The following is a 288358-nucleotide window of genomic DNA, read 5'->3' as shown; positions in this document are numbered from 1 at the left end:
ATACATGGTTTAATGCTGCAGGAAACGGTCAGTGTTCGAGACTAGATTACTGGCTTATCTCTTGTGAGCTGTATAATGATATTTTAGATTGTGAAATTTCAGCCTCTCCGCTCACAGACCATTGTACGATTAGTCTAAACCTATTCATGTCTAAGCAACATAAGATCCTTCCTCATGTCTGGAAATTTAATAACGACTTATTACAGAACGGTGAATTTTGTGATCAGGTGAAGTCTCTTATTTTGGAGGTTGAAGAGTTAGACATGTCTGATAGGAGTCAATGGGAATGGTTTAAGTTTAAGCTCAAACAAATAGCAATTGGCATGGGTAAAAAACTTTCACGTATAAGGAAACAAGAACAAAAGGATCTGATTGATAAAATTAATACATTAGTAAATAACACACAACTATCCTTAGAAAACATTTCAGAATTACAGTCACTGCAGTCTCAAATAGATGAAATGTACACAATAAAGGCAAATGGAGTTTCCACTCGATCAAGAGCTGGATGGATCGAACAGGGTGAAAAAAGTTCAGCGTATTTCTTCGGACTTGAAAAACAAAGACAAACTAAGAAAAAAATGAGGAAGCTTACGACCAATGATAATATAATAGAAGATCAGAAATGAGTACAAGATGAAATTTGCCTCTTTTATTGTAACTTCTATAAATCAAAATGCAATAAATCAGAATGTGACATCTTATTTTATCCCATCAATGATGACATAAAAAAACTGGATGAAGACAAACATACACTTGATGAGGAATGAACTATAACAGAAATTGAAATTGCATTAAAACCAATGAAAAATGGCAAATCACCAGGAATCGATGGCTTAACATCTGAATTTTTAAAATACTTTCGGGTGGCTATTAAAAAAATTAGGTAACACTTTATAATAACTATCCATTATAACTAGTTAATAGATCATTAGTAAACTGTTAATTAATGAGTTATTAATGACTTGTTAAGTGTTTGTTAATATTTTAAGGATTTATAACGATGCTTTATAGATAGTTGATAGTTAATAGACCATTAATAAACTGTTAGTTCATGAGTTATAAATGAGTTCTTAACTGTATGTTAATTTATAACTATACCTTATAAACTAGTAATAGATCATGAACAAGCTATTAGTGAATTACTTACTAATGACTTGCAAAGCATCAGTTAATAGTTTATATATGTTATTGGGACGTTATTCTAAAGTTGCAACTAGTCCTCATTTATTAACTGTTAGTAAATGAGGAATAGTTACAACTTTAGAATAGCGTCCCAATAACATACATAAGCTAATAACTAATACTTAACTAATATATTAACTCACACTTTACAGATCAGTTGTTAATAGTTTTTTAACCATCTACTAATACCAGTGAAACTTTGTAGAACAGCAAATGGGTGGAACAAGTTCAAGGTACAGAAATTTGATGTGATATTTAAAATATCAAATGTTTGTACCTCAACCTTGTTCCACCCATAGGCTTTTCTGTGTACTGTATTTTACCAAAGACACACCACAGATGAAATGTTGAACATTGTGTTTAATGTATAGAAACACACATACTGAGGCATCACATGGCAGAACAGCAGTATACAACAGTATACAAACCCATGAGGTTTGGGCACTTTCTGTGCTAAACACTGGATAAACAGAATTTCAGGGACATTTAATGTCCATACTTCACAGCAATGTCATGGATTATCTGTCCTAATGGCCCTTTGCGATACTTATGGGAAAGCCACTCATGCCATTCAATAACTCTGAGATGGTCTACCAGTAACTCCTCTGTACGATTCCCCCTGAGTCTCCGCACATTTTCCTTAACCGTTCTCCAGGCCCTCTCTATGTGCTGAGTACTGTATGTGCACCTGTTTGGGCATCGACATATGACACACTGTGATTGACAGTGAAATGGGTGTAACCTAGCTGAGGTAAAGCATTGCGATAAGCCCGCCACTCATCACTTATTATTGTAGATTCCACTTTAACATGGTGAGCTATAAGTGGCACCAGATCTCTCCTTCTTCTTCTCTCGACTAAGCGAAGAACAGGCTTTGCATGTCTTCTCCCTCTCCGGTTCACACCTGGCATCCCACACACCCACTTCTTCCTCTTCCAGCCACCAGCCATTCGTCCCCGTCCGTACTGTTGAAAACATAAAATATTAGGAATAATTCTTCTTTAAACAAAATGAATAATCTGTCATTCAATGGTAATGTGCATTACTATCCTGATAATAGACCCATTTCACGTGACGTCACGACAAACGCGGCTGCCATTTTGGACATGTACTACCAGTAGTTTACCACAGCCAACATTGAGGAACGGCAGTAAAGAAAGTTTTTACTTTCAGCAAGACTTCCATCATGCCACTATATTGTTGTGCACCTGGATGTAGTAACCATCAACAAACAAGGCAAGGTTTATCATTTTATCGGATCCCGACAGAGAAGATGGATAGCGGCCATTAACAGGAAAGATTGGCAGCCCTCGGCATACCAACGCTTGTGTAGTGACCACTTTGTTGGAGGTAAGACGAATAAAATTAGCCAGAAAAGGCATTACATTGCTGTTAACATTCTGTGGCGGCGAGTGTGTAACCAAATAGATTAAAATAACCCATTGTAACCTCTTTGTTCTTCTGTAGTAGCTATTGTTGACTAGCTAATGTCAACAACATAGTAGCTAGTATGTTACTGTAGCAATATTTACGTTCAGTCATTTGGATGACTGTTAAAACCTTTCAGTCTCAAGTTTTTCCTTTACTGTATTTACTAGTTTACTGTAATTATGATCTGGCAGCTATTTACACCGGATCCAGTGTAAATAGCTGCCGGAGCCAACGTCCGAGGTTCCGGAGCGCGCTCCAGCTTGCTCCCCCTCAAATTAAGCCCTCTGAGGTTCCGGAGCGTGCTCCGGCGTGCTCCTCCTCAAATTAAGTCCACAGCGCGCTCCGGAACCTCGGACGTTGGCTCCGGCAGCTATTTACCTGTACAGGGCTTAATTTGAGGGGGAGCAAGCCGGAGCGCGCTCCGGAACCTCGGACGTTGGCTCCGGCAACTATTTACCTGTACAGGGCTTAATTTGAGGGGGAGCAAGCCGGAGCGCGCTCCGGAACCTCGGACGTTGGCTCCGGCAGCTATTTACCTGTACAGGGCTTAATTTGAGGGGGAGCAAGCCGGAGCGCGCTCCGGAACCTCGGACGTTGGCTCCGGCAGCTATTTACCTGTACAGGGCTTAATTTGAGGGGGAGCAAGCCGGAGCGCGCTTCGGAACCTCGGACGTTGGCTCCGGCAGCTATTTACCTGTACAGGGCTTAATTTGAGGGGGAGCAAGCCAGAGCGCGCTCCGGAACCTCAGAGGGCTTAATTTGAGGGGGAGCAAGCTGGAGCACGCTCCGGAACCTCGGACGTTGGCTCCGGCAGCTATTTACACTGGATCCGGTGTAAATAGCTGCCGGATCATAATTACAGTAAACTAGTAAATACAGTAAAGGAAAAACTTGAGACTGAAAGGTTTTAACAGTCATCCAAATGACTGAACGTAAACATTGCTACAGTAACATACTAGCTACTATGTTGTTGACATTAACTAGTGCTAACAGCTAGCTGCTAGTACACTGCTACAACACAGACACCGACCCTAATAATACAGTTCTTGGTCATTGCCTGGTAACAGCAAATTTATAACGGGCCATGTCTCAACAGACTAAGAAGTTATTTCAATGACATTTAATTACATTTTGTTTATCCTGAGGACCGAAAGTAAATGAAAATGTGAACAAACCTTAGCTGTAATAAGATGGCGACCACCGGCTCCAGGGACGACCCACTGATGTAGGCACATTACCCAGCCTGACACAAAATATTTGTAGGCATCCAAACTTTTATACGCTTTCAGATCAATACCTGTGTATGGCGATGGGTTTTTAACGACATAGGTATACAGATCATGTGGGCCGAAGTCAGGTAAAGACGAGGGCTTCGTGTACTTCCGTACGTCAGTGAACAATCCTGGTGGAAGCAGGTAAATGTCGTTCTCTAAGCCTGCTAACCTCAATTTTTGCAAATACCTCTCCCTCTGCTCGCCCTGTAAATGCCCTACGTCGCTGGAAAGTGAAGGTGTTTTCTGCATCTCACTCCTTTTTCTTTTATGTTTTTCGTTTGTCGCCTTCCTCGCATTCAAACTGATTCGAACCGAAGTCCACTACATGTCCAAAATGGCGGTCGCGTTTATGAAGGTCACGTGACTGAAAAGGGTCTATAGTGCTTGCTGCTTGCCTTTCTTTTGTGTCTGAAGTGGCTCTCATCAATGGTGACAAACTGCTGCCGCCCCCCAATGTACTGGCCTCTTGCTTGCTGATATCTGTCCATCGCAGCAGAGCACACATCTCGCAGCTTTTGAGCCATCTTGGAGAGGGTTGCTGAGCTTCCAGAGATGTCATCATTGATCATGTCCACTTGATGTAGATGCAGGCCTTGTGCAATCTGATAGAACAAGGCAAATAATTATTATACCACAGTTCTTTTGATCTTTTTGGTTTGATACACAAACTTTGCATCTACTGCACCCCAGGATATGACAATTGTCCACTACTGTGTAGACAAAAACAGCAATAATGATGGAAAATATGTTTTGTGGTATTTTCTACAGAGCTCTGTCAGTACATTTGGGACTAATAATACTGTAGGATATTTGTAAAATCCTATTTCTAATATTAATTGCCAGAGCCTATAGATTGAGAGAGCCAATTGCCATTGAGCTTCAAGAGGCAGGGTCAGACACTCATGTTGCTCCACCAGGCCTAATGCACAGCATCCTATACAGCATCCTATACAGTAAGTAACAGCAATTCAACATATTTCCATAATTAAGCTGTTAAGAATTCAAGCTGTAAATGACACCTTTTAGCAAAATAAATCATAAAAGTGAAATAACTCCAAGCACCTGTTATCATCATGAGTCTAGAGATGCTCCATAACATAATAATCACAAGCTTTACTACATAGTCTCCAGTTATTGTTTATGACAGCATAGTTATACGGTATTTCTGGGTCATTCTACAAAAACGTCCACTTTTGACATGTCACAATGTCTGAAAATGACTTTCTTCTTTAAGTCTTTAAAATTATACTACATTATTACTGTACTAATTGGCTATAAGAACATACCTAAGGTACACCTTAATGGCTTTTTGCCTTTTTTGTATAATTATTTCAAGATTTCATATACCATTTATTTGTCACTGGTGTTACCTAACCTCATTTGGAATAAAATCAACTTTTATTAAATATTATTTCTTAACTTCTTTTGCACATACAATCACAGTAACTGTACAAAAATGATGAGGCAAATTATCAAGAGATTATTATTTTATTTATTTTCAAAATGTTTGTTACAACTGTGTTCGAATTATATTTCTTCAGTTTTGTAACCGTGTATTTACTTTAAAAATGAAAATGTAATTGAAAACAGTTAAGATGAAGTAATAATGAAATATTGTAAATGTGAACTGTTGAGTACAGGAAAATTAAACTGATTCAAAATCCCTACCATGACAAATTTGCCATATTTTAACCTGATGTTCCCAAAAATGCACACGGTGACACCAGTGACATAAGGTGACACCAGTGACATTCATAAGATAAAACTATCTGGAGTTCTAAACAATAATGAGGCATTACATCCAAAATGTTTCATGGAACAATATAAACAGTAAAAAAGTAAGTATAAAACTTAAGTATAATATTATATGCAAAAGTTTACAAGTTTCAACTCCAGTTGTAGTCTGTAAACGTGACACAAACGTTAATCAAACAAACTCATTGGCAAGACTTAAAATAACTGCACTTGGAAAGATGCATTTGGAAACTACTAAAAGTTCAAATAATGAACTTGTGTTAACTGATTATGTGTATAAATTAATATTATTACAGCAGCTGTTCCTTGATGAACTCCCAGAACTTTTTTTCAATTTGAACTGAGCGCCGATTCAGTGCCAGGGGTTCTGGAATGAGGCGCATGATCTGGCCATCCTCGTACCAGGTCACGTCATCTCTGGGGCTTGGCCAGTAGAACATATTAACTCCATTGGAGTGCATGCATTTCACTTGCACACTGCCTTCCTCTACCTGCAGAATGATCACAGGGTAAGGGGTGTTATCGTACTGGACAACACACCACTGACCACAGTGGTGAGGTCCAATGACAGTAGGCCTGAACTCGTTGCTCAGATGACTGATTGGTGGTGTATCAGGTGTTGGTGGAGGGGTCAATGCTTCTGCTCTGTTCTGTCCGTTGGTCCTAGATCTTTCCCTGCACCTTTGCTGGCGAATCCTCCATTCCTTACGCTGAACTCTCTTATTCCTTTCAGTTAGCTCACTGATTCGCTTCCTCTTTCCTGTATCAATGTCTCTGGCATAGCTCTCTTTCCTTTTTTGCAAGTATTCCTGTCTGCATTGAGGGTCAGCATCCCTACGCTCTGTGTAACGCCTCTGCTTCTCAGCTGCACTCAGCTTAGCCATAGCTGTCCAAAGAGGGATTGACAGTGACACAAGATGTTATTATCTTGAAATCTAAATAATATTATATGCACATCAACTCAATAATGAATATGAATTTGAAAATGAACAAAGATTATCTGCACATAGGTATCATAGTCACTGGTGTTACCCATCAGGATTGTAACACCAGTGACGGTAACACCAGTGACAACTGTCACAAAAACTCTATTTTACAAGATGGCTGCCACAGGGAATCAAACCACATGTTGACATTCATGAATTACTCATTGAATTATATATAATTTAATCAAATTTTATTCTTCCATGTTCATCTCCCAAAGATTAAAGTAGGTCATACCAGTGACTTGCTGTTAAGCTTCAACGGAAATCTTAGGGTTAATTATTAAAATTTATAAAAAATGAAAAATGGCATTGACCTTACCATGTGTCTGTCTTCATTGATCTTCAGAAAGGAAGTGAAAAGACTTCGTGTGATGTCTTCACCATGTCGTTGTATGTCAAAATAATAGTCTTTTGTCATACAGTAACACCAGTGACGTGAAACCAGGGGACGTGCACATTTATGATGCATTTTATAACATTTTATAATATTTAATTGCAATATTGTGTTTTTTCATAATTTGTGTGATACATTAGACCTGTATGGACACATAACTGCAGCTGAGCTAATAAAGTATATGTTTTTCATTAAAAAATAAAGCCCTTAATTTCACAGCATGACAGTGGGGACGGGCATTTTTGGGCATACTTGGGAAAACACTAAAATGATTAAAAAGAAATAATGACTCATTAGTGGTTCAAAAAGTTATAATTGTTCAAATATCATATTGTTTTATCTTAAAATATAAACAAATCCCTAAATTTACATTTTTTTTTTTAAAGCAACTGCCCTGTTAAGTCTAGGGACAGAAAAGTGGACGTTTCTGTAGAATGACCCTTCTATTGAAATAAACACTTTTCATCATAGACAGACAGACTAAAATCATATACCTATGCCATAGCGTACCTGTACACAAAGCGCATCCAGTTGAAGAGGGAGACCTTTGACTTGCTGAATATAGATTTGTGTCTCACTGACCTCTTCTGTTTCCTCCCTCTGTGGTTATGGTGTTTGCAAACTCTGAAGATATATACAAATAAAGATAAGAATGACACAGGCCAGGGTAGCGGCTAGAGCAGTGATTCTCAAACATTTTCATGTCAAGGACCCCCAAATTAATGTGTATTTGGCCATGGACCCCATCTGAAAATATTTTGTGCCAGGAACCCCCATAAAATTTGTGTTAATATGTTTCAAAAGTGTTGAATTTTTTTCAGTATTTTTTTCTGAAAATAGCAGATCTATAAGCTCCCAAAGTTTTGACGTGTTGTGATCTTGTAGATTAGTATTAAGTAGTGTAGTGTATAGTAGTGTATTTCTAGAAATTAATGTTAACATGAATTAAGATATGTTGGGCACTCTTAATAGCTTACAATTAAATAAATTTCATTTCATGCAATAAAAATAAAACTCACCATACATAGTTGTCCACACAAACTGATTCCTTGAATTTCATCTTGTGTTTGCATTTTTGGCATCTCATCCGTCTTCTTAGAAGCCTTTTCTTCTGCATCCATTTGATTATTTCTCTGTGTCTGCTTTTAGATTTAGTTCTGCCTTCAATAAGCTCTCTGAGCTCAGTGGCTAAACCAGGCATTATTTGGCTACGATATTACAATATGACTTGATTAGGGCCTGCCTATTTTCTTATCGTCTGTTCTTTCCACACATATCACACAAGCTTCCCGAGTCTCTGTGACTAGCTCCCGCCAGATTACTACGTAGCTAATCATAATTGTATTCACGGGCAGGAGGAGGAGCCATCCGGCCTCCTCCATCATATTGGCTGGTTGTCAACTTGTCAGTCACCTCGCATCACCAATGTACTTTGATGAGTGACAACCGGTGACAACCTAGACAGACACGCCCATCCTTCACTCACTCAGCAAATTCTTTATTGGATGGGCAGCTCGCATTAGCATTGATTTAAAAGAATGAATACACGGTCTGGTAAAATGTCCGATACCAGTGTTCCCAGCAGCGATGCGCAAAATACCGAGATAAATCCAGGAATTGTCAGGAGAAAGAGGAAGAAGTCAACAGCAGGTACTTCCAGTAAAAAGAAAAATACACCTGTGGACCATGCTGTGCACATGGACAACAACGGTGACAGTGAGCAAGACTGCGTGTTATCTTTTCATTAAAGATGTTTAATCAGGATAACACGGACTGATAGATTTGTACTACATAATTCAACCGGGGCAGCACGGTGGTGTAGTGGTCAGCGCTGTCGCCTCACAGCAAGAAGGTCCTGGGTTCCAGCCCCGGGGCCGGCGAGGGCCTTTCTGTGCGGAGTTTGCATGTTCTCCCCGTGTCCGCGTGGGTTTCCTCCGGGTGCTCCGGTTTCCCCCACAGTCCAAAGACATGCAGGTTAGGTTAACTGGTGACTCTAAATTGACCGTAGGTGTGAATGTGAGTGTGAATGGTTGTCTGTGTCTATGTGTCAGCCCTGTGATGACCTGGCGACTTGCCCAGGGTGAACCCCGCCTTTCACCCGTAGTCAGCTGGGATAGGCTCCAGCTTGCCTGCGACCCTGTAGAACAGGATAAAGTGGCTAGAGATAATGAGATGAGATGGGATAATAATAATAATAATAATAATAATAATACAGTCCTGTTAGAAGTTTAAAACAACGGCGGTACAAAAGCTCCACGGCAATCTACCAATCTTCCTGTAATCCGGGGTGGTTGTGTGCGCTGAGCTGCCGCTTCTCTGTCCATTGCTGCTCCGCTCGAGCACGGCCAGAGAGAGAGGGCACGCGGCCAGAGAGAGCGCGGCCAGAGGGAGGGCACGCGCGGCCAGAGAGAGGGGGTGCACGGACTGAGTGAGAGGGAAGAAGCCGCTGCACGCGCTGCCACAGTGATAACAGAGGAGACGTGACAGTGAGGCAGCTTGAACATGTGAGTTATGGTCGAACAGTTAGCCCTTTCAAACTGTATGCACATGACATTTGGGCGTTTGTAGGGCTACTGACATTTGTGCGAGTAATTTAAGTCTCTGTAGTTTAATAATCTGCTTGTTAACTGATGTGACCTGACCTGTTACTGTTCACAATCGATTGCCTCGGCTGTGCTTCGGTGGACATGCAAGTATCATATATCGTCGGGAAGCTTACATTCTCCTCTTGTATATATAACTTAACTAGTCGTCGACCTCTTCCACAATGTGCTCAAATCAAATGTGGGTTATGTTTAAAAAAAAAACAAAAACAAAAGCTTGTGAAAAATGTACTGAGAAGCCTATGCAAAGAAGAGAGGCTCTCTGATCTCCTTCTCCTCTCGATTGAAAAAGGCATACCCATAAATCACAATGAGGTCATTAATATCTACAGGGACATGGCCCCCAGAAGGTTACTGCTTTAAGGCCCCTGGAATGTTAGGCTTCTACCTTATGAGAGGAAGGACTGATTTTTATCATTTTGTCCATTATGTAACCGGTATCCTTTGGTAGGTTGTCCTCCTGCAGCCACCGTAGGTCTGCACCTAGCTGACATACCCCCAGGTAGCAGGTGTAGCTATTCATTTATGATTAGCATTACATCTGTAAAACTGCACTCATTGGTAGGTCAAAACTGCATTCATTGGCAGGTCACACACAAGCCCTGTTTTTTTGCTCTGGTTCTCGCTGCTTTTATTGGATGTGATCGGCAGTAGACCATTTAACGCTTCCGGGTAGTGTTGAACTACCGAAGGTTTGGTCCAGAGGATGCTGGGAGCATTCTGCCGTTTGTGGTCTTGACAAAAGTTCCGGTAGTACACTGTGAACATTGTGACTGCTTGGGATGTCTGATGCCATTGTTTGTGCCTGAGTCTGATGTATGGAGGTAAATTAGAATGTTTGTTTACGTCCAGTTCATATGTGCTGGGTGTGTGAACATTCTTATTGTTGTGTGATTACTTTTATCTGGGTGATATTAACATTGTGTAATTCTTAATTGCATGATAACATTGTGTGAGTATTCTTAGTAATGTGAACCTTTTTAACTTGTAAGCACATTTGTGACCATGCAGCTGACTGTTGCTTGTTCCTTCAGAGGGATGCCACTGCTGCTTTGCCTAGCCTAACTTTGTGTGTGTGAGTTTAGTTATTGCCCTTAGTATTTGACTTTTTTGTATTACTTTGGATTTTCTTTATTTTGTGTTTTTGATTCCGTTCCAGCCTATGCTTAGGCTTTTTTTTTTTTTTTTTGCTGCTGTGATGTGTTGGTCTAATGTTGGCTGTGAGGGAAGTACTGGCTGCCACCATTAGTAACTGATTTGGCTATTGTCAGCTGCTGTTTGATTTGAACTGTTGGTTTTACCTTACTCTTTTGACCTTTCTATAGCTTGGGTGGTTCCACGGGGCAGGTCGCTGGATCTGAGTTTTCCTCTTTGTGCACTTCACCCATTGGGAGTGGAAATGAGCACCTCACTGTTTGCTGTGATCATCTTTTTTCAGTATCTGTGTTGTGTGTGCGGTTGAGTATCTTCCCAGGTGTGTGTAGGTAGGCACAGGAAACCCAGAGCACGTTTGGTGTCAGCCTCACCTTTCCAGGGCAGGTAACCAACCTTTGAAGCTGCTTTAGTCTAAATTGCTAATGTATAGTATTGTTAATCTAGGTGGCAGCCCTTACTTCCCCTTGTGTGTCATATTTCTTTTTTTTTCTTTACCGCTGTCATAACTTGCCTTGTCTGTTTTATTTAATCAAAGTGCATTTTAATATTGTTTTATTGTCAGTTTGTCAATAAATATTGACATTTAGACTGAAACCTCGCGTCTGTGTTCACTACTTACCGGTGTGGAAGAGCCCTCTTGTCTAAAACCTGGTCTGGGGAAATACTGTGGTACAATTATCTCTTGTGGTGCAAGGCCACAGGTGGCGTAGTCAAACATTTTAGCCAAGACCCTTCGATCCACCCTCCGGGGGTCACAATTAGGCTATTTACTCATTTGTTCAAAGTTCAGGTTTCACTGTTCAATGTTAAATCTTTAACAATAAAAAAGCCTAATAATGCACCAGTGTTTTATTGCTTTGCATGTCTTCCAAGCCTATGATAATGTGAGTGACAATTTTGCTGACACAAAAGAAAATGGCAATTGCATATCACTTTCACCAACACGGGACACATAGCTAAGTACTTACCTTCCTATTAGTATGTTAATGTAGAATTAAAATTTCCATATTTTGGAAAGGACCGGGGGAAAAAAATCATGCACTTGCTGCCCTTTTTCTGACTTTGAGCCCCTGCCCCTCTATAATCCTGCACACATCCCTGACTCGCATGCTGACTTGAGTATCATGGACGACGGCCCCCCTCCCAAGAAACGAGACATTCGTTCATTCTTCTTCAAAGTCAAGAATGTAAGTGCAGGGTTTCTGTCGAGCTTTAAAAACTCAACAAAATCCTTTTGATGTATGGAAACCCTTCATAAAAGTATTGCTGCGGCTCCTTAGGCAGGTTTAGCAACATGACAGGACGCATCAGAGCTAGGCTACTGCATAGCTGCAGAGAAAAGGAATGCTGGAGCAATGTAACTTGGTGTTAGATAATATCCTCGATGAATGAATGTTAAATTTATAGACCTAATGGCTTTACAGAATGTAAGTAGTCAGATGTAGGCTACTGCATGGCCATGCAGATGCGCGACTTGCATTTCAGAATCAACAGCGTGACAGCCGCTGAGTCTGCTGCGTTCACTGTTTTACAGAGACCTTTCTACTACTACTAGACTAGGCTAGATACAACAAATCCATGGTCCTTTACTGCCACCTACAGATGAATATTGGTAACTGCAGCATGTTTGGTTCTTTCAAATAGGAGCAACCAGCGTAAACTAATTTGCTTGTTTGAGTATCACATTTACATTTCATTTATGTGTACTTACATGTTAGTTATGTTTCAATGTTCTTGATGTTAATTGACACTTCTGCAGCCCTTAACATCCTGCATGAGTAAAGGTGAGAACTCTGAAGTTGCCTCCTTGACTTTCATTACATGACATTACATTTAGCTGACGCTTTTATCCAAAGCAACTTACTGTTACTATTTTGGTACAGGGTATTGGTTACAGTCCCTGGAGCAATGTTGGGTTAGGGGCCTTGCTCAAGGGCACTTCAGCCATGGATGGAGATGTAGGGAGAGGTAAGGGTGGGATTTGAACCTGCAACCCTGGGATCTAAAGACCAGCTCCCTAACCATTAGGCCACGTTAACCTATAAGATCTGCATGACATGAAATTATGATTGCTAATGGAAAAAAAAAAACACCATTCGGAAGCTCTGCCTTGGATCACTTTTGTGTCCCCACCAATGTCAAAATCAAAGTTACTCCCTTGAAGCCAGATAAGAGAAGGTGGAATCTCAGATTGATAGGTCTTTCCGAGAAAGACCAAGAGATCACTAGAGAGACTGTGATTGGCATCCTTACCCGGGTGATCCCGTGGTCAGTGGATAAACTTCACCAAACAGTGAGTACAGTGCACTGCTTGGGAAAGAGGAACAATGCACATAACAACAAAATGCCTCAACCTGTAATTATCCAGTTTGCCATGCCAACTGTTTGGGATGAAATATGGAAGAAATCAAGAGAGGCGAGTGTAACCCAGTATAGAATTGGGCTCTATAGTTATATATTGAACCAGATAACCTCTTGACCCCAAGGAGTTGGGTGAGATCACCTGAAGAGGAGACGCCCATCTCTTCATTCATCATTTGAATACAGCAGTGTGGTAGGACTGTTCAAGCCCCACAACGACATATTATTTTCTTTTGACATGACCAAGAACACTCTGGACTGAAACTGACTTGAGACTACCTTATATAACTAAAGCTTGCTGAACTGACCACAAACAAAGGGAAAAAGTTGAAGTCTCCAGGAAACTGATTTGCATGCTGCAGGAAGCTCTCATCTCTCCACTGAACATACCAGGAGGCAGTATTTTGAGAGGAACTTTGCCTCCTTGTCAGGTGAATGAAAAGGCCAAAACAGTAGGTGGCCAAGCAGCTGAGAACTGGTGTCTCCTTAAACTCCTACCTGTCATTATTGGTGACAAAGTTGATCCTCGTGACCCAGTGTGGCAACTCGTGATCACTTTGAAAGAACTTGTGGAACTAGTGTGTACACCCAAGATCACCACTGCCCAGGTAGCTTACCTCAACATTGTTGTGGTTGAATATCTGGAAACGAGAAAAGCGTTTCCTTCTGACCATCTAAAACCCAAACACCACTATCTTCTCCATTATGCATCATTGATCCTCAAATTGGGCCCCCTTATACGGCTATGGACAATGAGATTTGGGAGTAAACACTCGTACTTCAAGAGGTGTGTAAGGAGGACTCAAAACTTTAAGAATATATGCCAGTCACTCGCAAACCAGCACCAACTCCTCCAAACAACCCTCTGCTCAAACTCCTTTTTTGCACCAGTGTTGAAATCAAAAGACTCAACTCCATATCATGCTCACCTGTACAGTGATGCAGTGCGCAATGCAGTCGAAGCACACGTTTCCAGAACCGGATTCTCTGCCCACCGAGGTTGACTTTAAAGGTACCCTTTACAAAAAAGGATCTTTTCTCTGCCTAAAACGTGAGTCTGATGAGCCGATCAAGTTTGGTCAGATTGAGCTCATTTTGATTAAAGATGACAAAAAGGTTTGCTTTCTGGTGACACCATACACTTCATTGTGTTTGTCGGCGTATGGACTCTATGAAGTCAAACAAGCAGCTGAGTATATGCAGTGCGTAAGTGCAGAACACTGCCTGGATTTCTATCCATTGCCTCTGTACAGTCTGAATGGACATCAAGTAATATCTCTTAAACACAGTGTTTTTGATCAGTAGGGGTGAACTAAACTGAACGAAAATTATTCTTCAGGTATCCCAGAAGCTAACGAAAATAGTTGGACCGTTTTCTGTCTTTATCCCCTCTTGTAGTCATGGATGAATGGGTGAGCGACCTAACCTCATCCCTCAGTTCTGTCTTCAGCCAAGAGGATTCTATACAGCGAGTAGTGGAGGTTATCAAAACTATTGGAGTCTGTTCAGCTGAGGACCTGAAGTATGTGGAGGCAGATGACCTTGCAACCAGTAGAAATCCCTCTCCGAAGCCAATAGAAATCAGAAAGGTTATGGCCTCCATTAAACGTAAGTAAAACAATAGCTGTGAGCAGCTGATAAATATTCACATTTTCATATATAGTATACACTTATAAGCAACAAGTTTGACATCTTTCAGATATTTACCAAGGGTTTTGCTGGGTTTGTTTTTTTTTGGTGTATACAGTTTGTGCGTAGCATGCACCTTAGATTGTTGTGCACTTTAATGGGGGGGGGGGGGGGGGGAGAATCACGATTTGGAAGACTAAAGTGCCCATTAGGGCTTTAAATTTTATACCAAGATGGTGAAAAAGATGAAAATCAAGGTTGTTAAAAATGACTGTTAATTTGTAGGCCTGGGAAGATATGCTTATTATGGATGCTGTGATGATACTTGGGTGTCGATTTGATTCATAAGAGAGAGTTAATTGAAAGAATAGAAAAGTCTCAGTTGCCACTATATTTTGTGCCAAACTAAATCACTGGTGTCCTTTTTCCATGAAAACACAATATGAAACTTAACTGGCAATTAAGATGAATGAGATAAATGGTCTGCAGCCTCTTTATTTTAAAACTGCATTAATTAATTAATGTTAAAGGATGCAATATTGTCCTGTATGAGAATAACAAAATAGAACAAAATAAGAGGCGGCAGAGTGCTCCACTATTATTAATGTTAACATAGGTTTTATCTCCAGCAATGCAGAGAAGAGAATTAATCATTAAATGAAAACATCCATCCAAACTTTACATTTTGTGAAGATGAATTTACAAGGGTGTGCGCATACTAGTGTTGTGGTTTTTGTGTGTTCTGTTTCATGTTTTATTTTGTAGTAGTTGCCCCCTTGTGTTCTGTTTCATATTTACTTCCTGTCTTTGTCCTTTTTTCCCACCTGTGTGATTGCCTGCATCTGCTTCACCTGTGTCCTGTTGTCAGGTTTGTCCTTCTCTACCTCCTAGTGTTTCTCCACCTATCAGTGTTCTCCTGGCTCCCATCACCTGACCTTCTCCTTCCTCTCTCCACCTATTCCTCATCCTCTTCGTTTGTATTTGAGTCCTGTTTTCTGTGTAGTCTTTGTTGAGTCATTGTCAACTCCCTTGACTTGTGATACTAGCCTACCAACAGTGATGGTTTACAGTGTACTTACTACTAGATTAGATACTACAAGGTAAGGATTGACTCACTGGTCAGAACAATAAGTGAAAGCTATATATGAATGATATTGACTGACATGAATGTGTCCTTTTGTTAATTCAGGTTCACCCTCAGTTATGAGAGAGGATGATTCCTCCTCATTACTTACCAGTGAAATTGAAGAGGCGAGCACTGGTGAAGAATCATTTGTGTGTGACACTGATGATCTCGACACCACGCTGAAGTCCACTGCCCCAAGGAGCCCAGTCTCAGTCACAGCCATGAGAAGTCAAGCCTCACCTACTACTTCAGAGAGTGGCTCCTCACTTTTCGCCGGAGAAGATAGTAGCTGGTGTTACAGCTTTGAAATACCCTGGAATAAGATGCCCTCAAATACAAGAAGGGTGTTGGATACTGAGGAGAGACTGACTGCAGCAGAGAGAAGGGAGATTATTAGGATTGTCGCTGCTGAAATACTGACTGTATGCAAGAAACCTGGAAAGAGGCACATCACTGAAATTGCAAGGAAAATGGTAATTCACTACCCAAAATCCTTCTGAGATGAGATTGAGGGCCAGGTTGTCGGCACTAGGCAGGACTCACTTGTGAAACAGTTCATATCTCGGATTGATAACTATAGACGACTCCAAGCTCCTGCCCAGAAAAGGCTTTCTGAAAGTGACACTCCTGACTGCAAAAAAAGCATGCAGAGATGCATATGGCTGCATTAATCCTGACCCAGAGCTTCCTGCTGGTGAAACAAAAGATGAGCAAAAACAAGAACTAATGAAGATGTTCAAAGACAAAGATGCAAAGAAAATGGAAAGACTGATTGAGATGTTTCCCTCATAGAGGAGAGACATACTGTCAGGACTGAAGGAGACAGAAGAGATCCTTAAGGAATGGCCTTTCCCTCTGCCAGGAAATTGGAATGAGGCTTCATTTCAGAGAACTAACAGGTGTCCAGATTGATGACAGCTTTGAAGAGTCCACAGCTACCAAGTTCAGAAGAATCCTGCGGTATTTTCAGTTTATTCAAACTGAGCCGTCCAGCAGAGCAGGCACTATTCTGAACCAAGCCCTGGCAGGAGGTGATGAAACTTGTGCAGCTGTACTGATGCTTCTTGTCCATTTTAAGGAGCAGGAAGATGTTAGTAAATGTCAATGACCCCGCATTTGTGACTGATGTGGACACCACCAAGCTACCATGGACACCCTGCGTTGTGGTCTGTGGTAGGTGTGCCAAAAATAATGTTATGACTTATTTTAATATCTTTGTTTACACATACGGAGGAGTGTACCGTACACTGCAAAACATGTTTAGAGCTGGAGAAATCCATTTTATAGTTTAAATTTATTATTATTATTATTATTATTATTATTATTATTATTATTATTTTATTTTTTTAAACACTTGGCACAGTTTTTGTTTTGCAGTGTGTGGAACACAGCTCCTGGCTTACTTAACCATTCGGGATCCATATACAGTACATGTAGCAAACTATTTACTGGCTATGGTAATAATACTCTTGCACTGTTTTCAGGTAATACCCCACTCACTGCCAAGATGTTCATGGTTGCTGTGGACCAGGTCATAGTCAACAAACAGTTTCACCAAAGCATTCCAGATGTTCTGCTCATATTACCTGCACAACGTTGACTACCCAGTGGAACTTTCCGCTACTCTCGTTCTTGCAGCGGTACAACCCCTGGCAAAAAATATGGAATCACTACTCCTGGAGGATGTTAATTCAGCTATTTTACTTTGTAGCACAAAAAAAAAAAATCACATATGACACAATCATTTAATTTAACAGCTGAACATTCTAGCTTTGTAAAATATACCTCAAAAAAATTAAATGCATTTTTTGTAATTCAAGTTTATTTGTATAGCGCTTTTAACAATAAACATTGTCGCAAAGCAGCTTTACAGAACTTGAGCGACTTAAAACATGAGCTAATTTTATCCCTAATCTATCCCCAATGAGCAAGCCTGTGGCGACGGTGGCAAGGGAAAAACTCCCTCAGACGACATGAGGAAGAAACCTCGAGAGGAACCAGACTCAAAAGGGAACCCATCCTCATTTGGGCAACAACAGACAGCCTGACTATAATATTAACAGGTATAACCCTCAACTGTCCTCATGGGGCAGTCCTTCCTTCATTAATGGTGCACTTCTCTCTCCTCCCCCCCCAAGATCAAGTAGAAGAAAAAATTATGGAATCACTCGATGAGGAAAAAATTATGGAATCATAAATAAAAAAAATCAAAATTAGTACTTTGCTGCACCTCCCCTGGCTTTTATGACAGCTTGAATTCTTTGAGGTGTGTACTTCACTAATGAAAAACAATTCTTTATCAGTCAGGTTCCAACTTTCTCATATAGCAGTTGACAGATCAGCTTTGCAGGATGGAGCCTTGTCATGGACTTTCCTCCCCCCCCCCAATTTCCACCATATTTTCAATTGGATTGAGATCCAGACTGTTTGCTGGCCATGCCATTGAGTTGATCTGCCTTTCCTGAAAAAAAAAGTTTTAATGGTGTTTGCTCTGTAGCAAGATGCATTATCATCCTGAAAAATGACTTCATCACCACCAAAAGTACTTTTGATTGATGGAATGAGAAAAGTGTCAAATTTCAATGTACCTGTGCATTTACTGTAGAGGTAATGACTGCCATCTGCCCAGGTCCTTTACCTGACATCCAACCCCATATCATCAATGACCTGTGGAAATTTGCTTGCTTTCTTCAGGCAGTCATCTTTGTTTCATTGGAACGGCACCAAACAAAAGTTCCAGCATCTCCTTGGCCAATGCAGATTCATGATTCATCACTGAATATAACTTTCATCCAATCACCCACAGCCCATGACTCCTTCTCTTTAACCCCTCTGTAACCTTGTTTTCTTCTGTTTAGGTGTTAATGATGGTTAATGTTTGGCTTTTCTGTATGTAAATCCCATTTTCCTTCTGCCGATTTCTCACATTTTGGTCACAAACATTGACTCCTGTTTCTGCCCATTTGTTTTTCATTTCTTTTCTTGTGCATTGTCTATTTTCAAGGCATCTTGCTTTGAGTTTCCTGTCCTGACGCCTTGACCTACCTGTATGTTTCCCTTTTACAAACTTCCCATTTTGTTTGTACTTGTTCCAAATTTTAGACACAGCTGACTGGAAACACCCAACATCTTTTACCACACTCCGTGTTGAATTACCTTCTTTAAGGAGTTTTATAATCCTTTCCATTGTTTCAACTGACAGCTCTCTTGTTGGGGCCATGTTTTCTGTCAATCAGTCAGGTGCAACAGCTCATTCAGGTCTACAAGCAGTCTCTTTTAACTGCAGACTAATTTGCACATTTAGGCTTGTACGGATATTTGTTTTAGAAATGCAAGTTATAGCTTGATTCCATAATTTTTTTTTCCTCATTGAGTGATTCCATAATTTTTTCTTCTAATTGATCTTTAAAAAAATGTGCCATTAATTACAATTTCATAGAATTTGAGGTATATTTTGCAAAGCGGTGGCACGGTGGTGTAGTGGTTAGGGCTGTCGCCTCACAGCAAGAAGGTCCTGGGTTCGAGCCCCGGGGCCGGCGAGGGCCTTTCTGTGTGGAGTTTGCATGTTCTCCCCGTGTCCGCGTGGGTTTCCTCCGGGTGCTCCGGTTTCCCCCACAGTCCAAAGACATGCAGGTTAGGTTAACTGGTGACTCTAAATTGACCGTAGGTATGAATGAGTGTGTGAATGGTTGTCTGTGTCAGCCCTGTGATGACCTGGCGACTTGTCCAGGGTGTACCCCGCCTTTCGCCCGTAGTCAGCTGGGATAGGCTCCAGCTTGCCTGCGACCCTGTAGAAGGATAAAGCGGCTAGAGATAATGAGATGAGATTTTACAAAGCCAGAATGTTCAGCTGTTAAAACAATTGTCATGTCTGTGACTTTGTTTTTTTGCTACAAAGTAAAACAGCTGAATGAACATCCTCCAAGAGTAGTGATTCCATATTTTTTGCCAGGGGTTGTACACTTTCAGAATGCATGCACACGCTGCTTTACAGGTAGATAATGTAGAATTTGCCAGTTACTGTTTGAAAACACACAGCATTCAAACCTGGCAACTCCTCCCCAGCTCATAACTCTGACCTGCGTATCTCAAGGAAATTTAATTGAACGCAACTGGAATTGGTTATGTCTTTTGAAGATGTTTCACCTCATCAGTTCATGCTGGTCTAACTAGGCTGGACTAGACTAGGACTCGTCCTATAGGTGAAACGTCTTCAAAGACATATAACCAAGTCCAGTTGTGTTCAATTAAATTTCCTCGCGATAACTATGACCTGGCTGAATGAGAATATTTACAGGCTCTGAGACATGCGGGACATGTACATACTGCTCAAGTTAGGAGACTCGGTGCATTTCTACTCTCAACCCCCTCTAATGCTTGGAAATTGCATAGTGTAGGTTTGTGAAAACGTATTAACTTTGTATCTCAAGATGCTGTTTCACTGGCTTTAATGCCAACATTAGTTTTCTCTGAATGGTTTGTGTTAAATGTCTTTCCAACAGATGCATCTTCAGAATCAACCCAGATCAAGGGACTAAAGTCGAGTGAAAAGCAAAGGGACGTCAGTATGCTGTCAACCCAAGGGTGCTGAGCCTCATTTCCAAAATTGCCAATTTTGAATGGTCAGAGTAAAAGGGTGAGATCACTACCTCACCGAACAAACACGTGTCCATGTGAATGCCAGGACCAAAGGTTTCCAAGTAGAACAGTGCATTGAAATAAGTTGATGAATGTTATTGAAAAGTGTTAATTCATTTGAGACAAGCTCTTTGTAAGCACAGCCTTTTTCTATACATTGTTTCTTGTTTTTTTTTAACTTGCAATAGATTGAAGATTTCTGTTCTCAGTGTCTCACTCTGCGGCTGGCATGTTATTGTTGGATATAAGGTGCATCAGACTTGTTCATGTGTTAGGCCTATTTGGCACACAAATTGAAGCTTCAATTTGGAGGCCCTTCATTGAAAAGAGCACTCTGGGGGTTCATGATGCCCTTATCATTAAGTTTAAATGCATTGATGAATGTTTGAATAAAACATTCAACAGCAAGAAGCTAATCGTTGTTGCTACTTCCTGCCTGGACTATTGCAATCCTTTTACTGACTTTGCCTTTCCTCATTTTATTTTTGTCAGATTCATTGGCATTATATCCAGAATTAGTTTTGAATATTAAAGTATATAAGTCTACACCAGCACTTTTATACATACAATACAAGTACTAGTGAACAAGATCTACCTTAACATTACAGAGAAAAACATCAGTATGGACATGCATGTAAACCTTTATATAATAAGCTACATATTTACAGTTTTTGAATGTAAATACAGATATAAAACTAATGTTGACCTTATTACAGAGGAAAAACATTGTTAGTATGGACAAAGCTTTATAAAAAGCCACATATTTAATTACGAAGTTTGAATGTAAAAGTACTCATAAATCTAAAATAAGATTCACTTTAAAATTACAGAGAAAAACGTTAATTGTTAGTATAGACTTAAACCTTTATATACCAAGCTACATATATAATTACATGCAAATATAAAAATAAGATTTAAAATTAGAGAAGTGTTAATAGTGTTAGTATAGATAACTTAATATACCAGGCTACATATTTAATTACTGTCATTTTACATGAATTTGTATGTAATTTAAGAAAACTGAAGAGATCATGTAAAATGAACTGTCTTTTCTGTAAAAAAAACCCCCCTACATTATCATCACTGTCATAATACTTATAACAGATGGATTGTTGACTTATGGAATGTCTTTAGTCTTGTACACTATTTTTAAAGAACAGGAAAACTGCTGTTAAAATTAGTCATATACTGTAAAATTAGGTTTTTTAGTGTTCCTCATACCTGGAAATTTAATAATGACATTACAGCACGGTGAATTTTGTGATCAGGTGAAGTCTCTTTTGGAGGTTGAAGAGTCAGATACGTCTGATAGTAGTCAATGGGAATGGTTTAAGGTCAAACAAATAGCAATTGGCATGGGTAAAAAATTCATGGATGAGGAAACAAGAACAAAAGGATCTGATTGATAAAATTAATACATACAACTATCCTTCGAAAACATTTCAGAATTAGTCACTGCAGTCTCAACTACAGAATATACACAAAGGCAAATGGAGCTTCCACTCGACCAGGAGCTAGATGGATCGAACAGGGTGAAAAAAGTTCGTATTTCTTCAGACTTGGAAAAACAAAGACAAACTCAGAAAAATGAGTAAGCTTACAGCCAATGATAATATAATAGATCAGAAATGAGTACAGGATGAAATTTGGCTCATTTATTGTAACTTAAATTAAATAAATCAGAATGTGACGTCTTATTTTATCCCATCAATGATGACATCAAAAAACTGGATGAAGACAAACATACACTTGATGAGGAATGAACTATAACAGAAATTGAAATTGCATTAAAACAAATGAAAAATGGTAAATCACCAGGAATCGATGGCTTAACATCTGAATTTTTAAAATACTTTTGGGTGGATATTAAAAAAAAATTATATAGAGCATTTTTAGAATGCATTCACAAAGGATGTTTATCCCCGACGATGAAGACAGGCTTAATAACCTTGCTACCAAAACCCAAAAAAGACTTCTTGTTACGAGACAATTGGAGACCTATAACCTTACTATGCAATGATTATAAATTACTTGCCTTAGTATCTGCAAAGCGTGTACTTGTAAAACTTGTAGACGAATATCAATCAGCCTTCATAAAGGGAAGATATATTCAAAACCACGTCCGACTGATTCTGGATATGATTGATTACCAATCGATTATTCAATCAGTCTCATTTTATTTCTAGACTTTTTCAAAGCATTTGACACTGTGGAGCATGATTTTGTTTATAAAACTCAAAAATCTTGGATTTGGAAAAGGGTTCTGCAAGGTTATTAAAATATTTCACAATGATATTTATAGTTATATCTCCCTTAACCCTGGAATGACACCAAAATTTAAGATTTTACGTGGAATCAGACAAGGCTGCCCAATTTCACCAAAATTATTTATTTAATGTCCACAAATGCGAGCGTACTTAACCTTGTGGAATAATAGAACCATTACTATTAATAGGAAGACTTTATTTCAACAAGAATGGAATGATAAAGTTTTAGATGTTACTGATCTAATGGATGAAAATGGACATTTAATGCAATTTAATTTGTTTGTAGAAAAGTTTCATTTAAAATGTGTCTAAAGAGAATTTAATCAAATTTGTAGAGCTATTCCACCTCCCTTAAGGTTCACGATAAAAAATACCCTTGAATATTCAAAGGTGTCGGTCAAACTGCCTGAATTGAAAATTGGTGAAAGAAAATCTAACAACAAAGGAATTAAAAATGTTTTAAAATGGAAGCTATTCCCTGATTAAAAAAAAAAAAGAATAACTGACAATGGAGGAACGCTAACAAATACGTACTATAGTTATCTTAGACGGCCAATTTCACCCACAGTGAAAGAAATTCAGTTTAAAATACTGAACAATATTTATCCAGCTGCTGAAACTCTCAGGAAAAGGTTGAATTTGCTTCTGTCTGAAAATGAGTTCAGCACAGAAACTCCATCACTGGGGGAAACTTTATTCTCCTGTGCTCTTATCTTTTATTCTGCAAAGCTTTGATTGTAATATTTGAATAAAAATCCCAAACTCACAGATAAACCTGGATTTATAAGGTTCTATCTGCGGGCCAATCATCATCCAGGCTGAATATGGGATGAACACGACATGGGCAGCCTGAACCGATCATGTACTGGATGTTCTAATGGAGTTTTAAATATTGTTCAATGTTTTACGATCAAATCTCAGGGTTTAGAAACAACTTCAGATTTGAAAAAGTGAATGTGGATTTTACATCTTAGAACACAAGCAGAAAAATCAAATTCATTCCAAAAGTGATGTTTTATTTTTATATAGTGTGACCTGAACAGGTTTAAAATGTTGTTCTGTTCTGGCTTTATTACTGTTTATTAGTTATTTAATGAGACGCTGCTTAATATGAAACAAACACAACTTTATAATGCGAAGGTCATGAGATCATTTTCTTTTTAAATTTGACGAGTTTCTTGTCTGACAGTTAATTTTTAACATTTCCTTTTTAATTATTTTTTTAATTATTCATCTGTTTAATTTAAATATTAAAATGAGTGTTTTTGTGCAGCTGGATTGTGTTCTAGTGAAACAGACGACTGAGCAACAACGTGGCAATGTGCAGGAATTTTACAGAAAACACTACACACTTTTATTATGGATCACACAATCTCACTGTAGAACGCCAGGAGACCCCAAACCCAGCGTACAGAGGCTGAGTGAATGTGGTGTGGACTCTGTGGAGGAGCTTCATCATGTCAGAGACGCTGTAGAAGGACAGAGTTCCTGCACTGTGATCCACATACACTCCTATTCTGGAGGGTAATGGACCTCTGAGATCAGTCTCGATGTTGTTGTGCCAGAACGAGAGAGAAGAAGGAGAAAAACACCGCAGTCTCCAGGACTGATTGCTGGATCCAAAAAGACACTCATTACCCCATTCTTTCCTGCTGATGTCTTTATATGAGACTGATATGGACACACCAACAGCACCGCTCCACTCCACCTCCCAGTAACAGCGTCCACACACACTCTCCTTACACAACACCTGCCAGCAGTAATCAAATCTCTCTGGATGATCAGAGTAACGCTGCTCTCTCTCACCACATCTCACCGCTCTGTTCTTCTTGGACAGAATGAGGCGACGATGTGCCGTGTTGGGATCCAGAGTCAGATAACAGAAATCTAAAATAAAAGAGAAAAACAAACTGAACAATGTGAACATGAATATCCGCGCTGGGGGCGTGGTCACGAAAACAGCAGTTCGGTTGCAGTGAAAACTTTTCTCTGTAGAACCCTGTCACTCCCCCCTCCCCCCACTCTGGGCTCAAGAACACAACAAAAGGGCAATAATATAACAACAACCAATCAGAATTCAGATACAACAACCAATCAGAATTCAGATACATTCTGTTGCCAAGTAAAATTGTAACCTGTCAAAGTTCTCGAGCCCTCGTGCTGTTTTACCGTTAGATCAATCACATATCAGCTTAAACTAGCATTCTAAAACTAGTTAAAGATCCCACAGAAGAGAGCCGACTCCCCCTGCCAGCCTCATGGAACGCAGTGTTTAAGGCTCCAGATGGGTTTTATTTCCATTTATGAGGGAAAGGAACATACACCCTCCCGACAGTCAGTGCGCTATTCGCTTGGAAAACACATTTGCAAATTGGTAGAATGAGTTCATCATCACATGCAAGATTTGCAGTTAATCAAATGGATTTCAAATTATTATTATTATTCATGAATTACTACAGTTCTGAACTTCAAATGTTAAAAGTCTGGCCTTTGGAGAGATGATGGAGACTCTTTTGGTGGAACACAACGGAGCAAAATATTGTGACCCTCTAATGTTGACCTGAAGTTGGCACCACTGGGGGTTGGCATTGGGTTTTTGTCCCCACCAATGTTAATACCAAACCTACGCCCTTGCCTACATGTTCTCATTCTAATTGTTGTGACTTTTATCCAAATGACAGCTGGCAATACGTTGTTACTTTGAACTTTTTGTTGATCTGGGTACTAATCTTTGAGAAACTGGATTGGCAGAATGTTGCCTGTGAAGAAAAGAATGGCTTTTTATTCCCCTGTGCCAAGTTAATATTCACTTCAGTGCAATTTTTAAGAGCCATGAATTGTATTTTATTTATTGTTTTTCTTGTGAGTGGTTTTGTTTGATTGTTTTATTTATTGAACTTATTTATATTTATTGTTTACGTTCCACTGTTGAATTGAATAAGTTGACTTAAAAAGTTTACTGTTCTATGAAAGGGTGTATTTGCATGATCATTATTATTTTACTAGTGGCATAAAATTGTCTTGAAAAGACATCAACAATAATATCGTTTATCGCACTAATTTCTGAGACAATATATCATCCAACAAATTTTGTTATTGTGACAGGCCTAGAAGTGTGTGTTAGATGTACATTTGAGAAACTCTTCTCTTCTCTGTGCTTCTGGTCCTGAAATGATCTGAACTGCTGCAGCTGTGGAGAGAAAAAAAAGAAACATGAGTTCGTGTAAAAGATGGAAAGAGTTTAAAGTGATCCAGTCAGTTTATTCATTTTAAATCAGTGTTTTAGTTCAAAGTGTCGGGTGAATAAAGTGTCTGCAGAAAAGAAAGCAGGAGCATCGCTAAGAAATAACACATCACTGTGTTTCTCCAGCAGGAACAGCTCCTCTTACCATGTGGAGGGATTTTGCTGAATTCCTCCTCACAGAATTCCTCGAGACTCTTTTTCAGATCTGAGAGAGAATTCCTCACTCCATCAAATGAGAGATGTTGATGGACAGTGACGCTGGATGTGTGAAAATCTGGTCTTTGAAGTTGAGGAGAGCAACGTCCAGAAGCTAAAACCTACAGAAAGCAAATGAAATGTAAAACCCACTTGTGATGTCAGACAGGGACATTTATTGTTCCCTTAATGAGAGGTGTTTTAGAGAGTGTGTGAGGAACAGCTGGCTCTGTAGATCAGACAGTGAGTGTTACCTGGAGGAAATGGATGTGATCGTGTGCGTGTGAAAGCTGCTCCAGCTCAGTGACTCTCCTCTGAAGATCAGCAATCTCCTGCTCCAGTTGCTCCAGGAGTCGTTCAGCTCGACTCAGTTCAGCCTTCTCCTGATCTCTGATCAGCTCCGTCACCTCCCAGCGCTTTTTCTCCATGGAGCTGATCAGCTCAGTAAAGATCCTCTCACTGTCCTCCACTGCTGTCTGTGCACTGAGCTGTTAGGACAAGATTTAAAGCTCATCTATCATTCCCTCTCTTACTGGGACTGTAAATGACTCGTTGTCCATGTTGTGCGTGTTTCTAGGAGCAGCTCTGTCTCTGCTCACCTTTATAGTGTTCACAGCCTGTTTCAGCTCCTGCACCACCTTCTGCTTCTCCTGGATTCTCTGCTGGGATTTCATCTGCTCCTCCTTTAACTCACTCTGAGGACAAATAAAATACATTCAGCTTTTTATACAGTACGAGCGAACTGGTTCCATATTAATGTCAGTTCAAAGTACATTCATGTTTCGCTCTGAAGGTTATGTACTGTGTGTGTGTGTGTGTGTGTGTGTGTGTGTGTGTGTGTGAGAGAGAGAAATGTTCACTAACTGATCTGGGCTGGGTTTCCCGAAAGCCTCTTAAGGCCAAGAGAGTTTTACATGACCTCTTAAGATCCATCATCAAGCTAACGTGTTTTTCCCGAACAACATCGTAGCACAAGTCGTCCTTTAGTTTGCTCGGAATTTACGAGAGACCCGGAGCACTCGTTCAAAACAAAGAGCAACTCGCTCGCTGCCGAATCCACAGAATGCGCATGCGGCTCTGAGGGACTCTCACAGTCAGCGGGGGAAACTGGTGTTGAATCTGCTGGTGGTGTTCAATTAGTTTTCTTCTACATTGCAAATACATCGAGTTAATTATCAGAGGTGGACAGTAACGAAGTACATTTACTTGAGTTCTGTACTGAAGTACACTTTTTGAGTATCTGTACTTTACTTGATTATTTTTTTGTGAAACTTATGACTAACTTCACTCCATTTGAAAGACAAATATTGTACTTTTTACTCCACTACATTTCTATCAAGGTCCTCGTTACTATGAAGCAGCTTTGAAAGTGGATGTTTTTTTCTTTTCTTTTCTAAAACGTGATTGGTTTTTCCGCAGGTGACACTGAGACAGTCTATCAGTAATCACTAGGGTCACGTCATGTCCATAGACTGGATAAAATCAAGATCAATGATTTCTCCGCAGCATTATTTAACACGATCAGTTGACAGCAGAATGGAAGGAGGCAGTTCTTCTGGGGAATGCACACACCCACGGTTCTATAGCTAGAACCCATGGTTCAGTTTTCTGAAAGGAATAAAGAGTCGTTTCATTTTAAATGTTGGCTTTGTTTGCCTAAAACGGAGCACATCACAGCCTACAAAAACTCACCATCCAACCTGCGGAAGCATATTGAGGGATATAAAATGTTTTATTCTATGCAGTCTGATTAGTCAAATGACTTTCTGTGGATTTGCCCACCAAGTTGCCATAGTCTTCTCCACATCTAATGTTTACACAGTTAGTTAACTTGGACATTGTTCGTTATGTCTAATACAATTGCCTTTAGCAGCTACTAATGCCTATATTGGGGACGCGAACTGCAAAGACGCTCTTCGTCCTGTTGCTCTTTAGACTCCTTCTTACGAGTCAGTTCGGGAAAACCACATACAGAGACAACGTTCGTTCCTTAAGAGAGTCTCTCAACTCTCTCTTTAGGTCTAAAGGGCACCGTTATCAGGAAACCCACCCCGAACCAGATTACGACCATCACTGAAGATAAATTTAACACTCTGTTCACCAGAACACAGACAATTTTAATCAGCTTTTACAGAATCCTTCTGATTGAGACACACACTGAAATTAAAGTTCAAATCATATCACTGACTAAAGCACCTGTTTCTAGAGCTCATTATCTGTAGCCGCTTTATCCTGTTCTACAGGGTCGCAGGCGAGCTGGAGCCTATCCCAGCTGACTACGGGTGAAAGGCGGGGTACACCCTGGACAAGTCGCCAGGTCATCACAGGGCTGACACAGACACACAACCATTCACACTCACATTCACACCTACGGTCAATTTAGAGTCACCAGTTAACCTAACCTGCATGTCTTTGGACTGTGGGGGAAACCGGAGCACCCGGAGGAAACCCACGCGGACACGGGGAGAACATGCAAACTCCGCACAGAAAGGCCCTCGCCGGCCCCGGGGCTCGAACCCGGACTTTCTTGCTGTGAGGCGACAGCGCTAACCACTACACCACCGTGCCGCCCCCCTGTTTCTAGATGGGAAACTATAATTAAGATGATTTAATTCTGGAAAGATTTCTAGTTCTCACCGGTTTCTCAGCTGTTTCTGTTGCAACTGAAACAGCGTCATGGTCTTTATGTTTCTCCAACATGCACAAAGAGCAAATACATATTTGATCAGTACGACAGTAGATCTCAATCAGCTTGTTATGTTCAGAGCAGATCTTCTCTTGGAGTTTTGCTGAGGATTCAATTAATGTGTGTTTTTTCAAAACAGGAACTTCAAGATGAGGTTTCAGATGAGTTTCACAAAATGAAGCCAAACACATCAGACAGGACTTGATGGCTTTGTGTTTTCTCCCGGTGCAGAAATCACACTCCACATCTCCAGGTCCAGCGTAACAGTGAGCAGGAGAAGCAGCTTGGACTTCAGTCTTCCTCATTTTCTCCACCACTTCAGCCAGCATGTTGTTTCTGCATAGAACAGGCCTTGTCGTGAAAGTGTCTCTGCACTGAGGACAGCTGTAGACGCCCTTCTGATCCTCCTGATCCCAGCAGCCATTAATACACACCTTACAGAAACTGTGACCACAGGGGTTAGTCACCGCATCCTTCAGGAGATCCAGACACACTGGACACCTGAACTGGTCCTGAGCTACTGAAATACTGGCCTCAGCCATTTTCTTGAACTCACACTGAAAGAGAGAGAGAGAGAGAGAGAGAGAGAGATCAGTTTTGTTTTCTCTGAAATGAGTCAATTCCTGGTCCTGTGTGTGAAAGAGAGAGAGCTCGGAAGAGGGGGAGCACAAACACAGAGAGGTCATGAACACTCCTCTATTAACCATTTCATCTCCCTTCAGTGCAGAAATATAACCCATGTAGCCGCACTGATTAGGATTAATTTCATGACATTTTATGAACGTTGATTCAGTGGACTCCACTAAAATGTCCAAAAAAAAAAAAAAGTGAAAAAAAAAAATCATTCAGAAAAATCTGGAAGTCCAACTCTCTTCATCTAAAGGGTTTGAACACAAACACAATCCATCTCTTTTGTTTTCTCCATCACAACACACACTTCTGACCTTCACCAATTCACACATTCCCTCCTCTTTCTTGACGAATTCAGGAAGAAACTTTCTGTCCAGGAAATGCAGAAGAGAACGTCGCGATATTAATGCATGGTAGCCGCAGGGTCTTAAAAGTCTTAAAAAAGTCTTAAATGTAATATTCCAAAATTAAGGCCTTAAAAAGTCTTAAATTGCTTTGCCCAAGTCTTAATTTTTTAAACAAAGGTCTTAAATTTACTCATACTATTCTACAATGTGCAAACGTGGGTTTTGCATAACATCAGTGAATTTCTTGGAGTATGTGCAAAGAAAGAAATAATATTGATACATTTTCGCGCCGGCGCAATCATCGGAGTCCGTGGTGGAGAGGAGACTCCGCGAATCACAGCATGGGGAAGTGTCGTTTTAATCAGCAGTGGCTTTCAGATGAAAGATATTGTGATTGGGTGACGGAGGTTCCTGGAAGCAACGTTGAAGCAAGATGCGGTGTTTGTTGAAAGACCTTCAAGTTGTCCACTATAGGTCATTTTGCTTTAGAGTCTCACATGAAGCGCTCAAAGCACATTGCATCTGCCCTCCACTGCCACCAGCCCATCACTTAGTTCTGCACGGTTCAATCTCCAAATGCACCTGGAGTTGGCACTAGCACCACTGTCGAATGTCAGCAGCATCAGCCAAGCCAGACATCAATCGGCAAGGCTAGCAACAACACAAGGGCCGAGCAGTGGCATGATGGGTGTCGGTGGAACCCCGACACTTCGGGCAGAGGTGCTCTGGATTTTAAAAACAATTACGGAACACCACTCGTACAGCTCGAATGAGGGCATAAGCGAACTCTAAGGCCATGTTCCCAGACTCGGAAGTCGCTACAACATTCTCTTGTGGAAAAAACAAAAACGTCTTACATAAAATTCGGTCTTGCTCCTTATATAACAAAGGAGTTGGTCAAAGACGTTAACGAGGCAAGTGGTGGATTATCTATATCTTTTAATCTTTCCTCTCCTCTCTATCTCTTATGTCTGTCTACCACTCTGTTATCTATCTATATTATGTCTATCGCTCTCTCCTATCAATCTCTTATCCATCTGTATACCTCTTTCCTATCTATCTCATTGTGTCTCTTATCTATCCACCTCCACATCTATGTCTTCCCTCCCTTGTTTACTAGGAGTATTTACATTTCTTTTAATTCTTCAAAATGTTAAATAGTTGAAGCAAGTTGAATGCTGGGAAACTAAGACAAAGAGTTTGTCTGTTTATCATCTCTGGGTGCATGGTCATAATTAGTTTAGAGACTGTTCTTTAGGCCTTGAGTTGGGCCCTCGGTTTGGCTTTTTGACTGGTGAGTGCACACCATTGCACCAATGTATTGGTATGCCAATTGCATTTTTGTGCACCTTTAAGAGACTTTAGGCTTACCTCTTTTCTATCTATCTATCTATTTTCCCATCTATCCCCCTTGTCTCTTATCTATCTATACCCCTCTGTATCTCTCTCCCACCCTCGTTTACAAAAGTACAAAATGTAAAATGGTTGAAGCAAGTGCTGGGAAACTAAGACAAAGAGTTTGTCTGTTTAGAGTGTTGTGAATGTTTTGATATTTTATTTAAAAAAAAATACACCCACATCACTTTATTTTAAGTATCATCTCTGGGTGCACGGTCATAATTAGCTCAGAGACAGTTCTTTAGGCCTCGAGTTAGGCCCTCAGTTTGGCTTTTTGACTGGTGAGTGCACACCTTTGGCATTAATGTGTTGGTATGCCTATTGCATTTTTGTGTACCTTTAAGGCCATGACTTGGACCCTACGTTGTGCTCCTTTCTTCCAGGTTTAGACTTGTTTTATTGTCTTGAATGTGAAGATTCGACAAGCAATGCACATAATGACTTAAGTATATAACTTTTATAAGAGTATTTTTACTTGAAACATGTGTCATTATTGGGAATTTGATCTGGTGTTCTACGACCGCATAATGGGTGCGATGTAGGTTTTAATTCTCATTTAAGTGGTCTTAAATTTATGGTGGTCAAACCTGGGGAAACCATGTAATGACTCAGCAGCCAGAAAGATAAAGGTTTAGATGATAAAAAGATGATGTTTTATTGATCATTTAAACAAGTTACAGGAAACTTTTCCTTTTTTATCTGTATATTTTGTGTATAATTGTGTACAACCGTGTTCAGTACAGTTGGCAGAGACATGTTTATCGCTGTCAGTCATCTGCTTTGGTTCATTATCCTTCTGAAAAATCCATTTCTGTTGGTTGAATCATTTCTCTGCAGATTTCTGAAAGTTCATGACGCCGTTATTGAACATAAGCTCACCAACAGCGCTGTAGGAGAAACAGCCCCAGCCTCCTCCGTGCTTTATAGTACCTTAGTGCAGTTTGGTTGGAATTCTTCTCCTGGCTTTCTCCACACAAACACTCGACCACCACATCCATCCAAGTTCAGTTTGGATTCATCTGAAAATAAGATGTTTCTCCAGAAGCTGCTGTGTTTCTTTTGCAGATGTCACCTTTATTTTCTTCTTCTTGAGGCTGATGAATGGTTTCTGCTGCGTTACTCTTCCTGTGTCCCCATGCTCCATGGTCCTGATTTGAATCGTATCTCATCTAGATGTATCTGCTAATTCTCATCGAGATCAAGACTTGCTGCTGTTTCTCGGCTGCTTTTCTTGATTTTAATCACAATTTTGCTGCCCAAATCAGCTGGTGGCATTTCTGGGGCTGCCTGTACGTTGTCTTTTCATTCACAAATCCTTCTTCTTTTATCAAGTTTTGCTGATCAGGTGACTGGAGCGGCTTCTTTCTGCAGCCATGTTATGACTAAAGAGTGGCCTTCTTTATTCATTTAAAGCGGACGTGTATGTAGTCGATTCCCTTCAGGTTCATACAGGTATCTCGAGCAGAGTACCCGCATGGTGGAGCATCACATTAACTATGGAGTCACTAGAACAACCAGAATAATATTAAGAGACCAAATACTTTTTAAAAAGAAGTAACCATGTAAAAAATGGGTGAAATAACTTCTTCTGGTTCTGGGACTGCAGGCTCAATAATATGCTTGTTCAAAAATGTCTCCATTTCATTGCCAATGGCCTCTTGTTGAGCTGGGGAGAATTTATGCTCATAATTAGTGACACTTTGGATACAGGAGGGATCATAGTCAAATTCAAATGGGACAGTTGCTTACACATTGCAAAATGTAAGGATCCGTAGTGATCTTTCTCCATTCCTTCAAATAACGGCTTATTTGCCCAGCTATAAAAGGCTGTTGTGACCCGAGTAGTATATTTATCAAGCTATCATAGCTGACCTGTTGTGGAGGAGTTAATTCTGAGTGCTCTTGTTGTAGGATGCGGACTTCGCCGACGTCCTCCTGTGGTCGGCGTATCTTTCCCCTAAAAAAGGCCTGTTGAATCCTCGGCCGCCATAACGACCCCTCGCTGAGCCAAAGCGATCTGAAGACCTTCCCTGGCCATAGGGCTGAAAGCATGAACCACGACTCTTCCTAGGGGGTATAAGCTTTTTTCCCCAACTTGTTTGCTTTGGTCACTGCATCAATTTCTTTCCCCTTGTCATCACCAAACAACTCTGTTGTAATAGGAGTTGAGGCATTGCATAAAGCATTGTATTGGGCATTGAGATCTGGCTTTAGCAGCTCTTCTCTTCAGATTGATTTCTCTATTGCCAGACAGGATAAGCACCAAAGCATGGACTAGTTTGGTTTTCATTTCTCCGGATGCGGTTTTCGAGGCATCAAGGATAGCATAAGCTGCAGTTAAAAACATCCGTTGACATCTCTGCATTCCAGTATCTGCTTTCTTGGTGTTGTCTTAAAGCTGAATCCACACAGTCCTGTTCGTCTTAGGAGCCAGTAAGAGCTTACAATTTTCTGGTCTGGCATATTTGTCAGTAAGCTCGTCGAGTGTTGCTTTGGGTAGTTTGTCATTGATGAGACCATCTATGATCTTCACCAGATCGTCATCGATTGGTGGGCTTGTTTTCTCACTTGTGGCAAACTCCTGGGCGAGGTCCTGGAACTCACTTGAGGCAGCATTTTTCTCTTTCTGTTGATCTTTATCTTGAGAAAGGAATTTTTCTAAGTCACCAGCAAGATCTGCGTTAGAGATATTCCCATCAGATTCCTCCTCTTCATCACTCCAGAAATCTTCATTATAAGCGTAGTTTTCGATGGCAGTCACAACAAACTGTTCTACATGTTGTTTCAGATCAGTTTTCATCTCTGAAAACATGGCAGATATAGAAGTTTTCAAATCTTCTGAGGATGTGGTTTCAGTTGAGGTTCCTGGGTCATACATATTAATTGCCGTGAACAAGTAATAAATACATGTAGTGTGAACAGGAATTCACAAGTCTTATTCAGATTCAGAATCTGAACAAGTAGTGTGAATAGGAATTTACAAGTCTTATTCAGATTCTGAATATTTATTGTCATTGTCCAAAAAAGAACAACGAAATTCCATTTGGAGCATCCATACAGCAGAGTTGTACGCCACTCATTGAATATTCTTCAAAGCAAAGCTAGATCGAAGATTATGAACATAGTGTTTCCCAAAATTAATACGACTGTGGATCATTTGTAGGGAAACTATCACTTACTTTCCCCCCCTTTTTTTTTTTTGCTAGGGAACTAACACTTACTTCCCTTTTTTATTACCAATTTTAATGACATTGTCGACTTTTAAGTAGAATAACAGCATTACGAATTTAGACTGTAGGGAAACTATCACTTACTTTCCCTTCTTAGTGAATCTTTTAAGGGAACTATCACTTACTTCCCTAAAGTTCCTCGTTAGGCTTTACACCAACTGAGGTATGAAAGCTCTCGTGAAGTTATACGAGTGCATGTGACTAACATTAATAAAACAACTCCCAAAACATAAAGAAGTCGGAAATTTCTAACAGAAAAAAAAAAAATCATAGAAACTATAAGAAAAGGAATATAATATATCCATAAATATCAATTACCTGTATAAAACCGAATTTACTCAAAAAAAAAAAAAAGCCCAGCTCTGGAAGGAAGAGCACAAGGCAGCTCTGAACTCCACGGCGTCCAACGTTGTACTGACTCACGGCGCGCGCGTGGGCATCATCTCATGTTAACCGGAAGTACGTCACTGCGATTTGGTAGAATGTACTCGATGCCTGTCTTGTAAAGTAAAAATATGCAGCTAAAGTCCAGTATACTATTTGTAAATCGAGCAAATGGCAGCATGAGCCCGTCAGTGCTGGAGGTGAAGAATCTGCTGTCTGGTACTCGGCTCCGTGTGCTTCAATCAGATTATAACTCTGCAATCATCTGCTGGGTTCTGAATCCTACATGCACCAGTAGGTGGCGCACACGCATCATATTATGTAGGCTATGATGCATATCTAACATCGGCATTGCTGAGGTTTTTATTTATTTCTTTTTTTGTTTTATTAATTTTATAGGCCTAGTTATTCTGCTTAATTTATTTTTGTCTACATCCATGTATTTTCTTCATCTGTTATCCTGATTTTTGTGGATTTGTTACATTGTACCTGTTTTATATCCTTCAATTAAAAAAAAAAGTGAGGCTCCGATGCATGGCTGAATGTAACATGAGAAGAGAAAATGGAGAATGGATTGCGTCTCTCTTATTTACTAGTTTACCGTAAATCCTCTAATATAGGCCGGGGCCTTTATTTCACTCAAGTGCATCTTGGTCCAGGCCATTATTGGAAGGAGGCCAGAATTAGAGGCAGGCCTCTATTTCTGTTTGAGCAAAACAGACTACCAGTGGAATGAATAAAAACGAGATTTTGTGTCTATTTGAACCTATAAAATAGGTTGATGCTTGGTTGCCTGGTTACCACCAGACCTACCGGTAATCACAATTGGGGCGCCTGCAGGGTTGAACTGTAAGGTACGCACTAGCGGTGTAATCCCCCCCCCCCAAAAAAAAAAACCGCTTGCGTGCTGCAGTTTCTATGAAGAGTCGATCTATAGGCTTATACACAAAACAACGATAGAACTTTAACTTGAAATTGAACAATAGCCTTCCATGAACACAGGCTGATATTTGAACAACATATGTGAACTACACACGACAATAAACTCTTTATAGCCTCGATTAGAATCTAGTGAACTTGCTCAGCACTACCGCACGCACGACTCTGACACACACTGTAGCGCAACGTGGGGTACAGAGACTCGCTGAAAAACTCCTCGGGTATTTTTCTGAGTTTACCGAAAATCAGAGTAGAAGGAGCCACCCACCCTCTGTCTGGTTTGAAGCGGTTCTGTAGGACATTGAGCTTTACAGAGTCCGGTGCACATTTTAAGGCATCTGGTTGAAGTTTCCCTATGTCTGATAAATCTGATGTCAGTGATAGCGGGCTGACTCGTGGCTCATTAGTAAAGCTATCTGATGGCTCATTTGTCAGCAAGGTGGAGCAACCATCTACTTCTGATCGTAAGGGACATGGGGAGATGTAGGTGTTCTTATATGAAATTCACTGGATGTATGGCTAGTTTCAAACTCAGAGGTAGATGAAGGCAATTCCCTCAAAGGAACTGAGCTCGCATCCAGCTGCAGCGTACTGCTGCTAGGTTGCGGAGGAGTGGAAGCTGCCGGTGCCGTGTTACTAGCTGATACTGGAGAGGACTGGCAAGCAGATGACACCCCTGGATCACTGCTTTTGGACTTTTTCGTAAATGTCTGAAACAAGCTCGTTTGTTTCAGGGTTCGTTTACTCATTTTTGACTCGCTTCTCAATAAATTCTCGCACAAGCTCTGACTACTGACGATTGACTGTCTCCGTTTCTCAAAACTGGAGAGAATCTCAGTGGTGCAAGAAAAGTATATCTGCATTGACCAATGAGCTTTCTTGGTCACGCACACCCCGCCCACTCCTGAAGCACACAAATGCGCCGGCACACACACCTCTCTCTCTCTCTCTCTCTCTCAAATTATGTTGCATTGCCAACCCTAGTAACACAGAACGTTAATGTACCGTTAGCCTATGGTTCTCTAAAGGTTTGTTAGAACGTAACCAACAACTAACATTTAGAGAACGTTTCCTCATGGTTATGCATAAACCTAACGAAGCCAAACGTCCCCAAAACGTTGAGGTAACTAACCAACTGAAACGTTATCATTTGGTTACACTATAACCTCCACACAACGTTATGTTTGGTTGTTTTTTTGTTGTTCTGAGAACTATACTATCTGCTTTCCTGATGCTGGCTAAATTATCTTTTAATCTTTTATTTCAACCTCTTTTGTACTTGTAGCCTTTTTTTTTGCCATAGTAAACTGTCACATATAACTTTCCTTTTGTTATGCATTGTTATGTCGTGCCATTTTGGTTTGGAATCCAACCCTCACACATTGAAGACACCATATGGTCAACAGAAATGTGTGCATATAGGCCAGATAAATAGGCTAGTCTATGTTGAGTTGTGAGATATATTGCAAGGAAATTTTCACAAAAATAGGCGACAAACCCATGTACATTCCTGAGTAATGTGTTTTGACTGTCTAAAGCAGTGGTTGCCAACCTTTTTTGGCCTGGGACCCCATTTTTACATCACCAATTTCTCATGACCCCATACACATTTTTTAGATTTTATAGAGATTGCACAGTGTCACATATTCTATATTTTGATCAGCAGCCTAGCCTTCAGTTATGTGGATGTTTTCTTTTCAAAGCTGATATATAGCATTTTATTTGTAATATATAACATAATTAGTTGAACATTTTTATTTTCAGTATTTTCCTTCTATTGGTTATTTCAGGCGACTCAAATTCAATTCCAGGAGACCCCATTAAGAACGAAGGAAAGGAAGCATTTTGAGTGTTAAATGTAAAAGATATTTTACTGGGCAAGATGGTGAAAGCAAAAATGGACAGGTTAAATGTTTTTCTAGTTAGTGCAATGTGGGTAGAGTGTGGCTGATTTGCAGAAATAAACTTATAGGCTAAATTTGTTTGGATTGAAGTGGTGATGTTTTTTGTGGAATTCAAGTGATCTGTAATGAGCAGGCTGCAGCATATATCATATGAAGAGGGTGAACATGGTTTGGCAATGGGTCGTTGTGACTTGGTGCACAGTCTTGTGTGGTGCAAATTGGCTCCTGATAATATGGCAGAGCAGCAACAAAAGTTTGACCTTTAAGTTGTGGTCACACATTTCGCCCTCAAAACATGCTGCATTACAATAATGCCTACATTTTCTCATGCACATACTTCTGGTACATTATCCCTATTGTTGCCCCAACTCACTCACACCCAGCTCCATTGATCAACTTATTTGTACTTTGTCCCAACAACAACCAAATCCACCCTGTACCACTAACAAAATCTGCTGCAATACAAAAATCCACTTCTCTTCTCCTCTTATTTTCTAAAAATAAAAGTCCAGCTAGGTAGCTTCGATGCATCATCATCCTGCACATTACCCAGAATTCTCTGTGCTTTCAAACAGCTCTAAGGCAAATAACAAAATGGCGGACTTAATGGATGCTATGATAGCCCTTTTATTTAGCTATTTGAAAATTTCACCGAGTCTCCTTGTTGGATTTAGAACTACCAGCGCCAGTGTACATTATCTGGATTTACAGTACGTGCGATCAGGTAATGTGTTATTTTATTCTGTATAAATGTGAATAGTATTCACCTAGCAGTTAGCTGCTATGCATGCAACCATCTCCAGTCACATTATACGAAGTGAATCTTTGTTGGTATCTCTAAAACACGTCTTTTCCAGTCTCCCATCTGACAAAGAATTTGTACATAATTCTTTCACCTTTGTTGTGATTTAGCATGCTGATATAATGCTATGTAGCATACCTTAGCATGGCTAACGCCATAGCGCCGAGATTACGCATGATTACCCCATATCGATATACATGTCGTGTAGGTGACGGTGTTCTCTGTTAAAATGTCTGTGTATTTGTGCCTCAGAACGGCGGCATAACAGCAGTACGGATTTCCCCATGTATTATTTGACGAAATATAGTATGTTGGTGGATAAAACCTCAAGTGAGGGCCTACTTTTGTAGGCTGCAAAGATCAGCAACACGTTTACTGCAGTACTCTGTTAGCCTAGCTCACTCAAACCACACTGCTTGGAGTTTAGAATATAGCACGAGACAAGCATTGTAGTTCAGAGGTTGCACAGAAAACGTAACGTAACTTTTACTGTCTGTTGAAAAACAACACTTTGTTGGTGTGAAGGGTTGTCATAAAAGTTAATAATCATCATGTATTAAATCCAATGGATAAGGGAATCTGAACTATAAAATAAGTAACTTATTTTATAGTTCAGATTCCCTTATCCATTGGATTTGTTCCCATGGGGTCTACAGGAAGAAACGAGACCTAGCCACTGTAAGTTGTTGATTGGTCAGGTTGCCTGACGCAACGGCATGTGACGCAAAACGAACACTCCTCATTGGCTGGACAGATGGATAAGAAGACGTAGGTGCGTGTAGTAAAGTCACTACCCGAAACTTGGATTTGGAAGCAAACGTCTCTGTTGGAAGTACTGAAGCCTGCTTCTGTTCAAGTACTCTACTTTCGAAAAGGTAATTTGTGATTTCTTTCTGGTTGTGGTTATACCTTAAAGGAGAATTCCGTCTGTTTTGCAAATATATCTCAAACGTTTGTGGTCAAGGAAAGTTGCTAATGATGCCTTTGTTTTCACAGATGAGTTCACAGACAATGCTATTGAGGTTGTGCCATCTTCATGGCTTGGACACACTTCTGAGGTACAAGTCTTTTTTTTTTTTTTTGTCGATACATAGCAAATATGTATGCTTACATATATGCCTATATATTTTTGATAGCAAATATATATAATTAATTTTTTTTAAATTATATATATTTTTAGCATGGCATGGTCTGCTACTGGACGACACACAATGTGCGATTGCATGTTGTGAAGTGCCGAGCACCAAATACAACTTGGGCCAAACATCCTGTTAAGAAAACCTGGTACGAAACAGGTGAGCTATCGCTGCTATGCACTACATGGAATATACTGAATTGTTCTCTCTATGGCAGTACTTTTTTTTTGTGCTACTGACAAAGTCATTTTCCATAGATTCATACGCCAAAGCTGAACAGAAGTGTTTGCAATTGATGGAGTCCTCAAGTGTTGAGACAGAGGATGATGTGAACACTTTTGCAATAAGGCAGCGTAAGCGCCCAAGGAGGTTTGTCTCCGAATCCTCTGATGATGGTAAGCTCTCTTCACTAATGACATTAGTTACTCAATTCAGTGTTCATTTTCAAGTCATTTACAAGAAATTTACATTGCACATTGTATGGTCTTTCCTTCCAGATGATTCTGCTCCAGTGGTAGCAGCAACCAAGAAGCAACCCAAGACTCTGACTGTGCCTGGAAGCCCTGTGTGTAAGTTAACAGTTCCCAAATCATCATTCATAGCTTGGAGCTAACATTCATGATGAATAACCGGTGCATATTACGTGACTGATCTGATGTTTGTGTGCTCTTTTCAGGTCAGCAGGACCCAATGCCACTACCACCACAATGTAAGTGTTTTTCAATTTATTTGTAAATGTCTAATGTATTATCATAGGTTCTTCTTTTGTGAATACCATGTATAAGAAACCCCCCCCCCCAATAAATGACTTAACATCCATATGCACCATCTTTTCAGGGTCAACACCAGCCGGGACTGGAGCCAGTCCTCACCACCCTAGCCCAAGTCCTGTTGACCCTGTTCAAGGTACAGTTGCTTTCAAGTTCCCATTTACAGATGTTGGAATACAAAGTCACGAACAGGAAAACTAACATTTTCTTTTTGAAAACTTCAGCCAGCAGCTGGGCACTACACCCAATTCAGTCAGCCAGGCACCTCCAAGAATCACTGGAAACCTCTTTTGACTCTGTTCAAGGTACAGTTGCTTTCAAGTTCCCATTTACAGATGTTGGAATACAAAATCATGAACAGGAAAACTAATATTTTCTTTTTGAAAACTTCAGCCAGCAGCCGGGCGCTTCATGACGGACAGGGTGTCTCGGCTATCACAGCCATGTTTGAGAGAAGTAAGTACTTTTATACACACTAACTAGTTCACTCACTCAGGAAAGTACATTATAAATTACAACTTCCATCACATTTGTCCCCATAGTCACAGAGGCCCACATGAGTCGCTTGATGCGGAGGCTCGAGGCTAGGTTTGACAAGATCGAGTCATTGGTGGAGACCAACGCCCCGACACACACGCCTCAACTCCAGCAAGATGATGTGGTGTTGGCTAAACCATGCAGCATGGTGATGGAGCTGCTGGAGTTGGATAGGAGTCTGGAACAACCAGACAAGAGGAACAAGATGGTAATTCTTTCTTTCTATCTATCTATCTATCTATCGTATAAGCTCACTACAGTAATTTTCATTGTATAATTATTTTTATTTTTTTACAGCAACATTTTCTTGAAACTGTCGGAGGGGCAGGTTTAGGGGCAGCCATTCACCGTATGCTACGCCGAGCGGCAAATAATGAGGTACTCGCCCAGTACAGCTTGCGGGGCAGACGGGCCAAAATGTCCTTTGATGTCCATTCTGTGCAAGATTATAAAGGGTAAGTGTTTATATATTGATCACATCACTTTTATGCCATGCTTGACTGACTAGGTTTTGATGTGTAACTTTCCTTTATTTTGCCTTCTAGCTGCATGCGTCAACTTCCTGGCCATACGGAAGCTGAAGTGGAGGAATGCCTTGGGCAGACTCTAAAATTTGCACCACACAGACGGTATACTTCTGCTCTCTAATTTGGTGCAATCACAGAAATTTCGTGGTTGGTAGTAGGGTGGTTTATCATGCTTTTGTGGACATGTGCTCATTGTTCTTGTTTTTAAACATTTTGTTCCTTTTTCTTTTCAGGTCAGCAGCAACGGGTGAACAGTGAATTTTTTTATTCTTTTTTTTGTGAACGGTGATTTTTATTCTTTTTTTGTGAAGTGATTTTTTTTTTTAATTCTATTTTGTTTGTTATTGAATGCACAGTTACACTTTAAAAAACTGTTATTTCTATTTTATTCTGTTTTGAATGTGTGTTATTGAATGCACCGTTTCAGAAACTTTTCTATTTTATTCTGTTTTGTATATATGATTGTTTTATTGAATGCACTGTTACACTTTCAGAAACTTTTTTCTATTTTATTTTTTATTTTCAAACTTTTTTTTATTCAAATTTGTTATTGATATTTTATCTCATTAAACTTTCAAGACCTGCCAAATTTGCCTGTTCATTCATCACTGAGTTTTCTCATGTAGATGTGCTAGCAGTTATGTGTTGATGTTGCTAATTAGTTGAAAGCAAAATCTAACCAAAACATAACATTCTACAACGTCAGGGGGACGTTAGGCTAACATTCAGGGAACCAAACATGCAACCAGCAAGGTTAGGGGAAGGGCAGGGGAAGGTTGTTGTTGTAACCAACAGGAAACGTTTGGGCAACGTCAGAAAAACTTTCCATGGCAACCACGTGGCAACCAAGTGGCAACCAAACCTAACGTATATGCACCGTATAGGCAACCAAAGGCGTACGTGCCCAGAACGTTCTGGGAACATAAAATTGTTACTAGGGAAAGCATTCAGGTAACAATTATAATTAAAAAAAAATCTCTCTCCCCAAGGTACGCCTAGTGCGTACGGCCATACGCCTGGCGGCGCCACTGATCACAATTGTCTTTCAGATCGGAACGATTGTGTAAGGCCACTATGATCTCAGAAACATCGTTGGTTATAGCCCCGGCCTGTATTAGAGTCCGGCCATTATTTACCTCCTCCGACAGCGAGACCGGCCAATATTAGAGTCCCGGCCAGTAATGGAATACAGGCCAGTATTAGAGGATTTACTGTAGTTCAGTTTATGCACTACATTACACACATTCATATTAGTCTTACAGTTACATCGACTTTTTTTGTTTAAATAATACTTAATGAGATTAATGTTTATTGTTAATGATTAATTTAGGCCAATGCTCGATTTTGGTTGTTTAAAAAAAAAAAGAGAGCTGGGCCCTGTACTACGAACGGAGGTTAACCTACCCAGAAGTAACCCAGGGTTCCCCCGCTAAACCGGGGTTGACAAAATCTTGTTTAGGGTTAAACGGTACTACGACGCCAGTTATGAAGTTGATTTGTTGAACCTGGTTGAACCTAATCAGGGTTAATGCGCGTTCACGTTAAAGGGGAGGTTATCAGCGCAAATCCCCACTGTTCACAATGGCACGGTCGCCGTACTTCACGGAGGAAGAATGCGCCGTCATAATGCAAAGCTACGAGGAGTTCAAAACAACATTAAGAGCAAAATCTAACACAGCGGCTGCCAATAAGGAGTGGCAAGCATGTTGGCAACGAATTGCCGATCGGGTAAATGCGTAAGTACATTCTCCCTTCTATATGTTCCAGAACAGAAGTATAGGATGCAAGGGCATAAAAACGGTGTTGATATTGGTGGGGACATAATTTGGCCAAGCGCCCCAGTGAGCCATGGTTGTCGCACGAAATGTGGCCTACACTGTATAAATGATTGGTTGTCCATTCCTTTGTGTTATTTTGATTTTTAGCACCAGGTACACTTAGTCTTAGACTTAGGCTAACATCTGCATGTATTGAGGTATTTCACCTGACGTCACAGGGTCACGTGACGCCCCGGTGTCCACCGTTTTGAACGTCAGGCTAGCTCAGTGGTTCCCAAATTTTTTGGCTGGGGACCCCCTTTTGGACTTCAGAATATTTTTGGGACCCCCTGACATCGACCTCCCCCCACCCATTATGCAGTGTGTAGTGTAGTAATAATAATAATAATAATCATCATCAGACAGATATTAAAGTTGCTATTTTTTATTCACAGAAGAGCATTATCCACAAAAGAGCATTGCACATCATAAAACAGAACATTACACAGAACATCAGAATATTTTTTTCAGTGACTTGTGTGTGCTTGCTTTTCAGTACAGAGTTTTTCAAATCTTGGTGATAACTGTGAGATCGCCACCCTTAGTTCGTTTTCAATGTTCAACTTTGCCCTGTATTTGGTCTTGATGGAGGCCACTGCGGAAAAGCCCACCTCACAGAGGTAGGATGTGGCAAAAGGGAGGAGTATGGCCACAGCCTTTCCACCCAACAGTGGGTAGTCTTTTTCCACCCCAATCCAAAAGGCAGACAGTGACTTGGCCCTAAACTGCTGTTTGTATCCTATGTCTGAGGTCACATCAATGAACTGTTCCTGTTCAGCAACACTGAGATGAGCAGGTGGCCTTGTATTGAAGGGGTCTGTGATCCATTCATAGTGTGCCAAATCCATAACAGGAAAGTATCTCTGAAAATGTTGTTGGAGGGCAAAAATGTGTGAACGAATGCATGGCATGATTGTGTTGTGACTGTTGGTGTTATGGAGAAATGAATGCAAGTTCTGAAAGCAATCTGTTGTTCCCTCCTCAATCATCTTTCCCCACAGTTCCAATTTCCTTGTAAATGACTGCATTTTAGCGACAAGCTGAGGGAGATGGGTGTTGGGTCCTTGCATTTGCAGATTCAGTTCGTTCAGTTTTTGGAAAATGTCACTGAGGTAGGCAACTGTCATCAGGAACCGTTCGTCGTTGTAACAGAGTGCCAGTGCATGATTCTCCTCCTCGAGAAAAATCCGTATATCCTCTCGCAGCTCAAACACCCTGTTCAATACCTTCCCACGTGACAGCCATCGCGCTTCGCTGTGAAACAGAACTGCCGTGTGTTTGGAGCCCATTTCTTCACAGAGAGCAGCAAAGAGTCGAGCTTTAACAGGGCGCGTTTTGATATAATTGACAGTGGCGATTACGTCCGTCATCACCTTGTTCAGTTCGGGACTCAGCTGCTTCGATGCCAACGCTTCTCGGTGAATCATACAGTGGGTCCACTGCACATTGGGGGACACACGCTTTGAGCGCTTGTAGCCCACTGCGCTTCCCAGCCATAGCCTGAGCCCCGTCCGTACACACTCCAACACAGCACTCCCACTTCAATTTTGCCTCTTGCAAATAAGTGTCAATCACTCGGAACAGTTCATCAGCAGTGGCTCGTGTTTTCACCTCCTTGCAGAATAGCAGATCCTCTCTCGTGTCCTCTGTATCAACGAAACGGATGTACGTGATTAATAAACAGTCTCGGTTGCTGTCATTGGCTTCGTCGACCTGCAGAGCAAACCGGGTGCTTGCACGTACTCGGTCGGTGAGCTGCTCCTCAATATCGCCAGCGATGTCATGTATGCGTCTTCCAATCGTATTATTTGAGAGGGGGATCGCCCGTAACTTGTTTGCTGTTGCCTCGTCGACCATGGTCCTCACCATTTCAATGGCACAGGGCAGGATCACCTCCTCCGCGTCTGTGTGTGGCTTCTTGCTCTGCGCAAGGAGGTAGGCCACTTTGTAGGAGGCGAGCTCGTCCTGTGCAGCAGCCTTGCGTTTTGTAGGAAGCATGCGTAGAAACTTGTCCATGTTGTCAAAGTCGCCGTCCGATGTTTTGTTCTGAATCTCAAAATAGGGACCTGTTTTATACAGTTTGTATTCACAGGAGGAGGGTTTGCTAATAACAACAACAACAATATCAGAGCAATCCAACAGATTGGAGGGCGGGGAGCGATTATGGAGTGAAAGGGGGTGATTGGGTTCTATAGACTGATTTAATGACTCTCTGCCGGCTGACGCATTACCAACATTCCGACGCCATTCAAAACATTCCAATGCCCGTTTTTTTTTCTGTGTTATGCAAACAGTCCCGTCTCTCCGCGACCCCCCTGGAGTCCCTCCGCGACCCCCAAAGGGGTCGCGACCCCCACTTTGGGAACCGCTGGGCTAGCTAATGTCAACAACAGTAGCTGGTATGTTACTGTAGCAATGTTTACGTTCAGTCATTTGGATGGCTGTTAAAACCTTTCAGTCTCAAGTTTTTCCTTTTACTGGATTTACTAGTTTACTGAGCTAGCGCGCTCGGGCAGGCGGGGAGCTAGTGCGCGCCGGCGGGCTAGTGCACGCTAGCTCCCCGCCTGCCCGAGCGCGCTAGCTCAGTAAACTAGTAAATCCAGTAAAAGGAAAAACTTGAGACTGAAAGGTTTTAACAGCCATCCAAATGACTGAATGTAAACATTGCTACAGTAACATACCAGCTACTGTTGTTGACATTAGCTAGTGCTAACAGCTAGCTGCTAGTGCACTGCTACAACTACACCGACCCTAATAATACAGTTCTTGGTCATTGCCTGGTAACAGCAAATTTATAACGGGCCATGTCTCAACAGATTAAGAAGTTATTTCAATGACATTTAATAACATTTTGTTTATCCTGAGGACCGAAAGTAAATGAAAATCTGAACAAACCTTAGCTGTAATAAGATGGTGACCACCGGCTCCAGGGATGACCCGCTGATATAGGCATGTTACCCAGCCTGACACAAATAGGCATCCAAACTCATACGCTTTCAGATCAATACCTGTGTATGGCGATGGGTTTTTAACGACATAGGTATACAGATCATGTGGGCCGAAGTCAGGTAAAGACGAGGGCTTCGTGTACTTCCGTACGTCAGTGAACAATCCTGGTGGAAGCAGGTAAACGTCGTTCTCTAAGCCTGCTAACCTCAATTTTTGCAAATACCTCTCCCTCTGCTCGCCCTGTAAATGCCCTACGTCGCTGGATAGTGAAGGTGTTTTCTGCATCTCGCTCCTTTTTCTTTTATGTTTTTTGTTTGTCGCCTTCCTCGCATTCAAACTGATTCGAGCCGTGCCGTCCAAAATGGCAGCATCACATGACTTGGTCACGTGGGTGAAATACCTCAATACGGGCAATACATTATCGCACAGAGAAAGTGGACACTGAAGTTGCTGTGAATTTCGCTGTAGTGGATGACCTACCCAAAATACAACAACAATCAAAATTATGTGCTGCTGCTTCATTTTCACACAACTTTTACTATTTTCACACATTTGAAACATCATGTGCTTCCTTTTGAGTTACTGCAATTTCAGAACCTGGAAGTAATGTAGGTATGGGTGGTAGAAGTGTGAAGAGTTTTGGTAGTTGTAGTGCATTTTGCAAAAATGTTTATTCATTAAGTTGAAAGGCTTAAGTGACAATTGTTTCACATTTTTACATTTTCACATTTTATTGCAGAGGTTACATACATACGCATATACACATGCATATACATGCAAACAATGAGCAAGAAAAAAGTAAATAAATAAACATTTAGCATTACCTACAAGCGTGTGTGTGTGTGTGTGTGTGTGTGTGTGTGTGTGTGTGTGTGAGAGAGAGAGAGAGAGACAGAGAGAGATTGCAAACAGAAACTCCTTGCTTACCATTGACTGGGTAAAATAATGTCTTGTGTCCTCCTTACGTTTTCTTTTATTGCCCGACATCACTGCCTGTGTGCTGTTTTGCTGTAGCAGCGAGCTGGATGCTGATTTTACCGCTTGCTACTGCTTACAGCCAATGACAACAAAAAAAAACCCATAGCAACGTCAAGGCAACGGGAGGTGGGCCAATCAAAGCTTCATAAAGCTTTTTTACCTGTCCCCACCAATAGTCAGCCGTCTTTGAGAGGTCTGTTCACAACTGAAAATCAGCTGGAAGCGATACCGCGTTTGTTTTTATTCAGCGTTTCCCGCATCGCGGCTTCTCCATTCAGAAATGGTATGGACATTTTAAACTCAGCTGAATATTGGTACGGACACGTCCATACGCATTTTTACACCCATGAAAACATCTGATAAAAACCCACCAAACTAACGTCAAACCCGCCCAATTTTTGTCAACCAGCCCAAGCCATTTTTCACTCGCAAAGTAGAATTCAAAACCTCCCAATCTGGCAACACTGACGCTCGCGCCGTATCCAGAGCCATAGAGATCTACCGATCACTCTGCCGGATCCAACTGACGGATTTTCAAAAAAGAAGGCGCGCGCACAGTTGTCATTGGCCAGTTTTCTTGAGAGCCACTTCAACCAATCACATTCAAAGCAACGTGGTATCTTTTTCTTTATCGAGAAAAGATGATAAAGAAAAGACATTATTTGTAGGCTGATCAGTTCCATAAGCATCTCTCTCTCTGTCACACACTATATACTGCATTATGTGTAAAGCACTATATAAACAAAGGTGAGTTGACTTCACTTAATAATATCAAACGCATCAATATTTTACTCGCATTCCAGAATCTGGACATCATTTAGGTTTTCATGGCGCTGTCATTTTCACTGTGCTGAACAGCACATAAAGGGCTATTCCAGTTCAATGCAACACAATAGATAGACATTATTTTAATCTACATTGGAATTTATAAATGCTAACCCACTCATAACTTTTTATTTCATCATCTGAATTCAAGCTTTACCCATCCACAAGTTTACCGATTGCACGTGACCGTGCCACTGCCCTGTTTCTGACCGCCCCTTCCCCCGCACGTGACGCTGCCAGACAGCGCCGACAGCCAACCGGAAGACGCGCCAGATCTGGCTCCGCCCTCCAGAGAGAGCCTGACCGACGCTAAGAAGGGAAGAAACAAAGCCAAGTGTATGACAGCACTGTGTCAACTCGCCGCCGCCTGGAACTTTTCTAACTACTCCGCATATTAGAATATAAATGTTTATTGAAGCTGCTTATAAAGCGAGTTTGCGAGCAATTTAAACAAGCCAGCCATCAGTGCATGCAACATTCTTTGTGATAATTCACATCCATTAGGCATTTCCAGTATTGTTGATGGGTAACATTTGAAAAGATTGAACTCAGTATCGCACCCTATTTTTTCCCTGATAATTCTACATTGTGAACAACGAATTCATGTTAAATTAGTCGAATAAAAATCAACCGGGCAAACGTTGCCATCCATAAATTCCAGCACAAATGGTGTCCATTTCAAAAAGGCACAAACTTCTAAAGTAGATAAACAGCGTCTTAAAGCTGTATATTGCAGTTTATAATCAAAGTCTAGAGCAGCTTTTATCTGCATCAAACAGTCATAACTTGAATAGATATTTGATAGATTGTAGCCGCCTAGTCCTTTTTTACCTGTTGAAATAACTGATTTCACTGCTGACTACAATTATATAGATCCTAACGTGTTATTGGTTGGCAGTCAGATCATTAAATTCTAGGGACTCACTTGAAAACCGATCAACATCACTGCATTTCTTGTGCCAAGTTACTTGCTGCATTGCACTAACTTGAATTGACTTGCTGTTTTCCCCACTGGCTACAGGTGCAGTTATTACAGCTACAGTGGGCCACTCTTCAGAGCACAACTTGCCTACAGGAACAAGAAAGTTGATCGACTCCAGCCTTTCATACTGTATGTCACATCTCACAAACACAAGGTCAGCTTGAGACGGTTTGTGAATGTGTGCACAGTGGGTCTGTAGAGGCTTTACTTCGAGAGTTTAGAATTCTGACTGCAGTTATTACCTGGTTATGTTATTATTTACATAGCTCTTAGGCTTGTTCTAGCCCTTTTGTGCTGTATGGAGTATTGTAGAGATTTTGCACTACAATGGCATATTCTATGCCAAAGTATATATATGCCACTCGTGGTGTCTCTCTAAAAAGTATCAAAAGCTATGTTGATCATCAGATTCTGCATAGATATGAGACGAATAGGCACTATCCATGTTGCTTTTCAGACTGCAAACAAAAATTCACAAAGTACACTGCCTTAAAAGCTCATGTCTATTGTTCCCACAACAGTCCTGTTTCTCAGTTGGATGACACACAAAGGCCATTTGTATGTGATGTTAATTGTAGGAAGCAGTGCATAGATCTGAGAGATCTTGTTGCGCACCTCAAGGAACGTTTGAGTAAGCACGAGTTAATACTAGAGTTGAGCCGGATACTCGGCTGAAACGAGTATCCGGTACGGATAAAGCACTTTTGCCGAGTATGAGTATTATAGGAGTAATACGAGTCAATCTCTGTGCTCGGACTGAATGAAAATCCTCACACAGCATCACAGCGCCCTTCCCCTACACACACTGCTCTGCTCACTCACACAGTGTGAGATCACGAGAGGTTGACTGGCTCTCAGCGGGATATTTCAATTAGTGCAAGGACACAAAGGTTAGAATAAATCAAGATCTTTAATGTTATGCCAGGAGATTAAACAGAAAAGGCATCTCAACTTCCAATGCTCAAATGAGGATTGATTCCCAAAAGTCAAACTAAAAAAAAAAGTCTCTGGCTTTAGAATAACAAAATTATAGACAGGTTTTTTTCCGTCCAATATCCTTTCCACAGAACAAACAAAATCTTCTGCCTTACTTTGAGTCCAGTCAACAATCCATGTAGTCTTCAGCCCATCGGCAATCCAGTAGCCGGCGTTCGTAACACAGGTAAGCATTTCAATGAACACTCCGCCCAGCAGGCTCCACTCAGAAAAGGGAGTCCATGAACCTCTCTCCTCTCCGTTCCACATTCACACAGTTTTGAGCTCTCACAAAGCCCTCTTGCTCATTAGGCCATCATTGGCCACAGGTGTGTTGCTGTGTTGTGTGCTGAGGGGTGAAGTTCCCAACTCCACCACCAGATGGAGTTATAGCTGCTTGTGGTTGGAGCCATCTACATGGAATATAGCACCCCTCCAAGATGCAGCCTCTCGGGATGTCACACATCCCCCCCCCCCCCCCCCCCCCCGGGACCGACGTCCTCGTCAGGCTGAAGGTCATGAAGAGGGCATCTCGCCGGGACAGGGCGTCTGCATTGCCATGGCGCCTGCCAGCCCTGTGGACAACAGAGAAGTTAAACACTTGCAAGCTTAAAAACCATCTGGTAACCCTACTGTTTGTCTCCTTGTTCTTGGCCATCCACTGCAGAGGGGTGTGGTCAGAGATCACCGTGAAACGCCAGCCCAGGAGGTAATATCGTCGGGATTTCAGGGCCCAGGTAATGGCGAGACATTCCTTTTCAACCATTGAATAGTTCTTCTCTCTTGGGAGCAGTTTTCTGCTTAGGTAGAGAATGGGATGTTCCTCACCTTCATGCACTTGAGCAAGTACAGCCCCCAGCCCCACCTCTGAAGTGTCTGTCTGAACAACAAACTCCCTCTTGAAGTCTGGTGCCACCAGAACCAGACTGGAACAGAGGGCCTGCTTCAGGTTGATGAAGGCTGCCTCTGCTGCGGGATTCCACTTCACCATTCTTGAGTGCCGTTTGGTTGTCAGATCTGTCAGGGGTGCAGCAATGGAGGCAAAATTGGCAATAAAACGCCGGTAGTAGCCGGCTAGGCCCAAAAATGACCACCAGCTCAGATTGAGCACAGTCACCCGGTGGGGCTGTGGTACAAGGAGCTGTTCATGCACTTTGTCATTTTTCTTCACCACCTGATACATTAGGCCACGTATAACTGCAAAATGGGGGTATGTAGGGCTTGCTCTATCCCCTAGCAGTACACCCTCTAGCACCTGCACATTTCTTAAGGCATTTGCAAGCGTGGGATCCTGCAACTGGGCAGTACCATACTGGCCTGTGAGAGGGGGAAGCTCCTCGATGCCTGGGGCGTCTTCCTCGTTGGAGCTTGGAGAGCTTTCCAGGGCCACATTCTCTTCTCCAGTGTCCAGGCCAGTCTCTGTGTCGGCCTGGGTGCCCATCATCCCTCTCTGACTGCAGGGTACCCAGGCTGGCCTCTGCTGGCTCTCTCTCCACAGCAGGTGGAAGGCTGGGCAATCTCACCCAATCAGAACAGGGAGGGAATCAACCACTCCCACCCTCGTGTATAGTCCCCCTGGTGGTCACTTTTAGTTCAGTGGTGGGGTAATCTTTGGTGTCTCCATGGATGCAGGAAACTGGGAGAACTTTGTCAGTGGTTAGACACGATGGATCCACCAGGTCTTTATGCACCAAGGTGACCTGACTACCCGAATATAACAATGCTTCGACATCACGGCAATTCACCGTCACTGGGCAGGTGGGGGGGGGTGTCGATCTGGGGGCCCATCTGCAACCCCGACGAGTGATGCAAACAGCTGGGTGGATGGTGAGCTGGAGGACCCTGCAGTGGGCATAGGCTCATCCACCAGTTTCCCACACTGCCAGGACATGTGTCCCATATCCCCACACCAGAAACGTTGTCGGGTGTCACCATCACGGGGAATTCTAACCGGACCTGACTGGCTTCTGGTTCCCCCTGGAGCATAGCCAGGTCCTGCTGTGGCTGGGCTGGACACCTTGGGGTTTTTGGGGTGGCCTCCCCCTGTTGTCAGCGGGGGCACAGTCCTGGGGTCCTTCCTGGAAGCACGGAGCATTTCTGTTGTGGCCTGGTACTTTTCCACAGCTTCAACAGTCAGTTCAGCTGTGGTTAGGGCTTGTTGACTGAAGTGCTTTGCCTCATATGGCAGGGCTCGTATGTAGTAATCCACGACAATGGCCTCCACTACTGCAGCCACTGTTTTTTTTCAGGTTCCAGCCATTTCCTCGCGATTCGGGAAAGTTCATGCATCTGCGCACGGGGAGCCTGGTCTGCTTGAAAGGTCTAGCCATGGAAGCGTTGAGCCATACCGAACTTGGTGAGCCCATGTCTGCTGAGGATCTCAGTCTTCAGAGCATCATAGTTCGTAGTCTTGTCCAGGGGTAGGTCTCGGACAGCGTTCAGTGATTCTCCCATTAAGAATGGGGCTAACAGTCCAACCCACTGTGCCTTGGGCCATCCTTCCCTAGTGGCCTTGGCTTCAAAGGTGTGCAAGTATGCCTCAACATCATCTGTGGCCCCCATTTTGGAGATAAAGTTACTTGCCTTTATTGGGCCAACACTCCGAACAGCCATCCTCTTCTGTAGCTGCAACTCCTGTGCCTTCAGTTGGTTGGCTTTCCTTTGTTCCTCCAGGAGGGCCGCACTCGCCTGTATTTGGGCTTGCTGGCCTGCAATAAGGGCCTTCAAAATTTCCTCCATCTTATGTGGAGGGACTATGGCTAACTAAGCAATCAAATGTTCAGTGTCCTCCTCGTACATGCACTATTATTGATTGAAATGCCCACATTCTCCACCATGTGATATCACGAGAGGTTGACTGGCTCTCAGTGTGATATTTCAAGTAGTGCAAGGACACAAAGGTTAGAATAAATCAAGATTTTTTAAAATGTTATGCCAGGAGATTAAACAGAAAAGGCATCTCAACTTCCAATGTTCAAATGAGGATTGATTCCCAAAAGTCAAACTCAAATGTCTCTGGCTTTAGAATAACAAAATTATAGACAGGTTTCTTTCCATCCAATATCCTTTCCACAGAACAAACAATTTTCTGCCTTACTTTGAGTCCAGTCAACAATCCATGTAGTCTTCAGCCCGGTGGTAATCCAGTAGCCAGCATTCATAACACAGGTAAGCATTTCAATGAACACTCCACTCAGAAAAGGGAGTCCATGAACCTCTCTCCTCCCTGTTCCACATTCACACTGAGACCCCGTCCACACGTAGCCGGGTATCTGCTAAATCGAAGATATTTTTCTACGTTTTGGCCTGTCATCCACATGAAAACACATCAAAAACGAATATTTAAAAAAACTCCGGGCAAAGTGAAGATTTTTGAAAACTCTGTGTATGCCTTTTCGTGTAGACAGAGATAACCGGAGTTTTGCATTTTAGAATGTCACAATCTGCCCTGATCTCAAACGTGCGACCTTTGTTTACTGCAGAAGCCAGATTAAGCGGCGATCCACACGGTACCGAACCGACCCATTTCAGAGCCGACTCCCGACAGGGCACGCACATATCCCCCGACTGTTGACGAGTGCAGTCGCGATTGAAGCGACACGTGACAACTTAATAGCTTTGTGATTGGCTATTGGATATAGTTACTGTTAAATCCAACACTTGAAGATGCTACAGGCTGAATTACAAATGACACAACATGGAATATGTAGCGCACTATCTAGGCTGCATGAGCTATTATTCCCAACCTTAAATAGTGCACTTATATAGGGGAGTTAAAGCGATTTGGAATTCAGCCACACAACTTGAGCAGAGTGGCTTTCCAGCCCACTGTGTCTATGGATAAAGCTTCAGTCTATGGAATTACAGTATATACCTGCATTAGGTGCTACCAACACGTATTTCTCGCGCTAGAAATTGTGTTTAATGATGTCACGTGTTATATGCGAAAGATATGATTGGCTATTGCTTGCGACTCTCGCCGATCAGTCTGGCTCCCGATTAGTTTTTCGAATCGGCTGTGAGATGAGTCGGTACCATCGAAAACTAGTCTTTACGCCTGACTCGCGACTTCAGTTGGCTCGGTACGCTGAAAATCGGCGTAGTGTGCGGCTAGCTAAAGAGTAATGGATCGGAGTAGTGCCTTGAAAGCGTTAATTATTGTGCAGGTGCTATTTACATGTTTAATTTTAGAAGCCCAACTACTGCTCCAAGAGCACAGGCGATGTGATTAGGGGGTAGGATTTGGGGAAATAATGCCATCTACAGGTTTGGAATGCTTATGAATGTGATTGAAAACGCAGATGTTCGGTTATGTGTGGAAGGGATTTTTTTCGAAGACGAGGTGGTGTGGATAAAACATTTTTATAAACGGAGGGGGGGAAAATGTTCGGTTTTAAAAATACTCGGCTACGTGTGTACATGGCATGAGTTTTGAGCTCTCACAAAGCCGTCTTGCTCATTAGGCCATCATTGGCCACAGGTGTGTTGCCGTGTTGTGTGCTGAGGGGTGAAGTTCCCAACTCCACCACCAGATGGAGTTATAGTTGCTTGTGGTTGGAGCCATCTACGTGGAATTTCGCACCCCTCCAAGATGCAGCCTCTCAGGATGCAGAGCCGGCCCGTGGCATAGGCAATATAGGCAAATGCTAAGGGCGCTGCGTCCATCCAGGGGCGCAGAAATGGGGGGAGAAAAATTATGACTTCCACTATTCTGAAAACGAGTCAGCATTATAATGTGTTAGCCTAATTTAATTGTACAACAAAGCATGTAGTCAGGGTGCGATTTGTCAAAAAAAGCAGGGTGGGGTGGTGGTTGTTAATCATGAAACAATAAGCGCTCAACAGTGGTTTGCCCTGTCTATAGTGTGTCTTCGGGCGCACATCCGCGGCTATTCTCTGTTTTGGCCATGTAATAGCCTAAGACTACATCCACACGACAACGGCAATGAAATGTTATTTAAAAATATATCACGTCCAAATGGGCAACGATCAGTAAAATATCAGGTCCATATGGCAATGCAACACTTGCTGAAAATGATGCAATACACATGCCACACCTCTAGGGGCGCTGTAAGATGGTCCCGTCGGAGACACCAGAACAATAGAAGTAAGGACGCATGCGTATAAACTATTATGTGCGAGACTTCATATTAGCCACAAAGTCAGGAAAATCTGTTCGTAAAATTACATTATAATGACCAAATACAATGAAAAGTATTTTTCCAGTCTCACCTGTGAAAGGTAATCCCACGTGATCTCGTTTGGACGGTAAACCTGTTGGTACAGTTAAATGCAGCACATGAATCTTTATTCTCCGCTTTGACCTATCCAGTATGGTGGCGAGGATGACGTATGATTCTACGCGGAAGGCGGCGTCTTTAATGGTCCAGAATAAATTGAATGCTACACTTTGATGGATTAATTTGCTCTTCTACGCCCTTTTTGAGGAATGTATTGTAGGACTTAAACCCACATCTGAAAAGGTGAGATCGCTCTTTTTTTTCCCTATTTTTGCTGGTGGGATTGACTCTGCCCTAAGGGCAGAGTCTCTCTCTCACTTTGCACCATTACACAATATTCACAGTGAAAATATTTTGTAAGCGTGTTTCATGAACCAAGTCATAGGATTTGTTGACAACTCGCATCGAGTTCGTTACACTTCTACCCGGCGTGAAGCACTGACAGTCATGTGGTTGTGACGTCATTGTAAACAAATCCATTCTACTCATCCAGACGACTTCACAACGGCAACGTTGCCAGATCTTTCCACTCCGGAACCCGTTCTCAAAAAGATTGCATTTTGGGCACCCAAAATGCCGGTGCCGTGTGGACGCCAGGCCTAAACGATAAGCAATTGTATCGGAGTCACCTGAATCCGTTGCCGTGTGGACAGGGCCTAAGTGTTGTTGGCTAAAGAGTGTTTTTGCAGAACGTAGATAACTGACATAGATCTGTTGCTTGTTTTGAATATGGCTGCACTTGGAGCAATCTGTCGGTGTCGTTGAGCAGTCTGGGCTGAAGTAAAGGTCTTTTATGCACCGAACACGTTTCGCAGCAAGATATTCCAATGGTGCCTGGCACGTTTTTTTTTTTTTTTTTTAAATAAAACAAAGTTGCTTTGTTGATCTGTGTTCTCATTAAAATGACAGTTTAGCAGCTCATTCAAGCAACCATGTTGTGAAGAGCTTCCTGGAGGAAAATATAATAAACGCTCAAATCAGTTATCATATGATGATGTTGTAGATGACTTTGCTGCAAGAAAGACTAGGAGGGTAAAGCTGTAGCAGGTTATGTGAGATTGAGGACGCGCTGGTGTTGTTCAAGTTCAACTTTTATTGTTAATTTCCTCACATGCACCAGTCATACAAAGGAGCTGAAATTACGTTTTTCACTCTCCCATACGTGGACAGAGACAGGACAGACATCAAAGTGCTGAGAAAAAAAAATAGGAAAGCAGCACAACATATCAACATTAACCTAGTATTTCCCTTGTACTATATTCAATATCAACATATACACATATAGTTACATATCAACAGTTTTTTTCCCCCCTGTTCTCCATTTAGTTTAATAGTTGAAGTTGAAGGCAGTACCAAAAAACACCACTAGAGGTCTTTTTAATATCACAATTTTATATTTTTTTTATTTAAATCCTTGTATTTTTCATGCACACTGGTTTCTTTAATATCTTATTTTGTGCAATGCCTTATTTATATAGCATTTACGAATTACAACACTTGTTTACATTTTTTATTTTGGGAGTACTGTAAATGTAATACTTTATGTAAGCCATTTATATATTCAGTTCATATTTTGTATTTGTTTCTTTAATTCAGTATTAAATATTTTGAATGTGCAATTTCTTTATTTAATGCCTTTAAGTATTTTGAACGTGCAATTTTTTTGTTTAAATAAAAGAATGTTTTAAGACAAAGCTATTCCATTTCTTGTTAGTATAGATATACTATCAGTGGCTTTAACTGGTGTTGGGGAGGGGGCGCCACCTAAAATATTGCCTCGGGTGTCAAATTGGTAAAGGCCCGGTCCCACTGCACTTACGGATGCAAAGAGGATGTAAAACGTAAAAAAATCTTTGCCATCCGTTGGAAAACGCTATGCATCCGTTGTGTACTCATTGCATACGTGCTTCATACGCTCTATCCATCGAGCATCCGTCCACTGTGATTTCATCCACGCAAAAAGTTTTGAGCTGCGCAAAACTTTTAGAACGGGTGAACTTTCCGCCGTGTACGATGTAAATCCGCGACATATACGAGCAACAAACGTTCTATGTCCGTTATCATCCGTTAAACGTCTGCTGTATCCTCTCTGTATCCTCTGGGCATCCTCGCAACTCACATCCGCTGCAGCTGAAAACGGAAAGAGGGAGGAAAGATGAGGTACATGAAATGTCTATTCATCGTTAGTAGCACGGAAATAGAAAGGATGTAAGCGTATGCATCTCGTATATAAAGTATTCAAAATGGACAAAGCGTTTATATCTGGGATGTATGTCGTATATTTAGGATGTCTGGAGTATGTCTAGAGTATGTAGAAGGGCACCTAGTTCAGGGCTTGAACGAGTAGGCACGGACTTCCTTTTCTTGCCTGACTGACGCACCATGGTGTTGATACAAGATGTAGTAGAGATCTATCAATGTAGCCTTCTTCAAAAACGAGATGTAGTAGAGATGTATCGATGTAGCCGCCAGCACGTCTTTCCGCTTTATGCTGACGGCGTGCGTGCTGCATCCCTTTATATCCGCGGAGCAGACGCAATTCATACCCCCCGCATGCGCAGTGAACGGTCTGCATCCGATATACATCCGCACAACATCCCCTTTGTTTCCCTTAGGCGTACGTGATGCATCCCCTTCATCCGCTATGCATCCGCTCTTTCTGCTATGCGTCCGCTTCTCAGTTATCACCGGTAACCCCTTTGGAGCTGTCATCCACTTCCATCCTCTTGGCTTCCTATGAACATGCGTTTAACATCCCCGCTATATACTACCCACGTCCGTTCTTTTCCGTTCTGTTTTCGCCAATTTTGTCCATTTCTGGAGCGGATGAAAACGGATAGAGCCACCCCCGAAATTTTGCTCGTCCGCTGTGTCCTTTTTGCATACGTTTTGTGTCCATCGGCCAGTGGGACCGGGCCTTAAGGGCCGGGCCTGTGGGGAGGTCACAACAGAGAACAGCTCTCTGTCTCTCCCTCAGTCACTCAGGTTCGCGGCTCTTTTCCGTTAACGTTTCGGGTTTCTTCAGCTTCAAGTTTGTTTTTATTTCAGTTTGTACTTACTTATAACCAGTAGAGTTCTGGTAAACGTGGGTTTATTCAGACGTGGTGCTTGGTAGAAAGTGACTCGCGTTGCGTCTCTGCCTGGCGGAGATTTTTTTTTTCTTTTTTTAACCGTTGGTTAAAACTTTTTTTTTTTTTTTTTTTACTTCACGCACTGAGTGTCTGACACTTTCTTGCTGTAATTCATGTAAAAATAAAGGTAGTAGTGGTAGAAGTATTACAAATTAAGCTACACACACACACACACACACACACACACACACACACACACACACACACAGTGTGGAAAAAAAAAGACCAAAAAAATAAATAAATCACACTGATCATAAAAAAAATTAAAAGTTAAAAAAATAAAGTTATGTTGAGTATGAAAACTCTTGTTCATGACATTTCATTTCATAATTGCAACCGCATGTGTTGTATTCATTGTTGCAAAAGTTGTTCTGTAAATAGTTTGTTTGCTATCGTGGTCAAAACCAGTGATCTGAAGCTCAATGCTGATGCTGTCCTGTAAATAGTTTTCTAATCAGCAATAAATATAACAATTTCTGATCAACCCATATCAATTGCATGCTTAAAATAACATACTGGTTAAAGCCCCGCCCGTTTCAAGACAACCAGACCCACTTCCGGGTTAGGCCCCGCCCACTCCGGATACAGATAATTCTGTTAACAGATACAGATAATGCTGTACTCGCTCATCCCTAGTTAATACATTGCCCATTCCGCAATTGTATCAAGGCATTTAAAGTAAAGTCATCGTTTACATCACATGTTGCAAGAACGCATAGACATGAAACTGATGCAAGTACTCGAGTCACATACTCCGAGCCATCTGTGTCCTCTCAGATTGAGTCCAACGAAACTGGAATGGACCTAAGTAAAAATCAGTCTCAGGTTACAGAAGATATTGATATTAGTTCATTGTACATGAGGAATCTGTGCCTGTTTTACATGCAACTCCAGGCAAAGTACCTGGTTCCATCGTCAACTATTCAAATGATTGTTGAAGAAATTAATGGACTGAATGCCATTTGTCATCAGTACACAAAAGACAAGATTAAAGAGACACTTAGAGCTAATAGTAACATGTCAGATGCTGAGCTTGATTCAGTTTTTCAGAGTCTCCAGGAAACTGATTTGCATGCTGCATGTAGCTCTCATCTCTCCACTGAGCATACCAGGAGGCAGTATTTTGAGAGGAACTTTGCCTATGTGCACCCAGAAAATGTTTACCTGGGCACCAATGAACATAGAAGAGACTGTTATGCACAATACATACCCTTGCATGACACTTTAAGAGCCATTCTAAAAGATCCTGTTGTGTGGGAAGAGTGTGTGGAGTCTCAAAATCGTCCTGTTTCTGATATCATCGTAAGTGATATTTGTGATGGCTCTGTCTTCAAATCCAAAGACTTGTCTCTACAAGCAGGTGATGTAGTCCTGAAACTGACTTTGTATCAGGATGCATTTGAAGTTGTGAACCCACTGGGGTCATCCAGGAGAAAACATAAACTTGTCGGAGTATACTTCACACTCGCTGACTTTAAGCCATTCCATCATTCCAGTATTGACAATGTGCTGTTAGTACTGTTGTGCAAAGAGACAGACTTTAAATCCTTTGGTCAGGACACAGTGTTTTCGAGATTGTTGTCAGACCTGAGACAACTTGAAGAACATGGACTCGTGACACCCTCTGGCCGTGTGGTTCGAGCAACCATAATATCTATTGCAGGTGACAATTTGGGGTCACACTGCATTGGTGGCTACACTCAGAATTTCAGCACCTCCAAGCACTTCTGCAGGTATTGTGAGGTACAAAGAGACCAACTTGAGAGTGTGAGTCAGAGCTTTCCTGTACGAACAGTTGATAACTACAAAGAAGCAGTGCAGTTATTGCAGGAGAGTGATGTGAATCATGTCAAAGGCATATATTGTGACTCCATCTTCAACACTCTGAAATATTTCCATGTATGTCAGCCAGGCCTTCCTCCATGCATAGGGCATGACTTGTTTGAGGGAGTTGTAGCCTATGACTTGGCCATTTACCTGCGCTACTTCATAAAAGTCAAACATTGGCTCACATACTCTCAGTTGAACAGGAGAATCACACAATTTGCCTACAAGGACTCAGATTCCAGCTCATCTCCTTGTCAGGTGAATGAAAAGGCCAAAACAGTAGGTGGCCAAGCAGCTGAGAACTGGTGTCTCCTTAGACTCCTGCCTGTCATTATTGGTGACGAAGTTGATCCTCGTGACCCAGTGTGGCAACTCGTGATCACTTTGAAAGAACTTGTGGAACTAGTGTGTGCACCCAAGATCACCACTGCCCAGGTAGCTTACCTCAACATTGTTGTGATTGAATATCTGGAAACGAGAAAAGCAGTGTTTCCTTCTGACCATCTAAAACCCAAACACCACTATCTTCTCCATTATGCATCATTGATCCTCAAACTGGGCCCCCTTATACGGCTATGGACAATGAGATTTGGGAGTAAACACTCGTACTTCAAGAGGTGTGTAAGGAGGACTCAAAACTTTAAGAATATATGCCAATCACTCGCAAACCAGCACCAACTCCTCCAAACAACCCTCTGCTCAAACTCCTTTTTTGCACCAGTGTTGAAATAAAAAAACTCAACTCCATATCATGCTCACCTGTACAGTGATGCAATGCAGTCGAAGCACATGTTTCCGGAACCGGATTCTCTGTCCACCGAGGTTGACTTTAAAGATACCCTTTACAAAAAAAAGGAACTTTTCTCTGCCTAAAACGTGAGTCTGATGAGCCGATCAAGTTTGGTCAGATTGAGCTCATTTTGATTAAAGATGACAAAAAGGTTTGCTTTCTGGTGACACCATACACTTCATTGTATTTGTCGGCGTATGGACTCTATGAAGTCAAACAAGCAGCTGAGTATATGCAGTGCGTAAGTGCAGAACACTGCCTGGATTTCTATCCATTGCCTCTGTACAGTCTGAATGGACATAAAGTAATGTCTCTTAAACGTAGTGTTGTGGATCAGTAGGGGTGAACTAAACTGAACAAAAATTATTCTTCAGGTATCCCGGAAGCTAACGAAAATAGTTGGACCGTTTTCTGTCTTTATCCCCTCTTGTAGTCATGGATGAATGGGTGAGCGACCTAACCTCATCCCTCAGTTCTGTCTTCAGCCAAGAGGATTCTATACAGCGAGTAGTGGAGGTTATCAAAACTATTGGAGTCTGTTCAGCTGAGGACCTGAAGTATGTGGAGGCAGATGACCTTGCAACCAGTAGAAATCCCTCTCCGAAGCCAATAGAAATCAGAAAGGTTATGGCCTGCATTAAACGTAAGTAAAACATTAGCTGTGAGCAGCTGATAAATATTCACATTTTCATATATAGTATACACTTATAAGCAACAAGTATGACATCTTTCAGATATTTACCAAGGGTTTTGCTGTTTTTTTTTTTTTTTGGTGTATACAGTTTGTGCATAGCATGCACCTTAGATTGTTGTGCACTTTAATGGGGGGAAAAAGAATCACGATTTGGAAGACTAAAGTGCCCATTAGGGCTTTAAATTTTATACCAAGATGGTGAAAAAGATAAAAATCAAGGTTGTTAAAAATGACTGTTAATTTGTAGGCCTGGGAAGATATGCTTATTATGGATGCTGTGATGATACTTGGGTGTCGATTTGATTCATAAGAGAGAGTTAATTGAAAGAATAGAAAAGTCTCAGTTGCCACTATATTTTGTGCCAAACTAATCACTGGTGTCCTTTTTCCATGAAAACACAATATGAAACTTAACTGGCAATTAAGATGAATGAGATAAATGGTCTGCAGCCTCTTTATTTTAAAACTGCATTAATTAATTAATGTTAAAGGATGCAATATTGTCCTGTATGAGAATAACAAAATAGAACAAAATAAGAGGCGGCAGAGTGCTCCACTATTATTAATGTTAACATAGGTTTTATCTCCAGCAATGCAGAGAAGAGAATTAATCATTAAATGAAAACATCCATCCAAACTTTACATTTTGTGAAGATGAATTTACAAGGGTGTGCGCATACTAGTGTTGTGGTTTTTGTGTGTTCTGTTTCATGTTTTATTTTGTAGTAGTTGCCCCCTTGTGTTCTGTTTCATATTTACTTCCTGTCTTTGTCCTTTTTTCCCACCTGTGTGATTGCCTGCATCTGCTTCACCTGTGTCCTGTTGTCAGGTTTGTCCTTCTCTACCTCCTAGTGTTTCTCCACCTATCGGTGTTCTCCTGGCTCCCATCACCTGACCTTCTCCTCCCTCTCTCCACCTGTTCCTCATCCCCTTCGTTTGTGTTTGGGTCCTGTTTTCTGTGTAGTCTTTGTTGAGTCATTGTCAACTCCCTCGACTTGTGACACTAGCCTACCAACAGTGATGGTTTACAGTGTACTTACTACTAGATTAGATACTACAAGGTAAGGATTGACTCACTGGTCAGAACAATAAGTGAAAGCTATATATGAATGATATTGACTGACATGAATGTGTCCTTTTGTTAATTCAGGTTCACCCTCAGTTATGAAGGAGGATGATTTCTCCTCATTAATTACCAGTGAAATTGAAGAGGCGAGCACTGGTGAAGAATCATTTGTGTGTGACACTGATGATCTCGACACCACGCCGAAGTCCACTGCCCCAAGGAGCCCAGTCTCAGTCACAGCCATGAGAAGTCAAGCCTCACCTACTACTTCAGAGAGTGGTTCCTCACTTTTAGCTGGAGAAGATAGTAGCTGGTGTTACAGCTTTGAAATACCCTGGAATAAGATGCCCTCAAATACAAGAAGGGTGTTGGATACTGAGGAGAGACTGACTGCAGCAGAGAGAAGGGAGATTATTAGGATTGTCACTGTTGAAATACTGACTGTATGCAAGAAACCTGGAAAGAGGCACATCACTGAAATTGCAAGGAAAATGGTAATTCACTACCCAAAATCCTTCTGAGATGAGATTGAAGGCCAGTTTGTCAGCACTGGGCATGACTCACTTGTGAAACAGTTCATATCTCGGATTGATCACTATAGACGACTCCAAGCTCCTGCCCAGAAAAGGCTTTCTGAAAGTGACACTCCTGACTGCAAAAAAAGCATGCAGAGATGCATATGGCTGCATTAATCCTGACCCAGAACTTCCTGCTGGTGAAACAAAAGATGAGCAAAAACAAGAACTAATGAAGATGTTCAAAAACAAAGATGCAAAGAAAATAGAAAGGCTGATGGTTGAGACATTTCCCTCACAGAGGAGAGACATACTGTCAGGACTGAAGGACACAGAAGAGATCCTTAAGGAATGGCCTTTCCCTCTGCCAGGAAATTGGAATGAGGCTTCATTTCAGAGAACTAACAGGTGTCCAGATTGATGACAGCTTTGAAGAGTCCACAGCCACCAAGTTCAGAAGAATCCTGTGGTATTTTCAGTTTATTCAAACTGAGCCGTCCAGCAGAGCAGGCACTATTCTGAACCAAGCCCTGGCAGGAGGTGATGAAACTTGTGCAGCTGTACTGATGCTTCTTGTCCATTTTAAAGAGCAGGAAGATGTTAGTAAATGTCAATGACCCCACCATTGCGACTGATGTGGACACCACCAAGCTACCATGGGCACCCTGCGTTGTGGTCTGTGGTAGGTGTGCCAAAAAATAATGTTATGACTTATTTTAATATCTTTGTTTACACACATGGAGTGTACCGTACACTGCAAAACATGTTTAGAGCTGGAGAAATCATTTTACATAACTTGAAGGTTTTTTTTTTTTTAAACTTGGCACAGTTTTTGTTTTGCAGTGTGTGGAACACAGCTCCTGGCTTACTTAACCATTAGGGATCCATATACATGTAGCAAACTATTTACTGGCTATGGTAATAATACTCTCGCACTGTTTTCAGGTAATACCCCACTCACTGCCAAGATGTTCATGGTTGCTGTGGACCAGGTCATAGTCAACGAACAGCTTCACTAAAGAATTCCAGATGTTCTGCTCATATATTACCTGCACAACATTCACTACCCAGTGGAACTTGCCGCTACTCTGGAGTTCTTGCAGAGGTACACTTTCAGAATGCATGCACACGCTGCTTTACAGGTAGATAATGTAGAATTTGCCAGTTGCTGTTTGTAAACACAGCATTCAAACCTGGCAACTCCTCCCCAGCTCATAACTCTGACCTGTGTATCTCAAGGAAATTTAATTGAATGCAACTGGACTTGGTTATATGTCTTTTGAAGATGTTTCACCTCTTCGTCAGTTCATACTCGTCTGACTAGGCTGGACTAGACTAGGACTTGTCCTAGGTGAAATGTCTTCAAAGACATATAACCAAGTCCAGTTGTGTTCAATTAAGTTTCCTCGCGATAACTATGACCTGGCTGAATGAGAATATTCACAGGCTCTGAGACATGCGGTACGTATATATACTGCTCAAGTTAGGAGTCTCGGTGCATTTCTACTCTCAACCCCCTCTAATGATTGGAAATTGCATAGTGTAGCTTTGTGAAAACGTATTAACTTTGTATGTAAAGATGCTGTTTCACTGGCTTTAATGCCAACATTAGTTTTCTCTGAATGGTTTGTGTTAAATGTTTTTCCAACAGCTGCATCTTCAGAATCAACCCAGATCAAGGGACCAAAGTCGAGTGAAAAGCAAAGGGACGTCAGTATGCTGTCAACCCAAGGGTGCTGAGCCTCATTTCCAAAATTGCCAATTTTGAATGGGCAGAGTAAAAGGGTGAGATCACTACCTCACCGAACAAACACGTGTCCATGTGAATGCCAGGACCAAAGGTTTCCAAGTAGAACAGTGCATTGAAATAAGTTGAATGTTATTGAAGTGTTAATTCCTTTGAGACATTCTTTGTAAGCACAGCCTTTTTCTATATATTGTTTCTTGATTTTATTTTTTTTACTTGCAATAGATTGAAGATTTCTGTTCAGTGTCTCACTCTGCGGCTGGCATGTTCTTGTTAGCTATAAGGTGCATCAGACTTTTTCATGTGTTAGGCCTATTTGGCACACAAATTGAAGCTTCAATTTGGAGGCCCTTCATTCAAAAGAGCACTCTGGGGGTTCATGATGACCTTATCATTAAGTGTAAATGCATTGATGAATGTTTGAATAAAACATTCAACAGCAAGAAGCTAATCGTTGTTGCTACTTCCTGCCTGGACTATTGCAATCCTTTTTCCTGACTTTGCCTTTCCTCATTTTATTTTTGTCAGATTCATTGGCATTATATCCAGAATTACAGTTTGAATATTAAAGTATATAAGTCTACACCAGCACTTTTATACATATCATGCAAGTACTAGTGAACAAGATCGTGAATAAGATTTACCTTAACATTACAGAGAAAAACATCAGTATGGACATGCATGTAAACCTTTATATAATGAGCTACATACTTAGTTTGATTGTAAAAGTATACAGATATAAAACTAATCTTTACCTTCTTACAGAGAAAAACATTATATTGTTAGTATGGACATAAACCTTTTATATAAAGCCACATTTAATTACGAAGTTTGAATGTAAAAGTACTCATAAATCTAAAACTAATAAGATTTACCTTAAAATTACAGAGAAGTGTTAATATTGTTAGTATAGACAAACTTTAATATACCAGACTACAAATTTAATTACAGATAATTACTGTCATTTTACATGAATTTGTATGTAATTTAATAAAACTGAAAAGATCATGTAAAATGAATATTGTATTTTTCTGTAAAAGATGTAGTTTATCATTACTGTCATACTTAGAATAACAGATGGATTGATTTACAGAATGTCTAATTTTAGTTTTGTACACTTTAAAGAACAGGAAAACTGCTGTAAAAAATGGTCATAGACTGAAATTAGGTTTTTTACACTTCCTCATATCTGGAAATTTAATAACTAATTACAGAACAGTGAATCTTGTGATCAGGTGAAGTCTCTTATTTTGGAGGTTGAAGAGTTAGACATGTCTGATAGGAGTCAATGGGAATGGTTTAAGGTCAAACAAATAGCAATTGGCATGGGTAAAAAACTTTCACGGATAAGGAAACAAGAACAAAAGGATCTGATTGATAAAATTAATACATTAGTAAATAACATACAACTATCCTTCGAAAACATTTCAGAATTAGTCACTGCAGTCTCAACTAGACGAAATGTACACAATAAAGGCAAATGGAGCTTCCACTCGACCAGGAGCTGGATGGATCGAACAGGGTGAAAAAAGTCCATCGTATTTCTTCGGACTTGAAAATCAAAGACAAACTCAGAAAAAAATGAGTAAGCTTATGACCAATGATAATATAATAGAAGATCAGAAATGAGTACAGGATGAAATTTGGCTCGTTTATTGTAACTTAAATTTAATAAATCAGAATGCGACGTCTTATTTTATCCCATCAACGATGACATCAAAAAACTGGATGAAGAAGACAAATATACACTTGATGAGGAATGAACTATAACAGAAATTGAAATTGCATTAAAACAAATGAAAAATGGTAAATCACCAGGAATTGATGGCTTAACATCTGAATTAAAATACTTTTGGGTGGATATTAAAAAATTTATATAGAGCATTTTTAGAATGCATTCACAAAGGATGTTTGTCCCCGACTATGAAGACAGGCTTAATAACCTTGCTACCAAAACCCAAAAAAGATTTCTTGTTGCTAGACAACTGGAGACCTATAACCTTACTATGCAATGATTATAAATTACTTGCCTTAGTATCTGCTAATCGTCTAAAGCGTGGACTTGTAAAACTTGTAGACGAATATCAATCAGCCTTCATGAAGGGAAGATGTATTCAAAACCATCTCTGACTGATTCTGGATATGATTGGTAATCAATCAATTATTCAATTTAAGATTTTACGTGGAATCAGACAAGGCTGCCCAATTTCACCAAAACTATTTTATGTCCACAAATGTGAGCGTACTTAACCTTGTGGAATAACAGAACCATTACTATTAATAGGAAGACTTTATTTCAACAAGAATGGAATAAATAAAATTTTAGATGTTACTGATCTAATGGATGAAAATGGACATTTAATGCAATTTAATTCATTTGTAGAAAAGTTTCATTTAAAATGTGTCTAAAGAGAATTTAATCAAATTTGTAGAGCTATTCCACCTCCCTTAAGATTCACGATAAAAAATACCCTTGAATATTCAAAGGTGTCGGTCAAACTGCATGAATTGAAAATTGGTGAAGTGGAAATTGGTGAAAGAAAATCTAACAAAGGAATTAATGTTTTAAAATGGAAGCTATTCCCTGATTTAAAAAAAAAATTTACAAAAGAATAACTGACGATGGAGGAACGCTAACAAATACACACTGTAGTTATCTTAGATGGCCAATTTCACCCACAGTGAAAGAAATTCAGTTTAAAATACTGAACAATATTTATCCAGCTGCTGAAACTCTCAGGAAAAGGTTGAATTTGCTTCTGTCTGAAAATGAGTTCAGCACAGAAACCTTCCTTCTCAGGTCAGCAGTTCTTGTGTTGAGGCCACGGGCGCAGATAGAGGGGGGGACGGGGGGGATTCGTCCCACCCAGATTTAAATTCACCTCGTTCGGTCCCCCCCACTTATAGGGAGGAAAACGTCTATGCTGCCTTTCTTTGCAAAAGGTAAACCTCACGGAAAAATCAAAAGACTAATTACCATTCGGTTTATTGAGGTGCACAGCATATACAGTTGCAACTGCGCAGACTGCACAGGTTGCGAGCTCGAGCTTGGTTGCTATGGTTACCCACAAGTTTGACAGGCATATCGGGGACAGCTCCTGCTAGTTCAGGACCCCAACACGGCATGATGAAGGGTGCCAAAAGGCAGAAAACGATTGCATCGTTTAAAAAAAAAAAAGACTGTAAGTAAACTGTGCCTTACTTTATCATATCACCTTGCAATTTTTTGATAGTCTGTTCAAAGTAACGTCGTAGTGAAAGTAAAATCGTACGGAGTAGAGAAGCCTTTCTGGTAGCCTCCTTCTTTCGGTAGTAGCCTGTAGATACAGTGCTCAGAAGGCAGTTTTAATGTTTAATCTGGCGTTCCCTGCCATAATTTCAGCGAGCATAGTGTTTCATAAGGAAACTTTGCGAAGAGTTGTTGACTGACTGCCGCTCACGCAACACACAGGCATAGTTAGAAAGTCAGGATGCACTGGTTTACACTTTACACACACACGTAGCCCAGCCTCTCGCTATGTTTAACAATTGGAACTTAGCGGTTTTAAAACTAGTTTTGCAGTTTTGCAATTTCTGTGCGTGATGATAATGTGTAAACTTTGGATTTCCATAGGCTATGTTAAAATGTTATCATTGTCCTGGCCTGCAGGTAGTTCCTGGTGATGGCAGTGAGGGAGGTGAAATAACATGTATACACACTACCGTTCAAAAGTTTGGGGTCACCCAGACAATTTTGTGTTTTCCATGAAAAGTCACACTTTTATTTACCACCATAAGTTGTAAAATGAATAGAAAATATAGTTGAGACATTTTTCTGGCCATTTTGAGCATTTAATCGACCCCACAAATGTGATGCTCCAGAAACTCAATCTGCTCAAAGGAAGGTCAGTTTTATAGCTTCTCTAAAGAGCTCAACTGTTTTCAGCTGTGCTAACATGATTGTACAAGGGTTTTCTAATCATCCATTAGCCTTCTGAGGCAATGAGCAAACACATTGTACCATTAGAACACTGGAGTGAGAGTTGCTGGAAATGGGCCTCTGTACACCTATGGAGATATTGCACCAAAAACCAGACATTTGCAGCTAGAATAGTCATTTACCACATTAGCAATGTATAGAGTGGATTTCTGATTAGTTTAAAGTGATCTTCATTGAAAAGAACAGTGCTTTTCTTTCAAAAATAAGGACATTTCAAAGTGACCCCAAACTTTTGAATGGTAGTGTGTGTATATATATACACAAAATGGAATCATTTGCTGACAGCTCAGTCCCCCCCAGTTCAAAAATCCTATCTGCGTCCCTGGTTGAGGCTGTTAGCTGTTAGCTTGGTACCCAATCTCTGGTTGTGGGGATGATGACATCTCCCCGCTGACCTGTCTTCCTGGCTCCCCCTTGCCGTAGCATCGTTGTTGTATTTCATTAATCTCTAGTTGTGATAGTAGATTTCAATTACGGATGTTGGAACACTGGGCTAATAGCTGTTTCTTTGTTAGCCTTGATTGTGGGTTTCGAAGTATCCAATGGTCCCACATTCGCTGCATGTATCCCCTCTCTCTGGGATTGCTTGTATAGTAGCATTCCAGCAAATCTGTATTTTCTGTCCTCGTCCACCAATGTCTTGTTCCAGTAGCCCATTTCTCATCAGTTTGCCTAGCAACTGACGCAGACCTTGTTGACCCGGGCGATGTCTGAGCTGGTATGACTCTATCAGTTATGTCTTCACTCATTCCTGAGGTAGGCTGATATATCATGAAGGGTCTTGCCTTAGGACCCTTACTGGATGATGTTTTGCCCCGACCAGGATTCGAACCCTGATCTCCTGCGTCGTAGTCAGTGAGCATTACCACTGTACTATCCAGCTGAGTGAGTGTATATATATATATGCACATAGTCGTCTCCTCCGTCATCTTTTGCCCAACAACGGCCTGTCCAACCCCAGCATATTCAACCCCAACCCATGTCAACTATCACACAATCTGTTGGGTCCTACGTCCGTGACATGCAAAGGTAGGCTACAATGTCTATATTAGTCAGTAAGATAATCTGAAACATGCCACAACAATAACCATATGCTTTGTCATGTTATTTAATGTAGTAAAACCTTTTTCCAATTTATAACTTTATCCAAATTGTACACAGACATGCATTATAATACAATCATATAGACATACCAACACACACACACAGGTAAGGCCCATTAGAAATAAAATAGATTATATATGGGTCTTCCGATATTTCAGATGTCGGAGCAATATCGAGCATCACTTTCCTTAACGTTACTGAAGCACGTTATAATTCCATTTCTTGATTCAGTTAAGCTACGCGTAATATATACATGAGGTTCCTCGTTAGAGCCTGGACCATGGGAACATGTCACAAACAAAGCATCAGCACTAGCCCTCCCACCTTACAGCAATACTTTAAGAACACCATTATATGTCATCTTATTCATGTTTCCTTTGCTGTAATTACAGCATAGCTGAGCTGTATACAGTGCAGTTCAGTACTTCATCATTTGTACACACATGCTGTAGAATTTGCATGCAAACATTCACTTGAGCATCCAGTTTGCAACACTGACGCTGGATGTAATCATCATGAGTCATTTCTAATGATATGGCCCAAGTATTTTGCTTTTGCTACAATCGTATGTTCACTCATTTGGATGAAAAAGTGAGGCCTATAATTGTTTTTTTATGTGCTTTGTGTTTTATTGTGGCTGTTGTTCTGTGTTCTGTCATTGTTAGGGCATTTCCAGCCCACATGCGTCGGAGGACAAGACCTACTCCCCTTTTAGTCACTCCTCTAGGCAAAACACTTGAATTAAATTTCTGCCTGCTCGCTGAGGCCACAAACAACTCACCAAAAAATGAATTACAGCTACTGCAGGCTGGACTCGGCCGAAGAACTGTGAACATTCAAGAAAATGCAGATCATAATGAGGTGTGTGTCTGTATTTTTGCAATGGCACATTAATCATGGATCAAGCCTGGGGCATTTACATTAATTGCTGGGTGACCCTTAATCTGTCTACTAAAAGCGGCGGTGGCGGCATCAATTCAAAAGCCCTATGGAAGGTCATTATACCTTTCCTAGCAGTGAAGTACATTTCCTGCCGCTAGTGGCATCTAGGTTTCTGGGTAATTGAGGGGGGCACAGAGTGTGCACCTCTTCACTTTTCTTGGTTTTAACTTGTTGAGACTGACGGGATGGGGGAGTGGACAGACATTCCTCAGACATTTTTCTCTTCATATTATTTGCAGAGAAAAATGAGGGCAAAGCAATGTGAAAACGGCTCAGGCCTCTCAGTAGATATGTGTTGTATCACGTACAATATTCCCTCGTTTATTGTGGTTAATGCGTTCCGTGACACCCCCCCCCAAAGTGTGAAATCCGTGAAGTAGCGACACCCTATTTCAAAGCGTGTAAGCATCCATGTAAGCATCCATGGTAACACGCAGTCATGAAGTCAGGACCAGGTTGTCGAAAAGCTGCTCTCTTGTTATCAAGAACACAAGCATTGTTGCATGCAGACTTTGTATTTTTTTTCCCTGTGGATTCTAAAGCAACGCCACGCTTGGCAGAAATGTGCATTTCGTATCTCTTTTATTGTTCTGTTTTAACATCATCAACGGGAAAGAAGGACACTGTACAAACTGGCTATTTCAAATCAGAGGTTTTTTGAAAAGCCTTCACGCACTTATTGTTTGACTCCCGGATTTGCGGAATATGGCTGTAATTAAATGACGTAATGTACTTAAAAATCTGCGATGTAGTGTAGCCGCAATACATGAAGCGCGAAGTAGCGAGGGAATACTGTACTGTAAGGTGTTAGTGTGTGGACTTCCATAATTCAGACAGTGGACTTGCATTCTTCTATTTAATATGCGTCATGTGAACAATTGGCTCAGAAGCACATTACAGATGGAGTGAAGTGTGTGTGCAGATGTCTCTCAGGTCCTGGATAAAAATTAAACTTCTATTAATTTCATATTGCGGTCATTTCAAAAGTAATTGCAAGTCGGTCCAACAACTTTTGTTTGTGCCTACTGTGAAGGATATCGTTTCATCAAGTCTTTAGGCAATCTGACCAAAAAAATCTTAAAGTAAATGCATGCACATCCCAACTCACTGAGGCCAGTTGCAGGACAGAAGCATATCAATGACAGAAAAGAAATAGACATCCGCACGCTGAAACTCTGACCGATTCATTTAAAACCAGCAACCACCAGGGTGTTCAGTAAATGCGTAAAAAGGGTCTTTTTTAACAGAACAGCATATAAAGGCTAAGCTCTCATATCTCAATGTCTCCACAGATTACCAGGGTTCTTCTTGAGGAATACCCCAAAATGAGGGGTTTGTCTGGAGGATGGCTTCTCTACAAATCATCAGGTACTGTGTAGTAATAATGGTTCATTTGAGTTTTACTGTTGGTCACTTTAAAGCTGAACTGGGCAACATTTTCAAGTTAATCGCCTTTGCATGAACTGTCTAGCGTGGCTTTAAATTTGGCATCAACAGCTTCTTTCATTTCACTAAACTCTGTTCATCAAATGACTTATTGCACTATATTGCCAAAGTTTCATGGGCACATATCCAAGTACTGTAAGTGGCAAGTGTGTTTGGTGAAGGTATCCTTTTTTAAAATGTGTGCTAGCCTTGGCTTAGAGAGTTGAACAAACTGAAATGGCCTGTCCTTACCTGACCTCAACCTGATGTAACAACACCTTTGGGATGAATTTGGGTAAACTCGTAAGGGCTCACAAAGGTTCAGCACCACTGTACTACTTATCTTTGACCTTTTTTGACAGTAACACCACTTACTCTGCATACTTCATGTTGTTTTCTGTGCTAACTCTAGGTGGGGGTGGACAGAGAACCCTCTCTGTTTTGGTCCAAGGCTCGAGTGGCTATTCAGGAAAAATGCTCAAGGCCAACACAGCCAATGGCAAACATGTGCTTTATATCATTCCGCTTCAGGAGACCCTAGATATGACTCCTCTGCCCCCAGATGCAGCAGAGTTCCAGAAAATGCCCAAATCTTCATGCAAGACTTGTGGACAGTGTATGCAAATTCAACTGCTTGTTGAGCATATTAAGTCCTGCGTAGAGGTAATCATTCCATTACACTTGTAGGACACAAGGATGTTTGTCACATACATGGAGCTATTTGTGGCTGTGGCACATGGACACTGTTTGGGGTGAGGGGGGTCGACAGGCTCATGACATTGTTTGTGGGGTTGGCTTGAAGTCGTCTGGTTGTGGTGTAATGGTGAGGAGTGGGTGGTGGAAGGTGGATTAATTAAGTGATCCAAGCTTGTGGAAAGAAGCTTCCTCTCTTTTTTCCATTCTATGTTTGTGAAGTATGGATTGGTATGAATAGAATTAAATAACTTCATGATTTGAAGTACTGTAACTCAGTCATAATTTGTTTGTCATTCATAGGATACACCTCAAGAAGAAGAAGGAAATAATGGCGGGCTGCCTGATGTGTGTATATATAGAGAAGGTTGGTATTTTTATTAATGTTTTTAATTGAATAACACTTTTGGCTAACAACCAATTGCATTTACTGTTTAAGAAGTACTTCTGGTGTATGTGAATGTAATGTGTTTAACGCATGTTTTGTTTCAGGCTAGCTGTCCAATTTGTTTTGAACAATTTCCGCTCAACCTGCTTTCTGAACATGCGAGCACATGTGGAGACGGGTAGATGTCAACTTTGTGTGGTACCAATATGTTTCTCTCTGTATTGTCCTGGTGGTGCCTAGGTAGCACGCATGCATGCATTAATACATGCCTAAATCTGTATGTCTGTTTGTTTCAAGGCCATCTGGACACCTACAGAGCCCCTCAACTAGCACTGCTCTATACAGTCCCTCACCACACACAAAGGTATTAGCATTCTGGTACTGGTAACGTCGTGTTGCCCTTGTGCATAGCATCAATGAGTACCATAATTATCCTTTTGACATGTACATTGTTTACAGATTGGCAAGCTGTCGAGGCAGCATCAGCTGCAGCAACACTGTTTAAACGTGAACTCCTACAAGAAGCTGCTGGAGAATTTCCCATCCGCGCTTGCATTGACCTAGGAACTGATTTGGTTATGCAAACTCGTGACATCCTTCTGCTTTACAAAGTCCCTGACATGAACTGGGCACGACCACTCCACTGTAGTTTAAAGGGTAATCACAGTGGGCCACAGCGTCACAAAATACAGTATTATGTAAATGTCAGTTTAAAACAGTGTGATTTATATGACTATATTGTGTGATTTAATTGTTAGGTGATCCCGCTGTGGGAGTGGAGCGACACTACCTCAGCTTGGTGATCTCGAAACTGCAGCAAGGCTTCAATATCAAGAGTGGTAATATTTTCTGAGTTTTTGCGATTAATGCAACTGCAATGTGAAAATGAATGCAATGTGACCTCAATGTGAAAGCATTATTATTCTGAGGACATTCATTCCTTTGCCTGTTTCTGCATTGTTTTTTTTCTTGTTTAGATGTAACCAACATCACTCTACTTTTTGAGGGCGAAAAAACCCATCTGCTACCGGCTACATCTGAAGCAGTACTAGAAGTTGACCTATTTATCGTGGCTGGCCGTATGATTGGCCATTCGTTTTTGCAATTCAGTTGTTAAATTACAGTGTGCCTTATTGTACAGATTACCCCCACATCATTGGCCAAGCAGGTAAAATGGTAAATAAAGATGTCTGTAAACTAGCTTAGCTAGAGTGCTCCTGCAAGGTGTCAGCTATTTGAGGTAGGCATTCAAAACATCACAATAAGCATCCATCTTCATTGAAATGTAGAGTATATAGAAATTCTAAAACAGGATGGTGCATGACATTAAAAAGATTACACAAGATTGTGCCAAGCCAAAACAGGGTTTATTTTAACACCAAACAGAACATTTTGTATTTTGTCAGAGAAATGAAAATCTGTCAGACAAAACAAACAAAAAAAATTACTGTCTACAATTTGTTGCTCACCCTGGATGTAACCCTGTTCTTCTTTCGCCCTGGCAAAAAAAAAAAAAAAAAACGCTGGACAAAAATGACATTGAGGAAACCTAATCCAGAAAACTTTAACTGAGAATAGACTGACAAAAATGAACAACCATCAGATAGAGATCACACCCATAACTCTCTGAGGCTGCTGTCGGGTCCACTGTTTGCTGAAGGGCTGCCATTCCATTGTCATCCAGGGGACAATCAGTTGATGGCAGGACAACACCAGTGTGGGCGTCTGGAATGACACCCATGCTCTCCCAGTCTTCAGGCGTAACACCAAGCCCCTTCAATGTAAACGCAGAGCTATGTTTGTAAATGTACTCACTCTTCATCAATACACAATACAAATGGAAGTGTTAATCTGGATTAATACTCAAGGTACCTTTGAATTCTTAAGCACATTAACAATGTTAATGTCATTGCAATGACCTATCAAACACGACAGAGCATTTAGTACCTCAATGTAGTCTGGGGCCTCGACAGGTGTTTGGATCATGCCCATGGTCCACAGCTGGTTGGGAGTACGGTTGCTCTCTGTGCGCATCGAATGACTGTTCCACCCTTCAATGAATGCATCCAGATCCATTTGAATGCGGGGAAGGAAAACATATTGCAGGGTGTCTACAGGTTTGTCCAAGTTAAATTTAAGACTTTTTAAGACTTTTTCATACCATGTTCCAAAAAAAATTAAGACCAAATCTAAAGTCACGCAAAAACGTACTCTTTTGAAAAAAAAAAAAACTATATAATTTAATGTAACTTATTGTTCTTGTAAACATTCACCAGAAAACACTATTCTAGTAGAAGTACTTCATTTATTTTCCTTGACAGGCATTCACACACTCGGAACACAATATAAGGATAAACTTGTAACTATGTGACAATCAGAATGCAGTCACAATGTTTGAATCCAGTGTAACAATGTGAAAATGTGAAAGAAGTCACACACACAGAATCCAATGCAACAGGTTTTTTAATTATTATTTTCTCTGCTTGGGGAGTCACATTGTAAGCAGAATTGTTCAATTCCATCTTTGGTCAAACAACAATGCAGAAAACAACAGTTAAACAATGTGAATGCACATACACTTGAAACTTCGGCTCACTCACTTGAAAGGTATGCTCACTTGCACTTCTTAAAACACTTGGAACGATACCCACACACAAACAATACTATTCTCTCACACGCACGCAACAGAATATATTCTCTCTCTCTCTCTCTCTCACACACACACACACACACACACAATATTCTCTTCCATCTCGCAGATCTATCCTCTTCTCCACGACCGTTAGTGGTGGCAGCGCTGAAGTTGGATATTTGAGGCTGATGCTCGCGGCCTTTAGCAAAAGCAACGTGCTTGGCGCTCTTCATATGAGAGTCCACTGTGCCCAACTTAAAAGTCTTACAGCATGCTACACAGTATGCCTCGTTGGCATCTTTGGGTACAGCTTTCAGCCACCACGAGTATTTTGCATCTTGCAGCCAGTGATCATTAAATTTACATTTACCCATTGTGGCTCGGACTACCATCCATCAACAGATCAGGCACTGAGCAGGGCTTTCTACAAGAGCCGGCTGCCGGCCATACAGCCGACTACACAATTAAGTCCAGCCAGCTACTTTAATGACTATTATTTTTGTAGCCCACAGGCTCCAAATATTAATTTTTGATTTTAATAAAATTAAATGTTTATCTCACGGACTGACAATAATGTCAAACTGAACCGCACTCATTTGTGATTCGCGCTGTTTGTACCGATAATAACCACAAATTCCCCGCCGACTTCGTTGATCAAGGGAGAGTAACTCATCCGCGGCCCCGACATGCGGTGTGTGCGCGCACTCGGCGGAGGCGACATCGGAGGGAATAGAAGCAGAGATAACGCTTATTTTGTCTCCAGTAAACCAGTCTTCTCTCGTTCAATTACGTGCTGGCATCAAAAGACACCGTTGGTTGTAAATGAAACCAAACAGAGTCGTTGGAGTGTATTTTCATACACAAATGGAGAAATGTTCGCTGAGTGTGTAATTGTGTAGCCACCACTGCAGACCGCTGTCGTTGTTAATTCATAGCATGCTCAGCTGCGTGAATGTGTCATGCACCGAAAATAAGAGATTTACAAGCCAGGAACGCCTCATAATGCAATACGCAAGAAAAGAAAGAAGATTTACTGCCATTTTACTTTGTATTTGAGTAAAGTGAATAAATAAAACGTCCGTGGAAAATGCATTTAATCCTGCGTGCACAGGAGTTTGTTTTGTGTTTCCTCCCGATCAGTTCTGGAGAAATTCCAGCTTTATAATGGGTGTCTATGGCGTTACACTTCAGTGGAGCTCGTTAAGTTAGAGTGTGGAGAGCTTGAAAAAAAAGCTCAAACTTTCTCATTTAAACTGTGTTTTCAGCCACAAATTTCACTCTACACACATAATTTTCTCAAAAGTAGTAGCCACACTTGTCCTGATTCACACAATGTGTCTACATGAGCGATAGGATTTACAGTTTGTGAATGAGAAGCCTGAAAGTAAGGAGAGGACAGGTGCGCTGCCCCATAGACTCCCATTATAAACCTGTCAGCGCTTTTACTACAAAATCAGAAAAGTCACTTGTTTTTAACTCGCTCTATTGTCCACATTTTTTACACTAGGGACAAAAAAATTATATCAATGTGTTCATGATAACCTTGTAGCTCTCAATGTGCAAGAATTTTGTGAACAGCTCCTTCCGTTTCTGTGTAAATCCCCGTTGTTCGAGGAGAGGGAACTCTGAGAAAAAGTGCTCTTTGCTTGTCATATTGTGTCTCTTCCCTGCACCTGAGCACCGTTACCAAGGCGACGAGCTCCACTCAGGGAGCAGAGAGGGGCGGGGCTGCTCTCTCTCTCTCACACACACAGGCTCAGAGCATCGGAGCCTCATAGCCTGCGATACGCGCCTGCAGCACTCTCACCATTTCACACAGGCATCGGAGCCTCATAGCCTGCGATACGCGCCCTGCAGCACTCTCACCATTTCACACAGGCATCGGAGCCTCACAGCCTGCGATACGCGCCCTGCAGCACTCTCACCATTTTACACAGGCATCGGAGCCTCATAGCCTGCGATACGCGCCCTGCAGCACTCTCACCATTTCACACAGGGGGATTGTCGCCTCTAGTTTTGTGTTTACCCCCCCCCCGGCTGGCTACTTATTTGTCATGGCTGGCTAGTATGAGCCTTAGTGGAAAGCCCTGACTGAGTGGTTGTCAAGCACGCGTGTGTCTAGCAACCAGTGGATTCGGAGCCTGCGCGGTACAACTGTGAGCATCAAAAACGATTAAACTTTTTCCCCATCCAAAGTGTACCACATTTTAATGATGTGACTGAGTAAAATCTCCATAAATTTAAGATTGAAAATTTAAGACCACGGGATTTGAAATTTAAGACTTTTTAATGGCCTTATTTTAGGAAAATTAAATTTAAGACTTTTTAAGGACCCGCGGCCACCCTGAGATGTGCTGTTTGCTGGGTCAAGCAGCCCATCCTCCTCCAAGGTGTGGAGCAGGTCATAATAGAGTCTGGAGACAGCATTCCATACATCTCGCCATAGGCGCTCAATACTGAAAACAGATACAGACAAAAAAAAATGATTTACTCTCGTATTCAAGTAGTAAGCAGGCGCATTTCAATAAAGCAGTGTTTTGGACAAGTGAATTTAAGTGAATGTAGCAGTCCTGTGTGTGTATGTGTTTGGGGAGGACAAGGTGACTGGCTTGACAGTTTGTGGAATAGGGGTGGGGGGGTTGGCAACAAGCCTGTGAACTGAAGTAAAAAAAAAAAAGACATACCGCTGATTACGGACGCTTTTGCCAGAGATAAAACTTCCCCTGCCACAACCACGGACCGTAAACATGTAACGGGCAATGTCGACATTTTCGACTCCTTGGTCTCCTCGAACTCTAAGATTGTATAGATTTGAAGCAGGGCATGAATCAATGACATCAGTACTTCAACTTAAACTTGATTTACATTAGGTTTTCTATAGAAACAGTATACAGTAACTTTATCTTACAAGGTGCTGGAAACAGGGTTATTATATACAGGGTGTCTCAAAAAAAAATTTACTCACACTTTAACTGTCCCTAACATGCTGCCTTTTTTGTGTTGCATGTGTAATTAATTAATCACAGCATGGCAGGAAATTATCGCACCAAACCAAGAACAATTGATGCATTGAAATTGGAAATTGAAAGACAATGTCGCGATATTCCTAATGACCTGTTTCGTGATGTTTGCGAATCCCTTGGTGCGCGTTATCAGCGTTGTCTGGACAATAATGGTCATCAATTTGAACATTTGCGAACATGATTCTTCAATTACATTTGTCTTCTGTATTCGAAGCTATTCCATTTCACTCTATGTTCATAAATAAAGGTTTTCTCGTCATTCAAAGTGTGAGTACATTTTTTGAGACACCCTGTAGAATAGGCCTATGAATGTTTAGGCCTACTAGGGATACATGTTGGTAATGTCAGTACTAACAGAGTGCTTAGGCCATTGTCAATATGCCAAAATAAAATACCTTGATGGACAGCCATGAGTTTCTACACCCTCAAGGAAAAACTCCAAAGCCGTGGCCGCTTGGTTGTTGTTTGCAACCCGTAAGTACATCACCTACAAGAAAATAAGTTAAAAACTATATGAGGCCATGTCTACTGTCAGAGGAATCAAGACGTTTAAAATAACTGGAACAGTGGTAAATCAGCCTGGACAAGGGTGCATGTTTATTTTGATTCAGTGGTAATAAATAATGGCATTATTGAGCAAGTAGCATCCTTTAAGTATCTGGGTATCCAGTGGATACTATCCACATAGACAACCTGCTTAAATGGAGTGCACATGTAGAGCATCTGTGAACCCGCGATTAAATTTTCTAAGGAGACTTAGGTTGTTTGGAGTAATCACCAGGATCATGTCATTATTCTATAATGCGGTAATGGAAAGTCTAATCAGGTACGGAATGGTAGTCTGGTTTGGCCCACTATCTGCTCAATTAAAAGCACCAGAAAGCAAAATTGTGAAGGTAGCAATGAAGGTGATGAGTAGGACTATGATTTCATGTAAAATATTTATTTCTTGATGTGGGGTTTTTTCTCACTTAATGAATGCACTTGAATTACAGTTAGGATTGTCGACTTCTCTCTACTTTGTCCTATATTATTTAGGGAAAAAATAGGAGCTACAGAACACAAGTTAACCAGGGGTGTCAATAATTATATAGGGCACTGTACCTTGGGGTGTTTTAATGAATGAAGTATTATATGGTTACAGCTCCTTGGTATGTGTTACAATGTATAGGTTAACATTTATAAACAGTCGTTCTAACCCACAAATTTCCTTTGAGGGTGCAATACTAACTTTTCTGGAGAAGCCGTCAATGGCTCCGAAGATCACCAGACCATATCTGAAAAAGTAAAGTAAAAATAGTTCCAAAATTGAATCATTTCATGTACCAATTGTAAAGTGTTAGCATACAAAATTTGTGCCAAATCTGTACAACCGGTCAAAAGTTATCGCGTCAACACAAAATATATATGGCGGCGGCGGTCGGACCAAAAACACTTTGCGTTTCGGGGATATAATTACCGTATCAGTTTATGATTGGTGTCAATATGAACCAGAGACAACGGTGCAGGCACTTTGTATGTTCTTCTCACTATGCATCTGACTTGCTGCATTCTCTCATAGATCCCAAGTGAATCTATCCGGTGCATTGAATCCCACACCCTTGTCCATTGGATTTTGTATCCCTGAGCACGTAACCGTCCTCTAACCATGACAGAACCTGTGGAATAGAAAGGGATAGTTTCTAATATACAGTTCCCTACATAAATATTGGAACACCAACACAATTTTCATCCTAATGGCTTTTTTGCATCACTACAATGGATTTGCAATGAAACAAACGAGATGTGCTTGAACTGCAGGAATTGCAACAGTTTCTGTACATGTCAAGTGGTGGGAGTGTGAGTAGTGGAGTATGTACGGGCTGGGCTGTGTGTGGCATTTAGTAGAAAAAGAGACAATATAGTGATCTGCACTATGGGCAAGAATGGGTAAGCAATTTGTGTTTCATGGAAAGAATTATGGTGGCTGTCAAGTACCAACCTGAGTTTGGAGCTGTGATTTTTATTTGGGTGGTCAGGTGGTCCAACTCATCATCAGAGATTTGACTGTAGGTCTGTGACATTGACAAACCCCACTGCTCCATCCTCTGATATACTGTTCTCTCTGATACACCAAGTAATTTGGCAATACAGGATACAGAGAGGTCTATATCTAGTAAATGTTGTAAGTGGTCTTGAGATACGACGATCTTTGGACGACCGGTGTGACCAGTACTTTCAAGAAAAACAGTAGGTCTTCAACTATCCAGGGATCCCAGAAGTCCGCTATTTAGCAGAATTCCGCTATTTTTCTAGCCAAAGTGGTGGTGTTTTTTTTTTTTTAATCTCTTGTATATCCATTAAAAATATGTTTGTTTAAGTAGAATGACCAGCAGAATACGTTCTGATTTGGTTTGCTTGTTTAGCGATGTTTTTGTCAGCTTCGTTTGTTCTCGTTGACATTCGGGAACACTCGGAAGTTAAATTGATGTAAATACCGTGAGACTGTATGCAAGGCCTATTCAATTGGCGGCCCGCGGCCCGGATGCGGCCGACGTGATGCTTCACCTTTAAAAGTAAAATACCATTCACCAGTCTCCAAAACTTAATATATGTATTTTAATTTACTGAATATCAATAAATAGATGATGTTATAATAGTTATTTTGCACTTTTATTATTTCCCAGGTACTGTTAACTCAGTAAAATGCAAATAGTTAGCAAATATGCTGTGGCAGCGGGGGCGTGGTCAAGCGCCGGTCTGTGACAGGAGGGCGGAGTCAGGGAAGGTACAGTAAGTGGCAGAATCACTACACCTGTCGTTAATTCATGTGTTTAAGGAGAGAGAGAGAGAGAGAGAGAGAGCTCTCTCCACAACTAGACGACTGATGTGTGTGCGTGTGTCTGAGTGTGTGTGAGAGAGTGCAGATATACGCTGAAAAGCTAAATGAAAGCGAGTTTTGTCCTGCCGTCCTTCTGTGCTCCACCCACCTACACGAACTGTCCCAGTGGTGTGCTCGTCCCGGGTTTCGGCACCACTGTGACAGTTCGTGTAGGTGGGTGGAGCACAGAAGGACGGCAGGACAAAACTCGCTTTCATTTAGCTTTTCAGCGTATATCTGCACTCTCTCACACACACTCAGACACACGCACACACATCAGTCGTCTAGTTGTGGAGAGAGCTCCCTCTGCTCTCCCTCTCTCTCTCTCCTTAAACACATGAATTAACGACAGGTGTAGTGATTCTGCCACTTACCTTCCCTGACTCCGCCCTCCTGTCACAGACCGGCGCTTGACCACGCCCCCGCTGCCACATATGCATTCTCAATCAACGTGTCGCGATTGCATTGACATCTTATGAACCAAACATCACAGATCTTGTGCAAAACAAGAAATGTCACTTCTCTCACTAAAGTCAACGGCAGCTGTGGGCTAAAGCTGTGTTCTGTTTAGTATCAGTAGCCTGACAAGCATATCAATGAGAAATGTTGAGATAAATGTTCTATTTTTTTGTTTGTTTGTTTTAAATAAAGGAGATGGGAAAGAGAGTTGTTTGTGTGCATTTTGAATATTCAATGTTAAGTTGAAGGCTAAAAATGAAATATAATATAATAGACCTTGTAGGCTACTTGAAAACTGAAAAATTACCACTTGTTCGTGACCACGGAAAATTTGTGGCCCACTTCAAGTTCTTGGATTTGAAATGTGGCCCAAATGGAAAACTAATTGAATAGCCCTGCTGAACGAGAAAACAATATGGCTGCGCGCATTTGCTAGAAAATGTGTTTTAACTCCTTTCGTGCTTTTGTTTCTAATGCGTTGAACTTAATTCAATATGTCATGGAAAAAAGATATCGTCCATAAAAGAGATAGCGGAACAGTGTCCGGGTTAGAAGAAGTATATTCTTCAAAGCTACATTTTCATCTAATTTTTATAAATAACAATTTTTTTTGCCACTTATGTCACTGATTACAAAATATGGCATCAAATAGATACACATTATTGTTAAATTCTGTTGCTTTTCTATGTTAAATCTATGTAAAAAATGTGTTCTATAGCATCTTTAAATGTTAAAATCTCAACAGCTTCAGGGGGCTTGCAGCCCCCTTGACCCCTGCTGATAGTTTCTTACATTCCTCTATTTTTTTCAATTACTGCTGGGATCTCTGGACTATCGATCTCTTCGGTGATGAGGGACAGCAGATGTAGAAGACCCTGATGAATCTAAAAAAAAAAGATGTATGTCACTGCAATATTTTGGTGTAGTAGTTACAAACTGTAGTACATTTCATACAGCAGGGTTCACAAACACAAAAATATGTAGGGCAGAATTTCAAGTCAAGACTGACTGGGCTAGTTTTACCAAAAAAAAAAAACATTTTAACTTTTCTGGCCACATTACACACAGTGAGATTTAAAAAACGCAGGATGAGATGTTACATTCCTTGTGCAGAAAACCTGACAAAAAGTTGAATTTAGGAGCTGTTGGAGTTTGTTGGTTGCCAGGGCTTTTTTTCTTGTCCCCTCAACAACATTGGTGTTAGTTGGTTGCTGGGGCAGCAACATTTTGGAGTTTGTTGGTTGGTGCCAAGGCAGCAACATTTGGTGTATGAAGAGTGGTAGACTAGATAAATGATGGATGCTTAGTTGAACTTAGGTTGTGGTTGTTGGTTGCTGGGGCTGCCTCCCTGATCTACTCAGCACAATTGAGCTAAACCTTAGTGAATGATGGGTTGTAAGTTGAATTTAGGGTGCATCATCAGTAGTGTTCCTCTGGGTCATGGGGTGTTTCTGCCTTTAAACACTATACACGCTCACCACAGGCGGCCAGCTACAGGCTGATCAAACCTGCGCTTGCGTCCCATGCACAATTAATAAATACATTAAATAATAAACAAGCATGCACTCATAACTAATGTGGCATTTTTTTTTTGGTCAATGCACAGTGCGCCACAGCAGAGACTAAGCCTGGCGTGTTTACATGTTCCATAAGGTAATAATCATTGTACAGTGTCCCGCTCTGTAAAAAAAATCAATTACATCATTGGCATCATCACACCTTACAGTCCTTTAATAGAGATGCATGCTATTATAATGCATGGCTACCCTGGAAGGATTATTAAACTACCTCATCCGGGAAGTGGATGTGCTGGGCCAAAGACTCCATCACTGCTAAGTCACTCCTACAAATGAACTCGACGTAGTCCACATCAATCGGTTGCCTTGCCAAGGCCTCCTCCAACCTCACCATTAGATGGTTGACGAATTCCCTTCCCACCCTTACCTTAAAGAAAAGACAGACAAGAAATGCAAAAAGCAAGCACGTAATAATTCCAGTTGTAGTTCTGAAGTGAGACAAGACAATATTTTAGCTTTTAAACACTTACAACAATGGATGCACTAACGATTGTAATTCACGTTTGCTTGAGCAGACAAAACCGCATCTCTGCTCCTCGGGCGCAAGCAGGCAGCCCACCACTCCTGAGTAGCCCACCCTCACTAACTCAGTGGGCCACTATTAGAGGGACTGAAAATCCGCGATCGCGGAAAACGGACGGAAATCGCGGAATTATGCATCTGAAACGGAATTTATTGTTAGAAATGGAATCGACACATTCTAAACTTTCTACAACTTTTTTCGGTTTAAAAATCCGTTAAGAATTGACTGAGATAGAGACCTGTTAAGGCAAGTCAGTTTTCAGGTTGCTCCATGGCCTGTGTATGGTGTCTTGTGCAATGTTTCCATTTGCTGTCACTTGGCACTAGATGGCAGCACTTGATTCAGCTAAATATTTTTCTTAAATGACTAAAAAAAAATATTTTATTAATAAAAATACCACGGCACGGTGGTGTAGTGGTTAGCGCTGTCGCCTCACAGCAAGAAGGTCCTGGGTTCGAGCCCCGGGGCCGGCGAGGGCCTTTCTGTGTGGAGTTTGCATGTTCTCCCCGTGTCCGCGTGGGTTTCCTCCGGGTGCTCCGGTTTCCCCCACAGTCCAAAGACATGCAGGTTAGGTTAACTGGTGACTCTAAATTGAGCGTGAATGTGAGTGTGAATGGTTGTCTGTGTCTATGTGTCAGCCCTGTGATGACCTGGCGACTTGTCCAGGGTGTACCCCGCCTTTCACCCGTAGTCAGCTGGGATAGGCTCCAGCTTGCCTGCGACCCTGTAGAAGGATAAAGCGGCTAGAGATAATGAGATGAGGGGGTAATAAATACTTAATTAAAATATATGAAATATTTCTTTGGGAGGGGGCAGTTAAATAATTGAATGATGAAGGCTATGGGTGACTTTTTTGGTTATAGGCCCCCCCTATAATTTGTGATTTGTGCACCAAAAATATAATTTATTTATTTTATAAAAAATTATAGGTCAGTCAACACATTTTTAATGTTGAAAAAAGTCAAAATTATCAAATTTGGAAATGCAAAATACAATTCTCAACATTGACAATTTCACAAAGGGGGAAAGTCTTATGAAACAATGTTTTAATGATAGCCAAATTAAAAGCATACAAAACACCACATGCAAAAAGAAAACATGAAATGTGAGTGTTTTTTACCGTTATAGAGGTGCAATAAGACATCAGACTACATAGACAGTTTACAAGCTTCTTTAAATATAAACTACATTTCAAGCACAAGAGGCTGGTGCTAGCAACATTCAAACAGCCACAATAAAGCTATGCAGAAGCCTCCCACCACCAGATACCTGAAACAATAACTTTATATGTTAAAATGTCCTTGAAATAATCTTAAACCTAGTTTTCAGTGCCAAAAAAAGCATTTGCGAAAGCATACGAGTTATTAATTGTAGCAAAATCAAAGATATAAACATCAAATAAAATATAATTTTATTGTAACATATAACAAAGTGGGCTAAATGTCACAGTTTTTAAATTTTATTAATTTTTTTCTAAATTAAATATCAAATTATCTGAAACGGAATTCACTATCCTCCGAAACGGAATTTGCTGTTTTTTGAAACGGAAAATCAGAGGCTCTACACTATGTGTTTGTTTTTCATTAATACAAGGTTCATACAAATTTGGAGACGGAATTTGCCAGCATTTATAGCGTTACGTATAAAAGCAGATGTTTTTTTTTTCATCCGGGGTAAGGCAGGAATACAGTGTTGAACGAGATGCCTTCGACTTGTGTTATAAACTGTAAAAGTCGTCCACACTATATAAATAGATTAAAACAGCGTTACGTAGGAGCACAATGATGTTTATCTTCATCCTATGGGTGTGGATAAAAGAGTTTGATGCTGCTTTAATTGGGACTGAAAAAGTTTGAGAACAAGCGGTAAAAAAAAAAAAAAAAAAAAAAAAGAGTCATTTACCGTCTTAAGCGATAAAACACCCAGCAAGTTAGCAGGGGTAAATACTTTGTTGTACAGGGCAGGCCAATTTCAAGCTATTTCGGGGCCCTAGGCAAAGGGGGATCTGGGGCCCATAATTATCCCCCCCTCGACAAAAGGCCTTATGGCCGCCTACCCACTGAAGACTTAATAAATAAACATCACACATATTGCAATCATTCTTACGATTTTTACTTAATAAATGAACTCTTTACATTATAATAAATAATTATCAAACCCAATTAAACACAAGAATAGACAAGACAAAGTAATATAAAATGAGCAAATAACACAACACTAAATATTTACAGTATATACACAAGTAGAAATAACTTCAAATGGTGATTAAATGTTCCAGTTCAGTCATGATGCATGGAATTCTTGCAGAGGTTACTAGAATCAGAGAAAATGGCAAGGGCTGTCCTTCCTTCCCATGGAAGCAAAAACAATACAGAGACACAAGCGAAGCAAACTTGCCATGTCGTAGCCATTAGCTGTGCTGATCGCAGCAGGGCTTCCTTGCAGAAAGTTCGGGTTTCTTAGCTGAATTACTGCATTAATATCCGACCAAGGTCAAAAACGTAGCCTATTTATGTAAAAAAGAGCTTTCTTGTGAGCCATCCCCTGTCCTGCTCCATTCATGCTCACGACACACTAGCTACTTCTGATGAAAGCCATGCAGCTCGCTGAAACTAACTCTGACTATGACATTTGATAAACACAATAAGTTAATCTGGGAGAAGTTGACAGTCTTTCACCTATTTGTGTGGCACATATTAGAATTTTTAGCCAGTCCTTGCAAGTTTGTAAGCCTGTTGTGCATGACAACATTTACATCACTGTTATAAACACTGTCTACAAGATAACTACCATTAACATAAGCTAGCTACCAAATTTGCTTGTCGACCTGCTTGGTATTAATGAGTGTGTACACTCAAAAAAATAAAACATTGGATTTACTTAACCGAGTTATGGCAACCGGTCCCATGAAACTGTGCTAATTTAGATGTATTGAATGCAGTTATGTTGAGTTTATTCAACAGAGTTATGTTAGATTTACTACACAATGTTGCATGGACGGTATTAAATAAAGCCATGATGGATTTAGCTGACAAAGTTATGTTGGATTTAATTAACAACATCATGTTGCATTTGGTCTGTCCAGGAATGCATTCCCATTGGCTAACCTGTGTTTGACTGACAGCTGCGCTCAGCCATTCCCTACTCGGATTCTGGCGGACTGTTTGACGAGTGACCGATCCATTGACGGTAAACAAGGATCGAGTGGACTTCAGTGGCGACTATGATACTGAATTAATTGCAGTTAATTTACAACAAAGTGTAAATTCAGTATCATAGTCGCCACTGAAGTCCACTCGATCCTTGTTTACCGTCAATGGATCGGTCACTCGTCAAACAGTCCGCCAGAATCCGAGTAGGGAATGGCTGAGCGCAGCTGTCAGTCAAACACAGGTTAGCCAATGGGAATGCATTCCTGGACAGCCCACCCACACGGGAAGTTTGTGCCAAAACTGCAAGCAAAAAGTCAGGGAGCGCAAACGAGAAAGCTGGAATCGCAACCAAAATAAATTACGGCAAACAAAACTGAGAAAGACGCGGAAAAAAATAAAAGGTTTCTGAAGCGTAATAGACTGATATTTTGCACGATTACACGAATAATTTGTTTGCCAGTCTAAAAAAATTTACTTTTTTTTCTTTTTTTGTCTTTTGATTTGTCGTTTTTGTTTGATATTTCAAAAGTATATTGTATGAACATTTTGGCACAAAATTGATTCCATAAACTTCTTCCAAGCCTCAACAGAAACAGGCATGCAAATTGATTTTGACACATATAACAATCCTAGGAAGTATTTGAAAGAACAAGACAAAGTAAGCTTAATTTTACTTAATTTCGCACAGCATTTGTAATACAAATGTCAGGGGTACATAATCGATATAAAAAAGATGTCACAATGTGATTTATTTTAATGCTAAGAACAAAGTGTTAGTGCTTTTGATATGTTCGTATTGAAATATTTGTAATATGATGAGTGAGTCTGGTGCAGATTTGTTCATTGGTGCTGTACTTTCATTATTTATAGTTAGTGGTTATTTGCTGATGGTACACGATGACATTGCTCAATTTTATCTCAAACATAAGTGATAATGGTCGCTTTTTGCTGTTAGAACTCCTAAAAACAAACAAAAAAAGAGCAAGAGCGTCTTACATATTAGAATAGAATAGAATGCCTTTACTGTCACTATACACATGTACAATGAGATTAAAACATCTCCAATATCAGTGCAAACAGCGTGTAGAGAGGGAGAGAGACAGGAAGGGGGGTTCAAAATGGAGAATGCAAACACTAGACTCAAAATGCAGTGGCACTTAACTGTCCGTTAGACATGTACTATTATACAGGAACAGACAAACAGGTTAACAAACACCGGTCAAACCTTTTCTTTTTATGTTAACAATAGTTATTACTCAGAGCCATAATTTCAAGGGACCATGCCCACACACACTCACAGCTAGAGTGGCTATGGATAATCAGTGTTTTGCACTTTGCTCACCGTGAATTTACTGTATAAATAATAAGTTTAAAGTAAAGGTTAAGTGGTTCTACTTATTCAAAGCATGTTTGAAACATGGATCATTCACAGATCGAGTCCATTCTACATGTATGTCAATCTAGCATGCATATGAATAAAAAAAGGTTCTGGCTTTAGAGAAGTCATTGTTTGGAGAAGATGGAGAAAATACTTGTTTTTTACTGTGTCACATACTGTATGAGGCCTCATCTTATTGGTTGCAGCTTTGAAAAGATCACCAAAAGCTGGGTCAGAGATAACTTTGTCTAAACTGTGTGTTGGCTGAGGGAGGTGTTGCCTGTAGGGGAACGGTGGTTTTGCAGCTGATCAGAGGAAACTAGAGAACCTAGAGGCAACCGATGGGAACCTGGAGACAGGAAGTCCACATAGACAATATTTCAAACTGCATATATGTGAACACCAGACCATTATGCCAATATCAGGCTTGTAGTACTCGAGTCTGACTTGTGCCCTAATTTTAAGAACATGTGACTTGACTTGGACTTGAGCACTGATGACTCGGACTTGAACTCAGACTCATGCATTAACTGCATTTGTACTTGTAAACTGGAGAAGAGGGCTCTGATTTTTTCTTTATTTTTTTGTAACATGCCCTAATAATTTGGCAAAAGATATTTACAGTGGTGCTTGAAAGTTTGTGAACCCTTTAGAATTTTCTATATTTCTGCATAAATATGATCTAAAACATCATCAGATTTTCACACAAGTCCTAAAAGTAGATAAAGAGAACCCAGTTAAACAAATGAGACAAAAATATTATACTTGGCCATTTATTTATTGAGGAAAATGATCCAATATTACATATCTATGAGTGGCAAAAGTATGTGAACCTCTAGGACAGGGGTCTTCAATCCTATCCGCAAAGGGCCAGTGTGGCTGCAGGCTTTCATTCCAACCAAGCAGGAGCTACACCTGATTTCACTTGTTTAATCATTTCACCCTCGTCTCCAATCAACAATCAAGTGAGCCTCCAATTTGGCTGTAATGAAAGCCTGCAGCTACACCGGCCCTTTGCGGATAGGATTGAAGACCCCTGCTCTAGGATTAGCAGTTAATTTGAAGGTGAAATTAGAGTCAGGTGTTTTCAATCAGTGGGATGACAATCAGGTGTGAGTGGGCACCCTGTTTTATTTAAAGAACAGGGATCTATCAAAGTCTGATCTTCACAACACATGTTTGTGGAAGTGTATCAATGCACAAACAAAGGAGATTTCTGAGGACCTCAGAAAAAGCGTTGTTGATGCTCATCAGGCTGGAAAAGGTTACAAAACCATCTCTAAAGAGTTTGGACTCCACCAATCCACAGTCAGACAGATTGTGTACAAATGGAGGAAGCTCAAGACCATTGTTACCCTCCCCAGGAGTGGTCGACCAACAAAGATCACTCCAAGAGTAAGGCATGTAATAGTCAGCGAGGTCACAAAGGACCCCAGGGTAACTTCTAAGCAACTGAAGGCCTTTCTCACATTGGCTAATGTTAATGGTCATGAGTCCACCATCAGGAGAACACTTAACAACAGTGGTGTGCATGGCAGGGTTGCAAGGAGAAAGCCACTGCTCCCCAAAAAGAACATTGCTGCTCATCTGCAGTTTGCTAAAGATCACGTGGACAAGCCAGAATGCTATTGGAAAAATGTTTTGCAAACAGATGAGACCAAAATAGAACTTTTTGGTTTAAATGAGAAGCGTTATGTTTGGAGAAAGAAAAACACTGCATTCCAGCATAAGAACCTCATCCCATCTGTGAACCATGGTGGTGGTTGTATCATGGTTTGGGCTTGTTTTGCTGCATCTGGGCCAGGACGGCTTGTCATCATTGATGGAACAATGAATTCTTAATTATACCAGCGAATTCTAAAGGAAAATGTCAGGACATCTGTCCATGAACTGAATCTCAAGAGAAGGTGGGTCATGCAGCAAGACAATGACCACAAGTCGTTCTTCCAAAGAATGGTTCGAGAAGAATAAAGTTAATGTTTTGGAATGGCCAAGTCAAAGTCCTGACCTTAATCCAATCAAAATGTTGTGGAAGGACCTGAAGCGAGCAGTTCATGTGAGGAAACCCACCAATATCCCAGAGTTGAAGCTGTTCTGTACGGAGGAACGGGCTAAAATTCCTCCAAGCCGGTGTGCAGGACTGATCAACAGTTACCGGAAACGTTTAGTTGCAGTTATTGCTGCACAAGGGGGTCACACCAGATACTGAAAGCAAAGGTTCACATACTTTTGCCACTCACAGATATGTAATATTGGATCATTTTCCTCAATAAATAGGTTTAGGTTTATTTATTTAGCACTCATAAGAATAATGGTGCAAGGAGGGAACGAAGCCCGAAGGGCTTGTACAAGAGTTCCACCCCTATCAATAATCAGCATCAATCATTATGATGATGGCTAACAAATGAACTTTAAAATGTAAGGAGACAATGTACAAAATAGTCACTGTAAAAGGGAAAATATAGAAACAAGATACAAAAGAAAACAATGTAAGTGAATAATATGGAGACAAGGTACATAATGAAAAGAAACATCAAGGAGGGATAATAATCATGGAAAAAGGACACACAAAAAACAAAAAAAATGAATAAAAGTGAAGAAGTGAGGCAATGGAGAGGGCAGAGAGTAGATGCGATGACTGGAAGATTCATGAAAAGGTAAAATGTAGGTATTTTAAGCTGCTTTTTGAAGAGTGAGAGGGAAGATATGGATCTTAATGGGAGAGGTAGTTCATTCCATAGCTTAGGGTCTCTATAAGATATGTTGAATTGATGGTGTGATGTACTAGAAAAGGGTAAGTATAGATTATTATTATTACTATATCTTGTGCGATATGAATGGACATCTGATGTGTAGATGAAGAAATTTTGGAACGTGTCAGGGAGATCTTGGTTTTTGTAAATAAACTTGTGAATGAATAAACATATTTGGTACATATTCAGTTTTTGAATTGGCAATAAAGAATATTTTTCAAAAAGTGGTGCAGATGGAGTATATCTGTTAGAATATGAAATGAACTTTCGGAACTTCTTCTGAATAATACATAATTTGTTAAGATGAGTAGGGTAAGAGGCTGCCCAAACAATATTGCAGTAATTCATATAAGGAAACAAGAAACTGTAGTACAGAATTAGGTGGGCTGAGAGATGTATTAATGGACAGACCTTTCTTAATATGCCCAGCATCTTTGTAGACCTTTTGCAAACAAGGTCGATATGATTTGACCACTTAAGTCTTTCATCAACTATAATTCCCAGAAATTTAGTACCTTTTACTTGCAATATTTCAGAATCATTAATATATAATTTAGCTAGCTCTTTTGGGTAAGACTTATTTGTGTTGCAAAAGATCACAAAGTTGCATTTCTTTACATTAAGTGTTAATTTATTGAGTTGGAACCATTTAGAAATATTAGATAATTCATCATTCACACTGGGTGGCACGGTGGTGTAGTGGTTAGCACTGTCACCTCACAGCAAGAAGGTCCGGGTTTGAGCCCCGTGGCCGGCGAGGGCCTTTCTGTGCGGAGTTTGCATGTTCTCCCCATGTGGGTTTCCTCTGGGTGCTCCGGTTTCCCCCACAGTCCAAAGACATGCAGGTTAGGTTAACTGGTGACTCTAAATTGACCGTAGGTGTGAATGTGAGTGTGAATGGTTGTCTGTGTCTATGTGTCAGCCCTGTGATGACCTGGCGACTTGTCCAGGGTGTACCCCGCCTTTCGCCCGTAGTCAGCTGGGATAGGCTCCAGCTTGCCTGCGACCCTGTAGAACAGGATAAAGCGGCTACAGATAATGAGATGAGATCATTCACACTATTAATCAAATGATTGAAGTCATTATGTGTTGCAATAAGATTGTTATCAGCAAATAATATGGGAAGAAGATGTTTGCAAGATTTGGCTAAATCATTTATATAAATCAAAAATAATAAAGGGCCAAGAATTGAACCCTGAGGAACTCTGTGTATGATTCTGGATTTGGTGGAAGAGTATCTGTTTAGAGATACATATTGTTCCCTGTTTAAGTAATTTTTAAACCACATTAGGGCAATATCCTGTACTCCATATCTATTTAATTTGGAAATCAAAATACTGTGGTTGACAGTTTTGAAAGCTTTACTTAAGTCTAAAATGACCCCAAGGACAAACTTTCTTTCATCCATGGTGGTTGAAATAATGTTTGTTAGCTGAAGTAACGCATGCTCTGTTGAGTATTTTTTTCGAAATCCATATTGGTGTGCATATAGGATGTTATTTTCAGCTAAATGTTTAGGTATTTTTGAATAAACAAATTTCTCCAAAATTTTAGAAATGCAGGGCAGGATAGATATAGGTCAATAATTACCGAAGTCCTTGCCATCAACTGTTTTGAAAATAGGAATAACTTTTGCAATTTTGAGATCAAGGGGAACAACTCCAGATTGTAACAATTAAGGAAAGAATGTGTGTAGCTCCCCCAGTAACACGAGGAAACAGAGTTTTCGTTTAAACCACAGGGCGCTCTTTATTCTGCTTGGTCCCGTGAAAACTGACAATAACAAACAACAATTAAACTAATGCAGATCATGCTATACAAACATAGGTAATATTAACAACTATTTAGAGACATAAGCTTACCTCGCTGGCAGCTTGTTACCAAAAGGAGCTAGGTTCCTTGCACAAAAAGCTTCGTCATTCTTCAGAACATTTCTTCTCGAACAATATTCCAAACCTGGGTTCCATACAAACTTTAAATGTCCGTGTTACATTCTTCACGCAATGTTCATCAAATGCATCTCACAAACAATGCATAAAGTGTCCTTTAGTTCTGATATGCAAAAGACTGGATTACCGCCGTTTCTGAAGATATTCCCTTTGTTTTACGGTCATAAATTATGTCCCCCAGAGCGTAGCTCCAATAATAGGTTCCGCCCCAATACAAACACAACAAATACAACACAAAAAATATGGCGCACCATAAAAATCATGCCCCCAATAAAGAAATAAAATTACAAAACTAATTTATATATTAGAAATATTATTCATGCCATTTATGTAACTGATGACAGTTATACTCCCACCAAAATCTTCTGTGATTTTTACTTTCTTTATTCCTAATGTGAAGCTATATGAACTTATTTATAACCTTTTCTTCACTATTTTTAGATTTAACTACGGCTTGTAAGCTTATAATGACAGGATGAAAGTGTAACATCAAGCCTTTAATCTGCTTCCAGGAGTGTAACAGTCTTCTGGATAGGGCGTTCAAGGTAGGTAGGTTTGGAGGTACGTTTACCCCTGGAATCAAGAGCTTTAGCTTTCTCACTCTTCCATCCTTTCCTGGTAGCACTTCAGTGACTTTAGCCAACTTCCATTGACTGCGTGGGGCCATGTCATCCAGCATAAGAACAATGTCATTAACCTTTGCGTTTCTTTGTTCCTTGGTCCACTTCTGTCGATGCTGAAGATTCAAGAGATATTCCCTCTTCCATCGCAACCAGAAACTGTTGGCCAGGAACTGAACACGACGCCATCGCTTACGAAGATACAGATCTTCTCTGACAAATCGTCCAGGAGGTGGAGCGATTACTGTGGATTTCATGGTCAAAATGTGATTAGGTGTCAGGGGCTCAGGGCAAGAAGCATCACAGAGGTAATCACAGATGTAACCTGCTGTTGATGACAGCCATAACTTCATACAAAAATGTCCTAAGAGAAGAACAGTCAAGTTGTCTGGATGACTGCTCCAAGATTGACGTTAAGACACTTCTGATGGTGCGGATTTGCCTTTCCCAAACTCCGCCCATATGACTTGAAGCTGGTGTATTCATGATAAACTCACATCCTTCTCCTCTGAACTTCTCTTCTTTCATTTCAGTTAATGCCTCAGCAAACTCTCTCCTTGCACCAACAAAGTTCGTACCTTGATCGCATCTTAACTGACGGATTGGCCCGCGAATGGAAATGGCAGCTCGAAGTGCATTAATGAAGGAGTCAGTGGAAAGATCATCAAGCATTTCAATGTGCACTGCTCTAGAAGCCATACAGGTAAGTAGAAGTCCATAGCGCTTGAGCTCTTTCCTTCCTTCTCTGACATAAAATGGCCCGAAACAATCCATCCCACAATAGGTGAAGGGAGGGGCCTCTTCTGTGCGCTCAACAGGAAGATCTGCCATCTTTTGTTGTTCTGGGGATCTTCTTAATTTCCTGCATTTGGTGCACTTGTAAATGTATGATGACACAGACTTGCTGCACCCAAGGATCCATATCCCATTAGCGCGGAGCTCGTTCATAGTCAAAGCACGTCCTTGATGGTGCACTCTCTCGTGATAATGCTTTATGAGGAGTGATGACAAGTAGCTGTCTCGAGGAAGAATCGCGGGATGCTTCACATGTGGATGGAGGGCTGCATGAGTCAAGCGCCCACCTACTCTGAGGACACCTTCCTCATCAAGAAATGGACTCAGTTTCTGCAGTTTGTTCATTACTTCGGTGCGCTCCCCGTTGCAATGTCTCAAGTACTGTATTTCTTGAGCAAAGCTATCCCTTTGTACCATCCTTATAAGCATTAACTCTGCTGCTCTTCTTTCCTCCAAAGTTGTGGCTTCACTTGACCTTTGCGGGAGTCCCTTGGCCTGTTTTACTCTGCGCGTCAGTCTAGCTACAGCTCTGACAAGTCTTGACCAGTCTGAGAACTTGTGTATACGATCCAGAAGTGAAACATCTTCGTTGGCTTGAGTGTTATGAGCATAAGCCTCTTTGACTTCAGGATCAGCACTTGAGATTTCTCCCACCATGGCATCTTCAGGAGGCAGCTCCTTTTGCCACAAAAATGCTGGGCCTGTGAACCAGTTGGAGACCTTGAGTTGCTGTGCTGCAAGACCCCTAGACGCATAGTCTGCAGGGTTGTCTTCAGAAGCCACATATCGCCATTGAGCAGGCTCTGTGCTTTGCTTGATGCGCTGCACTCGGTTAGCCACAAAGACATGAAACCTTCTGGCATCATTGTTGATATATCCAATGACTACTTTAGAATCAGTCCAAAAAAACTCATGCAAGAAGTCAATTTCAAGTTCCTTTTTCAGCAAGTCACTGATGCAAACAGCTGTGACTGCTGCTGAGAGCTCCAGTCTTGGTATAGTAGTGACCTTGGTAGGTGCAACTCTTGCCTTAGCCATGACCAAGGAACAGTGAACCTTTCCTGTTGTGCTCACTGCTCTAAGATATGACCACACTCCATAGCCTGATGTACTGGCGTCAGAGAAATGGTGGAGCTCATAATGTTTGACAATGAAGCCTTTGGGAGTATAGCACCTTGAGATTGATATGTCAGCCAAGTGTACCAAGTCCATAAGCCAGGATTCCCACAATGGCTTGAGGTCTTCGGGTAAGACATCATCCCAGTCAAGCTTGCCTCGACACATTTGCTGCAGGATTTGTTTTCCTATCAAGATGTACGGGGCCACAAAGCCAAGTGGGTCATACAGTGAGGCAACTGTGGACAAGACCCCTCTTCTGGTAAGTGGATTGTCTTTTACTGCAACTTTGAACTGGAACTGATCGGAAGCCACGCACCACTGAACCCCAAGGGCTCGCTCTACTTGAGACCCTCCAAATGCCAGATCCAGGTCTTTGGTGCCTTCTGCACGTTCCTTTTCAGGGATTGTGTCCAGTACTTCCTTGCAATTTGAGACAAACTTGTGCAGATGGAGTTTTCCCATATTGCAGAGGTCTCTTGCTTCCTTGACTAATTGGATTGCCTGGTCTTTCGTTTCTGTGCTCGTTAGACCATCATCGACATAAAAGTTCCTCTGAATGAACCTGACTGTGTCCTGACTGACCGAACTGCGTCCTGTGGCAGCAATGTGCTTAAGTCCAAAGTTGGCGCAGCCTGGTGAAGATGCTGCGCCAAACAGATGAACTTTCATGCGGTAGACGGAAGGCTGTGCCTCCAGGTTGCCACTATCCCACCAGAGGAATCTCAAATAGTCTTGGTCTTCTTTTTTGACATGAAACTGGTGGAACATGCGTTCAATGTCACACATGAGTGCCACCGGTCCTTTGCGGAAACGGCACAATACTCCCACTAATGTGTTTGTCAAGTCAGGACCAGTTAAAAGATGGTCGTTCAGGGAAGTCTGTTGAAACTTCGCAGCACAGTCAAAAACAACACGGATCTTGCCCGGCTTCTGTGGATGGTACACCCCATGGTGTGGGATGTACCAAACTGGGGTTTTGCACAGGTCTTGCTCCATGACCTTTTCTGCATCTCCACTCGTGATTGTTTCATTCATAAAGGCTGTGTAATCCTTGTAGTATTGCTGATTCCTTTTCAACTTTCTTTCCAGACACCTCAGACGATGCATGGCAGAGGACTTATTGTCAGGTAGGTTAGGCCTTTCTATCTTGAATGGTAATGGCATTTCATAATGCCCATCAGTCTTCAATCTGATGCCGTCCGCCATCTTGGCCAGAAATCTCAGATCTTCTTGAGATATTCGCCCATCATCTGTGCTTCTTTCAATGAAGTCAGATTCAAGAATGTTCATTATCTCCGAAGGTGACACAATTTCTTTGATTTGCGTTCTGTGGACAAAATGAACTTCACATGCAAGATCCGACAAGGGTTGGCATGGTGTCACCTGCTTCACAATGACATGATGACTGGCTCCAATCAAATCTCCACAGTCAACATGAGGGTTACCATAGCCAATCACACTCCAACCTAAGTCTGTCCTTATTGCAAAGGGTTGGTTTTCTCTTCCTGGCACTACCTGCCTTGGGACAAGAGCCTGCGGACAATTATATCCAATAAGCAGGCCAATATCGCAACCTTGCAGGGGGGCAATTTCATCTGATAAGTGTTCAAGGTGAGGCCATGCTTTTGCAGTGTTTGGTGTAGGGATATGATCTCGGTTTCCTGGGATGAATTCTCTGGAGTACGTTGCTGGTAGGGGAATTATTTTGTTTGAGTGGAACCCCCTCACTTGTAGACCTGTTAGTTTTTGACATGATATTCTAGTTTCCTTTGAAGCCATTGTTGACAGCTTTAGATGGACTGGCTCACTCTTAGCATGTAGAGCTTCAGCAGTTTCTTTAAGAATGAACGTCGTATCACTTTGAGTGTCAAGAAGTGCGTATATAAGAACCTCATGATCTGGCTCATGAGCTGTTGACACCCACACTGGTATCACTGTGGAGGTATGAGTGCCACGGGCACTTTGTATGATTCTGTTAGACGTTGCTCTGCTTGACGCACTGTCTGCTATATCCTGGATGCCATCTTCTCTCTCTACCATTACAGTGTCGCCTCTTGGTGGGGGCCGTGCATCACTGCTATGGTTTTCATGGAGGCACGTAGGATGTTTTTTGTTACATTTTTCACAGGTCTTTCTCCTTTCACATTCCTTTGAGCGATGCCCTGGTTTCAAGCAACCAAAGCACAATCTATTTTCTTGAATATACTTGTGTCTTTCAGAAACCTCTCTTTCCATGAATTTTCGACAGTTGTCTAAACTGTGATTGGCCTTTTCACAGAGGACACAGCTGGCTGGCACAGCTTTGTCATCCGAATTGGTGGCTAGCGTCTTTCCTGCAGGGCTTCTGTTTCTCTGCACTCTGGCCCTCTCACCTTCACTTGGTTTTAGTGCATGCAAAGAAGTCACAGGATTGCATGCAATCTTGGCTTCACGTGTCAGAAATGCTACGAATTGGCTGAAAGTTGGGAATGTTTGGCTTTCTTCCTCCACTTCCATAACCTTTCTATTCCACCTTGAAGTCAACCAGTCTGGAAGTTTGATGAGCAACTTCTGATTTTCATTGCAGTCATTGAGCACATCTAGCCCTTTGATCTGTGACATGGCTGCCTCACAGCTTCGCAGGAAGTCCACAAATTCCTGTAGCTCTAAGCTATTCTTGGGGTTTAGTTTAGGCCATGTAGCTAGCCGATCTCTGAACGCCTTGGCAATAAGGAATGGATTTCCATATCTTTCTTCTAAAATGCTCCATGCGGAATGGTAGGCTGCCTCTGTACCTAGCATAAAGTAGCTCTCAATTGCTTTCTTGGCCGGTCCGCCAACGTACTTTCGCAAATAGTAAATCTTTTCTTGGCCTAGTATGTTCTTCCTATCAATGAGAGTTTGGAATGAGATTTTCCAGTCATTATACCGAAGAGGATCACCATTGAATACTACTGGCTCAGGTACAGGAAGTCTATTTGCCACTAAGGATTCTGCAAGTGCTCTTATAAGAGAAGTGGTGTCGTTTTTTCGCTTGACATTGCAAGTTGTTGAGTGGGTTACGGCTTGTGGATTGACTAATTGCTGCTTTGAGACATTCTGGGTTGTGACTTTTTTCTTTACCCTCACAGAACCACAGCTGTGCATTGGCTCACTTATCTCTTCATCTGAGCATATACTCTGTGCATACACCTCCTCCCGTGCCTTGGCAGCCTTCAGTTTCTTGACTGTCTCCAATCGTTCTATCTCTCTGCGCTTGGCTTCTAATGTCTGCCTTCTCTTCTCATTTTCAGCTTGTTGTTTCACACGTAACTGAGCAGCAGCAGCTTCTTGTTCTGCTTGAAGGCATTTATCTTCAGCTTCAAGTCTTTGCAATTCTTTAAAATGATGCTCTTGCTCGTGAAGGACTTCTAACGTAGCTTCATTAGCAGCAGCTTCGGCTGCTGCATCTTGTCTCTTCAGTGATGACAGACTTGAGGATCTAAAGCTAATTACTGAACTGGCGTGGGAGCGATGCACAGATCTTGAGTGGCCAGAAATGATGCTCTGTGTGTCAGGCCTTAGCTTTAGAGACTTTGCACTTTTGAAATCTTCTTCTTGCTCATTTCTCACTAGACAGCCATTCGCAACTTCAATGATTTCCTTGGTTACTACTTCACAAGTGTCTATTCTACGACGCATGTCTTGTTGTGGTGTTTGGATATGACGTATGTCTTCATAAATCTGCTCTAACTCAGTTGAGGCCTTCCTTATCTCAACTACATGTTTCTGTAGCATGGCATTCGAATTACTGGTCTTAGAAGATTGTTTGGCATCTTTAACGAGTGCCTTCCACTTTTCATAGTTTGAATTGAACCTGCATTCCAGTCTTTTTATTTGCTCTTCCTGCAGTTCTTGGCCCTTCTCTGTCAACTTGCGGACTCTTCAGCCTTGCAGTACTTCTTGTGAGCAGTTGGGATTGGATGCCACGTTTTCAATCAAATATGAGTGTTCTGGCTCATCTAGCCTTACATCTTGTTCCTTGCCAGCATCTTCCTTGGTGGGTGTCTCTACGGTTTGTTTTACACTTTCTCTGTCATTCTCAATTACACTACCTGACACAGACATTTTAGTGAACCTATCTTAATCTTTATGAATTCAGAATGACATTTAAGTTAGAGAAAAAGAAGTAATATGTTCCTGTTTTTATGTCTCACTTTCTGCTTAAATCTCAGAGAACTGCAATAATTATTAAAGGTAAAACCCTTTTAACTTAAAGTTAGGTTGTCAAAAGATTGAAATAACTAAATATATTAGCCTAAATTCAGCTTACTTAACATCAGGTCTTAATAATTAGTTTAAGATCAATAAGAGTGAACTTTACATTAAGTTTATCCAACCTTAAAGATATCTATTTAAATAAGCATTTGCAATAACTGTTAGGTTACTCATACACATTTCTGTGATCATACATAATGCTACAACCTGCCATTGTGGTATTGAAATGGTCTAAACCAAGGGACTATCATCAAACCAAAAGTTATTAACCAACAAAGAAAACATAGATTGACATAGATATGAACACTGTCCCTTTTAAATGTGAATTCAAACCCAAGAGTCTCTTGTTGTAGTCAAACACCATTCAAATGAATTCCTACAGAGCTCAAACCGAAGTCTCTGCAAAAGTCTGTTCAAAATGTTGAGCATACGCTAGCAAAACAATGGCACCTGCACCGTACTGCGGACGGCAAAGTAGCTCTCGTGCGTCGTCTCTCCGAAGAGGCGCTGACGAATACGAAGCGATGACGATGGCTTGCCGCTCGCTTCTCCACACGCCTTGGGTGTTGACATCCGAGTTTTCACTGTAGCTCCCCCAGTAACACGAGGAAACAGAGTTTTCGTTTAAACCACAGGGCGCTCTTTATTCTGCTTGGTCCCGTGAAAACTGACAATAACAAACAACAATTAAACTAATGCAGATCATGCTATACAAACATAGGTAATATTAACAACTATTTAGAGACATAAGCTTACCTCGCTGGCAGCTTGTTACCAAAAGGAGCTAGGTTCCTTGCACAAAAAGCTTCGTCATTCTTCAGAACATTTCTTCTCGAACAATATTCCAAACCTGGGTTCCATACAAACTTTAAATGTCCGTGTTACATTCTTCACGCAATGTTCATCAAATGCATCTCACAAACAATGCATAAAGTGTCCTTTAGTCCTGATATGCAAAAGACTGGATTACCGCCGTTTCTGAAGATATTCCCTTTGTTTTACGGTCATAAATTATGTCCCCCAGAGCGTAGCTCCAATAATAGGTTCCGCCCCAATACAAACACAACAAATACAACACAAAAAATATGGCGCACCATAAAAATCATGCCCCCAATAAAGAAATAAAATTACAAAACTAATTTATATATTAGAAATATTATTCATGCCATTTATGTAACTGATGACAGTTATAATGTGGTTTAAAAGTTGAATGATATAAATAATAGTTTCTTTGATTAAAATGCTCTTTATGCCATCATGACCTGGTGCTGAATTTTTTAATTCCAAGTAGAGCCCTGCACTCCCGCGGGACCCGACGCAAAGCACTGCGGCACGGGACAAATTTTGAAAGCTCATTGCGGGCGTGGGCAGGAGGGGGAGTGCACAATGCGGGAGCGGGCGGGAGAGGTGATAAGCTGCAGTCCCGCTAACTAAAAACATGGTTAAAATAAAATTTATAAATTATTAATTTATGTCTATCATGTATAATTTGTGCTGGATATTTTATTCGGCATTAATAAAAACATTTTAAGATGCCTAAATTTGCGGATGTGGTCTAATCTCGCGTACGTTTCCGATTCCTTTCCGCTCTTCTGTGTTTGAGATCTCCGATCATGGCAGAAGAGCAGAGCTCCTCTAGTGAAGCTCACAGTGCTTCAGAAGCAAGTGCTGCTTTAAAAAGAGGTACATTTACCGTTAAAAAGTCAAGAGTCCTGAAATCAGACATTTGGACGTCGTTCTCACTCGTGGAAGTCGTTCTCACTCGTGGTTGGTTGTTTGGGAAACGCACCCCTGAACGTGAGCTGTAGATATTTATGCTCAAATCTACTCAAAGTAGGGGGCGGGGCACCATCACGCTGTGTCTTTAAATTATATTAATTTCTTCTCGGCCTACTTGTATTTTCTAGAATGTAAATGTGAGGAGTGACATATAAGCTATGTGCAATGTACAATATTGTTAATATCCACTGTAGATTTTGGTAGGTGTGTTGGGTATCTCTGTAAAGCCTCAGCTGCGCATGCCGCCTGGCAACGCGCACCCTCGCTACGTGCGCTAGGTGAAGGATCAGTCAGTGGAGAGCTCAGCTAAGCTCAGCATGTTTAATTCCCCAAGCCAATGACAAGAACTTTCATGAGAAATAACGCGAACGTCTGCATCATGCGGGATTTGCGGGCCGGAGCGGGACAAAATATGGCAGGCGCGGGCGGGAGCGGGACTGAAAATCATAATTCTTTGCGGGAGCGGGCGGGAGCGGGACTGCACAATGCAGGAGCGGGCGGGAGTGGGACTGAAAATTCTGTCCCGCGCAGACCTCTAATTCCAAGATGATATCATGGAATAAATGACCAAGTATAATATTTTTGTCTCATTGGTTCTCTTTATCTACTTTTAGGACTTGTGTGAAAATCTGATGATGTTTTAGGTCATATTTATGCAGAAATATAGAAAATTCTAAAGGGTTCAAAAACTTTCAAGCACCACTGTATACATTAATTTTTATACTAACTTCATGCAAGAGTGTCACACCTGCGTGCCTTGGCGCATGCATTAGATAGACTCTCGGGTGCGCTCCGGACAGCATGCGCGCCAAGAGGACTCTCATGCGCACTGTAAACGACTCACACCTGCACAGGATTAAGGCACAATCACCATGCCTATATAAAAACGGTGAAAACACGGTTACTTTACAAAGTATTGAGTTGCATTGCTGACACATTACCAAGCCTTATTTCCTTGTTTAGTTTCCTGATCCCTGATTTCCTGTTTCTCGTCTTTGATTCTGCCAACTCTATGATAGCCTGTTTGTGCCTCACTCGACCTTTTGCCTGTTTCACTGTTTTATGATTTTGCCTGCTGTTCTGGATTGTTCACCTGTCTTCACTTGTATTAATAAATACACCTTCTGCAATTACATCCATTTCCCAACTATCTCTAACAGAATACTTCACACTCCCTGACAAAGAGAATGCACATTCACATGTTCATACGTCATGTTCAGGAACAAACTAATGTTAATGGCACTAAAACAGCCACCGTTAAATAGTGCGGTTGGAGTCTTGTTCTCGGACTCGATTCAGACTCAACTCAGATCAATAGTGGACTTGACTTGGACTTTACATTACATTTTTTTAATGACTTGGACTTGACTCAGACTTGAACAGTGGGTAGTCGAGACTGGACTCGGACTCGAAGTTTAGTGACTCGAATACAACACTGGCCCATATGTGCTTTTTGAACATCCCATTCCACATTTAGTCCCCTGTTACTATTATAATAATCTCCACTCTTCTGGGGAGGCTTTCCACAGGATTTTGCGGCATAGCTGTGGGGATTTTCCCATTCAGCCACAAGAGCATTAGTGAGGTCAGACGCTGATGTTCGGTGAGGAGACCTGGGATGTAGTCAGTGTTAAAGTTCATACCAAAGATGTTCAGTGGGGTTGAGGTCAGGGCTCACTGCAGGATACTCAAGTTCTTCCACTCCAACCTTGGCAAACCATGTCTTCATGGGGCTCACTTTGTGCACAGGAGCATTGTCATACTAAAATATGTTTGGGCCTCTTAGTTCCAGTGAAGGCTAATGCTACAACATACAAAGATATTTAAAATAATTGTGTGCTTCTACCTTTGTGCCAACAGTTTGGGGAAGAAGGTTAAGTATCCACAAATTTTGGCCATACAGTCGATATATTTTTCAGATTTTTAAAAAATACACTGTAAAAAAAAATCTTGTCAAATTTACAGTGAAAAACTGGCATTTTTCACCGTAAAAAATACAGTGACAGTGTATATGGCTTTACGGTAAGGTATATCAACACTTGTAAAAACAACAGTTTGAAAATGTTCAATTTTACAGGTATTCAATGTACAATAATCAATACATAACTGTTAATTTTACGGATATTCATTGTACAATAAACAATGATTCAAAATGATGGTTACAAGCAATGATCTACTAGACAGATATATATATATATATTTTTTTTTTTTTAAGAATTTTTTTGGGGGCTTTTTTCACCTTTATTGGATAGGACAGTGCAGAGACAGGAAATGAGCTGGAGAGAGAGACGGGGAGGGATTGGGAAATGACCTCAGGTCGGAATCGAACCCGGGTCCCCGGATTCATGGTATGATGCCTTAGTTGACTGAGCCACAACGGTGGGCATTTTTAAATTATTTTTAACAGGGCAATGATGTAATTTTAACTATCACATTCTGTTTTAGTATTACAGTTTGTCTGTGGGGGCGGCACGGTGGTGTAGTGGTTAGCGCTGTCGCCTCACAGCAAGAAGGTCCTGGGTTCGAGCCCCGGGGCCGGCGAGGGCCTTTCTGTGCGGAGTTTGCATGTTCTCCGCGTGGGTTTCCTCCGGGTGCTCCGGTTTCCCCCACAGTCCAAAGACATGCAGGTTAGGTTAACTGGTGACTCTAAATTGACCGTAGGTGTGAATGTGAGTGTGAATGGTTGTCTGTGTCTATGTGTCAGCCCTGTGATGACCTGGCAACTTGTCCAGGGTGTACCCCGCCTTTCGCCTGTAGTCAGCTGGGATAGGCTCCAGCTTGCCTGCGACCCTGTAGAAGGATAAAGCGGCTAGAGATAATGAGAGAGAGAGAGTTTGTCTGTGTTTAAACTACAACAATTTGTAAATTCTACAAAAAAATATGATCAATTCAACATATTCTTACTGTTAAATTAACAGTGGTATTTGGTTAGGAGTTTTACAGTATATTGATGTAAATTACACACTGCTTCATTGTTTTTGTATTTACAGGTTTTTTATGTCATGATTTTACATAAATTCACTGTTAATTCTACGGACATTTTTTACAGTGATCGTCTGCTGCCAATATGCATTTCATGCTCCAATACACTATGCATTTGTGAAACACTGAAATCTTTCCCTGTAATGTGATCAGTTTTTATGCAAAGTTTGAGGTTAAACATAAAGTCTGAATCGAAAAATATCAGACTTTCCAAAACATCACAAACAAAGTACTATCTGAGGTGAACAACCTGACTTACTGCTGAGAATAAATTAAGTGAAATAGAAATGTAATTTCTATTTATTTAATAACCCACCCTGGGACCAGGGCCGTAACCAGGATTTTTCAAATACCGAGGTCAAACATTGCGATACATCTTATTTGCCAAAAAAAAAAAGTCCTAATATGGTGACTTTTCATACATTTTGGAAACGAGTCAAAATCACAAGCCCAACAAGATGAACATGTAGGTGAACATGTTTATTTTAACAATTTCAAAACTGCACGATCACAAAAGTATTTTGTGTGTGTGTGTGTGCGTGAGTGAGTGAGTGAGTGTGGGTGAGTGAGTGAGAGAGTGAGTGTGTGTGTGAGAGTGAGTGAGAGTTTGAGTGAGTGATGGAGTGTGAGTGAGTGAGTGAGTGAGTGAGTGAGTGAGTGAGTGATGGAGTGTGAGTGAGTGAGTGAGTGAGTGAGTGAGTGAGTGAGTGAGTGATGGAGTGTGAGTGAGTGAGTGATGGAGTGTGAGTGAGTGAGTGAGTGAGTGAGTGAGTGAGTGAGTGATGGAGTGTGAGTGAGTGAGTGAGTGAGTGAGTGAGTGAGTGAGTGAGTGATGGAGTGTGAGTGAGTGAGTGATGGAGTGTGAGTGAGTGAGTGAGTGAGTGAGTGAGTGAGTGAGTGAGTGAGTGAGTGAGTGAGTGAGTGAGAGATGGAGTGTGAGTGAGTGAGTGATGGAGTGTGAGTGAGTGAGTGAGTGAGTGAGTGAGTGAGTGAGTGAGTGAGTGATGGAGTGTGAGTGAGTGAGTGAGTGAGTGAGTGAGTGAGTGAGTGAGTGAGTGCGTGAGTGCGTGATGGAGTGTGAGTGAGTGAGTGAGTGAGTGAGTGAGTGAGTGAGTGAGTGATGGAGTGTGAGTGAGTGAGTGAGTGAGTGAGTGAGTGATGGAGTGTGAGTGAGTGAGTGAGTGAGTGAGTGAGTGAGTGAGTGATGGAGTGTGAGTGAGTGAGTGATGGAGTGTGAGTGAGTGAGTGAGTGAGTGAGTGACAACGCAATCGAGCCGAGCCTGAATGGACTTCAATTGCTTTTTAAAAAATATCTGCCCTTTTCAATAGCAAAATACTAGACCTTGGGTGGCCAACCCGCGGCTCGCGAGCCGCATGCGGCTCTTTGCCCGGTGTCATGCGGCTCTTATGTTCCTATCGAAGTTTGTGTTTGTGTATGTGTGTTTTTTTTTTGTTTTTTTTTTATGTGCGTGTGCGCTTTGCTTGAGTTCAGTATGGTATTTTCGTCAAATGCATCTTCGCTTTGCTTGGGTATATTACGGTATTTTCAGGTCATGTCAAATGCGCATGTGCGTGAGATAATCGCTAAGTTTTTGGGCAAGGTGTATCTTGTGTCAAGTAGCCTCTCAAAATGGCAATGAAAAAATGCACAGCCAAACGAAAATATGAAGACGAACATAGGACATTTTTAACAGAGTGGGAGAGTTTATACTTTTTTGTTGAACGTAATGGCAAGCCATTCTGCCTTATATAGGCATCAGTCGTCATTAGCTCATTTAAGCAACATGCATAGTAAAGTGCACACATTATTGATTGCTGTAAATGACTGGCCTGTGGTATTAGTACTGACTGAAGGAGTAAATTTCTGTCATGTTGGCGTGTGACATTTACTATTAATCTGGCTGAGCAGAGGTGTGTGTGTGTGTGTGTGTGTGTGTGTGTGTGTGTGTGTGTGAGAGAGAGAGAGAGAGAGAGAGAGAGAGAGAGAGAGAAAGGGATGGGTGATGTTCATGTGTATGATGTGGCTCTTTGCGGTAACACAGTAAAAAAATGTGGCTCTTGGTCTCCGACTGGTTGGCCACCCCTGTACTAGACGGTTATTGGACAAAACCGACTAAAACGCTCCATTCGGAGACTGAGCCTCACTGGAGATGGGAGTCAATAAGAGGGGCGGGACAAGACTTCCCGAGAGGAGGCTCATCTCCAGCTGGTGATCGGAGGAGGAGCTGTGAACGCGGCTGGGCTCTTCATGATTGACAGAAAGCAGTCAGAGGTGGTGCATCATGTTGTAAATAAAATGTGAACATAATAAGTTTGCTACCTGTTCAGAATTGCGGTGCCAGGTCTTAATTATTTTGACCTTTAAAAGTAGTAAACAGGCACCCTTGTCAGACATAGTGGCTCCCAACTCGTTAGTTGTCAGGGCATGTTACAACATGCCAACTTCAGACACCCTGGCGCCACTGTCCATCACACGCCAACTTCAGACACCCTGGCGCCACTGTCCATCACACTGTGCTGCGTGGACTATATAAGATGCGCACAAACATCAAAGAAAACACAGCACACATCAGACGGGGACTCCATGCAACACCTGCTTCTCATCAGTGAATATTTGGATCCGTTTCTCTCTTTCTTTCTCGGTTTCATTTCTTTCTTGCTTTCTGTCTTTCTATCGCGGACGTGTCAGGATCCAACGTCCATCATTTGTGCCGTTAAAACCACGGTTTACACGGTTTCTCGTGAGTGGACATCCATTAATTCCTGTTCTAACCGGACAGCCTGGGTAGCTCGCTGTATACCTGATCCAGTGTCCCTCCTATACAGTCCTTTACCCTGTCCATCACCGGACACCCATTTTTATATGGTCCTTCGAGCCGGATACAGCATTCTACACAGTCAGGATGTCCACTCATGATGGCAGTGCCCGTCCTCGCCGTGAGCACCACCACCCCAGGCACCTGGATGACTACGTGGTGACCCAGGCTCAGCGACGGCTGCCACAGGACGGCATACACACCCAGGATGATTCTTCCCACGTGGGAGACAGCAGGCCCCGGGAGCCATCACACACTCCCCCTGCTGGGCAGACTCCCCTCGACACGTCAGCAGCTATCCTCCTCGCCCTTCAGCAGATACGGGAGGACAATCGGCAGCTGCAGCGGGATGTGCAGTACCTGTTGCAACAACAACACTATGCATCACCTCCACGCACACCAGCGAGGGACATCCAGGTTCCAGCCGTCACGCCTGGAACCCACCCAGCAGTCCTATCATCACCACTGCAGCATGACAGAACATACAGCCCTGCTGACTCAACCAGTGGACATCGCCGCGCCCCGGTGGCGGAGCAGTCGTCACCTCTACCTCGGCCACACATCGCAGGAGCTGAGGCAGCGACGTCCACACCGCCACACGGAGGAGCTCCCCATCTGCCAACACTACTGACGGCAGAGCTGACAGAGCACCTGAGGAGCATGAATCTGCCACGGGGTCATTCATTCACGTCATCCTCACCCTTTCCTGCCACCCCACAGTACTCAGCGCCATTCAGCCCACGGCGCCCTTCGTCTGCTCAGAGACAGCGGACGTCATCACCGGTGTCGGCCGGTCAGAGGGCAGTGGCACCAGATCATCACAGGCTGTCACCTGTCCCACAGCGACTGACATCTCTTCCCCCTCAGGAGCTGACCTACCGCGGGCCCAAGATGCGAATCCCAGCGTTCACCGAGGACGACCCACGGCAGTTCAACAGGATGCAGCTGGCGCTCGACAACGTCCTACCACCCGACGCGACAGAGCGCTTCAAATATCAGATCCTGCTGGACCACCTGAAGCTAGAGGATGCTGTCCTGGTAGCGGATGCTTACTGCCACAGCAGCTATCCCTACAGTGATACGATGGCAGCCCTCACGAAGCTCTTTGGGCAGCCCCGCAAACTGGCACTCAGGCAGATCAACCAGGTCCTGGCTGAGCCCCCTGTCAGGAGCGGTGACCAGAGAGGCTTCAGGAACTTCGCCCTGAAGGTGCAGTCCTTGGTGGGGATGCTGGATAAGATGGGGACCCAGGAACAGCTTGAGCTACGGTGTGGTTCGCATGTGTCTCGGTTGCTGCCCAAGCTGCCTCACGAGCTGCGTACTGCCTTCAGGCGGTACATCGACCCAGACCGTGTGCCTGTCCCCACACTCTTGGACTTCGCCGCATGGTTACAGCACGAGGTTGGTGTGCAGCTGGACGAGACCAACGACCCGCCAAAGGCAACAGCGAGCCAGGCAGAGCGGCAGCGGAGCACCAGAGGCAAGCAGCCAGCAGCCACACGCTCCACCACGGTCCTGCTGGTAGACCCCCCAGCCAAGTCAGCTCAGCAGCCATCAAAGTCAGCTCCACGCACACCCGCCAAGGTGGAGCCTCCAAAGAAGTACTGCCCCTTCTGCAACAGCACGGAGCACTACTTCAACCAGTGCACTGCGTTCAAGAGTATGTCACTGGAACCGAGGCTCCAGTGGATCAAGACCGGGAAGAAGTGCTGGAGGTGTGGACGCGACCATCAAGCAGCTCAGTGCTACCTCAAGGCACGGTGCCCGAAGTGCAATCGCCTGCACCTCGAGGTACTGCATGAGGTGAATGCACAAAGCAGGCCGGAGACTGCGACACTGTCTTCACCCAGCCAGCCATCCACCTACTACCTCGACCCAGCACGGAGAGGTAGTTGTGTGCTGCTGAAGATGGTGAAGGTGCTCCTTCATCACGGGGGCAAGAAGATGGAGACCTACGCCATCCTCGATGACGGGTCAGAGCGCACCATGCTCCTCCCCCAAGCAGCACAGCAGCTTGGCCTCAAAGGACAGAGTGAGAATCTGGCCCTCCGCACCATCCGTCATGACATCAGAACGGTGCCGGGGAGGTCAGTGTCCTTCTCTGTGTCATCCCTCAGTCAACCGCAGCAGCGGTACAAGATACAGCGGGCCTTCACATCACCCGAACTGGGACTGTCCCCTCATTCACACCCAGTTGAGGCTCTCCAAAGGACCTACCGCCACCTCAGAGGGCTGCCTCTTCACTCCGTTACTCAGGCCCGTCCGCTGCTCCTCATTGGGTCTGACTACCCAGACCTCCTCATCCCCATCGAGCCTGTGCACATGGGCCCACCAGGTGGACCCATTGCCCTGAAGACACGCCTTGGGTGGACACTTCAAGGCCCCGCCAAGGCTGTCAAGCGTCGGTCTTCCACCCCAGCGTGCCTGTTCATCAGTGCACCGTCACCATCAGTGGAGCTGCTGCAGGACGCCACCGAGCTGCGGAAGTCCCAGTTCTGCGGCCACATCACCGTGACCTCTGACCCTGCGTTGCCTGATGCAGGGAACTTCAGTCAATATCCAGAGCTGCTGGAGGCCACAGTCAGAGCGCGTCACGGGGCGGCCACATCCGCCATCACAGCTGAGGACTACAGGCAAGCGGAGATGGCACTCCTCAGAAAGACACAGAGTGACTCCTTCCCCGAAGACCTCACCCTGCTCTCAGCGGGGAAGCCAGTCTCCACTGACAGCAGGATCCTCACATTGTCCCCGGAGTACGACGCTGAGACACAGCTGATCCGGGTCGGAGGTCGTCTGCGCAGGTGTGACACGGTTGAGGAGGAGACTCTACACCCCATCCTGCTTGACCCTCAGCACCCCATCACACAGCTCATCATCCGAGACTTCGACAGCCACCTGGCGCACCCAGGACCAGAGCGAGTGTTTGCTGAGCTGCGCCGGCGGTACTGGATCATGCGTGGGAGAGCGGCTGTCAAGAAACATCAGCACAGCTGTCCAGAGTGTCAGAAGTGGCGAGGCACACCAGTGATCCCCAGAATGGCTGACTTGCCACCATCAAGTCTGCGCTTGCACAAGCCAGCCTTCTATTCCACTGGAATGGATTGTTTCGGGCCGTACCTCATCAAGATCGGCCGACGCACTGAGAAACGGTGGGGCATCGTTTTCAAGTGCCTGACAATCCATGCAGTGCATCTAGACCTCCTCACCAGCATGGACACTGATGCTTTCTTGATGGCCCTGCGGCGCTTTATCGCACACCGAGGGAAACCACATGAGCTGCTCTCCGACCAAGGCACCAATTTCAGAGGGGGTCAGTCTGAACTGCAGGAGACGTTCAAAGCCCTCAGCCCAGAGCTACAGTCCCACTTAGCCAGTCAACAGATTGACTTCAAGTTCAATCCTCCACATGCCCCGCACTTCGGTGGTTCCTGGGAACGGGAGATCCGTTCCATCAAAGCTGCCCTACACACTACACTCGATGCACAGACAGTCACTGAGGAGGTGTTGAGGACAGTGCTGATCGAGGTGGAAAGCATCATCAACTCCAAGCCCTTGGGTTACACCTCGTCAGACATCGCAGATCCAGATCCCATCACTCCAAACATGCTGCTGATGGGGCGGCACGACCCCTCCATACCACAAGTGGTCTACACCGACTCCGACATCCTGAGCAGGCGCAGGTGGAGACAGTGCCAGGCCCTTGCGGACCAATTCTGGGCTAAGTTCATCAGGAACTACCTGCCCTCTCTTCAAACCCGCTCCAAGTGGCAACGAGACCGGGAGGACCTCATCGTTGACAGCATCGTGATGATTGTCGACCCTCAACTCCCACGTGCCCTGTGGCCTGTGGGCAAGGTCACTGCTGTCATCCCTGGAGCAGATGGCAGGGTACGTACTGCACAGGTGCAGGTCAAGGACCGGACCTACACACGCCCAGTCTCACGCCTGGTGAGACTCCCTTCACTCCCTCAGGGCACCTCTGCCTGACATCATGGACACAACTTTGTTCCACAAAGTTGGGGGCGGCTGTTCAGAATTGCGGTGCCAGGTCTTAATTATTTTGACCTTTAAAAGTAGTAAACAGGCACCCTTGTCAGACATAGTGGCTCCCAACTCGTTAGTTGTCAGGGCATGTTACAACATGCCAACTTCAGACACCCTGGCGCCACTGTCCATCACACGCCAACTTCAGACACCCTGGCGCCACTGTCCATCACACTGTGCTGCGTGGACTATATAAGATGCGCACAAACATCGAAGAAAACACAGCACACATCAGACGGGGACTCCATGCAACACCTGCTTCTCATCAGTGAATATTTGGATCCGTTTCTCTCTTTCTTTCTCGGTTTCATTTCTTTCTTGCTTTCTGTCTTTCTATCGCGGACGTGTCAGGATCCAACGTCCATCATTTGTGCCGTTAAAACCACGGTTTACACGGTTTCTCGTGAGTGGACATCCATTAATTCCTGTTCTAACCGGACAGCCTGGGTAGCTCGCTGTATACCTGATCCAGTGTCCCTCCTATACAGTCCTTTACCCTGTCCATCACCGGACACCCATTTTTATACTACCCGTTTTCATTTCCGTTCGAAAATACAACCAATGATCAAAACAATAGTGTCTTGTGTTCACGTTAGGCAAGGCAAGTTTATTTATATAGCAGATTTCATACACAGTGGCAGTTCAATGTGCTTTACAGAAGTAAAAGCAAAACAGTAAGCAATAGAAAATAAAATTACATAAAATAAATGGGGAAGAAAAATAATAAGAATTAAACAATAGTATAAATAAAATAATAAAATGAAATAAAAGTTCAATTAAAAAAAAAAGCCTATAGTCTGGTAAGTTAGCAAAATAGCTCAAGTCTCGTCAGCACCCAATAACTTCCTAAACAACAGGTCACGACTGTCCAGCCTTTTCTGATCTGAAACGCACCAAATCAAATCGAGAGAGAGAATAAAAGAGTTTGTGCCGCCTGGAAAACGAAAATCCTATCTAGCTAAGTGGCTTCGACTGTTGTTGCTTGAAATGCTAATTAAAATTGCACTGTTAATGACCATAAGCATTCCGGCACATAACTGTCAGTGACCGGCAAAATTAACTCCCCTTCTTCCCTCTTTCTTTTTCTCTCACTTGCTGACTTTCCAGAGCTGAGTTTGGTTTGTTTTAGTGTAGTAGACTTCTTCATCTTATGTCAATTTTCAGATTCCACGACTAATTGACAAACTGCCTGGCTGCGGAGTCGGACCTTGATGAGAACACTTCTCAGCTCTTGTGTATCCCGTGGTGCTTAGCTGACTATCGCGAGGCTGCCGGATATGAAATGTTTCCAATGTCGGATATTTCAGCTTCGTTTAAAAATGAGTATGTGGACTTTATTTTTAGACAAACAAATGAGAACAGGGGGATGCAAGCTGAATTTAGAATTTTCCACCGATCAAAGTCAGAACGATTTTCATCATATATTAATTTCACATTGAGTGAAAAAAAAAATACCGTGGGAAAAAAATGCTGAGGACATGACCTCGGTGTCCTCAATGGTAGTTACGGCCCTGGTGGGCTAAGGTGCCCTTGAGCAAGGTAGGCCTACTTAACCCCTGACTGCTCCCTGGGCGCTCTAGTGTGGCTGCCCGGTGCTCTGGGTGTGTGTGTGTGCTCACCGCTTCAGATGGGTTAAATGCAGAGGATGAATTTCACTGTGCTTGAAGTGTGCATGTGACAAATAAAGGTTTCTTCTTCTTCTTCTCATGTCATTTCCTCCTTCTGTACTAGGTCGCAAGAATTGAACAATTTTAACATTTCTGGATTGGTTCTTCACTTCGTTTTACGAATTGGAACTCAATGCAAAACACTCAAAATTAGGTTGTGGGGTGTTTCCTGTATTTCAGTGTGACTTGCTGCATGTGAGGCAACAAAACACGGAAACGGTGAAATTGTTTATTTCTTTATAGCCGTGTGATAAGTTGGAATAATGTACAGCGAGCTGGTCATTATTAACTACTTATTAAGTGAGCATGAGGTCTTTACGGGAAAATATCAGACCTCTGTCTTTTTGTACGGGCTCGGTCCGTACTGTCAAGACCACAGTCTGATAGTTCCCTGTAAAGACCAAGCAAGCTAGGTTAATAAGGAGTTTATTATCAGGCTGTTTTATTTCTAAGATTAAAATAGACGGTCATTGTAATGAGGCATGACGCTGCTTTTAGTCACGTCATATTTGTAACATTGTTGACTCACGCACAGGGCTTGAAGTGGGCCGGAACGCACCGGAACTGCGTTCCTGCACTTCTTTATTTTCACCATGCACCATGAACAACTTTAAGATCTTCTTCGACAAGCTGTACAGCCTTTATCACGCTTCGCCAAAACATCAGCGCGAGCAGAGCAGCTGTGCGCAGCGCGTTGAGCAGCGCCTTTTTGTTATTGGCCGCGTCCTTTCCGTGCGCTGGGTCGCATCCAGTGAGCGCACCGTGAGAGCGGTTTGGGAAAACTACAGGGCTCTCAGGGAACACTTCCACGAGGCTGCTCAAGATTCTTCGAGGGATTCCAAGGAGAGGGCAAAGTACAGTGGCCTGGAAAACATTTTCACGTCTGATTCTTTTGTGACAAACCTGGGAATTATGTATGACGCGCTAACAGAATTGAGTGATCTCTCGAGGATGTTGCAAAAATGCGAAACCACCTTGCCTGATGCTGAGAGGCTTCTTTCTCGCCAGATTCGAGTTTTTGAATCAATGATGACAACCCCTGGTCCCTACACACAAGCAGTGCTGCAGGCAGGGAGAGAGAGAAGTCATTTCAGAGCGTCCCTCTACATGCAAATGGAAAAAAATTGTGAAGATAAATCCTGCCCAGTTCTTCCGCAGCATGGCAGACAGTTTATCTTCTAGGATGGCTGCTCCTACCTCTTCTCATGTCAGTCAGCGTGGCACTCAGGAGGAATGCAGAATCATGACTGACATGAGGGTTCTTCAACCAGATACCTGGCCGGTGGAAATGGACATTCAGCATGGTGATGCAGAAATTGGGCGATTATGTGAGATGTTCAGAGTCAACAAGAGGGAGAGCATCCAGGGATTCAGAGAGTACAAGGAAACCAGAGCCTCAAGGACCCCAAAATCCCTCATGCCTCTTCTGAAAGCTACGCACACAATTGCCATTTCCACCAGTGAATGCGAAAGAGCTTTCAGCTCCATGAATGACATTCTCACTGCATAAAGGAATGCCCTTGCTATCGATCGAGTGTCCAACCTCGTCTTTCTCAAAACAAATGGGCCACCATTGGAGCTGTTCCACCCTGAGAAGTATGTCCAGTCACGACCCCAAGCAATTTTGGAGCCTTTTTTAAGAACTTGATTTGAACTTATTTGAATGACCGGGATGGCATTGTCAGAAAATCAGGGTTCCTGCACTTCTTTTTTTCCACTTCAAGCACTGCTCACGCATGCAGAATAAACGGCGTCCTCGTTGTCGAAAGGAACAAATATCAGCACCTGGAAGTTAATCTTGTGATAAATGTCCACCAATCTGTGGATCGGCAATCGGACGCGTGAGCTATCGCCGGACTCACGACCGCAAAGGAGACCGATGAGACGCTGCTGCTGAACATGGATCTGTCGCTGCGACAGCCAAACCAAACCAATTAGTGACAGCAAACCTATTAATGACAGCACTTTTATTCTGTTTCTTGGTAATTAAAGTGGACTGGACTTGTAGTGTCACTTCAGAACAGCAAAACGTCTAGAGTCTCCCTGAATGAGGAAACATTTCAACTTCACTGATTGCTTTTTCACTTTTACATTCATCTCAAAGAGCCGAATCAAAGAGTCGATTCTTTTCCCGAGCGACACTTCACTCGGAGTGAATCAGTTTTCCAGAAGTGAAAGTGTTTCTCCTTCAGCCTCGGGACCATTTTGTTGTTGTTCGGAGAAAATAATAAAACTAAAGAAAAACTCCAACTCCAGGCAGAAGCGGTGAGATGAATGAAGCCCAGCATGGAGTGCTGAGTAAAAGTAAGTGCTGTGTTGGAGAGAAATGTGGTTGTATTTGACTGAGCTCGTGTAAAAACAGCAGTAAAACTGCGGAACTGAAATCATCTTCCCTGTAAAGCTGCTGTTTATCGGCTGTGTGTTCTATATTCGAGTTTCTCTCTTCAGTTTCTCATCTATTAAACACTCAGAGAGTTTGGGGGGAGTTTAACTGGAACGCATTTTTGTTTCCCTTCATCCCATAATGTGGTGATGTAAAGTTTACTGGGACTTTAATGGAGTGTGTGTGAAAAGCTCCTGAAGTGGAGGAGTTTCAGTCAGTGAGGGAATCTAATAAGAGGAGGACATCTTACAGCACTTTTAATGACCTGCACACAGATTAGTCATTTACACTGCTATAAATGTGGGGAAGGGAAGTTCCAGTCATCATCAAACCATTAAAACTAAATAAAGTGCCATTTAATGTGGTTAATTTTGGGCTGGGAGATCTGGCAAAAATATATCAAGATTTTCCAGCCTGGATCATCAACAATATTATCATGGGGTGGTTTTGTGTTTTAATGTTGGTTTTTAAGACTATTTTTCAGAGCAAACAAACTAATTTCCTCATTGATGTAAATATACGGCATTTTTTCACTCAGGGTCACATTTGGAGAAATAAGATGTTGTGCAGGTGGATTTAAAAAAATATGTCAAGTTTCTTGTATTAAACTTATGTTTACATTCATGTCATCGGATCACCACAGAGAACACTTTTTAAATTTTGTTTCCATGTTGATTCGTTCATTTTTTTATGCCTTTTTGGTCCATTTTAGGGCTGTTTTGGCATGTTATACTGTTCCACTGTACACTGATCTATATAACATCATACAGAATCCCACGTTTCTAGTGCATTTTGTGCTATAAGATTGATATGAAATGATAATGTCGTATCTCTGCTTAATTTAATATATGCATAGAAAGGAGTCATTTATCACCTGCCAAAGATTTTGCAGTTCTTTAATAATGTGTCCGTCGTTATGCCAAATGATGTTTTTGGTCAGTGTTCTCAAAAAGGAAGCCAAAAATTCAATCACTGATTCTTTTAATGGTATCCATTTTGGTAGTTTCAATCACTATATATGTCAGAATAATGCACAGAAAAAATTTGTTGACTGTAAGGCCAAGTTTACATTAGATCGTATCTGTCTCGTTTTCTTCGCGGATGCACTGTCCATTTACATTAAAACGCCTGGAAACGCCGGGAAACGGGAATCCGCCAGGGTCCACGTATTCAATCCAGATCGTGTCTGGTTCGGTGCTGTGTAAACATTGAGAATACGCGGATACGCTGTGCTGAGCTCTAGCTGGCGTTGTCATTGGACAATGTCACTGTGACATCCACCTTCCTGATTCGCTGGCGTTGGTCATGTGACGCGACTGCTGAAAAACGGCGCGGACTTCCGCCTTGTATCACCTTTCATTAAAGAGTATAAAAGTATGAAAATACTGCAAATACTGATGCAAATACTGCCCATTGTGTAGTTATGATTGTCTTTAGGCTTGCCATCCTTCCACTTGCAAGTGGTAAGTGACACGCATGCCCGATATGCACTGAGATCACACACACAGCGGCTCAGTCCCGAATCACTGCTTGTGCACTTCACTCGCGCGCTCTGTGAGCTGCGCAGGGCCGGAGTGCGCACCCTCCAGAGGACACTCGCTGTTCAGGGCGGAGTGATTTGGAGCGCAGGATGCCTGCGGAGCCGAGCGTATCTGTGTATTGGCGTTGCTGTGTGCATGCGAATCGTATATTGGCATTGCTGTGTGCACGCTAATCGTTTTAAAAACGTTCATCTGATGATCCGCTGATACGGTCTAATGTAAACCCCACCTAAGGCACCGACACCTTTCAGCGTTCATTGAAAATGTTCACTGGGATAATGGAAAAAGCGGTGTAGTCTCCGTCGCCCTCTCTAAACTTGGGGTTTAATCAGGGTTAAATAATTTCCCATAATGTTTTTATAATTACCATGAGAAGTAAAGGTATAAAAATGCCTTTAGTCATTACAGACTTGAAGTAATTGCACTGAGTGGTTTAATTGAGAAATGTAGTCTCCGTAGCCCCCAATTCTTCGTTAGGCGTTTCTTCGTTAGAAAAGAGATTTGATTCTGTGCTCATTGCCATACACATTGTATTTCATAATATTTCCAATAAAATATATCTAGTTATACCTTTTAAATCTTTCTTTTTTTATTCTGTGGAAAAAAAAAATATACCCTGGTGTAGTCTCTGTAGCCCCCACCAATTCACCGAAACGGTGGTCTTGATCAGCAGGCCATATCTTCTGAATCAGATGAGGATACCTCATGAAATTTTCACACTGTAATATTAAGATATGTGGAAACAACATGCACTGACTACAAATCTGAAAACTAAACTTTCAAAAAATGACCATTTTGGAACAGAAATGTGGACCCTGAGTGAAAAAATGCCGATATCTTTAAAAGGAAGCATAACTTCACTGAAAAAGAATAAGACACCTGAGGCCAAAGCACATTTTCAGACACATTTTAATAAAGTGCACTTCACTGCAAAATGTAAACCATTATTCCTAAAAGGAAAATAAAGAAAACAAATAAAAAATGCAATATAAATCTACATTAGCTCGAGTATTATCTGTTAAATATGTGTCAGATTAAAAAGAAACTGTTTCCCAGAACACACCACAAACACACGGACTGCGTCACGCTGACTTCTGATCTCTAACACACACACACACACACACACACACACACACCCCGGCTCACAATCAAATCAACACGTACCAACAGAATTATAAACAGTTTCCTTCCAACTGCAATAAACTTGCTGAACTCTGATCTCTCCACAGTCTGAGATATGACGTGCAGTACATTGTTTTTCTCTTCAACCCACAACCTGTACATATTGCTTGATTTCCATATCGTTTCTGTTAAGTGTATTTATGCTCATTTTGTATATATTATATTTATTTATCCCCTTTATTAGCTCTCAGGTACTTGCTCGGTCAGGTGTGTGTGTGTGTGGTTTTTTTGTCTTTTGCACCTTAACTTTTTGCACCTTTGGGACCAGCAGAAAAGAAGTTTCATTGTACCTTAACAATAACAATAACGAACTTGAACTTGATTTAAGGACTCCATTCCCACATCCACTTGTGCATCTCCCAGAACTTACCAAGCCTTTATTTCTGTGTTCTGATTCTGCTGCTTGAGTTTGGATTCTGCCTCGGTGTTGATGTTTGATGACCGTCTGACCTTTGCCTGTATTTGAACAGTTTTTATCTGGGTGCCAGTCTCTTCATTCCAGCTTCAAACTGCATTTGCATCTGTTTCAGCCTCCCCTTTATGATAAATATGTAAATCCAGAACACTTCAGCTGAGTTTGTTTACATTTATATTTAATTACTTTTAAACAGGATATTTGTCTTATTGTGTGTTTTTATGGTACTTTTCTTGCCATTCTGTGTTCAGCTGAGGAATGGAGATGTTAGAAAAATATTTGAGACTCAGTCAGTCGTAATGAGGATCAGCGATATTTAGAAGTTGCTGAATGGGTCGGTGCAGGTGCAGTGTCCAATGTCATGGCATCAGTGATCAGTGTTTTCTCATAAGGAGTGCCTTTACGCAGCTTTCTTGCTTTTGCATATTTTTCAAACACCTGTTGTTTTCACCGTGTCTGTTGTGTAAATTCCAGCATTTTCCATTTCACTGATGTGGAATTTTTTTGGCACCAGGTTCTCTGTGTTCTTGGCCACGCCGTTCCCAAACAAAACGAGGAACCGTAGGCCAAGGAACTGCTTACTCTGGGTTCTTATTGGTTCGTTCCTGTGTCTTTCAGGGAAACCATGAGCTGGACTAATGAACAGAGTAAAGTCTGGTTCATAAAACAAGGTGCCATGTCTAAGCATTTTCAGCACAACTGACAAAATATATTCAGTATCACGGTCCATGTGATCCCTCAGTAAAAACAGATCATGGATTGTTCACGGTCTAAAACAGTCATATCACACTCCTCTACTTTAGGCTCGCAGAAATCATGTCCGTTTAGTCCAACTGACTTCAGACTGACTGACTTCTGGATCAGAATTTATTCAAACTAAAAACTCATTTAATGCTGGGAAAGAGAAAGTAGGATGAGATTTAAAGTAGCTTTTCTATCAACCGCAAATGATTTTCGTCACCTTCTGGTTCAGCTTTTTTAGTGAAGGCATCACAGCTGACCTGCTTCCACTTCAAACTGTTTCTCCTGCCTTCCAGCAGAGGTCTCCCTCCCCTGATTACTGAACTGTCCACCTCATCTCCTGTGTAGATGGACACGGAGACTTGTCTTCTGCATCTAACATGACATAACACTGCTGTATGATCTTTAAAACTTCTGTCAGTGTGAATCCTCCTGATTCTTAAGTTTGGATCTTTTCACACGTGCAGTTCATTAGATATGAAAGATTGTTTTCTCCAGTTTTAACAGCATGCTTGTTTGTTTTTTTTCTGATTTTTAGGAGCCTCATTTATTCAACTCGTGAGTAATTCAAGAGATCAGTGTCTTCAGGAATCAGCAGTGAGTCCATGAGCTGTGTGTCCATACGCTAATATTCAAAAATGGAGAGCTGTGATCTGGACACAGATAATGTGACCCCACCCTCAGAAAAGCGGTAAACTGTCATGTTCTAATATTTTAGTCATTAACTGTTCAGATCTGAAATATGTAGTGAGTTTATATGAAAAGATTAACTGAACAAAAATTCAGACTAAGAATGAAAAGTTAACAGTCACCACTTGAAAAAATGCCAGATTCTGTTCACAGTCAGTAAAATTATCTCATCTCATCTCATTATCTCTAGCCGCTTTATCCTGTTCTACAGGGTCGCAGGCAAGCTGGAGCCTATCCCAGCTGACTACGGGCGAAAGGCGGGGTTCACCCTGGACAAGTCGCCAGGTCATCACAGGGCTGACACATAGACACAGACAACCATTCACACTCACATTCACACCTACGCTCAATTTAGAGTCACCAGTTAACCTAACCTGCATGTCTTTGGACTGTGGGGGAAACCAGAGCACCCGGAGGAAACCCACGCGGACACGGGGAGAACATGCAAACTCCGCACAGAAAGGCCCTCGCCGGCCACGGGGCTCGAACCCGGACCTTCTTGCTGTGAGGCGACAGCGCTAACCACTACACCACCGTGCCCAGTAAAATTATGTTCTGATGAAATTAAAAATGCAGTCGTATGAGACGATACATTAAAGCCATGATACGAATCGTATCCCAGTACAGGCTTCACAAGACCAGACTGATGAGACGGTGTTGACACAGAACACTACATTTTAAAGTGTAAAACGTTTATTTTGATTTGTAATGGCAGCAAATCGAACCACTGCCGTCTCACTCCAGTCGGGGCGTTAAACTCAGATTCTGTGTCAAATCCAGGTGTTTATTTTAACCTGCATTTCAGACCGTTGTCAATCCAGCTGTGATAGAAACTGGAGTGCACGTCTGTATCTACAGCGGTTTACTGTAACTACCTTCAGATGGCTCCACTACAGATCTGCTGTGAGTTCTGGATCGTGTGAAAATGTTAAGCAGTCGTGTTCGACAGGCTGTTTCAGTATTATTTTTTCCAAGTTCACGCGGGCCGAATGAAATGAGGCTGTGGGCCCGCTGTCTGACCCGTGTGCCAGAACACTTCCTTCTGATCAGCTTCACTTTCTGGACTGTTAAGTCAGCGTGCTTTGAGGCAGTGAGGTTTCCCTCTATAACTCTGTGGGCTTCGACCTCTGGTGCTGCCACCTAGTGTGTAAGAAGAGGTAGAGCTCATAAAGAATATTCAACAGAAATCTCGTGATGCATGATATGAGCAGGAGATTCGTCTCTCCCTGTATTTTGTATTGTGATGTTTGAGACGATGAAATTCTGTCTCATGCCTCCTCTGTAATGTTGAACAGTGAACTCCAGAGAAAGAGATCAGACTCCCCAGAACCCAGCTGTGTCTCCATGAAGAGCGATGCGTCTATGGATCCTCCTTTGGAGTTTAAAAATAGAGACTCCTCACCTGTACACAGGTAACATCCCATAATTCTCAGAGTTAAAGTCACAGTTACAGGCTGTGCTACACTGACATTAGCAGCTGTTTTGATTTAATGATCCAACACAGTTCTAAAGCTGCTTTTACAACATCTTCATTTATCTGGTGTTTGACTTTATTTTGGTGTTTGACTCGATTCAGTGTCTTGAAATTAACTCTTGTACTATTTTACTCAGTTCAGAGCCACAATCAACTCTGTTACACAATTATTCTGAAATTTTGCTCCAACTCCAAATTTTACTCTCTAAACTCAAAATAGAGCAAAATTAACTATTTTTGAGGAAAATACTTTTAGCTCTGGAATAATTGCTCAGTCATGTTCCCTGTGTTTGCACTAGAGCGCACGCATATCAACCGATCTGCTCATCAGAAATAGAAATATTTAGACTTACTCGAGTTTATCTTTGGCTGGATCGAGTCAAAGTAAAAAAAATACAAACAAAGGCACCGCGTTGCAGTTCTCAAGATTGAATTGAATCTCTGTCCTGAATCATGAAATGAATCACGAATTGAATCGCTGTCCTAAATCATCTGAAGCGCATAAAATCCGTGAGAGCGCACGCATATCAACCGATCTGCTCAACAGAAATAGAAGAAATATTCACACTTAATCGTGTTTATCTTTGGCTGGATCGAGTCGAAGTAAAAAAAAAGATGCACCGCGTTGCAGTTCAAGATTGAATTGAATCGCTGTCCTGAAATTGAATCGCTGTCCTGAATCACCCGAAGTGCATAAAAACTGTGTGTCATCTTGCAATAAGTTTTACTTCCAAATTGCTTAAACTTTGTCTGACAGAGTTTATCCTGTTTACGGTGGGCGTTCCCACCACGAAAGAGAAACCAATCGAAAGGGAAAGAGTGAAAGTGATTATCATGCCGTTACCATGGGAACAGTCTTTTATGAATGCGTAAGTGCGCGCTCCGACTCCGGTGTGACTGAGGAAGGTGACAAGTTTTATATTTCGTCTAATCTGGGTAATTTAAATACTATAATATTATTTGTCAGTGGCACAGAGGAAAGTGTAAAGTATAAAGTTTCTCTCAATATGTTTATCATGCTTGTTTGATAAAAACTCTCAAATTTATCTAAATACATGACCTACTCATTCTAAACCTGACAAACATCACTGGAAAAGCTCTCGACCCCTGAGGGTTAATTTTTGACATCACGAGATTCATTGCTTAATCAATGGTGGAACTATTTTATGTCGTGTGAGCCATTTTTGGCCAATCCCTGCACGAGCCATCCAGACAAAATCTTTTTCAGGGAAGGCCTTCTTTCTTTCAGCAAGACAACACCAAACCGCTTTCTGCACATATTAAAGCTGCATGGCTCTGTAGTAAGAGAGTCCAGGTGCTAAACTGGCCTGCCTGCAGTCCAGACCTGTCTCCCATTTACAACATTTGGTGCATTATGAAGCGTAAAATACGACAAAGGAGACCCCGAACTGCTGAGCAACTGAAATTGTATATCAGGCAAGAATGGGACATTTCTCTTTCAAAACTCCAGCCATTGGTCTCCTCAGTTCCCAAACGTTTAGAGTGTTGTTAAAAGTAGAGGTGATGCAACACCGTGGTAAACACGCCCCTGTCCCAACTTTTTTGAAACGTGCTGCTGACCTCAAATTCTAAATGAGTATATATTTTTTCAAAAAACAGTAAAATTTCTCAGTTTCAACATTTGATATGTTGTCTTTGTACTATTTTCAATGAAAACAGGGTTTCAGAGATTTGGCTATCATGGTATTCTGTTTTTATTTCCAGTTTACACAGCATCCCAACTTTTTGGAATTGGGGTTGTAGTTTGAAAGTCCAATTTTGAAGGTTAGATATTGTATGTTCCATTTTTGGTGCCCATATGGTGCAGGGACATTTAAAATAAATGAAAGCAGAGGAATAAAAAGTTGTAACTGTCATATATTTGTATTTGTGTGACTGTCAAATTTTGCTCGAGCTAGCTAACAGTAGGAGGAGAGGGAGCGTCATCGTTACTTGGGGTCGCGCACGCCCTCCTCAGTGCAGCAGAGGTAATAGCTGCCTCACCCCGTACTTTTTCATTGCAGTTTTATGTCGAGTGCAACAAGCCTCAATGTCTTTTGCACATCTGTGAAATAAGTTACCTAGACTATAGAACGTGAGGACGCACAAATTTCATACAGAAATGACAGAACACAGATCAAGGAAAATAATCATGATTTCTTAAATATTATTTTACATTCATAACATCTGTGTTCATTGGAGCATGATGGGTGAGGCTCTGCCTCCCCTGACTGCACATCCCTTCATATATATATATACACACACACACACACACACACACATATACTGGGTGTTTCAAAAAATGTTATGATATTTGAGATGTAAATATCCCAGAAACTACAGAGTCTGGGCAAATGAAACTGAACAGGCTTAATGTTGAGGAAAATAAATAAGATTTATTCCTCAAAATCTGAATGAGAAATTCAAAACTACCTGAATTCCATGAATAATTTCACGACTTTTCAATATGTGCACCGTCTGAGACACACACACACACACACACACACACACACACACACACACACACACACACACACACACAGACAGCCTTTCTGTTTGAACTTTTTGTGCTGTGTCCAAACCTGTCCCATGACATTTTCTTGCAAATTATATTCAATCTTTCATGTAATTAACAATTAATGTCGAGTGTAATTTGGCAGTTGAAGTTCACAAACGTGCCGAGAAATAGCTGAGAAGCATCTCCAGGCATCTAAAGCCCTTCAGCTTCCAGGGCCCTAAGGTGAGCCCCAGAACCTCAGCCGCACTGTTCCAGGCCTTTGGCCCGTCATTCAGACAGGCTGAAATTTGGATGGACAGATAACGTTTCAGACTTTTCTGTCCTGTGACAGTTTGCTTAAAATTCCCCAGTGAGCTCAGATTGCAGTTACTAAAACAGTAATAATGGATTATTACTGCAGTAACAAGGCTACATGTAGAATCCATCCATCCATTATCTGTAACCGCTTATCCTGTACAGGGTTGCGGGCTGGATCCTATCCCAGCTGACTCTGGGTGAGAGGCGGGGTTCACCCTGGACAAGTCACCAGCAGCCGGTTTCACTAAAGTAGTTTAGACTGGTCTATGGGTTAAGATTGGTCTTAAGTTTCTTTATAGACCAGTCTAATGCAAGTAAGACAGTTTCACAAAAGTTAAGACTAATTTTTTAAGTCTAATTTTAGGCTTAAAAAGTAAGACACACTCCCCCCAGTCTAATATGGGTCTAAGAAAGCTTGAAATGTTAAGGCAGTGAAGTACATTGCAAGTATGTAATACACAAATTTAGGCTATTATAATCGAACTATAAAGTATTCAATAAAGAACAAACAGTGTAATGCCAGCTTATTCATTTTATTACTTATAAATAATATAAATATATATAAATAATATAAATATATCAGTTCATTCATGCATATAATTACATCACCACTCATCACTTATCTCTCTCTCTCTCATACACTCACACATACACACACACATTACTACATCACTCCTCCATCTGCGCGAGTCTCTTCAATTTAAGTTGCAGTCTTTCCTTTTGGAGCTGCAAGACCTCAATCTCCAGAAGGAGTTTTTTCTCCTCCAGATGAAGGTTGTTGTATTGCTTGTCAACCACCATGGCCATGGTGGTGGTGGTGGTGGCAGATGTCTGGGAGTCCTCCACAACCGGTTCAGGGATCAAGGAAACTTAAAAAAAAAAAATCAGACCAAGGTTTTCATTATTAGAAACTGTAGTCACACCACAACATAGTATTTAGGTCAGCTTGTTCCAAACGTCTTTCTTTACGTGTACTACCTACTGTAGCAGAATTTAAATCTATGTTGGTCAAACCAACGACTGTATAGTCTATGGGTCAAACCTATGTTCCATCGTTTAGTAACAGACCTTGGTATCAACCGAGTGGAATAGCTATTTTGCCATCGCAAGGTAACTGTAGCTTAGCTCAGTGCTGTGGGAACATAATCTCCCCTACTGTTTATGCTGAAATGACAATAAACCCCCACTTGACAACATTTATAACTTAAACAAGACTCTACCTGTAATTTCCTCCTGATCGGTAGGCTCTTCGTGTAGTGTCACATCCACGCAGGTACTGGGTGATGACAACTCCGAGGGTGAAGGAGCCTCAGCTTCAACGTTGCTAGCAACGTTGCTAGGGGAGTTGCTGCTGGGTCTGGCGAAGCCGGTTACTCCGCTCTCCTTTCCTCCTTTCACTCCCCAGAATAAGGGCGACTCGTCGCCATAAATGTTGATGACCATTTCGGTGGTTACTTTTAGTTTCCGTTTCTGCACGGCAGCAACATCTCTTCTCGCAGATGGATTAACGCTATTCACAGACGACGTTATTTTTTCCCACACTTCATGTTTTTTCTTATTGCTACATTCTTCGCTGAATTTGCCTAATAAAACGTCTTTGTAGGAATTAAATTCCTCTGATATAACCAGATTTTCCGAGTGGCTAAACGGCACTGAACGACCACTGTGTCTGCCATTTTTTTTGTTTTGAAAAGAGTCTTAAAATACCCACAATCCTTTGCAGCATAGTACGACTTAAGATAGTCGGAGTCTTAACTGCTTTGTGCAACAGTATTTGTTAGACGTCTATGCTAAGCCCGACTATACCCGCTGTCTAAGTTAAAGTCATAGTCTAACTTAGTGAAACCGGCTGCAGATCATCACAGGGCTGACACACAGAGACACACAGCCATTCACACTCACATTCACACCGACGGTCAATTTAGAGTCATCAGTTAACCTAACCTGCATGTCTTTGGACTGTGGGGGAAACCGGAGCACCCGGAGGAAACCCACGCGGACACGGGGAGAACATGCAAACTCCACACAGAAAGGCCCTCGCCGGCCACGGGGCTCGAACCCGGACCTTCTTGCTGTGAGGCGACAGTGCTAACCACTACACCACTGTGCCACCTACGACTATATATCAGTTGTAATTATGTTCTACACATATACGAACAACTGGGTCATTCCATGTCAAATCTCCGAATGCTCCCACTCGACCATCTCAGATTTGGCTGAAAAAATTCCAGGAGGTCCACACACTTCCCAATAGTAAAAGTCCCAAACTTTAGCTCCCAATTCCTTATAGTTTTGTCATAAAAATATATTTTTGGAACTAACCTCGGACCCGTTTTGAGCAGTTTTTTGGGGAGCCACTTTGAGATTGTTGTATCTAGAAAAGTATTTAAGCTTGGTCCTTCAAATTTTCAAGGGTCAAAATCTGGCACCAGTACTTGTAGAATATGGACTTTTACATGTGCGCTTTTGGTTTATCATAGAATTATGGAGGCTTGAATTTGCTCGGAAATTCTACAAGGGTTAAGTCCTTCAGAGCAAATTCAAGCCCCCAGAATTCTATGATAAACCAAAAGCGCACACGTAAAAGTCCATATTCTACAAGTCCTGGTGCCAGATTTTAACCCTTGAAAATTTGAAGGACCTAGCTTAAATACTCTTCTAGATACAGCAATCTCAAAGTGGCTGCCCAAAAAACTGCTCAAAACGGGTCCAAGGTTAATTGCAAAAATATTTTTTATGACAAAACTAAGGAATTGGGAGCTAAAATTTGGGACTTTTCCTATTGGGAAGTGTGTGAACCTCCTGGAATTTTTTCAGCCAAATCTGAGATGGTCAAGTGGGAGCAATCGGAGATTTGACACGGAATGACCCAACTCTGACAATATCATTTTCAGTGACTAATAAAATGATTTTGAAAGTTCCTAGTTTTTAAATATTTTTGATTATGGTCATTTTCTTTAAGAGATTTCATTTACAACATGTCTCTGACAGCTCAAAATGCATCTCTGGACATTTAAAGACTGCAGAGTATCCAGGGGACTCTGGCAGCCCCCCGGACCCCTGGCCTTACTGGGTTGAAATCCCCCCCTTTTCTTGGATCCGCCCCAAATATGTCTGTGTATGGGTCGATGTAGAAATGCTGGTCAGCTAAATATTAAATTATATATCTCAATTGTTATCCCATTATTGTATACGGCCAGTTTTGGGTTAAACCCGCCCACTCGGCACATTGACATTGTTTACATTTTGACTTGTGATGGAATGCAGTGTATCCTTGGAGGGGAGTCACATATCGAGACTCGACATCTGTCATGCAGTTAATGTTAACGGTAATCGTTAAAATGATAAATGAGTTTATACGTATTTGTTTTTGTCCAGTTGCAGGAACTGTGACTCATTATCAGATGAATATAGATTCACTTATTATAACTTGTAGTGCAATGCCAAATAAAAATACTGTGATAAATTAATTCATATATTTTTTCAAAATATCTGAAAAATCTTTTGAACTCTGAACCTCCTTAATATAAAGGGGATATCACAGGCTTATATATATATATATATATATATATATATATATATATATATATATATATATATATAAAAAAGGCAACAGAGCGGTTCCTTTCAAAGAAAAGAAGGATAAAGGGGAAGATGGAACATATAAAAACCTGAATCAGGTTCAGTACCTGATCTCACTACACACTGTTCTAGAAGCTTTAGGATTAGATCAATACTCAGAATGTTCAGAAATTGAATAATGAATCAAAAAGAAATTTGACGAAACAAAACTTATATTTTTGATGTTTACAAGATCAAGTTATTGTAACTGTGACTTGATTTTGTAAACAAAAATAGATAAAGTTTTGCATTGTCAAATTTCTTTTTGATTCATTACTATATGGCAGTTCTGTTAAATGTTTAGTATTGATTCCCATCACTTCAGACTATTTTGCTGTTTACAATAAATTGGAAATTCCTCCCCAAATGTCTTAACTGTGTCTCAGATAAACCCAGTTTTCCATTTTTCTCGCCTTTGGTTCACGGTGAAGGGCTTCAGCCTTTTTAATTATATACCCTCCTATTCTCCGCCTCGGACCCTTTTATTCCCCTAAACTTTGAAACCGCTGATGTCTGGCCGGCTTTCCTAAAAATACACATCTGCTTTAGGACCCATTTAAAACACACGATCTGTTCATTCTGCGTGATGAGGTGATATTCTGTTCCATCCCTAATGACCTTATAGGAAGGAAAAATGAGAAAAATTCAAATTAAAACCGGGCAGATATTTTTTCTCCAGTTCAATCAATATTTTTGTCATGTTGTATTGAGCACTGTGCTCTCGAAATGTTACTGCACTCAAAGAATAACTGCAGTAAAATTAGCGCTAAAGTTTAGATTGTAGTATTAAAGGGACTAAAGTTCTTGTCTTTAACAGAAACTATTTTTGTTCCCAGTGTTTTACAGAAGGCAGGAGACAGAAGAGAAAAGATCTTCATCACAGATACAGGGTAAGATCAAACCCAACACCATGACTGACACTGACGCTCTGGTATTATAAACCTCTCTGCTGTTATTATCTACAGGATTAGATTATAGAAAACATACAGTCAAATCAGATAAATCCATCGTGTTAGCATCATAAAGAACAGTTATCTGTGGAAACCAGTCAGAAAAAATGTGATGTTAAACTGTAATAATTGGAGCCTCGGTCTCACCACGCCTTCTTATTTCACCCCGTCACACAGACACGCCCCAGAATCTCCTGCTGTAAATGAATTCCAGAAAAAGTTCAGATTAAATCTGAAGGAGAAGTTTCAGTGTTTAAATGGAGTGATGATAAAGCCAGAAACGCGAACGCTCCTGAATGAGATCTACACCGAGCTCTACATCACAGAGGGAGACAGTGGAGACGTCAATAAAGAACATGAGGTGAGACGGATCGAGGCAGCGTCCAGGAGAAAAACAACAGAGGAAACATCAATCAAATGCAACGACATCTTTAAGTCCTTATCTGAAGAAGACGAACCCATCAGAACTGTAGTGACAAAGGGAGTGGCTGGTATCGGAAAAACAGTCTCTGTGCAGAAGTTCATTGTGGACTGGGCTGAAGGGAAAGCAAATCAGGACGTCCCCCTCATATTTCCACTTCCTTTCAGAGAGCTGAATCTGATGGAGGACCAAGAACGGAGTCTGCTGGAGCTCCTTCATGTCTGTTTTAAGGAAACAAAAGAAACCGAAATGTCCAGGATGGAAAAGGTTCTGTTCATTTTTGATGGATTGGACGAGTGTCGTTTCCCTCTGGATTTCCAGAACACAGTGAGAGTGTGTGATGTAACCGAATCAGCATCAGTGCGTGTGCTGCTGATAAACCTGATCAAAGGGGATCTGCTTCCCTCTGCTCTCATCTGGATCACCTCCCGACCAGCAGCAGCTGATCAAATCCCCTCTGAGTACGTCCATCGAGTCACAGAGGTACGAGGGTTCAATGACCCCCAGAAGGAGGAGTACTTCAGGAAGAGGGTCAGTGATCGGAGCCTGGCCGAGAACATCATCACACACCTGAAGTCATTAAGAAGCCTCTACATCATGTGTCACATCCCAGTCTTCTGCTGGATTTCAGCCACTGTTCTCTCGAGAATGTTGGGTGAAGCAGAGAGTGGAGAGATCCCCAAGACTCTGACTCAAATGTACACACACTTCCTCATCATTCAGACAAACGTCATCAGAGAAAAATACTCAAAGAAGCAGGAGAGTGATGATGAAATGCTGCTGAAACTGGGAAAACTGGCTTTTGAGCAGCTGAAGAAAGGCAACCTGATCTTCTATGAGGAAGACCTGCGAGGGTATGGCATTGATGTGACAGAAGCAGCAGTGTACTCAGGTGTGTGTACGCAGATCTTCAGAGAGGAGCCTGGGCTTCACCAGAGTAAAGTGTACTGCTTTGTTCATCTGAGCATTCAGGAACATCTCGCAGCTCTGTATGTGCATCTGACCTTCATGAAGGAAAAGAGAAATGTTCTTGATCAGGATAATTCCTCTACAAGAAAAATGTATAAAAAAATAAAAAATGTTCTTGGTCAGAGTCAGTCCTTTCAGACAATTTCAGATGTACACAGGAGTGCTGTAGATCAGACCTTAAAAAGTCAGACTGGACATCTGGATCTATTCCTCCGCTTTCTTCTGGGTCTCTCACTGGAGTCCAATCAGAAACTCTTACATGCCTTAGTAACACAGACAGGAAGTAGCTTCCAGAGCAAAGAGGAAACAGTTCAGTACATTAAGAAGATGATCAGTGGAGATCTTCCTGCAGAAAAATCCATCAATCTGTTCCACTGTCTGAATGAACTGGGTGATGATTCTCTCGTGGAGGAAATCCAACGCTACCTGAAATCTGGGGAACAAAGTAAACTCTCTCCTTCACAGTGGTCTGCTCTGGCGTTTGTGTTACTGACTTCAGCACAGGAGCTGGAGGAGTTTGACCTGAGGAAATATACCAGTACAGAGAAGATAACACATGAGGTTCTTGTGAAGGTGATGCCTGTGATTGCAGCATCCAGAAGAGCAGTGTAAGTAAAGCTGAATATAACTGTTCTATTGTTAGAAAGAGAGAAACTGAAAGCACTTTGACAGAAACTCACTTTGGGACAGAGGAGGGCAAAATCTACAACTCCATTAGTTGAGTGAAAGTATAGATTCAAAGATTTTTATTGTCAAGTCACTGTGTGTCCAGGACATATAGGAGAATCGAAATGCCGTTTCTCTCTCACCTTGTAAAATCAGATAAAAATATTTATTAAAAAAAAAAAGAAAAAACAAAATTTATTTATAAAATATAGATAATATTGGTAAAATACACTCTAAAATCAATGTACAAAATAGCAGTAGTGCAAATACAGTACAATTACCGTAATGAAGGTGCTTAGAAGAGTCACATTTGACCAAGATCCTCCCAGAGATGTTCACAAGTCATTTTTTCCAAGTCAAGTCTCAAGTCTTTGTACTCGAGTCCAAGTCAATGCCAAGTCAAGTCTTGAGTCTTTTGTCCCAAGTCCAAGTCAAGTCTCAAATGACTGAAATTAACGTTCTCTCCTTAGATGCTATCTGAGATGATGCTGCATTTCTGTATGTTTTGGATTGAAAGCATTTACTGTACTTTATCATCTATTACGCTATTATACACAATATCAAAACTGATCAGAGCATGGTAACCTAGGAGGGCTATTTCAATGTGTAATGTGAAGAAACATGAAAGCTTTGTTTGAACTTGATAAATATATTTTGAAAAAAATACCACAGGATACGTTAACAAATGTATTATGTTGTGTCGCCTTTTCATTCTTAAGGTCTAACATGGTCCTGTCTGTCCAAATGTCCACAGTCACAGCCACAGTGCCTGTCTTTTCTAGTTTTGATTCGATAGAGGCCTGTTTCTGTGATGTTAGATCACTCAGACGTCTTGTAACTGTGCATCGACTTACTGGTTTATATCTCTCCTCTGTCACTGACAAAAATTTCCTGAAGTTGGGGTGCTCAATCAAAGACAGGGGCAAATTGCATCCAACGACAAGGTCATTGACTATTGATTCAGTGATGATCCTCTGTCGAGGATGACCCTGGTGGTATACTTGCACACCTCTCGTCTGAACCAAGAAAGACTCAATGCTGCTCTGTCCCTCTTCACTGGTCCCTGTCTTTGCTTTGCTGAATTCTGCAAACCTGAAGATGAACATATAAATCCATTTATAAAATATGGATGATAAAGCTAATATTGTTGCTTATAGACAAAATACTACATGTGGATGTACCTTCAAAATTAAAAACCCTGCTGTTATTTTATATTAACTGCATTGCTGCAATATTTTTTATACCATATTGCATTTTTGCAGTTAAATCCAGTAGGCTATTTTGTATACATTCAGTTTGTCCAAAATATGACATTTACTCCAGAGCAATATTAGGCTAACAGTAATAATGCAGTGGAATAGGCCAACAGTATGTTTGCAGGGCTCGAAATTCGCGGTGGTCCGGTCGCCCGAGGCGACTTAATTTGTCATTTGGCGGGTAATTCCTGTCACTAGGCAGCCCGGCTGGCTAGTTGAAAATAAAAAATATATATGAAGCGAAGATTCAGACTAGGGCTGTGCGATATATCGAATATACTCGATATCAGCGGTCTCAAAAGTAGCCGGTCACCGGCGGCAAATCGCCGGCTATGGCTTGTTATGCCGCCGGCTATTGTCAGTCGAGTCACAATATATAATATTAAATATTTCCGACAGCAAAAAAAGTTGTGAACGTAAATTACATCCACTATGTCATGTATGTCCGTTGCCGCGTCAACTGTGTTTACATCCTCGACACGAGTGCAGCCATTACTGCACTGTGTTGCCAGATTGGGTGTTTTCCCGCCCAATTTGGGCGGTTTTAAGTGCATTTTGGCAGGTTTTGAACATATTTTGGGCTGTAAAACGTCAGCAGTATCTGGCAACATATTTTTTTACTTAATACAAGAAATTAATGGATGCCAATGTTTTTGCCAAAATGGTATTTTATTTTCCATTGTTTAGGCAGCTTCAGAATCATACTGTGAGATTCTGTTCAAATTGTTTTTTTTCTTCTTCTATGAAGCCTGAGCCATTTATTTTATTAGTTTATAATTATTGTTTAATTTAGTCTTCAGGAGAGACTGCCTGCACACAGTACTAGTATTAATAGTTTTTTTTTTCTTACATGAAAGCTGAGGCATTTATATTATATTTTAAGGTAACTTCATGTTGTGCTGTGAGGTTCTCTGCACTTTAACTTTTGAACCAACAGGAGCATTTGGATAAGTAAAGCCTATTTTTCTGCATTTTTGTAGTCCTGGTAATCTTTTATATTGGTAAAGTTGTTTATAGGACCATTTCTCAGTGTCTGTTTTTTTTAATCAATAGTTTTTCAGTAATAACTTAATATTTAACATATCACTCAATTTTAAACAACCCCGTGCCTCCCCCATAGTCTCCAAAATTTCTGTGGGAAACACTGGCGTGCGTAACAACGCTAATCAAGCTTAAGCTAGACGACCCGCCTCAAATACCCGTCCCGGGTAAATGTTATCCCAATTTTAGACGGCCTGTTCCAAACCATCCCGCCCCATGAAAAATTCGTACTTGCATCTATCTATCTATCTATCTATCTATCTATCTATCTATCTATCTATCTATCTATCTATCTATCTATCTATCTGTCTGTCTGTCTGTCTGTCTGTCTGTCTGTCTGTCTGTCTGTCTGTCTGTCTGTGCATGCTTTGCGTGCATTATGACATTTTACCATTTTGCACCCTGCTGTAAATTATTTGTACCCTGCTATTCTCCCAAACTTTGAAGCCCCTGAAACACAGTTCTAAAACTGCTTTTTACAACATCTTCATTTATCTGTTATATTTTTAAAAGTACAATCATGACATACAGACTACAGAGATATTATTGTAGCTGAGATTGTGCTGAAAACAAACAAGAGTGCTCCGAGAGCACAATATCCCCCGCTGGCAACTCGGCCATAACTCTGGTAAAATGCGACTGAATTGAACAAAATTGCAATATGCGTATTACCGACAGAGAACAAAGAATCCTGCCAAATTTTGTAAAATTCCTGCAGAAATTGTGTGAGGAGTTGATTTCAGAAGGTCAGTACCCTTCCTGGGACAGACGGACAGACGGACATCGCCACGACATAATCCCCCTTCGGGCCTTTCGGCCAGCGGGAGATAATAATTGTGAGGGAAGTTGATTTCAGAAAGCAAGCACATCTTGATTAAATTGCCAAAGAACAAGTCTGTTAATAATCAAGGGTAAAATTTTACTCTGGTAAAATTTGCCCAAATTAAACAAAATTTCAATATGCATATAACTGTCATATAACAAAGCCTTTTGTCAAATTTGGTGAAATTCCTTCAAATATTGTGAGAGGAGTTGGTGTCAGAAGGAAAACACACCTTCATGAAATTGTCAAAGTACAAGGTTGTTAATCAAGAGCCACAACTCTGGTAAAATACAACCAAATTTAACAAAATAACAATATGCGTACTACCGACACAAGACTTTTTGCCAAATTTCTTGAAATTCCTCCACAAATTGTGAGAGGAGTTGATGTCCGAAGGAAAACACATTCTCATAAAATTGTGAAAAGTATAATTTTGTTAATCAAGGGCTGTAACTCTGGTAAAACGTGACCGAATTTAACAAAATTACAATATGCGTATTACTGACATATAACAATGCCTCTTGTCAAGTTTCATGAAATCCTTCCACAAATTGTGAGGGGAATTGATTTCAGAAGCTTCCTTGGAGGACAGAAGGATGGACATCACCACGACATAATGCCCCTTTGGGTCTTTTAGCCAGTGGGGGATTAAAAAAGAAAAAAAAAAGTCATATGACTTTGAAAATACTGCTAGGATTTGTTGAAATTGACAACAAAATCAGAGCACGCCAAAATCACTCGAGTGGCATAAAAGACCCTCAGACCCCAGAGGGTTAAAAGCAAATACTCCAGTAAAAATTCCACTGAACAACTTTCACTTGGATTGGAGTCACATTTGACCAGGAGGATCCAGAGATGGGGGCTCGAGTCTGAGACTCGAACTTGAGTTGCACTTAAGTCGCACAAACAAAGACTTGAAACTTGACTTTAGACTTGCCCTCAGCGAATTGAGACTTGACTTGGACTTGCGTGTTGTGACTCATAAACAACGTTCATTTCACAGAAGTATTTATTTCATTATTTCAGTTTTTCCAATGTGTTGCCTAGCCTTATGGGAAAATTGGAGGCAGATTGAATATTTCCCTCACTTGATAGGTTGTTACGCGCAACGTAACACATGCATGCAAGCACAGATTTCAAATCAACACTGACCATGGTGACGGCAAGTTCACCTGGAACTGTGCCATTTGTTATCACATTTGGATATAAAGCCTTCACACAGACAGCTAACAAGTGAACGGCCACTTGCAAAGTGTGTGGCATCAGGATAAATGATGCCGGCTCAACTACATCCAACTTTATCAGGCACCTCAGAACGCACAAGGATAGGTCAGTTACTTGGTTAGATAAAACGAAAATTTAGCGTGTATGGACAGATAACGTTACTGCTAGCAAACTAATCGAACCACAGATTACATGCAGATTATAGATTTATTGTTACCCGCCCGACATTAGGGTTTTATTTGATTAACATCTCACCACGTTTGAGCCTACTATTATACTCTGCTACCTGTTACCAGATAGTGGCAGAGTAGGCTATATGGATGTAGTTCATGGATGTAGCCTAACGTTAATCTTATGCATTAATCGCAGTTTCAGAATAGGCTACTGTTATGATCTGGTAAAACTACATTCAGCTCCCCAAGTGTTTATTCAGAAAAAATATTAAACGTATTTCTTTCAGAACGTCTATCACAAACCAGGGCTCGAAATTCATATATTTTTTCACCAGCCAGCCGGACTAGTTACCTTCCAAAGTAACTCGCCAAACAGAAAATCAACTCGCCAAAATTTGTTCATGTATGAATTTTACTTCTGTCAAAAATAACACAAAAGAGAGTCGTTACCATTGTTCATGACTAATGTGCATTTATTTCAAGACCCGATACTGTTTTTTTTTTGCACACTTTACAAACTGGCATTTGCTGTTCCACATCCTCCTCGCGATATCCAAAAAAATGCTAGATGACTGACCCCTTACTAGTTCTTTTAGGAACCAATTCGTCCGCTTCCATTTTTAATTTGTCGTTGAAATTGACAGAGCTTACATGGTAGCTTATGCAACACCAGCAATTGCACGAACTGAGTCAGTGCTGTAAATAGTGTTGCCAGATACTGCTGACGTTTTCCAGCTCAAAATATGTTCAAAACCCACCAAAATGCACTTAAAACCACCCAAAATGTAAAATGTACTTGATGCCTGTCTTGTGAAGTAAAAATATGCAGCTAAAGTCCAGTATACTATTTGTAAATCAAACAAATGGCACCATGAGCCCGTCAGTGCTGGAGGTGAAGAATCTGCTGTCTGGTACTCGGCTCCGTGTGGTTGAATCAGATTATAACTTTGCAATCATCTGCTGTGTTCTGAATCCTCCATGCACCAGTAGGTGGCGCACACGCAGAATATTCTGTAGGCTATGTTAGGCTACGATGCATATCGAACATCTGCATTGTTGAAGTTATTTTTTATTTGTCTTTTATTTATTTATCTTTTTATTTATCCTGTTTGTTTTATTAATTTTATAGGCCTAGTTATTCTGCTTAATTTATTTTTGTCTACATCCATGAATTTTCTTCATCTGTTATCCTGATTTTTATATATACTAGCACGTGTGTGTATATAAGTGTAGCGGCATGGTGGTGTCGTGGTTAGCGCTGTCACCTCACAGCAAGAAGGTTCTGGGTTCGAGCCCCATGGCCGGCGAGGGCCTTTCTGTGCGGAGTTTGCATGTTCTCCCCGTGTCTGCGTGGGTTTCCTCCGGGTGCGCCGGTTTCCCCCACAGTCCAAAGACATGCAGGTTAGGTTAACTGGTGACTCTAAATCGACCGTAGGTGTGAATGTGAGTGTGAATGGTTGTCTGTGTCTATGTGTCAGCCCTGTGATGACCTGGCGACTTGTCCAGGGTGTACCCCGCCTTTCGCCCGTAGTCAGCTGGGATAGGCTCCAGCTCGCCTGCGACCCTGTAGAACAGGATAAAGTGGCTACAGATGAGATGAGATATATAAGTGTCTCTGGCTGCATTCTCACACAGAACGTTGGTGCGAAATATTTATAAACATCTGATAAAAACCCGCCGAACTAACGTCAAACCCGCCCAATTGGCAACACTGAGCACTGTAAACCGAAACTAGAAAATCTTCCCACAAGTTCCTTTCAGCACCGAGATGTCGCCCGGGATTGGTTGGCAAGTGCGTAACGTTATTGTTTTTTTTACCCTTAGGCAGCCTCTCACGTTACTGCCTGAGGGACAGGGAGAAAACCACCGGAAAAGGTTTTAAACAAAACACGAAACAAACGCAAGTCAGCAGATGACCATAAAATACTCGATAGTTACGATATAATAATTTTATGTATCTCACACAGAATTTAAGGAGATATATCGAGTATATTCGATATATCGCACAGCCCGAGTCTGAATCTTTGCTTCATATATATTTTTTATTTTCAACTACCCAGCCAGGCTGCCTAGTGACAGGAATCACCCGCCAAATGACAAATTAAGTCGCTTTGGGCGACCGGACCACCGCGAATTTCAAGCCCTGAAGAGGATGGGAACTTGGGAAGCAAGTGAACTATAGTAAACACTGAAGTTCAGTGTTGCAGCTTGTGATTTTAATTTGAAATATGCTGCTTTTTGTTATTGTTGTTTTTTACTGAAAAGATGCCAAGTGTACTGCAAGTGTTTCTCTCTTAAAAATATATTGTTCAATCAGTCAGTGACACTTTTGCACAACAGACAAAACAAAATAAAAGTCTGTTCTGTGTACTTGAAGTAGTGTTATTTAGAATTGTATTTTTGAGTTCTTTAAGATGTGGAAAATTTGTTTGGTAACTTTTGCACAATTTTGGATTAGAGAAGAAAACCTTATTTTTGGCAACCAAAGTTCAGTGTTTGCAGCTTGATTGTAATTTGAAATATGAAACCAAATGTTCGGTGACAGTTTTTGCCCAAGAGAACAAAAGCCTGTTCTGTCTGTGTACTTAAAGTAGTGTTATTAGAATATCTATTTATTTTTTGTGTTCTTTAAGATGTGGAAAATGTAATGTTTGGTGTCTTTTACACTATTTTGGATTACAGAACCTTTTCACTGTTTTTGCCATTTGCCTGATAGAAAACCTCTCTTACTTGAAGTACTGTTTACAATATCCACCAGGGCTCTCAAGTTTTGAAGTCAGTTCAGAGTGAGATTTTGTCGGGAAGGGCAGGGGTGGTGTTGGTGAGGGGTGTTGGCGGTGGCACACAGGGGGTTGGAGGAGGATGGGGGGGTTATGATTGGTGTTGTGTTGTGTTAGTGGCAGATTTTGAGGCCTTCCGTACGGGGGTAGGGGGCTCCCACTTGAAACCCAGTGGTTCCAGGCCTGCCATTTTAACAGCCATGATTGAGGAGAGAGTTCCGTCAAGGGCAGTGTGTAAACAGAAGCGCGTAATGATCTACTACTATATCTGTGTATTTTGCAGTTTGGCAAGTACCCAGTAAAGGAAGAAATAAAAAAAAAAAATCACACTGATATTTTCATTCAAGTGTGCAACACTAGGACTAAAAACAGGTGTCAAAAATAGCTGCTGAAATTAGCAAGGATCCAAGATTGAAGTGGACAAGCTCACAGACACTGGGCAAACTGATAGTTAGCATTATTAGCTGGAGACAATATTCGCCAACATCAGCTTTCATTACTTTTGTGATGCAAGTACTAATTTCGTTCAGGAAATACAAAATCATATTTTACTGTACTGTACATGATTTACTGTACTGTAGGCTACTCATCGAATATATGCAGAGGTGGGTAGAGTAGCCAAAAATTGTACTCAAGTAAGAGTGTTGTTACTTTAGAATAATATTACTCAAGTAAAAGTAAAATGTAGTCGTCCAATTAATTACTTGAGTAAGAGTAAAAAAGTACTAAGTGAAAAAATTACTCAAGTACTGAGTAACTGCTGAGTAACTTTTGTTTATTGATCAGGATGTCATAACAGGCAGAGATTTCATATATATTTCACACACACAAACCGTGTGTGTGTAGTTCTGTGTATTAACAACAAGAAGCTCAAGGCAGTCTGCACATAAACCATAACACTGTGTGTGTGTGTGTGTGTGTGTTCACTCCATGAAGTGACTGTTCAGCTTTAACAGCAGCTGGCTCTCAATTTTGCACTATGAAGCTGTGACCTTTTAGCCGTGAACAGGTGAAAACAATAATAAAATAAATATTAATTAATTAAATCTTTACAAAGTAACAGAATAACAAAACAATGGGTAGAGGTTACAAAGAAAAAGAAGAAAAAGGCAGTCTGCACATAAACCATAACACTGTGTGTGTGTGTGTGCGCACGCATGTTCACTCCGTGAAGTGACTGTTCAGCTTTAACAGCAGCTGAATATCACACGTAATATCTCCTCGTACGAAAAAGACTGGAAATAATCCTGTAAGATGCGATCAACGATGTTAATCCTTTCATCTCCCAAAAAGTTGTTTACTGGCTCCATCTCACAGAGGAGTTAGCAAGTGGAAGTAACAAGCAGAAAGGTTGCTAACTAGCTGCCAGTGCCCAGCTTGGCTGGGTGGTGGTGGGGACTGCTAGCAAGCGGTCAAGCTAACAAGCTAATGCCCTTCCTTTTGTGAACAAGCACTTGTAGACAAATAAAACAAATCTCACAGAAAAAAAACCACCTAAAGTCCTCACAAATCCCTCTAATCCACAACGAATACAGTAGCTTGAAAAATGGAGATTTCACAAACGATATGTTACGCATTTTGTAATTTAGTAAGTTTTCACCAGTCTTCCATTCCCAGTTTTTGACCAGAGCCATGTACAACTGTAACGCTATTGAGGAGCTGACATTAGGTGAGCAACCTTATTTTCATGAGCATTTTTTGGTTTCACATCAATAAAAAGTGATTGTTAGGAAGATTTTTTGTAGTTTTATTTCTTGGTTCTCTGGTGTGTGTGTGTGTGTGTTATCTTGCCGTCTGAGGCTGCAGTGCATCAATACATTTCCACAAAACAATGTATTTTACAGTTATTTATGATGTTACAACAGGGCGAACGTCTGCCTACGAACACAGCCAGAAGCACACAGCCTACTGACCACAATGTGTTTCCTCAAATTCGGCGTTGAGTTTTTATAAGCTGAAACGGCCACTGGTTTGGGGAGACACATGTGACACCGCATAACATAACTATTATTTGTTGGTGTTTGGAGAGTGAGCATGGTTTGTATGTGTGGCTGGGCTGTGCCTCTTCGGCTTGATGAGAAACGCTGGCCGCTGTCTCTGCCATTTCCCTTCTGCTCCCGTGCTCTTTTCCACCTGGACTGCTCGCGCCGTGGGAATTTTGTGTGCGGGCGCGCACGGCGGCTTGGCTCTGTTTGATTGGCGAAACGGAGTTAAACCATAGCTCCTCCCACTATGGATCCTCCCACTATGGCTCTGTTTGATTGGCGAAATGGAGTTAAACCATAGCTCCTCCCACTATGGCTCTGTTTGATTGGCGGAAAGGAGTTAAACCATAGCTCCTCCCTCTATGGCTCTGGCTGCTCCATTTGATCGGTGAGATGCGGTCATGTGACAGAGCCTCTGCTGGAAGTCTCGACAAAACATAAACAAATAGACCACGCATCGCACGGATCAATAAAAATAAAGTAGCGAGTAACGAGCAGAATATAGCCCAATGTAACGGAGTAAAAGTACTGCTTCTTCTTCACAAATATACTCAAGTAAAAAGTATGCTGCATTAAAACTACTCTTACAAGTACAATTCATCCAAAAAGTTACTCAAGTAAATGTAACGGAGTAAATGCAGCACGTTACTGCCCACCTCTGCATATATGTGTAGTATAGGAATCATTGTTTATAAAATCACTTCATTTTGTTTTTACTTAAGTTATTGAACTTATTTTAATTTATTTTATTTATTCTTTTTTAAGGACTATTTTATCTTCTATTTTTAGACATATTTACTTCTTCCTTGATTCAGGAGCTTGGTTGCAATTTTGAATTTCCCTCTGGGGATTAATAAAGTAATTGTGATTCTGAATATGGCGCTCCCGCGTCGTCCAGTGCGTCGGTCTGCACTTCACCGCATCGGCTTCTTTGGAAAGTTATTGGCCGGATCACGTAAATTTTACCCGGATACAACAATGCTATTTTTTGATTGGCTGTTGGGTAGCTACATTTCTCAATTTATTGACCGGTGTGTGGTAGCCTGGCTAATGCGACTTCAAAGCTCTCCGAGCATTTGGTCTGGCCAAGCTATTCAGCCCAACCGTTTCCCAGAGCCCGTGGTTGACCCGCCTCCCTGAAATGCCTCAGTTTGCTACTGGTCGAAGCCAGAAAAGGCTGTGACGAAGCTTAAACCAATCACATCACTCTTTCCTCTGACGTATGTGATGCGACGGAAACTGCTTGAGTAACAGGAAGAAGATAAATACCTCCAGGGCTGCTCTTTGCTCCGTTTTCAATGAGAACTTCCCGTTGAATGCTTTCAATACAGCATCTACCGCTGTGTTAAAGGCTTGCCGCTGCTCCATGTTCGTGATGTGAATGAAGCGCTTCCGGCATAGATTCTGTAAACAATCTATGGCTTCCGGTCGCAGTTCTACTACGTCAGTGCCTTGAACAAGCCTCTACCCAGGGCCGTTGGAGATGCTCAAAGTTGATTGGTTCCTGATTTTTCGGGAGTTTGGAAATGCTGTAGATAGCCTGCCTGGCCAGACTAAGCTCGGAACAGGCCCTGGTGTTGCGTCACGCTTAGGATGGGCGGGCCCAGGCTAGGTGTGTGGCAGCTATTTCTGAACTCTGTGGGAAACCACTGAACGCCTGTTCTTCGTCCACAGTTAAAAAATAGTGGTGCACCTTGGTGAGTGGTGTCTTAGTAATTTCTGTGCATGAGAGATACAAGGTGTGGCGTGTGAACTGCTTGAAATGCGTGAGACTTGAGAGCATTAATATCCACTTTATTTTTGTAAGAATTTTGTACTTCTGAGGTGCTATCCTTACTTCTGTTGTTCTTCCGTACAATAAATGCTCAAATTACATTATATCTTTGCTTTTTTGTTGTTTAAATCAATTTAGCTTTGCTAAGGGTCTAAAAAACCCATTCAGAAACACTTTATACACTTCACCTCAGGCTCCCACAAGAGAACTTGTGCAGCAGGTTGATCATGACGAAACACATGGCCGCACAATGCCAGACGGCGTTTGGCGATAACTTTGTTTGAAAACTTGATGAATTCACACAAAGCCCTCACATTATCTCACTGTACTGTATATAAAATTAAATGAATATGTTTTAAAACACCATTACACCTGAAATACCAAGAAATAAACACGGCACCCAAATCAGTTTTTATATATTTTGTTGCTGGACATGAGTTTATTTTCAGTAACTGTTGATTGTTTTGTGTGTGTGAAAAAATTTCATTTTAAATCAATAAACTAATTTGATACAACACAAATAATTACACTGGACATATTCAGTTCTTCAAATTGTATATGACTGATACAATTATACAATAGATTGTAAGTAGTGTATACTTCAGTAAAAGGGATGGCACTGATCCCATATCAGGTTCGATCGTCTGATATCAGAGTAAATGAACAGATTTGGTCTGATCCTGTTACAAAAAGATCTAAACTACATTAAACACCAACCAAAGGACAAAGTGATAAATGTGTCTTGTCGTGAGTCTCCTCGGGGCCTCAGATTAACTCCCCAAATGCCGATCCTGTGAGGTGAGAATCCCACCCATGTCCTGAAACTGTTCCTGTCCATTTCAGCTCCCTCTTCCACAGACTGGGTTCAGATCGAGTCCCTGTGCTTTTCCACCTGCTCTTTCAGGGTTTTTAAGGGACTGAGGTCCAGGCAGTTTCATGCAGATCACAAGTTGTTCCACATTCAGTGTAGAATTGTGTGCAGTCTGATTCACTGTGCACCATGAACACACACTGACCACGTCTCCGAGTCTCTTTCATTTGTTAGAACTAAATGACTGATGTGTTTATGAATGTGTTGTCTGTTCCCCAATATGGAAATGCAGGAACACCAGAGTCCTCATCTCACACACAGATGTTCATTACAACCTGAAAATAAAAGAAAAACATCTGGATTAATCCCCACACACTGGACTGTGGTACTTCATGACCAACAGCATGGAATCATCTCTGCTCCAAGAGAAACATTATTATCTCCTGTTTATAATTTAATCCAACAGGATAAAGCAGCTAGAGATAATGAGATGAGATTTATTCATCTCATCTCATTATCTGTAGCCGCTTATCCTGTTCTACAGGGTCGCAGGCAAGCTGGAGCCTATCCCAGCTGACTACAGGTGAAAGGCAGGGTACACCCTGGACAAGTCGCCAGGTCGTTAAAGGACTGACACATAGACACAGACAACCATTCACACTCACATTCACACCTACGGTCAATTTAGAGTCACCAGTTAACCTAACCTGCATGTCTTTGGACTGTGGGGGAAACCGGAGCACCCGGAGGAAACCCACGCGGACACGGGGAAAACATACTCCACACAGAAAGGCCCTCGCCAGCCACGGGGCTCGAACCCGGACCTTCTTGCTGTGAGGCGACAGCGCTAACCACTACACCACCGTGCCGCCCAACATTTATTCAGTCTTATATAATATCTGTGTTCTAACATTGACCTCCAACAAACGAAAACTTCCACAAGATCTAACAGGAAAGTGAGCAGACGTTTCCCATCACTGCTCTTATCCAATCCCAGGCTTTGGAGCTTTTTAAACAGTAACTCACACTGCGGTGGGTTTGATCTCTTGTTCTACATGTAGATTTAAGTGCAGACTTTAAGAAGAAGCCGAGGTGAAGTTTACAGGAACGACAGAAGACACGGTGTGGAGGTGGAGAGCAGGAAGGAGTGTCAGAGTGAGTCAAGTGGCTCCTTAAATCACATATTTGTGGCCGTGTGGCATTAAAGATGATCATTTTACTGAGTTTTGAGGAGAGTTGAGAAGAAAGTGTGCTGCTGATCAGAAACAGGGAAAAGCCGAGATCATCTTATTCAGACAAAAGCAGCAGGATGAAGTCAGAGACAGCAGGGTGAACATTTCTCACATTGGTTTCATTCCATGGCCTGGTCATGTGATATTTACTGACATTAAAGAAAAATAATAATAAGCTGAAATGATTATTCTTTTTTTCGACATTTATCTAAAAAAGGTGATGACTCACCTCAGTGTTTGTAGTTTGTAATGTTCATCATTCTGAAGAGCAGAGAGCAGCTTCTCTCCTGAGTCGCTTATTTCATTTCCAAGCAGATTCAGGTCTCTCAGCTGTGAGGGGTTTGATCTCAGAGCTGAAGCGAGAGCAGCACAGCCTTCATCTGAGACATCACAATCACACAACCTGCAGAGACACAATGACACACTTCACTGCCTCAGTTTATGAACATCAAGATTTACTTTGTGTGTCTTTAAGTTAGAGGTGTGTGTGTGTGTGTGTGTGTGTGTATAAGCTGCTTGCTGAAGGAGGAAGTGACCGCTCGCTCATTGTAATCAGAAACAAATTTCAGAAATAAATACAAATAATCAAACAGAACTTTATACGTACAATTTATTTGCAGTATTTACAAATTATTCCACCACTGCAGACTCCAATATGTTCAGGTTTGAGATGTCAATCATGTTCATTCCTGATTTACTGATTGGCAGTTGGTTATGAGGTTCCGCCCCTTTGAGAGATCTACCAATCATAATAAGGAGAAGCCGTGTGTCCAGGCAGGACAAAGGAAAAGCACACTGTGCAATAACCACAGAGATGTGTTTTTTTCCTGTGTAAAACGGACCTGCCCACTCCATTCCCTCCCAGTGAAGCTGTGCGTCTGGGCGGGGCTCAAAACGACATGTTTAAAGCCTGTTGTCCAATGAGCTTTCATCTTTCTGCCCATTAAAACAGCGAGTACACAAAGCCCTAACAGACACTAATAGATGCCGAGGCTCCAGTGGGGGTCTGTTAGCTGTGTGTGTGTGTGTGTGTGTGTGTGTCAGGGGCTTTTCACACAGACTGCACTGTTCACCACGAAACAGTGTGAGTTTAATGAACAAACAGCGCCACACTGCAGTGAGATCCTTCATCAATCTGATTCACTCAGATACTGAATTACACCAAGACGGAGGAATAAAATCGACACTTTGGGAAACGTTTCATTGCTGCATTTGAATGAAATGTTCGGGGAAGCTGGACTTCCAGTGGCGTCTTAAAGCGATCACCACTGACAGAGATGGACTCAAACATTACTGACTGTTTTAACAATTATTATTATTATTATTATTATTATTATTATTATTATTATTATTAATAATAATAACTAATAATAACTGTATTGTTGCCATGGTTTTCAATTTATTGGAAGTTCTTTTCTGCTCCTTTTTAATTTTTATTTATATGTAATTTTTTTTTTATCTCTTTATTTTTGTTCCTGCATCAGTTCTCTGGCATTAACGACTCATTTTCGTATCAAATTCTATATTCCTGAGATCATTTCCACCATGTCACTGCAGCTCACACAGAGGGCAGTTAGTTTGGGTCTCAGGTGCAGTTTGTGGGATTCGTTACAGTGTTGTAGTAAATTTCACAGTGAGTTCAGACACATCGCAGTTGGATCAAGTCCCGTTTTGTGCTGCAGCTTCTCACATACGTCCATCTGACCCAAAGACTCTGTGACAAATCATCAGTGTGCAGTGAACAGAAACAATCTTCCTCCTCAGGACACTGATGATGAAGCTAAAACCTCTGCTTCAGTCTCACTATTAGAGAATGGGTCTTACTGAGGAGCAGGTCATGTGACTCTCAGAGAGATGATCTTACCCCAGTTTCTCCAGTTTACAGTGAGGATTCTCCAGTCCAGCACAGAGACGCTTCACTCCTGAGTCTCCCAGATTATTATTATTAGACAGACTCAGCTCTCTCAGGTGTGAGGGGTTTGATCTCAGAGCTGAACTCAGAGCAGCACAGCCTTCATCTGAGACACCACAATAATACAACCTGCAGAGACACAATGACACACACTTCATCAACAGATTCCCATCTTGGTTTAATACTGACTTTAAAGATGATGAGTGTAAAATTAATTTTATTATTCAGAATGTCATGAGGATTTAATATCACCTGTTTATTCTCATTAACAGTGTATATCTGATTTTTATATCTGATATCTGATTATGATTTTTATGCCACGATTTACAACCAATGGGAGACTCCCTTTGTCGGCTGTCCACCAATCACAGGCTCCCATGCCACAATGGCGATTTGTTGATAAATATTTAGAAAATAAAAATATTATTACGAAATATATGAAACCATCAAAAACAACAAAAAATGGTAATATATATACTGGTTAGAGGTAAGGAACATTATTCAGTGATATCGTTTATTATTAACTCCAATCGTGATATAAAAGTTTCAAGTTTGACATCTGCCCACTTCAACCGCGCTGCTGGCACACGATGTCCTTGACCCTCATCGCTCTGAGCCAATTGGTATAATTACGACATCTTTTTTGTACTTTTATATATTGTCATGTTGATGAATAAAACTTAAACACATTTCCCGTGAAACAAGACGAGCTACTTTAGACTGGTTCCCTGCTCTCTTAGCACAGAGTGAGGATACAGTCCATGTCTCTGACGCTTGGTAGGATTCATTTTATTCAGGAACCAGTCCAGGAAAACACAATTTTCAATAAACACAGGTGAACTTTGTTTTGAGGAGTCAGACGTCATGATGCATGATTCACTTTGCATAATAATAATAATAATAATAATAATAATAATTTCAATTTATATAGCGCCTTTCACAAACCCAAGGACGCTTTACACAGGAGTTACCAAAAAAAAAAAAAAGCCACACTCGGAAGAGTAGTGTGAGGTAAAGAGAAAAGTTTTCAAGTTCGCTTTGAAGGAAGAGAGAGTGGAACAGTCACGAAGCGATTGTGGTAACGAGTTCCAAAGTTTAGTAGCAGCAACACCGAATGATCTGCCACCCATAGATGCCAGTTTAAAACGTGGGACAGTCAGAAGTCCACAGACAGAAGATCTGAGGGAGCGGGAGGGACAGTACAAATGAATTAGCTCACAGAGATAGGAAGGGGCGAAACCATGAAGAGCTTTATAGGTTAAAAGCAAGATTTTGTATTTGATCCGAGAGATAACTGGCAACCAATGCCATTGCTGTAAAACAGGAGTGATGTGAGCAGTGCGCTTGGTGAGTGTGAGGACTCTTGCTGCTGAGTTTTGGATGGACTGCAGGCGATTGAGCAATGTGGCAGGGAGACCATAAAAGAGAGAACTGCAATAGTCAAGACGAGAAAAAATAAATGCATTGACCAACATTTTGGCATCAGTTTCCAAGAGAAAAGGGCAGAGATGTGCAATATTGCGGAGGTGAAAGAAAGCATTCTTAGTAATTAGTTCAAGATGGGGTTCAAAAGTAAGGGTGGAGTCAAAGAGAACTCCAAGGTTTTTTATAACTTGGGAAGGACTAATAGACACACCATCAACATCAATAGTAAAACTGGAGAAGTTCAGAACCTGTCTTTTGGTACCTACTAATAGAACCTCCGTTTTGCCAGCATTAAGTTTAAGGTAGTTCTTATGCAGCCATTGCTTAAGGTCAGTGATGCAAGTCCTTCGCAGCTGGACATAGGCTATGGAAGGGGCGATAGTGATGTAGATTTGAATGTCATCAGCATAACAATGAAAGTTAAGGCCATGGTTACGAATAATCTGGCCTATAGGAGAAACACAGAATATAAAAAGAAGGGGACCAAGGACAGAACCCTGAGGCACACCTTGAGCAACAGTAGCAGTGGATGATTTATGAACACCAATAGAGATAAACTGTTGCCTGTTTGCTAGATATGACTGAAACCAGGCTAAAGCTAAGCCAGTAATAACAAAAGAAGACAGTCTGGAAATGAGTATCTCATGATGTACAGTGTCAAAGGCAGCTGTGAGGTCCAAGAGAGCAAGGACATTGAGATGACCAGCATCAGTTGAGAGCAGGAGGTCATTAACAACTCTTAAGAGAGCAGATTCAGTGCTGTGCAGATTGCGAAAGCCTGACACTGAGCAGGGGAACTGGGAGTGGTTGAGGAAGGAGGCTGAAGAAGTTTATTTATTGTATTAAACAGAGTTTTGGGTCTATAGTTTCCACTCTTAATGATGTTAGCATAGTAGGAGGATCGGGCAGCATTAAGAGCATCCTTATACTTTGCGATGTGTTCAGAGAAGAGTGAAAGATGAATAGTAAGGCCAGTTTTCTTATAAAGGCACTCTAGCCGCCTTCCCTTGGCCTTCATGGCCCTAAGCTCAGAGGTGAACCAAGGAGAGGCGCGATTTGCGGAGACCTGTCTAGTTTTAAGGGGAGTGAAAGTATTAAGTGTGTTAGATATAGTATTATTGTAAATAGAAACTGTATCATCAGGAGAGTAGAGATGGAAGTGGAGCAAAGAAAAAAATCCTGAACTTCTGAAAGTCAAACTAAGATGAGGGGGGCAACGTCCCCCGAAAAAAATTTTAATAACATAACACGCAAACCCCTGCATTCTAGTGCATTTTAGTACTTATTTTCACTAAAACAAGTTATAACTTTTTAAGCCTTTTTCTTTCATGTACATTAATGATTAACATGTCAAAAATATAAAATTTAATTCCCTTAGTTAATTAATAATTTTCAGGAGTGCATTGTTCTAAATTCAGAATTTTCACTATTGGATGTCAAAACATATAAAGTGATGCTGTTACATCTTATGTGCAATACTGCATATATGTTTAGAAAATAATAATTCAACTGATATTAAATAGTTCACACTTTCATGAAATTGAATTGATTCAATATCAAAACAGTCTTATTAATCAGATATATATTTATTGTAACAGTAAACTCATTCAGAACAGAAAAGATAAATCAGCCACATTATCTTGTAAAATTGAGCTTATTCAACACAAACTATTATCAAAAAGAATATTTTCTTATCATCATGTCACTTTAAAGATTTCAAACTATTAATAATGCTCTAAAACTTAACTGGTTTGAACTGTGTGTGTGTGTGTGTGTGTGTGTGTGTGTGTGTGTGTGTGTGTGTGTGTGTGTGTGTGTGTGTGAGAGACATGGAATGCACTGCAAAGTTCATAGTTTTGTAAAAACCAAAAAAGACAGTCTGCTAGGGTAAGTGAAAACCAGCTGTGAAACGGACACCACTAAATCTAGACCCTCTTCTTCTTCTTCGGTTGTTCCACAGCCTTACAGCTGTTTTGTTTTCTCCTACGCTTTCCCCAAAAGGTTCGTTCCATACACATGGCATTTGTGACTCTTGTGTCACGAGAGAACTCTTGAGCAAACTTTATTAGATGTGGAGACATGGACAGTGGTAGGGAATGTTCTGCCATGAATGATAATAAAGAAGCCTCCTGGTCTGATTTCCTATCAAGAAAACTAATGATTGGTTTTGCTGGAGTCGTCTGACTGGCTGAGCAAGAAGCAGCACTGTGAACATTCTCAGAAGGCATCGTGCAAGTAGTACTGGTGGCTCCTTTCTCCATTGCATTTACATTGTGAAATACTGCGGGAAGAGTCTGGTTTGTTCTCTTCAGTCTACGAGCTTCAATGTGCTTCTTACGCTTACTGTGGCTTCGGAGGTCTTTCTTCCCAGATGACTCGTATTTAAGCAGCTCAAAACAAAAAATGGAAAAAATATATTCTCTCACACTTAAAATGTTAATATTTAGAGGTATACAAATTCATAAATGACTCATTAAATATAGCTAACCAATTATATCCCAATAAATGGCATACTAATAAATTATAATATCATTTATATTGAGTGTGTGGTTCATTTTTTATTTTTACTAACATTAACACTTCAATACGCCGATACGGTTTACAATATCATGCACGCTCACTGATAACTACTTTTATTTGCGGTCATTATCAGTCACGTCAAGTCAATAAGAATTCATTCACAATTTTCTAAATCTCAACATGGATCTCAAGTACAACAAATTAAGAATGAGAAAAAATTACTTACCACGTGCATAATGCATATCCTGGCCTGTCCACTTTCCTCACACAGTCCGATAAAAAGTCACCGTTTGCATCTTTCTCCTCCAGCCATGACCATTTGAACTTGTTCTTTACCTTTCCTTCTATGCTACGGATATCCACCGACCTGTCAACTTGTTTGTACATTATTATTGCTGAATCGGTAAACACATTTCAATAGAGAAGGCTCTTCAATTGTCTCGCTCAATAGAAAGGTACACAAAAGAAAGACCGCGTTTTCTAAAGCACGATATCACGATAAAATCTCGTTCACATGACATGAGATATGTATATTAGCATATAAGGTCTTGTACACACCAGCAAGCATTGCGAGACTACAAAAATGGCAGCGCCCTGTCACCGAACATAAACAAGGCGTGCGATCGCAAAACCGAATTTCTATGAAACGGAACGCAAAAAATCAGAAAAATAAATTTCTCCATTCGGAAAACCAGAGATTTTCAAGAGTTTTGTCAAATATCCGGATTTCCGGGTAAATCCGGAAGACTTTCATCTATAGGAGAGGAAACCTCAGCAAATTTACAAAAAGAAGAGAGGAGAGAGGCAGAGAAAGAATGCACATCAATAGAAGAAAGATTACGTAAAGAGACAGTAGAACGCAGAGGAAGTTGAGAAGGCGGCTCTGGCAGCGGGGGCGTGGTCAAGCGCCGGTCTGTGACAGGAGGGCGGAGTCGGGGAAGGTAAGTGGCAGAATCGCTTCACCTGAGGGTAATTAACCTGTGTTTGTGTGTGTTTTCCCCAGTAAACCGCCCTCTACTTAAGGAGGGAGAGGGAGAGCAGAAGGGAGCGCTCTCCCCAGCCAGACGACTTGTGTGTGTGTGTGCGTGGCTGAGAGAGTGGTGTATGCGTCTGAAAAGAGCAAATAAAAAAAATAATTGAATTTTACTCTGTCCTGCCGTCCTCTGTGCTCCACTCACACGCGATTCTCGCTACAGTGGTGCTGAAACCCGGGAGATAAGGTACTTGGTCCTGTTGCCCACGTCGAGCTCCAAATTAATCGCCAAGTGGCAAGGACCCTTTGAGGTCACACGGCGAGTCGGGGACGTCGACTATGAGGTTAGGCGAACGGACAGGGAGGGGGCGCTACAGATCTACCACCTCAATCTGCTAAAACTCTGGAACGAGGAGGTCCCCGTGGCGTTGGTGTTGGTAGTTCCGGAGAAGGCGGAGCTGGGGCCGGAGGTCCAAAAAGGGACATTCGCATCTCGTACCTCTCCGGTCCCCTGTGGAGACCACCTCTCCCCGACCCAACTCACGGAGGTCGCCCAGTTGCAGGCCAAGTTTTCGGATGTGTTCTCACCCCTGCCCGGTCGCACTAACCTCATAGAACACCACATAGAGACGCCCCCGGGGGTGGTAGTGCGTAGCCGTCCTTAAAGATTACCCGAACACAAAAAAAAGGTGGTTCGGGAAGAACTTCAGGCCATGCTCGAAATGGGCATCGTCGAGGAGTCCCACAGTGACTGGAGCAGCCCGGTGGTCTTGGTTCCTAAGGCCGACGGCTCGGTCCAGTTCTGTGTGGACTATATAAAAGTCAACGCGGTGTCTAAATTCGATGCGTACCCAATGCCTCGTATTGATGAGCTGCTCGATCGACTAGGCATGGCTCGCTTTTACTCGACACTGGATTTGACGAAGGGATATTGGCAGATCCCCTTGACTCCATTATCCCGGGAAAAAACGGCCTTTTCCACACCGTTCGGTTTACACCAGTTCGTCACACTTCCGTTTGGGCTGTTTGGGGCGCCCGCTACGTTTCAGCGGCTGATGGACCGGGTCCTCTGGCCCCACGCCACCTACGCGGCCACTTACCTTGACGACATCATTATTTATAGTAATGACTGGCAGCGGCACCTGTAACACCTGAGGGCCGTCCTTAAGTCGCTGAGGTGGGTGGGGCTCACTGCCAACCCGAAGAAGTGTGCGATTGGGTGGGTGGAAGTACGGTATCTGGGCTTCCACTTGGGTAACGGGCAGGTGCGTCCCCAAATTAATAAGACAGCAGCGATTGCGGCCTGCCCGAGGCCCAAGACCAAAAAGGGGGTGAGACAGTTCCTGGGTCTGGCTGGCTACTATCGTAGGTTTATACCTAATTATTCGGATGTCACCAGCCCGCTGACTGACCTCACTAAAAAGGGGGCGCCAGATCCGGTCCAGTGGACGGAGCAGTGCCAGCGGGCTTTCTCTGAGGTAAAGGCTGCACTGTGTGGGGGGCCACTTTTACACTCCCCTGACTTCTCTCTCCCTTTTATGTTGCAGACGGATGCGTCGGACAGAGGGCTGGGGGCCGTTTTGTCCCAGCAGGTGGAGGGGGAGGATCGCCCCATCCTGTACATTAGTCGGAAGCTGTCAGTGCGTGAGGGGCGCTACAGCACCATAGAGAAGGAGTGCCTGGAGATCAAGTGGGCGGTCCTCGCCCTCCGTTACTACCGGCTGGGGCGCTCTTTCACCCTCTGTTCGGACCACGCGCCCCTCCAGTGGCTCCACCGCATGAAGGATGCCAACGTGCGGATCACCCGTTGGTATCTGGCACTCCACCCCTTCAACTTCAAGGTGGTCCACAGGCCGGGGGCGCAGATGGTCGTGGCGGACTTCCTCTCCCGTCAAGGGGGGGGGGGGGGAGTCGGCTGCGGGCCGGACGGGCGCCCGGCCTGAGTCGGGCGGTGGGGGTATGTGGCAGCGGGGGCGTGGTCAAGCGCCGGTCTGTGACAGGAGGGCGGAGTCGGGGAAGGTAAGTGGCAGAATCGCTTCACCTGAGGGTAATTAACCTGTGTTTGTGTGTGTTTTCCCCAGTAAACCACCCTCTACTTAAGGAGGGAGAGGGAGAGCGGAAGGGAGCGCTCTCCCCAGCCAGACGACTTGTGTGTGTGTGTGTGCGTGGCTGAGAGAGTGGTGTATGCGTCTGAAAAGAGCAAATTAAAAAATCATTGAATTTTACTCTGTCCTGCCGTCCTCTGTGCTCCACCCACACGCAATTCTCGCTACAAAGGCACACTGAGACAACACTCAATCAACTTGCGGTCAGTAAAACCTCATCAGAACCCGATACAGATACAATTTTTATACCAGTAGAGCGAAGCGAATCAAGTATATGACCAGGATTATGTGTGGGAAAGTCAACATGCTGAGTTCAACCAAAACATTCAAAGACAGTCAAGAGCTCATCAGTCAGGGAGCAACTAACGTCAACATGAATATTAAAGTCACCCAGAAGAATGACGGCAGGACAGACAGATGAGGCGACAGTTAGCAGCTCATTCAGTTCAGACAGAAAAAGAGATGGTGATGATTTGGGAGGTCGATAGATTAAAGAGCAGCAACATCGGTGTGGGAGTGGAGGTTTTCAAAGCCAGATATTCACAGGATGTGACATCATGACAATCTCTAAGTTTCAAACCACATCGGAAAACTGCAGCGAGACCTCCACCTTTCCCTGTGAGACGTGGCTTTGATATATATGTGTATCCAGCTGGTGAAGACATATAATAATAGTAGAAATATGCTACTGCCGGTGTTCTGATAAACGGTCCTACATCCGCGAAGTGTCCTACGGTAGGAGCAGGGCCGTTGACAGCTTTGGCTGGGCCCAGGACAAAATAATCTGAGTGGCCCCCCCCCCAAATAATCTGAGTGCCCCCCCCTCCCCACACACACACATATGCGCGCACGCACATCGCCACACAGCAACCACCCACACCCAACCCCTCTTTTCACAGTCTCCATTCACTCCAACCCTTAAATAACAGGTATTCCAAGCCCATTATAACAGTCAACCATTTTATTTCAACATTTCAACATATTTACAGTTTGAACATTTCCTTAGTCTGTAACTATTCAGGTGCAAAATGCAATGCGCCGGACTTTTGCTGTGGCAAAGTCGTCAATAAGGTCATTGAAGTCCAGCTTCTTTGCAAGTTCGCACTCTATAGAGAGCATAGCCAGCCCATTGAGCCTCTCCTGTGACATGTTTGAGTGCAGGTAGTTGATAAACCAAAATGATTGTTTACAGGATGGAACTGGGCCTCAATGAGAACGGAGTTATGGCTTTCCCAAAATCTGAACATAGAAGCATCACCACTAGTGATGTGTACAGTGAGTTTTTCAGTGTATTTTTTTGTCTTGTTTTTCATAAATGTCCTTTCCGTACTCGATTTAGAATGTTACAAAAAAATTGACACCCTCCCAACCACGTAACATTAGCCTATCTGACCTGGGGGCTGACATGTTTATTACGGATAAACCAAAAGGATTACAATGTTCCCTGGATATAGAACTGGACCGAGAAGATTTCAAAATCTTAACGTGTAAGCAACAACAATAAAACAGAGGTTGTTTTATTCATTTAGGGCTTATTAGGCTACTTTCATTAATTGCGCTTTTCACACAGGCCTATCATTTTTCACTTGAGCAGGGGAATTGTTTGAAGAGTATCCAGTCTAAGCGAAAGTTTAATGTTTTGCAACAGACTAACCTCAAAACACCCCATTTATAGCCCATTCGTTACATTAAACTCTATCTAGCTGGCAATTTCACATGCCGTCGTATCTACACTGGATGATTTCCAACAAAATAAGGTTTAATTAACAAGAGGCAGCGTTCCATGGGCTTTCAGCTAACCGGAGTCCAGCTCAGCGCAGCTCAGCAAGCGTGCCTAAAACATTTGGATATGATTGCGGGCCAATGTGCTATTCTTTGCTTCATTGAGATATATGCAACACAGTGTTATTAAACCGATATGTTTATGAAATAATTCAATGCCCTGTGCATTTCAGTGTTCACTCAGTGTACCCTGCTATCCCCTACTTTATAATTATGAATGGCGCGTCGCGCGTGCTGGGGTTACATTACGGGGCTGGAAAAAAGTTATCTGTGTCTTACCTGGCTCAGCTAAATATCTATGCAGTGAGCCCCTGAGGCTCTTGGCTTCTTCATCTCTTTTTCTCTTTTCTTTGCTCCTGACTTGTGCATGTTGGCAAACGGGCTCGCACGCTTATTGTCGAAGCGTTATGATGGAATAGTGCCGTGTTATTTGGCGCCTTAATCAAAGACCAAACCATTTCTGCATTAGGGGTGGTAGGTGGGTTCTTGAATCTATTTTCGAAGACAATAAAGGCAAAAGAACCAGAAATCATTCATTGAATGCAAATATAGCACATTTTTCTCCCCCAAATCAACACATTTTGAAATGAAACAGAATGATTAATGGCATCTTCATGAGGGACCAGTTCTGGGCCCCCCCTCATGCCTGGGCCCGGGACAAAATACCCGGTTGTCCCCCCCTGTCGACGGCCCTGGGTAGGAGGGGATGTCAGACATGTCTGTGGAGCAGTCCTACATTGCAGGAAATCCTACAGTGTGATTGAACTTTAACTTTTAGTCATAGTTCGCAGTTTTTCCCTCTGCAAAGAACATGCTTCTACATTGATACAACGTCCACCAACCCTGTCAGAATTCATATGAATGTAGGATGTTCTGACAATTCAAACGACTCCGTCAGAATATGCTTTTACATTCATATGAATCTAGGACGCTCTGACTCTTCAGTTGACCCTGTCAGAATATGTAGAATTAATAGTTTTTTTTGTCACTATTCACAAGTACCATTTGCTCTATTAAAATGAGTGTAGGAAGTTATTACAATTCAAATGACGCCGCAGGACATTCTCACAACTCATATGACCCCATCAGAATATGCTTCTACAGTAATAAATGAATGTAGGATGTTCTGACAATTCAAAAGACCCCTTCAGAATATGCTTCTACATTAAAATATGAGTGTAGGACGTTCTTACAATTCAAATGACGCCGCAGGACGTTCTGACAACTCCTATGACCACATCAGAATATGCTTCTACAGTAAGTAGGACGTTCTGACTATTCAAATGACCATCGGAATATGTTTTTACAGTATATGAATGTAGGGTGTTCTGACATATGCTTCTACATTAAAATAGGAGTGTAGGACGTTCTGACAGTTCAAACGACCTCATCAGAATATTATTTTACTTTAATATATGAATGCAGGACTTTCTGACAACTCAATGACCATCAGAATATGCCTTTACATTAACATATGAATGTAGGAAGTTTTGACAATTCAAATGACCCCACTAGAATATACTACACTCACTGTAAAAAAGAATAAGTTAAGCTTACTTGAAAAAATGGTGGAAACTCGTTGCCTCAAATAAATGAAGTAATATAACTTGTTCTCTTTCAAGTTATCTTTACGTTTAAAAGTAATCTCCACTGAAATTATTTGTTATCCTTACTTGGAACTTGAATGTTGAGGTTGCTTAAAACCAACTAGTAATGTTTACTTCAAACCAGCTAGTAAAGGTTACTTGGAGCAAAGTTGTGTTACTGGTGTTAAATGGGTTTCTCTTACTTTCAGCTGTGTAATGGAACCTAATTCCTGATTGTAAGGTTTACTTGCAGAATCTACACCTTACTTATAGTTTGTAAGTATCAGCAACTTGAACAATTAATGTCTCACTTACACAATGTAATGTAATTAAAGTGCTGATGACACGTTTTTGACATCTTTGGCGATGTTTTATAACATAAAAAGTAATTCCCGATGATCCATATATTAATTCACGAAGGCGCCTATTTTACAAGTTATGATAAAAAACGCGGCTATTTGGGCAAATTTGATGGGGCTGCAGCACCCAGGAGACGAAGGAGGAGGAGGGGCTATATGATGTCAGCGAAAGAACCTTCCTCCTAACTTACCAGTTTGTTGTTGATGCGACAGGTGTTCAGTTTGTCATTATTATTATTATACATTATATATATATATATATATATATATATATATATATATATTAGTTATTATGCCTTCGTGTTGTGTTGCCGGCTTTTGCTCCAAAACCCACAAGGATGGGGTAAGTTTATTCAAGTTTCCCAGAGATCCCGAGCTGCATGCGAAGTGGATGAAGCAAGTCAGGCGCACTCGTGACAAGTGGGAGCCCTCACCAACATCCGTCCTGTGCTCTGAACACTTCGATTTGGATTGTTTTGACACCCTTCCCAGCTTAAAAGAATCTCTTGGGTGTTCAGTTCAGCACAAATGTGTGCTGCTACCATCAGCAGTGCCTACACAGTGTTGCCAGATTGGGAGGTTTCCCGCCCAGTTGAGCGGTTTCAAGTGCATTTTGGTGGGTTTTGAACATATTTTGGGCTGGAAAACGTCAGCAGTATGTGTTGCCAGATACCGCTGAAGTTTTCCAGCCCAAAATATGTTCAAAACCCACCAAAATGCACTTGAAACCACCCAACTGGGCGGGATTCCTCCCAATCTGGCAACACTGCCAGTATTCCAGAGGGGGTCTACTAGTAGCTATGCCAGATCCAAAGACAGTCCTCCTGTCAGAACATGTGTTGTGAAACGACATAAGATAAAGGTACGTAGAGCTATAGATTCTACATGATAATCATAAATGTAATCATAAAGTCGGCGTGATATCAGTCATGTATTTGCTTGTGAAAGCTTGCGGCTTCCATGTAACTGCCGCCTAGCAACGAGAGGCAAAGGGTAAAGAGGGTAGGCTATCATAGATTCTATTCGGAAGAGATCAACACAATTCTAGACTCCCAGAAGAGGAAGAGCTAGCACTAGAGAGTTCACCGGCGTTTTCATGCGCCATTTCCATTGAGTAGAACCAGAGTAGAACAGCCAGTGAACCGCAGCGTGTTCTTCCGCTGACATCACAACATGGCCGCGAGCCACGGACCCAGTTTTCTTGCGCTGTGCAATTAAAAGTTGGATATTTGCGTAACAACAGCTTCTTTTCACGTAATTATAACAGAAATCTAACATGTTTGCCATGTTGTATAGTTTATTTAAGAAACTGCATAGAGTCATGTTCGTGTCATCAGCCCTTTAAATGTTATGTTATTTTTATTGCAAGACATAAAATGGCATAACAACATATTGGAGCATCAATACAGTTTTCATTCAGTCAATAACTTTTTTAACCCTTTAATGCGCAACATGGGTCACAAGTGACCCGGCTGCGTTTAATTTGCTTTTTATCTCTGCAATAAATTATTTTCATGACCCCACACTCCATGAATTCCTCAATTAACTTGTTTTTGTTCATTTCAAAACTTTTTTAAATTTATATCTCTAAACAATTTTAAATAAAAATACTTTTTTTGTCACTACCCCTCTAATGCACAACATGGGTCACAAGTGACCCGCATTCATTTTCTATGGAGTTTTGTTGAAGGTTTAGTGTTTCTTAGCTAGTTTTTTTTTTTTTAATTAATTTTTCATTTAATTTACCAAGTTTCCATCACTTATTCAGTTTTTTTTCAAACATTAATTATTCTTTTCATTAATTTATGGTTACCCATTGAATTATAACACTTTTTATGTAGCTATATTATATTTGCACACATGGGTCACAAATGACCCGCATTAATTTCCTATGTAAAAGAATCAGAATTTATTTGCAGTAATAGAATAAGAATCAGAACAAGAATAAGAATCAGAATTTATTTGCAGTAATATTTGAAATTAGTTTATTTCATCATTTAATATCAAAATTTATCATTACATATTCAGCTTTTAAAAAACAGCAATAATTATGTTCATTCCACTATGGCTACTCCATGAATTGGAATACATTTTGTGAAGTAGCCATAGTGGAATGAACATAATTATTGCTGTTTGTGTCTGGTTGCAGTCACATGAGTCGTTATGGTCACATGGGACATTCACATGTTCACATTTTAGAATAGAATGTGTTTTTATTCCTCATTCTCACATTCACACAGAAGTAGCCAACATGACTTCACCACTGAAGTGTGAAGTGTGTGAAATGTGACCTCCTCACCCCACAAACTGCCACTAACAGCCTCATTACCATAACAAAATGAGTGATTAGTGTATTGGGGAAAAGCGGTCGGGCCAAATGGCCCCTATGTGGGTCTTCTAGGTAGACAGAAAAATGCTGGGACTTCTGGTGTTAAGATAAAAAATATTATGCGAACCGGCGGCACGGTGGTGTAGTGGTTAGCGCTGTCGCCTCACAGCAAGAAGGTCCTGGGTTCGAGCCCCGGGGCCGGCGAGGGCCTTTCTGTGCGGAGTTTGCATGTTGTCCGCGTGGGTTTCCTCTGGGTGCTCCGGTTTCCCCCACAGTCCAAAGACATGCAGGTTAGGTTAACTGGTGACTCTAAATTGAGCGTAGGTGTGAATGTGAGTGTGAATGGTTGTCTGTGTCTATGTGTCAGCCCTGTGATGACCTGGCGACTTGTCCAGGGTGAACCCCGCCTTTCGCCCGTAGTCAGCTGGGATAGGCTCCAGCTTGCCTGCGACCCTGTAGAAGGATAAAGCGGCTAGAGATAATGTGATGTGATATTATGCGAACCATTTCACTACAAATAACAAAAAAATAATATTCTAAAAATCTAAATCATTTCTAATAGTAATCTGATTAAAAAGGTTGTTGGTATATTTAAAACATTAAACATTGTACATTATGTACAGCAACTAACACTGTAAGCACCAATACTGAACTTCACTGCATTAGTAGCTATAGTGAGCCATGGACAACTGGAATATTAACTTTCAAACTGTGGGGAAGTGGTAAATGTAACTGAATAAAACTGATTGGGTAAGATAATATTATATTGGCATGGGCACAGGCATGTATACATTGAGAACGCGCCGAGACAGCAGTCTCAGTTCTTACATGTATCACAAATGACCACAGTAACTGAATGGTCCTTGCATATAGGCCGTGTGCATTTGGAGCAGGAGAGGGTGACTTTCCTATCTCTGGCAGTTGGACAAAGGCTGCATCTCTTCCTCTTTGATTTTCCTCCCTGTCTTAAGTCCTCTTGTGGATGGATGGTCTCAGCACTCCCCCTTTTCACACCACATGTTGCCATGGCCTCAGTAACATTCCTCCGGAGATGAACAGAGGTCTCCATGCGCCTGTTCATGTGAGGCATGATGAGCTCTTTGGCCAACTCCTTGATGAAAAGCTGCCGTGCATTTGGCACACCATTCATATAGTCAGGGTGTTGTGCAGTAAAGATGGTGAAGGCGTTCAGTGCTCTGGCATGTTTTGCCAGAGCACTGTACAATTATCTTCAATAATAACTCTGTAACAGTTGTGTAATAAATATGTAATATTACAACTGAAAATAAATACTTACACGTAGTTTTGCAGAAGCAGCTTTGTAAACTTCTAAAATGAGTGTCAACAGTCAGCGATCAACAGTGGTCCGACTTTAAATGTTTTCCTGACAGGAAACACTTGCAAATATCATAGTTCCTCAGAACACCAAATCTAGGTTAAATTAAAATAAACTTAAGTAAAAAAATTTTTTATGCTTCAAACATTACCTACTTTATAAACTTTTTAAATATTGTAGGTGAAAGTATTGATTTTTTAAGGTGTAAGTGAGAAAACCATATCCATGCTTGGAATTACATTAGAAATGAATGCGGGTCACTTGTGACCCATGTCTGCGAATTAATGGAGAAATTACAAATACATGTTTATTTATGAGATACAAAAGTAAAAATGATAAAAAATAGTTTTTGTGCATCAAACCCTACCTAATCTGTCAATTTATAAAATATTATAGGGTTAAATGCATTGTTTCAAGAAGTTGTAAGAGAGAAAACCATGTCCTTGCTGGAAATTACATTAGAAATGAATGCGGGTCACTTGTGACCCATGTTGTGCGTTAGAGGGGGTTACAATAGCTTGCGCATTAAAGGGTTAAAGCTTACTTCCATTTAACACATCCAACCCAGAGAAGCATAACATTCCACTTAAAGTGTCAGTCCACCATTTCTGGAATTAAACTCATTTTCTCCACCTCCACTCGAGTTAAATAACTGAGTTTTACCTTTCTCCTATTCATCCAGCCGTTCTCCTTGTCTGGCGACGCAACAGCACACAGAAAACAAACTTCCACAACTCATTTTGAATGATTTCATTTTATTGGAACACTTCAAGATGGCCAACTATTTGTTTTGAACAGGTTTACGGATTTGTACCAAATCTTACAAAACTGATTACAAAAACTGATTACATTTTGGATGTCTCAAATGCAGTGTTGGGCACGCTACTTTCAAAAAGTAATTAGTTATAGTTACTAGTTAACTTTTCCTGTTAACTAATTGGTTAACAGAACCAATTCGTAACGTTATCTACACTATATTAATATTTTTGTGGGACAATGTGAGATAAGACATCTATCAAATTTAATATATTTTTGTAGTTATTAAAATTGTTATGTTACTAATTACTGGCCACTGACGAGGACAAACACTTTGTTCCTTGTTTATAGCACATCTGTAATTATAAGATGAAGAACAGACTTAAAAAAGTTGGTGGGCAGAATGTCCAATTCAGATGTTGAGGAACTGAGATTTTGTACAGTTTTTTCAAGAGTCTCATAATCAATTAACAAAATTCTGACATTATGTTGAAGTTATCTATCTGTGTCATTGGTGATTGCAGTTTTTCAATTTTTTGCAACTGAGATATATTATGAGGAATATTCTGCCGTATTTTATCAATTTTACCTTTGAAAAAGGATGCAAACTCATTGCATTTATTAACTGAGAGAAGTTCAGGTGCTAATTGTGGTGGGGCATTAGTTAGCTTCTCTACTGTTGAAAATAGCACACGGGCATTGTTCATATTCCTGCTGATGATGTTGGAGAAGAAAGACTGTCTTGCTTTACGAATTTCATAATTATAATTACAAAGCATCTCTTTATGGATTTGATAATGAATGTGAAGTTTAGATTTGCGCCATTTTCTTTCAGTCTTTCTACATTCTCTCTTTAGCAGTTTAACAGCCGGGTACTGCTTCCATGGTGCTTTCTGCTTATCATTGACTCTTTTGATTTTGAATGGAGCAATATCATCCATAATTTGGGTCATATTTAAATTAAAAAATTCCAGTAAATCATCTACAGAGTCTGACATTTTGGTTGAGTTCTGAGAGAGAGCTTGCTCAAAGAGAGCACATGTGTTGTCTTTTATGACTCTCCTACCTATAGTCGTTGAGCTGTTCTGAATGTGAGGAGACATAGAAACATCAAAGAAAACACAGAAATGATCGGATAAGGCCAGGTCAACAACAGTATTAGAAACAGTAAGACCCTTTGTGATGACGAGGTCAAGAGTATGACCACGAGAGTGGGTCGGCCCCTGTACATGTTGTACTAGGTTGAAGTTGTCAATAATTGCAAGTAGTCCTTTGGCATAACTGTTATCAGTATTATCTACATGCAAGTTAAAATCCCCAGATATAATAAGACAATCAAACTCTAAGCAAATGACTGTTAACAGTTCACCAAACTCTTCAAGAAAGACTCCGGCTTCAAATTATAAATACATCCCTGGAGACTGGCGTTGTTCCTGTGTCCCTAAAAAAAGCCGTTGTAAAGCCCCTTCTTAAAAAAAATAATCTGGATCCTTCAGTATTAAATAACTACAGGCCAATATCAAATTTACCATTCATTGGGAAAATCCTTGAAAAAATTGTCTTCAATCAATTAACTGCCTTCTTGACAGCAAACAGCCATTTTGATAATTTTCAGTCAGGATTTCGTGCCAATCATAGCACTGAAACAGCACTGATTAAAGTTATAAATGACATGCGTCTTAATACTGATGCAGGCAAAACATCGGTCCTGGTATTACTGGACCTCAGTGCAGCTTTTGATACTGTTGATCACAACATACTGCTATATCGACTTGAACACTGGGTTGGATTGACTGGTAAAGTTATCAATTGGTTAAAATCATACTTAAAAGATAGAAGCTTCTTTGTTACCCTGGGAAATTGTTCCTCAACGTCAATGCCCTTGACCTGTGGTGTCCCCCAGGGGTCGATTCTTGGACCATTACTTTTCAACCTTTATATGCTCCCACTTGGGCAAATTATCAATAAAAATTCAATTTTGTATCACTGCTATGCAGATGACACCCAAATTTATTTTGCTCTATCACCTAATGATTATGCCCCCCTTGAATGTCTCTACCAGTGTATCGATCAAATCAATAGCTGGATGTCACAAAATTTTCTTCAGCTGAACACAGATAAAACAGAAGTAATTCTATTTGGAAAAAAAGATGAAAGACTCAGGATTACCACTATTCTTGACACAAAAGGGATTAAAACTAAAGAAATGGTTAAAAATCTTGGTGTTTTCATTGACAGCGAGCTAAACTTTGACAGTCACATGAAAGCAATCACTAAAACGGCATTTTATCACCTAAAAAACATTTCCAAACTAAGAGGACTTATGTCAAAAATGATCTGGAAAAACTAATACATGCCTTCATCTCTAGTAGGGTTGATTACTCCAATGGCCTTTTCACAGGCCTGCCAAAAAAAACCATCAAACGACTTCAGCTGGTTCAAAATGCAGCGGCTAGGGTTCTCACACGAACAAAAAGAACAGAGCACATTACCCCAATTCTAAGGTCCCTTCACTGGCTTCCAGTAAGCTACAGAATTGACTTTAAAGCATTGCTGCTGGTGTACAAATCTCTAAATGGTACAGGGCCCAGTTACCTCTCTGATATGTTGAAGCGGCCTAACCCAATCAGATCTACCAGATCAAAACAGAAAAATTTACTATTAAAACCAGTTGTTAAAACAAAGTGTGGTGAAGCAGCTTTTAGCTACTATGCAGTACAGCTATGGAACCAACTGCCAGAGGACATTAAAAATGCTCCTGCTGTTGGCAGCTTCAAATCTAGGTTAAAGACCAAGCTGTTCTCAGATGCTTTCTGTTAAATAATTAATATTGTCTTCTTTACATTTTTTATAATCTTTACTTTCTCTGCATGTTTTAAATTTACTTTAATTTTAACTTTATTCTATTTTATTCTTTATTCTATTCTGCTGGTTTCTTTTTTTCTCCTCCTATTTGAACTTCTACTTCATTTTATTATTTTATTTCTACTATTGTTTAATTCTTATTTTCTTTTAATTCTTTTAATTAATTGTTTTAGAATAAAAATAAAATTATTTTATGTAATTTTATTTCTCTATTGTTTACTGTTTTTACTTCTGTAAAGCACATTGAACTGCCATTGTGTATGAAATGTGCTATATAAATAAACTTGCCTTGCCTCGACATAATGTGCATTGCATGTAGACATTTTTGCCTTTTATTTCAAGTAATGAAAAGTCCTGGCTGTATTTCCAGTGTGAAAGCGCAGTGCTGGGCTGACCGCTCGCCATCGCTGGGTCTTCTGACTGAAAGAGCGCGCAGTAGTGCAGTAGGCGGAGCCTACCTACGTGTGCTGTCTAAATCTACTCTGATTGGCTTACTGTGCCGTTGTCTCGCATCTCCCCGCCCCACACTAAAGCAGAGGAAAGAAAGGCTGAGCGAGCAGCGTGCCAACTGAGAACAGCTTTAATAAAGTAACGCATAGTATTTTATTGTAAGTAACGGGAACGGCGTTATAACGATGTAAAAAGTAATTAGTTAGATTACTCGTTACTAAAAAAAGTAACGCCGTTTATTTCTAACGCCGTTATTCCCATCACTGCTCAAATGGCACACACGCACATTTAGTCGTCTCGGACGATCGGACGCGGGGTTTTCCGAGCATAGCACTTCTTTCAAAAATTCAATGTTTTAATGATCTTTCCTGCTCAGACAAAAATAAAAAGTCCAAAATCTATTTTCCTGTCAAAATTTAAAACCAAGGATCAGCAAAGTAGCAGCAATAAAATAAAAAACTACACCAGTTTCCCCTTCACCAGGTAAACCACACAACCATCTAAATGTAAACAGTGAGGAAGGAACGTGCTTTCTGCAGCCTCAACTCTGTTACAGCCAAATCAGGCTCCAATCACAGTTCTGTACTGAAATGGAGGAAAGTCAGCATCTCCACATGCTCTTGTGAGAGACTCGCCGTAGCTCCGCCCACCAGACAAACCAAATCCAAATATAAATCAATTAACTCATTAATACCTCAATGATAAAATAATGACTCAACTAAACAAACACACACTTCCTGTTCACCCAGACCCCTTTACACACACAAAACACCCATATTTACCATTTCCATTAAAAACACCCCTGTCAGAATGGACCACACCACCAAAGACCCCTATTTCCCTGTGGTGGTACAGTCCCCCGCTTTCCCACTGGAACCAGGAGGTGGTGGTGATCAAACCCAGAAACCCTTCACTTTGGCCACGCCCATAAACAGGAGGTGCAGAATTTTCATTGCGGTTTTGTGAGAAAATATCAAATTCTGCAGACATCTGCAAACTCGTGCAGTCAGCAGCAGCACCATCTCCAGCTGTAAACGTCGCCGTGACATTATGACGTCGATGTAACGTTTAAAAGTGTAAATGGTATTTGGACTGTGAACAGGTTCGCTGGGAATAACAGGTTGTTAGTTGCTTCTCTGTTCCAACTCCATCAACAAATCAAGAGACTCTGCATTTCCAATAAACGTTACAGCTCATAACATGAAGACCATAAGACGGCTTTCACCATTAACGTTAGCCAACTAGCTAGCTAACTTCCTGAGATGAACCTTCATCCAGTGAGCCGACCTGCTTCCTCTTCACACGCTCCGACAGAGAGGATGTGCTTCCATACCAGCTAAGGTCAGCTTTACAAACTGGGTCATTCACAACCTTTCCTTTCAGAGTTCAGTGTGAAAAGCTCCCACACTTTGGAGGTTTTTGTTTTTGAAGCTGCCTTCGCGCTTTTGTGAATTTCTCTCCAGTAAGCGCGAACGTCAAAGCATTCCGAGTTAGCGTGAAAAACACACGTGATGATGTCACCAACTAATCAACTATTACATCAGTTGGGAACTAATTTGGTCATCAGTTTTAGTTGACGAACTCGATTAATCGTTACACCCCGAGTGAACAGAAACAATCTTCCTCCTCAGGACACTGATGATGAAGCTAAAACCTCTGCTTCAGTCTCACTATTAGAGAATGGGTCTTACTGAGGAGCAGGTCATGTGACTCTCAGAGAGATGATCTTACCGTAGTTTCTCCAGTTTACAGTGAGGATTCTCCAGTCCAGCACAGAGACGCTTCACTCCTGAGTCTCCGAGTTTATTACGGGACAGATTCAGGTCTCTCAGGTGTGAGGGGTTTGATCTCAGAGCTGAACTCAGAGCAGCACAGCCTTCATCTGAGACACCACAACCACGCAACCTGAAGAGACACAATGACACACACTTCATCAACAGATTTCCATCTTGGTTTAATACTGACTTTAAAGATGATGAGTGTAAAATTAATTTTATTATTCAGAATGTCATGAGGATTTAATATCACCTGTTTATTCTCATTAACAGTGTCATTAATAATGATAATACTGAGTGTTATATTGAGTTTCTCTCCTCTGTTGTGTGTGATATTAAACCATCAGCAGCTGAAGCTGAACAGAGAACAGCAGAGAGACCATGAACTTTAATCAGAGAGAGAGAGAGAGAGAGAGAGAGAGAGAGAGAGAGAGACTGAATCTCAGATGGGTCTCTACTAGACTTATAGTGCACTACACAGGGGCAATAAACTTGTTTCTCCGTCATCTACACAGTGCATTTATAGAACACTATAGATTTATATTATTGGAGAATCAAGGAAGGAAACAAAGATCATTCCATATAAATCCTACAAACATTCAGCCACTCGTTCTCGAGACAGCGTGAGAACAAGAATCTCACACAAATGGGAATAAACCCCAAAGCGTGAAGACAATAAAATTAACACTTCAGTCCTTGAAAAAAAATCTCCCAGTTTTACGGCCCAATGTGGGAGCAGCACCCAAAACATACTCACCCGAAAAACAATTCCACTTGCCCAGAGCTTGATTTTATTTTGGAGAGGACAGAATGCAGTGGATTTTTTTAATAGGTGAAGCAGCATCATTATGATAAATCCACAAAACCATCACACCAATATATGCAGACACATTCAGAAAGAAAAGTTCTAGTAGTAGAGGAATTCATAATTTAGGGCATATTAAGCTGTGGAGAGGTTTGAATGAGTATAATAATAATAATAATAATAATAATAATAATAATAATGCAGCTTTGTTTCTGTTATCAGAGGAACCCAGTCCTGTACAAAATGTCACCGTGGAACCAGAGTGTAGAAATGAACCTACACTTCAAGATAGTTCTACACACACACACACACACACTGAACTTTACAACAGCTGCACACATGTGAAACAGAAATAAATCAACTAAAGCAGGAAAAAACTATTTTAGATAAAACTTTTATTGTCCGTTACACACTGATCAACCTGAGTGACTCAGTTGTGCTTTTGAATCGAAAATAAATGAAAAGGGAACTAAACATTAACCGTTTACTGAAATTATTATTACAGGGTGGTTATAGTTACTATATAACTACAGCTACAACTGGAATGTGCTGATTCTGTTAGCGTTTGTAATTGTTGTTCCGACCACTATTAGATAAAATTAAAATAAAATCTTACAATACTGTTTGAAAGTCTAGAGCAAGATATTTTGCAAATAATAACACTTCAGATATTGTTTTAACAATAATAAGCATCGCTGTATAAATGACAGAGTGCAGATAGCTGTGTAACTACATGTCCGTGGGGTTATTGAGACATGGAGGGGTGGGTATGAGATCTAGCCCACAGTTTAGGTCAGAGCCCTTTGAGAGTAAATGCTTTGGCTTTCACAACATTCTGTTCCCAAAAACTGATGTCGGGAAAAAGTCTTTACACAAAGAAGGTTTTCTTGCCTCTGTAATTTTTTTTAAACTGTTCTTCTGTGTCGGGACCCTTCGGGAAAAAGAATGTATATTCCAACGTGCAGCTAATGCTAACGCTCAGCTACAAATGTGCACCGTCACCCCAGTCGTTCCGAGGAATTTTGCACGGATCAGAACCGCTAATAAACTCTCATTTCCGTGTATATCTATCCTGCGCTTCTTTCCGACTAAGATTGTCCAAGTAATCTAGTAGTAGAACTTTTTTAGCTGTAGTTTTCTTCGCAAAACAGCAACAGATGCCAGACATCTCCACTCGGCTTCAGTATGTGAACAGCCAATCAGCGGGTCCCGTATGTGTTTATGATTTTTATGTCACGATTTACAACCAATGGGAGACACCCTTTGTCAGCTGTCCACCAATCACAGGCTCCCATGCCACAATGGCAGTTTGTTGATAAATATTTAGAAAATAAAAATATTATTACGAAATATATGAAACCATCAAAAACAATAAAAAATGGTAATATATATACACTGGTTAGAGGTAAGGAACATTATTCAGTGATATTATTTATTATTAACTCCAATCGTGATATAAAAGTTTCAAGTTTGACACCTGCCCACTTCAACCGCGCTGCTGGCACACGATGTCCTTGACCCTCATCGCTCTGAGCCAATTGGTGTAATTACGTCATTGCGTGGACCCCTCTGAGCCGAGCTTTTCCAGTTCACTCGAACACACACATGCTTTGACGAATTATAACCAAAAACAAGGAAATGTGAATGATTTCCTCAAAATATTTTTGTACTTTTATATATTGTCATGTTGATGAATAAAACTTAACGCATTTCCCGTGAAACGAGACGAGCTACTTTAGACTGGTTCCCTGCTCTCTTAGCGCAGAGTGAGGATACAGTCCATGTCTCTGACGCTTGGTAGGATTAATTTTATTCAGGAACCAGTCCAGGAAAACACGATTTTCAATAGACACAGGTGAACTTTGTTTTTAGGAGGAGTCAGATGTCACGATGCATGATTCACTTTGCAGAATAATAATAATAATTGAACTACGCAAATATTTTAACAGCCAGTGTGGATGTCTGCATTTCTTGATCCCAGATAATGTTTCTACAGATGAGAGATGAACACGACAAAGCTGAAGGAGGGAATATTTCAGTTTGGACACAAACGTGTTTAAAAAGCCGGGAGGTCTTTCCCTGCACTTCTAAAACAACCGAGTTCGTTCAAATGGAGTTAATCTTTAGTGAACGGTGATAAATGACACAGTGAACAGTAAAACAGTACAGAAACAGTAGCAGCAGTTCAGCTCCTCGCTGTTTTTGTCGATAAACGGTTTAGTGCTCGCTCCCGCGCGTCACCGCTCCGTCCCTCACACTCCGTTTAAGAAATCTACATTTAAACCATATTTTTGTTTTGATTCTAGAATCCTGTGTAGATATCGAAACGTGCTCTAAATAAATGTTTCCCCTCTATCGGTGCAGTTTCACGATAAATGGAGATGTTCGTTATTCAGGCTGTCACTTTTTCCCCAAACATCAACTTCACCGAGATCAAACCCAGAAACCCTTCACTTTGGCCACGCCCATAAACAGGAGGTGCAGAATTTTCATTGCGGTTTTGTGAGAAAATATCAAATTCTCCAGACATCTGCAAACTCGTGCAGTCAGCAGCAGCACCATCTCCAGCTGTAAACGTCGCCGTGACATTATGACGTCGATGTAACGTTTAAAAGTGGAAATGGTATTTGGACTGTGAACAGGTTCGCTGGGAATAATTCAGTGTGAAAAGCTCCCACACTTTGGAGGTTTTTGTTTTTGAAGCTGCCTTCGCGCTTTTGTGAATTTCTCTCCAGTAAGTGCGAACATCAAAGCATTCCGAGTTAGCGCGAAAAACGCACGTGATGATGTCACCAACTAATCAACTATTACATCAGTTGGGAACTAATTTGGTCATCAGTTTTAGTTGACGAACTCGATTAATCGTTACACCCCGAGTGAACGGAAACAATCTTCCTCCTCAGGACACTGATGATGAAGCTAAAACCTCTGCTTCAGTCTCACTATTAGAGAATGGGTCTTACTGAGGAGCAGGTCATGTGACTCTCAGAGAGATTATCTTACCTCAGTTTCTCCAGTTTACAGTGAGGATTCTCCAGTCCAGCACAGAGACGCTTCACTCCTGAGTCTCTGAGTTTATTAGAGGACAGAGCCAGGTCTCTCAGGTGTGAGGGGTTTGATCTCAGAGCTGAACTCAGAGCAGCACAGCCTTCATCTGAGACACCACAACCACGCAACCTGCAGAGACACAATGACACACACTTCATCAACAGATTTCCATCTTGGTTTAATACTGACTTTAAAGATGATGAGTTTATTCTCATTAACAGTGTCATTAATAATGATAATACCGAGTGTTATATTTAGTTTCTGCATGTTCTCCCCGTGTCCGCGTGGGTTTCCTCTGGGTGCTCCGGTTTCCCCCACAGTCCAAAGACATGCAGGTTAGGTTAACTGGTGACTCTAAATTGAGCGTAGGTGTGAATGTGAGTGTGAATGGTTGTCTGTGTCTATGTGTCAGCCCTGTGATGACCTGGCGATTTGTCCAGGATGTACCCCGCCTTTCACCCGTAGTCAGCTGGGATAGGCTCCTGCTTGCCTGTGACCCTGTAGGACAGGATAAAGTGGCTAGAGATAATGAGATGAGATATTTAGTTTCTCTCCTCTGTTGTGTGTGATATTAAACCATCAGCAGCTGAAGCTGAACAGAGAACAGCAGAGAGACCATGAACTTTAATCAGAGAGACAGAGAGAGAGAGAAAATCTCAGATGGGTCTCTACTAGACTTATAGTGCACTACACAGGGGCAATAAACTTGTTTCTCCGTCATCTACACAGTGTATTTATAGAACACTATAGATTTATATTATTGGAGAATCTAGGAAGTAAACAAAGATCATTCCATATAAATCCTACAAACATTCAGCCACTCGTTCTCGAGACAGCGCGAGAACAAGAATCTCACACAAATGGACAGAAACCCAAACCCTCCCCCCCCCCCATTTCTAGAGTTTTTAATTTATCTTATCTATATACTTTTACACTCGCAATGACCTAAGGCGGTGTTTCTCAATCTATGGGACGTGGACCGGTACCGGTCCATGAGAAGATTACCGTCGGTCCGCAAGCCTGCCTCTGTACTAGTAGTCAGTATTATAATTTCAAACTACTGGTCACTATTATGTAGAAGAGCGATTGGCTGGCTCTGCTCTCAGTGCTTTTGTCACTGTGTGCCACGTAGCATAAGTACAGCCCTCCCATTCTAGAATGTTAAGCGTTCCCGCCCACGCGAGGTTGCACACTTGCACTTATTCATTCATTCTGTCCCAAGTCCAGTCATTTGCGCACACACGCTTTATGAGAGCAATATCATGGCATGTTCAAAGCAAGCTACTCTTAACTCTTTCTTTGGAAAGCGCCCATCTGACAGTGCAGATACACAACATGAGCCAGAGGAAAAAAAATATCGCCCATTCACTCGCAATTACGACCCTTCATACATACAATTCAGCTTTATTTCAAGTGATAGTTGTCCCCCGAAACCAATCTGTGTTATCTGCCAAACCATGCTAAGCAACGAAGCTATGAAGCCATCCAAATTACGCTGGCATTTGGAAACTAAACATTCGCATCTCAAGGATAAATCAGAGGATTTTTTCAGAAGAAAACGTGATGAATTGGCCACCCAAACTAAAGTGTTGAAAAGTAATTTGACCGAGAATGAAAAGCTAACAAAGGCATCATACATGATTTCACACCACATTTCCAAATGTCAGGCACCCTTCACAATTGGGGAGAAGCTAATTATGCCTTCGATTGTTACTGCTTGTAGTGAGGTGTTGGGTCCGGCTGCTGCAGCCAAAGTAAAAGAGATTCCTCTGTCAAATGACACGGTCTGTCGTCAAATTGACGATATGGCGGCAGACATCGAAATGCAAATTTTAGAAAGGGCGAAGTCATCTGACTGGTTTGCCATTCAATTGGATGAGACCACGGATCTCTCTAACTTGGCTATGCTCCTGGTCTACATCAGATATGCTCACGAGGGCCGGTTTCATGAGGATTTTTCGTTTTGTAAGGTGCTTCCAGGGACCACAACCGCTGGAGAAATATTCCGTATGCTTGATGGGTACATCTCTGGGCATGGGTTGATATGGGGGCATTGCGTCGGTGTCTGCACAGATGAGGCAGCGGCTATAACCGGCAGGCACAACGGAGTTGTTGCTCGGGTAAAAGCCGTTTCACCATCAGTGCAGGCAATGCGCTGTTGTTCATCGAGAGGTACTTGCCTCTAAATGCCTGTCCACAGAGCTTCATGAAGTTTTAAATCAAGTCGTCAAAATAGTGAACTTCATTAAGGCCAATCCGACAAATTCCCGTCTATTTACAGCTCTGTGTGATGAGATGGATGCAGATCATGTTCATCTGCTCTTGCACTCTGAGGTTCGTTAGCTGTCACAGGGTAAAGTGGTGTATACACCACTACATCCAGGATCCTGGAGATGGCGCTGAAGGAGAAGACCTACCTCACCGTCAATGGACTCTCCTGAATCGCCTACGCACCAGGGTTGGCTGCTTCAAAGCCTCTATGAAGAAGTAGGGCCTAACAGACAGTGCAGCGTGTGAGTGCGGGGAGCCTGAGCAGACTGCCAACCACATAATCACCGCTTGTCCCCTGTATAGACCACCTTCAGAGGAGGGCCTCTTTCGAGTGGGACCTGAGATGAGGGCATGGCTACACGACACAAAGCTGGACATATGATGATGATACACGAAAGAAGAAGAAGAAGGGTAAAGTGGTGAACAGAGTGTATGAGTTGAGGCATGAGGTTGAGGCATTCTTGACAAATAAACAGTCCAATCTTGCCAATCACCTGCGAGATCAGTCTAGGCTTATGAAGGTAGCTTATCTTTCTGACATCCTGGACCATTTCAATATGCTAAACCTGTCGATCCAAGGCCAAGCGTGTGACATTTTTCAAGCCAATGATAAAATCATGGCTTTCAAAAAGAAGCTCTCAGTCTGGACCTACAGAGTTAATAGAGGTGTGTTTGACATGTTCGGCTGTCTGTCGTCTCTGGCTGATGAAGGTGTGGATTTGGGGCAGGTGCCGGCAGTGATCGCGCAACACCTTACTGAAACACTGCGTCATTTTGATTCATACTTCCCCTCAAAATCCTATCTCACGGAAAAGCAATGGGTAAGAGATCTGTTCACCAACCCAGAAACGAGTGCTCTGCCACCTGTGGTGCAGGATAAACTTCTGGAGCTTTCGTGTGATGCTGGTCTGCAGTCGAGATTTGGTCGACTTTCTCTGTCTGAATTCTGGCTGTCATGCTGCGATGAAGATCCCCAGCTGAGTGAGATGGCAGTGAAAACACTGATGCCTTTCCATTCAACATACCTCTGCGAGACCGCATTTTCACATTTGACAGCCACAAAGACAAAATACCGAAACAGGCTCAACTCAGGAAACACGCTCCGAGTGGCCTGGTCACTCTGTCTTCCTCGTTTCGACCTGTTGGTGGCGAGAAAGCAGGCACATCCTTCGCATTAGAATGCTGACTTTTCTTTTACCAAATCTCTGTGGGTGACTGGGCCTGTCATGTGAGGTTAAGTCAGCACGTAGCCTACGTTCAGTTCTCCCTTCTTCATACTGGGACTGTGTAATCAGTCAGTATTAGGGCTACAGTGGGTCTTTAGGTTTCTCGGTTTGAAGTCCCATGTTTCTGGTAGACCTTTTTATAAGTGTGTGCATATTACTGAGGCACTGTTTGGCAGTGCTTCAAGTTCAAAGGTGTAGTTAAAAAAACAAACAAATCTAAAACACAAAAGTAAAAAAAAAAATCTTGGTTTAATGGTTCTTATGCAAATGGTAACAATAGGTTAATAATAATAATAATAATAATAATAATAATAATAATAATAATAATAAGTCAAATTATTGGGCCTACATATCAGTATATTTATGTAATTTGGCAATACTCTCAAAGCCAAAGCACTTCTGTTAGTTTCCCTTGTTTAATAATCAGAAACACTTTTTATTGCCAGGTATGTGGACACACACGAGGAATTTGACTCCGGTTCACTTAGCTCTCATAGTACAAAACAGATAAAAAAGCATACAAACAAACAAGCAAACAACAACAACAAAAATAGGTGCATAGTGCAAAGTAATCCAGGTAAGTCAAGTACGGAATAGTTAAATAAATATAAAGTATACAGTGTGCACAGAATGACTATAAATGTTCAGATATTTTACAAGTGATATTACTGATATCTGGATTTTAGCTGTTCATCACAGAAAGAATTTCCCTTTTGGTGCAATATGGTGCTTAGTGCAAAGATGAAATAGTAAATTTAAATAAGTATAAATATAAGTAACAGTGAGCACAGAATGACGGTATGAATGTGCAGATATTTTGCAAGTGATATTACTGATATATGAATCTGGATTTTAGCTGTTCATCACAGAAACAGCCTGAGGGAAGAAACTGTTCTTGTGTCTGGTTGTTTTTGCATACAGAGATCTATATCGCTTCTCTGAGGGTAGAAGATTAAACAGATTGTGACCAGGGTGTGATGGGTCCGCAGAGATGTTACCTGCTTGTTTCCTGACTCTGGACAGGTACAGGTCTTGGATGGAGGGCAGGCTGACACCAATAATTTTCTCTGTAGACCTTATTGTCCGTTGCAGTCTGTTCTTCTCCTGTTTGGTGACCGATCCAAACCAAACAGTGATGGAAGAGCAAAGAACAGACTGAATGATGGCAGAGTAGAATTGTGTCAGCAGCTCCTTAGGCAGGTTGAGCTTCCTGAGCTGGCGCAGAAAGTACAACCTCTGCTGAGCCTTTTTGATGATAGTGACTGTGTTTGTCTCCCACTTCAAGTCCTGAGAGATTGTGGAACCCAGAAACCTGGAGCTTTCAACGGCAGTCACAGTGTTGTTGTTGATGGTGATGGGCAGCAGAGTGGGGGGGGCTCTTCCTAAAGTCCACTGTCATCTCCACAGTTTTGAGCGTGTTCAGCTCCAGATTGTTCTGACCGCACCACCAGACCAGCAGTTCAACCTCCCGTCTGTATGCAGACTCATCACCATCCCGGATGAGGCCAATGACCGTTGTATTGTCTGCAAATTTCAGGAGTTTAACAGACGGGTCTCTTGAGGTGCAGTTGTTGGTATAAAGGGAGAAGAGCAGTGGGGAGAGCACACACCCTTGGGGGCGCCAGTGCTGATAGGCCGAGTGCTGGATATGATGCTCCCCATCCTCACCTGCTGCTTCCTGTCAGTCAGGAAGTTTGTAATCCACTGACAGGTGGCTGACGAGTTGACAAGCTTCCAGAGTGAGCTTGGTGTGGAGGATGTCTGGAACAATGGTGTTGAATGCCGAACTGAAGTCCACGAACAGAATCCTGGCGTATGTCCCTGCAGAGTCAGGGTGTTGCAGGATGTAGTGCAGTCCCATATTGATTGCATCATCTGCTGACCTGTTTGCCTGGTAGGCAAACTGCAGGGGGTCCAGCAGGGGGTCTGTGATGTCCTTCAGGTATGACAACACCAGTCTCTCGAAGGACTTCATGACTACAGATGTGAGAGCTACAGGCCTGTAGTCATTCAGTCCTGTGATGGTGGTTTTCTTGGGAACCGGGATTATTGTGGAGCGTTTGAAGTATGAGGGGACTTCACACAGCTCCAGGGATCTACTGAAGATCTGGGTGAAGATGGGAGCCAGCTGATCAGCACAGACCTTCAGACAGGAGGGTGACACACCATCTGGGCCGGGTGCCTTCCTGATCTTCTGTCTGTGAAAAAGCTGACAAACATCCTCTTCACAGATCTTGAGTGCTGGTGTGGGGTCAGAGGCGAGAGGAGGCAGAATAGCAGGGGGTGTAAATGGGTCTTTAATGTCTGGGGGGGGGGAGGTGTGAATTTGTCGAATCTGGAGTAGAACACATTCAACTCGTCAGCCAGTTGATGGTTCATTGCAGTGTAGGGGGATGGCCTCCTGTAGTTGGTGATGTTCTTCAGGCCTCTCCACACTGATGCCGGATCGTTGGCTGAAAGGCTGTTTTTGATCCTTTCAGTGTAGCTCCTCTTAGCTGATTTCACCTCTTTTGTCAGTGTGTTTCTGGCCTGTTTGTACAGGACTCTGTCCCCACTTCTGTAGGCCTCCTCCTTGGCCTGGCGAAGCTGCCTGAGTTTTGCGGTGAACCAGGGTTTGTTGTTGTTGTATGTGCAGAAGGTCTTGGTGGGCACACACATATCCTCACAAAAACTGATGCAAGATGTCACAGTATCAGTCAGTTCATGCAGGTCTGAAGCTGCAGCCTCAAAAACACTCCAATCAGTGCAGTCAAAGCAGGCTTGTAGTTTCACTTTGGCCTCATCAGACCATCTCCTCACCGTCTTAACTACAGGCTTAGGCCCTGTCCACACGGCAACGGATTCAGGTGACTCCGATACAATTGCTTATCGTTTAGGCCTGGCGTCCACACGACACCGGCGTTTTGGGTGCCCAAAACGCAATCTTTTTGAGAACGGGTTCCAGAGTGAAAAGATCTGGCAACGTTGCCGTTGCGAAGTCGTCTGGATGAGTAGAACGGATTTGTTTACGATGACGTCACAACCACATGACTGTGAGTGCTTCACGCCGGGTAGAAGTGTAACGAATATCACCAGGATATCACCAGGAAAAAGCCTTACAGAGCACTAGTGAGAGTGAAACACGAGCTTGGATATTATTATTATTATTATTATTATTATGTTCAGTGTTAGTTCACAGAAGTAATGCAAGAAGCAGAATAGTGACAGTAATAGTGAAGCAAAAACATGCAATTGTACAAACACTGCAGCTCTACAGCAAACTATTCATTTATGAAATGGTCTGATTCTTAACACCAGTAGTGCCAATGATCTTCTCATTGCGATGCGAGTTGTCAACAAATCCTATAACTTGGTTCATGAAACGCGCTTACAAAATATTTTCACTGTGAATATTTATTGTGTAATGGTGCAAAGTGAGAGAGACTCTGCCCTTAGGGCAGAGTCAATCCCGCCAGCAAAAATAGGGGAAAAAAGGAGCGATCTCACCTCTTCAGATGTTGGTTTTAGTCCTACAGTACATTCCTCAAAAAGGGCGTAGAGGAGCAAATTAATCCATCAACGTGTAGTATTCAATTTATTCCGGACCATTAAAGATGCCGCCTTCCGCGTAGAATCATTCGTCATCCTCGCCGCCATATTGGATAGGTCAAAGCGGAGAATAAAGATTCATGCGCTGCCTTTAACTGTACCAACAGGTTTACCGTCCAAACAAGATCACATGGGATTACCTTTCACAGGTGAGAAACAACAAATTAATCCATCAACGTGTAGTATTCAATTTATTCCGGACCATTAAAGACGCCGCCTTCCGCATAGAATCATACGTCATCCTCGCCGCCATATTGGAAAGGTCAAAGCGGAGAATAAAGATTAGCTGCATTTAACTGTACCAACAGGTTTGCCGTCCAAACGAGATCACATGGGATTACCTTTCACAGGTGAGACTGGAAAAATACTTTTCATTGTATTTGGTCATTATAATGTAATTTTACGAACAGATTTTCCTGACTTTGTGGCTAATATGAAGTCTCGCGCATAATAGTTTATGCGCATGCGTCCTTACTTCTTCTATTGTTCTGGTGTCTCCGAAGGGACCGTCTTACAGAGCCCCTAGAGGTGTGGCATGTGTATTGCATCATTTTCAGCAAGCGTTGTGTTGCCATATGGACCTGATATTTTACTGATCGTTGCCCATTTGGACGCGATATATTTTTAAATAACATCTCGTTGCCGTTGTCGTGTGGATGTAGCCTTAGTAGATTTCAGCTTCTGCTTGTAGGACGGGATAAGATGAACCATACAGTGATCAGATAGTCCCAAGGCTGCACGGGGGACAGAGTGGTATGAGTCCTTTAAAACAGTGTAACAATGGTCCAGAGTGTTAAGGCCAATTTATGCTGAAAACCCAGTCCTCGCAGACGGCATCGCAGATAGCGTCTGCGTAGCCCCCCCACCTTCGCAGACGCTCTGCGCGCACCTCCAAAAAATTGTGACCACTGCAGAAGCCTCACAGACAGCGTCGCAGACAAGAGGGCTCGGATTGGTCCACTCTACATCCGCTGTACACGCACTTCCGATTCCCTACTTTCCCGGTTTGTTTTGTTTTCACAACCACCATTTTTAAAAACACGAGCGAAGATGGAGCAGCACGAAGAGCGGTTGATCGAGGAAGTACGTACATCTATATGACTCCAGTTCTAGTCATTATAAGTAACCGGAGGATAAACACTCCACTAACCACACCCACCAACTACTCCTAGCGATTTCGCGACTTCGCGCCCCCTTGCGTTGTGGCGGTGAATAACATCGCGCACGCCTATTACTCCCCGCTCAACGATAAATTACAACTGTCTGCAAAAAGCTATCTGCGAAAGCCTTGTTGCAAGAGCATGCAGAGGCCCTTAGTGTCCCTGGTGGGACACTTAATGTGGTGTTTATATTTTGGCAGTTCGTGGCTGAGGTTTGCTCTGTTAAAGTCCCCCAAAACAATGAGCAAAGAGTCCGGGTGGTTTTTCTCCACATTGTTTATCTGGTCAGCCAGGTGTTGTAACGCCTCAGTAACACACGCCTGAGGGGGGATGTAGACTCCAACCAGAATAAACGAGGAAAACTCTCGTGGAGCATAAAACGGTTTGCAGTTTATGAATAATGTCTCCAGATGAGGACTGCATGATTAATAATAGTTTAGGCCTAAGCAATAATAATAATAATAATAATAATAATAATAGGCCTACTACTACTACTACTACTACTACTACTATTACTACTACTAATAATGGCATATCTTTGGACAGTTACTGGTCATTTGGCAATTTTCTACAATTCTGCCAATGCACTCCTGTTAGGTCTTATTTAGCCAAAATATTGTTATGCTGGTATAAGCCTGCTACTTGTAACAAGTACTACTAACAAAAAAATTAAATTAATAATAATAATAAACTATGTATGTATGTATGGAGGCACACACAATGTGTGTGTGTGTGGGGGGGGGGTTCAGGGGGGTGCACAGAGGCGTAGGGCCTTGCAGGGCCTTGCAGCACCAAGGCCTAACATTACTGGGCCCCAGAGCAAAGAAGTTTGAGAAACCCTGACCTCAGGTACATAAGAATTTCACTGTAATTACTTGTAATTATATGTGACCAATAAAACTTGAACAATAAAATTAACGCTTCAGTCCTTGAAAAAAATCTCCCAGTTTTACGGCCCAATGTGCGAGCAGCACCCAAAACATACTCACCCGAAAAACAATTCCACTTGCCCAGAGCTTGATTTTATTTTGGAGAGGACAGAATGCAGTGGATTTTTTTAATAGGTGAAGCAGCATCATTATGATAAATCCACAAAACCATCACACCAATATATGCAGGCACATTCAGAAAGAAAAGTTCTAGTAGTAGAGGAATTCATAATTTAGGGCATATTAAGCTGTGGAGAGTTTTGAATGAGTATAATAATAATAATAATAATAATAATAAGCCCTGTGATGACCTGGCGACTTGTCCAGGGTGTACCCCGCCTTTCGCCCGTAGTCAGCTGGGATAGGCTCCAGCTTGCCTGCGACCCTGTAGAAGGATAAAGCGGCTAGAGATAATGAGATGAGATGAGATAATAATAATAATAATAATAATAATAATAATAATGCTGCAGCTTTGTTTCTGTTATCAGAGGAACCCAGTCCTGTACAAAATGTCACCGTGGAACCAGAGTGTAGAAATGAACCTACAGTTCAAGAGAGTTCTACACACACACACACACACACACACTGAACTTTACAACAGCTGCACACATGTGAAACAGAAATAAATCAACTAAAGCAGGAAAAAACTATTTTAGATAAAACTTTTATTGTCCGTTACACACTGATCAACCTGAGTGACTCAGTTGTGCTTTTGAATCGAAAATAAATGAAAAGGGAACTGAACATTAACCGTTTACTGAAATTATTATTACAGGGTGATTATAGTTACTATATAACTACAGCTACAACTGGAATGTGCTGATTCTGTTAGCGTTTGTAATTACAGTTATGGCCGAAAGTGTTGGCACCCCAGATTTTTTTTTCCAGAAAATGAAGCATATCTCCCAGAAAATTATTGCATTTACACGTTTTATGTTTATTTCCTTTGTGTGCATTGGATTAAAACAAAAAGAAAAAGGAAAAAAAAGCAAAATTGATATAATTTCATGCAAAACTCAAAAAATGGGTCGGACAAAATTGTTGGCACCCTCAACTTAATATTTGGTTGCACACCCCTTGGAAAAAATAACTGAAATGAATCACTTCCTATAACCATCAACAAGCTTCTTACACCTCTCAACTAGAATTTTAGACCACTCTTCTTTTGCAAATTGCTCCAGTTCTCTCATATTTGAAGGGTGCCTTATCCCAACAGCAATTTTAAGATCTCTCCACAGGTGTTCAATGGGACTCAGATCAGGACTCGTTGCTGGCCACTTTAGAAACCTCCAGTGCTTTCTTTCCATCCATTTCTGGATGCTTTTTGAGGTATGTTTGGGGTCATTGTCCTGCTGGAAGACCCATGACCTAGGATGCAAACCCAGCTTTCTGACACTGGGCCCGATGCTGCGACCCAAAATCCCTTGATAATCTTCAGATTTCATGATACCTTGCACACAGTCAAGGCATCCAGTGCCAGAGGCAGCAAAACAACCCCAAAATATCTTTGAACCTCCACCATATTTGACTGTAGGTATTGTGTTCTTTTCTTTGTAGGCCTCATTCCGTTTTCGGTAAACAGTAGAATGATGTGTTTTGCCAAAAAGCTTTATCTTGGTCTCATCTGTCCACAAGACGTTTTCCCAGAACGATTTTGGCTCATTCATGTACATTTTGGCAAACTGCAGTCTAGCTTTTTTATGTCTCTGTGTCAGCAGTGGGGTCCTCCTTGGTCTTCTGCCATAGCATTTCATTTCATTCAAATGTCGACGGATAGTTCACACTGACACTGATGCACCCTGAGTCTGCAGGAGAACTTGAATACATTTGGAACTTGATCGGGGCTGCTTATCCACCATTCGGACAATCCTGCGTTGCAACCTTGCATCAATTTTTCTCTTTCGTCCTTGTAGATTAGCTACAGTGCCATGGGTTTGGAACTTCTTGATGATGTTGCGCACCGTGGACAAAGGAACACAAAGATTTCTTGAGATGGCCTTGTAACCTTGAGACTGTTGATATTTCTCCACAATTCTGGTTCTCAAGTCCTCAGACAGCTCTCTTCTCCTCTTTCTGTCCTCCATGTTTAGTGTGGCACACACAGACACACAATGCAAAGATTGAGTCAACTCCTCTCCTTTTTATCTGGTTTCAGGTGTGATTCTTCTATTGCCCACACCTGTTACTTGCCACAGGCGAGTTTAAACGAGCATCACAGGCTTGAAACTAAATAATTTACCCACAATTTTGAAAAAGGTGCCAATAATTTTGCCTGGCCCATTTTTGGAGTTTTGTGTGGAAATTATGCAAATTATTATTTTTTTTTTGTATTGTTTCAATACACACAAAGGAAATAAACATGTGTTTAAAAAAACATGAGAAATTGCAATCATTTTCCGGGAGAAATACTTCATTTTCTGGAAAAAAAAAATCTGGGGTGCCAACACTTTCGGCCATGACTGTATTATATCGACCACTATTAGATAAAATTAAAATAAAATCTTACAATACTGTTTGAAAGTCTAGAGCAAGATATTTTGTTATTTTACAAATAATAACACTTCAGATATTGTTTTAACAATAATAAGCATCACTGTATAAATGACAGAGTGCAGATGGCTGTGTAACTACATGTCCGTGGGGTTATTGAGACATGGAGGGGTAGGGATGAGATCTAGCCCACAGTTTAGGTCAGAGCCCTTTGAGAGTAAATGCTTTGGCTTTCACAACATTCTGTTCCCAAAAACTGATGTCGGGAAAAAGTCTTTACACAAAGAAGGTTTTCTTGCTTCTGTAATTTTTTTAAACTGTTCTTCTGTGTCGGGACCCTTCGGGAAAAAGAATGTCTATTCCAACGTGCAGCTAATGCTAACGCTCAACTACAAATCTGCACCATCACTCCAGTCATTTCGAGGAATTTTGCATGGATCAGAACCGCTAATAAACTCTCATTTCCATGTATATCTATCCTGCGCTTCTTTCTGACTAAGATTGTCCAAGTAATCCAGTAGTAGAACTTTTTTAGCTGTAGTTTTCTTCGGACAACAGCAACAGACGCCGGATATCTCCGCTCAGCTTCAGTATGTGAACAGCCAATCGGCGGGTCCCGTATGTGTTTATGATTTTTATGTCATGATTTACAACCAATGGGAGACTCCCTTTGTCAGCTGTCTACCAATCACAGGCTCCCGTGCCACAATGGCAGTAAGTTGATAAATATTTAGAAAATAAAAATAACATTACGAAATATATGAAACCATCAAAAACAATAAAAAATGGTAATATATATACTGGTTAGAGGTAAGGAACATTATTCAATGATATTGTTTATTATTAACTCCAATCGTGATATAAAAGTTTCAAGTTTGACACCTGCCCACTTCAACCGCGCTGCTGGTACACGATGTCCTTGACCCTCGTCGCTCTGAGCCAATTGGTATAATTACATAATTGCGAGGGCGGCACGGTGGTGTAGTGGTTAGCGCTGTCGCCTCACAGCAAGAAGGTCCTGGGTTCGAGCCCCGGGGCCGGCGAGGGCCTTTCTGTGTGGAGTTTGCATGTTCTCCCCGTGTCCGCGTGGGTTTCCTCTGGGTGCTCCGGTTTCCCCCACAGTCCAAAGACATGCAGGTTAGGTTAACTGGTGACTCTAAATTGACCATAGGTGTGAATGTGAGTGTGAATGGTTGTCTGTGTCTATGTGTCAGCCCTGTGATGACCTGGCGACTTGTCCAGGGTGTACCCCGCCTTTCGCCCATAGTCAGCTGGGATAGGCTCCAGCTTGCCTGCGACCCTGTAGAAGGATAAAGCGGCTAGAGATAATGAGATGAGATGAGACATAATTGCGTGGACCCCTCTGAGCCGAGCTTTTCCAGTACACTTGAACACACATGCTTTGACGAATTATAACCAAAAACAAGGAAATGTGAATGATTTCCTCAAAATATTTTTGTACTTTTATATATTGTCATGTTGATGAATAAAACTTAACGCATTTCCCGTGAAACGAGACGAGCTACTTTAGACTGGTTCCCTGCTCTCTTAGCGCAGAGTGAGGATACAGTCCATGTCTCTGACGCTTGGTAGGATTCATTTTATTCAGGAACCAGTCCAGGAAAACACGATTTTCAATAGACACAGGTGAACTTTGTTTTTAGGAGGAGTCAGATGTCATGATGCGTGATTCACTTTGCAGAATAATAATAATAATTGAACTACGCAAATATTTTAACAGCCAGTGTGGATGTCTGCATTTCTTGATCCCAGATAATGTTTCTACAGATGAGAGATGAACACGACAAAGCTGAAGGAGGGAATATTTCAGTTTGGACACAAACGTGTTTAAAAAGCCGGGAGGTCTTTCCCTGCACTTCTAAAACAACCGAGTTCGTTCAAATGGAGTTAATCTTTAGTGAACGGTGATAAATGACACAGTGAACAGTAAAACAGTACAGAAACAGTAGCAGCAGTTCAGCTCCTCGCTGTTTTTGTCGATAAACGGTTTAGTGCTCGCTCCCGCGCGTCACCGCTCCGTCCCTCACACTCCGTTTAAGAAATCTACATTTAAACCATATTTTTGTTTTGATTCTAGAATCCTGTGTAGATATCGAAACGTGCTCTAAATAAATGTTTCCCCTCTATCGGTGCAGTTTCACGATAAATGGAGATGTTCGTTATTCAGGCTGTCACTTTTTCCCCAAACATCAACTTCACCGAGATCAAACCCAGAAACCCTTCACTTTGGCCACGCCCATAAACAGGAGGTGCAGAATTTTCATTGTGGTTTTGTGAGAAAATATCAAATTCTCCAGACATCTGCAAACTCGTGCAGTCAGCAGCAGCACCATCTCCAGCTGTAAACGTCGCCGTGACATTATGACGTCGATGTAACGTTTAAAAGTGGAAATGGTATTTGGACTGTGAACAGGTTCGCTGGGAATAACAGGTTGTTAGTTGCTTCTCTGTTCCAACTCCATTAACAAATCAAGAGACTCTGCATTTCCAATAAACGTTACAGCTCATAACATGAAGACCATAAGACGGCTTTCACCATTAACGTTAGCCAACTAGCTAGCTAACTTCCTGAGATGAACCTTCATCCAGTGAGCCGACCTGCTTCCTCTTCACACGCTCCGACAGAGAGGATGTGCTTCCATACCAGCTAAGGTCAGCTTTACAAACTGGGTCATTCACAACCTTTCCTTTCAGAGTTCAGTGTGAAAAGCTCCCACACTTTGGAGGTTTTTGTTTTTGAAGCTGCCTTCGCGCTTTTGTGAATTTCTCTCCAGTAAGCGCGAACGTCAAAGCATTCCGAGTTAGCGCGAAAAACACACGTGATGATGTCACCAACTAATCAACTATTACATCAGTTGGGAACTAATTTGGTCATCAGTTTTAGTTGACGAACTCGATTAATCGTTACACCCCGAGTGAACAGAAACAATCTTCCTCCTCAGGACACTGATGATGAAGCTAAAACCTCTGCTTCAGTCTCACTATTAGAGAATGGGTCTTACTGAGGAGCAGGTCATGTGACTCTCAGAGAGATGATCTTACCACAGTGTCTCCAGTTTACAGTGAGGATTCTCCAGTCCAGCACAGAGACGCTTCACTCCTGAGTCTCCCAGTTTATTAGAGGACAGATCCAGGTCTCTCAGGTGTGAGGGGTTTGATCTCAGAGCTGAACTCAGAGCAGCACAGCCTTCATCTGAGACACCACAATCCCACAACCTGCAGAGACACAATGACACACACTTCATCAACAGATTTCCATCTTGGTTTAATACTGACTTTAAAGATGATGAGTGTAAAATTAATTTTATTATTCAGAATGTCATGAGGATTTAATATCACCTGTTTATTCTCATTAACAGTGTCATTAATAATGATAATACTGAGTGTTATATTGAGTTTCTCTCCTCTGTTGTGTGTGATATTAAACCATCAGCAGCTGAAGCTGAACAGAGAACAGCAGAGAGACCATGAACTTTAATCAGAGAGAGAGAGAGAGAGAGAGAGACTGAATCTCAGATGGGTCTCTACTAGACTTATAGTGCACTACACAGGGGCAATAAACTCGTTTCTCCGTCGTCTACACAGTGCATTTATAGAACACTATAGATTTATATTATTGGAGAATCAAGGAAGTAAACAAAGATCATTCCATATAAATCCTACAAACATTCAGCCACTCGTTCTCGAGACAGCGTGAGAACAAGAATCTCACACAAATGGGAATAAACCCCAAAGCGTGAAGACAATAAAATTAACAAAATTCAATGTTTTAATGATCTTTTCTGCTCCCAGATGAATCTCAGATGGGTGCTCTTGTGAGAGACTCGCTGTAGCTCCGCCCACCAGACAAACCAAATCCAAAAATAAGTCAATAAACTTGTTAATACCTCAATTATAAAATAATGACTCAACTAAACACCAAACAAACAAACACTTCCTGTTCACTCAGAATCCTTTACACACACAAAACACCCATATTTACCATTTCCATTAAAAACACCCCTGTCAGAATGGACCACACCACCAAACACCCCTATTTCCCTGTGGTGGTACAGTCCCCCGCTTTCCCACTGGAACCAGGAGGTGGTGGTGGAGTTGAACGGCGGTGAATGAAACTGGATATGGGGTTGTTTTACAAAGTTTTAACCAATAAATGAGAATATTTTAACAGCCAGTGTGGATGTCTGCATTTCTTGATCCCAGATAATGTTTCTACAGATGAGAGACGAACACGACAAAGCTGAAGGAGGAAATATTTCAGTTTGGACACAAACGTGTTTAAAAAGCCGGGAGGTCTTTCCCTGCACTTCTAAAACAACCGAGTTCGTTCAAATGGAGTTAATCTTTAGTGAACGGTGATAAATGACACAGTGAACAGTAAAACAGTACAGAAACAGTAGCAGCAGTTCAGCTCCTAGCTGTTTTTGTCGATAAACGGTTTAGTGCTCGCTCCCACGTGTCACCGCTCCGTCCCTCACACTCCGTTTAAGAAATCTACATTTAAACCATATTTTTGTTTTGATTCTAGAATCCTGTGTAGATATCAAAATGTGCTCTAAATAAATGTTTCCCCTCTATCGGTGCAGTTTCATGATAAATGGAGATGTTCGTTATTCAGGCTGTCACTTTTTCCCCAAACATCAACTTCACCCAGATCAAACCCAGAAACCCTTCACTTTGGCCACGCCCATAAACAGGAGGTGCAGAATTTTCATTGCGGTTTTGTGAGAAAATATCAAATTCTCCAGACATCTGCAAACTCGTGCAGTCAGCAGCAGCACCATCTCCAGCTGTAAACGTCGCCGTGACATTATGACGTCGATGTAACGTTTAAAAGTGGAAATGGTATTTGGACTGTGAACAGGTTCGCTGGGAATAACAGGTTGTTAGTTGCTTCTCTGTTCCAACTCCATCAACAAATCAAGAGACTCTGCATTTCCAATAAACGTTACAGCTCATAACATGAAGACCATAAGACGGCTTTCACCATTAACATTAGCCAACTAGCTAGCTAACTTCCTGAGATGAACCTTCATCCAGTGAACCGACCTGCTTCCTCTTCACACGCTCCGACAGAGAGGATGTGCTTCCATACCAGCTAAGGTCAGCTTTACAAACTGGGTCATTCACAACCTTTCCTTTCAGAGTTCAGTGTGAAAAGCTCCCACACTTTGGAGGTTTTTGTTTTTGAAGCTGCCTTCGCGCTTTTGTGAATTTCTCTCCAGTAAGCGCGAACGTCAAAGCATTCCGAGTTAGCGCGATAAACACACGTGATGATGTCACCAACTAATCAACTATTACATCAGTTGGGAACTAATTTGGTCATCAGTTTTAGTCGACGAACTCGATTAATCGTTACACCCCGAGTGAACAGAAACAATCTTCCTCCTCAGGACACTGATGATGAAGCTGAAACCTCTGCTTCAGTCTCACTCTTAGAGAATGGGTCTTACGTCTCACTCACAACCCGCCGTAAGTGTTTTGGACACACACGGGTTGCAGGGTTTGGTAGCTCACAGCCGTGCTGCAGGGTTGCGGTGAACCCAGGGGAGAGTTTGGGGGAGGAGTATGGGCAAAGTACTTGTCAAGTACAGGTTGCATGCCTGACTTCCTCGAGGCGTGGGAAAAATTGCGCTGTTATCCCGTGGAAAGCGTGTATCTGATGCACGTGATCAGTGTGTGTTCAGTGAGTGTGGAGTGTGTGAGACTTGCATTTTACCAGTTTCCTGTGCTATGAGTTTGAGCCGCTCTTGTGAAGAGTGTGATGCATGTGATTAGCATGTTACAATCACTCATAACTTGCTTGTGACGGAAGCCAGGAGTGGGTATAAAACCAGCGTGTCTGCAACATTCTGTATCTGTCTTTCGACTGAAGAACATTGGATATTTTGTCAGAAAAATTTTTAAAATTTCAGTTTAAAGTTTAGAAAATGGGACCCAAGAAGAAGCGAGCAAAAATGAAGTAACCCAGCCTGAAACAGCAGAGGGGGAGGAGGAGGAAGAATTTGATGATGATGGTCGCAGCACCGGCGAGCCCTGCATGGACAGGGAGAAGTTTGCCTTCAAGCCGGCAGAAGGCACAGCAGCCCTCCAGAGGGATTTCCACAGGTAAATACACGTGCTTTAAACATTCATTTCAGTATCTATATGCTTATGTAATTAATATTATATAAGCTGATTTTCATGTATGTTTCAGCGAACGACACCCAGAAGTGAGGACACTGCAATCCCATCATCGCTGTCAGGCCATTGTGCCATGCTCAGTGATGAGGACAAGGACATCCCGACACCCCGTCCCACCACTCAGCAGGAGCAGGACAGCAGCTCAGAGTCAGAGTGTGTTTCAGTGCTCAAACTGTTGGGCTATTTAGTTGAGATTTTTTACAATGGAATAAAATGCATTATTCCCTTATACTCATGTTTTATTATTTGACGTTTGCATGGTAAATTGACATATACTCAAATAAAAACAGCAAATGAGGTGGTCTTCTTCCCTTCGGGAAGGGAAGGGCAGCACGGTGGTGTAGTGGTTAGCATGGTCGCCTCACAGCAAGAAGGTCCAGGTTCGAGCCCAGCGGCTGGCGAGGGCCTTTCTGTGTGGAGTTTGCATGTTCTCCCCGTGTCTGTGCGAGTTTCCTCCGGGTGCTCTGGTTTCCCCCACAGTCCAAAGACATGCAGGTTAGGTTAACATGGGGCAGCCTTGGGCTGAAATGCCCTTGAGCAAGGTACCTATCCCCGGGCACTGTAGTGTGGCTGCCCACTGCTCTGGGTGTGTGTGCGCGTGTGTTCACTGCTTCAGATGGGTTAAATGCAGAGGATGAATTTCACTGTTCTTGAAGTGTGCATCTCATCTCATCTCATTATCTCTAGCCACTTTATCCTGCTCTACAGGGTCGCAGGCAAGCTGGATCCTATCCCAGCTGACTACGGGCGAAAGGCGGGGTACACCCTGGACAAGTCGCCAGGTCATCACAGGGCTGACACATAGACACAGACAACCATTCACACTCACACCTACGGTCAATTTAGAGTCACCAGTTAACCTAACCTGCATGTCTTTGGACTGTGGGGGAAACCGGAGCACCTGGAGGAAACCCACACGGACACGGGGAGAACATGCAAACTCCACACAGAAAGGCCCTAGCTGGCCACGGGGCTTGAACCCAGGACCTTCTTGCTGTGAGGCGACAGCGCTAACCACTACACCACCGTGCCGCCTGAAGTGTGCATGTGACAAATAAAGGTTTCTTCTTCTGCAATGCTACACGATCGGTTCCTTGGTTCCTCCCCAATTAACCCAGAGGCTTGCCCCTCGTGCCATGTGCACACCACACATAGGGGTAGAAAGTGAGATGTACTTCTGTCTTGCGAGCTGCACAAATAGCAAGTGTGGGAATACTTGTGTAGTACTTCTGAGGCACGTCACTCATACAATGATCGTGCGTCAGTCATGTGTCTTACTGTCATCGCAAAAAGCCCTACTAGCCGCGCTGCTGACTTGGTTCAGGGGTAAAAAAGGAGTACGGGTCCCGTATGGAGTGTATGCATTCTTGATTTGTCGCAAGACCCGTAGAATTCGCATGTGCAGGACTAAAAGTCTCCATGAGCAGTCTGCAACCTTCAACGGCACTGAACACATGCAAGTGTTGCGCAAGTCTCAAGCACAGTTTTCCAAATTTTTTACCATAGACCGCCTGTAGCAGCACATACGGCAGGTTGTGAGTGAGGCTTTACTGAGGAGCAGGTCATGTGACTCTCAGAGAGATGATCTTACCCCAGTGTCTCCAGTTTACAGTGAGGATTCTCCAGTCCAGCACAGAGACGCTTCACTCCTGAGTCTCCCAGTTTATTAGAGGACAGATTCAGGTGTCTCAGGTGTGAGGGGTTTGATCTCAGAGCTGAACTCAGAGCAGCACAGCCTTCATCTGAGACACCACAACCACCCAACCTGCAGAGACACAATGACACACACTTCATCAACAGATTCCCATCTTGGTTTAATACTGACTTTAAAGATGATGAGTGTAAAATTAATTTTATTATTCAGAATGTCATGAGGATTTAATATCACCTGTTTATTCTCATTAACAGTGTCATTAATAATGATAATACTGAGTGTTATATTGAGTTTCTCTCCTCTGTTGTGTGTGATATTAAACCATCAGCAGCTGAAGCTGAACAGAGAACAGCAGAGAGACCATGAACTTTAATCAGAGAGAGGCAAGGCAAGTTTATTTCTATAGCGCATTTCATACACAGTGGCAGTTCAATGTGTTTTACAGAGGTAAAGGCAAAACAGTAAACAATAGAAAATAAAATTACATAAAATAAAGGGGGAAGAACAGAGAAAAATAAAAATAATAGAATTAAACAATAGTAGAAATAAAATAATAAAATGGAGTAAAAGTTCAGTAAAAAAACAGCAGAATAAAATAGAATAAAAGTTAAGTAAAGTTTAAAACATGATCAGTTAGCAGAAAGCATCTGAGAACAGCTTGGTCTTTAGTCTAGATTTGAAGCTGCCAACAGCAGGAGCATTTTTAATGTCCTCTGGCAGTTGGTTCCATAGCTGTACTGCATAGTAGCTAAAAGCTGCTTCACCACACTTTGTTTTAACAACAGGTTTTACCAGTAAATTTTGCTGCTGCGATCTGGTAGATCTGATTGGGTTAGGCTGCTGCAACATATCAGAGAGGGAATTGGGCCCTGTACCATTTAGAGATTTGTACACCAGCAGCAATGCTTTAAAGTCAATTCTGTAGCTTACTGGAAGCCAGTGAAGGGACCTTAGAATTGGAGTAATGTGCTCTGTTCTTTTTGTTTGTGTGAGAACCCTAGCCGCTGCATTTTGAACCAGCTGAAGTCGTTTGATGGTCTTTTTTGGCAGGCCTGTGAAAAGGCCATTGCAGTAATCAACCCTACTAGAGATGAAGGCATGTATAAGTTTTTCCAGATCATTTTTTGATATAAGTCCTCTTAGTTTGGAAATGTTTTTTAGGTGATAAAATGCCGTTTTAGTGATTGCTTTCATGTGACTGTCAAAGTTTAGCTCGCTGTCAATGAAAACACCAAGATTTTTAACCATATCTTTTGTTTTAATCCCCTTTGTGTCAAGAATAGTGGTAATCCTGAGTCTTTCATCTTTTTCCCCAAATAGAATTACTTCTGTTTTATCTGTGTTCAGCTGAAGAAAATTTTGTGACATCCAGTTGTTGATTTGGTCGATACACTGGTAGAGACATTCAAGGGGGGCATAATCATTAGGTGATAGAGCAAAATAAATTTGGGTGTCATCTGCATAGCAGTGATACAAAATTGAGTTGTTCTTGATAATTTGTCCAAGTGGGAGCATATAAAGGTTGAATAGTAATGGTCCAAGGATCGACCCCTGGGGGACACCACAGGTCAAGGACATTGATGTTGAGATACAATTTCCCATGGTAACAAAGAAGCTTCTATCTTTTAAGTATGATTTTTACCAATTGATCACTTTACCAGTCAACCCAACCCAATGTTCAAGTCGATATAGCAGTATGTTGTGATCAACAGTATCAAAAGCTGCACTGAGCTCCAGTAACACCAGGACCGATGTTTTGCCTGCATCAGTATTAAGACATGTAGGTATCATACCGCCATCTTGTGTCAGAACTACAATTCCCAGTCCACTTCCGTGTGACCTACGTCACGCGTGGGCGGGATCATCTACTTCATCATACAAGGAAACATAAAACAATGGGACAACGCTTCCATCTTGGTCTCTCACGTCTGCCTTCCGATGAATCTGGATGTATAAAGAGGCGCTCTCCACCCCAAAAAGACGTCTTCTTTCTTGCAAGATCCATCACTCAGCGCGATTTTCTTTCTTACCCTTGGCAAAGGTAAACTCTAGAGTCGCGCGATCCTTAAACTCAACCCGAGTTACAACCGGTTTACTTGCATTAGAAGTGACGTCACGACTGCAGCCCAGGCAGTCAAAAGTTAAGAAGCGATTGAATCCTTTTTAACTCAAAGCGCTGTGCATCTTATTCTGATCAGAGACTTTTCCTCACGAACGCTGAGGTTCGGACCAAGAATCCTCTGCTTTCCACGGGAACCACCCAAGTGCTCCGCTGGACCCGAAAGTTTTCTCCGCCTCCATCACGAGCGGCTCACGTGCTCCCACGGCGAGGCCCGAGACTACACCGGCGAATAGTTCTTCATATCTTGCTAAAGGCAGGATTAAGTAAGATTTTGGCATTTGGGCATAATTAGGATAGTCTTAGGAATTTGCTTTTATTTGAAATAGTGTGAATTTAAACCCAGGTTTATCTGTTACACTGTTAGACACGCAGCGTGTTGATTTATTTTGGTTCTATGTTCTCTCAATTGTTTTTTTAATAGATAGGCTGCGCATGCTTCTCTCTCTTTTATTCTTACTAACATAATTTCATTATTATACATCTTGATCTCAAGATTTCAGTGGATTCAGTATGGTTATGAGCTAGTGGGTTAGCTACAGCTTCCCTTTTGTCTGCTTAGCAACACAAAGCTAATCAAGGCCTACCATGTGCTCAGCAGGCCATCAGGCCTGATAAACCACACCTCAGCTAGAAATCCACAAGCTAGCTTTTAGTTAGCTACGGCTAATACCCTTGTCTTTAGCAACACGTGCTCAGTAGGCCTCACCAGGCTTAAACACACTTTAGCTAGGCCATAGGGCCTTTAGCAAACTGACACTAGCAACACAAGGCTAAACACGGAGCTAATCCTTTGTTCTGTTTAGATAACATTCTTTTGTTTAGCTACCAACAAGCTAGGCCTCCACCACGTGTAGTTAGCTACACGAGGCTAAACACATGGTCAAGTCCTTCTCTCTCTCACACACACACACACACACACCTCACTGCTTGTATATATTGATTTTTTTTATCTTTTTATCTTTGTATAATAAAGTCATTTATTAAACAAACTGTTTATTTGTGAACAACAATATCTGAAGTCCCCAATCTTCTCAAAGAATTCAGAAAGGGTGCGTATGTTATGTAAATGGTAAGTGATCGTAATAATTTGGAAATATACCATAATTTAGCTGTTTGGTAATTTATTATTAAGCACCAGGATTAATGGTATGATTCACTAAATGATTCACTAAACGATTCATTGAATGATTCACTAAATGATTCACTAAACGATTCATTGAACGATTCACTTCAAATGAGTGATTCTATGGTATGATTCAATTCAAATGAGTCAAAGTAAACGATTCAATGGGATTGATTCATTTTAATTATTAACCTTCAAAATTTAATGAGACTGATTTAATGAGATTGATCACTTAATTTCAATAATTAACTGATTGCACCCACAGACATATGTCATTCATAACTTTAATCAGTGCTGTTTCAGTGCTATGATTGGCACGAAATCCTGACTGAAAGTTATCAAAGCAGATGTTTGACATCAAGAAGGCAGTTAATTGATTGAAGACAATTTTTTCAAGGATTTTCCCGATGAATGGTAGATTTGATATTGGCCTGTAGTTGTTCGATACTGAAGCATCCAGATTATTCTTTTTAAGAAGGGGCTTTACAACGGCTTTTTTTTCAGGGACACAGGAACAATGCCAGTCTCTAGGGATGTATTTATGATCTGAAGCACATCTGTAATTATAAGATGAAGAACAGACTTAAAAAAGTCGGTGGGCAGAATGTCCAATTCAGATGTTGAGGAACTGAGATTTTGTACAGTTTTTTCAAGAGTCTCATAATCAATTAAACAAAATTCTGACATTGTGTTGAAGTTATCTGTCTGTGTCACTGGTGATTGCAGCTTTTCAGTTATTTACAACTGAGTTATATTATGAGCAATATTCTGCCGTATTTTATCAATTTTACCTTTGAAAAAGGATGCAAACTCATTGCATTTATTAACTGCGAGAAGTTCAGGTGCTAATTGTGGTGGGGGATTAGTTAGCTTCTCTACTGTTGAAAATAGCACACGGGCATTGTTCATATTCCTGCTGATGATGTTGGAGAAGGACTGTCTTGCTTTACCAATTTCATAATTATATTTACAAAGCATCTCTTTATGGATTTGATAATGGATGTGAAGTTTAGATTTGTGCCATTTTCTTTCAGTCTTTCTACATTCTCTCTTTAGCAGTTTAACAGCTGGGTATTGCTTCCATGGTGCTTTCTGCTTGTCATTGACTCTTGATTTTGAATGGAACAATATTGTCCATAATTTGGGTCATATTTAAATTAAAAATTTCCAGTAGAGAGAGAGAGAGAGAGAGAGAGAGAGACTGAATCTCAGATGTGTGCTCTCCTGAGAGACTCACTGTAGCTCCGCCCACCAAAAAAAACAAATCCAAAAATAAATCAATGAACTCGTTTATACCTCAATTATAAAATAATGACTCAACTAAACACCAAACAAACACTTCCTGTTTACTCAGACTCCTTTACACACAAAAAACACCCATATTTACCATTTCCATTAAAAACACCCCTGTCAGAATGGACCACACCACCAAACACCCCTATTTCCCTGTGGTGGTACAGTCCCCCGCTTTCCCACTGGAACCAGGAGGTGGTGGTGGAGTTGAACGGCAGTGAATGAAACTGGATATGGGGTTGTTTTACAAAGTTTTAACCAATAAATGAGAATATTTTAACAGCCAGTGTGGATGTCTGCATTTCTTGATCCCAGATAATGTTTCTACAGATGAGAGATGAACACGACAAAGCTGAAGGAGGGAATATTTCAGTTTGGACACAAACGTGTTTAAAAAGCCGGGAGGTCTTTCCCTGCACTTCTAAAACAACCGAGTTCGTTCAAATGGAGTTAATCTTTAGTGAACGGTGATAAATGACACAGTGAACAGTAAAACAGTACAGAAACAGTAGCAGCAGTTCAGCTCCTCGCTGTTTTTGTCGATAAACGGTTTAGTGCTCGCTCCCACGCGTCACCGCTCCGTCCCTCACACTCCGTTTAAGAAATCTACATTTAAACCATATTTTTGTTTTGATTCTAGAATCCTGTGTAGATATCGAAACGTGCTCTAAATAAATGTTTCCTCTCTATCGGTGCAGTTTCATGATAAATGGAGATGTTCGTTATTCAGGCTGTCACTTTTTCCCCAAACATCAACTTCACCGAGATCAAACCCAGAAACCCTTCACTTTGGCCACGCCCATAAACAGGAGGTGCAGAATTTTCATTGCGATTTTGTGAGAAAATATCAAATTCTCCAGACATCTGCAAACTCGTGCAGTCAGCAGCAGCACCATCTCCAGCTGTAAACGTCGCCGTGACATTATGACGTCGATGTAACGTTTAAAAGTGGAAATGGTATTTAGACTGTGAACAGGTTCGCTGGGAATAACAGGTTGTTAGTTGCTTCTCTGTTCCAACTCCATCAACAAATCAAGAGACTCTGCATTTCAAATAAACATTACAGCTCATAACATGAAGACCATAAGACGGCTTTCACCATTAACGTTAGCCAACTAGCTAGCTAACTTCCTGAGATGAACCTTCATCCAGTGAGCCGACCTGCTTCCTCTTCACACGCTCCGACAGAGAGGATGTGCTTCCATACCAGCTAAGGTCAGCTTTACAAACTGGGTCATTCACAACCTTTCCTTTCAGAGTTCAGTGTGAAAAGCTCCCACACTTTGGAGGTTTTTGTTTTTGAAGCTGCCTTCGCGCTTTTGTGAATTTCTCTCCAGTAAGCGCGAACGTCAAAGCATTCCGAGTTAGCGTGAAAAACACACGTGATGATGTCACCAACTAATCAACTATTACATCAGTTGGGAACTAATTTGGTCATCAGCTTTAGTCGACAAACTCGATTAATCGTTACACCCCGAGTGAACAGAAACAATCTTCCTCCTCAGGACACTGATGATGAAGCTAAAACCTCTGCTTCAGTCTCACTATTAGAGAATGGGTCTTACTGAGGAGCAGGTCATGTGACTCTCAGAGAGATTATCTTACCCCAGTGTCTCCAGTTTACAGTGAGGATTCTCCAGTCCAGCACAGAGACGCTTCACTCCTGAGTCTCCGAGTTTATTAGAGTTCAGATCCAGGTCTCTCAAGTGTGAGGGGTTTGATCTCAGAGCTGAACTCAGAGCAGCACAGCCTTCATCTGAGACACCACAATTATACAACCTGCAGAGACACAATGACACACACTTCATCAACAGATTTCCATCTTGGTTTAATACTGACTTTAAAGATGATGATTGTAAAATTAATTTTATTATTCAGAATGTCATGAGGATTTAATATCACCTGTTTATTCTCATTAACAGTGTCATTAATAATGATAATACTGAGTGTTATATTGAGTTTCTCTCCTCTGTTGTGTGTGATATTAAACCATCAGCAGCTGAAGCTGAACAGAGAACAGCAGAGAGACCATGAACTTTAATCAGAGAGAGAGAGAGAGAGAGAGAGAGAGACTGAATCTCAGATGGGTCTCTACTAGACTTATAGTGCACTACACAGGGGCAATAAACTTGTTTCTCCGTCGTCTACACAGTGCATTTATAGAACACTACAGATTTATATTATTGGAAACTCAAGGAAGTAAACAAAGATCATTCCATATAAATCCTACAAACATTCAGCCACTCGTTCTCGAGACAGCGCGAGAACAAGAATCTCACACAAATGGGCAGAAACCCAAACCATAACGGTTTCACCTCTCAGTGGTGGAGGCAGAAAAATGTCAGTGTAATTTATGATTATGTTCGTTTGTCTAATTACTTTCTCATCCCTCAAAAAATAGGGACCACAAATAAAAAGTGCTGTAATTTCAACACCAGTCGTCCAATTTAGACGCAGGTTTCTCAAAATAAAGTTGAAGGTCTGCACTTTGAGCTCATCTTCATTATTTAATTCCATCAACAATATACTGTGGAGGACAATAAAAACCCCAATAATTATTTATATCCACGTCAGAGCTGGATTTAGGGGGTTCCTGGGTTGGGATATGCCCCGCCCCCAACCGGTCCCTGCACTGCATCAAGACTTTTTTAGGACCAAATTATCTCCTGAATTAATTTACGAATCTCGTGTCAAACCTAAAGCTTGCAGATCAAAATACGGCTTTTTTACGGTTGAAAAAAAAGACAGTTAAAAAATAATGAGTTTGGACCTTTTATCCTCTCCATCTCAGAAACTAATGCAGATACGAACCTGAAATTTTACACACTATTAATGGGAACAGTGACATTATTCAAAAAGTACGAAGCAAATCCGAGATGGTCAGCTGGGAACATTTTTAGAAAATCTGGTGATTATTCATTTCCATTCATTCAATGTTTAAAAATTATATTTCAGACACACTGCAGTCGGATCAAGTCCCGTTTTGTGCTGCAGCTTCTCACATCCGTCCATCTGACCCAAAGACTCTGTGACAAATCATCAGTGTGCAGTGAACAGAAACAATCTTCCTCCTCAGGACACTGATGATGAAGCTAAAACCTCTGCTTCAGTCTCACTATTAGAGAATGGCTCTTACTGAGGAGCAGCTCATGTGACTCTCAGAGAGATGATCTTACCACAGTGTCTCCAGTTTACAGTGAGGATTCTCCAGTCCAGCACAGAGACGCTTCAGTCCTGAGTCTCCGAGTTTATTAGAGGACAGATCCAGGTGTCTCAGGTGTGAGGGGTTTAATCTCAGAGCTGAACTCAGAGCAGCACAGCTTTCATCTGAGACACCACAACCCCACAACCTGCAGAGACACAATGACACACACTTCATCAACAGATTTCCATCTTGGTTTAATGGCGGTTGTGAAGATGACGCGTCTCATGTTGGACTGTCTCCCGGCTCTTGTCCAATCAAAAGATATTAATAATGACGACTGAAACGTTACCACTGTTACTGACAATTATTAACATTCAGTTTATTAGAGGTGCAAATGTTTCAGCACAAAGTAAATAAAGGTTGAAGAGTCGGGTTTTGTAGAATTTCTCTGCTTGACTATTTGTCACGTTCACATATTTAATTGTAAATACATATATATTATTTACCAGCTGGGAGGTCCGTATCGTGAAATACCGTGACCGAGGTCTTGAAAGTACTGAGCAAGGCCCTCTGGGTCGAGGTCAGTATTCAAGGCCGAGATCATGGTATTTCAGCATACGGACCGACCTTAAGCTGGCAAATAATATATTTATTTTTTTCTTTACCAAATTCTAACAGAAAACGAGAGCGCCCGAAAGGGAAAACCGAGCCGAGGCGAGCCGCCATTTTGAATCCTCATTCACGGCTGTAATGCAAATGGCTTCCTCCTCGGTATACAAGTGCACTTCCATGGCAGGGAAAAAACTACATTTTGCTGCCTATGTAGTCCCCTATTTATATAAAATTGAGTCATTCAGGATTCAGCCATGTTTTTGCTCGGCGTTAGCAACAGTTACAGGTTTTTAACTTTCTCCTGAAATGTTTTCTTTTATTTCTTCTTCCTCGGGGTAGTAAAACTTGCTTTCGCTGTGAACACTGTCGTTATCACTATCCATGCTGTAAAATTAATGCTATTCTCCTGAGAAATGCGCAAATAGATGTTGACAGAAATTGCTACTATGTTTGTTGTTGTTGTGAACGAGTGAGTCGCCAGGGGTCTGTAATCGGGGTCCGTATCATAGGATACAGACCTGCTCGCCAGCCAATCAGAGCGCAGGATTTGATGGAAACCGGACTGCGAAAAAAATAAATTTTAATAATTTATTTTATGTAAAAGTGATTCTGGGGAGAAACGATCACTTACAGAGAGAGAGAGAGAGAGAGAGAGAGAGAGAGAGAGAGCATTGGTACCTGGGGATTTTATTTTATTTAGAATTGGAAGCCTTTATTTGTTGCTTCTGTGTACTGAAGGGAAACAGCGCTCGAGTGTTCCGGTGGCGTCACAGGCAGATATCCGGTTTCAGCGCTGCATCCAGGGAAGCCTATTTTTAGCAATATCATAACTTTTAAAATGGATAAATTTTTGTTTGAAAGTATTTTTAATTGAAACCTGCAGGGGGAGGGGCACATCAGGGCAGTTTCCATGATCAACAAACAGCATTTATTTTTGGATTTTGTTTGACTTTAAACGCTGTAACAGTAATTCACAGTTCGAGCTGTTCGGATTTGAGTTTTCTGCTGCACACGTCGTCACTGACACATGGGATAAACACACAACATCAAATCTGATCACCAACTCGGGAAATAAGAGCCTGATCTAAAATATTTATAAGAGGAGAAAGAAAAAGAGTTTCAAAAGTCAGGTTTAGATGAAGCAGGCAGAGTCATATTTATTGGAACAGCGCAGACATCTGATTTGTTCTCTAATTACTGAGCGACTGAAATGATCACAGCCCAGTGCTGAAGGGGTTTTATGGAGCAACTCAGGATGAGCTTGGGTAACAGTGCACGTGTGTATTTGTGTGTATGTGTGTGATCTTTTTGAAGTGAAGTAGGTTGCTCTTTTGATCTGTATATGGACACATGCTTTAATTATAAAATGTTGAAATACCAGCCACTTGTCAATACTATCATGGGCTTTGGATTTCAATGTAAACTAGTTGTTCTCGTATTTGGGAGTCTTGGACATGTACACAAACTTGTTCTATCAGGAATGCAACTATGTGGGCTACGAAAAACAACCGCAAAGAGACTGGTGAAGCACTGTTCCATATCTGCCATAATAGGTAGCTTGTCCATTTGGAGACGGAGATGTCATATTTTTCCATAGATATTGTTGGGTTGACTAATTGAATGATCACTTTTACAAATCTGCAGTGGTTTCCAGTAATGTTTGGATCTGTGGATTTTTCTTGTGCTGTGATCCAAATAAAAGTACTAAACTGTGTTGCCAGGTGCTCCTTATTTGTTCCAGGTGCCAGTGATTTACAGACTGGACATGTTCTTCCCCTTACACTCTGTGTGTTGTCTCTCCCTGTCTGACTTTCCCTGTGTGTGTGTGTGTGTGGGGGGGTAAAGACCTCTCCCAGAAAAGGACACTGAAATTTGAGACAGAGGTTTTTGTTTCAGAGACAAATAAATCCATCAAAGAGCTTCAGCATGAAAAAGAATAAAAGCTGTGAGGAGGTCAACAAAGTTACAATTTATCAAAGATGTCCGGACATGAGAACAACAACAAAAGAATAATTAGCATGTGAGGGGACTTCCGGTTTGCAGCCAGCAAAGTTGGACATGCAAGCGTGAGGTCCACAGGCGTACCTCAACAGTTGCTTTTATTTTCTGTTAAACTTTTCAAAACCATGATAATAAAACCCTAGAAAGTAATTGACTCTTTGTCGTGGCGTATGGCACAGTATAACTTAAGGGGTCTTCAGGATATTACACCGCTGTCTAAGCGAACAGCCAGACCCACGCACACAACCAGAATGGCGACCGGCTCTCCTAAAGGTGAAAGCCCTACCCTTGATGCAGTGATGGCAGCCATTCAGGAAAGTAAGGAAGAGATATCAAGACAGATTGATGCTGAAACAACTTCCATCCAGTCCTCACTCTCTAAGATTGAAATGGCAATGTCAACACTAGCGGACCAAGTCGAAGAAATGGAGGGATGCATATCAGCAAATGAGGATAACATTAAAGATGCCACCTCGCATATTGGGAAACTGGAGAAGGAGGTACAGTCCTTCAAAGATAAAGTGGACGACTTAGAGAACAGGAGCTGGCGTAACAACAGCCGCATACTCGGGCTCCCCAAGGAGGCTAAAGGCCGCAATGCTGCAGGGTTTTTGGAGCTAGTCATACCGGAAATCCTCGGTATCAAAAACTTTCCTACCCCATTACCTGTGAAAGAGCTCACCGCCTGGGAAAACCCCCCGCCAGCAGAGTGAACACGCCAAGGCTGAGACCCATGATTGCAAAGCTCCTCAACTTTAAGAACAAGGAGAAAATAATGCCCCTCGCCAGACAAAAGGGAGAGATTCATTACGATAACAGCAGGGTTTACATTTTCCCAGACTGCAGCCCCAGCCTGCAATGCCTTAAAGACACCTTTAAGGATGTTAAAAAGAGCCTTCGGGCAAGAGGAATTGCTTATTCCCTGCATCATCCAGCCAAACCACGGATTACGCATGAGGGCAACATCAGGTGGTTTGCATCACCTTCCGCAGCGGCAGACTTTTTGAAAACTATTGGCCAACTAAACTTAATTTCTTTGAATGTCAGGGGAATCAATTCTCCAATTAAGAGGAGGAAAATTTTGACGTACTTAAAGAGACAATCCATTGATGTTTCATTTATTCAAGAAACTCACCTTTCTGATGCAGAGCATATCAAACTAAGGAGAGATTGGGTGGGACACGTGTACCACTCCTCATTCAACACAAAAGCTAGGGGGGTTGCCATCCTTATTAATAAAAAAATGAACTTCAAATTAACATCAATAGAAAAAGATAGTAATGGAAGATTTGTCTTAGTTAAGGGTGAACTGAACTCCAATAGGGTTACACTTGTTAATATATATGGCCCCAACCACGATGATCCTGCTTTTTTTAATGACCTTGTATTAAAACTTGCAACTGCTGAGGGGCACTGTTTGGTTGGTAGTGCCTAAATCTATATAATATATATTATATAGATTTAGGCACTACCTAAAACCAGAGCTCCCATCTGTTTCTGGGTTGTTGAATTTTCTTATATCATAGCCAGTCTCTTTTGTTTTATTCCTTTACTGCAGGGGTGTCCAAACTGATCCATAAAGGGCCGTGTGGCTGCAGGTTTTCATTCCAGCCATGCAGCAGCACACCTGACTTGGCTCATTCAATCAACTGAACTGTCTTCACACAGTCAAATACTTGCAGCCACACCCACCCTTGATTAAAGGGTGGGTGTGTCAGTTGGTTGAATAAGCCAAATCAGGTGTGCTGCTGCATGGCTGGAATGAAAACCTGCAGCCACACGGCCCTTTATGGATCAGTTTGGACACCCCTGCTTTACCGACTAGCACTGGCCACTAGGCGGTGTGTATGACTGGTAATTACTAACACTGGCCACTAGGCGGTGTGTGTGACTGGTAATTACTAACACTGACCACTAGGCAGTGTGTATGACTGGTAATTACTAACACTGACCACTAGGTGGTGTGTCTCATCTCATCTCATTATCTCTAGCCGCTTTATCCTGTTCTACAGGGTCGCAGGCAAGCTGGAGCCTATCCCAGCTGACTACGGGCGAAAGGCGGGGTTCACCCTGGACAAGTCGCCAGGTCATCACAGGGCTGACACATAGACACAGACAACCATTCACACTCACACCTACGGTCAATTTAGAGTCACCAGTTAACCTAACCTGCATGTCTTTGGACTGTGGAGCGCCCGGAGGAAACCCACGCGGACACGGGGAGAACATGCAAACTCCACACAGAAAGGCCCTCGCCGGCCCCGGGGCTCGAACCCAGGACCTTCTTGCTGTGAGGCGACAGCGCTAACCACTACACCACCGTGCCGCCCTAGGTGGTGTGTATGACTGGTAATTACTAACACTGACCACTAGGTGGTGTGTATGACTGGTAATTACTAACACTGGCCACTAGGCGGTGTGTATGACTGGTAATTACTAACACTGACCACTAGGCGTTGTGTATGACTGGTAATTACTAACACTGACCACTAGGCGGTGTGTATGACTGGTAATTACTAACACTGACCACTAGGCGGTGTGTATGACTGGTAATTACTAACACTGGCCACTAGGCGGTGTGTGTGACTGGTAATTACTAACACTGGCCACTAGGCGGTGTGTATGACTGGTAATTACTAACACTGACCACTAGGCGGTGTGTATGACTGGTAATTACTAACACTGACCACTAGGCGGTGTGTAAGGCAAGGCAAGGCAAGTTTATTTATATAGCACATTTCATACACAATGGCAGTTCAATGTGCTTTACAGAAGCAAAAACAAAAACAGTAAACAATAGAGAAATAAAATTACTTAAAATAATTTTATTTTTAATCTAAAACAATTAATTAAAAGAATTAAAAGAAAATAATAAGAATTAAACAACAGTAGAAAAAAAATAATAAAATGGCAAAAAGAAAAAAGGAGAAAAAGAAAAAGAAACCAGCGGAATAAAATAGAATAAAATTAAAGTAAATTTAAAACATGCAGAGAAAGTAAAGATTATAAAAAATGTAAAAATATTAATTATTTAACAGAAAGCATCTGAAAACAGCTTGGTCTTTAACCTAGATTTGAAGCTGCCAACAGCAGGAGCATTTTTAATGTCCTCTGGCAGTTGGTTCCATAGATGTACTGCATAGTAGCTAAAAGCTGCTTCACCACACTTTGTTTTAACAACTGGTTTTAATAGTAAATTTTTCTGTTGCGATCTGGTAGATCTGATTGGGTTAGGCCGCTGCAACATATCAGAGAGGTAATTGGGCCCTGTACCATTTAGAGATTTATACACCAGCAGCAATACTTTAAAGTCAATTCTGTAGCTTACTGGAAGCCAGTGAAGGGACCTTAGAATTGGGGTAATGTGCTCTGTTCTTTTTGTTCGTGTGAGAACCCTAGCCGCTGCATTTTGAACCAGCTGAAGTCGTTTGATGGTCTTTTTTGGCAGGCCTGTGAAAAGGCCATTGCAGTAATCAACCCTACTAGAGATGAAGGCATGTATTAGTTTTTCCAGATCATTTTTTGACATAAGTCCTCTTAGTTTGAAAATGTTTTTTAGGTGATAAAATGCCGTTTTAGTGATTGCTTTCATGTGACTGTCAAAGTTTAGCTCGCTGTCAATGAAAACACCAAGATTTTTAACCATTTCTTTAGTTTTAATCCCTTTTGTGTCAAGAATAGTGGTAATCCTGAGTCTTTCATCTTTTTTTCCAAATAGAATTACTTCTGTTTTATCTGTGTTCAACTGAAGAAAATTTTGTGACATCCAGCTGTTGATTTGATCGATGCACTGGTAGAGACATTCAAGGGGGGCATAGTCATTTGGTGATAGAGCAAAATAAATTTGGGTATCATCTGCATAGCAGTGATACAAAATTGAATTTTTATTGATAATTTGCCCAAGTGGGAGCATATAAAGGTTGAAAAGTAATGGTCCAAGAATCGACCCCTGGGGGACACCACAGGTCAAGGGCATTGACGTTGAGGAACAATTTCCCAGGGTAACAAAGAAGCTTCTATCTTTTAAGTATGATTTTAACCAATTGATAACTTTACCAGTCAATCCAACCCAGTGTTCAAGTCAATATAGCAGTATGTTGTGATCAACAGTATCAAAAGCTGCACTGAGGTCCAGTAATACCAGGACCGATGTTTTGCCTGCATCAGTATTAAGACGTATGTCATTTATAACTTTAATCAGCGCTGTTTCAGTGCTATGACTGGCACGAAATCCTGACTGCAGGGCTCGAAATTAACTTTTTTTCTTTGTGTCCCCCAGTGGTCCCGAATTCTGTGTTGTATTGTCCCGAATGGAAGCAATAGTGTCCCCATTTTTTTCCTCTCTGAAATAACCAGTGGTTAATATTATCATATGAAGTTACTATTATATTTGTAACTATGCAATTTTGAACCCTTTATATCATTTTTACAATAAGTCACAAGACACAAGCGACACATGTCCAATACATCATCTACTTCAAAATTACAGTTATTGCATTTTCAGTTTATTAAACTTTGGCGATCTCACTGTATGAATAGATACCCGTTTATTTAAAGGGGCCAACTAGCTCATTCAGAAAATGTTTCGACTCCCTACGTCTGCAGTACACTTTAGTTGAAAATAATACCCCTTTTATGTTCATTTCATCTACTTATACCTTGAATATCTGTTGGCACTTATAAGGCCAACTTATAATTTTCACCATTACCGTTATCCATTTTTATGAACTTTCCGTTATCCATTTTTATGAACTTTCCGTTATCCATTTTTATGAACTTTCGCTGCCGGGTGCAAATGTTAGCAACATCAGCATAGTGGCAGGTCCGAGCCTAGTTGTGCTGCTGACTGACTAAACTTTCTGAACTAGAAAGACACCAAGAAAACTCACTTATTCTGTTGAACGGTATCTTCCGTCAATATCATCCACATCATTCCTGTTGTATTTTATAACGTGTCTAACAGTGTTCATTAAGTTCATTCAGTTGCTAGCGTTGCCTGCAGACCAGGCGATGACACTTTGGATCCTGAAGGTCCCGGAGACGTTATGTCTGGGCTTTCGGTTTCTTCCCCGCGGTCGGTCCGCTTCAACCACTTCAGCATTTTTGTTCTGGCAAGAGTCGGCGCAGCGTGTGCGGTAGCAATTCCATTCCAAGTCCATATAATGCGGACACCGGCCGAAGATTCTAGAACAGAATGCGCTGCTCTGTAGCCTACGGATGCAGGTGCATCGAAAGTGTAGCTACTATGTATTTTTCGCTGTTAACGTTTTAAAATTAAAATTGACAAATTAGGTGAATGTCTACGTATGTGTTACGGCTTTGTAAATAATATTAATGTAGAACTTTTTTTTCTAGATCTATTTTTTTCCATTGTCCCGGGATTGTCCCAGATATGATAATTTTGTGTCCCGATGACATTTTTTATGGTCCCCGGGACATCGGGACACCGTTAGTTTCGAGCGCTGCCTGACTGAAAATTATCAAAACGGCTGTTTGATATCAAGAAGGCAGTTAATTGATTGAAGACAATTTTTTCAAGGATTTTCCCGATGAATAGTAGATTTGATATTGGCCTGTAGTTATTTAACACTGAAGGATCCAGATTATTTTTTTTAAGAAGGGGCTTTACAACAGCTTTTTTTAGGGACACAGGAACAACGCCAGTCTCCAAGGATGTATTTATAATTTGAAGCACATCTGTAATTATAAGATGAAGAACAGACTTAAAAAAGTTGGTGGGCAGAATGTCCAGTTCAAATGTTGAAGAACTGAGATTTTGTACAGTTTTTTCAAGAGTCTCATAATCAATTAAACAAAATTCTGACATTGTGTTAAAGTTATCTATCTGTGTCATTGGTGATTGCAGTTTTTCAATTTTTTGCAACTGAGATATATTATGAGAAATATTCTGCCTTATTTTATCAATTTTACCTTTGAAAAAAGATGCAAACTCATTGCATTTATTAACTGATAGAAGTTCAGGTGCTAATTGTGGTGGGGCATTAGTTAGCTTCTCTACTGTTGAAAATAGCACACGGGCATTGTTCATATTCCTGCTGATGATTTTGGAGAAGAAAGACTGTCTTGCTTTACGAATTTCATAATTATAATTACAAAGCATCTCTTTATGGATTTGATAATGGATGTGAAGTTTAGATTTGCGCCATTTTCTTTCAGTCTTTCTACATTCTCTCTTTAGCAGTTTAACAGCCGGGTACTGCTTCCATGGTGCTTTCTGCTTATCAATGACTCTTTTTATTTTGAATGGAGCAATATCATCCATAATTTGGATCATATTTAAATTAAAAAATTCCAGTAAATCATCTACAGAGTCTGACATTTTGGTTGAGTTCTGTAAGAGAGCTTGCTCAAAAAGAACACGTGTTGTCGTTTATGACTCTCCTACCTATAGTCGTTGAGCTATTCTGAATGTGAGGAGACATAGAAACTTCAAAGAAAACACAGAAATGATCAGATAATGCCAGGTCAACAACAGTATAAGAAACAGTAAGACCCTTTGTGATGACGAGGTCAAGAGTATGACCACGAGAGTGGGTCGGTCCCTGTACATGTTGTACCAGGTTAAAGTTATCAATAATTGCAAATAGTTCTTTGGCATAAATGTTATCAGTATTATCTACATGCAAGTTAAAATCCCCAGATATAATAAGACAATCAAACTCTAAGCAAATGACTGATAACAGTTCACCAAACTCTTCAAGAAAGACTTTGGCTGAATGTGTCGGAGGCCTATAAATAGTTAGTAATAATATGTTAGGAGAGCATGTAACAAGTGCACATAAGTGTTCAAAGGACGTAAAATCACCAAGTGTGGATTGTTTACATTGAAAAGAGACTTTGAATATATTTGCGATCCCTCCACCTTTCCCTTGTCGGGTAACATTCAAAAAATTAAAATTTGGGGGAGCTGCTTCGATAAGGGTGGTAGCACTATTTGCTTGATCCAGCCAGGTTTCAGTTAGAAGCAAAAAATCAAGATTGTGTTTACAAATAAGATCATTAATTAAAAATGACTTGTTTAAAAGTGATCTAATGTTCAGAAGAGCTAGCTTTACAGAAATTCTAGAAGCAATATTTGGTTGTGCACTTTGATGCTGTTTTAAAACAGGAAGGAGATTAGATTGGTTCACCCCCAGGGTTAAATGTGCTCGATGTTTTCTGTTTCTTATCAACACAGGAATAGTGTCAACATCAGGTCCCAACTTTTTTTCAACATTACATCCATTTGCAGGGACCCAGACTACATCAAACAAGACTTTCTAAATGTTCCATTTGGTTTGAGGGTGAAAGGACTGGAGATGACATGTATCTTTTGGATGGTGAAAAAGATTTGTAGCCAGCTGAAAGTCCTGGACGAACACAATTTTGATGTACTGGATACACTGCTTGTCGCGACAGATTTGGGCTGGAAAAGGAAAGTGTAGCCATTGGGAGCAGTTTTTTCATGCTATTTGGGAAATCCATCCGAGGAGAAGTGGAGTCGTCTGTCCTTGAATGTTGGGAGGCCTGCAAGTCAGATGTTTGTGTGTCCTTGATGATGACTTGCAAAGATGATTGTTTAGGCTTTGTAACTATGTCAGTCTGCGACATCTTATCAACTGTTTTCCTCGGTGCTGGCTGAGAAAAGATTGCAAGTTTGTAGTGGTCTGCTAAGACTTTGGCTCCAATCCAGCTGAGTTCAGTGCTATTTGGCTTGTAAAATTCTTTGCGATTCCAAAAAAGGTTAAAATTGTCTATGAAATTCATACCAAATGAAGAACAAGTTTTTCCAAGCCAGGTGTTAAGACTGAAGAGTCGAGAAAAAGCAAAACTTCCTCTCGCTGGGAGTGGGCCACTGATAAAAGATTGAATTCCAGTCTTATAGAGCTCAGAAAAAAGTTTTCTGAAATCATCTTGGACAAACAGTTGTTCTCTGAAAACATCGTTTGCTCCCACATGCACAACGATACGTTTTATAGTTTTATGCTCGGACATGAGTTTCAAAATGCTGTCTTTGGTGTCAGAGATGGATGCATTTGGAAGACAACAAATAATCATCTCATAACCTTTTAATTGTCTTACAGTGGAATCACCAAGAACAAGGGTTGTGGTATCAGGTGGTGTTACGAGCTGCTTTTTGCCTCTTCCCACAGCTCTTCGATCTTGGTGTGATCTCTTTTTACTATGTGTTTGTCCGCTTGACAAATCCTCTTCCACATCCCTGAGGCATTCAAATTTGTTCTGAAGCCTTATAGGCTGTGGATTTTCCATAGGATTGTAGATCCTATTGTAATTTGTAGAACGAGCTGGTGTTGAAGTAATTACTCTTCTGTTTTTGTTTTTTGGCTTAGCACCCATCATTTGCCAGTTTTCAGTACTTACAGGTTGAGTTATGAATTCTTCCACTTGGTCTGCAATGTCCTCAGTCTGTCGGAGCGCAATCTCTGCATTCTCAGCCACTGTTTCAGTACTCCTTTCCTGAGATATCGCTTTTAATTCGTCCGTCTTTGGCAGAGCATTAATCTTTGATTCCAGAATAGAAATCCTCTGTTCTAATTCCATGCATTTTCTGCAGGATTTTTTGCTTCCTGGCATTTAAAAAAAAAAAAAAAGTGGAAATTAAATTAAAATTAAATTAAAAGCTTAAAAAGATAAAAAATTAAAAAAAAGAATAAAATAGTGGAAAGTCAATGAGAAAGTAAAGTATAGAAATAAAGATTAAGAAAGCAGGAGCAAAGCAAAGAAGCGTCCTACTCGCTTGAGTAGGAGGAGCATGACTGGAGGAGGAGGTGTATGACTGGTAATTACTAACACTGGCCACTAGGCGGTGTGTATGACTGGTAATTACTAACACTGGCCACTAGGTGGTGTGTATGACTGGTAATTACTAACACTGGCCACTAGGCGGTGTGTGTGACTGGTAATTACTAACACTGGCCACTAGGCGGTGTGTATGACTGGTAATTACTAACACTGACCACTAGGCAGTGTGTATGACTGGTAATTACTAACACTGACCACTAGGCGGTGTGTATGACCGGTGGTACACGTACAAGTACATGTACACACCACAAAAAAATCGACTCGATGGGTTTACCATTTTTCCTTGGGTATGGTGCTCCGCTCGGAGCTCCGCTAAAAATAACCTGGGAGTTTGATGCTACACAATCGAAACCCTTTACCTGGAGGTTTAAATGCTATGCTGAAGGACCCTGAATTTATTAGATTTACGAGCGCTCACATTGATGTAATTTATGGAAACGAATATTAATTCCTCATCTCATGCTTTTATATGGGAGGCCTTAAAAGCGTATATGAGAGGCCAGATCCTATCGTATAGCTCTTACAAGATCAGAGGAAAAAAGAAAACTCTTGCGAATTTGGAAAATGAAATAAGAGACCTGCTCACACTAAAAGTGAAGTGGTGCTCCATACCTTGTCTTTAAAATGAATTCAATATAACAACTTATGTACTAATAAGGCTGAAGCTGATTTAGCTAGGACCAGCTATCATTACTACGAATTTGGCGACAAAACCAGCAAGCTACTAGCTTGGCAAATTAAAAGGGAAGAAAATGAAAAAAACTAGACATTCTATTATCACAGACGATGGAAGATCCGTTTTTAATCCACATGATATCAATCGTGAATTCCAATTATTCTATGAGACACTATATAAGACAGAACATGGGATTAAGAACACCAAAGCAACAACATTTTTAAGTTCATTAACCCTGCCTAAATTAGACCCTGTTGATAAAAACTGCCTGGATGCTAATATATCCGTGTGGCAGCGGGGGCGTGGCCAAGCATCAGTCTGTGACAGGAGGGCAGAGTCAGGGAAGGTAAGTGGCAAAATCACGACACCTGATGTCAATTAACCTGTGTTTGTGTGTCTTCCCAGTGACCGCACCCTATATAAAGAGAGAGAGAGAGAGCAGAGGAAGGCAGCTCTCTCTGGAACCAGTCAACTGGTGTGTGTGGTATGACTGGAGAGATTTGTGTCTGAAAAGAACAAATAAAAGAGCATTATGGAACTTTATTCTGGCCTGCCGTCTTTCTGTGCTCCTCCCCCTCCTACGAACTGCCACAGTGGTGCCGAAACCTGGGACGGAGCACAGGAAAAGAACAGCCCCATGGAGCCCTCCACCTTCGCAGACCTGGTCCACGCCCTCGCCACGGCCCAGCAGAGCCAGCACCAGGCGCTAATCACCCTCCGGAAGAAGCAAGAGCGCCGGTTCGAGGCCCTGGTGCTGGCGCAGCAGGAAGATCGTCAGGCGTTCCGGCACCTCCTTGTGTCGGCGGGGTCCACCAGCGCTCCCACCGCGGGCCCGTCCCCCCTTATCCTAACCAAGATGGGCCCGCAGGACGACCCCGAGGCATTCATCACGCTCTTCGAGCAAGTCGCGGAGACCTCAGGGTGGCCGATGGAGCAGCGCGCGGCGCGCCTTCTCCCCCTGCTAACAGGAGAGGCGCAGCTGGCTGCGCTACAGCTCCCCGCTGACCGCCGGCTGGCCTACGCGGACCTTCACCGGGCCGTCCTCCAGCGGGTGGGGCACACCCCCGAACAACGACAGCGCTTCCGCGCTCTGCGGCTGGAGGAAGTCGGCCGGCCGTTCGCGTTTGGCCAGCAGCTCCGGGACGCCTGCTGGTGGTGGTTGAGGGCCAACAACTGCGACGCCGAGGGAATCCTCGATCAGGTGGTGCTGGAGCAGTTCATCGGCCACCTGCCAGAGGGAACCGCGGAGTGGGTCCAGTGCCACCGCCCGGCGTCGCTGGATCAGGCCATCGAGTTGGCGGAGGACCATTTGGCGGCTGTTCCAACGGCAGGACAGCGAACATCCTCTTCTCTCCTCTCCTCTCTCTCTCTCTCCCCCTCTCTCCTCCTGTGTCTCGTCCTCACCCCGTTCCCCCACCGCGGAGGTGGGGGCTGGCCCCACCCCAGCCGGCCCGTCGCACCCGCAGTGTCCTCCCGTTTTTCCCTTCTGTGTCTGTCTTTTCCCCCCCTCAGGTGAGTGAGCCCCGGGGCGCCGGTGCAGAGAGGAAGCCCGGGCCGGTTTTCTGGCGCTGCGGGGAGCCGGGCCACCTCCAACAGCAGTGTTCGGCAATGGAAGTGGGCGCGGTGGTTCGGATCCCCGACGCGCCAGGAGCTGCCCTCGATTGGGCCGGAGCATATCACATACCTGTGAGTATCCAAGGGGATACATATCAGGCTTTGGTGGATTCCGGTTGTAATCAGACCTCAATCCACCAAAGCCTACATTGCCTACATCCCGAAAGGCATTGGGGGGAGCACAGGGGGTGAAGGTGTTGTGTGTGTGCATGGGGATGTTCACAGCTACCCGTTGGTGTCGGTCCACATTTTGTTCCGAGGGGAAAAATTTATAGTAAAGGCGGCGGTTAATCCTCGCCTCACCCACTCGATAATTTTGGGGACTGATTGGCCGGGATTCGGGGAGTTGATGAGTCATCTAGTGAAGAGTGGGTCCTGCCTTGGTCAGCAGGGGGAGGTCCTGGTGTCGCTTTGGCGGGGGCAGCTGTCGCAGAGCCGTCCACGTCATCTTCGCGTCAGAGTGAGGAGCCACAGGCTCCTCCTCCCTCTCTCGGGGAATCCCTTGCGGATTTCCCATTAGAGCAGTCGTGAGACGAGACTCTGTGGCATGCGTTTGACCAAGTGAGAGTAATCGATGGTCAAACGCTCCCGCCGAACGCCACCCCGTCCTTCCCCTATTTTTCTATTATGAAAGATTATACCGAGTGACGCAGGACACTCAGACGAAAAAGCAAATCACCCAGCTTTTGATTCCAAAAAGCCGCCGGGAATTGGTATTCCAGGCGGCTCACTTTAATCCCATGGCTGGACACTTAGGGCAGGATAAGACACTAGCCCGAATAATGGCCCGATTGTATTGGCCGGGGATTCGCGGCGATGTCCGTAGGTGGTGTACGGCGTGCCGCGAATGCCAGTTAGTAAATCCAGCGGCCATTCCAAAAGCGCCTTTGCGCCCCCTACCATTAATCGAGACCCCGTTCGAAAGGATTGGGATGGATCTCGTCGGGCCATTAGATCGGTCAACACGAGGGTACCGCTTTATATTAGTTCTGGTGGACTATGCAACGCGATACCCGGAAGCGGTGCCTCTTCGCAATATCTCAGCACGCAGTATTGCGGAGGCACTCTTCCGAATCATCTCCCGAGTTGGAATCCCGAAAGAGATTCTGACTGACCAAGGCACCTCGTTTATGTCACGAACACTGAGCGAACTGTATAGGCTATTAGGTATTAAGCCGATCTGCACCAGCGTTTATCACCCACAGACGGATGGTTTAGTTGAACAGTTCAATCGCACCCTCAAGAATATAATTAAAAAATTCGTAAGTGAGGACGCACGTAACTGGGATAAATGGCTCGAACCCTTGTTATTTGCAGTGCGAGAGGTCCCCCAAGCCTCCACGGGGTTCTCCCCGTTTGAATTGTTATACGGGCGTAAGCCGCGCGGCATTTTAGATGTGCTGCGAGAAAATTGGGAGGAGGGACCTTCACCCAGTAAAAATGAAATTCAATACGTTATTGACCTGCGCGCAAAACTCCACACGCTCACACACCTAACCCAGGAGAATTTGCGGCAGGCCCAAGAACGGCAAACCCGCCTGTACGACAGGGGTACACGCCTTAGGGAGTTCGCACTGGGAGATAAAGTACTCGTACTGTTGCCCACATCGAGCTCCAAATTGATCGCCAGGTGGCAAGGACCCTTTGAGGTCATACGGCGAGTCGGGGACGTCGACTATGAGGTGAGGCGAACGGACAGGGGTGGGGCGCTACAGATTTACCACCTCAATCTACTCAAACTCTGGAATGAGGAGGTCCCCGTAGCGTTGGTGTCGGTGGTTCCGGAGAAGGCGGAGCTGGGGCCGGAGGTTCAAAAGGGCACATTGGCATCGCATACCTCTCCGGTCCCCTGTGCAGACCACCTCTCCCCGACCCAACTCGCGGAGGTCGCCCAGTTGCAGACCAAGTTTTCGGACGTGTTCTCGCCCCTGCCTGGCCGCACCGACCTCATAGAGCACCACATTGAGACGCCCCCGGGGGTGGTAGTGCGTAGCCGCCCTTACAGGCTGCCCAAACACAAGAAAAAAGTGGTTCGGGAAGAACTCGAGGCCATGCTCGAGATGGGCATCATCGAGGAGTCCCACAGTGACTGGAGCAGCCCAGTGGTCTTGGTTCCCAAGGCCGACGGGTCGGTCCGGTTCTGTGTGGACTACCGAAAAGTCAACGCAGTGTCTAAATTCGACGCGTACCCAATGCCTCGTATTGATGAGTTGCTCGATCGGCTAGGCACGGCTCGCTTTTACTCGACACTGGATTTGACAAAGGGTTATTGGCAGATCCCCTTGACACCATTATCCTGAGAAAAAACGGCCTTTTCCACACCGTTCGGCTTACACCAGTTTGTCACACTTCCTTTTGGGCTGTTTGGGGCGCCCGCTACGTTTCAGCGGCTGATGGACAGGGTCCTCCGCCCCCACGCCACCTATGCGGCCGCATACCTCGACGATATCATTATTTATAGTAATGACTGGCAGCGGCACTTACAACACCTGAGGGCCGTCCTTAAGTCGCTGAGGCGAGCGGGTCTCACAGCCAACCCAAAGAAGTGTGCAATTGTGCGGGTGGAAGTACGGTATCTGGGCTTCCACTTGGGCAACGGGCAGGTGCGTCCCCAAATTAACAAGACAGCAGCAATTGCAGCCTGCCCAAGGCCCAAGACCAAAAAGGGGGTGAGACAGTTCCTGGGGCTGGCTGGCTACTATCATAGGTTTATACCTAACTATTCGGACGTCACCAGCCCGCTGACTGATCTCACTAAAAAGGGGGCACCAGATCCGGTCCAGTGGACGGAGCAGTGCCAGCGGGCTTTCTCTGAGGTAAAGGCTGCACTGTGCGGGGGGCCACTATTACACTCCCCTGACTTTTCTCTCCCTTTTATGTTACAGACGGATGCGTCGGACAGAGGGCTGGGGGCCGTGTTGTCCCAGGAGGTGGAGGATCGTCCCATGCTGTACATCAGCAGAAAGCTGTCGGTACGCGAGGGGCGCTACAGCATGATAGAGAAGGAGTGCCTTGTGATCAAGTGGGTGGTCCTCGCCCTCCGCTACTACCTGCTGGGACACCCTTTCACCCTCTGTTCGGACCACGCGCCCCTCCAGTGTCTCCACCGCATGAAGAATGCCAACGCGCGGATCACCCGTTGGTACCTGGCACTCCAACCCTTTAATTTCAAGGTGGTCCACAGGCCGGGGGCGCAGATGGTTGTCGCAGACTTTCTCTCCCGTCAAGGGGGGGGAGGGGGGGAGTCGGCTGCAGGCTGGACGGCCGCCCAGCCTGAGTCGGGCGGTGGGGGTATGTGGCAGCGGGGGCGTGGCCAAGCATCAGTCTGTGACAGGAAGGCGGAGTCAGGGAAGGTAAGTGGCAAAATCACTACACCTGATGTCAATTAACCTGTGTTTGTGTGTCTTCCCAGTGACCACGCCCTATATAAAGAGAGAGAGAGCAGAGGAAGGCAGCTCTCTCTGGAACCAGTCAACTGGTGTGTGTGGTGTGACTGGAGAGATTTGTGTCTGAAAAGAACAAATAAAAGAGCATTATGGAACTTTATTCTGGCCTGCCGTCTTTCTGTGCTCCTCCCCCTCCTACGAACTGCCACAATCTGAAAAGGAGGTTCTTGATGTTATGAAATCCCTACAAAATAATAAAGCCCCTGGGCCAGATGGCTTTCCAATTGAATTCTTTAAAACCTTTTCTGATAAGCTTATAACCCCTTTAACAAACATGATCAATGAAGCACTGACTAATAAAACTCTCCCTAACTCTTTGGAATTGGCTACGATAATTTTGCTACCAAAACCAGGAAAGGATCGCCAAAAATGTACTTCTTATCGTCCTCTCAGTCTTCTGAGTTTGGACTATAAAATTTTATCAAAGTTAATTGCATTAAGATTGGAATGTATAATCCCAAAAATTGTTAATGCTGATCAGACAGGCTTTGTTAAAAATCGATATGGATCGGACAATGTACGTAGACTTTTTCATATAATTGAAGCAGCCCACTCACAAAAGGACCCCATGCTAATACTGTCAATGGACGTGGAAAAGGCGTTCGACAGGATCGAACCCAGCTTTCTCTTTCAAACTCCTGAAGTGATGAATTTTGGAAATACATTTATTTACGACATTAAAACACTGTTCAACGGCCCTAAGGCAAAAAACTTTAACAAATGGGGATAATTGGATAACTTCTTACTATCCAGGGGGGTCTGCCCCTGCTCTCCATTATTGTTCTTGATAGCCATAGAACCTCTGGCTATTGCTATTCGCTCTAACACAATTACTGGTATTAGATTTGGGACGAGTGAGCATAAATTGGCTTTGTATGCAGATGACCTATTAGCCTTTGTGTCTGACCCTGCAAACTCCCCCCCCTTACAATATTTCCAACCTTTCCAATGGCGCCCCAGTGGACTTAAATACTTGGGCATAGAAATTCAAAATCTCATCTCATCTCATTATCTCTAGCCGCTTTATCCTTCTACAGGGTCGCAGGCAAGCTGGAGCCTATCCCAGCTGACTATGGGCGAAAGGCGGGGTACACCCTGGACAAGTCGCCAGGTCATCACAGGGCTGACACATAGACACAGACAACCATTCACACTCACATTCACACCTACGCTCAATTTAGAGTCACCAGTTAACCTAACCTGCATGTCTTTGGACTGTGGGGGAAACCGGAGCACCCGGAGGAAACCCACGCGGACACGGGGAGAACATGCAAACTCCGCACAGAAAGGCCCTCGCCGGCCCCGGGGCTCGAACCCAGGACCTTCTTGCTGTGAGGCGACAGCGCTAACCACTACACCACCGTGCCGCCAGAAATTCAAAATTCTGTAGATAAAACCTTTAAAGAAAATTATGTCAGTCTCTTAGACCAGGTTAAAATAGATTTACAAAATTGGAGGGACCTTCCGTTATCACTAATTGGCAGAGTTAATCTAATTAAGATGTGCATCCTCCCCAAATTCTTATATCTTTTCCAATGCATCCCATTTAAAGTACCCAAATTTTTCTTTGATGACCTAAATAAATCGTTATGTAGTTTTCTTTGGAAAGGTAAATCCCCCAGAGTCAAACTATCAACTCTTCAGGCTGCATACTCTAAAGGAGGGTTAAATCTTCCCAATTTTAGATGCTACTACCTTGCAGCTCAGTTTCGCTCAGTATGATGCTGGCTACATGGGGACAAATGTGTGGCAAGATGGCTCCCTATTGAACAACACCAATCAAAACATGTTCCGTTGAAGTCTCTTCCTTTCCTAACCTCTAAGAAAATACTCCTAAACATTACTAAGAACCCTATCACTTTGAACTCTTTCTCTGCATGGCGTGAAGCTCGTGCTGTCATCGGTCTGAACATCCCTCTGTTTCGTAAAACTCCTCTATGTGATAATCCCAACATTTCCCATCAGATTACAGATGTAATATTGAGCAATTGGGTTAGTAAGGGCATAAAAGCAGTTGAAGATCTGTATATCCAAGGTGAATTTTCAAACTTTCAACAACTGATAGAGAAATTCAAACTACCCAAACATAACGTATTTAAATATTTTCAAATTAGACACTAGATCCGCAATAACTGTTCAGACTTCCCTCATATCCCCCCGGAATCCCCGTTTGAAAAACATTTAATGTGTGAAACATTAAACACTAGTAAGGGGTTGATATCTGCTATTTATGTTATTTTAAATAATAACCTTACAATATATAATAAGATTAATACAAAGACGAAATGGGAATCAGATCTTAACATAAGATACGACGATAATGACTGGTGTAATATCCTTGAAATCTCTCAATCAATACTAATCTCAACAAAACACAGACAAATACAGTTTAATATATTTAATAGAACTTATTATACTCCATATAGACTGCACAAAATACACCACAACTCCTCTCCAAATTGTGAGAGATGTAGAACCTGTGAGGGGGACTTGCTTCATATGCTTTGGAAATGTCCGAGCTTGGAAACCTATTGGAAATACATCATTAATATAGCTTCAAAAACTACAGATGTCAAGATTCCCCCTGACCTGAGGATATGGATTCTGGGAGATATACTGTACAAACTCTACATGTAAGCTTTAATAAAAAAATATTTCATATTACTTGCGGGTACAGCTGGTAAAAAATGTATTTTGCAGAATTGGAAATCAGAGTTTCCTCCATCGCAGAGACAATGGTTAAATGAATTAACATCCTACAGCACACCTGAAAAAATCTTATTCAGTGTGAGGAGGAACCCAGAGAAGTATGAAAAGATACGGGGCTCTTTCTTGGCCTTACCATCATTACATTACTTTAATTAGTACGTCAGTATATAACTTGCTCCCCTTTACTATTTTTACTATTTTGTCTACGAAACTTCTATGATTTTATGATTATTTGGGACCTCATACATCATTTGATTGTATTTTATTTTGATTTTCAGATGTAACCAAAGGTGAACTCATGCAACTGTTTATTTTATATATACACACGCACGCACGCACACACACACACACACACACACATATATATATATATATATATATATATATATATATATATATATATATATATATATATATAAATAAATTTTTTTTTTATGGCATGCCGTTCAGGAAATTAATCTTTGAATATATTGAATGAATCCCCGAATATATTGAATGAAACATTGAATATATGGAATGAATCCCTGAATATATTGAATGAAACTCTGAATATATTCAATATATTCGGGGATTCATTCAATATATTCAAAGATTAATTTCCTGAATGGCATGCCATAATATATATATATATATATATATATATATATATATATATAATTTTTTTTTTTTTTTACCGTACCAGGGCTGAGGGTGGGGGTTGGTGAGGGGTTCTGATTTTGTATGTCTGTTCCTTTGTTTGTCTTGTTTGTGAAATTATACATAAAGGCTTCAATAAAAATATCTTTAAAAAATAATAATTAGCATGTAATAAATGTAAATCATGGTGTCATAAAAATGAATAAAATGGTATTTCTAGTTTGTAAATATTGTAAATAAACTATCAGTATAAAGTTCAGTTTGATTATTTGCTTCATTTCTGGAAATGTGGTGTTTGTGAGTCTCGTTAGCTGGCCGTCACCTCCATCTTCAGCTCACAGCTTCAATACTTCTTGGAACAAAATGGCAGAATGTGAGACATAAACGTTTTTCTCCTTAAATGACATCAACTGGTTTCCACTTATTTAATAGCTGAACTTCAGTTTTATTCAATTCTACATGCAACTGTTTTCCCCTCATTTATCTCCTGATCTGTGTGTATTAACACACTCTGTATCACCTGAAACTCAAAACATCCCAAAACAGAGCTGGACAGTAACGAAGGACATTTACTTAAAGACTGGACTGAAGGACATTTACTTAAAGACTGGACTGAAGGACATTTTTTCATATCCATCTTTTCCTCGAGTATTAATGTTTTGGAAACTTTTGACTTTCACTCGTCTCCATCTGAAAGATAAATATTGTCCTGGTGACTCCAGGAAGCTTCCCGTTACTCGTTACTTTGAAGCATCGCTTTTGAGTCAGCAGATGAATTTTTGTTTCTTTTCTAAAATGCCCTGCGCTGTGTTGGTGACAGGAGAAAACCAATCACAGTAAACTCCTCCTACACTCAACTTCAAAGCGCTTGCTGCATTTCTTAAACAGTTCATTTGAACTTGGTGGTGGTAAAGATGGTAACGAGGACTACAGCAGATAAAAATGATGGTTCCTCACCAGAGCACCCAGAGCCATATCTGAAGTCCATGCCTGAGATTTTTGAAATGAAGAAAGATTTGCATTATTTTAATCTTTGCTCTGTTTACCGCGCACAAACATCATCACTGCCTACAAAAACTTCCCGTCCAACCTGAGAAAGCAGCTGTCCTTTTGTCGATTCAACTGTGTTTTTATCAGCATTTCTACAGGCTCTGGAGCAAATTCTACAAGCTTTTTATTCTACAGGTTCTACAAGCAAGTCACTGTATTCAGTAGGTTGTTTCCGAGTCGTTAGAGTCTGTATCGTTGCTGCAGTGCATTTACAGCAACGTCCTGACATTAAAGGGCTGATGACACGTTTTTGACATCTTTGGCGATGTTTTATAACATAAAAAGTAATTCCCGATGATCCATATATTAATTCACGAAGGCGCCTATTTTACAAGTTATGATAAAAAAACGCGGCTATTTGGGCAAATTTGACGGGGCTGCAGCACCCAGGAGACGAAAGAGGAGGAGGAGCTATATGACGTCACATTTGACCAGGAGGATCTTGGTGTGACTCTTCTAAGCACCTTCTCCATTACAGTTACTGTACTGTATTTACGACTGCTATTTTGTACATTGTTTGATTTGAGAGTGTATTTTACCTATATTATCTATATTTTATAAATAAATAAATAAAAATGTGTTTTCTTTTTTTAATATAAATATTTTTATCTGATTTTACAAGTAAGGTGAGAGAGAAATGGAATTTCGATTCTCCTATATGTCCTGGATACACAGTGAACTGACAATAAAAATCTTTGAATCTATACTTTCACTCAACTAATGGAGTTGTGGATTTTGCCCTCCTCTGTCCCAAAGTGAGTTTCTGTCAAAGTGCTTTCAGTTTCTCTCTTTCTAACAGTAGAACAGTTATATTCTATCATGATCTGCCCCGGACTTCCACTCCGGAGATTTATTATCTCCCAGTTCAGCGCAATCAGGATCCAGGACGGGACATCCATCTTGCCGGCATCCACTTCCTGGTTTGCTCTGCTGTGCATAAAATGGCCGTTCTCAGACGGGGACTTTGCCAGAACGTCTTGTTGGTTTCTCACGTCATCTCTGTGCTATTATTGCTTCCTGGATTTTTGCTCTCTGTTTTTGCCTATTCTTTGCCACAGTTTTTGCACTCTTGTCTTGCCATTTTTTCATGTTTTTTGTGCTACGTTTTTTGTTTACAGTTTTTTTGTCAGGACTATTTTTCATGTTTTTTCATACTAGCATTTTGTCTTTGCCTACCTTGTTTTTGTCTGGACTATTTTTGCTATTTTTGTTCGTTTACTCTCTTGGACTTCAATTAAATCTTTTTTTATTCATTGGATTTTCTGGTTTGTGTTTCTGCTTTTGGATCCTACTCACCACATCTCATCACACATAACATTCAGCTTTACTTACACTGCTTTTCTGGATGCTGCAATCACAGGCATCACCTTCACAAAAACTTCATGGGTTATCTTCTCTGTACTGGTATATTTCCTCAGGTCAAACTCCTCTAGCTCCTGTGCTGAAGTCAGTAACACAAATGCCAGAGCAGACCACCGTGAAGGAGAGAGTTTACTTTGTTTCCCAGATTTTAGGTAGCGTTGGATTTCCTCCACGAGAGAATCATCACCCAGTTCATTCAGACAGTGGAACAGATTGATGGATTTTTCTGCAGGAAGATCTTCACTGATCTTCTTCTTAATGTACTGAACTGTTTCCTTTTTGCTCAGGGAGCTACTTCCTGTCTGTGTTACTAAGGCATGTAAGAGTTTCTGATTGGACTCCAGTGAGAGACCCAGAAGAAAGCGGAGGAACAGATCCAGATGTCCAGTCTCAGATTTTAACATCTGATCTACAGCACTCCTGTGTACATCTGAAATTGTCTGAAAGGACCGACTCTGATCAAGAACATTTCTTATTTTTTTATACATTTTTCTTGTAGAGGAATTATCCTGATCAAGAACAATTCTCTTTTCCTTCATGAAGGTCAGATGCACATACAGAGCTGCGAGATGTTCCTGAATGCTCAGATGAACAAAGCAGTACACTTTACTCTGGTGAAGCCCAGGCTCCTCTCTGAAGATCTGTGTACACACACCTGAGTACACTGCTGCTTCTGTCACATCAATGCCACACCCTCGCAGGTCTTCCTCATAGAAGATCAGGTTGCCTTTCTCCAGCTGCTCAAAAGCCAGTTTTCCCAGTTTCAGCAGCATTTCTTCATCACTCTCCTCCTTCTTTGAGTATTTTTCTCTGATGACGTTTGTCTGAATGATGAGGAAGTGTGTGTACATTTGAGTCAGAGTCTTGGGGATCTCTCCACTATCTGCTTCACCCAACATTCTCTCGAGAACAGCGGCTGAAATCCAGCAGAAGACTGGGATGTGACACATGATGTAGAGGCTTCTTAATGACTTCAGGTGTGTGATGATGTTCTCGGCCAGGCTCCGATCACTGACCCTCTTCCTGAAGTACTCCTCCTTCTGGGGGTTACTGAACCCTCGTACCTCTGTGACTCGATGGACGTACTCAGAGGGGACTTGATCAGCTGCTGCTGGTCGGGAGGTGATCCAGATGAGAGCAGAGGGAAGCAGATCCCCTTTGATCAGGTTTATCAGCAGCACACGCACTGATGCTGATTCGGTTACATCACACACTCTCACTGTGTTCTGGAAATCCAGAGGGAAACGACACTCGTCCAATCCATCAAAAATGAACAGAACCTTTTCCAACCTGGACATTTCGGTTTCTTTTGTTTCCATAAAACAGACATGAAGGAGCTCCATCAGACTCAGTTCTTGGTCCTTCATCAGATTCAGCTCTCTGAAAGGAAGTGGAAATATGAGGGGGACGTCCTGATTTGCTTTCCCTTCAGCCCAGTCCACAATGAACTTCTGCACAGAGACTGTTTTTCCGATACCAGCCACGCCCTTTGTCACTACAGTTCTGATGGGTTCGTCTTCTTCAGATAAGGGCTTAAAGATGTCGTTGCATTTGATTGGCGTTTCCTCTGTTTTTCTCCTGGACGCTGCCTCGATCCGTCTCACCTCATGTTCTTTATTGACGTCTCCACTGTCTCCCTCTGTGATGTAGAGCTCGGTGTAGATCTCATTCAGGAGCGCTCGGTTTTCCTGCTTTATCATCACTCCATTTAAACACTGAAACTTCTCCTTCAGATTTAATCTGAAATTTTTCTGGAATTCCTTTACAGCAGGAGATTCTGGGGCGTGTCTGTGTGATGGGGTGAAATAAGAAGACGTGGTGAGACCGAGGCTCCAATTATTACAGTTTAACATCACATTTTTTCTGACTGGTTTCCACAGATAACCGTTCTTTATGATGCTAACATGATGGATTTACCTGATTTGACTGTATGTTTTCTATAATCTAATCCTGTAGATAATAACAGCAGAGAGGTTTATAATATCAGAGCGTCAGTGTCAGTCATGGTGTTGGGTTTGATCTTACCCTGTATCTGTGATGAAGATCGTTTCTCTTCTGTCTCCTGCCTTCTGTAAAACACTGGGAACAAAAATAGTTTCTGTTAAAGACAAGAACTTTAATCCCTTTAAGACTACAATCTAAACTTTAGCCCTAATTTTACTGCAGTTATTCTTTGAGTGCAGTAACATTTCGAGAGCACAGTGCTCAATACAACATGACAAAAATATTGATTGAACTGGAGAAAAAATATCTGCCCGGTTTTAATTTGAGTTTTTCTCATTTTTCCTTCCTATAAGGTCATTAGGGATGGAACAGAATATCACCTCATCACGCAGAATGAACAGATCATGTGTTTTAAATGGATCCTAAAGCAGATGTGTATTTTTAAGAAAGCCGGCCAGACATCAGCGGTTTCAGAGTTTAGGGGAATAAAAGGGTCCGAGGCGGAGAATAGGAGGGTATATAATTAAAAAGGCTGAAGCCCTTCACCGTGAACCAAAGGCGAGAAAAATGGAAAACTGGGTTTATCTGAGACACAGTTTCAAGGCTTTTGGGGAGGAATTTCCAATTTATTGTAAACAGCAAAATAGTCTGAAGTGATGGGAATCAATACTAAACATTTAATAGAACTGCCATATAGTAATGAATCAAAAAGAAATTTGACAATACAAAACTTTATATATTTTTGATGTTTACAAAATCAAGTCACAGTTACAATAACTTGATCTTGTAAACATCAAAAATATAAGTTTTGTTTAGTCAAATTTCTTTTTGATTCATCATTCAATTTCTGAACATTCTGAGTATTGCTCTAATCCTAAAGCTTCTAGAACAGTGTGTAGTGAGATCAGGTACTGAACCTGATTCAGGTTTTTATATGTTCTATCTTCCCCTTTATCCTTCTTTTCTTTGAAAGGAACCGCTCTCTTGCCTTTTATATAATATATATAAGCCTGTGATATCCCCTTTATATTAAGGAGGTTCAGAGTTCAAAAGATTTTTCAGATATTTTGAAAGAATATATGAATTAATTTATCACAGTATTTTTATGTGGCATTGCACTATAAGTTATAATAAGTGAATCTATATTCATCTGATAACGAGTCACAGTTCCTGCAACGATTACTGTTAACATTAACTGCATGACAGATGTTGAGTCTCGATATGTGACTCCCCTCCAAGGATACACTGTGTAACCCAGGTGAAAATTACCCTTGGTTGATAAATAGTAAATAAATAACAATAAATATTGTGCAGAAATTCATTACTTAAATAAGTCACATTTAGGATATAAAACCATTTAAAATAGATGAAAAGAGTTTAAAAAACATTATTTCATGTATTTGGTAATTTGCTATGTCATTGGTTGAGAGTTGAAAAGTCAAATGTGTCAGCCAATCGCGTTGCTGATAGTCGTTCTCCCCGGAAGATTTCGGGCGGAATCGAAGAAACATTCAGAGAGTGAAGCCACGCATTTTTGTTGCTCCAGCGAGTAAAACAAAGGAGCAGAGATTCAAGTTGTAATTAACCTTTATTTTCCTTCTGTAAGTGTTTTATTTTACCCTTCAGTTTATGTTGATAGACGGTAGTTTTGCTTAACAGTTTTATTTTTGAGTTATTATCGAGTGAACGACGAGGAAAAGTTCTAGCTTTTGAAGCCACGCATCCCGCGCGTGGACACGAGCTAGATGGTGAGCTAACCCAAAGGAGCTTCGAACTGTGAGTCTGAACATCGAAAGAAACGTCTTTTCCCTTCGTCGACGAAAGAGGACAACGCGCTGGAAAGCTGACTGTTTCAGCTTTTCTTTCCTTTCCGTGACGAGAAGCAGCTTCAATCGCGGTAAGACTGTTACAGTTTAAACCGCGAACCTCTTCGATTTCCCTCTGGATTACCTTACCAACATGTGCGCGGCCGAGCAAGCTTGGCACAGCGCAAGCTTTCTGAGGAACTATTAACCCCTTCGCTGTTAAAAGGACTGTTTAACAGCAGTGATGGGAATAACGGCGTTAGAAATAAACGGCGTTACTAACGGCGTTACTTTTTTTTAGTAACGAGTAATCTAACTAATTACTTTTTACATCGTTATAACGCCGTTCCCGTTACTTACAATAAAATGCTCTGCGTTACTTTATTAAAGCTGTTCTCAGTTGGCACGCTGCTCGTTCAGCTTTTCTTTCCTCTGCTTTAGTGTGGGGCGGGGAGATGCGAGACAACGGCACAGTAAGCCAATCAGAGTAGCTTTGGACAACATACGTAGGTAGGCCACGCCTACTGCACTGCGCGCTCTTTCAATCGGAAGAGCCAGCGATGGCGAGCGGTCAGCCCAACACTGCGCTTTCACACTGCAAATACAGCCATTACTTTCCATTACTTGAAATAAAAGGCAAAAATGTCTACGTGCAATGCACATTATGTCGAGGAACAAAGCGTTTGTCCTCGTCAGTGGCCAGTAATTAGTAACAATTTTAATAACTACAAAAATATATTAAATTTGATAGATGTCTTATCTCACATTGTCCCACAAAAATATTAATATAGTGTAGATAACGTTACTAATTGGTTCTGTTAAGTGTCCATTTCAGTCATTAAACACATTTAACATTCACTTTTATTATGATTACACTAATTGAATTTTTTTTTTTGGGGGGGGGACACAAAATGTAATGGAATAATTACTTTCCCTGGTAATTAGTTACTTTTATGACAAAGTAACTCCGTTACTAACTCAGTTACTTTTTGGGAAAAGTAACTAGTAACTATAACTAATTACTTTTTGAAAGTAACGTGCCCAACACTGTTTAACAGTAAGAACTTTGATTAACGGACATTGAACAGTTAAGGCATTTATTGTTGACTTTGTGTTGCCTATGTTGAAAACTGTCACGTTGATTCCTACTGCATTTAATGGTGTTAACCTCTTGTTTGAGTTTATTAAGATGCTCAATGGTTGGTTGTAATAACCTGGTAATAGAAGGGCAATGCCCAATGCTTCTGATTCCCATTAGGGTAAAAATAACCTAGGTTTATCTTTACGTTAATGTTGATTATCAACAGCTTAAAGATGGATAATTAGAATATAATTAGTTATACCAAAATAACTAAAAATAACTGGATAACTGCAAACTAAAATTAGATTAAGATAAGAGCTCAACTGAGATAACCACTAAACTACTGAAACTAAATGGGTTGAAGTGAACTAAAGAATTAAGAACTAATAATTCTTTTCTTTATGTTAAAGGGATACTGAGTAAGATTCCCAATTCGTTTTGATTCACCCTGCATTCACGCAGTTGGTTTTGGATGTTGTGTTATATGTCTATGTATGTTTTAAAGGTACCATTTTCTAATTACTACTTCTAAATCTAACTTTTGATAAAGCCGGCATATAAATCTAACTTTTGGTCTGTGGTCTTTGTTCCTTGTCATTTACTTTTAGACAATTAACTACTCCCTTACGAGCCTAGTCCTGGCCCAACAATAACCACTTAATACTTATAGCAAAGTGTTACAACTGCATACCATCGCAAGTCAAAATGTAAACAATGTCAATGTGCTGAGTTGGCGGGTTTAACCCAAAACTGGCCATATACGGTACAATAATGAGATAAAGATAGATACCCGTAGATAGATAGATAGATAGATAGATAGATAGATAGATAGATAGAGTATTTAGCTGACCAGCATTTCTACATCGACCCGTACACAGACATATTTGGGGCGGATCCAAGAAAATGGGGGGGGGGTGTCAACCCAGTAAGGCCAGGGGTCCGGGGGGCTGCTAGAGTCCCCTGGATACTCTGCAGTCTTTAAATGTCCAGAGATGCATTTTGAGCTGTCAGAGACATGTTGTAAATGAAATATCTTAAAGAAAATGACCATAATCAAAAATATTTAAAAAATAGGAACTTTCAAAATCATTTTATTAGTCACTGAAAATGATATTGTCGGAGTTGGGCCATTCCATGTCAAATCTCCGATTGACCATCTCAGATTTGGCTGAAAAATATTCCAGGAGGTTCACACACTTCCCAATAGGAAAAGTCCCAAATTTTAGCTCCCAATTCCTTAGTTTTGTCATAAAAAATATTTTTGCAATTAACCTCGGTCCCATTTTGAGCAGAGTTTTTTGGGGAGCCATTTTGAGATTGCTGTATCTAGAAGAGTATTTAAGCTAGGTCCTTCACATTTTCAAGGGTCAAAATCTGGCACCGGTACTTGTAGAATATAGACTTTTACATGTGCGCTTTGGGTTTATCATAGAATTCTGGGGGCTTGAATTTGCTCGGAAATTCTACACTACGCTCTGTGGCAGCATATTTGCAAGGACTGTGGAAAGTACAATTTCAAAGACAGAGGCTTGATATTGCACATACAGTGGGGCAAAAAAGTATTTGGTCAGTCACCAATTGTGCAAGTTCTCCCACTTAAAAAGATGAGAGAGGCCTGTAATTTTCATCATCGGTACACTTCAACTATGAGAGACAGAATGAGAAAAAAAATCCAGAAAATCACATTGTCTGATTTTTAAAGAATTGATTTGCAAATTATGGTGGAAAATAAGTATTTGGTCAATAACAAAAGTTCATCTCAATGCTTTGTTATATACCCTTTGTTGGCAATGACAGAGGCCAAATGTTTTCTATAAGTCTTCACAAGGTTTTCACACACTGTTGCTGGTATTTTGGCCCATTCCTCCATGCAGATCTCCTCTAGAGCAGTGATGTTTTGGGGCTGTCACTGGGCAACACGGACTTTCAACTCCCTCCAAAGATTTTCTATGGGGTTGAGATCTGGAGACTGGCTAGGCCACTCCAGGACCTTGAAATGCTTCTTACGAAGATACTCCTTCGTTGCCCAGGCGGTGTGTTTGGGATCATTGTCATGCTGAAAGACCCAGCCACATTTCATCTTCAATGCCCTTGCTGACAGAAGGAGGTTTTCACTCAAAATCTCACGATACATGGCTCCATTCATTCTTTCCTTTACACCTTGGGTGGCCAACCCGCGGCTCGCGAGCCGCGTGCGGCTCTTTGCCCGGTGTCATGAGGCTCTTACGTTCATATCGAAGTTTGTGTTTGTGTTTTTTTTTTTATGTGCGTGTGCGCTTTGCTTGAGTTCAGTATGGTATTTTCGTCAAATGCATCTTCGCTTTGCTTGGGTATATTACGGTATTTTCAGGTCATGTCAAATGCGCATGTGCGTGAGATAATCGCTAAGTTTTTGGGCAAGGTGTATCTTGTGTCAAGTAGCCTCTCAAAATGGCAATGAAAAAATGCACAGCAAAACGAAAATATGAAGACAAACATAGGACATTTTTAACAGAGTGGGAGAGTTTATACTTTTTTGTTGAACGTAATGGCAAGCCATTCTGCTTTATATGTCAGTTGTCATTAGCTCATTTCAAAGCTTCCTGCCTCCCTGAATAAGCAAGGAGCCAGATATGCAACACTAATTGAAAACCTGCACGAAAGCTTTGTAACCCGGTTCCGTGATATACAACTGAAAAGGCCACAGATTACGTTCCTCGTCGACCCATTCAATGCAGAGATGGACTGTTTGAAAGCCCCGCTTGTCACAGACGAGGCTGCGGCTAAGTTGGAGATGACCGATCTTCGTGAGGAAGACCAACTGAAACCTGTTTTGAGGGAAGGCACCATTGAGTTTTGGAAAAGTGTGCCATTGGAAAAATACCCGAATGTGAAACAGGCTGCGCTTAAGATACTGTCAATGTTTGGGTCAACATACGTCTGCGAGTCTGTGTTCTCTACCATGAAACACGTGAAGTCAAAGCATCGTTCTGTTCTGACTACCACCCATGTGAAAGAACTGCTTCGAGTGGCAACGACGGAATACAAGCCAGATTTGAAGAGGCAAGGAATGTCAGAAGTCCCACTAAGCAACATGCATAGTAAGTGCACACAATATTGATTGCTGTAAATGACTGGCCTGTGGTATTAGTACTGACTGAAGGAGTAAATTTCTCATGTTGGCGTGTGACATTTATTATTAATCTGGCTGAGCAGAGGTGCGTGAGCGTGTGCGTCTGTGAGAGAGAGAGCGAGGGGGGGGGGGGGCGATGTTCATGTGCGGTCATGTGTATGGTGTGGCTTTTTTTTTTTTGGTAATGCCATGAGTCCCACTAAGCAGCATGCATGGTAAGTGCACACAATGTTCATTGTTAAAAATGACTGGCCTCAGCCTGTGGTCTTAGTACTGTAGGAGTAAATATGTTGGTGTGTGACATTTACTATTAATCTGGCTGAGCAGAGGTGTGTGTGTGTGTGTGTGTGTGAGAGAGAGAGAGAGAGAGAGAGAGGGAGGAAGGGATGGGTGATGTTCGTGTGCCCATGTGTATGATGTGGCTCTTTGCGGTAATACAGTAAAAAATGTGGCTCTTGGTCTCCAACTGGTTGGCCACCCCTGCTTTACATGGATCAGTCATCCTGGTCCCTTTGCAGAAAAACAGCCCAAAAGCATGATGTTTCCACCCCCATGCTTCACAGAAGGTATGATGTTCTTTGAATGCAACTCAGCATTCTTTCTCCTCCAAACACGACAAGTTGAGTTTTTACCAAAAAGTTCTATTTTGGTTTCATCTGACCATATGACATTCTCCCAATCCTCTTCTGGATCATCCAAATGCTCTCTAGCAAACTTCAGACAGGCCTGGACATGTACTTGCTTAAGCAGGGGGACACGTCTGGCACTGCAGGATTTGAGTCCCTGGCGGCGTAGTGTGTTACTGATGGTAGCCTTTGTTACTTTGGTCCCAGCTCTCTGCAGGTCATTCACTAGATCCCCCCGTGTGGTTCTGGGATTTTTGCTCACCGTTCTTGTGATCATTTTGACCCCATGGGGTGAGATCTTGCGTGGAGCCCCAGATCAAGGGAGATTATCAGTGGTCTTGTATGTCTTACATTTTCTAATAATTGCTCCCACAGTTGATTTCTTCACACCAAGCTGCTTACCTATTGCAGATTCAGTCTTCCCAGCTTGGTGCAGGTCTACAATTTTGTTTCTGGTGTCCTTTGACAGCTCTTTGGTCTTGGCCATAGTGGAGTTTGGAGTGTGACTGTTTGAGGTTGTGGACAGGTGTCTTTTATACTGATAACGAGTTCAAACAGGTGCCATTAATACAGGTAACGAGTGGAGGACAGAGGAGCCTCTTAAAGTTGTTGTTACAGGTCTGTGAGAGCCAGAAATCTTGCTTGTTTGTAGGTGACCAAATACTTATTTTACCGAGGAATTTACCAATTAATTCATTAAAAATCCTACAATGTGACTTCCTGGATTCTTTCCCCCCATTCTGTCTCTCATAGTTGAAGTGTACCTATGATGAAAATTACAGGCCTCTCTCATCTTTTTAAGTGGGAGAACTTGCACAATTGGTGGCTGACTAAATACTTTTTTGCCTCACTGTATGCCTTCCCATATATACTGTGTACTTTGTATTCTAAAACTGCCCCTCTGATGAGCGGTTTGGAAGATCTCATCTCATTATCTCTACCCGCTTTATCCTGTTCTACAGGGTCGCAGGCAAGCTGAAATCTATCCAAGCTGACTACGGGCGAAAGGCGGGGTACACCCTGGAAAAGTCGCCAGGTCATCACAGGGCTGACACATAGACACAGACAACCATTCACACTCACATTCACACCTACGGTCAATTTAGAGTCACCAGTTAACCTAACCTGTATGTCTTTGGACTGTGGGGGAAACCAGCGCACCTGGAGGAAACCCACGCGGACACGCGTAGAACATACAAACTCTGCACAGAAAGGCCCTCGCCGGCCACGGGGCTCGAACCCGGACCTTCTTGCTGTGATGCGACAGCGCTAACCACTACACCACCGTGCCGCCCCTGGTTTGGAAGATATTAAAGTTTAAAAATGGAAAAAATTAATTTGGTGACATTTTTGGCATGTTATAGCAAAAAAAAATGAACGCATCCACCAACATAAAATTGACTGGTTAGAAAGATTAGATGTCTGGTTTTAACATATCCAAAATTTGTGATGGTGTTCTGCCTTATTTTTGCAAAATGATTTTTTGAAAATGTGGTGTTCGCATACACGCACAGCATTCATGGCCTATGAAAGCATTTTCAAATGCTAACAAAATGCCCTGAATTTATGACACACAGCTTAAACTCAACAAAATGCTTCATTTGGTTCATGGTAAACTATACCTGAAGGATAACCTATATGCAACCTTTAGATCCTGAAATATTGGAGCTCCACTATGGGTGAAAACTGAAACTTGTTTTCATTACAACATTTCTGTTGTACCATAATTTAGAAGAAAAAGCAACCTGTGTGCTTCAGTTAGTATTTATCCATGATAAAAAGTCTTTGACAGTCCAATAGAATTGATTATTATGATTTATTATTTATGACACTGATTGAATTTATTAAACTTATTATAACGCTGGTAACTTTGAGACAACTCTTGTAAATTATTTGAACTCTTTTTCATGAAACTTTCAGATGCTTTGTCACATTCCTTAAGTGTATATACACATATACTTGTAGTGCTAGGAACCTCATCGATGCAATTATGTGCAATAATACACACACACACACACACACACACACACACACACACACACACACACACACACCATAAGGTCCATTCCTTGTCGTGGTGTGGTGGCTTGCATGTCTCCATGACCCCTAGAGCTATGCCAGCTGGAGCGTAAGCTCCTGGTAGGGCCTCCCATGCTGGATTGGTCGAAGGGTAGAGGCCAGACTAAATGTGGACCAACTCCTCCGGAGTTTAATGGGTTTGCGTAGGGCCAACACCCCTGCCTAGAAAAAAACTCACATTACAGAAGCATCAACGACAGTTCAAAATCAACAAGTCCTGGGAGAGGAAGGGCCTCTACATAGGAGGAGTATGATGCAGTACAGTGAAAGCCGGAAGGAAGCTGTAAGGCTGACCCCCTTTCTGACTCCTAGGAAAGCATCAAGGATTGCGACGTGGAACATCAGGACAATGTATGAAATGGGAAGAACAGTCCAGGTTGCACAGGAGATGAGGAATTACAACATCTGTCTGTTGGGGTTGAGTGAGACGAGGTGGCTACAGTCAGGACAGCTGAGACCGTCATCAGGAGAAACACTGCTGTACGCGGGACATGCGGAAGCTGACGCCCCCCACTCTGAGGGAGTGGCGTTGATGATGAGTCCGGAAGCTTGGAGGGCACTCATCAGTTGGGAACTAGTCAGCTCACACATCACAGGAACTTTTGCCACCAAGAAGAAGTGGATCAGAATGTATGTCATCCAGTGCTACGCTCCTACAAATGAAGCTGAAGAGGAGATAAAGGACAACTTTTATTACCAGCTTCAAGCAGTGCTGGACAGAAGGGGAACTAAAAGACATCACAATCCTCATGGGTGACTTCAACGCCAAGATTGGAGCAGATAACACAGGATATGAGGATGTCATGAGCATTCATGGACTTGGACAGATTAATGAAAATGGCGAGCGCTTTGCAGACCTGTGTTCCTTGAACGAGTTGGTGATTGGAGGAAGCATCTTTCCACACAAGCGAATTCACCTGGCCACATGGAGGTTTCCAAACCACATCACGGAAAACCAGATCGACCACATGTGTATCAGTAGGAAATTCAGGAGATCCTGCCAGGACGTACGGGTGATGCGAGGCGCCGATGTGTCGTCTGATCACCACCTGCTCCTGATGACAGCTAGGCTCAGACTCAAGAAGTTTCACACAACTACCAACACGCGCACCAAGTACAACGTGGGACTTCTTAGAACCAAGGAGGTGCAGACGGCATTCCAGATCAGCCTTCAGAACCGGTCCCAGCCATTGCAGGAACTTGTTGAGGAGGGAGAGGTGGACATAGAGAGTCAGTGGGAGCACACGAAGAAAGTTTGGCGTGACGCTTGTGAAGAAGTGCTGGGAAAGAAGTGTAGGTATCATGCCGCCATCTTGTGTCTAAGAACTACAACTTCCGCGTGATCACGTCACGCTGGGCGGGACCATTCACTCACAGCTCCTCCTGCACAACCCATCTTCTTTCCAAAAAGAGCTGGCGACCAGCCATCTTTCTCTTTCCGCGTCTGACTTCAAATGAGACGGACCAGATAAAGAGATTCACTATCGGACCGTCTGAACCACGCTCCAACGCAATTTCCTCTCTGTGTCTGCTCCTGATCACGGCAGATACCGGAAACACGCGAGCTTCAACTCAAACGAGTTAAAAACCGGTTTTTCCTCCATTTTCTTTTACACGCGCGCAGCTGCAAGTGAAAGCAGTCTACTGAGTTTTTAAAGAAGAACAGCGGGTTCCACTTCTTTAGACTCGTGCACAGAACTTTCCTCCTCACGAACTACGAAGCTTCTCCAAAGAACCTCTCCAGGCTCCTGTGAACATCTGATTCATCAGAGATTCTCCGCTTGCTACAGAAAGGCGAGACTTGAATTAAGGCTGGCACTGGGCACAGATAAATAATATTAGTCTAGACAGTAATTAATTCACTAAGTGTGAAGTTATAGTCAGGAATAAGTGTGTACACTGATTTATTATTTTTGATTCCCTATTATTTGGTACTATTGATTTTAATTTGGTTAATCAATAAGTTTTTGCATGATTCTCTCTCTCCTAACATTCTAATTTCATTTAACTCACTCATATTGTGACCTCATTAAGATTTCAGAATGTTTTGCCTCCAAAGAGGGCCTTTGTATGCTTAGGGAGAGCCCCTCCTCCTCCTTTGTTCTCAACACGAGGTCCTCTGGATCTCAGTTTAGATCAATATCACCTTGGCTCTGACTGGTACGACCACATTCCTGGGGGGGGGGTCTTAACTCCTCCTCCACAAACACGTGGAGTTAGCCACGAGAGCCAACGCTCCTCTGTATCTCAGTATTAGAGAAATATTATAAAGTCCTAAGTTTAATTCAACCTTGATAGCAATCCTCCTGTTTACATTTAAAGCCATATAAACTACAGACGACTGTTTGAAGGTATTTTAATCATTAATTTCTGGTTTTTGACACACATGGTTTACTAGGCCTGAAGGAAGCACATGGTGTAGCTAGGCTTTTCTTTGTCTGTTAGCCACAAAGCTAATCACTTGGCTACACACACACACACACACACACACACACACACACATGCTCACTAAACCTTGCAGATAACATTCCTGGCTCTTCCTGGTACACCACATTCCAGAGCTTTAACCTCTAACCCCACACACATGTGGAGTTAGCCACACGCACACACACACCCACACACACACACACATCCCCGATAGCAGAGGGTCGTTGAAACGACGTAGAGTTTTGGTCAGAATGGTCGGTTTCCGTCGTACGTCAGAAAATCAACGTTGAAACGGCGCCGTGAAACTTCGATTTCTCTGCCGTCTGAGAGGGTCGATTTATCACTGTTGAATCAACGTGGGTAAAGGTTGATCTGTCGACCGTCAGAGAAGGTTGAATATACGACGTTGAACCATCGTCACTTTTGCCGGCCAGTTTTCAACATTGGTAGGATGAGCAAATTCTGGCCCATAGCCAGGGGGGATCGGAGGGTTCGTTCGATCCCCCCCCGCGACACCGCGCCCCGGACACACACGCCCCTCAAGATTACTCAAGATTTATTCATTTGTTCATGTCCGATGAATATACATTGATTCACATTTAAATTTACAATATCAAATCCAGACTAATCAAAAAAGAAAAGTAGACTAAGTGAGGACGAGTTAGAAAAACGGGTTCATTTCTCCTATGTTTATGTTTACACGTTTTGTTCAGACTGCTTTACACCCCAATCCAGTGGGTGGCGGTAATGCCCCCATTAGACCCCTTTCACTGACGTCACCCGAAACCGGAAGTAAACAAACCCTGCGCCACATTGGAAGACCAACAAACTCGTGATTTGGGGGAAATAACGGCAGCGCGCGGTATGTGAACCCACGAGGCACTTGGTTCATCATAAACCTACAATGGTAAACTTTTGTGCTGTGTTAGGGTTCTAACAAAGCTGATGGGAAAGGTGAAAAGAAGTCTTTCTACAGAATACCAGCTGTGATTGAGACACAAGCAAACCAAGGAGCTTTCTGCCAGGAGACAGAGAGAGGATTTAGCTGCTTTATGCAGAGCGGATCTGAATACTTCAAGTCTATTTTGTTACTGGTAAGTCACTAGGCTAGAGTGTTGTAGAACATTTTTTTAAATGTTTACTGAATAAAAACATCCTTAATTTTATCAAATATTCTCTACTCTATATTTCATTTCTTTCTTTTGTTTTAATTTTCCTCCCTCCATCCCTCTTTGGATTTTAAATATAGTTTTTCCCCATGTCCAAATAATGAGGTAGGGTGGCATTTAGAAACCCATAGCCTACTGCTGACTTTCTTTATCAATGCTGCATCAAATTAATTTTGGTTATGTTTTTCTGTTTCCATGTACAGGTCTGCGCCGCAGGAGGAATAGGCCACAATTATAAATAAATCATAAAATGTTTCTAAGAACTTGTTCAAGTGTGTTCTGTTCCTTATAAATGTTAAAAGTTATGCCTCATTAGATAGCTTGACAAACATTAGGAGAGGTGCATTGTTGCATGCATTTTTATATCCTGTTGTACATTAAACAGGACGTAGCCTACGCACATTGATATAAATTAAGTTTCACTTTCATGGTTGAAGTATGCATGTGTGTGTTCATCCTAGGCAAGAGCCCCGATGCTTTATGGTTAGCTAGTTTAATTTAGCCTGTTTTGCTTAATTTGTAGCCTTCCTGTTGTACATAAAACAGGAAGTAAAGTTGGATGAATCATCGCCGAAAATTCAACTATAAATCGACCGAAATACGTAGTTGAATAAAGGGTGAAAGGGGGTCTATTCTCTGTCGACCACCAGCCACTTTTCAACGTCGTTTCAACGGAAACTCGTATGAGCAAAGCGGTGTTGAATCAATGTCGGTGATCGACGGTGATTCGACGGCGTATAGGTCGAAGAACATGCCGATGATTCCACGTCGAATCAACGACCCTCTGCTATCTGGGATATATACTCAGAGAAACATTGTTCCATTCTGAGATTTCATTCTGTTGCCATTCAATTATTAAATTTTCATTTTACTTTTTTTAATTAATTCCCTTTTTTTATCTTTTTATAATAAACTCCATTATTATCAGAATTGAAGTGGTGTCGTGTCTGTTGTCCCAATATCTTCTGGAAGTCGCCCACATCATCAAAGAATTCTTAAGGTGTATGAATAATTAATTAGATGCAGTTTGGTAAGTGATAAATTTGAATTATCAAATTTTAAATGATTCTTCAATTGATTCTTCAAATGATTCACTAAACTGATTCATTCGATTCACTAAACTGATTCATTTGATTCACTGAGTGATTCACCGAATGACTTACTGGATGATTCATTTGAATGATTCACTTCAAACAATTCAATGAGACTGATTCTATGGTATGATTCAATTCAAATGAGTCAAATTAAACGTTTCAATAGGATTGATTCATTTTAACTATTAACCTTCACATTTAATGAGACTGATTTCATTTAATTATTAAAAATTGATCACTTAATACCAATCTACATACACAATCATTAATTACACCTACAGAAGAAAGTGCAGCACAAGGAGTGGATTTCTGAAGCCACCTTGAAGAAGATAAAAGCGAGGAAAGCAAAGAAAGCAGTGCTCAACATGAGCAAGACGAGAGCAGCAAAGGCAAAAGCACAAGAAGAGTATACGGCAGCAGAAAAGGAAGTCAAAAGCAGTGTGAAGAAGGACAAGAAGGACTATATTGACGACCTGGCCAAGCAAGGGGAAGAAGCAGCTGGGCAAGGAAACATGAAAGACCTGTACATGGTGACAAAGAAATTTGCAGGCAAATTCCAGCAGATGGACAAGCCAGTGAAGGACAAGAGTGGGAACCTCCTCACAGCAACAGAGGAACAGCTGAAGAGATGGGTGGAGCACTTCAATGAACTGCTCAATCGACCAGCACCAGAAGCACCACCAGACATCCCACCCGCAGAGGCAGAGCTACCAATCAACTGCGAGAAACCTTCCAAGGCGGAGATCAAGAAGGCCATCAAGTCGCTCAAGAATGGGAAGGCAGCAGGACCGGATGAGATTCCACCAGAAGCCATCAAAGCGGACCAGGACACAGCGGTCAACATGCTGTATGACCTCTTTGGCAAGATCTGGGAAGAGGAGAAGATCCCGAATGACTGGAAGGAGGGAATTCTCATCAAGTTGCCGAAGAAAGGGGACCTGACTGAATGCAGCAACTATAGGGGAATCATGCTCCTATCTGTCCCTGGCAAGGTCCTGAACAGAGTGCTGTTGGAGAGGATGAAGGAGGTAGTGGATACCAAGCTCTGGGACGAACAGACAGGATTTTGCAGCAACAGATCCTGTACGGACCACATCGCCAGCCTGCGCATCATCGTGGAGCAGTCCCTGGAGTGGAATTCCCCCCTCTACATCAACTTCATAGACTATGAGAAGGCATTCGACAGCGTGGACAGAGAGACGCTGTGGAAGCTACTGCAGCATTATGGAGTCCCCAGGAAGCTGATCTCACTCATCCAGTGCACGTACCAAGGCATGACCTACAGAGTGGCACATGCAGGTCAACTGTCAGCAAGTTTTGAGGTTCAAACCGGAGTACGACAGGGGTGCCTACTTTCTCCACTCCTTTTCCTCCTGGTCATTGACTGGATCATGAGGACCACAACAACAGGCAGGAACAACGGAATACAGTGGACACTCTGGTCGCAGCTGGATGACCTGGACTTTGCTGACGACCTGGCACTCCTGTCGCACAACCACAGACAGATGCAGGACAAGACCACGTGCCTAGCAGAAACATCAGCAGGGACAGGGCTCAAGATCAACAGCAGGAAAACCAAGTTGATGAAGATCAACACAATGGCCAATACACCAGTCACTGTTGATGGGGAGCCAGTCAAGGAGACAGAGTCGTTTGTCTACCTGGGGAGCATGGTGGACAGGCAGGGAGGCACGGACCATGATGTGACTGCCAGGATTGGAAAGGCAAGAGCAGCCTTCATTATGTTGAAGAACATCTGGGCATCAAAGGTGATCAGCAAGGCCACAAAGATGTGCATCTTCAACTCCAACGTCAAGTCAGTACTACTCTATGGCTCTGAGATGTGGAGGATGACCAAGGCGATACAACAGAAGATCCAGACCTTCATCAACACATGTCTGAGGCGCATCTTTAACATCAGGTGGCCAGAGAAAATCACGAACGAGGAGCTGTGGCAGAGAGCGGGTCAGGAGTCAGTTTCCAGCCAGATGCTGAGGAGGAAGTGGGGCTGGATTGGACACACCCTCAGGAAGCCAGCATCCAGCATCACACGCCAAGCCTTAACCTGGAACCCGCAAGGGAAGAGGAAGAGGGGCCAGCCCAGGAACAGCTGGAGGCGCGACACTGACGCAGAACTGCAGAGGATGGGAACCAACTGGACAGGCGCGGGAAGGACAGCCCAGAGTCGAGTCAGATGACGAAGCGTCGTTGATGGCCTATGCTCCCCAGCGGGCAATGGGCTTAAGTAAGTAAGTACGTACACACACACAGAGTCTACCTGTAATGTGCAATTTTTTTCCGAGCCTCTCAACAAGGCAATATTTCTATACTTTTTCACGGTAGATAATGCAAATAGCCCTCTGTATTTAATCTTTCATTTGTCTATTTTTATTTCAGTTTTATTTGTTATCTGTATGACATTTTCTTGCTACTGTAACACGTGAATTTCCCCGATGTGGGATCAAGAAAGTGAATCTAATCTAATCTATTTTAGAAATTGTGTGTTGCACAGGTACCCAGCACAAATCTTCTCTCCTGGGCCAGAAAAAACTTTTTGCTGGGCCGTGTGGATGCATGAATTGTATCAGAACATCTTGCTGGGCTTCAGATGCCTCTCTGATGCTTCCAACCCACCAGTGATGGTCGTAAACACAGATTATATATTGGCCAGGTATCATGTCACTGATCTGGAAGCCCTGTGAAACCTCTTCATCTACATGTTCTACCTCATAGTTGACTAAAAATCCAGGAGTTCCAGACACTCTGCTGACCTCAAGTGTTGTTGCATTGACTGGCTTAAAACAGTGATTATCTCTAGTACCTGGCACTGTGACTGCCTTTGCAAATCTGCTTTCCAGCTCTTCAGCCATGGACTTCACACTTTCTTTACTGATCCAGATAAATTTGGAGAGTTGTCCCAAAAGAGTTGTCCCGAAGTTACCAGCTTTATCATAAATTTAATAAATTCAATAAGTGTCATAAATAATAAATCATAATAATAAATTCTACTGGACTGTCAAAGACTTTTTATCATGGATAAATACTAACTGAAGCATATAGGTTGCTTTTTCTTCTAAATTATGGTACAACAGAAATGTTGTAATGAAAACAAGTTTCAGTTTTCACCCATAGTGGAGCTCCAATATTTCAGGATCTAAAGGTTGCATATAGATTATCCTTCAGGTATAGTTTACCATGAACCAAATGAAGCATTTTGTTGAGTTTAAGCTGTGTGTCATAAATTCAGGGCATTTTGTTAGCATTTGAAAATGCTTTCATAGGCCATGAATGCTGTGCGTGTATGCGAACACCACATTTTCAAAAATTCATTTTGCAAAAATAAGGCAGAACACATCACAAATTTTGGATATGTTAAAAACAGACATCTAATCTTTCTAAAACAGTCAATTTTATGTTGGTGGATGCGTTCATTTTTTTGCTATAACGTCAAAAATGTCACCAAATTAATTTTTTCCATTTTTAAACTTTAATATCTTCCAAACCGCTCATCAGAGGGGCAGTTTTAGAATACAAAGTACACAGTATATATGGGAAGGCGTATGTGCAATATCAAGCCTCTGTCTTTGAAATTGTACTTTCCACAGTCCTTCAAATATGCTGCCACAGAGCGGAGTGTAGAATTTCCGAGCAAATTCAAGCCCCCAGAATTCTATGATAAACCAAAAGCGCACATGTAAAAGTCCATATTCTACAAGTACTGGTGCCAGATTTTAACCCTTGAAAATTTGAAGGACCTAGCTTAAATACTCTTCTAGATACAGCAATCAATGTGGCTCCCCAAAAAACTCTGCTCAAAATGGGTCCGAGGTTAATTGCAAAAATATTTTTTATGACAAAACTAGGGAATTGGGAGCTAAAATTTGGGACTTTTCCTATTGGGAAGTGTGTGAACCTCCTGGAATTTTTTCAGCCAAATCTGAGATGGTCGAGTGGGAGCATTCGGAGATTTGTCATGGAATGACCCAGTTGTTGGTGTATGTGTAGAACATAATTACAACTGATATACAGTCGTAGGTGGCACAGTGTTGTAGTGGTTAGCACTGTCGCCTCACAGCAAGAAGGTTATGGGTTCGAGCCCAGTGGCCGGCAAGGGCCTTTCTGTATGGAGTTTGCATGTTCTCCCCATGTCCGCGTGGGTTTCCTCCGGGTGCTCTGGTTTCCCCACAGTCCAAAAGACATGCAGGTTAGGTTAACTAGTGACTCTAAATTGACAGTAGGTGTGAATGTGAGTGTGAATGGTTGTCTGTGTGTCAGCCTTGTGATGATCTGGTGACTTGTCCAGGGTGAACCCCGCCCTTCACCCATAGTCAGCTGGGATAGGATCCAGCCCGCAACCCTGTACAGGATAAGCGGTTACAGATAATGGCTGGATGGATTCTACATGTAGCCTTGTTAGTGCAGTAATAATCCATTATTACTGTTTTAGTAACTGCAATCTGAGCTCACTGGGGAATTTTAAGCAAACTGTTGCAGGACAGAAAAGTCTGAAACGTTATCTGTCCATCCAAATTTCAGCCTGTCTGAATGACGGGCCAAAGGCCTAGACCAATGCAGCTGGGGCTCCGGGTCTCACCTTAGGGCCCTGGAAGCTGAAGGGCTTTAGATGCCTGGAGATCTTTCTCAGCTATTTCTAGGCACGTTTGTGAACTTCAACTGCCGGACTCGACATTAGTTGTTAATTACATGAAAGATTGAATATAATTTACAAGAAAATGTCATGGGACAGATTTGGACATGGCGCAAAAAGTTCAAACAGAGAGGAGAGGAGAGGAGAGGAGAGAATCTTTATTGTCATTGCACATCAGGTATACAATAAAATTGCAGTGCTTCTCTGGCCGGTGCATAATAAATATAAAAAAGAAAAAAAAAATAGTAAAATATTAAAAGAAAACAGTAAAGCAGTAAAATAAGTATAAGAAAGGAGCAAAATAGAAATAAGAAAGGAATGCATATTTACATCATTTACACATTACACTAGCATACACTCTCTTATGAGTTCAGGGACCTGATGGCCCAGGGAAAGAAACTGTTTTTAAGTCTGTTTGTCCTGCTTTTGAGGCACCTGTATCTCCTGCCAGACGGCATGAGGGTAAACAGGTGCTGTCCCGGGTGTGAGGGGTCAGCAGTGATTGCCCTCGCTCTCCTGAGACACCGTGCGCTAGCGATGTCTTCTAGCGAGGGTAGGGGACTGCCAGTGATGTGTTGTGCAGTTTTAATGACCCTCTGCAGGTTCTTTCTTTCTGCCACAGAGCAGTTGTCGTACCAAGCTGTAATGCAGTACGTCAGGACACTCTTGATGGTGCTGCGGTAAAAGGCCACTAAAAGTTTCTCCTCCAGATGGTTCCTTCTGAGTATCCTTAGGAAGTGGAGTCTCTGTCGGGCCTTTTTTATCACCGCGGATGTGTTGGCAGTCCAGGAGAGGTCTTCGGCTATATGTGTCCCAAGAAACCTGAAGGAGGACACCCGCTGGACACAGTCCCCATTGATGCTCAGTGGGGCTGGATCCCCCTTGTGTTTCTTGAAGTCAATCACCATCTCCTTAGTTTTGCTGGTGTTGAGCAGCAGGTTGTGTGCAGAACACCAACCTGCCAGCATGTTGACCTCATCCCTGTACGCAGTCTCATCCCCTCCACTGATAAGGCCGATGACCGTGGTGTCATCCACAAAATTAATGATGGTATTGGAGGGGTGGATGGGTGTGCAGTCAAGCGTATACAGGGAATACAGGAGAGGGCTCAGCACACAGCCCTGAGGAGAGCCTGTGCTGAGGGTCAGGGTGAAGGAGCAGGTGGTGCCTACCTTAACCGTTTGAGGGCGGTCAGTCAGGAAGTCTTTGATCCAAGCATAGATGGAGGGGGAGAGAGCGATGTTAGTCAGCTTTTCCACCAAGATGTCAGGAATAATGGTGTTAAATGCTGAACTGAGGTCTATGAACAGCATCCTGACGTAGTTCCCTGGCTGCTCGAGGTGGCTGAGTGCTGTGTGCAGAGCTATAGCGATGGTGTCCTCCGTCGATCTGTTAGTTCTGTAGGCAAACTGATGTGGGTCCAGGTTTGAGGGGAGACGGTCCTTGATGTGGTGAAGGATAAGCCTCTCAAAGCATTTCATGACTACTGATGTTAAGGCAATAGGTCTGTAGTCATTGGGATACTTTGGAGCAGGAGTCTTTGGGACAGGGATGATGGTAGCTGATTTCAGGCACTGGGGGATAGTAGCCTGTGACAGTGAGAGGTTGAACAACTTGGTCAGGACTCCCCCCAGCTGGTCAGCACAGGCGCAGAGTACTTTTCCGAGTACACCATCTGGTCCGGCTGCTTTCCTGATGTTCACAGTCTGTCTCTGTGTGTGTGTGTGTGTGTGTGTGTGTGTGTGTGTGTGTGTGTGTGTGTGTGTCAGTCAGACGGTGCATATATTGAAAATTTGTGAAATTATTCATGGAATCCAGGTAGTTTTGAATTTCAATTTCTCATTCAGATTTTGAGGAATAAATCTTGTATATATGTATATATAGGCAGAGCCTCACCCATCATGCTCCAATGAACACAGACGACATGAATGTAAAATAATATTTCATAAATCATGATTCTTCTCCTTGATCTGTGTTCTAAATGTCATTTCTGTATGATTCAGATTGTTTTTATTGTCAAAATTGCTGACTGGCAGAACACAGCAGCAAGTACACACAAGGTACAGAGAGCTACGGCGGTGGTGAGCTCTGCCTCTCCTCTGATTGCGCGATCCTATTGAAACCAAGCTGAGCGCAGGTAATAAGTGCATGCCTGTTAACATTTCTGTGAATATCGCTAATATAATGTTTGTACACCCCTTCTTTGTGCGTCCTCACTTTCTATAGTCTAGGTAACTTATTTCACAGATGTGCAAAAGACATTGAGGCTTGTTGCACTCGACATAAACCTGCAATGAAAAAGTACGAGGCAAGGCAGCTATTACCTCTGCTGCACTGAGGAGGGCGTGCGCGAGCCCAAGTAACGATGACGCTCCCTCTCCTCCTACTGTTAGCTAGCTCGAGCAAAATTTGACAGTCGCACAAATACAAATATATGACAGTTACAACTTTTTATTCCTCTGCTTTCATTTATTTTAAATGTCCCTGCACCATATGGGCACCAAAAATGGAACATACAATATCTAACCTTCAAAATTGGGCTTTCAAACTACAACCCCAATTCCAAAAAAGTTGGGACACTGTGTAAACTGGAAATAAAGACAGAATACCATGATAGCCAAATCTCTGAAACCCTATTTTTCATTGAAAATAGTACAAAGACAACATATCAAATGTTGAAACTGAGAAATTTTATTGCTTTTTGAAAAAAATATATGCTCATTTAGAATTTGATGTCAGCAGCACGTTTCAAAAAAGTTGGGACAGGGGCGTGTTTACCACAGTGTTGCATCACCTCTACTTTTAACAACACTAAACGTTTGGGAACTGAGAAGACCAATTGCTGGAGTTTTGAAAGAGAAATGTTGTCCCATTCTTGCCCGATATACAGTTTCAGTTGCTCAGCAGTTCGGGGTCTCCTTTGTCGTATTTTGCGCTTCATAATGCACCAAATGTTGTAAATGGGAGACAGGTCTGGACTGCAGGCAGGCCAGTTTAGCACCCGGACTCTTTTACGATGGAGCCATGCAGTTTTAATATGTGGAGAAAGCAGTTTGGGGTTGTCTTGCTGAAAGAAAGAAGGCGTGCCCTGAAAAAGATTTTGTCTGGATGGCTCGTGCAGGGATTGGCCAAAGATGGCTCACACAACATAAAAGAGTTCCACCATTGATTAAGCAATGAATCTCGTGATGTCAAAAATTAACCCTTCGGGGTCGAGAGCTTTTCCAACGATGTCCGTCAGGCTTAGAATGAGTAGGTCATGTATTTAGATAAATATTTGACAGTTTTTATCAAACAAGCATGACAAACATATTGAGAGAAACTTTATACTTTACACTTTCCTCTGTGCCCACTGACAAATAATATTATGGTATTTAAATTATCCAGATTAGATGAAACATAAAACTTGTCACCTTCCTCAGTCACACCGGAATCGGAGTGCACACTTACGCATTCATAAAAGACTGTTCCCATGGTAATGGCATGATAATCACTTTCACTCTTTCCATTTTGATTGGTTTCTCTTTCGTGGTGGGAACGACCACCGTAAACAGAATAAAATCTGTCAGACAAAGTTTAAGCAATTTGGAAGTAAAACTTGTTGAAAGATGATGCACAGTTTTTATGCACTTCGGGTGATTCAGGACAGCGATTCAATTCATGATTCAGGACAGCGATTCAATTCAATCTTGAACTGCAACGTGGTGCCTTTTTTTTTTTTAACTTCAACTTGATCCAGCCAAAGATAAACATGATTAAGTGTGAATATTTCTTATATTTCTGATGAGCAGATCGGTTGATATGCGTGCGCTCTAGTGCAAACACAGGGGACATGGCTGAGCAATTATTCCAGAGTTAAAAGGATTTTCCTCAAAAATAGTTAATTTTACTCTATTTTGAGTTTAGAGAGTAAAATTTGGAGTTGGAGCAAAATTTCAGAGTAATTGCGCAACAGTGGAACACAGTTGATTGTGGCTCTGAACTGAGTAAAATAGTACAAGAGTGTATTTTAAGACACACTGAATCGAGTCAAACACCAGATCAATGAAGATGTTGTAAAAGCAGCTTTAGAACTGTGTTGGATCATTAAATCAAAACAGCTGCTAATGTCAGTGTAGCACAGCCTGTAACTGTGACTTTAACTCTGAGAATTATGGGATGTTACCTGTGTACAGGTGAGGAGTCTCTATTTTTAAACTTCAAAGGATGACCCATAGACGCATCACTCTTCATGGAGACACAGCTGGGTTCTGGGGAGTCTGATCTCTTTCTCTGGAGTTCACTGTTCAACATTACAGACAGTCCTTTATAGAAAACATTTACACTGCTTATTACTAATTATTATTGGTTATTTAAATGATTCTGTGAGCCATTACTATCACTGTCACATGCAGATGAATTTACTTCCTTATCCTGTCCGTGACACTGTGAAACACTGACCTGCACAGTTACTGATATTAATTACTCTAAAATGTTTACTGAAGGTACTGCAGCAGCATTTGGACCAAATTAAAGTTTAACAAACTGATAAATATCAAAACTCTGCTCATGATCTGGCCTGGATACAGGAATGTGTAGCACGGCCTTTCACTCTGCAGTGACTTTAACTCTGAGAATTATGGGATGTTACCTGTGTACAGGTGAGGAGTCTCTATTTTTAAACTCCAAAGGAGGACCCATAGACGCATCACTCTTCATGGAGACACAGCTGGGTTCTGGGGAGTCTGATCTCTTTCTCTGGAGTTCACTGTTCAACATTACAGAGGAGGCATGAGACAGAATTTCATCATCTCAAACATCACAATACAAAGTACAGGGAGAGACGAATCTCCTGCTCATATCATGCATCACGAGATTTCTGTTGAATATTCTTTATTCAACAGAATAAAGGGCTTCACGTGGGGGGGGTGGCTTCTGTCAGTAAACCCGCTGAGAACAACCAAACGCCAATCATGGATTCTGAACTACAACTCCCAAGAAACACAGCACCCTCTGTCACCAACTGTCTGCCTCGCGTTATTCTGACCTCTGCTTCTTCTCTTTGTTTACGTTTCAGTCTTAGTCCTGCCCCATTACTCTGTTTGCTGATTGACTGACACACGCTTGGTTTCTGACCACGCTTCATGTCTCACGATTTGGCTTTGTCTACAGTTCACATCCTGGTCTCCTTTGCACATACATCCGGAAGTGCCTGCACTCTGACACAGGGGAGGCAGAGCCTCACCCATCATGCTCCAATGAACACAGACGACATGAAGGTAAAATAATTTTTCATAAATCATGATTCTTCTCCTTGATCTGTGTTCTAAATGTCATTTCTGGATGATTCAGATTGTTTTTATTGTCAAAATTGCTGACTGGTGAAACTCAGCAGCAAATACACGCAAGGTACAGAGAGGTGCCGCGGCGGTGAGCTCTGCCTCTCCTCTGATTGCGCAATCCTATTGAAACCGAGCTGAGCGCAGGTAATAAGCGCATGCCTGTTACCATTTCTGTGAATAGATAGTTTTCACATGACGTCACAGAGTCGGGGATTCCCTGGTGGCGGCCATCTTGCGGGGCTAGCTTACCGTATGGGTCACTGAGCACACATTGTAATGCGCGAGTTACATTCATTTATATATTATTTACATTTATAGTTACATTACTACTATTTAAAGCTAGCAATGGTGCACACCTGTTGTATTCACGGCTGTCGTAATAGGTCAAATGATGAAGTCAAGTGGAGCTTTTATGGAATTCACACTGTACGGGAGCACGAAGGCAAGCAGACAAAGAAACTCAGCATACAAAGGAGAAATCTATGGCTTGCGAGAATCAACCGCAAGGATTTTCAGCCTTCCAGACACAGCAAAGTCTGCTCTGATCATTTTATAAGTGGTAAGTTGTTTAAATAAACAATCAATTGTGTTTAAGTTTGTTTTTGGAAACCAAAACATCGTGTAAACAATCTCTAGAGAATGCCTAACTGGAACCACTGAGTGTACGTTTACATTGTAATGTACACTAATATCGCTCGTTTGTCACGTTTCTATTTTGGGGCTTTTCCACTACCAACGCGGCTGAGTTGGGCTGAGCCGTGCCGTGCTGAGTTGGGCTGAGTCGAGCTGAGTGGGGCTGTTGGAGTTGCATTTCGACTACAACCGCGCTGAACCGTGCTGGCTGGACACATTGGGTGGAGTTAGCGAAAGTGGGTGGACGTCATGTGATGTCGTTAGGCGGCGCAAACAGTGACATCTCATCTCATCTCATTATCTCTAGCCGCTTTATCCTTCTACAGGGTCGCAGGCAAGCTAGAGCCTATCCCAGCTGACTACGGGCGAAAGGCGGGGTACACCCTGGACAAGTCGCCAGGTCATCACAGGGCTGACACATAGACACAGACAACCACTCACACTCACATTCACACCTACGGTCAATTTAGAGCCACCAATTTTCCTAACCTGCATGTCTTTGGACTGTAGGGGAAACCGGAGCACCCGGAGGAAACCCACGCGGACATGGGGAGAACATGCAAACTCCACACAGAAAGGCCCTCGCCGGCCCCGGGGCTCGAACCCAGGACCTTCTTGCTGTGAGGCGACAGCGCTAACCACTACACCACCGTGCCGCCCCGCAAACAGTGACATCAGTGACCTTTTAAGCGGTAGTCTCACGACCCGGATAGTAAACAATAAACATGGAGGACATGGAGTCGTTAGTGTTGCTGGTCTTGGTGCTGTGGCTTGTTGTCACCGACAATGCCAACAGATACTGGCAAGAGCGTATAGATGAGGCGAGGCGCATAATGTCGTAATTCTTCTTCCGGGTTTACGGTGTTTACAGATGGTGGTTCCCAGCATGTGTGGGCATGTGAGGACACTCCTCCTCACCAATCAGTGCACAGGGGAGTGTCTCCTCACGCCCCAAGCCCCACTCAGCTCGGTTTGGCTCACTTCAGCCCCACTGCAAAACCGTGTGAGTTTTGGGTGCTGAGTAAGGCTGAAGTGAGCTCAGTCGTGCTGCTCTGAGGTAGTCGAAACGCGAGCCGTGTTGGGCTGAAGTGAGCTGAAAAAGGGTAGTGGAAAAGGCCCATTTGACACTTGTCACTTCACTCACGCAAGGGTCATTTTTGAAAAACAAAAAAATTCCAAATGTTTACATACCTTGGCTGTAATTAGGACACGGCTCTCACTGGTTTTTATATGGCGGACTTCGCGGACCCAGCCACAGACAAAATAATCGTATGACTCCAGCGACTTGTATGCTTTGAGGTCGTCAAGTGTGTAGGCGCTTTTAGTATTTACGAAATAGTTCACAATATCAGGGTACGATATGGATGGCAGCCCTGCAAAGTCACTTGAAAATGCTTCTCTGTCCACTTCGTAGGGGTCAATTCCCCCAATCAAGGCCAGTTTGGCTGCATACCGTTGTCGTGAGATGTCGTCCAATGTATCCATATACTTTCGTTTGCTTGATTTTGCCGACATTGATCTTTATTTTAGAAAACTGACTCTATAACTTAATAAATTCGTCCGAGATAACGTAGCCAGTAGTGGCGATGGTCCGTTTTGTTTGCCCCGCAAGATGGCGGCTGGGGGGCATTCCCCGGGATGCCGTGATGTCAGTGAAAACTATCTATATCACTAATATAATGTTCGTACACCCCTTCTTTGTGCGTCCTCACTTTCTATCGTCTAGGTAACTTATTTCACAGATGTGCAAAAGACATCGAGGCTTGTTGCACTCGACATAAAACTGCAATGAAAAAGTACGAGGTGAGGCAGCTATTACCTCTGCTGCACTGAGGAGGGCATGCGCGAGCCCAAGTAATGATGATGCTCCCTCTCCTCCTACTGTTAGCTAGCTCGAGCAAAATTTGACAGTCACACAAATACAAATATATGACAGTTACAACTTTTTAGTCCTCTGCTTTCATTTATTTTAAATGTCCCTGCACCATATGGGCACCAAGTCAAGTCAAGTCAAGTTTATTTGTATAGCGCTTTTAACAATAAACATTGCCGCAAAGCAGCTTTACAGAATTTGAACGACTTAAAACATGAGCTAATTTTATCCCTAATCTATCCCCAATGAGCAAGCCTGTGGCGATGGTGGCAAGGAAAAACTCCCTCAGACGACATGAGGAAGAAACCTCGAGAGGAACCACACTCAAAAGGGAACCCATCCTCATTTGGGCAACAACAGACAGCCTGACTATAATATTAACAATTTTAACATGAGGACAGTTCCGTTGATGTTATAACTCTTCATTGATGGAAACTTGAGTGCAAAACTGTTCATGATAACTCCAGTCCTAAAGTTAGCAAGACAACTGTAGTCCTCAGCCATAAAAGCATTACTGTCAGAGTCCAGAGCGTCCTCCAGGTATAACCCTCAACTGTCCTCATGGGGCCGTCCTTCACAGGAGCGGTGCGATAAAACTCCGACCAGACACAGGGCACCAGGATGGATCAAGCAGGTCCGAGGGGCAGAAGAGGCCAGCATCTCAATCCCAGGATCAACATGTAACTCAGAGGGACAGACTGCTCTGGCAAAAATGGAACATACAATATCTAACCTTCAAAACTGGACTTTCAAACTACAACCCCAATTCCAAAAAAGTTGGGACACTGTGTAAACTGGAAATAAAAACAGAATACCATGATAGCCAAATCTCTGAAACACTATTTTTCATTTAAAATAGTACAAAGACAACATATCAAATGTTGAAACTGAGAAATTTTATTGCTTTTTGAAAAAAATATATGCTCATTTAGAATTTGATGTCAGCAGCACGTTTCAAAAAAGTTGGGACAGGGGCGTGTTTACCATGGTATTGCATCACCTCTACTTTTAACAACACTCTAAACGTTTGGGAACTGAGGAGACCAATTGCTAGAGTTTTGAAAGAGATATGTTGTCCCATTCGTGCCTGATATACAGTTTCAGTTGCTCAGCTGTTTGGGGTCTCCTTTGTCGTATTTTGCGCTTCATAATGCACCAAATGTTGTAAATGGGAGACAGGTCTGGACTGCAGGCAGGCCAGTTTAGCACCTGGACTCTTTTCCTACAGAGCCATGCAGTTTTAATATGTGCAGAAAGTGGTTTGGGTTTGTCTTGCTGAAAGAAAGAAGGCCTTCCCTGAAAAAGATTTTGTCTGAATGGCTCGTGCAGGGATTGGCCAAAGATGGCTCACACAACATAAAAGAGTTCCACCATTGATTAAGCAATGAATCTCGTGATGTCAAAAATTAACCCTTCGGGGTCGAGAGCTTTTCCAGCGATGTCCGTCAGATTTAGAATGAGTAGGTCATGTATTATATAAATATTTGAGAGTTTTTATCAAACAAACATGACAAACATATTGAGAAAAACTTTATACTTTACACTTTCCTCTGTGCCCACTGACAAATAATCTCATCTCATTATCTGTAGCCGCTTTATCCTGTTCTACAGGGTCGCAGGCGAGCTGGATCCTATCCCAGCTGACTACGGGCAAAAGGCGGGGTACACCCTGGACAAATCGCCAGGTCATCACAGGGCTGACACATAGACACAGACAACCATTCACACTCACATTCACACCTACGCTCAATTTAGAGTCACCAGTTAACCTAACCTGCATGTCTTTGGACTGTGGGGGAAACCGGAGCACCCGGAGGAAACCCATGCGGACACGGGGAGAACATGCAAACTCCACACAGAAAGGCCCTCGCTGGCCACGGAGCTCAAACCCGGACCTTCTTGCTATGATGCGACAGTGCTAACCACTACACCACCGTGCTGCCCTGACAAATAATATTATAGTATTTAAATTATCCAGATTAGACGAAACATAAAACTTGTCACCTTCCTCAGTCACACCGGAATCGGAGTGCACACTTACGCATTCATAAAAGACTGTTCCCATGGTAACGGCATGATAATCACTTTCACTCTTTCCGTTTCGATTGGTTTCTCTTTCATGGTGGGAACGCCCACTGTAAACAGAATAAAATCTGTCAAAGTTTAAGCAATTTGGAAGTAAAACTTAGATTAGATTAGATTTCACTTTATTCATCCCACATCGGGGAAATTCACATGTTAAAGTAGCAAGAAAAAGTCAAATAGATAAATAAAACTGAAATAAAAATTAGACAAACGAAGGATTACCGTAAATCCTCCAATATAGGCCGGGGCCTTTATTTCACTCAAGTGCATCTTGGTCCAGGCCATTATTGGAAGGAGGCCAGAATTAGAGGCAGGCCTCTATTTCTATTTGAGCAAAACAGACTACCAGTGGAATGAATAAAAACGAGATTTTGTGTCTATTTGAATCTATAAAATAGGTTCATTTATTGAAAAAGTACAGTTACCATAACGGTATACAGAACATTATCAACAAATACCGGTAATTCAGACATCCTTTCCAGCAGCTGCAATTTTTCTGCACGGCAATACGAAAAAAAAAAAAGACAACACAGGCTGCAATCTTGGCCAAACCGACTTGCAAAACAAAGTTTTGAAAAAATGGGACAAAAAGTTAACGGAAACTGTTCTGCCTGTGCCTGAACTGTAAGGTACGCACTAGCGGTGTAATCCCCCCCCCCCCCAAAAAAAAAAAAAAAAACGCTTGCGTGCTGCAGTTTCTATGAAGAGTCGATCTATAGGCTTATACACAAAACAACGATAGAACTTTAACTTGAAATTGAACAATAGCCTTCCATGAACACAGGCTGATATTTGAACAACATATGTGAACTACACACGGCAATAAACAATAAACTCTTTATAGCCTCGATTAGAATCTAGTGAACTTGCTCAGCACTACCGCACGCACGACTCTGACACACACTGTAGCGCAACGTGGGGTACATAGACTCGCTGAAAAACTCCTCGGGTATTTTTCTGAGTTTACTGAAAATCAGAGTAGAAGGAGCCACCCACCCTCTGTCTGGTTTGAAGCGGTTCTGTAGGAGATTGAGCTTTACAGAGTCCGGTGCACATTTTAAGGCATCTGGTTGAAGTTTACCTATGTCTGATAAATCTGATGTCAGTGATAGCGGGCTGACTCGTGGCTCATTAGTAAAGCTATCTGATGGCTCATTTGTCAGCAAGGTGGAGCAACCATCTACTTCTGATCGTAAGGGACATGGGGAGATGTAGGTGTTCTTATATGAAATTCACTGGATGTATGGCTAGTTTCAAACTCAGAGGTAGATGAAGGCAATTCCCTCAAAGGAACTGAGCTAGCATCCAGCTGCAGCGTACTGCTGCTCGGTTGCGGAGGAGTGGAAGCTGCCGGTGCCATGTTACTAGCTGATACTGGAGAGGACTGGCAAGCAGATGACACCCCTGGATCACTGCTTTTGGACTTTTTCGTAAATGTCTGAAACAAGCTCGTTTGTTTCAGGGTTCGTTTACTCATTTTTGACTCGCTTCTCAATAAATTCTCGCACAAGCTCTGACTACTGACGATTGTCTGTCTCTGTTTCTCAAAACTGGAGAGAATCTCAGTGGTGCAAGAAAAGTATATCTGCATTGACCAATGAGCTTTCTTGGTCACGCACACCCCGCCCACTCCTGAAGCACACAAATGCGCCGGCACACACACGTCTCTCTCTCTCTCTCTCTCTCTCTCAAATTATGTTGCAATGCCAAAGCATTCAGGTAACAATTATAATTTAAAAAAAAATATCTCTCTCCCCAAGGTACGCCTAGTGCGGACGGCCATACGCCTGGCGGCGCCACTGATCACAATTGTCTTTCAGATCGGAACGATTGTGTAAGGCCACTATGATCTCAGAAACATCGTTGGTTATAGCCCCGGCCTGTATTAGAGTCCGGCCATTATTTACCTCCTCCGACAGCGAGACCAGCCAATATTAGAGTCCCGGCCAGTAATGGAATACAGGCCAGTATTAGAGGATTTACTGTAAATACAGAGAGCTATTTGCATCATCTACCATGAAAAAGTATAGAAAAGAAAAAATTGCCTTATTGAGAGGCTCAGAAAAATTGCACATTACAGGTAGACTCTGTATATATAATATATACACACATATATACATAACACACATATAGGAGGTGGTGATCGAAAATCACTGATGCTACCACAGAGTCATAAAAAGTCCTACGCAGTGTCCTGCACACACCAAAAGACCAAAAAAAAAATATATATATATATATATATATATATATATATATATATATATATATATATATACACACATACATACACACACACACACACACACACATATATATATACACTAGTGCTGTCAAGCGATTAAAATATTTAATCGCGATTAATGTCGCGACAGTCATAGTTAACTCGCGATTAATCGCAATTTAATCGCACATTTTTGTCACATAAAAAACCATTGTAATTCTCTTATCAGCATAAAAAAGTGAATGGACTTGCTTTGTACCAATGTTTTTTTTTTATTGCAAAGCATAACACATCTTGACACAGCCACCGCAAAGTGAAACCTAAGCCGAGCACCGGCGCGGGGCTAGCAAGAGAACCATGAGTGAAATGATCTACTGTTTGAGTTAGTCTACAACTAAAGAGAGATAGGTTACACAGTGACGGTAGGCTTGACATGCTTGATTATAATATAAAGTACACTCTTATATTAAGTTTAAGTTGTTCGTTGATAAATATTGCATTGAATCTGATCTTTACTGTTTCGGCTCACTTAACACATTTTGTACTTTTACACTTTCTGCCTGTTGATGCGTCGCACTGTCCAATCAGAGGCGGCCAAATTTGCATATTACAGGAAGCATTTCTGGGATAGCATTGAGCTTACAGTTCAGAGGGATCTGGCTTCTTTAGACGCTGTCTTCTTAAAACTGAATAAATATTTAAAAAGAGCCAAATTAGCCAGTCTTTTGAACGGCTCTTTTCAAAGAACGGATCACAAAGATGCGGATCCCATCAAAGAGCCATAAATCCCATCTCTACTAGTGCGCCCTGCCCGCGCTGGTTCTTGGGGGGGGGCAGAGGACTCTGGCTGTGCGGGGCGTGGCATTACAGTCTAGCTGCTATCGGTTTTCTAACCAAAGTCTCTGTTCCAAGTTCCTGGCAGTTTCAAAAGCTTATGAAAAACCTACATCATGCCACAGAGCGTTAATCTCGCGATAAAAAAATTATCGCCGTTAAAATTGAGTCAAATTAACGCGTTAATAACGCGACATTTTTGACAGCACTAATATACACACACACACACACACACACACACACATATATATATATATATATATATGTGTGTGTGTGTGTGTGTGTGTGTGTGTATATATATATATATATATATATATATAAATATAAATAAAAGTATGCAGGGCCGCTGACAGCTTTGGCTGGGCCCGGGACAAAATGCTCTGAATGGGCCCCCCCCGGGCCAACCCACACACACACACACACCTCTCATCTCTTATTTTGTATCCTTTAACCGAATGCCATTAAATGTATTCCGTTACGCCCCAAGCCTGCATGCGACAGCCCCCGCAATGCCTTCCTAATCTCGTGGATAGTCTACTATAATCACGCGATTGGGGTGCTCTTGAAGGAGCAGCGATGGACGGGGGATTTCGGGCAGGGCTGGGGGCAAACATAGTATACTGTGCGTGCGTACTGTCCAGTGTGAAAAGCAGAGAACACACCGCTCGAGAAACGGCGGGATATGATTGTGGGCTAATGTGAATATTCTTAGCTTCAATCAGATATATGAAACAATGTTATTAAGCCGTTGTGGTTATGAAATGATTCAATGCCCTGTGCGTTTGATATGGTGTTCAGTGTGACTTGCTCTCTTGTGTGACTTGCTCTCTTGTGTGACTTGCTCCCTTGTGTGTTATGCCTGATGTCAAGACTCTCGTCTCTGCGAGCCTACCACACAGATTTAATACTTGTCATTTTTAGGGCATACCTAACAATATGTGTTTTCTTTCTCTCTCTCTCCCCCCCCCCCCCCCCAATCTGTCCCTCTGAGTTACATGTTGATCCTGGGATTGAGATGCTGGCCTCTTCTGCCCCTCGGACCTGCTTGGTCCATCCTGGTGCCCTGTGTCTGGTCGGAGTTTTATCGCATCGCTCCTGTGGAGGACGGCCCCATGAGGACAGTTGAGGGTTATAACTGGAGGATGCTCTGGACTCTTACAGTAATGCTTTTATGGCTGAGGACTACAGTTGTCTTGCTAACTTTAGGACTGCAGTTATCATGAACAGTTTTGCACTCAAATGTCCATCAATGAAGAGTTTATAACATCAACGAAACTGTCCTCATGTTAAAACTGTTAATATTATAGTCATGTTGTCTGTTGTTGCCCAAATGAGGATGGGTTCCCTTTTGAGTCTGGTTCCTCTCGAGGTTTCTTCCTCATGTCGTCTGAGGGAGTTTTTCCTTGCCACCGTCGCCACAGGCTTGCTCATTGGGGATAGATTAGGGATAAAATTAGCTCATGTTTTAAGTCGTTCAAATTCTGTAAAGCTGCTTTGCGACAATGTTTATTGTTAAAAGCGCTATACAAATAAACTTGACTTGACTCTCCCCTCGTTTGTAACATGAATTGCGTGCCGCGCGTGCCTTGGTTGGGGTTACTTTACGGGGCTGGAAAAAGTTGGCTGTCTTACCTGGCTCAGCTGCCCCACTGCCTTTGCTAGTACCTGCTGCATCATCCGAATCTTTTTTAAAATATTTATGCAGTGAGCCCCTGAGTCTCTTGGTTTCTTCCTCTCTTTTTCTCTTTTCTTTTCTGTGCTCCTGACTTGTGCATGTTGGCAAATGGCACACACGCTGATTGTCGAAGCGCTGTGATCGAACGATGTCATTTTTTTCCCCTTAATCAAAGAGTCAGACCAAACCATTTTTGCATTAGGGGTGGTAGGGGGTTCTTGACGCCTTTTTCAAAGACAATAAAGGCAAAAGATCTAGAAATCATTTATTGAATGCAAATATAGCACATTTCCCCCCCAAATCAACACATTTTGAAATGAAATAAAATAATCGCAACTTCATGAGAGCCCAGTTCTGGGCCCTCCCTATTCCTGGGCCCGGGACAACATACCCGTTTGTCCCCCCCTGTCGGCGGGCCTGTAAGTATGCATAAAAATAGTTTAAGGCCTATATTATTGCACATAATAATTGCATCGATGAGAGATGGCAGAGGTAGTAGTGGTGAAGTAGTGCAAATATAACAACAACCAGGTTATTGGTGCTACGTTACAAGTTGTGGGTATTATACAGTCTGACAGCAGCCAGTATGAATGACCTGCGGTATCACTCCTTCTTACACCGTGGGTGTAGCAGTCTACTACTAAAAGAGCTGCTTAAAGCCCCCACAGCCTCAAGACTATTATATAGGCCTTAAATAATAATATAGGCCTTAAACTATTTTTTTGGTAGTTACAGTCGCTCCAAGCGTGTTTTGGTATGTTTTTGTACTTTTTTCTGCACTAGTCTCAGTCCTGTCCCTCTCTGAACTTCCACAGCCCCAGCAGACCACAGCGTAGAAAATCACTGATGCTACCACAGAGTCATAAAAAGTCCAAGAGTGGCAGCTAGTTACAGTAGCTCCGAGCGTGTTTATGTGTTTTGGTATGTTTTTGTACTTTTTTCGTGTTTCTTTCTGCACTAGTCTCAGTCGGAAGTGTGCACCTCGGGATGTACTACTCGTGAGACTGTGCATTTGTATTTTAGTCTTTTTCTTTCTGGGGCTAGTTAAATCGGCATCAGCGGACCCTTTCAGCCACGGCTCCATTGTTTACACTCGGGAGCAGCTGTTAGCACTGCGCAACACCAAGGTACTCCCCATGGAAAGACTGGTGATCCCCGCGGAATTAAGGAGAAGGAGAAGGGGATGCAGAGCTGTAATGAAGTGCCGGGAGAAGAAAAGACGGTATAAACCATGCATACCGTCTGTCATTATGGGAAACGTAAGATCTCTCCCTAATAAGATGGATGAGTTAACGGCGCTAACCAGGCTGCAGAGGGAGTACCGGGAGTGTAGCCTTACAGTATGTGCTTCACAGAGACTTGGCTGAATGAACTCTCACCGGACTCACACGTCACTCTGGACGGATTTCGACTCGTGAGAGCGGACAGGAAAGCCAAGGAGAGGGGTAAGAGGAAAGGAGGGCGTATAGCGATGTTTGTGAATGACAGATGGTGTAACCCGGGGCACATCAGGGTAAAGGAGCAGTATTGCAGTAAGAACATTGAACTGTTAGCGGTTAGCATTCGGCCATACTACCTCCTGAGGGAATTCTCGCACGTTATCGCGATAACTGTGTACATCCCCCCAGCGGCCGATGCTGCTGCAGCCTGTGAGCTCTTACACACTACAGTGTCAAAGCTTCAGACATCACACCCCCAGTCCTTGCTACTAATCTCCGGTGACTTTAATCATGCTTCCCTGTCCTCCACTCTCCCAACCTTCACTCAGTATGTGAAATGCCACACCAGAGACAAGAGAACTTTGGATTTAATGTATGTGAACACCAAGGACGCATATAGTTCATCACCCCTCCCCCCGCTGGACCGTTCTGACCACAATCTGGTTCACTTGTCCCCTACATACATACCTATGGTGAATAAACAACCACCCACCAAGAGGTATGTAAGGAGCTGGTCTGAGGAGGCCAGTATGGCACTGAGGGACTGCTTTGACACCACGGACTGGGATGTGTTGTGTGAACCTCACGGGGATGACATTGATGACAACCTGCATCACGGATTACATTAATTTCTGTGTTGAAAACACTGTGCCAGTCAGGAAGGTACGGTGTTTTCCCAACAATAAACCCTGGGTGACCTCTGAACTAAAAGCCCTATTAAACGAGAAGAGGGTTTTTAAATCTGGCAACAAGGAGGAGATGAGGAGAGTGCAGAGGGAGCTGAAGAGGGGGATAAGGAGAGGCAAGGACAGCTACAGGAGGAAGCTGGAGGAGCGCCTCAAGGGGAGCAACACCGGAGAGGTATGGAGAGGCCTGAAAACCATCTCTGGCCACACAAAGGACAGTGGGAGGGGCCCTGTATCTGGGGCCCAGGACTGGGCAAATGAGTTGAATCTCTTTTTCAACAGATTTGATTGTGCCACCCCACCCTCCCCCACTCACCATAGTCCTGACCTGTCTGTGTTATCACTCCACCCCCCCATAATACCTCTGACACCAACAGCTCCCTCCTCACACTACATCACCCCCCTCCGCTCCCTGCCAGACCAATCCACACACTCCACCCCCGACCTCATTCTACAGGACTCACACCTCGGCTACACCCCTCGCCTCTCCATAACAGCTGATCAGGTGTTGAAGGAGCTGAGGAGGATCAAGACAAGGAAAGCTGCTGGCCCTGATGGTATCAACTCCAGACTGCTTAAGGACTGTGCAGATCAGCTCTGTGGGATTCTTCTGTACATTTTCAACCTGAGCCTCAGTCTGTAGAAAGTTCCACTTCTGTGGAAAACATCATGTGTGGTTCCAGTTCCCAAGTCTGCGCACCCCAGGGAGCCCAACCACTTTCGGCCAGTAGCTTTAACGTCTCACCTCATGAAGATCATGGAGAGGATTGTTCTCTCCCACCTCCAACACCTGGTGAACAGCGAGATGGACCCCCTGCAGTTCGCATATCAACCGGGCATTGGTGTGGATGACGCTGTCATTTACCTGCTACACCGGTCACTGTTGCACCTGGAGGGCACTGGGAGCACTGTGAGAATCATGTTCTTTGACTTCTCCAGTGCTTTCAACACAATCCAGCCATCACTGCTTAGGGGGAAGCTGGAGGGAGCTGGTGTCGACTGCCACCTGGCTGCATGGATCATCGACTACCTCATTAACAGACCGCAGTATGTGAGGATCCGCGACTGTGTGTCTGATGTGGTAGTCTGCAGCACAGGGGCTCCACAGGGTACAGTGCTCTCTCCTTTCCTCTTTACACTTTACACATCTGACTTCAGCTACAACACGGACAGCTGCCACCTCCAGAAGTTCTCTGATGATACAGCCATCGTTGGACGTGTGTCAGAGGGGGACGATCTGGAGTACAGAGAGGTCATCACCAACTTTGTCGCCTGGTGCGAACTGAACCACCTGCGCATCAATGCCAGCAAGACAAAGGAGGTGGTGATCAATTTCAGAAGGACGGTTTCCCAAATTGCACCAGTGAACATCCAGGGTTTGGACATTGAGATCGTGGAGGAGTACAAATACCTGGGTGTTCACCTCAACAACAAACTGGACTGGACTAACAACATAGATGTCCTGTACAAGAAGGGCTAAAGTCATCTCCACCTCTTGAGAAGACTGAGGTCTTTTGGTGTGTGCAGGACACTGCTTAGGACTTTTTATGACTCTGTGGTAGCATCAGTGATTTTCTACACTGTGGTCTGCTGGGGCTGTGGAAGTTCAGAGAGGGACAGGAAGAAACTTAATAAACTGGTCAGAAGGGCTGGCTCAGTCTTGGACTGTCCTCTGGACTCCATTGAGGTGGTGGGTGAGAGGAGGATGTTAGCCAAGCTGACCTCAATCATGGATAACCCCTCTCACCCCCTTGTTGCAAGATGACACACAGTTTTTATGCACTTCGGGTGATTCAGGACAGCGATTCAATTCAATCTTGAACTGCAACGTGGTGCCTTTTTTTTAACTTCAACTTGATCCAGCCAAAGATAAACACGAGTAAGTGTGAATATTTCTTATATTTCTGATGAGCAGATCGGTTGATATGCGTGCGCTCTAGTGCAAACACAGGGGACATGGCTGAGCAATTATTCCAGAGTTAAAAGGATTTTCCTCAAAAATAGTTAATTTTACTCTATTTTGAGTTTAGAGAGTAAAATTTGGAGTTGGAGCAAAATTTCAGAGTAACAGTGTAACAGAGCTGATTGTGGCTCTGAACTGAGTAAAATAGTACAAGAGTTAATTTCAAGACACTGAATCGAGTCAAACACCAAAATAAAGTCAAACACCAGATAAATGAAGATGTTGTAAAAGCAGCTTTAGAACTGTGTTGGATCATTAAATCAAAACAGCTGCTAATGTCAGTGTAGCACAGCCTGTAACTGTGACTTTAACTCTGAGAATTATGGGATGTTACCTGTGTACAGGTGAGGAGTCTCTATTTTTAAACTTCAAAGGATGACCCATAGACGCATCACTCTTCATGGAGACACAGCTGGGTTCTGGGGAGTCTGATCTCTTTCTCTGGAGTTCACTGTTCAACATTACAGACAGTCCTTTATAGAAAACATTTACACTGCTTATTACTAATTATTATTGGTTATTTAAATGATTCTGTGAGCCATTACTATCACTGTCACATGCAGATGAATTTACTTCCTTATCCTGTCTGTGACACTGTGAAACACTGACCTGCACAGTTACTAATATTAATTACTCTAAAATGTTTACTGAAGGTACTGCAGCAGCATTTGGACCAAATTAAAGTTTAACAAACTGATAAATATCAAAACTCTGCTCATGATCTGGCCTGGATACAGGAATGTGTAACACGGCCTTTCACTCTGCAGTGACTTTAACTCTGAGAATTATGGGATGTTACCTGTGTACAGGTGAGGAGTCTCTATTTTTAAACTCCAAAGGAGGACCCATCGACCGATCGCTCTTCATGGAGACACAGCTGGGTTCTGGAGAGTCTGATCTCTTTCTCTGGAGTTCACTGTTCAACATTACAGAGGAGGCATGAGACAGAATTTCATCATCTCAAACATCACAATACAAAATACAGGGAGAGACGAATCTCCTGCTCATATCATGCATCACGAGATTTCTGTTGAATATTCTTTATTCAACAGAATAAAGGGCTTCACGGTGGGGGGGGGGCTTCTGTCAGTAAACCCGCTGAGAACAACCAGACTACAAACATGGACTCTGAACTACAACTCCCAAGAAACACAGCACCCTCTGTCACCAGCTTATTGATGACAGCTGTCACTCATCCCACTAATTGCCAGTCACGCTATTTAAGCTCTTCTTTCACTCAGCTCCAGTGCGAAGAATTGTTCTTTGTTTCTCCAGTTCATACCAAGCCTTTCACACTCTGTCTGCCTCGCGTTATTCTGACCTCCGCTTATTCTCTTTGTTTAGGTTTCAGTCTTAGTCCTGCCCCATTACTCTGTTTGCTGATTGACTGACACACGCTTGGTTTCTGACCACGCTTCCTGTCTCACGATTTGGCTTTGCCGACAGTTCACGTCCTGGCCTCCTTTGCACATAAATCCATAAGTGCCTGCACTCTGACACAGGGGAGGCAGAGCCTCACCCATCATGCTCCAATGAACACAGATGACATGAATGTAAAATAATATTTCATAACTCATGATTCTTCTCCTTGACCTGTGTTTTAAATGTCATTGGGCGATTCTATAATTTGGGGTACATTCCATGTCCGCTGATGTTTACTGATGTTACTGACTATTAAAAATCTTTTTTTTCTCTGGAATTTCACATTTTAAGCAGGTATACACATCATGCAATATAACTATAAAAACATTTAACATATTTTTTGATTATTAGTAATTAAAATCTATCATGATATTCTTAGAGTTTTCATTTTTTCCATGTCCGATTTCCTGTTTCACTATTTTGTGTTCAAAATAAAGCATTAAAAAACATCAAAGTCAATAATATTATTTTATAATGTTCTTAAGGGTGTTAAGTAATAGGAGAAAAAAAAATAATTTCATATTACATTTTAACATCTTAATACTTAAAATATTAATTTTACCGCTGTCCGCAAAATTTATGTCAACTAAGTTACTAACAAGACTCCCCCGCTGAAACCCAAAAATGGTTTGCTCCAACACCATGTGACCAGCCCTGTGTGGTGACGCCTTCCTCTCTGGCAGGCATTTTGAATGCATCATGGTGAGTCTCCTCTAATTTTCTTCAATATTTGATCTAAAATTACATATGGTCTGGGAGTATATTAATTAAGCGTCAACTAAGTTACTCATATAATCATGGGTTTTGATGTTTCAATATTTTAATTAACTTACCTGATTAAAAAAGCTGTTAACCTCTTTAAGAAAATGCCATGTGCTTAGCAATGCTACATTAGCTAAGGAAGTTATGAGACAAAACATGGAAATTGTCAACTAAGTTACCTGTCAACTAAGTTACACAGACTGGGTAACTTAGTTGACAGGCAACTCCAGTGCTCTCTGACATCAGTAATTTTCACTACATCATTGTCATTATCAGTCTGCCTATCTCAATGAATACTGTAGTTAATAGAGTGCATCTTACTTTTTCACTATACAAGTTAATTTAGTATTTTAAAATCTATTTGAAATAGGTGTCAGCAGCTGAAAAACAGCGCAAATACAGGGCTCAAAGAGATGCTGATCCAGCAAGAAGGGCAGCATATTTGGAGAAGCAAAGACAGGCATGGCACAGGCTAAGGGCACAGAGAAAGGTGAAAACTGTTGGAATGATGAGTGAGAGAGAGAGAAGAGAAGCAAGAGGGCCTATTGGAGGAAGGCGCAGAAGGAAAGCAGGGAAAGAAAGATGAAACTTCAGTATCGGGGTGTCAGTTGCCCTTGTACCACTAGGCAAAGTTTTGAATGCAGATGTGATGGCACACATGACTTTGCCTTTGATGTTGAACACACAGCAACATTAGTCCCTCAAACACACAAAGCAGCAGCATGTGAAATTCCTTGGGGTCCTGATCTAATTGGAGAATGGTGTGTTGTAAGATACGAAGGGGACATTTACCCTGGGATAATTCAGGACATCATGGAAACCCATGTACAGGTGAAGTGCATGAGTAACATTGGAGTAAACCGTTTCTTCTGGCCACTCAGAGAGGATGTGCTATGGTACCTGTTTGAGGATGTGTTGAGAATGATTCCTCCTCCAAAAGCAGTGAATTCACGCCATGTTGAAATTGACAGAGAAATATGGTCAAGTTTGTAAAAGGTCCTAGTGAGGTTTATATGGAATGTATCGATCAGTTTAATGTTTCATATACTACAGTTGTATTTCATTATATTTCAATGTAATTCTGTTCTATTGTATTAACTGAATACAGTGCAGGGCAGTTCATCGATTGTTATTTGTTGCCCTCTCACTGCTTTTATATGTATGTGAATCAACTTTATCGCCTTTGATTCTGCTTGGCTACATGAATGATTTCTACTGATGATTACTACTGATATTTTACTGTAACTGAGTTACAGTTACATGGTTACTGTTGCTTATTTCCTCATCACTGTTTTATCCATCACCTTGCCTATGAATTTACTTAAATGAGCTTTCATTAAATTTCATACTACCTTAAAATAACATGGTACTGGTTGTTTAATGTGTCCTGTCAACTAAGTTACTTGTGTCAACCACATTACCTCCATCGTCAACTAAGTTACACTTACATTTGTCAAGTTAAAAGAATGAAAATGAGGTCTATAACATAACTTGATTGGTATAGATGTGACCAGTTGTGAACTTTGGCAGCCTTTTCTTTAAATTGTGAAAATGACTGGTATGGCATTTTTGTAAATGAAAAAATCATGGTCCTAATAACAGTTTTAGTCGAATTACTTACATACTGGGGGAAACTTTAATGAATAAAATATATATATTTTTTAAATATTGTATATCTGGCAGAAAAGACTAAATATGTCTTCAAATCTAATTTTACTTTAAGTGTAAGATTCCGCCAAATGATTGAAATCATATCAGTTTGTCCGCAACTTAGTTGACAAGCTCGGAAGGAAAAACATTTTATTTCATTAAAAATAGAAAAAATGGTTAATGATTAAGCTTTGCAACAACTGGATATGTTACCCTGAAGGATTATGCTAACTTGTAAGACTGGTTGATTCACTGAAAAGCAATATGTTTTTTTATTTTTTTCTTACGGCGAAATGTACCCCAAATTATAGAATCACTCCATTTCTGGATGATTCACATTGTTTTTGTCAAAATTGCTGACTGGCGGAACACAGCAGCAAGTACACGCAAGGTACAGAGAGGTGCGGCGGCGGTGAGCTCTGCCTCTCCTCTGATTGCGCGATCCTATTGAAACCGAGCTGAGCGCAGGTAATAAGCGCATGCCTGTTAACATTTCTGTGAATATCACTAATATAATGTTCGTACACCCCTTCTTTGTGCGTCCTCACTTTCTATAGTCGAGGTAACTTATTTCACAGATGTGCAAAAGACATTGAGGCTTGTTGCACTCGACATAAAACTGCAATGAAAAAGTACGAGGCGAGGCAGCTATTACCTCTGCTGCACTGAGGAGGGCGTGCGCGAGCCCAAGTAACGATGACGCTCCCTCTCCTCCTACTGTTGGCTAGCTCGAGCAAAATTTGACAGTCACACAAATACAAATATATGACAGTTACAACTTTTTAGTCCTCTGCCTTCATTTATTTTAAATGTCCCTGCACCATATGGGCACCAAAAATGGAACATACAATATCTAACCTTCAGAATTTCTCAAAATTGGACTTTCAAACTACAACCCCAATTCCAAAAAAGTTGGGATGCTGTGTAAACTGGAAATAAAAACAGAATACCATGATAGCCAAATCTCTGAAACCCTATTTTTCATTGAAAATAGTACAAAGACAACATATCAAACATTGAAACTGAGAAATTTTATTTATTTATTTTTTTTTTTAAATACGTGCTCATTTAGAATTTGATGTCAGCAGCACATTTCAAAAAAATTGGAACGGGGTGTCTTTACCATGGTGTTGCATCACCTCTACTTTTAACAACACTCTAAACATTTGGGAACTGAGGAGACCAATTGCTGGAGTTTTGAAAGAGAAATGTTGTCCCATTCTTGCCTGATATACAATTTCAGTTCGGGGTCTCCTTTGTCGTATTTTGCGCTTCATAATGCACCAAATGTTTTAAATGGGATACAGGTCTGGACTGCAGGCAGGCCAATTTAGCACCTGGACTCTTTTACCATGGAGCCATGCAGTTTTAATATGTGCAGAAAGCAGTTTGGGGTTGTCTTGCTGAAAGAAAGAAAGAAAGAAAGAAAGAAAGAAAGAAAGAAAGAAAGAAAGAAAGAAAGAAAGAAAGAAAGAAAGAAAGAAAGAAAGAAAGAAAGAAAGAAAGAAAGAAAGAAAGAAAGAAAGAAAGAAAGAAAGAAAGAAAGAAAGAAAGAAAGAAAGAAAGAAAGAAAGAAAGAAAGAAAGAAAGAAAGAAAGAAAGAAAGAAAGCAAGCAAGCAAGCAAGCAAGCAAGCAAGCAAGCAAGCCTGCCCTGAAAACTATTTTGTCTGGATGGCTCGTGCAGGGATTGGCCAAAGATGGCTCACACGAAAGAAAATAGTTCCACCACTGATTAAGCAATGTATCTCATGACATCAAAAATTAACCCTTTGGGGTTGAGAGCTTTGCTCGCAATGTCCGTCAGGTTTAGAATGAGTAGGTCATGTATTTAGATAAATATTTGAGAGTTTTTATCAAACAAGCATGACAAACATATTGAGAGAAACTTTATACTTTACACTTTCCTCTATGCCCACTGACAAATAATATTATAGTATTTAAATTATCCAGATTAGACGAAACATAAAACTTGTCACCTTCCTCAAACACACCGAAGTCGGAGCGTGGCGCACGTACTTACGCATTCATAAAAGACTGTTTCCATGGTAATGGCATGATAATCACTTTCACTCTTTCCGTTTCGATTGGTTTCTCTTTCATGGTGGGAACGCCCACCGTAAACAGAATAAAATCTGTCAGAGAAAGTTAAAGCAATTTGGAAGTAAAACTTATTGCGAGGGGCGGCACGGTGGTGTAGTGGTTAGCGCTGTCGCCTCACAGCAAGAAGGTCCGGGTTCGAGCCCCGTGGCCGGCGAGGGCCTTTCTGTGCAGAGTTTCCATGTTCTCCCCATGTCCGCGTGGGTTTCCTCCGGGTGCTCCGGTTTCCCCCACAGTCCAAAGACATGCAGGTTAGGTTAACTGGTGACTCTAATGTGACCGTAGGTGTGAATGTGAGTGTGAATGGTTGTCTGTGTCTATGTGTCAGCCCTGTGATGACCTGGCGACTTGTCCAGGGTGTGCCCCGCCTTTCGCCCGTAGTCAGCTGGGATAGGCTCCAGCTCGCCTGCGACCCTGTAGAACAGGATAAAGCGGCTACAGATAATGAGATGAGAACTTATTGCGAGAAGGCACACGGATTTTATGTGCTTCGGATGATTCAGGACAGCAATTCAATTCGTGATTCATTTCATGATTCAGGACAGAGATTCAATTCAATCTTGAACTGCAATGTGGTGCCTTTGTTTGTAATTTTTTTTTTTTACTTCAATTCGATCCAGCCAAAGATAAACACGAGTAAGTGTGAATATTTCTTATATTTCTGATGAGCAGATCGGTTGATATGCGTGCGCTCTAGTGCAAACACAGGGAACATGACTGAGCAATTTTTGCAGAGTTAAAAGTATTTTCCTCAAAAATAGTTACATTTTGCTCTATTTTGAGTTTAGAGAGTAAAATTTGGAGTTGGAGCAAAATTTCAGAATAATTGTGTAACAGAGCTGATTGTGGCTCTGAACTGAGTAAAATAGTACAAGAGTTAATTTCAAGACACTGAATCGAGTCAAACACCAAAATAAAGTCAAACACCAGATAAATGAAGATGTAAAAGCAGCTTTAGAACTGTGTTGGATCATTAAATCAAAACAGCTGCTAATGTCAGTGTAGCACAGCCTGTAACTGTGACTTTAACTCTGAGAATTATGGGATGTTACCTGTGTACAGGTGAGGAGTCTCTATTTTTAAACTCCAAAGGAGGACCCATAGACGCATCACTCTTCATGGAGACACAGCTGGGTTCTGGGGAGTCTGATCTCTTTCTCTGGAGTTCACTGTTCAACATTACAGAGGAGGCATGAGACAGAATTTCATCATCTCAAACATCACAATACAAAATACAGGGAGAGACGAATCTCCTGCTCATATCATGCATCACGAGATTTCTGTTGAATATTCTTTATGAGCTCTACCTCTTCTTACACACTAGGTGGCAGCACCAGAGGTCGAAGCCCACAGAGTTATAGAGGGAAACCTCACTGCCTCAAAGCACGCTGACTTAACAGTCCAGAAAGTGAAGCTGATCAGAAGGAAGTGTTCTGGCACACGGGTCAGACAGCGGGCCCACAGCCTCGTTTCATTCGGCCCGCGTGAACTTGGAAAAAATAATACTGAAACAGCCTGTCGAACACGACTGCTGAACATTTTCACATGATCCAGAACTCACAGCAGATCTGTAGTGGAGCCATCTGAAGGTAGTTACAGTAAACCGCTGTAGATACAGACGTGCACTCCAGTTTCTATCACAGCTGGATTGACTACGGTCTGAAATGCAGGTTAAAATAAACACCTGGATTTGACACAGAATCTGAGTTTAACGCCCCGACTGGAGTGAGACTGCAGTGGTTCGATTTGCTGCCATTACAAATCAAAATAAATGTTTTACACTTTAAAATGTAGTGTTCTGTGTCAACACCGTCTCATCAGTCTGGTCTTGTGAAGCCTGTACTGGGATACGATTCGTATCGTGGCTTTAATGTATCGTCTCATACGACTGCATTTTTAATTTCATCAGAACATAATTTTACTGACAGTGAACAGAATCTGGCATTTTTTCAAGTGGTGACTGTTAACTTTTCATTCTTAGTCTGAATTTTTGTTCAGTTAATCTTTTCATATAAACTCACTACATATTTCAGATCTGAACAGTTAATGACTAAAATATTAGAACATGGCAGTTTACCGCTTTTCTGAGGGTGGGGTCACATTATCTGTGTCCAGATCACAGGTCTCCATTTTTGAATATTAGTGTATGGACACACAGCTCATGGACTCACTGCTGATTCCTGAAGACGCGGATCTCTTGAATTACTCATGAGTTGAATGAATGACGCTCCTAAAAATCAGAAAAAAACAAACAAACATGCTGTTAAAACTGGAGAAAACAATCCCTTCATATCTAATGAACTGCACGTGTGAAAAGATCCAAACTTAGGAATCAGGAGGATTCACAGTAAGAGAAGTTTTAAAGATCATACAGCATTCCTGAATCAGACACAGTCTCAGTGTTTAAGTCTCGGCTGAAAACATATCTGTTTAGTCAAGCCTTGTGTTAATGGTGTTTATGAGGTAAAGGTGTAGATCTAGAGGGTCCTCAGACAGAGTGTTTTGGTAAACTGGGATGTATGGATGCTGTCAGTCCCCACTCGCTTGCTCACTCGAGTTTGTTGACGGTGTAGTGGCTGGCTGCTTTATGTCCCGGGGCTCCCTCATGCCTGTGTTACCTTCTGGCTCTCTCCTTTTAGTTATGTTGTCATAGTTAGTTGCCGGAGTCCCTGCTTGTACTCAGTGCAATATGTATACTGCTCCTACTTATTCAGGTGACATTGGGCATACCTAACAACCTGTGTTTTCTCTCTTCCCCCCCCAAAAAAAAATCTGTCCCTCTGAGTTACATGGAGTCAACAGGAAATCTTTTGGTGGAGAGGGTGGAGACCTCGACTGGCTATCGTAGCCTGCAGGGAATCGGCCGTCAGACATTCTGTCGCATGTCCCAGACCCGGTGAAATGTAACTGAATTGTCTTGGTCAGCCCTAAGGGTCCCATCTGCATCTCATCATTGCTGAGGAGTGTGCTCCCATCACCCAATCAAGCATCCAGCCAGAGCAGGTCATGATATTTTTTAACCATATTAACATGCCATTGTGTATTATGCCTGATGTCAAGACTCTCGTCTCTGCGAGCCTATCACATAGACTTAATACTTGTGTCACTTTTAGGGCATACCTAACAACCAATCTGTCCCTCTGAGTTGCATGTTGGTCCTGAGATTGAGATGCTGACCTCTTCTGCCCCTCGGACCTGCTTGATCCATCCTGGTGCCCTGTGTCTGGTTGGAGTTTTATCGCATCGCTCCTGTGGAGAACGGCCCCATGTGGACAGTTGAAAGTCACACCTGGAGGACGCTCTGGACTCTTACAGTAATGCTTTTATGGCTGAGGACTACAGTTGACTTGCTAACTTTAGGACTGCAGTTGTCATGAACAGTTTTGCACTCAAGTTTCCATCAATGAAGAGTTTATAACATCAACGAAACTGTCTTCATGTTAAAACTGTTAATAGTATAGTCATGCTGTCTGTTGTTGCCCAAATGAGGATGGGTTCCCTTTTGAGTCTGGTTCCTCTCGAGGTTTCTTCCTCATGTCGTCTGAGGGAGTTTTTCCTTGCCACCATCACCACAGGCTTGCTCATTGGGGATAGATTAGGGATAAAATTAGCTCATGTTTTTAGTCGTTCAAATTCTGTAAAGCTGCTTTGCAACAATGTTTATTGTTAAAAGCGCGATACAAATAAACTTGACTTGACAGCAGTGTTATGTCATGTTAGATGCAGAAGACAAGTCTCCGTGTCCATCTACACAGGAGATGAGGTGGACAGTTCAGTAATCAGGGGAGGGAGACCTCTGCTGGAAGGCAGGAGAAACAGTTTGAAGTGGAAGCAGGTCAGCTGTGATGCCTTCACTAAAAAAGCTGAACCAGAAGGTGACGAAAATCATTTGCGGTTGATAGAAAAGCTACTTTAAATCTCATCCTACTTTCTCTTTCCCAGCATTAAATGAGTTTTTACTTTGAATAAATTCTGATCCAGAAGTCAGTCAGTCTGAAGTCAGTTGGACTAAACGGACATGATTTCTGCGAGCCTAAAGTAGAGGAGTGTGATATGACTGTTTTAGACCGTGAACAATCCATGATCTGTTTTTACTGAGGGATCACATGGACCATGATACTGAATATATTTTGTCAGTTGTGCTGAAAATGCTTAGACATGGCACCTTGTTTTATGAACCAGACTTTACTCTGTTCATTAGTCCAGCTCATGGTCTCCCTGAAAGACACAGGAACGAACCAATAAGAACCCAGAGTAAGCAGTTCCTTGGCCTACAGTCCCTCGTTTTGTTTGGGAACGGCGTGGCCAAGAACACAGAGAACCTGGTGCCTAAAAAATTCCACATCAGTGAAATGGAAAATGCTGGAATTTACACAACAGACACGGTGAAAACAACAGGTGTTTGAAAAATATGCAAAAGCAAGAAAGCAGCATAAAGACACTCCTTATGAGAAAACACTGATCACTGATGCCATGACATTGGACACTGCACCTGCACCGACCCATTCAGCAACTTCTAAATATCGCTGATCCTCATTATGACTGACTGAGTCTCAAATATTTTTCTAACATCTCCATTCCTCAGCTGAACACAGAATGACAAGAAAAGTACCATAAAAACACACAATAAAACAAATATCCTGTTTAAAAGTAATTAAATATAAATGTAAACAAACTCAGCTGAAGTGTTCTGGATTTACATATTTATCATAAAGGGGAGGCTGAAACAGATGCAAATGCAGTTTGAAGCTGGAATGAAGAGACTGGCACCCAGATAAAAACTGTTCAAAAACAGGCAAAGGCCAGACGGTCATCAAACATCAACACCGAGGCAGAATCCAAACTCAAGCAGCAGAACCAGAACACAGAAATAAAGGCTTGGTAAGTTCTGGGAGACGCACAAGTGGATGTGGGAATGGAGTCCTTAAATCAAGTTCAAGTTCTTTATTGTCACTGTTAAGGTACAATGAAATTTCTTTTCTGCTGGTCCCAAAGGTGCAAAAAGTTAAGGTGCAAAAGACAAAAAAAAAAAAAAAAACACCACACACACCTGACCGAGCAAGTACCTGAGAGCTAAGAAAGGGGATAAATAAATTCAAAATGAGCATAAATACACTTAACAGAAACGATATGGAAATCAAGCAATATGTACAGGTTGTGGGTTGAATAGAAAAACAACGTATTGCACGTCATATCTCAGACTGTGGAGAGATCAGAGTTCAGCAAGTTTATTGCAGTTGGAAGGAAACTGTTTATAATTCTGTTGGTACGTGTTGATTTGATTGTGAGCCGGGGTGTGTGTGTGTGTGTGTGTGTGTGTTAGAGATCAGAAGTCAGCGTGACGCAGTCCGTGTGTTTGTGGTGTGTTCTGGGAAACAGTTTCTTTTTAATCTGACACATATTTAACAGATAATACTAGAGGTGATGTAGATTTATATTGCATTTTTTATTTGTTATCTTTATTTTCCTTTTAGCAATAATGGTTTACATTTTGCAGTGAAGTGCACTTTATTAAAATGTGTCTGAAAATGTGCTTTGGCCTCAGGTGTCTTATTCTTTTTCAGTGAAGTTATGTTTCCTTTTAAAGATATCGGCATTTTTTCCCTCAGGGTCCACATTTCTGTTCCAAAATGGTCATTTTTTGAAAGTTTAGTTTTCAGATTTGTAGTCAGTGCATGTTGTTTCCACATATCTTAATATTACAGTGTGAAAATTTCACGAGGTATCCTCATCTGATTCAGAAGATATGGCCTGCTGATCAAGACCACCGTTTCAGTGAATTGATGGGGGCTACAGAGATTACACCAGGGTATATTTTTTTCCACAGAATAAAAAAAGAAAGATTTAAAAGGTATAACTAGATATATTTTATTGGAAATATTATGAAATACAATGTGTATGGCAATGAGCACAGAATCAAATCTCTTTTCTAACAAAGAAAAGCCTAACGAAGAATTGGGGGCTACGGAGACTACATTTCTCAATTAAACCACTACTCAGTGCAATTACTTCAAGTCTGTAATGACTAAAGGCAGTTTTATACCTTTACTTCTCATGGTAATTATAAAAACATTATGGGAAATTCTTTAACCCTGATTAAACCCCGAGTTTAGAGAGGGCGACGGAGACTACACCGCTTTTTCCATTATCCCAGTGAACATTTTCAATGAACGCTGAAAGGTGTCGGTGTCTTACAGTCAACACATTTTTTCTGTGCATTATTCCGACATATATAGCGATTGAAACTACCAAAATGGATACCATTAAAAGAATCAGTGATTGAATTTTTGGGTTCCTTTTTGAGAACACTGACCAAAAACATCATTTGGCATAACGACGGACACATTATTAAAGAACTGCAAAATCTTTGGCAGGTGATAAATGACTCCTTTCTATGCATATATTAAATTAAGCAGAGATACGACATTATCATTTCATATCAATCTTATAGCACAAAATGCACTAGAAACGTGGGATTCTGTATGATGTTATATAGATCAGTGTACAGTGGAACAGTATAACATGCCAAAACAGCCCTAAAATGGACCAAAAAGGCATAAAAAAATGAAAGAATCAACATGGAAACAAAATTTAAAAAGTGTTCTCTGTGGTGATCCGATGACACGAATGTAAACATAATGAGTTTAATACAAGAAACTTGACATATTTTTTAAATCCACCTGCACAACATCTTATTTCTCCAAATGTGACCCTGAGTGAAAAAATGCCGTATATTTACATCAATGAGGAAATTAGTTTGCTTGCTCTGGAAAATAGTCTTAAAAACCAACATTAAAACACAAAACCACCCCATGATAATATTGTTGATGATCCAGGCTGGAAAATCTTGATATATTTTTGCCAGATCTCCCAGCCCAAAATTAACCACATTAAATGGCACTTTATTTAGTTTTAATGGTTTGATGATGACTGGAACTTCCCTTCCCCACATTTATAGCAGTGTAAATGACTAATCTGTGTGCAGGTCATTAAAAGTGCTGTAAGATGTCCTCCTCTTATTAGATTCCCTCACTGACTGAAACTCCTCCACTTCAGGAGCTTTTCACACACACTCCATTAAAGTCCCAGTAAACTTTACATCACCACATTATGGGATGAAGGGAAACAAAAATGCGTTCCAGTTAAACTCCCCCAAACTCTCTGAGTGTTTAATAGATGAGAAACTGGAGAGAGAAACTCGAATATAGAACACACAGCCGATAAACAGCAGCTTTACAGGGAAGATGATTTCAGTTCCGCAGTTTTACTGCTGTTTTTACACGAGCTCAGTCAAATACAACCACATTTCTCTCCAACACAGCACTTACTTTTACTCAGCACTCCATGCTGGGCTTCATTCATCTCACCGCTTCTGCCTGGAGTTGCAGTTTTTCTTTAGTTTTATTATTTTCTCCGAACAACAACAAAATGGTCCCGAGGCTGAAGGAGAAACACTTTCACTTCTGTAAAACTGATTCACTCCGAGTGAAGTGTCGCTCGGGAAAAGAATCGACTCTTTGATTCGGCTCTTTGAGATGAATGTAAAAGTGAAAAAGCAAACAGTGAAGTTGAAATGTTTCCTCATTCAGGGAGACTCTAGACGTTTTGCTGTTCTGAAGTGACACTACAAGTCCAGTCCACTTTAATTACCAAGAAACAGAATAAAAGTGCTGTCATTAATGATTGGTTTGGTTTGGCTGTCGCAGCGACAGATCCATGTTCAGCAGCAGCGTCTCATCGGTCTCCTTTGCTGTGGTATATTGAGCTTATGGGCTTACCATAGTTTCATGTGTGTTCATGTGATATGCGCATGCTTAGACAGAAGAGCCAGAGAGCGCGAGCCATTACCAGCATGGCATGTTGTACCAGTTATGCAAGTTATCAGTAAAGGTGTTAAATGCGTGCAACCGTCTCGTCATTAATACACCACATAATTGGCGATGAGGTAAAACGGAGTAGCCTAACTGTAGTGAGCAGTGAAGATGGCAAACTTCCCTAAACCGGACGAGTTCAATCCCGGAAATGAACAGTGGACAGCCTATGTCAAGCGAATGGAACTTTTTTCGAAGCACACGATGTCAGGGACAAAAAACAGGTAGCTACTCTGCTAAGCTCTGTTGGTTCTTCTACATACGGACTGCTACGAAATTTAGTTCAGCCTCTGAAACCTAGAGACAAGACTTTTGATAAGATCGTGGAAATTCTGTCAGATTACTATGAACCTAAGCCACTGGTCATAGCTGAGCGATTCAGATTCCGCCGATGTGTTCAGAAAGATGGTGCAATGGTAGCTCAATTTGCTGCTGAACTGAAACAGCTAGCTGCAAGATGTGGTTTCGGGGATAGACTGGATGAGGCTCTACGAGACGGCTTTGTCAGTGGAATTCATGATGAAGCGTGCCAACGCAAGTTGCTTTCCACGGATGGGCTAACGTTTGCCAGAGCCCAGGAGATCGCTCTCAACATGGAAGCGGCCCACCGAGATACACGACAGCTAAGGCAAAGCGAGCCACTGTCTGCATCGTCTGTTCACAAGGTAACTGAAAAGCAAAAGCCTTCTCAGTCAGCACAGACAGCGTGCTTTAGATGCAAAGGGAAGAATCATAGTGCAAGTGACTGCTGCTTTAAAAGCGCTAAATGCCATAAATGTGGCAAATTTGGCCATATCCAGAAAGCATGCAGAGGGGGGCAGCCTGCCGCGAGGGAGAAGAAAGGGAAGTAAAATAAAAATCAGCAAAGAGTGGCAAGTTATGTGCAAGCAGAAGAAGAGGAGGAAGTGTTCTGTGTAAATGAAACAGACAAACAGGTTTCAAAGCGAACTTTGCCGTAAACCAGAGAAATGTTCAAATGGAAATTGACACTGGAGCCGCAGTTAGCATAATATCTGAGGCAATGTACAAAGAGTCATTTGCGGATGTGCCGCTAGTGGGCAGCAATGTCACAGTGAAGACCTACACTGACCAGGCCATTCCAGTCAGAGGGCAGTTCGTGGCAAAAGTTGCTTATGGAGATCAGACTGCTGACTTACCATTAATCGTAGTGAAAGGCAATGGACCTGCACTCTGTGGTAGGAACTGGCTTGAAAGCATTAAGTTGGACTGGAAAACAATGGTCAGTGAAAATGCAAAACAGCCCTCAGTGCCCAAGTCAATGCCTGAGGTGCTAGAAAAATACAGTCAAGTCTTCAAAGAGGAGTTGGGAACATTAAAGGAGATTAAAGCAACAATTTCTGTCAAACCCGACGCTTATGCCCAAGTTCCACAAAAGCCGGCCCTTGCCGTTCACAATGAAAGCAGGGGTCGAAGAGGAACTACAGCGACTGGAAAAAGAAAACATCATCAGTCCAGTGAAGTACAATGAGTGGGCCGCTCTTGTCATCCCTGTGGTCAAGCGAGATGGCATGATTCTTTTGTGCAGTGACTACAAGGTGACAGTGAACCAGGCAACCAACACAGACATATGCCCACTACCGCGCATTGAAGTGCTGGCGACTCTGAGTGGTGGAAAGTTGTTTTCAAAAATAGACCTAGCCTCAGCTTACCAACAAGTGCTCCTTGATGAAGAATCAAAAAAATACACAACAATCAACACTCACAAGGGCTTGTTTGTGTATAATCGTCTGGCATTAACTCTGCCGTCAGCATTTTCCAGAGAATGATGGAGAGTCTGATGAAGGACCTGAACGTGGTCGTTTACCTCGATGACCTGCTCATAATGGGAAGAGATGAGGCAGAACATCTGAAGAACCTCGACAGAGTCCTGCAATGCTTGCAAGAGAACGGACTCAGAGTGAAAAAGTCAAAGTGCAAGTTTGGAAAGACCCAAATCGAATACCTGGGCCATGTCCTGGATGAAAAGGGGGTGTACCCATCTGTAGACAAGGTGAGAGCAATACACGATGCACCCACACCTACAAACGTCAAAGACCTACGGGCTTTCCTAGGCCTAGTGAACTACTATGGCCGTTTTGTGCCACAGCAAAGCACTGTGTTAGCGCCACTTTACAGACTGCTGAAAGAACAAGTCACATGGAAATGGAAGAAAGCTGAGCAAGACGCATTCAACAAATGTAAAGAGCTCCTGACAAGTGACAAAGTGTTAGTACACTATGATCAGAGCCTGCCGTTGACCCTTGCCTGTGACGCTTCAGCTTATGGCATTGGAGCTGTAATCCAACACACAACACCAGATGGAGAAGAGCATCCAGTAGCTTATGCTTCACGTACACTCTCTCCAGCAGAGAAGAAGTATTCGCAAATTGAGAAAGAGGCCTTAAGCCTTGTGTATGGTGTTAAGAAGTTTCACCAATACCTCTGGGGATGTAAATTCAACCTGGTCACAGACCATAGGCCATTACTGACTTTGTTTGGAGAACGCAAAGGGCTCCCCACAATGGCAGCAGCCCGGATCCAGAGGTGGGCCATCGTACTGTCGGCATACAACTACCACATTGTTTACTGTCAGTCAGAGAAGCATGGCAATGCTGATGGGTTGTCTCATGTGCCGCTGTCAGAGACCAAGGATGGGAACAGAGACAATCTCCGCCTATGTCGACACACTGATATGTGAACACCTAGAGGGCGTGCCGCTGACTGCAAAGCAGATTGCCAAGGTAACGAGAACTGACACAGAGCTGTCAAGAGGGGTGTTCACACGGCACATTTTGCATCGATGCTGCACCGATGTATTTTGTTGCGATATATCTTACACTGGTGTAAATTTTGTGGAGCGTTCACACATCACAAACCTGCTTACTAGAGAGAAGCGTGTTAGCACTGGTGCAGCCCCACTTGCATTCACACGGCAGTTTTTGCGACCGTGCTATACGATAGTAATAATGCGGAAATGAAATACGCGCATGCGTGAAAATGTACTTCTTTTTCCCGGTTGTCATGGCATCACCAAGCGCCGGGAAAACAATGTGGATGAAGACACCAGTGTTGCCAGATACTGCTGATGTTTTCCATCCCAAAATATGTTCAAATCCTCCAAAATGCACTTAAAACCGCCCAATCTGGCAACACTGGAAGACACGCAGTTCTGTTGTTATTGATATTCACCATTTTGGAAGTGCAAAATACCAGGATGCAAATTATGCAATGCCTGTATGTAATCAACTCTCCTCACGCGTAGCGAGTCTACCCCTGTAGCGTTCAGATGTCCCATTTTATATCGGTGCTGCCCCGCAAACTAGCATTTACTCCGGAGTAAATTTCTTAAACCACCTCCCGAGCAGGGTTAGATTTGCACCGGTTTAAGCAGCTTTCAGGGGCTACACCGGTATAACTTTGTACCGTGTGAACGCTCTACCGGGGCAGCCCCGGTGCTACACTGGAGTAAAAGTTGCCATGTGAACACCCCTAAGGCTGCACAGATTCATCATGGAAGGGTGGCCAAAGGAAATTCCTGAAGATCTGAAAGCATACCACAAAAAGCGTGATGAACTCTCTGTGGAGCAGGGGTGTGTGCTGTGGGGCACGAGAGTGATTGCACCAACTAAGCTCCGAGCTGCCATGCTTAAAGAAATCCACAGTGGGAACCCTGGCATTGTGAAAATGAAGGCAATCGCACGGCAACATGTCTGGTGGCCACATATTGATATGGACATTGAGAAAGTGTGCAAAGGATGTGAAACGTGCCAGCTAGAGCAAAGCATGCCGCGCCAGGTGCCACTACATTCCTGGAAATTCCCAGGGGATGTTTGGAAGAGGCTTCACATTGACTTCGCAGGGCCTTTCATGGGCCATATGTTCATGACTGTAGTTGGCGCATTCTCAAAATGGCTGGAGGTTTACAAAATGACACAAATAACCTCCACTGCAACCATCACCAGACTAAAGAGACTGTTCATATCATATGGAGTCCCTGAACAGATTGTCACAGACAATGCAACAACCTTTATGTCTGATGAGTTCCAGCAGTTCGCGAGGAGAAATGGAATCCTCCACACGACCGGTGCTCCGAGGCACCCAGCCACAAATGGCCTAGCCAAGAGATACGTCTCAACGTTCAAGGCTGGCATGAAAAAGCTGGCGAGAGAAGATTTGAGCATTGAAGACAAAGTCTCTCACTTCCTGCTACGGTATCGCACCACTCCCAACAGCACAACAGGCGAGATGCCTGCTGATGTGTTTTTGAAAAGACATGTCAGAGCCAGACTGGACTTTTTGAAACCAAACATCCAAGAAACAGTGAGGAGAAAGCAGTATCTGCAGAAGGAAGGACATGACAGAAAGGCGTTGGACAGACAGTTCGACGTCGAGGAGCAAGTCTACCTGTGAAACACTGCTGGCAAAACCCCAAGGCGGATCCCAGGAGTCATCACCCAGCAGTCAGGGCCTGTGTCATTCAAGGTCCACGGTGAAGCGATGGATCAAGAATACTGATGCCATGGACACCAGCTGAGACCTCGCCGTTCTGCGGGGCTTCCAGATCAGCAACCTGAGGAAGTAGCTGAGGAGACCGGGCTGATGGAGAGCAGTTTCAGAGCATCCCCAGCACCTGAACTGTCAGAGCCAGCTGAGCCGCCTGATCCTGTAGCGGTGACCCTGAGGCGCTCCCAGCGTACCCCAAAAGTGCCTCAACGTTACCAGGACTGAGTGAGGTGATAAGAGACTGAGTGCTGATGTTTAGTAAAAGTTATAGTTAAAGCATTCAGTTTATTCAGTTAAGCATTCAGTTAACTTTATTATGCAGTATAGGTAATGTTGACATTTCTAATCTTAATGCGCATTGTAAGGATATATTTTATGTTAGTGTTTGGTTAGAATAATACATTAAGCTAACCTTAAAGTAAATGGGGAGATATATTTTATATGATTGGGATGTCTTTTCTAAGTTACCTTTAAAGTAAAGGGGGAGGTGATGTGGTATATTGAGCTTATGGGCTTACCATAGTTTCATGTGTGTTCATGTGATATGCGCATGCTTAGACAGATGAGCCAGAGAGCACGAGCCATTACCAGCATGGCATGTTGTACCAGTTATGCAAGTTATCAGTAAAGGTGCTAAATGCGTGCAACCGTCTCGTCATTAATACACCACATTTGCGGTCGTGAGTCCGGCGATAGCTCACGAGTCCGATTGCCAATCCACAGATTTGTGGACATTTATCACAAGGATAACTTCCAGGTGCTGATATTTGTTCCTTTCAACAGTGACGACACTCCTTCAGTTCTTCAGTTCGACTCTCCTCAAAACTAGCCACTCCAGCCTTCACTGCTGTTCTCCACCGGACTCTGGCTGCAAAAACTACCTGCACACGTTATAGCAAGGGTGGATTGTGCTGGCCCACCGATGCTCTCTCCATCCTACCAGCTTGGACACCGGGTCCCAAAAAACTGACCACACATTGTCCACCGGTAGAATTGCAGCTGGTTAACCTCATATTCCATATCAGGAAAGAGCTCTTTTATAATATGGCTACCAGCAGATACCAGGAATAAGATGTTTTTACAGGAGCGGGTTATCAGCCCTCAGCCCAACCCCCAACCTGGAGGACCAGTGGATCACTCTTTGTCGGGCCCCTACCCTTTGACCTGTCTGGCTTGGGTGACTCTACCGGGAGTACATGACTCCCGCCGGTATAGCTCTAGGGGTCAGTGGGACACACAAACCACCCTACCACAATAAGGTGGTGATCCAACAGGGTAGTCATTAATAATAATCTCACAGAAAAGCTGTTTGTGAAAAAGACAAAAGAAAGCAGCTGAGAAAGATTTCACATTTTATCCTGATTATTACATTATTATATCATATTATTGGTCATCCCAACATACCATCTTTGTGAGTGCTTCCACATTGAGGCCCTGTTAAAAGACAGCTTTTAAGAAGGCCTGATCCCCCCCCCCCCGCAGCCAACATTTGGAGTTCGAGGGCATATTCCGCCACTTGTCTACCTCTTTGCTTAGGGGCCAGTAGCTGTTCTCCAATCTGCTTTCCCTTGGTGGCATTGTCAAACATTCTATGGAACATTGTGTTGAAGCAGTTGCAGGAAGAGAGAGATTTGCTGCCTCTCTGCCATACAGCTGTAGACCATTTGAGGGCTTTGCCAGTGAGAAAATCAAGAACTGGGTGATTTTGGATGGATTGGAGATGCCTTCCTGTTTGGCAATATGGAGGAATCACTGAAGTAGAAATCCTCTACACTGGGAGGGTTCTCCTGTGTACTTGTCAAGCCAGGGAATGAGGGGAACAACTCATGCAATTGGAGCTGGGGATGCCATAGGTGCAGCATGCTGGGTTAAGATTTGGGCAAGGGCTTCAGCAAGTTGCTGGATCTGGGCCTCAACCACTTGGATCCCTGCTGTTGCTCACCTATGAAATGCCCTTGTGTTGAAAGCACATTGTGCTGAGCCTCTGAATCTGCTGCATCTGTATTATAGGGTGAAGTACAGTGCCTTGCAAAAGTATTCATACGGTGCCCCTTGAACTTTTTCACATTTTTCCACCTTACAACTACAAAGTTAAAAGTTTATTGAGATTTTATGTGATAGACCAACACAGAGTAGCACGTAATTGTGAATTGTGAAGGCTTGCCATCATTGATGGAACAATGAATTCTGAATTATACCAGCGAATTCTAAAGGAAAATGTCAGGACATCTGTCCATGAACTGAATCTCAAGAGAAGGTGGGTCATGCAGCAAGACAACGACCCTAAGCACACAAGTGATTCTACCAAAGAATGAAGAAGAATAAAGTTAATGTTCTGGAATGGCCAAGTCAAAGTCCTGACCTTAATCCAGTGGAAATGTTGTGGAAGGACCTGAAGCGAGCAGTTCATGTGAGGAAACCCGCCAACATCCCAAAGTTGAAGCTGTTCTGTACAGAGGAATGGGCTAAAATTCCTCCAAGCCAGTGTGAAGGACTGATCAACAGTTACCGGAAATGTTTAGTTGCACTTATTGCTGCACAAGGGGGTCACGCCAGATACTGAAAGCAAAGGTTCACATACTTTTGCCACTCACAGATATGTAATATTAGATCATTTTCCTCAATAAATAAATGACCGAGTGTAATATTTTTGTCTCATTTGTTTAACTGGGTTCTCTTAATCTACTTTTAGGACTTGTGTGAAAATCTGATGATGTTTTAGCTCATATTCATCTCATCTCATTATCTCTAGCCGCTTTATCCTGTTCTACACGGTCGCAGGCAAGCTGGAGCCTATCCCAGCTGACTACGGGCGAAAGGCGGGGTACACCCTGGACAAGTCACCAGGTCATCACAGGGCTGACACATAGACACAGACAACCATTCACACTCACATTCACACCTACGGTCAATTTAGAGTCACCAGTTAACCTAACCTGCATGTCTTTGGACTGTGGGGGAAACCGGAGCACCCGGAGGAAACCCACGTGGACACGGGGAGAACATGCAAACTCCGCAGAGAGAGGCCCTCACCGGCCACGGGGCTCAAACCCAGACCTTCTTGCTGTGAGGCGACAGCGCTAACCACTACACCACCGTGCCGCCCTGTTTTAGCTCATATTTATGCAGAAATATAGAAAATTCTAAAGGTGTCTGGGTTCACCCAGAAAGAAACCCCGATTCCTTCGTGAGCCCCCTCGGATCCAAGGACGAGAATGATCAGGTCGAGAGAAACAGACAAGGAACCAGAGGTTTCACATGCCGGTTTATTCGCACAGTCACTTCGTCGAAATGAAAACATTCTTGCAAACATCTTATAGTGTCTCTGTGTTTATGTTTTGTCTTCATGTGTGTGTGTGTGTGTGATGGGTGTGCGTCTATGTAGAAGTGTGTAATGATCTTGAATCAATCATAATATAATAACATATTTCTGCTGACAGTAAGGTACAGATAGATATCAGAGTCTTGGCTTATGATCAATATTATGGTTAATATTCATGGAATAGCATGGAATGTCTAAACACAGATAATGTCTAGTCTACGGAGAAGGTCAAAGACACTAGTTTGCACAGAAAGGATCTTAATAATTAACATAATTTCTTAACACATAAATGTGTGTTAAGTCAGTAAATTACATCTCTTCCCCTCTTTGTTCACAACGTCTTGAGGATTCTCAGTCGAATCTGTGTAGAGCTCAGAAATAGAGAGAGAGAGAGAAAACTGGCCAGAGGGAGACTAGATAGGGACACAAAAAGCGTTAATAGCAGCAAACTTGTTATTATAACACAACTTTGTTATGGAGCCTTCTTCAATCGAGTGGCATGGATCCACTGTGGAAAAAGATCAGTTAAAACAGCAGCAAAAGTAATGGCGACTATGTCTGCAGGCCCATTATATTGTTTTCCCAATTGTCCAAATCATTACTTTAAAAAGTCACACCAGTACCTGTCTCCCACGTGAAAGGGGTGTGTGGTGGAGATAATATTGTATTATTGACCTTAGTACAAATTTCATGCAATTTATCGATAAGGGCTGCAGAATACTCATCCATATGCATTTTCAAATCAGAGGTACCCGGAGCCGGAGTTCCCTTCTTCCAGGGGAGAATAATTTCTTGGTGTCACACGAATTTCAGCCAGAATGAATTATGGATTACAGAACCAAACCTGTGTCCTGCATGACCTTAATTAATTTGTCTTTCAATGTTCGATTAGTACGTTCTACGATACCAGAGGATTGAGGAATGTGAAAACACCAGTTTAGTTTAGAGATACTTACAAAGGTTTTGTGTGACTTTTGAGGTGAAACAGGTACCCTTGTCTGAGTCTATGGCATTTGAAACCCCATAAATATAACAATTATTATTATTATTATTGATTTCTTATTATTTTATTGTTGTTATTTTATTGTTCTGCTTTTATTGTTTGTTTTTCTTTTTTACTGTCCAGTGTTCTTAGGTACCTTGAAAGGCACTTATAAATAAAATGTATCATTATTATTATTATAACTAGGTATCAAAACGAGTAACTACCTTTGTGTTCTCTCGAGAACAGGGAAAAACTTCTACCCATTTAGAGAATTTGTCCACAATCAAGATGACAAAAATTAAATGAGAAAGAAAGAACGTATGTCTCATGCAGAATATCAGGCTGATATTGACTGAACACACAGAATAACCACAGAGGTGTGATAATATTATAAATTATAAAACAAGAACCGTCTGAGGGTTTAGAACAAGAACCATCAACAAAGATCCCTAGAGGGCTGGAGGGAAGAGATCAGACCTGATACTAGTAGTATGTACGATTTTTTTAGACAGACAATATCAATGTCATCCCAAGTATCATCCCAAGAATTAAGGAGGCGTGCGAGAGCGCGACCTACATTATCAAAAGAGGATGTGACACGAATTTCGAGATTGTTAGTAGAACAGAGAATAAATAGTCATATGTTAATTTAATTATCTATTAAATTACTGATTAATTAATTTAATGGGTCTGTCAATTTTGCAACCATCAAAGCACATGCGGAGACAGCCCCCAGACACGCAGGTAAGCCTTGAGCAACAATGTCTAATGTTTTGGATAAAAACGCACAATGATGCATTTCCCCCCCCATGCTCCCCAGAGGCAGAGCCTGTGTCCACAGGCATAGAGGTGGAAGGGCTTGAAGTAAGCAGGTGACCCAGGGGCGGAACAAAGGGTGCTTCTGAGGGAGTGATAAGCGACCACCATAGCGTCAGTCCAGGTCAAAGGATGTTGCAGTGGAGGAAGTTTTGTGTCTAGAATGACAGCCTTGAGAAAGTTCAAAACTTCAAAAGTTCAAATACTTAAGTGTCCATGCAATATTGCAGCTTGGTTCTGGAAACCTTAAAGCCCTTATGCGCCAGATGTTGGAGCAGGCGTAAGTGTCAGTGTCTTGGCAGATTTCTGGTGACTCAGCAGATACCAGAACACACAGACCACAGAGTCCTGAGGGAGGGAGAAGGTCACAGAGCACGTTATGAATTACAGCTGAAAAAAAAACAGCAGGAGAGTCAAATGAAACCCTGAGTCCAAACGCTATCTCCTCATGTGCGTGAAAAAAAAAGGCAGAACAGAGATCATTAATGGCAGGAACCTGTGATATTACAGAAGAAACAATCAATTCATTAATCTTACGTAAATCTTGTGTAAAGTGTCTTACCACGCCTTGCTCGAGAAGAGACTGTAGGATGACATGGATCCAGAGAGAGAGGTACTGCTTATTATAAACAGGATGCACATGAATAGTTTCATGTCAATTTAAGTTCCAGGTTGCAGTGCAACAAAATGCGGAAAGGTTCAAGGACAATGAATACTTATACAAGCCAATGTATCATAATCATGATAATTTATGAAGTTTTTTCTTAATGGTTAAACAAAGATAAACCCAAGTCTCCGATTTATAAACAAAAAGTTATTCAAGTAAACGTTTAACTGTTTCTTGCTGAAAAAAATTATGGTTAACTAAATACATTAAAAGCCTATCCATTCCATATCCTCTGTGGTTTTAAAGGCAAAAGTATGGAGGTTTAAAACTCAGCAAACAGTTAATCAGAGCATTTCATATCAATAGTTCGAAATTAGGAGGAACATGTTTAAGCTTAGCCTCATAAGTAGCAATAAGTTTAAAGAAAGATAAGGAGATAAAAAACAGGGCAAATTGAAATGACAAACAATTTCACTGAATGTAATTTGAATAAAATTGAATAGCTGATAAGCACTCTTTGTTGGATTCGATATGTGACAGAGACTCAAAATACATTTTTAATTCAATTAACAGTATTAATGGGAATGAGAATTGGTTGTCTTGGACATTTTGACTTTATGTATATGGAATTTACCTAATAATATAAAGAGATTACTTATTAAATTCATTATTGTGAGAAAGTGCCAAAAATAATGATTTTCTCTGCTCATTGCAGATTTCTGTGGCTGTCCTTGCCTGCTGTTCTTGCATGAGTTATTTGTTTATATTATAGCTATCTGTAACAGTCTGGGAGTCTTATCTCAATGCTGACTGAGAAAGAGACAGAGCATATTGCTACGGAACAATTATTCAAAATATTATATTTATAATAGGACGACAATTATTCAAAAAATGTCAAAAATGAAGTAAAAAGCGGGTTAGCTCGCTGTTGAACTAATTGCATGCTTCCCAGACAAGACAAGTCCACATTTCGCTAAAACGCGTTAGAAACAGGAGTATATAGGATATTTAAAGGTTAGAATTACATATGATTAATAAAAATCCCACTACACCAGCGGCGGTGAGAGCGCCAAATCCTCACCATTAGACCACCACACGATCAGTTTTAAAATGTTTTAGATCAACATTAAACATTAGGTTAAACATTAAACTTTTCGGCATTTCCATTCACACATAGGGTGAATATATTTGATGCCTTTTATTATGCCTTTAAACAGGAAGTGGTATAATACTCAATATTTTAAAAATGATTCCTGATAAATATCTTCAAATCTGAAAGTGATATTTGATTTGGCTGAATTAATCAAACTCTAAGCCTTAAATATATTTCTTCTGTTTTTACCATGTCTGTTTAATTTAAGTGAATGTTTTAAAATGGTTTTTGTGTTGTATTTGCTTGTACAGTTATTTCATTATTTAAGGTCTGAACGCATAGAATTACTGCCCAAATCTGATGAGACGAGAGTTTTGCCCTAAAGAGCTGTTTTTTCTTTTATCCAGTGCGCATGCCCAGTTCACAAGCATCATGGGAACTGGAGTTCTCATAATTTTGAAAACTTCGTATTCATCATTTATAAGATCTAGACATGAAACTGCATTAATAGCTGCACTATTAATTATTAAAACACATTAATAGTCTTGTAGAGTGCTCAGGGACCTGTTCAGAGATCACCTCACAGACCACTCGCGACTTTCCTGATAACCTTCCAGTTACAGGTTTCGGACTATCAACACCAGAGCCGTCCCATAGGCTGTGCGAACTGTGCAACTGCACAGGGCCTTGCGCCACTAGGGGGCCTAGCGCCTTAAATCTTGCTGTGTTTTTTTTTTTTTTTTAATTATTATTATTTTTTTAAATAAATACATTAGTTATGTATGATTTTGTATCAATGAGATGTCACATAAAAACAAACAAACAAATAAAAAACAAATCCAAACAAAGCGAGTTTTTCATTGTCATTACGCAATGCGTCCTCACTGAAGACGGGAGAGGAGGAAAGTTAAAGCGGGTAAAGTTTGCGGCCAAGAAGGCAAGGAAAGTGACTCTGAAGTGATTAGTTTCTGCGCAGTTTACGCATGGTGAGTCCATCTCATCTGTTCCAGTTAGTGTTATAAATAAGTTAAATAATAAGTAAAATGAGTTGTGTATAGTTGTGATTAATAAATGTATATAATGAATGAAAAGTGTCCTAATCTGCTTGTTTAAAATGTCAAGATGCCAAAAATAAAGTGACTGAACTGACTTGATGTACTGTAGCCACTCGTTGCACAGTTGATTTTTTTCCTTTGAAATAAATAGCAAAAAGTCATAGCTGAGACTATGTGCATGATTATGCTGTATTATTCTACTTGATAAAACGTATTGCAGCGAGGTTATGCGTGCAATAGAACTAGAATAGTTGCATCCGTGCGACTGTTATTCATGCGCAATTACGCATCCATGTCAAAGATTAGGGCCTCGCATTTCAAGTTCGCACAGGGCCTCGCACCCCCCCTGCGACGGCCCTGATCAACACACAATGAATATAAAATAAAATGCAGATGATCTACTCACCAAACGCTGAAACTAATTGATTAAGAAGCAGATTTTTCCTCTGATGATGTTAAGGGAAGAGGATCTCTTCTCTTGGGTTTCTAACAGTGATGAGATTCACAAACGATTCGGATCTTCTTCGGGACGAAACATAAATGACTCGATCGAGCGAATCGATACAGACGCATGGACTGCATTTGTTGAGTTCATGCACACGTAATGGTTTGAGGAAAGTTCATACTTTAATTTCATGCAGCATGAAAGTGTGATTATTGTTTACAATTTGAAAACAGGAATACAAATAAGGTTTCCGTAGTTTCTGAGTCAAGAATCAAGAGTGAATCAAGTAAATTGATTCACACGCATGCGAGTTTGTTCTAAAGAATCGATTCAGTGAAGCTTTCGTTGAGATTAAAATGCACAATATACAGAATGTCCATATTTTATACGGATTTGATTCAATAAACATAGTATACGGGCGTACAAATAAAGTTATACGGATTCTTTTTAACAAAAAACACTTCAATATTTATTTAGAGCTATAATCAATTCCCACAATGATAAAAGAGCACATAACATTTACACTTTGTAGTTTTTTGTCAAACATTGAAGCTTTGTATTCATTCTTAAAGTTTATTATTATTAATATTGAATAAAAAGTACCTGGGATATATTATTGTTAATTATCATTCAAATTTTAGGTAAATCATTTTAATTTGCATCTTATAAGGATTTTATAAGGGAAATAAGGATTTTGGAAGTTGGTTATACAGGTTTGATTGACCAAAGGTTTGACATTTATGCACACCAGGAACACAGTTCTAACTGTTCATGTCCAGAGTACTGATTTGTTGTTTCATTATTTTGTGCATATCCAGTAATGCCTTATATAAATGCTAAAACAATTAAAGATACATTACACAGCTCCTAGAGATTGCAAATACCTGGATGAGGATAAATCAAAACTGAGCCAGCCAAATTGTCTAGAATTTGTGTAGAATGCTAAACCACATCCAATCCCGTGGGTTTTTTCTCGGGGTCCGGGTACCTTAATACAATAATACAATTAATATAATACAATTAATATAATACAATTTTTCCCCCATGGTGGCTGCACGAAGGAATCAAAGATTAAAAGTGCGCTCTTCCTGTGACAGCTCTTTCACTTCACGAGGATCACCTTCCCGTAAACAAATTACGAGGTTTACCAGTCTTCCCGTGGCTCTACCAAGCCCCGTCACGTCCCGTAAACAAGAGTCTAAAGAGTCTACGAGGTTCCCCAAAACGTCCCGTGCCTCTACACGGACAGATTATAAACAACTGGGTCTCTTTTCTTTTTTGAAATTACTACCAACCAGGCAGAAGTCTAACCAATCAATTATAAATTAAAATTAAAATAATTTACTCACCTGGTTGGCAGTATCCCACTTCTGACACCAAATTGTTGGGGTTCACCCAGAAAGAGACCCCGATTCCTTCGTGAGCCCCCTCGGATCCGAGGACGAGAATGATCAGGTCGAGAGAAACAGACAAGGAACCAGAGGTTTCACATGCCGGTTTATTCGCACAGTCACTTTGTCGAAATGAAAACATTCTTGCAAACATCTTATAGTGTCTCTGTGTTTATGTTTTGTCTTCATGTGTGTGTGTGTGATGGGTGTGCATCTATGTAGAAGTGTGTAATGATCTTGAATCAATCATAATATAATAACATATTTCTGCTGACAGTAAGGTACAGATAGATATCAGAGTCTTGGCTTATGATCAATTTTATGGTTAATATTCATGGAATAGCATGGAATGTCTAAACACAGATAATGTCTAGTCTACGGAGAAGGTCAAAGACACTAGTTTGCACAGAAAGGATCTTAATAATTAACATAATTTCTTAACACATGAATGTGTGTTAAGTCAGTAAATTACATCTTGATTTCATCAACATAAGCAAAATAACAAATAACAATATGTCTTTAATAATGCTAA

General features: G+C 41.9%; 3 protein-coding genes, 1 long non-coding RNA gene and 1 pseudogene across 6 annotated transcripts; 2 read left to right on the top strand and 3 right to left on the bottom strand.

Annotated features, from left to right (window-relative positions):
* Positions 1-23345: 23345 nt before the first annotated feature.
* Positions 23346-29509, bottom strand: LOC132870546 (E3 ubiquitin/ISG15 ligase TRIM25-like; annotated as a pseudogene).
* A 9854-nt stretch (positions 29510-39363) lies between these two features.
* Positions 39364-41791, top strand: LOC132870263 (uncharacterized). The gene is made up of 13 exons (XM_060903903.1): positions 39364-39438; positions 39560-39621; positions 39744-39858; positions 39957-40094; positions 40197-40268; positions 40376-40408; positions 40537-40605; positions 40694-40774; positions 40863-40925; positions 41012-41214; positions 41304-41461; positions 41552-41635; positions 41767-41791. The coding sequence occupies exons 3-13, from the start codon at positions 39750-39752 to the stop codon at positions 41789-41791; spliced, it is 1035 nt and encodes a 344-aa protein (XP_060759886.1). The 5' UTR covers positions 39364-39438; positions 39560-39621; positions 39744-39749.
* A 37159-nt stretch (positions 41792-78950) lies between these two features.
* Positions 78951-80783, bottom strand: LOC132870547 (uncharacterized). Its single transcript, XR_009651126.1, has 4 exons — positions 80715-80783; positions 80487-80532; positions 79651-79742; positions 78951-79027 (listed from the first exon to the last, which is right to left on the bottom strand). It is a non-coding gene; the product is annotated as an uncharacterized LOC132870547 (long non-coding RNA).
* A 35345-nt stretch (positions 80784-116128) lies between these two features.
* Positions 116129-138627, top strand: LOC132870537 (NLR family CARD domain-containing protein 3-like). Its single transcript, XM_060904213.1, has 6 exons — positions 116129-116268; positions 120765-120917; positions 122212-122328; positions 129663-129716; positions 129954-131774; positions 138410-138627. Exons 2-6 carry the CDS (start codon positions 120865-120867, stop codon positions 138420-138422), a joined length of 2058 nt encoding a protein of 685 aa, XP_060760196.1. The 5' UTR covers positions 116129-116268; positions 120765-120864; the 3' UTR covers positions 138423-138627.
* A 4693-nt stretch (positions 138628-143320) lies between these two features.
* Positions 143321-273244, bottom strand: LOC132870536 (NACHT, LRR and PYD domains-containing protein 12-like). 3 transcript variants are annotated; one of them, XM_060904212.1, is made up of 17 exons: positions 273067-273244; positions 267816-267968; positions 266791-266907; positions 260606-260722; positions 245707-245823; positions 245242-245358; positions 223117-223170; positions 221062-222879; positions 198194-198367; positions 196623-196796; positions 190417-190590; positions 185685-185858; positions 170913-171086; positions 167061-167234; positions 146796-146972; positions 145161-145334; positions 143321-144034 (listed from the first exon to the last, which is right to left on the bottom strand). In XM_060904212.1, the coding sequence occupies exons 2-17, from the start codon at positions 267866-267868 to the stop codon at positions 144028-144030; spliced, it is 3795 nt and encodes a 1264-aa protein (XP_060760195.1). In that variant the 5' UTR covers positions 267869-267968; positions 273067-273244; the 3' UTR covers positions 143321-144027. The 3 variants fall into 3 exon arrangements, with proteins under 3 accessions (XP_060760195.1, XP_060760193.1, XP_060760194.1); XM_060904210.1 differs by lacking the exons at positions 185685-185858; positions 245707-245823; positions 260606-260722; ... (1 more) ...; positions 267816-267968; positions 273067-273244 and having other exon boundaries at positions 245242-245515; XM_060904211.1 differs by lacking the exons at positions 198194-198367; positions 245707-245823; positions 260606-260722; ... (1 more) ...; positions 267816-267968; positions 273067-273244 and having other exon boundaries at positions 245242-245515.
* Between the last annotated feature and the right edge of the window lie 15114 nt (positions 273245-288358).

This window comes from Neoarius graeffei, chromosome 22, assembly GCF_027579695.1.
Source record: "Neoarius graeffei isolate fNeoGra1 chromosome 22, fNeoGra1.pri, whole genome shotgun sequence".
Classification (NCBI taxonomy): Eukaryota; Metazoa; Chordata; class Actinopteri; order Siluriformes; family Ariidae; genus Neoarius; species Neoarius graeffei.
This window is presented reverse-complemented; position numbering and strand designations above follow the sequence as displayed.

Bases quoted from the DNA above. Each gene is read 5' to 3' on its own strand.
- LOC132870536 (XM_060904212.1), bottom strand. From the start codon at position 267,868: ATGGAGACCTGTGATCTGGACACAGATAATGTGACCCCACCCTCAGAA. The intron at 198,368-221,061 runs GTAAGTAAAGCT...GTGTCTCTGCAG, and splicing joins GCAGCATCCAGAAAAGCAGT to GTTGTGGGGTTGTGGTGTCT. The intron at 196,797-198,193 runs GTAAGATCATCT...GTGTCTCTGCAG, and splicing joins TGTAAACTGGAGACACTGTG to GTTGTATAATTGTGGTGTCT.
- LOC132870263 (XM_060903903.1), top strand. From the start codon at position 39,750: ATGGTCTGCTACTGGACGACACACAATGTGCGATTGCATGTTGTGAAG. The intron at 40,269-40,375 runs GTAAGTTAACAG...TGCTCTTTTCAG, and splicing joins TGTGCCTGGAAGCCCTGTGT to GTCAGCAGGACCCAATGCCA. The intron at 40,775-40,862 runs GTACAGTTGCTT...TGAAAACTTCAG, and splicing joins CTCTTTTGACTCTGTTCAAG to CCAGCAGCCGGGCGCTTCAT.
- LOC132870537 (XM_060904213.1), top strand. From the start codon at position 120,865: ATGGAGAGCTGTGATCTGGACACAGATAATGTGACCCCACCCTCAGAA. The intron at 122,329-129,662 runs GTAACATCCCAT...TTTTGTTCCCAG, and splicing joins GACTCCTCACCTGTACACAG to TGTTTTACAGAAGGCAGGAG. The intron at 129,717-129,953 runs GTAAGATCAAAC...CCCGTCACACAG, and splicing joins ATCTTCATCACAGATACAGG to ACACGCCCCAGAATCTCCTG.